This window comes from Rhinolophus sinicus, chromosome 4, assembly GCF_057876585.1.
Source record: "Rhinolophus sinicus isolate RSI-liver-muscle chromosome 4, RSI-T2T, whole genome shotgun sequence".
NCBI lineage: Eukaryota > Metazoa > Chordata > Mammalia > Chiroptera > Rhinolophidae > Rhinolophus > Rhinolophus sinicus.
The window spans coordinates 12,295,585-12,535,430 of NC_142504.1; the positions used below are offsets into that span (position 1 = coordinate 12,295,585).

At 42.1% G+C, this 239,846-nt stretch overlaps 4 protein-coding genes across 13 annotated transcripts; 2 read left to right on the plus strand and 2 right to left on the minus strand.

Annotated features, from left to right (window-relative positions):
- Nucleotides 1-8,750: 8,750 nt before the first annotated feature.
- Nucleotides 8,751-80,244, minus strand: PLEKHA8 (pleckstrin homology domain containing A8). Of its 2 annotated transcripts, none has more exons than XM_019726184.3 (14): nt 79,793-80,244; nt 59,477-59,593; nt 58,267-58,422; nt 56,769-56,893; nt 54,433-54,591; nt 53,360-53,400; nt 51,745-51,902; nt 49,732-49,879; nt 49,239-49,324; nt 46,601-46,659; nt 46,086-46,216; nt 45,374-45,444; nt 38,071-38,132; nt 8,751-8,897 (listed from the first exon to the last, which is right to left on the minus strand). In XM_019726184.3, exons 1-14 carry the CDS (start codon nt 79,830-79,832, stop codon nt 8,853-8,855), a joined length of 1,398 nt encoding a protein of 465 aa, XP_019581743.3. In that variant the 5' UTR covers nt 79,833-80,244; the 3' UTR covers nt 8,751-8,852. The 2 variants fall into 2 exon arrangements, with proteins under 2 accessions (XP_019581743.3, XP_019581742.3); XM_019726183.3 differs by lacking the exon at nt 8,751-8,897 and adding an exon at nt 26,903-32,828.
- A 123-nt stretch (nt 80,245-80,367) lies between these two features.
- On the plus strand, nt 80,368-92,729 carry FKBP14 (FKBP prolyl isomerase 14). Of its 2 annotated transcripts, none has more exons than XM_019726180.3 (5): nt 80,368-80,545; nt 82,109-82,332; nt 84,676-84,827; nt 87,203-87,330; nt 89,332-92,729. In XM_019726180.3, the coding sequence occupies exons 2-5, from the start codon at nt 82,136-82,138 to the stop codon at nt 89,488-89,490; spliced, it is 636 nt and encodes a 211-aa protein (XP_019581739.2). In that variant the 5' UTR covers nt 80,368-80,545; nt 82,109-82,135; the 3' UTR covers nt 89,491-92,729. The 2 variants fall into 2 exon arrangements, with proteins under 2 accessions (XP_019581739.2, XP_019581740.2); XM_019726181.3 differs by having other exon boundaries at nt 82,132-82,332.
- Nucleotides 92,730-97,738: 5,009 nt separating this feature from the next.
- Nucleotides 97,739-154,604, plus strand: SCRN1 (secernin 1). 5 transcript variants are annotated; one of them, XM_074340933.2, is made up of 8 exons: nt 97,743-98,028; nt 118,583-118,742; nt 129,690-129,871; nt 135,998-136,200; nt 138,815-139,009; nt 141,199-141,364; nt 148,691-148,871; nt 150,960-154,604. In XM_074340933.2, the coding sequence occupies exons 2-8, from the start codon at nt 118,584-118,586 to the stop codon at nt 151,116-151,118; spliced, it is 1,245 nt and encodes a 414-aa protein (XP_074197034.2). In that variant the 5' UTR covers nt 97,743-98,028; nt 118,583; the 3' UTR covers nt 151,119-154,604. The 5 variants fall into 5 exon arrangements, with proteins under 5 accessions (XP_074197035.2, XP_074197034.2, XP_019581736.3 ...); XM_019726177.3 differs by having other exon boundaries at nt 97,745-98,164; XM_074340932.2 differs by lacking the exon at nt 97,743-98,028 and adding an exon at nt 118,455-118,475.
- A 3,802-nt stretch (nt 154,605-158,406) lies between these two features.
- On the minus strand, nt 158,407-239,204 carry WIPF3 (WAS/WASL interacting protein family member 3). 4 transcript variants are annotated; one of them, XM_074340929.2, is made up of 9 exons: nt 238,634-239,204; nt 215,570-215,719; nt 183,771-183,903; nt 181,414-181,545; nt 175,440-176,195; nt 171,746-171,895; nt 170,630-170,731; nt 162,580-162,656; nt 158,407-160,621 (listed from the first exon to the last, which is right to left on the minus strand). In XM_074340929.2, exons 2-9 carry the CDS (start codon nt 215,660-215,662, stop codon nt 160,598-160,600), a joined length of 1,467 nt encoding a protein of 488 aa, XP_074197030.2. In that variant the 5' UTR covers nt 215,663-215,719; nt 238,634-239,204; the 3' UTR covers nt 158,407-160,597. The 4 variants fall into 4 exon arrangements, 3 of the variants coding, with proteins under 3 accessions (XP_074197030.2, XP_074197031.2, XP_088653799.1); XR_016021030.1 differs by lacking the exon at nt 158,407-160,621 and adding an exon at nt 165,287-165,844 and having other exon boundaries at nt 238,634-238,873; XM_074340930.2 differs by lacking the exon at nt 162,580-162,656 and having other exon boundaries at nt 238,634-238,873.
- Between the last annotated feature and the right edge of the window lie 642 nt (nt 239,205-239,846).

Here is a 239,846-nt window from a genome sequence, read left to right on the forward strand (position 1 = left end):
CTTAACGTTTGTTTGGAGTTAGAAGGCCGGGGAAAGAATGCAGTTTAAATGCAGGGGACGCCCACAGAATTGCAGATAATTTGTACCTTGTCTGAAGCTAGCAATGGAGGAACTGAGAAAGGCTAAGGCAAACGGAGCTTTTCTTTTCCAGAATCAAAGCTCTGTCCTGTAAAGGATGTAAAGAAATGTTTCCCCTAAATACATTTATTAGACACTGATATGAATGCCCACTTGGAAAGGAAGATGAAACTTTTCGTTTTTTTTTTCTCTTTAACATAAATCTGAGTATTTCTTAGAAATAAACCCATATGACTAGCTTGTGTATTATTCAGCTTCACGTCATATTGCATAACCTAAAATGATCAACGCTAGTTTGGAAGAGGAGAAAGTACATTTTAAAATAAGAATGCATGGCCCCACGATTGCACCTGTTGAAGGCTCACTGGCTGCCAGGGCTCGACAGGCATTGCTGGATTGCGGAAAATGCGTTGACAGAACTCGCCCGCTGGAATTGGGTGACTACTAGCAGTGACACGTTAAATAGTTTTCATTCTCCAAACATTCAATCAGCTTTTATCTTTAAAGTTTGTCTTCTGAACCAGGCACCGTGCTAGCCCTAGGAATATAAATATGAATAATACGTGTTTCCATCCTCAACTGGCAGGCTAACCAAGGGAAGCTCATGACACCATGACTCCCTTTGAACACACCCTTTACTCAATAGTATAGATGTGATTCCGGAAAGTTGTTTCTCTTGCACATGTCTGGAATAGGAATTCTTTTTCCTTGACTTATCTTAATAAATCAAAGCTGCCTCCCTACAGTGAAAATAGAAACAGCACTTAATCTTTTGGTAAGAGGTCAGGATGGTGATCAGCCCAAAGGAGTCCTAGGCATTGCATCTTATAGGATCTTTTTCCTGATGGGAACCATCCTTACCTGGAAGTTGATTTCCTGACTTCATAATTTCTCAGTTCTTTTAAAACAACTCAGCTCAGCAAACGTTTATCGAGCATCAATTGGATACCAGACAAAGATGCACAAGGCCCAGTTTTTTTTGCCATCAAGGAATTTACAGACTGTAAACTAGGCAGGATTCTAAGACCCCCAAGATCCCTGCCTCCCTGGTGTACACATACCTTCTCCTAATTATTCAAACACTAATCTAGATACTGCTCTGAGGGATATTTCAGAGGTAATCAAGGTCTTAAATTAATTGACTGTAAGATTACAGATTGTCCTGAGTGGGCCTGACCTAATCAGGTGAGCCCTTAAAAGGAATTGGGCTCTTCCTGGAGAGAGGTTCAAAGCATGAGATAGATTTATCATCAGGGAGATTCTCCACTAATGGCTTTGGAGATGGAAGGGACCACCTGGCAAGGACCAGAGAACAGAGTCTAGGAGCTGAGAGCCACAGTCACCAAGGAAATGAGGCTTCAGTCCTTACAACTGCAAGGAACTGAATTCTGCCAACGACCTGAATGAGCTTGAAAGTGGATTTTCCACGGAGCCTCCAGACAAGAACTCAGCCTGATTGATACCAGATTTCAGCCTTAGGAGACTCTGAGCAGAGAACTCAGTTATGCCATGGCAGTACCAGAACTTCTGACTGAAGAACTGTGAGCTAATAAATGGGAATTGGTTTAAGTTGCTGAGTTTGTTTTAATTTGTTATGCAGCAGTAGAAAACGAATACACAGGACGATGGAAGAGATAGCACATGAATAAAAAATTCAATATGCTGTTTTGTAAATGTTACAGATCCTTCCTTCCTTCCTTCCTTCCTTCCTTCCTTCCTTCCTTCCTTCTTTCCTTCCTTCCTTTCTCTCAAGATAGAGCAAGCTTCGTTGCAATTTTACCTGGCTTTGTGATGTAAACCATTATATGCATTAGTCTGCCAGTCCCCAAAATGAAGAGATTCCTTAAATTTGAGACTAAAATATAGAAAATACAAAGCTTTTCTTCATTTGGGGAAGGAGGGAGTTTTAAAAATATGAGTGTTTTAAAATCTATCTATTAAGTTTGCTCCAAGTGATGAATGACCCTAATTACAAAGTTATGTTTATTCAACAAAAACTTTCTGTCAGAAGATGAAACATTCTCATGATGAAAAATAGAAAAATTACGCAATTGCTCAATGAGCTCAATGGATCCTGTTGGTTTCCTTAGAAAGGCATTGAGTTAAAGAGGAGACACTTGGGCGTTCTGGATTGTTTCTCACCTTTGCAATGTTAAGTTTTATGTACATCTGCAACTTACTTAATTGCTCCAAGCCTCAGTTTTCTCTTCTGAAAATGGAGACAATAGTGAGATAAAGTATGTAAAATCCTTATCCTAGGACCTGGCACATAGTAAGAACTCAGGAAATGCCATTTTTACTCTTCATCTGCTTCTGGGGGATGATTTGTAGGAAGATTAGCTGATAAATTTTAAAAGTAAAATTCAGGAGTGCCATGAGGGTGGTAGCATGGTGAATACTAGTCACAGATGAAGAGAAATCTCATTTTCCCCAAGCATTTAGAGCAGCATTTCTCAATAGCAGCACTCTTGATATTTGGAGCTGGATAATTCTTTCCTGTGGGGAGTTGTCTTGTGCATTGTAGGATGTTTAGCAGCATCCTTGCGTCTCCCCCTACTCCCCCACCATTGTGACAACCATCTCCCCCTACTCCCCCCACCACTGTGACAAAATGTCTCCAGACCTTGGCAGATATTCCCTGGAGGGCAAAACTGACCCTGTTTGAGAATCACAGATTTAGAGAGAAAAGTCTTGTACCAGTTTTGCTCCAGTCGTTTTTTATTAACTAATGGAAAGAGTCCTGGAATGCGCACCTACAGAAGTTGCTTGAATCTTAGTTTGTTTAATGCAACTGGAAGTCAGCTGCTTAGACAGGAAGATGGTAAATCACTCTGCCTCCCTCCCACCTGGACAGAGTCCTGTGAAGCACCTTGTGTGGTGATATATTCAGGACAGTGATCATTCCAGAACTCCAGCCAGGTCTTCTGTGTAGCCTGAGGATGAAAGACCATCAGGGCCTCCTGAACCCCCTTTCAGGGGATTTTGCCTTTGGCCGTTGTTTTGAAGCAGAAGGAACATTAAAAAGTATCTCCACTGGTGGGTGGAGAGTTGTGCAATCTTTATTTCATTTAGAGAAATATTTCTCTTCCTTTATGTAAATCTAGACTTTGCTCTTTCTGAACTACTGTTTGTCTTTGGGAGATGTGTGTTGATAAGAGAAGGGCTATTCGAACCACATGCTGGCTGGGACGTGGGTCTCAGGAGCCCAGTTTGGAATTGCAAAGCCCACCCTAGATTCTCTTGCTCAAGCCGACTCTTCTACCCACCCCTGTTCCCAAGTCCTCTGTGGCTTTGATTCTACTGGAAGGTTGACTTTAACGGATGATTTTACCTTTTATTTACTCCCACATTGTAAGTCCATTCAATTAGCCCTACCCTTTGGTAAATCTGCTGCCTCCAAACAGCCTTGTGGTTATGTGGTATGAGGAATTAGGCAGAAAGGGAAGTGTGGCAGCCCATCTCACATTCACCCTTTGAGCCCCAGGTAGTCCCACTGTATCAAGAGGGACTGCAGACCTCAAGTTCCAGGAAGTGACAGTAAGTAGAGAAGTCTGTGATTTGTCATGGAGGTGGTGGGAGAGGTGAAAGAAGCCCAGGATCTGGAGAAGCAACACCTAAGAGGGCAACATACTATCCCCAATCCCTCTCTCCTTCCCAACACACTCAAGAAAAATGACACCTGGAGGGAGGGAGGATTAAAAAGGGCAGGCATGTGAGTTAAGCTTATGCCAAAATTTATTGCACTGCAACTCGAGTTTGAAAAAAAAAATTAAAAGGAAAGATCAGCAAAATTTAAAAATCTACATGAATAAGTCATTGTGACCCAAATAACCCATAGAAATCAGGAAAAGGATTTACTTCAGCATTTCTGCCTTCTGACCAGAAAAATTCATCCTGAATTTTGTCTCTGCATTTGTCCATCTGAGTTTTTACAAAATCATTTCATTTTTGTTACCGCTCTAAAAGATTTGAATCTAGAATCTGAGGAAGCTCTGGGTGACAGGATTTGGCTACATTTCCCTTCAAAAGATGTCTATCTGATCAAAAAAGAAAACATTTTTCTATTATATATGTCAAAGAAATAAATACTTTGATTTGTTTAATTTCTTTTTTATTCATTTAAACACTTCAATATCCTGTTGTTCAGTTGTTCCCTCCTTGCCCTTACTTTCAACTAAGACAGCTTCTCATGCTCCCTACTCCTAGCATTTCCATTGCCTTCCTTCACCACAGCACAAAACTTGACTTTTCAGCAATATCTCCTCAGTGGTGCTGAGCGAGAAACACAGACGTTAAGATGGCAAACCAGTTGTTTTCACATCTTTCTCTTTCCCCTTTCTGATAATGATTGTAGTTCTGCCTGTCTTTTATTTGTCTGCTGAGGCTCATTTGGACCCAGTTATATTCACTCATTCTCTAGAGAGAATGCCCAGGGGCATTGCTCCAGAGCTCCTTCCAGAGTGTGGACTTCCTCTGGGAAAATGTGTGTATTCAGGTAGTTTGCCAAAGAAGAAGCTGCCGCCATTATATTTGCAGACTGATCGCTTAGGATACGTCCATTTAATAAGATACGACGATGTGGATGACAGCACACGGGCTTTGCTCCAGTCTTGCCCCTACAAGCATGCGTGTCCTCAGCTACAACGCTGGGACAGCAGCTGAGAGGAAGAGTGAAGCTAAGACAACTTCATCAGTCCAACAGAAAACAGGAAGGGAATACAAAGAAGCCAAGAAAATTTATTATAAAGAAAGCACACAAAATAAGATGGAGTAAGTAATTCTAACTTAAGTGTAATCATAATCAGTGTGAATGGACTTAACCCACGGATGAGAACATACATAGATTGCCAGATAGGAAAAATCAAACAAAACTCATCGGTATGCTGTTTATAAGAGACACCTAAGTTACACCAGAGTGAATGTGAAAGCAAAGGAGTGGGAAAATATGTTAACAGGAAAATATAGTAACAGGTAAAATGATATATTTTTTTAAAAAGGTAAAATCCATGATGCTTATATAAATAGAAAATGAAACATTAAAGATTTTATTTAACTCTTTAGTTAAAGAGGGAAACAGTAAGACGCTATAAAGGAGAATTCAGAGCACAACATATACTTTCATAGTTGATCGGGAATGAATGCACAAATAGATGCAAAATTGGTCAATCTCCACGGGGTAATAATCAAATGCAAGTCACTGGAATATTCGTATATTCTGTGTGTATTATGTTTGGTAGAGTAGGACACAGACTTTATTTCTATGAACAAGAATTATTTGCATTACTAACAGTTTTCTGTAAAGCAGCTCAAAGAAAATGAAAGAGTCAGAAAACTTGGAAGGGTGCGCTCCCAAATGGTGCACAGTTTTCCACTCAAGACACCAAGTAACGTTTTGGTCTATTTTAAAGTCGTTCACAACTTTTCCCTAGTCTCCCCTCTCCTTTTGTGATCATAACAATCTCTAAAAAAGATTATTCTTAAGTTTGATTTGCAAAATCCAGGTCCATTATAGTAATTTGACCAATTAGAAAATGAGTTTCTGTCTAGAACTTTTTGTAAGGAATGCCAGAATGATCTCTTAAAAGATGTTGCTCTCCTGTGGCTAGGAAACTCTTGCCATCAATTTTCATCTGCAGGACCTATAAATTTGGGTGAATTTCTTTGCTCTTAAAGGCCCCCCAACTTTTTTAAGGTTCCCTGTCTGTTAGGAGACAAACTTCCTGTAAGGCTGGGATCCTGTAAGCCACACATGAGCTAGTTTTCCTCGGGGGACTTTGTAAGCATCAGCTTCATAAGTGAAGTCAACCTTCGGTCCTTAAAAGTGGCTGGTCACATCTGACAAAATAAGCATCATTCTCCACCATGACACTCCGTGTAAGGCCCTGATTGTACAATTGATTCATTCAACTGTATCCTGCTAAGGAGGAGAACAGGTTCTTATTAAACCTTTGCACATAACTACATTGCCACGAAAAGTAAGAGTTTCTGAATTCTGTGGGGTTAGTGAGAATCGAATATAATTTTTAAATGTTTCATTTCAGTGCACAAAAGCAGGGCCTACCAAATTTTATCAGTTAAAGATAGCTTAGGAAGAAAGAAAAGTTTATTTACACAACCAGAATAGAGAACACAGAAACAAAATCAACAACATTCACCCCCCCAAAAAAAAATCAGTGAACTTTCTCTCATCAGTTCATTCAGTCTGACGTAACTAATTCCTGTCCTATGGGTCTGGGGTTAGCAGTCCTCTTGACTCCAAACAGTCCTGGAGGTCTTGACTCAGTCCACCAGCCTGTCTGAAAGTCATCTAAGGGATGCCGACTCAGAAGCCTGTACCCTAGAGGTTATGTTTTAAAGCGCTGATATTTTGCTGTAACTGGTACAGTGCTTTTCTGTACCTGGAGAAAGCTCTGAGACCATCCTTTTTGGTTGAAGACAAAATCTGGCCTGTTGTTTACAGCTGAGCCTTCATGCAAACATCAGATTAAAACAAAAACTATCTGCAGATGGCAGAGACTTAAAAAGGTTGTGGTTAATTTATAACTAGGAATCCTCTAATGTGAAAGGTCTGATGAGGGGTACCTAGTAACACAACCAGCAAGGAAATTGGGTTGTTTCTATGGCATGGCAAGAAAAAGATAACAAAGCCATTCCAAAAAAGAAAAAAATAATAGAAAAACTGTTCCTAAGGATAATGATTAAGCTTATATTCAAAGAAATCTGATTCATAGAAATGGAGAAACACAATTTTATAGAGGAAAAAAATCTTGAGATATAATTATCATGAAACATAATATACCAAGAATACACTAAGAATATCAAGTAAGAAGATTCAAGAGCAGAGCCTAGCCATCTGTATCTTTATAAAACTCCATAGATAAGTCTGATGTGTATCCTCATTTGAAAACCAGTGGCCTAGAAGATACCAGGTACAAATTAAAGAAATAGAACGGTGACCAGGCCAAGGTAACACGTTAAATAACAACAGAAATTAGGACTGGGAAGAGTGTAGTGTTGTTGTCTGACAGCATCAGGCAAAGTGTTGCCAGGACTCTGATAAATATAGGAAAACACAACACACTAAGCATTTGATCAGTATTTTAACTGAGGGTAAAACAGATCATGGACAGAGTATTGACAAATCTCCAGGGACTTCCTAGAAAACTTACCATTTCTGACATATTTATATTACCAATATTTTATCTATGCACACTTAACTAGGGGAAGCCGAGTTTCTCTTCTGATTTGACAACTATTCTCATGCAACTCCCACAATAGTAACACATTAAACAAACCTAGCACTTCTCTATTTCTAAGGTGAAAGAACGGTCTTTGCGACTTCCAGGGCCCCTCTAGGAAATCACAAGATTGTTTCAGGTATAAAAGATAACCTTGATTTTCTGTATACTTAAAAATGGTTAAAATGGTGAATGTTATGTTTTGTATATTTTACCATAACAAAAAGTTTAAAAAATAAAATAAATTATGATCAATGCCCCCTTCCTCCCCCCCAATCCTGATTTTATTTTACTTTTTCTAAATTGAAGATCTAATTTTTGGGAAGATGAAAATAAAAACTTGTCAGAAGATATTTAGATACTCGATTAAGATAGGATCATGGTTGCCTTAGAAACAATTGGTTACCTAATTAGAGTCATAACAAAGCATTTAAAAAAACCATAGATGGTAACAGGATTCACAAGAAACTTTGCTCTTTCACAAGTGAAGAACCTTTCTTCTTTTTCTTCCGTAAATAATCACGGATATAGTAAAGTCAACATAAAGCACCCGAAATTATTCTGGTAAGGCCCAGAATCTTTGCTATCCAGGCAGATTGATTACACAGTGAGTAACAACAGCCTTTTTTCACACTGTAGACCAAAGCATTACGTACTTAGTAAACCAAGGCAACAAGCACACCCACCTTGGGCAAACTTTGCTAAGATTTTATGACGTGATAGAGCTACTTTTCAGTCTCAAGTATTATAAACTAGGCAAATGAAATTCTCTTTTCAAGTTTTGTCCTCCATTATGCTTTTTCGTATTCTGAAACAAACCGACATTTTATTTTAGAACAGATCTCGGGGTGGGGGTAAGGGGTTGCAAGGTCAAAATTAGTATTATAACAACACTGAGATGTTATTTATGTTAACATGCAATGCATTCATCATTGCTCTTGTCAAATGAATAGATATATATTCAAAAAATTTTTCATTTTCTATTTTTAATACAGTAAATATTGATAAATATTGATAAACAAAAGTTCTTTGGGGCCCTCAATAAACTGCAGAAGTGTAAAAGGGGCCCAGAAACTAACAAACAAACAAACAAAAGTCTAAGAACCACTGCCTTAGGACAAAATTACCTTTTCCTTGGAAAACAAAATCAATATACAGTTGTATCTCTTTGTCACTATTGCTCCTAGTGTAGCTGCAATAACTCATATTCATTAAGCTTTTAACCACAATAATTAACTTCTGTTTATAATGGCCCAAAGATATATCCTCTCTGTAGCATATAAAAATAAGAAGCCAAAGTGTACAACTAAATTATGGTTAGTAATCAACATTGTTTACTCTGCCTTACTTGGTTACATATACTAGAAAGCTGATCCAAACTAGCTTAAGCAAAGAAGAAAAAGCATTGGACCAGATAACTGAGAAGTCCAAGAGCTGAATAACCTCGGCATGGTTGATGGTAGGTGCTCAAATGAAATCACTGGATGTTTGTCTCTCTCCATCCCTTGGCGTTTTCCTCTGGGCTGGCCCTGTTCGTTAGCAGTCGGTCTTCTCCGGATGCAGGTACAACCCCCAGCAACTCTAAAAAGTATCAGAGCTTTGTAACTCCACCCACACCGTCCTTAAGTAGCTCTACTTGGAGCAAATGTGGATATCCCACATTTTGTTTATCCATTCATCAGTTGATGGAGATTTGAACTATTTCCACCTTTCAGCTATTGTGAACAGTGCTGCTGTAAATATTTAAGTAAGAGCTCTTGTCTGAATACCTGTTTTCAATTCCTTTCACTTTATACCCAGGTGTAAAATTGCTGGGTCACATGGTAATTCTATGTTTAACTTGTTTTCCACAGTGGCTGCGCCATTTCACATTCTCATCAGCAATGTGTGAGGGTTCCAGTTTCTCCACATCCTTGCCAACACTTATTTTCCTTTATTATTGGTATTACTATTAATTAATTACTTTATTTATTTATGTATTTTCACTATAGCCATCCTAGTGTGTATGAAGAGGTATCTCATTGTGGTTTTGCATTTCCCTTATAATTAAGTTCTTAGTTTTCCAATTGTACAGAAAAGATTGTTTGCTCTCAGAGGCATGGATTATATCTCATAGGCTTAATCTTTTCAGGGCTGAGAATATAGTGGGTAATTAATCGTTACCTGTTGACAAATTTTTCATTCAGCAAACATGTACAAGAGAGTCTGAGCTTTCTTTGTGTATCAGCTCAGCATCTATCAGAAGAGTTATATTTAACCTCAGGAGGTCAGAAGATTAGAGCCAGCTGTGACAACAGGGCCCTAAACCTACATGTTCACACCTCAACAGGAGGCAGCAATGGAAGGGAGCTTCAGAAGCTCTCTAATCCACAGCACCAAATGGTGACTGAAGGGCAGTTACAGTTAGAACAGGTATCGCTGATGTTTTCATCTTTAAGAAAATGTGTCTTGGCAGAAACCTCTTGAGGCAGACTTCCTAGAGGTTTGGTGGACTCATGTGAGCCCAACACGCCATGACGATAAGACTTCTGCCATAATCGAAGGGTCATGTGCTCTTATGAATGAGACTTTTAATTTGGAGCATTCATTACGTGTAAGATACCGTCCCAGGCAATTTATTAATAGCTGAGAAGGCCAAGCACAGCTTTCAGACATTATCTCAATCTTAATAATAGTTCTTTCTCCTATTGCAGCACTAGTTCTGTCTGGGTTCAGATCTGAGCTCTGCCACTTACCAGTGATGAGATTAACCTCTGTGAGCATCAATTTCCTTATCTACAAAGATGGACATTAAAATGCCCATCTCTTAGGGTTCTTTTCAGGATGAGCGAAGATAACCTGCGTACCTTGCTGCAATGTCTGGTACAGGAGAGAAGTCAATACATCTTAGTTTCCTTTGCCTTCACTTCTAAGTAGGGATATTACAGATATTTTTCCTCCTACTTTGTAGATGGGAAAAGTGAGGACCAAGTCTCAATGAATGAGAACTCCTCATCTTTTGGGGTGTCCTCCCAGCTCACAGCTGTTTCCAACTCACTGGGAACTGCGCCCTGAACCAGGTGATGACCCACAGCAGTCACGTTTTCCCCACAGACCACTGCTCCTTTGGGTGACTGTTGATTGAATCGAGGGAGACAGACATGGGACTAATGTGGGCCAATCAGATCCTTGGGCAAGAATTGGACTTGAGACTAAGAGACAGAAAGTTAAAATCTTTCTGTGGCCAAAACTGTGCCACAGAACTTAGGATTTAGATGCCATTACCTTCTGGCATTGGGATGGGGGAAGTAGAGAAAGCTAGTCCTCAGAGAGAGATGAGGCATATAGATAAGCAGAAAGAAACAGTTCCTCCAATGCCTTTCCAGTACTCAGTTCTAGTCCCTTCTGAGCCCAGCTCACACTTTTTCCTTTGGATTCTATGATACCCAGATGCACAGTTATGATAAATTCCCTCATGTTGCTTCTCAAAGTTTGGGAGGCAAGCTTTTCACAGGCCACGGACTCAAATGGGAAAGCCACTGAACTTTATTTCCTGTAACACAGTTCAATTCTGAGCCCTCACTCTACCTGATGACAGAAAAGCAATAGGTAGACACAGTCATTTCAATGTTTTCCAGGCATTTTAGGTTTCACTCAATTCAGGATATTCTCACATGTGTCCTTTTCTCCATATTGTCATCTCTGGACTTCTTGGGCCTCCGGGCATTGGAGGAGGCATTTAGTCCATGTCAATCCTCCGGGAGAGAGATGTAACTGAGACATGAGGCACTCCATCTGCTCCTGGGTCATCGTGTCCTTGAAGGCCACTCTCCACCCACCTCATTTTTCTCCACAGCTCTCTGGCCACTGTCAGAGATTTTTGGGCCCCTTTTAAGAACTCACCAGCAGCTACATCTTTTTATGTTTATTTTGAAATTAAAAAGTTTTTTACTAAAGTCAGGGCAATCTTTAATCTGCAGGAAGTAGGGTCATTTAGTTATTCTACTAATTTCTTTCTAACCGCTTGTTTACAACATAAATTTTGTGCCTTGATCTTTTTAGGGGGCAGCCTTTGGAACCTTAAAATTCCTTTTTCTCTCATAAATCCAGGCTGTTGTAAATCAAAGGTGTTGGACTATAAACGATTGTTTTTACTATAAATTCTAGTAAGCTGGAACTAATTTGAATTTCAAGCACCTAATGTGGAACTCAAATTGATTTGGTCGAGATGTTGCATAGTGGTGACTCAAGGGGGAGGGCCAACGGGGTAACTTATAGAAAATGCACATTTCACAATGCTGGATGAGTTTGAGTTGCTTTCTCGATTACTCTGAGCTAAAAACCCTGGTCTCCCAAGAACACGTTCCACCCTTTGATGCTGACTGTCTTTTACAGTTTCCAGGATTATCTCCTTCGTACTGTTCAATCTGCCTTCACAATCATTATATCCATTGGGATATCGATGCTGCAGGGCAGATAGAAAGGCTGTGCCAAAGTTAGACCTACATTTTCAAGACCAAATGAAACACAACGCCCATTTTCCTGAAGTCAAACTGTTTTTAGAAGGAGCGAAGGGGAATGGCATTCCATCAGGCATGCTTGTCATTCCCCAACCTTGGTTTCAGATCGTCCTTATGCCCTGGCCCATGGAGAGGCTCGCTGTTAAATTCTGTTCTCTCACAGCCCTGACATAGCAACTGCGTTTGGGGGCCACTTTTAGACAGTCTAAGCTTCACTTACAGAGCAGTGGCAACAAGATAGCGTCTGAGATTCAGTTGCAGCAAATCAGAGACCAGACAATATGTTCAGAATATACCTAGTTATTCAGAATAGTCCATGAAAACCAGTTCTATGGGAGAGATACAACATTATCTTGCTCTAAATGTAAGGCATTTATCAGTGGCACAAAGTTAGAATGGTAGGGCTCTTAGAGTAGGTATTCCCTTTTTTATTTTTAGGTGGCAGGGTAAAGAAAAGTAAATTTAATGAACTTTAATGATATAATAAAACCACAATATACTATCAGGTGAAAAAAATTAGTAAACGGATGTACACATATGAATCCAGTTAGGAAATACAGTTGACCCTAGAACAAGGCAGGTCTGTGGGGGAGTGGGGGTGGCTGTTAGGGGCACCGACTCCTGTGCAGTCAAAAATCTACATACAACTTTTGACTTCCCAAACATGTAACTACTAATAGCTCACTGTGGACCAGAAGCCTTACCGATAACATAAACAGTAGATTAACACATATTTTGTATGTGATATGTAGTATATATTGTATACTACATATCACAAGCTAGAGCAGGGAAAATGTTAAGAAAATCATGAGGAAGAGAAAATACATTTACACTATTTACTGAAAAAAACTCCATGTATAAGTGGACCTGCAACGTTCGAACCTGTGTTGATCAAGGGTCAATTGTCACACACACACACACACACACACACACGTATGTGTAGGTATATTTAGACACATATAAAAATAAAATAAGGAAACCCATCAACACTGCTCACTTCTGGGTAGTGGGATCATGAATTGTTTACATTTTCCTCCTAACCCTTGTACACATGTCCCCCATTTTTTATTATTCTATCAAGAGAAAATAATGAACATCCTACTTTTTTAAAGGGCGGAACGAGACTTTCAATTCTCATAAGATGAGGAGAAAAGATAATCTGAAATTTTTCCTGCCACGTTTCTTAGAAATGCTTGATAAAATACAGCAAAAATTATTTTAAATGCATGAATGAACTAGCAAGAGAGAAAGGAAGTGCCCAAGTAAGTGGTCAGGATGTGGGATCCTGCTGCCGCTGGGGTGAGGCCCAGGATTCTTAAATAAAGCAGTTTTTAAAGGGCTGCATCCTCACGGAAAGAGTAGATTAGGGAAAACATTGATCCACTGGCACGGAGATACAAAAAAGAATTTGTATGCTTCTGCCTGGGTGGGAAAAATGTCTATCTGAGAAACAAAATCTCCAGGTCTTTTACTACCCCAAATTTGGGGGTTCATATTTGCAAATGATCCAGGAACCATGAAGATAAATGACCTCCAAGACGATCAATGACCGAAAGGATGGTCCAGGAACGGTGATCTCTCTGTGCTCTGCGGCAAATGCAAAACAGCCCTGGAGAGGCTCCCTGGCCCCCAGGCCATAGGGGATGCTCCCAGAAAACAGGCTTCTCTACAGATGAGCTCACAAACAAAAATGATGACACATAGGAGGACAGAATCCTCCATGAGAACCAGCAGACGCAATAGCACCAAAAGATTCCCTAAAACTTCACATAACAGGATGACAATCTGAAAGAGACCGTAAAATACTCATGTTTAAAATTGTTAAAGGCCTAAAAGATGTAATTAAGACACTAAGAAAAGAACAGGTCCTATGACAGACACTGTTGCATGACAGTTATGAGCACAGAATCTGGAGCTCAACTGGGTAAATTCCAATACTGTCACCAGTGAGTGGGATGGTGCCACCTATTAGCTTGATTTCTTGATTATTGTGAGCTGAAAACTCTGGTGTCCCATCAATGCTTTCCATCCTTTGACCCTGCTGCCTCTTACAATTTCCAGGATTGTCTCCTCTGTAATAGCCAACCTTATCACAATCCTCATGTCCACTGGGGTGAATCACAATATTTCTATGTCTCAGGTCCCTCCCTCCCTGTAAAGGGAATATTAATGGTCCCTATGCTAATGGGGTATTGTGAGAATTAAATGGTTAATATATGGAAAGTACTTAGAAGACTGCCTATCAAACGATATATTCTAAATCCATTAATTTAAAAACAGACTCTTAGATATCAGATGCAAAGACCCAACCATATGCTGCTCATAATAGGTACACTTAAAATCTAAGGACTCAGAAAGACTCAAAATAATGGAATGGCAAAAAATTATACCAGTAAATACAAATTTTTAAAATTGATACCATGTTTCCCCGAAAATAAGAGCTAGCCAGACCATTAGCTCTAATGGATCTTTTGGAGCAAACATTAATGTAATACCTGGTATTATATTATTATTATATTATATTATGTTATATTATATTAAAGACCCAGTCTTATATTACAGTAAAATAAGACAGGATCTTATATTAATTTTTGCTCCAAAACATGCATTAGAGCTGATGGTCTGGCTAGGTCTTATTTTGGGGGAATACGGTAGCACAATACTCAGTAGCCACAACAGAGGCCAGAAGACAGTGTAATTATGTTGGTATCAAACAAAAAAGACTTTAAAATTTTTAATTTTGTGGGGATAAAAGTCACCACAACACAGAAACACAAACAATTCACTAGGAATATTCAATAGTTCTGATGTTCTATGCACCAGGCAACATAGTGTAATGGGCAGAATGAAATGGAAAATTGGACAAATTGACATTCAAAATGTGGCAGACAAAAGTAAAATATGGAAAATTTGAAAAACACAATTTATATGACTCAGCATATACAGAAAAAGTCAAGGTTTTCCGACTACAATTTGAAATTAGTGAGCAAAAAGAAACCCTTTCAAAAAATATAAAAACATACTTCTAAATAGTTTGTGTCAAAAAAGAAGCCTTAAGTGAAATGAGTACATACTTAGCACTAGAAGTGACAACACATAATAAAACATATGGGATACAGCTAAAGGGGAACTTGAATCATTTATGGCCTTAATTGCATATGTTAGAAAAGAGAAAAGCCTGTAAAGTAATAAGAGAAATGTCCATTTTCCAGTTATAAAATAAACATGGCACACCTAGGAAAGTAGAAGCAAGGAAATAATAAAAACAGAAATGAATGAAATAAGAAACAATAGAGAAAAAAATCACAAAACCAAAAGTTGCTAAATTAAAAAAAGTTAAATAAGATGACAGAAAATAGTTAAAACAATCTTGAAAAAGAACAAAGTAGGAGGAGTTAAATTTCCCAATTTCAAAATTTACTACAGAGCTGCAGAAATCAAGATAGTGTGGCATTAATAAACTGTTATATTAGAAATCAACTGATTTTTGACAAATGTGCCAAGAAAATTCAATGGGGAAGAATAGCCTTTTCTATACATGGGGTTGAGACAACTATAATAGATATCCACATGCAAAAGGATGAAACTGGACCCCTACTTTATAATCACATATAAAAATTAACTCAAAGGGGTCATAGAACTGAAACTATGAAACTCTTAGAAGAAAACCTAGGCGTAAAGCTTCACGATCTTGGGTTAGAAAATGACTTCTTAGATACAATATCAAACACACAAGCAATAAAATGAAATTAAAAAATGATAAACTGGACCATTAAAATTAAAGACTTCTGTGCTCCAAATTATACCATCAATAAAAGTGAAGACAACCCATAGACTGAGAGAAAATATTTGAAAGTCATATATCTGAAAAGAGACTGGTATCCAGAATATATAAAGAAGTGTTACAACTCAATAGTGAAAAAATAAGCAACTAAATTTAAACATTAACTAAATTTAAAAATTGAGCAAAGGATTTGAACAGACATTTTTCCAGTGAAGGTATACAAATGGACAATAAGCACATGAAAAGATGCTCAACATCATTAGTCCTCAGGGAAATGCAAATGAAAACCATGAGATTCCACTTCACACCCACTAAGATGGCTATAGTTTGAAGAAGCGTTGGTGAGGATGTGAAGAAATTGGAACCTTCATATATTGCTGGTGGATTGTAAAATGGTGCAACCACTTTAGAAAACAATTTGGCAGTTTCTGGAAATAATAAACATGGAGTTACCATATAACCAAGCAGTTCTGTTCCCAGGTATACATCCAAGAGAAACAAAAACATATATGTACACACAAAGATGGGTACACAAATATACATAGCAGCATTATTCATATTAGCCAAAAAATGTGAACAATCCAAATGCCCATCAATGGTGAATGGATAAACAAAATGTAGTGTATCCACACAATGGAACACTTTTCAGCAATGAAACAGAATGAAGTACTGATATATACTATGATATGGGTGAACCTCAAAAACATGCTAGGTGAAAGAAGTCAGTCATAAAAGACCACATATTGTATTATTCCACTTACATGAAAGGTCCAGAATAGAAAAATCCAGAGACAGAAAGCAGGTTAGTGGTTGGCATGGCCTGGAGAAGGGAGGAATGGGAGGTGACTGCTTAATGGGCACAGGGTTTCTTTTTGGGGTGATGAAAATATTCTAAAATTTGATTATGGTGAGGATTGTTCAACTTTGTAACATAATAAAAACCACTGAACTGTACACTTTAAATGGGTAAGTTTTACGAGACTAATTGTACTCAATACAATTGAGTTTTGACAAATCAAATAAAACAGCATTAAATACAATGCTGTATTCTGGATTGCATCCTGGAACAGAAAAGGACACTAGTGGAAAAACAGGTAAAACCTGAATAATGTCTGTAGTGTAGTAATAATGTTTGTACTAAGTAATTGTACCAATATTAATTGATAAACAAATGTACATGGTTATGTGAGAAGTTAACATTAGTGAAGATGGGTGAAGGTTTTACAGGAACTCCGTATTATCTTTGCAACTTTTCTGTAAGTTGGGAATTATTCCAAATTAAAAGTAAGAAACAACCACAACAAACCTTTAGTGCATTCAATAGCGAGAGACAGAGAGAGAGAGACAGACACAGAGAGAGATGGCACAAATAAATAATTAGGAATGACAATGGGATTTAAACTACAAAACAGTGGCAATAACTGCTAATAACCATAATACTAAGAATAATTATGTACCAGCACTGTCGGGTCTCTGAGCTCAGGATGAATTCCACAATGTGACACAGTTTGAGATAAGGAATAGGTTCTTTGGGGGAAACCTACAACACAAGGGTCAGCAAGAAGAGACATGATTTGTGGTTCACTGTCCTCCCATTGCTGCATGGAGAGTCATGTCAGGACCTGGCTGACGAGCTGTCAGAGTGATCTGGATTTAAGGGCTTCATGTTTGTAGCAGTCGCTGAGAAAGCCAGTTGCCTAGCACCTGGACACTGGGCGTGGGGTGGAGGGGGACTGTGAAAGCAGCAGGCCCTCATACCAAAGGAAGGGAGCGATGGTCCTGTGGGAAGCTGAGTTTGAGTGTGGCCCTGCTTCTAGGAGAAGGTGGGGTCAAGTCCTAGCTGGCTTCTTGTCCAGTCTACCCAGAGTAAGCTCAGCTCTCAGGGTCATTTTGGCACAATTCCACTTGGTGCTCATAACCAGAAAATTGCAAACATACACAAAATGTACAATTTCTTAGAAAAAATAACTTCATGAAACTACTCAAGAAAAAATATAATTTTGGGTTAGATTTATTACTTGAAACAGGAGTTTTAAAATCCACCCACCTCCCTTAAAAAAAAAAAAAGGATAAAATAAAATAACCCATTGAAGCCAGAGATTTTACAGTCAGACCCAAACTTCAAAGAACAGATAATCGTTACCTTAAACAAAGTGTTCCAGTGAATACAAAATGAGGGAACACTGCCCACCTCATTCTATGAAGCAAAATAATTCTGATGGCAAAATCAGATAAGGGCAGTATGAGAAAGTAATAATTAAAGGCTAATCTCATTTCTAAATATAGATGCAAAAATCCTAAATTAAACATTGGTCAACTGAATCCAGAAATGCCTATTAAAAATACATCATTACCCAGTTGGACTCATCCTAGGAATGCAAAGATGGTTAAAATTAGAAAGTCTATTAATGAGATTTACCATATTAACTGGTTAAAGGAGAAAACCATATAATCGTTTCAATAAATGTAGAAAAAGTTTTGATAATATTCAACATTGTTTCATAATTAATACCAATAGCAAATTAGAAGTAGAAAGCAACTTTCATGGCTTGTTAAATGGCAGCTACCTAAATTATAGCAACTTTCAAAATTATATAGCAAAAATTATATGTAATTGTGAAATGTGGAAAGCATTCCCTTTCAGATTAGAAACACAATGAAGATTTGTTCTGTCACCATTTTTATTCAACATTGTACTGGAGCTTTTCACTAGTGAGATAAGACAAGAAAAGGAAATAAAAGTTACAAGGATTGAAAAGGAAAAAAATATGAAATAAAAAAGAATCTTCAAACTACTAAAAATAAGGGTTTATCACGGTTTTTGAATGCAAAACAGATATATAATATCAATAACATTGCTATTCACCAGCAACAAAAATCATAAAATGTTGTTTTTTAAAAAGGATATATTTTTCAATGGCAACAATAAAATATAAGGTACCTAGGAATAAATATAACAAAAGATGTATGAGACTTTTACTAATAAAATTATAAAACTTTATTGAAGAATGCAGTAGAATACCTAAATATATGGAAATATAAACCATATTTATTGATGGGAAGATGCAATTTTGTAGCAACTGCAGTTTCCCCCCAAAATCAGTCTAACAAATTCAGTATAATTATAATAAAAGTTTCATTGAACAAAATATTTTTCAAAACTTGACAAGATTATCCTTAAATTCATGCAGAAGATTAAAGGGTGAAGAATAGCCAAAACTCAAAATTTTTTGAGAGGAAACACAAACTCTGTGTGTGTGTGTGTAGTGGAGGGAACTGACTCCAAAAGACATCAACAGTTCCTTTAAAAAATAGTGTGGTATTGGCCCAGAGAGTGACAATTAGGCAAATGGAACAGAACAGAGACTAGAATTAAACTAATTTATATATGAGAGTGGAAGCATTTAAATGATAGGAAAAGGATAGCCCCAACAGTGCTGAGACCAGTGGGGATTCATAAGGAAAAGACCAAATCAATCCAAACCACATTCCACACACAAATAATTTCCAGATGGTTTCAAGACCTAAAGGTGAAAAATTACTAAGTTATTGGAAAAAATATGACACGATGTCTTAGTGATATTTGAATACGCAATTATTTTCTAAACCAAACCTAACAAGAATTAATCATAAAGGAAAAATGGATCCATTTGATTATATTAAAATTAAAAACTTATTTTATAACAAAAGGCACAAGATGTAAAGTGAAAAGACAAGCCATCATCTAAGAGATGATATTTGATATTCATGTAACCAATATACAATAACTAGATTTAAAAATAAAAGATAAACAACCCAAGAGAAAAATGATGAAAAGTATGAACAAGTGATGGCCAGAGGAAGAAACCTGAATGTCACATAAGAAACTATGTTCCCCAACCCCTCCTTTTTCTTAGTGATTTGTGGTTCCTCATTTGTGAGCGATCTAGTCACATCCTTTGTATCTTTTTCTATTTTCTAAGTGACGTGTGGGAATTCTTCGTGTTTTGAACGTGCTCTTTTGATCTGGCTCTTCTGCCCTTGCAATGTTGGCCATGCTGGTCTCACCCTGTTGTTCCTGAGAACATGTTTTTTACTTAACTTTTAAAATTTAACTATGATTTGCATACATTTAGCATTAGTGCTTTCAGTGTCTTAAGAAATCTTGTCTACCCCAAATTCACAAATATTGCCCCATGTTTCCTTGTAGAACCTTTCCCCCCACTTTTACATTGTTACATGCTCTATCTTGAATTATTTTTGTGGGGTGTGAGGTATCTGTGGAGGTTCATCTCCCCCCACCCTCCACAGGCAGTTGTTCCAGTACCTTTTGTCTTCCGTTCACCATCGAATTACTTTGGTACTTTGACCAAAAGTGAATTGACTATATAAGTGTGGGTTTATTTCTGGACGCTCTCTTGTTCCGTGGATCTTTACACTGAACCATCTTGATTACTGCAGTTTTATAGAAAGCCTTGTGAGTGGCTATTGTAAGTCCTTCAACTTTGTGAACCGTCAAGATTGTTCTGGTTCTTCTAGGTCCTTTACATCTCTATGTAAATTTTAGAATTGGTTCATTAGTTTCTATCGAAATCCTACTGGAATCTAAAAAACGTTTTATTGATAGAATTCACATAGCACACAATTCACTCATTTAAGTGTACAGGTAAAGCATAAAATTCAAATATACAATTCAAAGTGTACAATTCATGCAATAATTTTTGGTATAGTACTTTATCAATTTTTCAAAATTGTGGTAAAATATTTGTCACATAAATTTGCCATTTTAATCATTTTTAAGTAAACAATTCAGTGGCGTTAAGTACATTTTCAAGGTAGTACAACCAATATGTAGTTATGGAGATATTCCATTGTCCCCAATAGAATTTCTGTAGCTAGTATGCAATCACTCCGTATTCCCTCTGCTTCCAGCCCCTGGTAACCTCTACTTTCTGTCTCTGAATTTGCTTAATCTAGATATCTCCTGTAAGTGTAATCATACAATATTTGTCCCTTTGTGTCTGGCTCATTTCATTTAGTATAATGTTTTCAAGTCTCATCCATGTTACAGCACTTATCTAAACAGCATTCTTTCTTCATGGCAGAATAATCCGTTGTTTATATAGACCACATTTTGCTTATCCATTCATCTGTTGATAGATACTTGGGTTATTTCCACCATTTAGCTATTGTGAATAATGCTGCAGTGACTATTGGCATACAAGCGTCTGTTCGAGTCCCTGCTTTCGATTTCTTTGGGTCTATGCCTGGGAGTGGAATTGTTGGGTCACATGGTAATTCTATGTTTAGCTTTTTGAGAAACTGCCAAACTGTTCCCATAACAGCTGCATCATTTGACATGACCACCAGCAATGTACAAGAGTTCCAGTTTCACCACATTCTCACCAACACTAGTTATTTGTGTTTTATTTTATTTTTCATTATAGCCATGCTAGTAGGTGTCACGTGGTATCTTACTGTTGCCTTAATTTGCATTACTCTGATAACTAAGGATGTTGGATATCTTTTCATGTGCTTGCTGGCCATTTATGTATCTTCTTTGGAGAAATGTCTATTTCTCTTTTGCCCATTTTTAAAATCAGGTTGTCTTTTTATTATTGAGTTATAAGTCTTTGTATATTCTGGATACAAGTACCTTATTAGATAGATGGTTTGCAAATATTTTCTCCCATTCTGTAGTTTATATTTTCACTTTCTTGACAATATCTTTGATATACAAAAGTTGTTAGTTTTGACAAGTCCAATTTATCTATTTTTTTGTTTTGTTGCTCATGCTTTTGGTGTCATATCTACATGCTGGTATTTTTACTGGGATTGCACTGAATCTTTAGATCAATTTCAGAAGAACTGACATTGTGATATTGTGATTGATAATATCATATATTTATTTGGTCTTCCATTTCTAGCACAGAGATCCTAAAGGCCTTGGAATTTTCTAAGTTATAAGAGTGATAAAGGCATCTTGATATTCATAACGAACCCCTTTCAATCACACCTGAGCTTATGTTAATGAAGTGACTTTTGGAAAGCACCTAAGGATGGGGGGTGGTTGCCAGGGGACACAACCATGTGGTTAGAGGGTTGACCCTTTCAGTCCCACTGAGGGAAGAGGGAGTGGAGGTTGACTTCAATCACCAATGGCCAATAAATTAATCAATCATGCCTAGCCATGAGTACCTATCCAAAAGGGTGGGGTTCTCAGAACTTCTGTTAGGTGAACACTCAAAAAGTGCTGGGAGAATGGCATGATCCCAGAGGGCAGGGAAGTTTCACGCCCCTTCCCACCCACTTTGCCTTGTGCATCTCTTCCATTTGGCTGTTCCTGACTTATATCTTCTTATAATAAACTGATAAATGTAAGTCAATGTTTCTCTGAGTTCTGTGAACCACTCTACCAAATTAACAATCCCAAGAAGGGAGTTGTGGGAATATCTAATCTACATTCAGTGAGAGGCACAGGTGATAGCCTGGATGTTTGATTGGCACCTGAAATGGACTGGGGGCAGTCTTGTAGGATTGAGCCCTTAACCTGTGGGATCTGATGCTTTCTCTAGGTTGACAGTGTCAGAATTGACTGAGTTTAATTTAGGATACCCAGCTGGTGTTGGAGAATTGCCTGGTGGTATGAAAAACAAAACACACATCAGAGACATCCTATCAATATCAGATCTCCTAACCCATGAACATAGTATACCTTTTAAAATTTATTTTAGGTCTTCTCTATTTGTCCTCAGACATGACCAAATCTAACTAATTATTTCCAAAAGACCCTGTCTGCTAATATCATCCCAGTGGGGGTTAGGCTTTCCACATATGAGTTTTTGGAGGACACAAACATGCTGTTCATGACACGGATACTCTTTCCCTGTGTCTAAATATACAGGCCTAGGGAAATCCCAGGATGGGCCTATTTTGGATCATGTGCCCACTGCTGTGGCCGGAGGGCTGGGCTCTGTGACTGGCAGCGCATCCAGAACTCAAGAGCAGTGAAGAGGCAGTCATTCGAAGAAATGAGTGTGCTCCAAAACAAGGGGAGAGGAGATCAGGGCAGAAAAATATATTAGACATCTTTTGAAGTGATGGGAGGGGTCCTATGGAAAGTGTCAGGTCCACCCTCATGCTCAGCTAGCCATTCTGGAATCCTCCAACTGCGATACAGGTGAAGTATCACAGCTGGCTCCAGGGCTCAGGCAAGAAAGAAGACGTGTCCCAGTCTACTGCAGACATGATTAGGTGAAGGCCTCCTCCTTGAAGGGGGCAAGACATCCAGTGCAGAGGGAGGAACCTGCCCTAGGGGCAGCTGTGACTCCTCTGAGACCGGGACAAGTGGCCCAAGTAAGAAAGGTTTACTCAGCCAGGAAACGTCCAGGCACAATGGCGCTATACTTCCCTTGAAAACAATAACTATGAATATCACCACCACCACCACCACCATTTTGGGAGCTCCTACTGTGTGCTTGATGCTGTGCCACACACATTCTGCCCAATTCCTGATTTCACCTTTGTAACAACCTTTTGCAATAGCTATTCTGACCCCCAGGGCAGAATAAGGAGTCTTTCAGCTCTGCACTCTGGTGATCATCTTTTTATACTAAATAAAATAGTCAAGGATTTGGGATTTTATAAAACTCTTAGTGTGACACACACACACACACACACACACACACACACACAGAGGGACCCGAGTTCCTCTCATGCAAGTCACAATAGAATACAGGGCTTCCGCAGGCTTCCTCAAACATAATGCTGACTGGTCCTTAAAACAAATGCTTACAGAATGAAGTTTACTGCTGCATTCTCTCATCTGCCATTGCTGGCAGCATAAGCTAATACTGAGCTACAGCTCTACTGCCCAGCAATTTCACTTGGGCAGGGAAAGGGCTGACCTTTCATTTCCAAACTCACAGAAGCACAAAGAAAGAAACCTTTCAGCTTCTCAGATGGACTGCAGCCAATTCATGTGAATTCCCTTGTTGCTGAGTCTTTCTGGCTTGCTCTTGTAAGACGACTGTCAGCCAGTCCAAAGGGCTTCTTTTTCCACTTTTTCATTTGTTTCAGATGTACTGGGCTAGTCACTAGGTATTATACTGGTGTTCAGTTTTTCCGGTTAGCCATAAAAGAATGCAACACTTACGAGTTGTATAAAAATGGGATATGAGTCACGTCTTTGTGGGGGAAAAGGCATAGAAGCTTATGAGTGTAAAATAGCCAGTAGAAAAAAAAAAGTGTGGTGAGATTAACTTAAAAACTTTAGGTACCTTGCTAGAAATTATAAAGCAAATGTCATTAAAAGTCAGAGCACATGCCAGGGGTCGACCTACATTATACAATGCTTTTTAACCTTGTTTTTGAACACCCTCCACCCCATTTTAAAATAAAAACATCGCACAATTATCACACAAGAGTCAAACAATAAAGTTTTCGTACACAGAAAAGAGTAAAATAAAATCAACACCTACTTAAAAATAACCATCACCACACTTGTCTCGTTAGGGAGACCACCTCAGGGAAGATGTAGATGCCTGATCACTGCACTGTACACCTGAAGCTGAAGCTGAACAATAATGAATGTCAACTACAAGTTTATATAAATAAATATACATATATGTATATATATATATATTTACAAGAAGCGGAGTACAGCGTTAGGAATAGAGACAGTGGAAATGTAATGTCTGTGTGCGATGTCAGAGGGGTAGTGGATGGGGGCTGGGGGGTTATTAATGTGTGAGGGATAGAAATGATAAATGTCTAACTATCACATTGTTTTGTGCACCTGAAACTAATACTAATAATAAAATAACCATCACCAACTGCAGGTGAGGATCACTTCTGACTTTTTTTTTTTACAGACAAAGGTAAAAGGATATAGAGAATATTTTTAGAAATATAAACTCATACTTATTTTTATTTATCATATTTATTTCTAATCACATTAAATTAAAAATAGCATTCAGCGAATGTGCTTGTATTTAAGACAAGAAACTAAAGTAAACTGAAGCAATTACTAACTTTTAAATATTTCTTTATCCCAACAGTATTTCTTTAATAATCCATTGAAGTTTATTTTTCAAAAAGAAAAGTTACCAAAAATAAGAGATCAGCACTTATACCTCCCTTCCCCCATTCCCAATGTATTAATCATACTATTAAAGTTTACAATATTTGCAATATGTATCTATAACATGACTATAATTCCCAGTGTGGTCTTGGTTCTTCATATAAATTCAGTGCTCGCCAACCGTCCTTCTACTGTGAGCTCCCCTATTACTGAGTTATTTGATTCATCTCTCCTATCAAATGGTTTTCTGAAGAAGGGCTCATGGGTGTTGTATTCCCCGACTCAAGAGTACCTGACATTGTAGTTGACAACTTGGCTGCCAATGATATACATATTGTCACTTTTTTCCTACTCAGACCTTTAGATGCATTCCTCCATTGTTTCCTGTCGCTGCATCTTGTGGTAAAGAAGTTTGAGACCCGTTGGTCACATGCTTCCTCTGCCTGAATGAATAATTCTTTTCTCATGCTTGAAGTTCATTAACATCATCAGGACATGTTGTGTTGTCAAGTGCTGTCAAATTTCTAGAACACAGGACACTTTTTCAGTCTGAAGGTTAATTCCTTCATTTCAAGAAAACTTTTCTTTATCATATCTTTCAATACTTCTTTAGTTCTTTTTTTAAATCACCAATTACACATGTTAGAATAGTTTCATCTTCCTACAATTATTTTCTCAAGAATTTAATCTTTGTTTTCTAAATTCTTCCTTTACTGCAGCCATCTCAAGCCTTTTCTTCTGTTATCAATTCTGTTTTTGACTATTTCTTGCTATTTCTAATTCATTTAGTTGTTCTAAAATAGTGTTATTTTTGTTCAAGTTGTTTCCTTAACTTCCTTTTTATTTCATTCTGTTGTTTGATTCCCACATATACGAGCTTTCCTTTTATTGAATTCATGTCCTTTTGAAGTTCTTTGAGAGAAAAATACACCTGTAGGAATTTTGTTTCTTAGATGAGTTTTTTCCCCCCATAGGTTCACCTGTTCCGCACTCCACTTCCTTTGCTGGCTGTAGCATATTTCCGTAGCTGCCAGGTCATTTTATTTAAATTTGTTCATTAAGGTGGGCAGCCCTGTTTAGACCATTTATTTGCTTTAATATAGTATTGGTCTCTTCTCCCTGGCATACTTCCCATTTTATTGGACAACTATCCCTCTTCGCCTGTGAGCTTGTGTTCTATAATACTTCCTGGCGGGGATGTTAAACATATTTAATAACCAGCATGACACAGACATTGAATAAGCAGAACAGAGGTAGGCCATAGTTCTGGGGCAGGGGCTTGAAAGTTTCTTGTTGGGCCCAGTTACTCTTTTAGTTGCTGCACTGTGGGGGTGGTTATGAGAAGGGCTGGGGTGGCCAGACGTTAGATGCTTTAGACAACGATTACTCACCTTCTGGTATGGAAGTATTTTGCTCTTTCAATAACTAGTACAGCTATACCAGTGGATACCAGCCAACCCGAGGCCTGCTCATCCGTGTGCATGGGGAAGGGAGGAGGAGCAGAGTATACAGGCTTTTGTCAGAGGGACGGGATCGGTTCTGTGTTCTGATACTTGCATTAAGTCCTACACCAAGGTGAGTTCCAAATGGAGAGGGGACATATCTATTAGGTTGGTGCAAAAGTAATTGCACTTTTTGCAATTGCTTTTAACCTTTTAAGCTGCAATTACTTTTGCACCTACCTAATACTGTATCACGGGAGAGGATCTTGGGATGTGAGTGTTTCTCGTAATTCAGGGATGAGCAGGTTGTCCCTGTCCTTTGTGTCACCCATCTCTCCCAGCAACACCCCTTCTTCCAACGTGCGCACGCAAACGCGCGCGCGCGCGCACACACACACACACACACACACACCCAGCCGGACTCAGAGGAAGACAGGTATCAGGCGACCCATCCTGCCCATCGCTCCAATCAACTTCTTTCCAACACCTGAGATGTTAGAGAAGTCAGGATTTTGCAAATCCACACCTGCTCAGGGTGGGGCAGGAGTAGGAGCTCTCTCATTCTTGCCAGAAAATTTGGTCTTTTTCTTGGGCGACCATCTTTTGAAGTTTAAAGCACCATTGACAAGGTTGGGCTCCTTCCCTTGCTTCATTGCTGGTGAACGTAAGTGGTTTTTACTTCTTAAATTTTAATTTATTTTGGTAGTTCATTTGTTAGACGTTAGAGGATGGAACTTCTGTGATCTGGCCTTATTTATCCTAAGAAACCACACAAAAGTCTTTAAGAGAAGCACATGATAAAATATTTAAAAATAAGTTTATTATAACTAGCGAATATAAAATCTGACAGATGTTTTCAAACATTTTTGCAAAAAAAGTAAAACCCTCCCCTTTCCACCTCCCCACAAGATACAGAGTAAGAACTTGGACAGAGTTTTACATGAAACCTAAACATGAAATCCTCATTCATCGGTTGGTCCTAAAAGGCTCCAACACGTTATAGTCTAAGCAAAGTTCCATTAAAATTAAGAAATCAACAAACCACTTGACACTTGCTTTCTACTGTCATTATGATGCTCAGTCAAAATGTGGAAGGACAAGAGCAGGTAACATAAGACTGCATGTGACAGATATTCAAAGTGCATGGATTTATGAAACCACAAAACATTTGAGAGAAGAATACTGAGAGTAGAATTAAACAGTGACTTAAAAAATTAATTCAAGGAAATCTATGTACATCGTAGCCTTTGGCATCTGGTCTAATGTGTTTCTTCTTTATAGAGACATCATTTTGTCCAATCTATTAACCAGATCAAATAGACCTTAACACATGTCTCATCTAACACAGATTGTCCACAGCCAATTTCACATGAGGTAGTTGGGCTGTTTACTGACATTCTAGTGAAACTGTCATGGCATAGGGGACTCATACATCAAACATGCCATGAGACTGGCTCATTAGCCTTCCGGGAAGCAACAGAAATTACTTCTAGATCATCCTTCTTGTCATCACTGACTCCATATGTACTTATAAAGAGACACACATACATCAGAGTCTGTGGATGAGATCAGCTTTGCAAGGGGTACCAACCATCCCAGGGTGGTTTCTGTTTATAAAGTACAGGGAGGAAATAGTGACTGTGCTTTAAAATATATATATAAACAGAAAGGATAGTGCTTAAAGCAAGCGGGATCTCCACCTTGGGTTCTCACATAGCTTAGCTGAAAACATCTGCTCACTCTGAAAGAGCAGTGATTAAAAAGGGTAACCAAAGAATTTTGAAAACTTTTGCATTACAGAGTAGTGGTATGTGTTTTCCTTTGAATAAAAGGCTATATATATAAACAGTGGAGGGGAAAGATCAATGCATGCGTCCACTGTACCGTCCATAATCACTTCATCAGGCCCCGGAGTGCCTTATGCAGCAGTGCAAGGAGGAATCATGCAAACGGCCTCTGTACACAGGAGTATGGATTGCAACAGGATGGGAACGGGTGACGCTTACAGAGACGGACTAGTGAACAGTATGTTCATAGAGTCGTTGAAAGAACCCCGAACAACCTTGTAATAGATAAGCAGCCTTAAAATACCATTAGACAGTTAGTGAATATTTTATGTCATAATTATGAAACCCCTGAGTAAGCAACTGCAGACTACAAAGGGACATCCAGAGACAGAACATATTTCTAAATACTCTATCTACACTTCACAGGAACACAGGTTTACTCTACATGCTGAAGTCTTCGGACAGACTGCATCAGATCAACAAAGAGCACCGTGGACCAGGCCCGCTAAGACCAAACACACTAATTAGCTCAGCTCATAGAACAATGGCTTAAAACATATTTTACGTATAAATTCTAAATCTAAAAATGTAAAAAAAGGTTGAGAGTTCGTCTTAAAAAAAAAGAAACACAAAGGTGGGCAAGCTGAAGAATTGTAAAACCTATCAGAAGCAACTGATTTTAATCAGTGATTCAGAAATGCACCATTGGGTAACCAACTTCTCGTAGGACATGGTCGTTTAGTGGGAAAAACACAACAACAAAGCATAAAAATAGCTTTCCTTCAGAAAGTTTCCAAAATGTTTCACATCATCTTATATGGATCATGACCCTCTGATGCTCTCTACTGCCTTAAATGATATTTCTTCACATATGACTTTCACAATCAGATTACGTTTCCTTAATAAGATACCTCTTACTTCAGCTCTTTCACTTATTTCAAACCGAATCAAGAAAAGTGTACTTTATTTATTGGTCCCTACCACATAGTTTTTAAAATTAAAAATACTTTTCTGAAAATATAAAGGTGAAGGCATTAACCTTTTGGATACATACATATACGCAGTTAATAATCAAAAACGAGAAGACTGCACACGTTGCCAGCGACGCTCACCTAATAACAGATCCCCTTTCCTAAATGCCACGCATCATGGTGGCCACCTGCTTTACAGCTACAAATGGGAAGAGGGGCTCTTTAAGCTCTTGCAGTTGGGGAGGGGAACCAAATCCCCACCGCCTGGACACCTCACCCAGGGTTAGGTCTGAGGCAGATGCTCCACATACGTGCTGGAAGGTGCTGCTGAGGAATAGGGCAGAACAGCTAGCAGGGGGGATTGGGTTCGGTGCTCTGATGGGGGCACCGCAAGGCTGAACTATGGAGTTGAGCTATCCCTCATCATGGAATACGACATTTGGGGACGCTTTATGTTCAGAATGGCAGGCACATAATGATGACAAGCTGCCTCAAGTCACTACCTACACAACCTCATGAACACCGCCTTTCAAAGTCAATCCCTGGGGGCCGCTATGCTCAGCCTTCTGAGAGCCCCACTTCTAGAGCTCCTTGCAGAGCGGATGAGAAAATCATCTCCACCTCACAGTCACAAGTTGGTTTTGCCCCCCAAAAAGCTATCTGTCCAACTTAACATTTTTCACCAGGATTAGCTATTTCAGTAAAATTTGTTTTCAAAGGAAAAAAATGCCATATTTGAAAGGATTTTGTTCAGTTAGACAAATGCACCATTGATCCCTCTTGAGTGTAAAGCCTAGTTTCTACGGTGGGAGATGTGCAGACATGATGAAACCATGTGTATGGGAGCCAAATGTTACTTATTAGCCTCTACTAATACCTAGAAGACACATTACCTTTTCCTTCAGAATCTCTCTAATGGTCCCTCTTGAAAAGAGACCCCAAAAATGTTTGAGCAAGGAGAGCAAGATGGCTGTTCTGTCAACAATCATACTAGCATTTTCTGATTTCCTCTCACTGTCGGGGTGAAAGAAAGCTTAGAGGTCTTGAAATCTTGGAGGATTATGGAGAGAAAGCCTTAATTATCTTTTCTCTTTGCCCCATTCTTGGATAGCAAATGCAAATGAGCACAAATTAGGACTTTAAAATGGAGAAGCTAATACTGTAGATTCAGGAGGAAGCGCTGCCTGTGCCAAGCTTCAGGTCCAGTTGAATTTATCACCTAGTATTACGTGCAATTTCTAGTTAGTTTTATTGAAGGACTCTCAGGGCTTTACACATCTTAGGCAAATTTAATACGCGCCAGTGAGGAAAATACCGATCCCAAAACATTACGTCTTTCCTATAGGGTGGGAAAAAGGATGAGCAGAAAATATAACCCATTCAAGTTATTCAAGCTCTTCTCATCTGGGTTCCCAATGGTCCCAGATAATATTAAACCCTTCTCCCTCAGAAGCCGAGTCACATACACCAAGGCAGTGGCGATATAAGTGGGAAATGGCCATCCGAGCAGCTTTCTTTTTGTGTATATTCAGAGCTTCGGGGGCAAACCTGAGGTATTTTCAGGGGGGCCACCTGCTCCCAGAGACCACGCGGGTTCACTTGAGGTGATGGGAGCAGTTGGTCCGAACGGTCATGTTTCACACTCACAATCTCCTGGTGGCAGCCCATCCCAATGACGCAATGCCTAAAGTGTCTTCATTCAAGGGACAAGCAAAGATTGGCTGTTTTTTTTCTTTTTCCCTTTTAGGAGACTACGTCGAGGGCAGGAAGTCTGAATTAGCCCCTAATCCCGCCATTATAGTCACACTAACTAGAGAGGAAGACACACTGATTACTCGTGGTGGCGGTGGTGGCAGTAGGGACAACAGACATACCTCAGCAGCTGCCAACAGGAAATGCTAAAGTTCAAAAGAATCAGCATCATTTTAGCTCCCTTTTCCTCCTCAGCCTTAAGACACTTGACATTGCTTTACTAAGTTTAAGCCTTTTCCAGAAGCCCTTATGTGAGCAGAATACCTGTATCATTAATGTGAGCTAAATAAATGCCCATTTGTTTAAAAACAGACCAAAGACAAAATCAATACCCTCCTTGCACTAATCTCTCTGCCTAAGGAGAGGGTTCTGTTTGCCCTGGGGACTGCTCAGGTGGCGTTCACCTGCGCCCTTCAAAGGAACTCGCCTTCTACCCAGGGGAACTACCTCATGCTGGAAAGTCCCTTCCCGCTCCTACAAGGAAGCAGCGTCTGACGCGGAAGGCACCTGTGGCTTCTGTCTCACACACTCGGCAGCGTGGCCCTCACAGAGAGTAGGGCCACAGTCCTAGTGTCACTTTTCAGGAGTGAAAGACTCCTCTATACAAGATTGTTTTGTGAAAGAATTAAATCCCACCACTAACTTTGACATGGTCCCCAAAGCTTTTGGGCTTGATCAGCAGATGCATTTAGCTTGCTCTGCACCATTGCTGATTAAAGCAAGACTGATCAGAGAGCACCCTGGGAACCACGGTCCCTGCATGTGACAGCAAGGCCTGCTGCTGGGCGCCAATGCTGGTTCAGTGAAGAAAGCTGCTGCATAAACTCGGTCCCCTTCTCACTCTCGTTTTCACTATTTTATTGCAACCACAGTCTCCTCCTCTTTGGAAAAAAGGACACATCCTTTAGTTCATGCGATTGGGAACCCCATAAATGAGAATTTAATCTCATGGTTCTTCTACCTGTGCGCACCAAGAATAAGTTGAAAAGTGGACTCCAAGTTCCCCGCCCCCTCCCCGACTCTGGTTGCACAGGGCTGGGGTAAGGCCTGGGGGTTTGCTGTTTGAAGAAGCACTCTACGTATGCAGGTCATACTAGATCATACTACAAATCCCCTGGCCCCTCTGCTTAGAGTCTGTATGACTATGAGCAAATCCCTCAACCTCTCATTATTGTATCTGAAACTGGGTAATAATCCCTGAATGTCACAGCCTCACTGTGACGTCCAATTGAGATAATGCCTGGGAAAGCGTGCTGCCAGCGATGGGCACCAGATGGGCCACCTCGGAGGGCCTGTCCCCACCGCTCCCACACTGCCCTCCAGGTTGGAGTTAGGGCGCACAGCTCATCTCTTCGGAGCCACAGAGCCCCTGCCCGTGACACGATGGCACTCATCGTGTATGTCTTCTACCTCCCATAGTACCATGGTCACGCTGATGCCCGAGCACCTGGATGACACAGGCTCTTCTCGCCCACAGAGCCATGGAGAAGAACATTCTCTGAAGGGCGTCTAGGCATAGAGACGTCTACATTTCAACAGCGTTGACAACGGGGCGTAGCTCCCTCCAATGTTTTAGTCTGATTCTAAATTGACTGAAACACTGGCTATAAGTTCTAGTCCTTGGAACAGAATTTGCTCATTTTCAGCTTGGGTTTGGGTGGCCCATTGAAGCTCAAAGCTAAAAACCAAACAAAACCAAACAAAACATAATACCAAGAAATCCATTTGTCAAATCTGCTCTTAAAACTTGCTGTTCAAGTCTATATAACAGTTATGATTTGGTTTCCAGGAGGCCCTTTGAACTGAAATTTATAGCACCTTGATTTTTAAACACACAAAAACACATAAGCATTTAAAAAAAATTATATATAAAAGCACTAGGCTTTGCCTCCCCTCCTCCATCCCGCCGAGGAAGGGGTGGAGAGGGTTAAAGCTGCTGCTGGAAATGAAGTCGGGCAACAAAACACTTCAGCAAACGTTATTCCCTGAAGTTAGGAGGCGGCGCTGTCCTGCGGATGTCATACCACCTCGTCAGACTCCAGTCCGTGGACCTCGTATAAAGTGTCCAGGATTGCCAGCTGCTTTTCCATGGCAGGGAGGTAAAGGCTGAGGTCCCTCTGCATCCCAGCTCCGAAAGCTGCTTTCAGGTGGTCGCCTTCCTTTATGGTTAACGCGGCCACAAAATCTTCATAGGATGGTGCCGCCCTCAAAGCTAACTGCAAAAGAATTGCCCGTGAGAATCTGCGTCACGTGTCTCTCTGTCTCTCATGCTTTACTCTTATGCACGAGTGCGTGCGTTCTCTCTCTCTCTCTCTTTCTCTCTCTCTCTCTCTCTCTCTCTCTCTCACACACACACACACACACACACACACACACAGACACACAACTGAGAGCAAGAGTTAAAAAAAAAAAAAGGAATATACCCTTCCAATTTGTGGACTCTAAAATTTATTTTCAAGCACCAAATCAAATACTTTTAAGGCTAGAAGTAGCAAGTATGTACTTGGGCCATCTTGACGGGGAGTAATGCTATCAAGTCAGGCAATGCTGAGAGAACGAGCTTGAGAAAAGCTTCCTACTCGTTCAGTGTGGTCCAGGCTGCTCCCCTGGTCTACCTGTATGCACACTGCTACCACGGTCTTGGATCCCACATGGCCAGCTTTCCAGGGCCTCTCACTCTCCTATGTGTGTCTCGTGTTCATGTATACGTTTCTTTGCCTATCTCCCATTTCCCCCCACGTGGATAACATTTTCTTTGCACTCTTGATGGAACACTTTCTGAAAAGGAAGGGACCTAACATTTGTTGTTAGCTTGTGCACTGATGCTTCAATGTACTGTATCCCTGTTCATCTTTATGAGAACCCTGTCCAGTTTACATCCCTATTTTACAGATGAACTTCCCATAGCTAATGAGGGCCTGGGCCACGACCTAACCTCAGGACGGTCTCTCTGCTTTTCCAGCCATACTACCACAACACGTCACTCCCTGATCGATTTTCTAGGCTCCTTATAGCCTCCCTCCCTTTGCAGGCCAACTGTTCCCTAAGCTCGCTAAAATCGGCTGTCTGGCATCCACTGGGTTGGCTCTGCCGAGATCTCTGGAGACGTTTTAGAATCTTGAACTATCATTCTACAGTTGCTTTCTTGAGTGTCCTTGTACTTTGCATGTGAAAGTCTTTGAGAATCAACCCTCCTCTCACTGACTGGAGAGTGACTGGCATTTACCACACAAAGGTTAGAGCACAAGCTTGGGTGAAGAAGACCTGGACCTGAACCCTAAATCTTTCACGTATTAGCTTGGGGAATTTAAGCAGGTGCTTAACCTCCCAGAAACTTAGTGTCCTCATGTGTAGAAGAGAACTGACACCACTTCCCTTATTTGAAGGATTAATGGGCTCTATATGAAGCATTGAGCCCACTGCCTGGCACATAATAAATACTCGAATAACGGCAGGAATACAAGGGAGACTGCAGAGAATAAGGGAAGGCAATTATCCAAAATTATAACGTGAGAAGGTCTCCCAAAATTGAAGGATATGAGTCCCCAGATTTAAAGCTCCACCCAAGTGCTCAGCACACGGAATGATAAAGACCAAAAGGAGAACATCATAAAATTTTGGAATGTGGGGCTAAGGAAAAGATCCTAAAAGCATCCAGAAGAAGATGAGGACCAGTTTACATAAAATGGAACCGGAATTAGAATGACATTAAATTTACAGTAGTAACAGCAGAAGCTGGAGGACAATAGAGATATGCCTTTGAAATTCGGAGAGAAAATTAATGTTACCCTAGAACCCTATACCAGCCAAAGCATCACTCTAGAAAAAAGGGCAGAATAAAGACACTTGCAGGCATGGAGGCACTCAAGAATTTAGCTCCCTAGTATCCTTTCTTAGGCAGCTACTGGAGGACGGACACCACCAAAACGACAGATTAGACCAAGAGACAGGAAGCCGTAGGACATGGGAAAGGAGATTAGCGTGAGGTGTTTTTTAACAGAAAAACGTGTGAAGAAAAGTCCTAGGGTAATAGCAGTGCAACAGGCCTGAACAACTAATCAAGGACGGAATAAGAGTTTAGAAAGTTCTGAAGGGGAAGTCGCCAAGAAAAAAACCTATAGATCATCTGATACATTTGTGAGTTGAGAGTGATGGCAATTTGAGAGACTTGATGGCACAGAAAAAAAAAAACAAAAAAAAACAAAACAAAACATGTAAGAAGGAACAACAACAAAAAACCCATAGCCTTTTGGCTGGTCATCATAATGTTAACTTGTGTATCGTCATACTGGGGAGGTGGAGGCAGGGGAGGGGAGGTAGTGATACATTCTAGTCTATCACAGAAAGTCGGCATTAATGACGAAAACCGGCAAGGCCACCAAGAATAATAAACATTCTCAGAATTACGGAGGTGTAAGAAGAAACAGCCACAGCAGTTGAGGGCGGCAGCTTCTTTGGAGTGAGTCTGGGAAGTAGGGAGGAAAAAGGGAGGCACTGCGATTTTGTTGTTATAACTTTTTTGGACTTTAGGATAAAAAAACAAAACCAAACCCTACGTACACATGTTTAAGTAAAATAAAAAACATAAAAAGTTTTCCCAGAGTGAGGCCCAGGGAATTTCTCAAGGCTCCTAGAGGACTGCGATACAGCCAAATCTATTTGGGAACCAAAGATAGAAGTCAACCCGAGAGGAAACCCAAAGGGTCAAGTGATGGATGGCTGGAGGCAGAACCCGGACCAGGTATCAGTTCCGTAGATTATAACTGTTTGAAGATACAAGGTCACTATTTGGCTGGTGAATGAGTCAAATTCCTTGACTCTAAAAGCGGTTGCCCTGAGCAACGGGGATCAGTAAAATGAATTTGCCCCCACTAATTAATTAGCCCATTAGGAAACAACAACCTTTCTAAAGCAGGAACAATGTGGAGAATAACAGCAGAGAGGCTGAAAGGGGTCAGGCTAGCTCTCCTATTGATACGGCTGTTGCCAAATACTCAACATAATCTGTTTTCTTAAAAACCAGCAACTTTAAAAATTATTGGGAACAATATGAAGAGCCTTGAAAATATTCTTACCCTATAACTTTGGATGTATGACCTCACTTCTTTGTGTCTTGGGTTTTTGGGTCTATAAGTGGGGCAAATAAGAGAACCTACCTCAGTTATGAAATAAATAACTATATATACGTATAGTGCCTGGTAAGTGCTCACAATGACAGGTGTGGTTGGAGTTACTGGTACCATATTAGACAGAGCAATTCTAGGAACCTATTTTGAGGAAATAAGAGTTTTAGTCAAAAGTGCTTGTGAACGGATGCTGTTTTATCTGTAATAACAAACTTAGAAGCAGTTTAAATTTCCAACACAGAGGATTGGACAAATAAATTGTGATACCTCCATCCTAGGGAAATATTATGCAGTCACTAAAAATAATGATTTTCAAAGACTCTTGTGGCATTTAAAAATGGTCGTGATAGAATCTATTAAGTAGGGGGAAAGAATACAAAATTATACTATAAGCTAAATGTCAAAAAAATTATATGCATATACAGAGCATACAAAATAAAGCTAATTATACACATATAATATAAACATGTAGATATATTGACATTTGCAAGTAGATATACATTTAGGTAAATATATAAAATTAAATAAAACAATATTTAAAAGAATATGTAAAAATACGTAAAAATAAAAGCTAAGAAGGTAAAACACAAAAATGTTAAAAATGGTTATTATGGAGTCATGAGAATATGGGCAATTTTAATTTTTTCCCTTTCTATTCCACCACAATTTCTACAATATATTATGATTTGTCTAAATTACTATATATTGGGGTGAGGGGGATGCCATAAGTTAACGAGTCCTTTTAAAGACTCATGCTTATGATAAATTTTCTTCTATAGTTGCATTCTTGTTGGCTATGTCTCTTGGATCATTAATATTTCAGGATGCAACTCTAGCTTCTATACTGAAAAACACTGTGTTTACGTATCTTGGACACAGGGCAGCTCAGTGTTTTCATGCTTTGTCATCTCACCAAGGGAACGCGGGTGCCCGCCATCTGCCAGCAATCACAGTATTTACTCAGGGAGACTGACGATGTAGCAGCACCCACTGCCTCATCGCTCAGCAGCGGCTTCTCAATTGTTCTGTCTCCACTGTGGAAAGCTGTGAGGTGGGCAGTGAGCACGGGCCTCTGGAGACAGCAGATCTGGGTTTAGGCCTGGGCTCGGCCACGGCCTCACGTTGGGACTGGAATGAATAGTTCTGCATTTGTAAAAGAGTGGGCGTGAATCCTGAGATTACCGGCACAATGCCTCGTGTGCCATAGTGTCACGTGATAGCTGTTGTTACGATTATTAAACAGGCACTGAAGGTAAGTGTGGGCAGTTTGCAGCTGCAACGGCCACGTTCCTGTTCCAGTGAACAGTAAGCGATGGAGCTACTCGTCTCCATGCTTTCAAAAAAGACTTCATTTTCACTAAAATTGGATTTCTTTCACGGTACATTCTCCCCACTTTCTTTATGTGCCTCCTAATAAATCATGACCTAAACAGTCCTCACCTGAGGCAAATAATGTCTCCTGTACTTTAAATTACAAGGAAACATCATCTACAAGGCTATTTTTATCCCCCGACCTTCCAAACAACACTCACATTCGATGGCGTTTCTCAGGGTACCACTCACTACAGGAGGCTCAGCCTTCTCATGGCTGCACCGGACTATGGCTGACCTCTCCCTGGATGGAAGCATCACAGAGGACACATTAGTGCTGATATACAGGGCCACCTACTCCTGCTGCTTCACAGAGCGGGCCAGGTCAACATGCTGGCAAAGAAGGAGAGGTGGGAAGAGGCGCCGACACACAGGACCGCAAACACCTCCACAGTGAAACTCCCTGGGTAAGAAGAACATTCCAGCCCTGGCTGCTGGCACACCCAATTCGCTTAAGAGTCAAAGATGACATTCAAGTAGGGAAAAGAAACCCTGAAATCTGAGTGAACAACATTGAATACAACGGGCAGCAGAGGGAGCTACGAGCTTGAGGGCATCATGGTTTCCCCTCAAGGGTAGTTGGCAGCTTCCTGCCTAAGAAATACCAGCAATAGTCTTTACTACCTTATCAGAAGGGCAACCGCTCCTGAGGCAAATCTCCACGAGAGCATCGGGACTGGAGAGGGTAGAGCACACTCTTTATCAGTCTTTTCTGTTCTAGACACTTCTATTTTTTAATTGTTAAAAAACATTTTCAATTATCGCTGGCATTCGGTGTTCTATTAGCTTCAGGGTGTTTTTGTTGCCAACATTTCCACACAACAAAGACCCATAGACTTAAATTCACTAAGCAACATTTTGTTCTTATTCTCGAAAAAAAAGCAAACAGAAACACCACACACACCAGACAACAGCACTCGCTGTGACCATCAGAACATGACGAGGCTGAAGAATCACTTACCGCAAAAACCCCTCGAACGACCCAGCCGTGGTGTTGCCGTAATGTTTTACCATATGCATTATCTTGGGGGGGAAAAAAAAAAAAGAGAGCGAGAAGCTCCATAAGGAACAAGTTCATCAGAATTTGATGCGTTGTTAGTACCATGTCTTTTCTAATGTATGCAGTAGCACGGCCCTATTGCTATGAGGAGCTGATGAAAAAAGTCTAATTACAAGGTTATGTATCCCAAAAGTCTGGAGTAGGATAAAAGCCTACACAGATTTTTTTTTTTTTAAAGAAAAATAGATATTCCCACTCTTACCCTGTGTCAATATATCTGAACTCCAGCTTACTAATAATATCAATATTATGCTGGGAAAAGTTCAATACATATAAGGAAATAAAAAGAGAGGAAAGGATACTGGAAAATAAAGACTAAATACAATTAGAAACACGCTATAAAACACATAAAATGCAGTTGTTGGAAGCGTTGTGTGACCGAGCCAGTCTCTCTTAGCTGCCCTCTTACCACCTGTTTTCCCCTTTGTAAAATGACCTCTCAGGTTCTTTTCAATTCTAACATTCAATTCTGGGATGTAAAATGTTTGTCCTAGATGTCCCTATGACGCTGGATATACAGCATTAAACCTAGAAACCTTTAAAACTATCATGGAAAGACGGTCTTAAAGTTACTAAGCTAGTTATAAAGCAATTGGTCAGGCAGGCCTATTAATCAAAGTCATTCATGTTCTAGACTTTAAAGATAAAAACCTATTATTTCTGTCCCAATGTGTTTTAAAATGAGATTTGCGATTTAAAAACTGGTCTATAATAATTTTAATTACAAAAAATTAATCTGAAGAACAAAGTGGCTGCATTTCACACAAGGGATGTGTTCCTGAAGGCTTTAAATAATTCAATATACACAAAATTCAAAATTGATTTTTTTCCATAGGAATAATTGCGTCCTCAGGAGGTACAGGGCTACATCACCACAGCGCATTTTTATTTTAATGCTCCATTTTATTTTCTAAGCGTCACCTCCAGTAGTTTACAGAGTGTTTATTCCTAAATTAACACACAGAGTATCATGGGGGTTGTTTGACCTTCTTCGTTATGTTTTGTTCTCATCTAAATTCTGTTCCAAACTTATGTATTTTCATGTGCTAGTTTCAGCACTATTACAAGTACTACCACCATTTAATCAAGGTGACATTATAATAGGACATAAAAATATTTTAAACCATAACAAGAGTGGGAAGCAGTGCACTGGGGCTGAAGGTCCCTGGGACTGGGGCCACATTTTGAGGACCTTTATATGCCACGCAAAGGATTCTGAACTTACCACCTGAGGCCCAGTGGCAGTTTTAAAAAATGTAACACTTACTGACTTTTTCCCCCCACAAGTAATGCATGCTCATTGTTAAAAATAAGGAAAACACAAACAGGAACTAAAGAAACCTACAAGCATGCCTCTCAGAGATAACCACAGTGGATATTCTGGGGGTATAATCTTAGTCTTTTTTCCTATGCAGATAGTTTATTTTCTTCTAACGATCATGACCAATCTGATCTGGAATTGTGGTAGGGAAGTAACATGCGGAGGTTTTCTTTCCAGTGTAGAGTGTATGCAGCCATCCTGGTCCCTGAGCCGTCCGCTCCAAAGCCCACCTGGCTGGACAAACTGCCTGTTAACGAAGGCTCTGGATCCAGTGCTACGCCGACCTCAGAGACTTTATACCTTCCCTCCACTTTGCCATTTAATTCAACCATTCCAAAAAGGCCTGAAACTTTTCACCCTGCCCCCTTCTGCTGGACAGCAAGGAAACAGGGGTGCTGTGAGCCCAAATGACATGGGCAGGCTGGTCTAAGGAAGAGGGAGTATTTGTACAGCAGCACGGTCTCTGGCCTCCCCCCTTGCCCTTCTCGAGGAAGCAGCTATTCCTTATTGTGGTGGCACCTTGCCAGAGAACAGTCCCACCGGGGGAAAATGTGGGCCAGGTGGTCTAATGGGAAAAGAGGGTGTCAGAGAATTGGGGCTGGGTCCTCAGTCAGGCCCAGGAAGACCACTGCTGCAATTTAAAACCAACAAATGAAATAAAATTCAGTGAAAAAAAAAAAAAAGACTTGCCAGAAGTCCTTAGCTGACTTCTAGCGCTGCAAATATCCCTGGCACGTGAGGCTGCATTAAAATAAGATGAAGTCTAAGCCTGACCTATTTTGGTTACCTAGAGATTAGATAATGAAATACATTAATCTTCACTGTAATACCCATTCATTATCATAATGCATGCTCTATAATCTGGAAGTATTTTTGGCTTCTGAAAGACATAAATGATACCCTTCTCCCAGTTCTTTGAGACCTGTCAGTTCCTCAGAGACTGAGTCAAAATTCTGAGCAGGAAGCTTTGACAATCACCTTGCCCAAGTCTCTTCCTTTACAAAGAAACAAAAGACCCAGAGAAACAATGACTTGCCCAAGGTCACAGAGCTAAAAGCAACGAGAACTTGGGGCAGTCTTGTCCCATTAAACCATTCTGCCAAAAAAAAACAGTGTTTATTATTTGTGAAACAAAATAATGAAAATGAAAAATGTGGCTTTTCCAGCCATTTCCTGAAAGAATTCGAACCTCATTCTGTTTATGGAAACAATATAGATGTGATTTCCTTACTGGTAACTCACAAACTTGCTATGAGGTATTTAGAGATTATACCTGAACCTATTATAGTATCTGAGCGGGAACCGCCTTTCCATTACTGTTGGCAGACAACTATTCTGTCCAGGAACTGAATGTATGAGAAAGTGTTTCTCTATTATAAATCCATAATTGGTAAGAATTTGCAGAGTTACTTTGGGTTGTAGAGAGGACACAGGAGAAATGCAAACCTAAGGTTTAAGAGAGAGCTTAGGAAGGAGATAAGCAAAGCCAGTAAAGATAAATCAGTCCTTCACTGAGCTCAGGAAATGACAATCATCTTAGCTCTGCATATGAGCTAAACGAGGCAGTCATTAGGCAAGAATCAGGAACCAGGAGAGGTTTGAACGTGAATAAGCAGCAGTGAACAAATATGAAAAATAATACAGAGACAGGAAGAATGTGTATAATGTGACACCATCTATGTAAGTTTAAAACATGCACTATAATACTAGCTACTGTTTATGGTCACATATACATACAGTAAAAGTATAAAAACATGTATTATATAATGATAAACAGCAAATTCAGGATGAAGATTTCTGGAAAAATGAGAGGAGTAATAATCCCAAGGGGTGATATATGGGTACAGTATTGAACTATTTCATATATTTGGTCAAGTGGTGATATTTGTTAAATGTCTGAAATATTTATAATAAGAAAAACTGAGCTACTAGGAATGTACCCTCTGAATTCTTGGTAGTGACTAAGCTTCAGGCAAATGAATCGTCTAGAGAAAAGCCATCTTAAACACTAGTGGACAGAAGTGAAACAAGAACCCAGAGATACCCTCGCTAACTTCAGGCATTACCGAGAAGAAAATCTGTAGGACTGTTAACCAATTCTGCCACCAGAGCACATGCTGGGCGCAGTTCTGGAGTGGACATGGCTTCATTCCTATTCCATAGCATTGTCAGAACAATTAGTCAAGTTATGATTTGACACTAAATATCTGATTATGAGTCCGGACTTTCTCTCTCTCACATAGCTCTCTCCTTGTGCATGAAAGCCTTTCATATTAAATGTATAACTGAGCATCCTTTTAACATTTGTCCTGCTGTGAGCTAGAGATCTTCGTGGTGTTAATATTTACCTGGCATTGGTGGAGTCATTCCGATGTGAGGGACGTGGTGACATGCTACCTGCCGCGGAGGGAACGGCGCAGAGCACGTAACATTTATTATAGTACAATGGGGCATGAAATGCCAGAGCAACTGTTCTTCCTTCCACTTACAAGAACACTCTCCTAAAGCTCTTTCTGACATGGCATCTGCAATTGGAAGGGCCCGCCTATTGGGAGGACCATTAAACATACCCACCTTGTAGACCCAACTGTTTTCTTAGAATGATTTCTGGAGAATGTCATAGAACGCTAAGGGTTCAGAGCAGCTCTTGGCACGAGACCACCCAAAATATTCCGCTCTAACCATCATTATGGGGAATCCAAGTGATGGCGCAACTGCAGAAGCAGGCAGTATAAAGTTCACGGCCTCCTTCCAGATGCGGGGACCTCATTCCAGGTCACAGAGCAGCAGCAGCCCAATGGCCACCCACGCATTTTCCAGAGTGTGAACTGATTCCAAAGCTTCCATTACGTCACTTAGGCCTTTTCCATGTCAAGGCCACTCAGATTATGCAAGTTTTAAGAACACGGACCTTTAAACCTTTCTTAAGCAGTGTTTTCAAATTTGGGAGTGCCAGCCAAGGTGTATCCTTAATTTATCTGTAACTGTCTTGCTGTTGTTCCTAGGTTAGGACAATTTTTCACTTATTGGAGAACTAGCTAATTATCATGAAAGGAAGGCAAAATTCACTGCTGCTGAGGGTAACTGAGCTTCAAGTTCTAGCTCTAGATGAGTGGGTCTCAAACTTCAGCACGGCTCAGAATCATTTGAATGACATGTTTACACAAGGATTGCTGGGCTCTGCTGGACTTTCTGTGTCAGCAGGTGTCAGGTGGGGCCTGGTAGTCTGCGTTTCTAACAAGTTTCCAGGTAATAAAGATGCTGCCGCCCGTGGACCACTTTGAGAACCACGGATCTAGATTTGAGACCCCAGGGAAGGGACTTATCTTCTCTGAACCTCAGTTTACTGGCTGTAAAAGGGGAGTATTTGGAAGAGTAAAGAGAATGCTTATCAAGAACCTAGCGTCATAATTACACTGTGCGCTCTGTAAGTGCCTTCATTTCAGACAATATATTGGTTCCACTTATAAAGGCTGTGGTTTCAAAATGAGAAAAGAAACCATTAACCCAACAGAAACATGCATCGAGGAGCCTATGGGATCTAAACAGTTAACGTGCAAACGTTTCTCATAAACTACATTTGTTTGCACAGAGCTGCCTGTGTCTGTGCCTGGAGGGGAGGGTGGGATGGTTAGGGGACCGTTCTCTCTCCATATTGAACAGCAGCAAGAAACTAGGGGTCCCTACGTACCAACCTCTAAAATAATCCTGGACATCAGGACACAAGTCTCAAATTCACAGCCCCTTTTCCCTTTACACTGAAAATAGTGCTGAAGGGGACGAAAGGAAGGAAACGCTGAGAGATTATTTCAGTTTTGAAGCAGCCTTTGTCCTTCAAGTCTCCTCTCTCTCCAGAGTCAACATTTCCGGGCCCAGTCTCAAAATCCAGCAAAAGGCAGGGGAGAAAAAGGGGCTGAATGAGGGGTGGAGGCTGGGCAGAAAGGGCATACATATCCTCAGCTTCCTCCCCTCCTCCAGGGCCAAAGCTTTTCTTGTCACTTGCTGGTGCCCTGTGAGCAGCTGGGTCCTATTCTACCCCAGCTCCAGCAGGGGGGTAAATGAGATCAGCATTCCCCTCTCCCCCTCACACAGGCAGCCATGACAATGCAATAGCATCATGTGACATGTGGAGTCCACCAGGCACAGAGTGCTGAATCCTTTCTTCTGCATTTCCTGCAGGTGGGGGAATCTCACCACCTACGCCCCCCACCCTATGTAAAATTTCCATACTAAGAAGATAGTCTGGAGAGGAATTTCTGGCTTGGCCCTCAGGCTCTGGAAGCTTTCCATGTCTGATTTGGGACCAATAAACCCCATTTTCTGGCAGATGATCAATTTCGTATGTCACAATGATAAAAATAGAAACGACAATAGACGCTAACCTGTATTAAGTGCTTATTATACACCATTTTTCTAACCTTTCACAGGCTTGAAACTGTTTACTCTTTACAACAACCTTGTAAGGGATATTATATCATCATTCCCATTTTATAGATGAGGAAACTGAGAAACAGAAAGGGTTAAGTATATTGACTACGGGCACCATATTATTAAGTAGTGGAATCTAGAAAGCCCATGATCTTGTCCAGTCCACAAGTCATAAAGACACTGGTTAGGGGGTATGAAGCATTACGGTGAATATACTTTTAGTAGTGAAGATCTTTTGTGGAAGAAACAGGGACCTTGGAGTCAGGGCCCCCCAAATGACCCTGATTAAAACCATTTGTGGTCTTGGCATGTATTTTAATCTTTCAAAATTTTGGTTACCTAACCAGCAAAAACGGATTTGGGGATTAAGTTGTCTAAATTCTTCATAAAGTGTTAAGAAGTATCAGCTGTTACGTTTCATGGCACCCCAGCAAGTTTCCAGACAGAAAGCCCTGGGAAAATTGTGTGGGGGCAGAATCCCTCGGGACTCGTGGCCCACAGGGAGGACAAACAGAAGGAGGTGAACTCATCCGAGACTGACAAAATGCTGCAGTGAACACGGGCTCCCATCCCCACCAGCAGCATCTAATTCACTCAGGTCACTATTTATAATCATGGCTACTTAGAGCTTGGCCATGTGCTTCTCCACATCGTAACAATATAGAGCTCAAGGTGATATGGAGTTTCATGGCCCATCCTCCCACCCTACCCCACCCCCTGCCTCCAGGCCCATGCGCAGGAATTTCCTAGAGGCCAAGAGTGACAGTTCAGCCACGGTTAGGGGCACTCTCAGGATCCTTCCAAGTTTTTAATGCTTTCAACACTGGTGTGATTGACACTGATCCATCCATCTATTCACCCACCAACCCAGTGTTTATTAAGCACCTACACTGTTCCAGTCACTGCATTAAGATGCTGGAGACACAGGATGATCTCCTTTGACCCAGGCCTCAATCCCAGTCTTAGCTCTACCACTAAGACAGTGGGACACAGGGTGTCTGAGGGGTCCAAGACGATGACCCACCCTTCACCTCACTCCAGAGAAAATTCCCAGGGTTCCCCAGCCCCTCCCTTTTACGGTCTCCCAAACTAGTTTCTCTTTGGATGTTGATTTTAGAGGACTGCACTGTATTTGAAGATTAATTTAGGAAGAACTAACTTCTTGGAAATGTTAGGTTTTCCTATTAAGATTAAGAGATGGCTCTCCATTTATTAAGCTCTTCTTTAAGACACACTGATTTTTATTAAGTTAGGTCTAGATTACCAGGTCACTATCTCATGGATTATTTTTTAACAAAGCATATAAGAAACACACAATTAATAACAATAAATAGAAAAGAGACAAAAATCAAACCCTGAAAAGCAGCAATTTTCCCTCCACCCTTGTGTCTTCTTCTAGGGGTCTCCATTCCCCATCCTATTCAACTGACCAATCAAAACATAAAGAACACTTACTCAGGGCTGTCTGGATATCCTTTTCTCCATTTTTCACTTCTGTCAAAAATCCTTTCAAAAATTTGAGACCTCTAAAACAAAAAAAGATGAAGAAATGTTATTTTCCAAGTTCACATACATATGTTGAACGGGTGTAGAGAAATTGCAGACATCAGCGTCTTTTTCAATAATACCTTGGGCATAGCAGTGAACAGGTCAAGCCCTATGACAATCCTGTCAGAGTTTCTTCTCTGTCATTTCCCTTTAGTTTGCTCTGGCCCTTCTCATGTGATAAAGTGGTCCCAGGACAGGCCGCTTCAGCATCCCCTGGGAACTTGTTAGAAAGGCAAATTCTGGGGCCCCACTCCAGACCCTACTGCATTAGAAACTCTGGGTTTGGGGTGGAGCATCTGTGTTTTTAACAAGCCCTCCACGTGATTCTGATGCCCCTACAGTTCATGATCCACTGACTTAAAGAGAAACCAGTCAACTTTGGCGTGTTTTCAGATTAAAAAAAAAAAGTACGCTATTAACAATGTTTATCGCCATCAAGAGGAAAGCAGAAAAAAAGAAAAACAGGAATAGTGGCATTTCTCTTCATTAGACCTTCTAGAAAAGGCTATGCAGTGGGGTTAGATTCTTCACTCAGAAGCAGTCTTCTTTACATAATTTTTTGCTGGTAACATTTCGATTGCGCTGGAATTTAGCAGCTGCCCCAGCTCAGCCGCCTCACCTTTTCAGCCACAGCAAGGCTTCCGTGGCTGAGTTCCTAACCTGGGCGACACCTGCCTCCACCTCGTGCAGCACGATCTTCTGGAGGGTGGTGAACTCTTCCTTGTTGGTTATATACTTCTGATTCACCTTCTGCAGGAAAAGCAGGCCAACCGTGCAAGTTAAAAATGGGAAAGCGGTCAAGCAAATCAGTACAGTACTGAGACGTCTACATTTGCCAAGCAGGCCTCTAAGAAACCAAAATAAATGAGGCCTCTTACTTTCTTCCTTACTTGTTCAAGGTAATGTGTGTGTCTGAGAATTCTTATGAGGCTTAAGCCAGAACGAAAGCGTCTTAGGGTTTTAAAGTACTGTTATTGAACTATTTTGTTTTTTGCCTCAGAACCTTTCTCACAGCTGGCCTATACGTTTTTATCCTGAATATAAAACGCAACAACCATTTGTTTCTGAATGAGATTTCATGCAACTCTTTCCTCCCATTATACCGTCGCCCCAGAGACAAGCTGGTACATTCACCTTAATATTTCCAACAAGATCCATTTTAACAGGAGCAAACACTGTCGGGCCAAGTTTGTCTATAAGAAAAGATGAAAAACATCTCTGAAAAAGCAATATTTTCAAGTGGAAAATATTTTTTATAGTAACAGTAAATTTCGCAGGTGCCTCTTCCCCCCACCCCCCAAAAAAACTTTTATTTTTTATTTTTAAGTCCTTTTCTAAACATAAGCTTCAAAAGCTTCTAGGATAGTCTCATCACATTTTCCTGTTAGGTTGGTGCAAAAGCAATTGCAGTTTTTGCAATTATTTTTAACCTTGTAAACCACAATTGTTTGTGCACCAACCCAATATTACACTCCTCAGAGGTGAGTAACTGTAGTAAGGTCCTAAGTGGCAGGTGAGAATGATCTTCTAAGCTTAGAAAGCGTATTGTAATCCTTAGGGCTGCACTGTCCGATACGGTAGCGGCTAGATTGGCGGCCGCTTCGTGCTTGCAGTGTAGCCATTCCAAACTGAAATATGCTGTAAGTGTAAAATACATACCAGATTTCAAAGACTCAATACTACCAAAAAAAAATGCAAAATATCTCATTAATGATTCTTTTATATTGATTACATGTTGAGATGATATTTTGGATATACTAAGTTAGATAAAATACATTATAAACATTAGTTGTATGTGATGTTTTACTATTTTAATGTGCCTGCTAGAAAATTTAAAAATTATATATGTGGTTTGAATATTTTTGTTGGACAAGAACAACTAAAAAAATAATACAAAGGGGTATAGCTGAAAATCCAAAAGAGAAAATATAATGGAATCCTAAAAAATACTTGACTGATCCGGAAGAAAGGCAGGAACAAAGGCAGTATTTGCAAAAGGAAAATGAACAGATCATTGGAACAGAAGGAGAGAGTCCAGAAATAGACGCACACTTTTAGGTCAATTGATTTTCAACAAAGCAGCCAAAGTAATGTAAAAGGGGAAAAAATGTCTTTCAACAACTGGGTCTTGAACAACCAGATATAATAAAAATCATAATTAAAAAAAAGACTCTCAACCCTCACTTCATACCACATACAAAAACTAATTCCAAGATGAGTCATAGACGTAAACATAAAACCAAAACTAAAGAGTATAGAAGACAACACAGGAGAATATCTTCATAACCTTGGGGGTAAGCATAAATTTCTTAGGATACTGAAAGCACTAACTATGAAAAGAAAGAAAACAATTAAATGGGCTTTCATGAAAATTAAAAACTCTGCTCTTCAAAAGACGTCATTAAAGAAAGAAATGGGCAGCCACAGTCTGGGGGAAAATACAATGCATATGCCTACAATGGAACGTTACTCTCAATATATAAAGAACTCTTACAACTCAATAGTAAAATGGCAACTAACCAACTTTTAAAAATGGATGAAAGATTTGAACAGACTTCAAAATGGAAGAGATAGCGAAGGCCAATAATTATATGAAAAAGTGCATAACATCATCAGTCATCAGGGAAATGCAAATTAAAGCCAGAGGATACCACGAAACACAAGAATGGCCAAAACCCAAAACACTGACGCCGTCGAGTGTCAGTGAAGATGTGAAGCAACTGATACAGTGCTGTTGGAAGTCTACAGTTGTGCAACCTCTCTTTACAAAGTTAACCATATGAAGCCTATGAATTAGCAATTCCACTCCTAGGTGTTTGCTCAAGAGAAAGGAAAACATATGTCCACAGACACAAAAATGTCCACAGCAATTTCATATACAATAGCCTCAAATAAGAAACTACCCAAATGTCCATTAATATGGAGAATGATGAAACAAATTGTGTCATAGTCATTTAACAGAATACTATTCCACAATAACAAGGAATGAACTGCTGACACATGTAACAACAAGGATGGAAACATGACGAGTATATTGAGAGAAAAAGTCAGATGCAAGAGTGCAATATAAATGAGATTTCTGAGCACGTAAAACTAATCTATGGTGACAGAAAGCTGTAAAATGGTTGCCTCAGGCTGGGTGACAGGTTGGGGGCTGACTGGCACAGGGAACATTCTGGGGTGGTGAAAACATTCTCTGTCTTGATAGGAATGTGGATTACAGAGGTAGGTGCATTTGTTAAAACTCACTGAATCATAACAAGTTCTGTGCAAGTCATACCTCGATTTTAAAAAAAGATGCACAGTTATTAAATGGGTCATATAGCAGATTTCAACACATTAACGATTCTTGGTACTACTGACTCCATAAAAAGTACATGTAATTTGAACTTAAATAAACATACATATAATTTTTTTTTACTCTTTGAAAAAACATTTTAACTGGTAAATATTTTTCCTAGTAACAGTAGATTTGATGGTCTGTTTCTTAACTTTCACTTTTGCCTTTAATTATGATTTCTAGAAAACAGAATTCCCTTTTTTTGTCATGTTACTCTGAGGTCAACACTTAATCATAATTAGAAATGAAATGGAAAACTGCAATAATGCTTAAGGTCATACAGTTTTAATTCTACGTGGCTGGTGATATGAAGAAGTAGTTAAGAAGGGTGATCTCACTGTACGCCTAGTTCAGGGTATTTCTACTACAAAATAACTGCAGTGAGACGGATTCTAGAGACTACTGAATTTAAAGTGAATGGAGCACTCTTACCCAGTACTGGAACCACAGCGTAACACGATGCCAAGAATGCTTCTGTGGGAATGCCACTATCTTCCAGAAGTTCAATGTCACTAAAGCTAAACAGTGTGGCGATAAAGAGGAGGAAAGAGTGAAGATACAACATTAACGCTCTCTGCAGTTCAGAGGTGGTCATGGAAACAGCTGCCCCTCTACAGGGCAAATTACTTGGTCTGATTTCAGAGATGCCCCAGTGATTATTTTTCTAATACAAGACAGTCTAATAAAATCATTTCCAAAGATCATCTTCCAAAGCAAGCTGAAATTTGTTCACAGAGCCCACTCTCACAATCCAATTCCGTCTCATCTACTGCTTCAGACAAGGCAAATAGGAAAGCAGAGACTTGGGTGGACCATATTCTCTGTTCTGTTAGAATACACCATCACCCGAAAAGAACACCAGGATTGATTTTCCAGAAGGGAGACTGGTGTCCAACGGCCAGTGATTTTAGAGAATATAGAATACCTGGTGTTCATGGTACTAAAGAAAGTTGGGATGACGTCTTGGCCTTCTTCCCAGCGGGATTCTGAGGAATTGGCTCCAGGCTGTGCCAAGTCACTGCCATGATTTCCCAGATTGTCCTCTCCCTTTTCCTTCATTATTTCACCTTGGACTTCAAAGTAGAAGATACTTATTACCAATCTCTTATTACTAACCTATTATCTATTTATTATAAAAATTAATACATACTCATTGTTGAACTTCTAGAACACAGACAAGTACACAGAAATAAAAGCCTGTGAAAAACTGTACACATACACCTATATATAATACATTCAAACAAATTTGGTTTAAATATATGTAGATTTGTATCCTGCTTGTTTTCACTGAACAGTGTATCAAAAAAATTTTCATTTTCATTCAATGCTCTTCAAAACATGATTCTAATGACCATGTAATATTGCATCATGCTCATATGGATGGCATTGAGGTGGTTTCTAAAATTTTAGTATTGCAAATAGTCGATCCTCGTTATTAGTGTCTTCTGTATTTGTGAGTGTGTCTACTTGCTAAAGTTTATTTGTAATCCTAAAATCAACGCTGGCAGCCCTTTGGCGGTCATATCTGGACATGTGCAGAGTGGTGAAAAATTTGAGCCACCTGACATACACGTTCCCAGCTAAGGTTGAACAAGGTGATACTCGGCCTTCTTATTTCAGCTCTCGAAATGTACACAAGTGTATTTCTTTCGTGCCAAGGTTTTTGCCTTTTTGTCATTGAAAGGGCCCCCAAGTGCAATGCTGGCTAGTGTTCCTGAGCACAAGAAGGCTGTGATGTGTCTTACGGAGAAAATACACGTCTTCGACAAGCTCGGCTCAGGCATGACTCATAGAGCTATTGGCCATGGGTTCAATGTTAATAAATCAACAGTATATATTAAATAAGGTGTCTTTACGCAGAGACACATAAAACAAGGTTACATATTGATTAGTTGACAAAAAAGTTGTGAACAGAGGCTTGCACGAACCTAACCCTCCCTGTATTTCTCCTAGGATTAATGGTTCAGTATTTGCTAATTCAGTGTCTGCAGTGACTATAGAATACGACCACGTGAAGAATGAGAATCGACTGTCATGTCATAAAGAACATCCTCGTCCACAGAGATTTGTCCTTAAATCCGACTATTCCCTATGGACAAATTCCTAAAAGTAAAATTATTGGGTCAAATAACAGTCCTGTTTTGATAAAAATTCTCCTGTCTTTATTATTCGTTCAAGGGACAAGACTTCCATGATGTGTGGATTGCTTGCCTTATATTAACAGTTATGAGAAAAACACCTTGTTTTTCCAACTTGTCTGGGAAAACAGGTTCTCTTATTTCCAAGGCGATGAAGAGGAAAGTTTTAAAAAATTTTATCTTTAAAATATTTATTAAATGCTTATAACACAATTAAAAGCGCCAATGCAATGGTCTTGGACTGATGGGAAGTTGGTTTTAGTGGTCAGAGCCACTGGAATTAGCCAATTTGAAAGGCCAGCATTTCAACCAGAGGCTATTACCTGAAACGGGGGGCTCTGGCTTGACAAACACAGAGAAGGCCGGATAAATACCTGATGGTGGTGGGTGAGTTCTAACACCCACAGGCCCCACAAGAAGCCAGGAGGGTGGAAAACTGAACTGCCATAACTTTATACACTCTTAAGCCTGACGTCATAGTCTAAGTTCAAAGGACTCGGAGATTCAGAGTGGAAGGCCAGTGAGACACTCATACTCTGAAGAGTCAGCGCAGACAGGTGCTGCTCACTGAACACAGAGCGGGAAAATGCTTCCCTATTCTGTCTTTTCAACACCGGGTCAGATGGGATGGCAGAATGTGGCCAAGTAACCTGTTGTGCAGCTCACACACCTGCTTTGGGAGCTACCTGGTAAGCTGTCTTCAGGTCAGTCCCTAAGAGGTGTCACATCACAGATCATGAATCAAACTCCCAAGATCGTATTGTTCAATGGTTTGCTTCAGACGGTACTTTTGTTTTTACCTGTTAGATTGTCATCTGTATTTTCTTCACTTGATATGCTGCAATCCGTCACTGCAGATTTCAAATACAAGGAGCTCTTGTTTTTCATTATGATGTCTTCATCATCATTTACTTCCATATTTAAAGATCCATTTTCACAATTGTTTAACTCCATTTGCCTAGAAACGTTTTAAAAGGAACAAAAGCCAGAAGGTCCAATTATTTGGTCATAAATAGATTGCCCAGGTAGGTCTTACTCTGAGGAATAGGGGCAGGGCTTACAACCACCAGCTCCTTTGAACAGCCATTACAAAACAGAATTACTAAATCCAGTGAAATCCCTTCCCCTCCTGCCCGCAAAGCAGGTATCTGCCTGTGATGGGACCAGGCCTGTCTCTAGGCTGAAGTTAGGAAATCAAAGAGCCATTAGTGCCTCTTCATATACCCTCAGCTGACGCGAACTTTCTGTTCCCCACAAGCAACAGGAAACAGACACTGAGAACTGTCCGGTTTTCAATCAGCTATCTACAGGCCCCACATTTAACCCTTTTCTTACTTTCCTCAGCTTCTCCCTGGGAGTTTTTCTCTCTCTGCTCTCAAAGTCACTGACCACATTCATGGGTTTGCCTCTCAGTTAACTGCCTAGAAGCCACATGTGGCAGGGAGAATACAAGCTGCAAAGTGTGTCTGACAGAAAAACCCGGGAGGACAGGCTACATCCTGGGGAACCACTACTCTTCAGGGTAACGAAAAGGCTATTTACCACGTAAGTGGAACAGCTGATTCTGTTCAAGGGCCATTCATAACAACTTATTATAAGTGAGCAGAACTAGCCAAATTAGCACAAATATATTTTCTTCTGATAAAAATAAAGGGAAGGAGTCCCAGCTACCTGGTGACGCCAAGAAAAGTATTTATTTTCTAAAGAAAAACCATATTTCAAGTTTGCAATGAAAAATGTAGGAGTATATTGAGGAAATACCTCAAAAGAAAAAAATAATCTATAAAGGTGTTCTTAGTAGAAATATTTAGGACAGGATAAAATTGTTAACAACCAAATTGGGACCAATCCTTATACTGAGGAAGCAAACAATAGAATATAAAGAGATGAAACATTAAATAATCATTGTAAAGGACAGATATATGGACTTGGTCAAAATACGGGACTGTGTATATCAAATAATAACTGAATAAAGACACCAAATAATAGAAACACAACTATGTGTCCTTTTTTTAAAAATCAAAGGCACCTTTAGAGGAAGAAAGAATTTAGATTTTGATAGTAAGGTCTTTTTCCAACCTGTAAAGCTACCTAAGATTTTTATTTTTTATACGAAACAAAATAGCACTGTCTTTGCTGGATAATAGCTTACTTAGCTCAATGCTCAGCTCCGCCACAAGCTACTAGATGTTTTGGGTGAGATCCGCGGCCTGGGGAAGATGCAAACACCCTCCCTAGCGGTCACTGAGGAATGGGAGGTCTGCACTGAATCAGGCTCACCCAAAAGAGGAGTATCAGATACTGCTGCCTTCTGGTATCATCCCAAATCATGAGGAAAACCACTGGCTGGTCAAGACACTCTTTCTGAAAAGACTTTTTTTTTTAAAGAAAAAGGAAAAAACAAAGTTACTGTACCTTTCCAATGAATTATGAATCGGTACAATAGGATGTTTCATCTTTAAAAGAAGCAAAGAAATAAAAATTTACGTTAAACTTCCAACAGAGCATATTTAGAGTTTTATCACATATGAAAGTGGTAAATATGACCGTAACGTATACACTGCCCCAGTGTTCAATTTTACAATTGTTGATCCTCCTAAAAGAAGGGAGTCCCTGATCCCAATTAGCCCTTCGTATTTATTCAAATAAGTGTTCCCAAATTTCTAAGGAAAAGAAAGATGGTCTTTGGAAGGAGCTGATTGTCATAGCCACACCCTTGCTTCTTGGCTTTCTTATCATTTCAGTTATGCTCATTAAACAATAATAAACACCAAACTGCGATGCAGCACTGCATCAAACACTGGGAGTGTAAAGGTAAACAGCAGGGGGTTCCTGCCCTTAAGGTAATTTCAACATAGAGTAAAGTTAAAATAAGGGCATACGGAGAGGAGGCCCTCTTGGTCCTACTTAGGGATTCAGGGAAGAAGAGATTAAATCTTGAAGGCCGAATAAGCGCTAATCAGGGAAAGACAGGTGAGAAGGCGTTTTTGGCACTGGGAGAGGGCACAAAGATGTGGGGGGAACTACAAGCGATCAACACGCTCCAGCCAGGTTATGACAGGGAAAGAGGCTGGGGATGTGGAAAACGGCTAAGAAGTTCTGACTTAGGGGCAATGAGGGAGCGCCTGAAAGGTTTGGGTAAAGTGGTCTAATTCCCACTGCACGACTAGATATACCATCCAGCTGCCTGGAAGGGTCATCAGGCTGAATGTTCGTGGTAGAAGGTTACCACAAATCTCGGCGAGACTCACTGGACAAGGAGGCTGGACAAAAGAAGCTAGCTATATCAGAGACATGTTTAGGTGGTAAAATTGCCAGAAATGACCTATTGGATATGGGGGACTGAGGGCAGATGTAAAAGTGGACATAAAGGAACGTCCACCAAAAAAATCTTTATCAGTCACCTATGGAGAACATAGCTCAGTATATGAGTTTAAATTTGCAACTTTTCTTTAACCCTACGGCAGCCAAGCTGAGCGGACCCTCACCTTGTTGGACTTGAGCAAGGCCAGCTGGGGGGATCCCGGGGGAGTGCGACACAGCAGCTCGGAGGTGAAGGCGGCATTTGCGATCTGCATGCATTCTTCCAAAGTCTTCAGAAAAGTATTGCAGGTCGATTTCAGCAGAGTTCCCACATCAATTCCCTCCTACGAAACAACCAGAGTGGAAGACTCCTTTATCTTGCCAAAAAAGAAAAAGCCCAATTGTGGAATGTCCTTAGAGGTTTCTATCCACAGCAACACAATAATAATGTACCCACCTATTTTGATGAGTAAATATGTACATCAGTTATAAAAGAAAAAGACTGAGTGAGTCCAATGGATCTATTAACCATTCACAAGTTTTAGCCTCAATCTGACCCTTCACACTCACCCACTACTCCAGCTGAAGGCGACAACTGCTTTCAACCCAACAGTGTTTTATGCCAGCACTGTGCCCAGGACTATAAGGGTTTCCAGTCTATAAGGATGGCAGACATGAAATGGAATCACAGAGACTGAGGACCAGTGGGAATGGAAAAATGTCTTCCATTGCCTGAGTAAAAATGAGGTTCTAGAGCAGAAGCATTAGAAACCACATACCACACATTGTTTGCTTTCAGAATGGGTTTTTCGGCTTTCAGTACAGATAAGTCTAAGAGGTTTCAGCAACTGGAATTCTTTTTTCCATCTGATCATTGCTTTTTTTCCTCCAAGTTATTTTACTTGTCTGGGGTGTTTTTCCTCCGGGTATTGATATTAATATGTTATTCAGGAAATTGAAGCCACATCCTGACTAGAGAGTGCAATAACCAAATCTTGGTAGTGTTAAAGTAACCAGATTGGGCCCAAGATGGAGTCCCTCATGCTAAGCCTCACGTCAGCAAACCAAAAACTTAACTAAGTTTTTGTAATGGGCTTTCCCAAAAAAGAAAGGCCTTGGTGCACCAATCAGCACTCGCCTGCTCAGCACAAGTTACCTGACCAGGCTCCAAGACTTCCCTTTGTCCCGTATAAGGACAGTAGCCCTGCTTTACCCAATCATCAAATGCCCAATACAACTTCCTCGTTCCTGCTCACTTTGGTCTATAAAATTCTCTAGCCTTGTGCAGCTTTTCAGAGCTCCTTTCTATCTGCGAGACAGGATGCTGCCTGACTCGCAAATCGCTGAATATAGCCAACAAAATCTTTAAAATTCATTTAGCTGAATTTTGTTCTTTAACAGGGGCCTCCATATTTTCCTCAGTGTTGTCTTTTTAACAAGCTAGCAGGTGATGTTACTGGTTGTGGACCGCTAAGATTCTGACGCCAATTATGATGTATGGTTTTTTTCCCTACACCATCAAACAATGCTGACACCAGCTGGGTGTCCTACCATTCAAATAAGTTCTGACACTATCTTCCTGGAGAATACCGTTCGCTCTCCCAGATCAAGGGCTGTCCTACAAGGGTGCTCCCCACTCCCCACTTCAGACACCAAGGACAAGTCCAAGTTGTCACCTGTTTTTCTGACTGACCGGCTATTGATTGGAGATTCCAATGACCCACCCTCCCCTTGCATTTGATTAATTTGCTAGAGCAGCCCACAGAACTCAGAGAAACATTTTATTTACTAGACCACCAGTTTATTACACAGGCATAATAATAACGGCCACATATACGATGGTGGTACACCACATAGCAGAGGTGTGCGCGAGGCTATGCCCTCTAGGTTTGTGTAAGTGCACTCTGCGATGTTCACGCAATGACAAAATCACCTCACGACACATTTCTCAGAACATACCCCCATCGTTAAATGGTGCATGACTATAAAAAGATAAAATGTCCTTTATATAGCAGTGCATATACTATTAAAAGGATCAGGAACAGCCAGATGGAAGAGATGCGTAGGGCAAGGCATGCAGGAATGGGACTGCAGCTTCCACGCTGAGTGTAACCACAGAACCAGCTCTAAACGGTCCTATCCTGTTTCTAACAAGATGCTAAATTGCCTTTCAGAGACCACAGCCTTAAGTCCCACAGCCAAAGCATGTGCAGAGGAGAGAACTTGGACCTCCAGCTGCACCTGGAAACAAATTTTTGCCCCCACCCTCACCCCGCATGGAACCAAAGGACCAGGACAGAACCGGAACTGGATCACTGGAACCCTTTCAGAAGTGAAACGTCTCTCGGGCAGGAAGATCCGTTGCTGACACCCTTACCATAAATGGCCAAGTTCCAAAACTCCCACCAAAACCTGCACCCCCAGAACGTCTGCATACCAGCTTGTTCCCAATAACCTCTAACCCTCAATCTTCACCTTTAAAAACCCTCGTTTAAAAGCCATCAGGGAATGTGGGTTTTACCTCAGAACTGGACACACCAGTTGTAGTCACTTCTTTTGTTTTATCCACTTGCTGGACAAGGAGGTCACAGTAGAGTCTTAGTTCCGACATTTTGGTTTTCAAGTTTTCAGTGTTTTCAGCAAATTCTAAATAAGAAAACGATGATCATGTACGTCATTATCAAAATGAATGATTTACTAGTTAGTATACTACACAGATTGTAGAATACGTAACCTACGTTTAAAGTCAGGTATTTATAGTATGGATAACAGGTAGGATATAGATGAAGACATAGGAGCAAGAAAAACAGAAAAAGATCTCCAGTCTTTTGAAGCGATCTACATTATTTCTTCAGCTGGCATGTTGCGTGATTGGGGCAGCGGCAGAAGGAGGCAGCGTACTTCTGATCCACTCGTGTGAGAACTGGGAGCAGAGTCAAATGGGGTCATAGCTATCGACCTGCTAACACAGCGCTCAAAGTTGGGAAACTGTGGTGTAACATGCAATTACCACTAATAAGATGGCTCGTTGACTCAGAGGACCGGTCCAGCACCTGTCAAGGCCAGTAACAGCACCCTCCGTGCACCGGCTGCTCCCTAATTAGCACAGCACTCCAGCCACCGTGGGGCTGAGGGCGCAGCTACAATCAGGTCCACTGGTGTTTCTTCTCCATAAAAAAGCTGCACATACCACCGGATCTGAATCAAAGCTGACAGGGTCTAGACTTGACTCCCGATTTAGCATTAAAAAACACCAACGAGGAGCCCATTTCCAGTTTACTTGGAGAGTTACGCATCTACCACACCTGACATGAGAAAGATGCTCTTAAACACTTTCTTCTAGAGGCCCTCCTCTCCCACCAATTTCTTCAGGTGTACATATGGGACTCAGCAGCTGGGAAATTGGCAACCTGGGCTCAGGCAGTAAGCCCTGGCATGCTTGACCCAGTCCAGATAGAGAGTTGTACCATGGTTCTCAGGAGACCTAATGATGTCAAGTTAATGAGCATTAAGCAGTAGCAACCTGACAATTAAGTATCCATCCACCCCAAGGAAAGGGCGGGGAAAGCGCGGTGTCTCTGCAGAAAGCACCCTGATCCAAGGCTTCTCTGGCTCAGCTCTCTTTCCCGAAGGTGAACTTTGTGCCAGACTGGGTATGGACAGTTTCACATCATCACTAATTCTTGTGCTAATCCTTCTAATGTAGGTTATTACCTTTTTTAAAAATATGAGGAAACGGAAGATCGGAGAGGTTTTGTGACGCACGCCAAGGTCACAAAGCCAGTAACCTGCAAAGCTATGATTTGAACCCAGTTGTATCTGGCTCCAAAGCCTGTACTCTCTACCACGATATGTTATGAAAAAACGTTAGAGACCACGGTTTAAATTCTGTATTTTCTATCATTTGCATGATACAAAAAGCTGGGTAGGTGGTCAGAAGCAAGATAACAAATAGGGGACCCAGAGAGGCCGGTGGGTGAGTCCCAAGGTTCTCAAACCAGAGGACAATCAGTACTTGCCTTTTTCCTTCTGGGTCCTACTGTCCGTCAGGCAAGCCTTGGCTGACCCCAGGGCTACCAGCCACCGCTGTCTCTCGGCCACACTTCTGGCCTTCAGGTAGAAATACTGCTCCCCAGGGATGATCAGGTCCATACGTGTGTTATCTACAGAGTGAACTGGGATCAAAGCGGAGGGAAGTCAGAAAGCCAGCAGAGCCCTGTCTGGGAAGCCTCCATCCCCCCAAATTCCTGAGCTCAACTGGTACCAGTCACTGAAGGCTTCAACGGAGGCGGGATGCCAGCCCTTACTACGTCTCCTAGCTTAGTTATCTCTCCCTAGACGCTTCCGCTGATGAAGAGGGAAGATGCTGCAAATGGCTCCACAGTATCACAAAGATTTGGGCCTTAAAAAAAAAATAAAAAAATCACCCAATTCTTCTTAGGATCTTTTATCAGAATAAAGAGAAACATCTCTTTTTTGGCTTATGTGTGTAAAGTATGCTGCTCTGAGGTCAAAGAGGCTTGCATGCCTGCAAGTAAGAGTGCACCCTGTATCTCCTTGGGTTTCCTACACAATCAAGAACACAGTATTTTTCCTTTTCTACTTCCCTTCACAAGTCAGATCAACAGTGTGAGAATTCCCTTAGAGTCCTCAGGAGAAGAAGCAAGCAAACCACACTCTCCGTCATCCACTCACCAGTCCCCAACCCTAAAATTCCTTTCTAATCTGTTTCTCTTTCTAATCTGCTTCTGAACTACGTCTTCTCAGTGTCTCACGATTCCCAAAACCAAGAAACCAAGAAGTAAAGGCTATTTGAAGGTCTGTTAGGTGTTTGCTTGTTTTGTTTTGAATATGTGGTGGTGGTGAGAAGGAGAGTGTGTGTCCTGATTTAAACACAGAAGTGTTTGATGCTGTAGTAAGAAGATTTAATAAGCTTTGCAAATAGCCACTGGCCCCAGGTGGGCAGGCGACTATGGAATGAATACTCGATGTGTGTTTACACCCATTGCTCTCATTATTTTGACTACCTCTTAACCAACCTCCTTGTAAAAACTGGCTGCAGTTTTAGGTCTTATTTGCAAGGCTTTCTTCTGGGACATAACACTATGTATTTTTGTCTGTACTATAGGAGCTTCAGAGAAAGGCTTGCAGAAACCAGTGGGTTATTTAAAATATTATTTTGTTGGGGGAGGCAGAGAAAGAAAGCCTGCAGCTCTCTTGGTTTCTCACCTTGAATTTCACAGACCGCCATTTGGATGCTCCCTTTGCAACCTTTCCAGGCATCTTCAGGAGAATCATAATAGGATAATATCCCCCCACAGAGAAGGAACCATCGGGGCTGCCAACCTGAAAACAGAAGCAAGAGCAGGGTCTCAATCACTGCCTGCGTCTGAGGTGTCTCCCAGGACATAACAATAGGACCTAGCAATGAATGATGCTGGGTCAGCTCCAAGGAGCTTACATGTCAGGGAATTTCAAGTAGGTTAGCAAAGACATGTATGTTTGATCCCGTTTTTGTAAAACAAAAAAAACACCCACCGACGCATATATTTGTAGTCACATAGAAAAAATCTGGAAGGGTCAGCAACAAATATTGTGATGATTCCCTAGGTAATGGGATTACCGATGATGTTTATTACCTTTCCCCCCTCAATATTGTACTAGTAATCTGTGATTTCCAATTTTTTTAAGATAAAAGATTAATGAGGAAAAAGATTATACAATACCCTTTCAGCGCCAGAGTGCTAATAAGCCTGCCTAAGGTCATACGACCCCTCGGAGAAGGTAACTTTGACTTACTATTTAGTATCAAAACACTGAAATTGTGTAATCTTAAAGTATTCAAGGGCTTAACTACTTTGACTTGAGAGAATTTCGGGGGGCAAACGGTATTCAGTTGAAATGTACATCTTATCTAATCCTCATTCTAGTCAGACCAAACTTATTTGCTGTATTCCTGCTCTAGGCTTTTGCTGAAGCTGGATCTTCTGTCTAAATGTCATCCCTGACTATCTCTGCATGAGCCTTGTCAGTTTCCCCAGTCAGGCCTATTACTTTTCTTTCTCTGAAATGCCACTGCCCTTTGGATTACGTTTCTCGCATAGGACTCTTCTGTGGCTGGGCAGCCAGAAGGAAGGGAGTAGGGGCTTTGAGTAGAGCTCCAGGCCTGCTCAGGAACAGACGTCTGATGATGGGTCCTTGGGGATTGAGTGACACAAACCAGGTGCATAAGACACCAGTCGGTGTCAAAATGCTGTTGATTTATTATGTTCTAACAGGAGCTCAGTGTGCTTCCTGGAGCACCCCCAGCCCAAGATCATGGTACAGAGAAACCACATATGCAATCAGGGAGCTGAATGGTCAGCACTAAATCTAAACTCAGGCACAGGAGGTAGGTGGCAGGAGAGAGGTTTCCCTCATTGTTTACTTCCTGTGGTCTGCTTTTCTAGGAACCAGAATACTCAGGCCTGCCAGGTACCATGTCTCTCACTTCCTTAAACAAAACTGGGTAAGTACTGATTCTCAACATCCATCCTCTAGTAATTCACGGCAGTCACTGAAATATACTGCCATACAAGCCTTTCTCCCCCAGCATAAGTAACCTTTTCTAAAACTAGAGCGTAGATTCCTCTTGTTATATTTTACGTTGAGAACTCCTTCCCAGGGAGACACCTAGACCTTTTACTGGATGTAAGGAGCCTCATGGCCTTATCTCAACACAAGTGCATTATTGGCTGGCCAACCTCTCGGGACGAACTTGTAAATTTTTATTTCAGCAAGTGATGCTTCCTGACCTAGGCTTCAAATTTTACGGAAACTCAAACTTGAAGGCCACTGTTCTTGACGCAAACATTACAACCCAGGAAACCATGTCTTGCTGAGCAGACTCACACTATGTCTTGCTGAGCAGACTCACACTCCTGGAATTAGACTTTATTGGTGATATTTTAGCCCTGCGAAAGAGAGTCTAAGTATTTACCCCTCAGGTCACCTCCCTGCACTGAAACAGATGAATCAATACCTGAGAACCTGAGTAATGGAAGAGACCTTTGAAATCAACTAGTCCAACCAGCTCATTTTACAGATAAGGAAACCAATCCCAGGTAGATTAAGGTCACACAGGAAGTACATAGAAGATTTGGGAAGAAAACCATGTCTTTCTACCCTGCCCCTCCCAGCATAATAACCCTCAAGCCCCATTTCTAGAACTATAGAACGGTAGCTACCCTGGTATAGAACAGTAGAAGAAATGAAGGATACCCTCAATTACTACATTTTATCAATTTTAGAGCCCCATCTGTATTAGTCAGGGTTCTCCAGAAAAACAGAACCAACAGCATGTCTCTCTTTCTCTCTCTCCATATATATATATATATATATATATATATATATATATATATTATAATATACTTTGTTTACATACAAAGTATATTATATATACAAAGTATATTATATATGTATATTATATATACAAAGGAATTGGCTCATACAGTGATAGAGGCTGAGAAATCCCAAAATCTGCAGTCAGCAAGTGAGAGACCCAGGAGAGCCGATTGTAACTCCAGTCTGAAAGTCGGCAGGCTTGAGACCCAATAAGAACCAATGGTTCAGTCCAAGTCAGAAAGCAAGAAAAGATGAATGTCTCAGCTCAAGCATTCAGGCTGGAAGAGTTCCCTCTTAGTCTTTTGGTTCCATTTAGGTCTTTGATTGATTGGATGAGACCCACTCATTAGGGAAAGCAATCTACTTTACTGGATCTATCAATTCAAATGCTACTCTCATCCAGAAACACCCTCACAGATACACCAAGAATAATGTTTGGCCAAATGTCTGGGCACCCCCTGGCCCAGGTAAGTTGACACACAAAATTAATCATCACACATCATCAGTTTTAAGATACATCATTATTTTATGTGTCACAAGAAAGAAAAAAAACCACCTGTTTATTCAGGCATGACATGGCATTGATTCTAAGGCGTTTCCTGATTTCAGAGTTACTGAAATGTGGAAAAAAAAAAGTCTAAATCTTTAAAAAATGTGGTACTACATTAGGTTTATTTTACAGGAATCTGAAAAATGTTAAATATGCCTCCTCTCCTTTCCCCTCCACCCCCCCACACACAAAGTACAGCTGCAGTAAGTTCTAAAAGAAGCTGGTAAACAATAATAGTCACTGAAAGGGTAACTTCCCTGTAATAGGTTCAGTATCTATTCAGAAGTTATAATTATGCTAGGGGAAGTTCAATATGTCGTTATTGTTTTCTGGAGATTTAACCACAATACCTATGACCAAGAAAAACTTTTCTTTAAAGCATAAAGCTCCTGGAATTTCAGGAGGCACATAAAGAGATCAGAGAAGTCTCATTCCCATTACGTATTCGCATCTCATTTAAAGGCAGAGCCATGGAGAGTCCGGAGTAGTGCTGGGACACACTGCTCTTTCATGATGAAGCTCAGAGTCAGCTCAGGAATGATGAATTCTATGAGAAAAGATGCATGGATGATGAAGAGCCCATTAACCCACATACTGTTTTAAATGAATCTGCCGTTACTTTGGTTGGTATACGATGGCTAATTTCATGTATCAACTTGACTGGGCTAGCTAGAAAACATCATTTCTAGGTGTGTCTCTGAGAGAGGTTAGCATCTGAATCAGTAAACTGAGGCAGGTAAGCATCAGCCAATCCACTGTGGGCCTCAGTAGAACAAAAAAGCAGAGTAGGCCAAATTTGCTCTCTCTGAGAGCTGAGACATCCGTCCATCTTCTCCTGCCCTGGTGCACCGGCACACCTGGTTCTCGGGCTTTTGGACTCAACCCTGGACTTACACCCTCCCCACATTCCCATTCTCAGGCCTTCGAACTCAGACTGAATTGCATCACCAGCTCTCCGATTTCTCCAGCGTACAGACAACAGATTGTGGAATTTCCCAGTCTCCATAGCTGCATGAGCCAATTCCCGCCATAAATCTCCTCCCATTTGTCTTATGACTTCTGTTTCTCTGAAGAATCCTGGCTACTATACGTGGAAATGACAAAGTATTCAAGGTAACAAACGAGTAGATGAAAACTGTCGGTACCACTCCCTGCTTCCTTAGCGTGAGACTAAACCCCACTCCCTTTTTTTGCCATCCTCCCCTGGAGAGGGAATGTGCTGTCAGCCAAACTCCCTGCTTGGAAGGATTAGGAAACAAACCTCAATAAGCAAGGAAAAGTTTTAACTCATATAAACTCCTGCTGCCAGGGAGGGGGGAGGGGAATAAAAGTATTTAAATATCAATTTCACATACTTTGTATTATCCTGGATTACTTCCCTATAGAAAGTATAGTGCACATTTATTTTTGGCACCCTAGCATCTACTCCCCCACATTTCTATTACTGAAACCCCCTTCTCCACACTCTATCCATGTAGTTGGTGTGGGGCTGACCAGCTCCAGGTTCGGCATGTAATTCAGGCTTAAATGGAGCTTCACATCCCCTGTCCTCAACGATATATTACGTGATGGCAAAGAGACCCAACCAGAGATAATTCTGGGACTTTCGCTGGGTCTGGGGAAAGGCAGCAAAGAAATGGATACTCTTTTTTTGCTTTGGTCTTGAAGATGTTGATGTGGGGCTGTGGGCAGTAATTTTGCCATCAAATGAGACTCACACACGATTCACACATAAAAGGAAATTGGGTGGGAGGATTTGAGGGAGGCGGGGAAAAGAAGCAAATCTGATGGCAGTTTCTGAACACATCAATCAAAGCATGTCATACCCATAGATAAGATACGCTCTGGACTTCCAGTGAGCCAATAACTATCCCTTTTTTACACAGAGTTGGGTTTGTCTGTAAATAAAAGATTTCTAAAGTACCACGTGATCCTCTCATGAAATGTAGAAAAAGCAGTTGACAAAGTCTAACACCCTTTCATAATAAAAGCTCTCCACAAACTAGGAATAGAAGGGAACTTCTTCAATCTGATAAAGGCACAGCTAACATCAGACTTAATGACAAAAGACTGGATGCTTTTTCCTGGTATCAAGAACAAGAAAGGGATGCTTGCTCTCGCCACCGTCAACGTTGTGTTGGAGGTTGCAGCCAGGGCAATTAGTGTATAAAACATGAGGCATCCAAATTGGAAAGCAAAGGCAGTTCTACCTCTAGCTACAGAACATGATCTTATATATTGAAAAAAACAAAAAAACCAAACCAAAGCCCTAAATAAGCCACTAAGAAAATTAAAATAAATGAGTTCAGCAAGGTTGCAAGATAAAAGACCAGTACACAAATATCAATTGTATTTCTACAGAGCTGTAATGAACAATCTGAAAATGAAATGAAGAAAACTCCATTTACAGTAACATCAAAGAGAATAAAATACTTAGGAATAAATTTAACAAAAGAAGTGCCACACTTACACTCTGAAAACTACAAACATTATTCAAAGAAATTAAAGATTCAAAGATCATTATTCCAAAACTGTTACCAGCTTGTCCTTTTCTCACACAGTGCAAATGTCTTGCTATATAATTAACAGCAGTTGTTTGCAAAATTCACTGTTTTCAGTCAAGTAATGTTGAACAATATATATTTTTAATGAGCATAATTTTCTTTAAAAATGCACTTATGTTTGGATCTAAAATGACACAGCTCATGTTAATTTTGCACTGTATTTTCTTCCTTTCTTATTTCACATCAGCCACCATTTTAAAATCAAAGTTTCTGAATAGATTTTCTTATTTCTTTAAAGATCCAAACCAAAAAAGTGATTACTTATGAGTCATACCCATATCTGACTGAAAAATACTGTCATTTCATTTTTTACTCATCAGCTTTGTGGCAAGTAGCTCATCCAAACACATCACGAATAAAAAACAAAAAGACTGTACTCTTATTAAAAAGGCACTCGAATTAAAAAAAAATATTTAGTTTTAAATTTACACAAAGTAAAATTTCTTCTTTGGTTAACAGTTCTGAGTTTTGATAAATGCAGAGTCCTCTAACAATGACCATAATAACCAAGATGCAGAAAAATTCCACTTTCTTCTACTTAAATTTCCCTTGTGCTATTCCTTTGTAATCAGGCCCTATCCCCCACCCCCTCCACACACATGCTTTACCCCTGGCCAACCACTGTTGTGTTTTTATATTAAATTGAAAATATTTTCTAATTTTCTTGGAGACTTCCTCTTTGACCCATGGGTTACTTAGAAGTGTACTGTTTAATTTCCTAATATTTGGGAATTTTCCACAACTTTTTGGCCTTGTTTTCTAGTTTACTTCTGTTAAAGACACAGAACATTCTTTTAAATCTGGCAGGTTTTCTACGACAGCCCACAATATGGTCCATCTTCCATGAATGTTCCACGTGCATTTGAAAAGATGCAGCATTCTGCTGTTGTTTGGGGGATTATTCTATAAATGTCAATTGGGTCAATTGGTTGACAGTGTTCAGATCTATATATTTGAATAATTTACTGTCTATTTGTCCTACAGATTACTGAGAGTTACTGAATGTTGAAGTTTCCATGTACAATTGTGGATCTATTTCTCCTTTCAGTTCTATCAGTTTCTGCTTCATATATTTTGACATTCTGTTTTTAGATGTGTACACGTTTAAGTTCCTGTCTTTTTGATGAATTGACCCTTTTATAATTATGCAATGTCTTCTTTATCCCTTGCAATTTTTCCCAGTCTACTTTGTCTAATACCAATATAGCCAACCCAGCTTTCTTTTTATTAGTATTTCCATTGTATACTTTTTACTATCCTTTTGTTATTTTTCCAATGTTTAAAAAGGACTTTAAGTGTGGTCGGATAGCTCAGTTTGTTAGAGCACAGGCTCATAACAACAGGGTTGCCGGTTCAATTCCCGCATGGGATGGTAGGCTGCACCCCCTGCAACTAAGATTGAAAACGGCGACTGGATTTGGAGCTGAGCTGTGCCCTCCACAACTAGATTAAAAGAGCAACGACTCAACTTTGAGCTGATGGGCCCTGGAAAAACACACTGTTCCACAATAAAAAATTAAAAAAGAAAAATACTTTAATTTTTAAGAGCACTTTTAGGTTTAAAACAAAATTGAGAGGGAGAGACAAAGCTTCTCCCAGGCCTCCTGCCCCCACACTTGCATGGCCTTCCCCACTATCAGCATCACTCACTAGAATTGTACATTGTTTTCCTTTCACATTGATACATCATAATCACCCAAAATTCATAGTTTACTCTAGTGTTCATTCTTGCTGGTGTACATTCTATGGGTATATGTATAATGACATGTATACTTCATTATTCAAATCCCACCACAAACCCCCAACCTCCCAGCAACCACTTATTTTTTTGTTTCCATAGTTTTGCCTTTTCCAGAACGTGTCATATAGCTGGAATCACTCAGTGTGTAACCTTTTCAGATTGGCTTTTTCACTGAGTAATATACATGTAAGACTCTTCCATGGCTTCTCGTGGCTTGATAGCTTATTTATTTTAAGGGTTGAATAATATTCCATTGTCTGGACAGACCACAATTTATTTACCCATTTACCTACTGAAAGACATCTCGGTTTCTTCCAAGTTTTCGCAATTATGAATAAAGCTGCTATCAAGATCCTTGTGCAGGTTTTGTGTGGACATGAGTTTTCAATTTCTTTGGGTAAATACCGAGGAGTATGACTGTTGAATGGCTGGAGTATGTTTGGTTTTGTGAGAAACCTACAACCTGTCTTCTAAAGTGGCTGTGCATTTTACATTCCCATCAGCAATGTGTGAACATTCTTGCTCTACGTCCTCATTAGCATTTGGTGTTATCAGTGTTTAGGATTTTGGCCATTCTAGTAGGTGTGTCATGGTATTTCTTTGTCGCTTTAGTTTGCATTTCCTTGATGACCTATGAGGTAGAGCTACTTTTCATATGCTTCACTACCATCTGTATATCTTTGGTGAAGTATCTGTTGAGGTCTTTGGGCCATTTTAAAAAATAAGGTTCTTATTTTTGTATTGTTGAGTTTTAAGAGTTTTTTGTATATTTTTATCCTTTGGTCAGATGTATCTTTTACAAATATTTTCTCTCAGTCTGTGATTTGTCTTCTAATTCTCTTGATATTGTCTCTCACAGAACAAAAGTTTTTATTTCAACAAAGTCTAGCTAATTCTTTCATGGGCTGTATCTAAAAAGCATCAAAATAACCAAGGGCATCTAGGTTTTCTCCCAAGTTATCTTCTAAGAGTTTTATAGTTTTACATTTCACATTTAAGTCTATTATCCATTTTAAGCTAATTTTGGTGAAGGGTATAAGGTCTGTGTCTACATTCACTTTTTTGCACATGGATGTCCAGTTGTTCCAGCACCATTTGTTGAAAAGACTGTCTTTGCTCCATTGTATTGTCTTTGCTCATTCCTCAAAGATTAGTTGATTGTATTTATATGGGACTACTTCTAGGCTCTCTATTCTATTCCATTGATCGATTTGTCTATTTTTTCACCAATACCACACAATGATGATTACTATACCTTTATAGTAAGTCTTGAAGTCAGGAAGCATCAGTCTTTCAACTTTGTTCTCCTTCAGTATTGTGTTGGCTATTCTGGGTCTTTTGCCTCTCCATGTAAACTTAAGAATCAGTTTATTAACGTCCATAAAATAACTTGCTGGAATTTCTGACTGGGATTGCACTGAATTTATAGATCAAGTTGGGAAGAACTGACATATTGACAATATCGAGCCTTCTTATCCATGAACATGGAATATCTCTCCATTTACTTAGTTCTCTGATTTCATTCCCCAGTTTTATAGTTTTCCTCATATAGATCTCACACATATTTTCTTAGATTTATTCCTAAGTATTTCATTTTGGGGGGTCCTGATGTAAATGGTGTTGTGTTTTAAATTTCAAATTCCACTTGTTCATTGTTGGTGCATAGGAAAGCAATTGACTTTTCTACATATTAACCTTGTATCTGCAACCTTGCCATAATGGCTTATTGTTCCAATACTTTTGTCAATTCTTTCAGATTTTCTACATAGGCAGTCATGTCATCTATGGACAAAGACAGTTTTATGTCTTCCTTCCCAATCTGTATACTTTTTTTTGGCCTTTGCTCTCCTTATTGCATTAGCAAGAACTTCCAGTATGATGCTAAAAAAAAGCGGTGAAAAGGGACAGCCTTGCTTTGCATCTGATCTTAGTGGGAAAGCTTCCAATTTCCCATCATTAAGTATGATGTTAACTGTACTTACATGGTCTTTATAAAGTTGAGAAAGTTCTCTTAGTTTACTGAGTTTTTATCATGAATGGGTGATGTGTCAAATGCCTTTTGGGTATCTACTGATATGATCATGTGATTTTTCTTTTTTAGTCTGCTGATGTATGAATTACATTAATTGATTTTCAAATATTGAAGCAGCCTTGCATATCTGGGATAAATTCCACTTGGTCATGGTGTACAATTCTTTTTATACATCTTTGGATTCGATTTGCTGATATGTTGTTGAGGATTTTCACATCTATGTTCATATATCTTTTTATTTTTAATCTATCTATATTTCTATATTTAAAGTAGGCTTCTCATAGACAGCATATAGTTTGGTCTTGTTATCTGACAATCGGTGTCTTTTAATTCATTTGTTTAGACCATTTTCATTTAACATATTATAGATATGTTTGGAATTAGGACCAGTGTTTTATTATTTTTCTGATTGTTTCCTGTTTTTTTTCTCTTTTTCAGATTACTTTGTCCCTCCCTTTCCTGCCTTCTTTTGGTTTATATAATTCCATTTTAATTTATCTATTGGGTTTTTTGCTGTATCTCTTGATATTTGTTCACTGGTTGCTCTAGAGTTTATGAAATACATATCTGGCTTTTCAGCCTATTTAGAATTAATATTTTACCATTTCAAGTCCTTTCAGCCTTCCTTTTTTATGTTATAGTTATCATTTGTACTACATCTATATAAAGTGAACACCCCCCGATAATGTTTTAATTTTTGCTTCCAGCAGTAATACACATTTTAAAGAACTTAAGAGAGAAAAACAGTCTATTATATTTACTCAGATATTTATCATTTCTGTTGCTTTTCCTTTAATCCTGATGCTCAAAGTTTCCCCTGGTATCATTTCTCTTCAGCTTAATGAAGTACCTTTAGCTATTTTTTCCCCAAGTCTTCTAGCATCCATGGTTTCTGATAAGAAATCCCAGATACTGCAAATGTGATTTCCCTGTATGTAATGTATCTTTCTATTCTTGCTGTTTTTGAGATTTTTTTAGTTCTCAGAAGTTTCATTATGTGTGTGGGTATGTCTTTCTTTGAGTTTTCACTGCTTGGAATTTGCTGAGCTTCTTGAATCTGTAAATTTGTAGTTTTCACCTAATTTGGGAAGTTTTCAGTTCTTATTTTTTCAAGCCCCTTTTCTTCACCAAAGTCATTCTACTTTCCCCTTCTCCTTTCTCCAAACCCAGAATGTTAGACCGTTTGTTACTGCCCCACTGGTCCCTGTGGTTTTATTCATTTTTCCTCCAATGTTTTTTTCTCTCCGTTCTTCAGACTGGATAATTTCTATTAATTTATCTTCAAGTCCGCTGATCCTTTCCTGTGTCATGTGTACTCTACTGAGCCCATCTACTGAGCTTATTTTTTAAATTTCAAATATCATACCTTTTAGTTCTAAAATGCTCATTTAGGTTTTTTTAATAGTTTATATTTTTCCTCCAAGAATCTCTACCTTTTCATTTGTTTCAAGAATGTTCATCTTTATCATGTTCTTTGTTCAAGTTTTGTCTTCCCTCTCCTGTCTGCCCATTATTAGTTACTTTTCAGCGTGCTCAGATAGTTGCTTTTAGTATTTTTTCAGAGATTTTAGTTATAATGAGTGGGAGAGAGGCTACAGTGGGCTAACTCCATTTTGGCCCAATAAGAACATTCTTAAATAGAACAACAAGTAAGATGCCCACTGAGTGTAATATCAGTGAGGGTACATCACTCTGCCTATAAACCCATTATAGTTTCTTCAGAACTTTTGCCAGTTAGGTGTTAGGGGACAACAGTCTTACTGCTTTCCAATCTTATAGTTTAACAGAAGAAAAAGAAAAGAAAACATTAATAAATAAAACATTAATAATAAAAAAGAAAACACTGTGAATTTTTAAAATCCATAATGAAATACTGCTGTGTAAAAATGCAGAAAAATATAAGAAGAGGTTATTTAAAGCCATTTGTAGAAAATTAAGCCAAACGGAAAGAAAAAAGTGAAGGAAAAGTGCTTTTCCATTAACCATAAGAAAAAAAAATAGTGACCATAATTAAGCAGGTATAGAATGGGAGAAACAAAAGTGGTGAATAAGTCCCTAACTTCATTCAGCTTTAGTTCCTTTTCTACAGAATTACAGCATGAGCTTAATAGTCTCTAGAAGTCTCTTTCAGCTTTCAAAATCTGTAAATCTCCATCTTCGTACAAAATAACAGGAAACTCAATTCTTTCACAGAACCTACCTCAAGAACGTAACCCATCTCAAGAAAATAAAGTGAGATTAAGTTTTGATAGGCTGGACAATCTCTCTGAAGTGATGAGTCAAGCCTTAACTTATTCAGCATAAGTTGTGGGTGCTGTTTTCATAACCCAGATACAGTAGGTTATCGTTATAATACATAATATTATGGATGTTATATAGATATGTTAGGAAAAGAAAACAAATGTACCAATTTTAATAGAGGCAAAGTCGTTATTGAGCTCTGACTGCCCAGCCCTGGGTGCTAAATCATACACCACTTCATGAGAGCCCTTCCCGTAACTCAGCTCCCCTGCAGGAGCTCCAGACAGGACAGTGGCTAACAAAGCCTTGGGTTCCTCTGCCAGGTCAGTCAGTAAGGATTTTACTGCAGCTGGGGAACAGAGAAGAAGAAGAGACAACCCCTAATAATAACAGATAATAACCAAGCATTAGCTAAATGATAGGCTTCTTAATTTACCATCAATTAATTCAGAAAGCATTTTTTGAGCACTTATAATTTACCAGGCTTGGTGATTTATAGAAAAGAAGATCCCAGCCCTCAAAAAGTGACAGTCCACTGGGGCGTCAGGCATGCAGATGGTGAGGAGACTATAATTACAATATATTACATCAAATTCTCTTTAGAACCTACTGTGAGAGAGAGCCCACTGTAAGTCCGCTCTCCTGTGTGCTTTGGGCTTCTGAATCGGATATCTGTTACATTTATCTGTTCTGGGCAATGCCTCTCATTATGTCCCATCATCGCCTTACTCAAGAGAATAGAGTCAGGAAACTTTGGTTCAAGTTCAGATTCATAATATCCAGATATGTCATCCTAAGCACATCACGATTCCCCTAGGCATTATTTTCTAATTTATAAACGGAGAGAGATGGACTAAACTGAGTATCTAAGGTTTGGCATGTCATCTTCATTCTGACTGTAATGTCTCTCCCAACAAATCCAGCATCTTAACTCCAGACTCAAGAAAATAAAGTGAGGTTACATTCCTTGATAGGATTGACAATCTTTCCGAAGTGACGACTCGAGATTTCATTTAATCAGCATATATCAGCTCCAAAGCTGAAGGTCAGTTCTGCCTGCCCCTCCAGGTCAGTCCCTAAATGCTTCCCAATCACCCTCCTTTCCAGCATTCCACTGTGCCCAGACCAGGGCATAAAGTCATGGAAACGACATGGAGTCAGGCAGACCTGGGCTCAAGATTTATTTGCTGTACGAGTCTACGTTAACGATCTTGTAACCTTGGTTTATTCATCTGTGAAATGGGGATAATGCCTCCCTTCTCCCCCTCCCCTGTCATCTTGCTGTGTATTTCAGCTTTCCCTCCTCCTTTATCCTGTTTCAGCCAGCTGAGTCTTCCTTACATATTGTGGTGACCTGCTCTTTTCTCCTATTCAAAAACCCCAGGTGACCACTACCAAATCAATTCTAATCTCTCAGGTTTGGCTTGGCATAATAATCTAACCACATCCCAGCAACACTCCAGTATTTCCTCCTGCTCCCAGACAAGAAGTCTCCTGTTTATCCCTGCTGGTTCCTTCACTGAGTCACTTCTGTTCCCTCACCTTCCTCCTTTTGTCAGGCCAATTCCACCCACCCTTTGGTTCCGCCTCCTCCATGAAGTTTTCTGTGACCACTCCTGAAAAAGGATTCTCCTCATTTTTCTTGACAAAGGTACGCCTGTCTCTTTTGACCCGTTGTACACCTTCCTCACATAATGACTTTCTTCTCTCCTGATTTCTGGCTACTTAGACTGGCCTCAGAAGTTGAAGGGTGGGTCTCCATCCAAACGGTATGTATTGGCCAGCAGAGGCAGAAAAGCAATGGGACATCTGTGATGTCAACCGCGATGACCAAAGACTAACATTCCAGCCTGCCAGGTGTGCCCCGAATTTGCCTTTAACATTCCAGTCAAAAGCCCCAAGGGATAGGTAACACCTAACTGCACCTAGGGACCAGCCATATGCAATGTGGTCTGTCTCAGCCTAGTCAGTCAGCCACAGACTCAGAGCAATCACATAAAAGCTTCAAGGTCAAAACCACAAGTTTAGCTGGAAGAGCATTTTCATAGCTGAGTAGAATTTCCACTACACTATGATCTCCTTGAGAACAAGGATCACGTCTTACTCAAAACAGTATCCCTAACACCCACACAGGGTCTGGGAAGAAGCTGATGCTCAGCGCTTCTCGAATGAATGAATGAATGAATGATTGATTGACTGATTGGGGGCCATTAGACAGTGTTAAAAGTAGATTGCTAATGCCATTCCTCTGGTATTTAAAATTCAAGACAGAGGCATCCTTGTTTTGGACTATACAGAAATAATTCTATATAAAGGACATAGGGTAGATTCTTAAACAAACGATATTTTGCTTCCTTTGATGTGATAGGAATACTGAGAAAGGTCAACCCTATCTCTGGCTACGTCAATAGGGATTATCCATTTCTCTGTCTCCCTTAGTCCTCTCACACCCTCTACCAGCCAATGCAAAACAGATCCAGAGAGAGAAATGCCCAAGCATCATGGTATTGTTTGGACTTACTCTCCCTGTTGTCCCATTCGTCTGTCCAATGATAGCTCCATTGCCCGTTTTTCTGTCTGTCTCAAATCTACTCCTAATGAATTTTAACTAGCTTTTGCTCAATTCTAAACAGATGAAAGTCGTGGTAAAAGGAAGTGGTAAGGATTAAACATTGAGAGTAAAGTCCAAGAAGCATGGTTCGCAGGCTTCTTTAGTCCACAGACCATTCCAATGACATAAGACTCTACGGGTCACTGCTAATATTTCTAAACCACATCACACATCAAAATCAATGGGAAGATTGGTGCTGCTTTTGATGGAGTGCCAATGAGGCTATGGTCTAAGATCTCTTATGTTCCCCAGCAAATATTAATTTTTGCTGGAAACAGAAGTACAGACCAGTGATACACAGAATTATACTATGATCTGTTATTATCGTTCACCCAAAAACATGACTGTCAGAGGACTGCAGAGTCAATTCCAAAATTGATAGTTTATTGGAATCTTTTCCTTTATACTTTATATGCGACCAACTTCCAAAAGGAGGATTTAAGGAATTCAAAACACATACACTCTCAGAAGCCACGAGGAGCCATAATTCACACACAGATAGTACAAACTGAGCTTTTCTGGCATCACTAACCAACACGGCTACCCAATTAACCTCCCCGTAAGTGAACTATGTACCAGGCAGCTTCATATATGTTACCCATTTCATCTTTATGACAAACTTAGTGTGGCTACTATCCTTGATGTCATCTTAACACTGAAGCTCAGGGAGATGAAGTAACTTGCTCACGGTGTCAGCACTAGTAAGTAACAGAGCAGAGGTTTGAAGTCAGGGCTTTCTGACTCCAGCCTTTTACACTTCCAGGTAGGCATTCAAATATACTGGCTCATGATCTTCTGACTGAAACCACGAGTACAGAGTTGACTACTTGCTATCTATGTGCAAAGAAGGAAGTTGTACACTTGTCTTGCATCATACACAAACATTTATTCAAAATGTATCAAAGACCTACATTTTAAGAGCTAAAACTATAAAAACTTTTAGAAAAAAACAGGAGTAAATCCTCATGACCTGAGGTTAGGCAATGGCTTAAATGACACTAAAAGCATGAGCAATAAAATAAAAAAATGATAAACTTGACATCAAAATTAAAAACTTCTGTGCTGCAAAAGAGGCCATCAAGAAAGTGAAAGACAATCTACACAACAGGAAAAAATATTTATAAATCATATGCATGATAAGGAACTCATATCCAGAATAAAGAATTCTTACAATTCCACAATGAAAAAATAAACTCAATTAACAAATGGGCAAAGGATGTGAACAGGTATTTCTCCAAAGAAGACATGCAAATGGCTAATAAGCACATGAGAAGACGATCAACATCATCACTCATCAGAGAAACAGAAATCAAAACCACAGTGAGATACCACTTTAACTCACCAGGGTGGGTATAATTAAAGACAGACAATAACAAGTGTTGGTGAGGATGTGGAGAAATAGGAATCTTCTTTCATTACAGGTAAGAATGTCAAATGGGGCAGCTGTTTGGAAAACAGTCGGGCCGTTCTCCAAACTGTTAAAGAAAGAGTTGACATTATGACCCAGCAATTCCACTCCTAGGTTTATATTCAAGAGAAAGGAAAACACATCCACACAAAAACCTGACACAGATGTTCACAGCACCATTATTCATGATCAAAAAATGGAGCAACTCCAATTCCATCGACTGATGAATGGATAAACAAAATGTGCTATATGCATACCATGGATGACTTGTTAATAAAAAGGAATGACGTACTGATACACGCTAGAACAACGATGAACCCAAAAAACACTATCCTAGGTAAAAGAAGCCAGCCACAAAAAGACCACATAATGTATGATTCCATTTAAATGAAATGTCTAGAACAGGCAAATTTATACAGACAGAAGACTAGTAGTTGCCAAGGCCAAGAGCAGGTGGGGTGGCAGTGATGGCTAACAGGTACTGGGTTCTTTCTGGGATGAAACAAATGTTGTAAAATTGATTATGATGATGATTGCACTCTGTAAATATACTAAAAGCCACTGACTCATATACTTTAAATGGTGAAATTTACGATAGGTGAATCATTATTTCAATGAAGATGTCAAACGAACAAACAGAGGTTGACCAGTGGCTGTGAGACCATGAGAATCTTGCTCTGGATCCCTCACATTCTATTAATGGATCTCTTCTTGGCACTCTTTCCACAGCACAAGCACACACAGGCAAGAGTCGCCTTCCTCCACCTGGGGGCTCGGGAGTAAGCACCTCCTCAGACCATCTGGTCAGCATGATGCAAGCTTTTGTCATTTTTGGAATGCAGTGCTGCAATATGCTTATGCCCCAACCTGCTGGAGGGGCCCAAAAAGCCTGCAGCTGGCTGGAGCTCATGGCAGCGGCCCTCCTGTCTGCTGAGTGGGCAGGAAAGGGACCTAAAACTGCAAAGCAGAACCCTCACAATACGGCTTAGAAATGTTCCTTGCGACAAAACATGTGCACAACACTGGGCAAAGGCTTCCTCACTCCTGGAGCCTTCCCCACCTCCCAACCCCAAATAGAGTCTGCTGTTCTACATCCACACACTTTAAATACAGGTGCATTTGGAATCAGCTAGAATTAGGTAACGATCAAGCAGGAAGGACCTTTCCAAGTGTTATGTGATGGAGCACTGACTCCAGAGCCACTTCCTAACTGCGTGATCTGGGGCCAGTTCCCTCAACTTTCAGTGTCTCAGTGTCTCCATCTGGAATATGGGAATGATAAAGGCAACTGCTTCCTACAATTGCTGTGAAGATTAAATGAGTTGATCCATGTACAATGTTTAGAATAGTGTCTGGAACATTATAAGTATTAAGGTTTTTTACTCTTCTGATAAATATTAACTGGTAAATCTCATTTTTTTTTTTTTTTTTTTTTTTTTTTTTTTTTAACTGGAGGACGACACTAAAGCTCAGGATGGTAAAATGACTGCAGCTGGTAGTGACAGCGCTAGCATCAGACTTCAGGTCTCTTTCACTTCTCAACTAGTGTTCTACTATAGAGCATCAATGTATAACCATGCATATCTAATATTCTTTGACTCACTTTTAGGGCTTGAAAGATACCAATACCAGACACACAGTGCTTAGCACCATGTCTCACATTATAAAGGTGTTGGTGAAATATTTAATCCCTTCCCTTTTCATTGCAGGTTTAATCTAATATCTGAAGAGAGGGTCTGACAGTAAACCCCACAATGTCCAGTGTTCTGCCGCTCACAAGGCAGGCTGGCTCAGGACTGCTGAAGAAAACACACAGAAGCTCCCCGCCCTGCGCCCACCATTTTCCGCTGAAGGAGCACCCGAGTCTCCCTCGCACAGTAGGGGACACATACTTCCTTTCTCTTTCTGTATTTTAGCGGTACACTCATGCAAGCAATTTAGATGCTATTCTCAGGGCTTAATGTTTTCAACTTTTAGTAACTGATACATATTAGTTTAATTCAAGAGGCAAGAGAAGTTCACAAAATAACTATATTATTTGACAAAATACAATAAATGCAACCAAGGTATGCTTTTAAACAATTGTATCCTCTCTCTCTCTCTCTCTCTCTCTCTCTCTCTCTCTCTCTCTCTCTCTCTCTCTCACACACACACACACACACACACACACACACACACACACACACAATCACTCCAGTATTTAAACCCGCCTATGAGGCCCGGGCATCCCAGGCCTCCACCTACCTCCGCAGCCTTGTCGGAGCCTCACTCTTCAGTTCTCCCCATGCGCATGCGCATGCGGGTCTTCTTTCCTTTCCTCAAACTCACCGATCTCTACTCTGCTTTAGGGCCTTCACACTAGCATTCCCTTTCCCCCCAAATTCTTCTTTACAGCTCCAGCTGCACCTCTGCCTTGGTCTTGCCACCCAGCTAGCTTCAATTTATCCTTAAGGCCCTGCTGAAATCTTTTCCTCAAAGAAACCTTCCCCGATGACCCAGACTAGCCTCCCCTCTTCCCCTCGCTGCAGATCACACACACGTGGGAACATGCTGCTGACCACATACCCAATGAATGTCTTTCCCCCAGCAGACTGCAAGCTCGAGGAAGGCAGGGGCTGTGTGTGCTTTGTGCAGTATCGCTGGCTGTGTGCCTAGTGTGCCTAGCAGTGCCCTGTGCAGAGCAGGTGGTGCATACAATTAAGAACATTCTTCAAGGATTAGCTGACAAACTGATTGCCTAACTTCTCCACTCAAATTTGACACAAGGCATTCCATATCAAGCTGTGCGCATGACAGAAATACACAAACTACACAAATGGGCTATGTACTCCCTTTGGAGAAAAACTCAGAATACACAAAAACTTGGACTGGGAGTCTATGTATTTTAAAATTACTATGTGCAAAATCATAAGGAAAAGAAAATGTTACTTTGGAAAACAAGTTTTACGAGAAGAAAAAGTAGTGATGTCTGCGTCAAAGCTTGTCATTAACACGCACACTGTGCTCTTTTGGGGAGATCAACTCGCTAAGGAGGGTGGAAGAAACAAGAACGCATTTGTCGGTCCTCGGCTATTACTGTTCCTTTCCAAGGTAACTTTATCTCCTAATGAAAGGGAATGTGCTGAACCAAAATTTTAAGTATATCCAGGAAAAGTACCCAGTGGTGTGATGGGCTTCTATGAACAGTGTACCCGCATGGAGACAGCCCCTGGGCCAAGGGAACCAGCAGCCTGGTGTAAGGACAACTGCCTGTGGCAATGGCTCTTCTTTAGGGCTTCCACCCTGGCATCGCTCACAGAATTAACTTCTCTGACTTGGAGAAGAAAAAAGTAGACTCTTTTCCAACAGAACAAATGCTACAGGCATCACATGATAAAGATTCCAAAAGATCCTTCTAGAGAAATTTTGCTTTATTGAAGATTAACACAAAAACAGTCAGGAAAATAATAAATAAATAAAAAATAAAAGCAAGCATTCCATGACCAGAAAATAGGTACTGTACTAAAAGACTAAACAAAAGAGATGGAAAACAAGAAGAGCCTTGATGATGAAAGAAAAAAAGTTAAAAAGCACATGTGGTGGAAAGGGGTGAAAGACCAGCAACTAAAGTTTATATAAGGGCCTAAGATCCATACATCTCAGAGCTTGGAGATACCTCAAAAGGAAAAATTAACTGATTAAATAAGCATCCTCCCTGTAGGTTAGTAGAATGTCAATCAGCCTCCATTCCTGAAGTCCAGCCATGAGTTATCTGTATCTAATGTAATCACTGGACATCAATGAAGGTCCCTGAAGCAAAGGCCAGATCTTCTTACACCTTTCCTCATTCAGTCTCTATTAATGATTACAGGAGAAATAAATAAAAAAATAAACATTATTCACAGGGAAGAGATTCTGGGTACATCCAACAGGTGCACTCTGGACTGTGCTGTGTAAGCTCATCAGTCACTACACCACCTGAACCACCGGAATCGTCCCACACACATCAGTCCCTAAAACACTCCAGAGCACCAGCACACCACAACCTTTAAAAAACTGTACCTTCCGGAAGGATGGAAAAATACTGTATCTCCTTCACTCTAGAAGATACTGGGAATATTTCTGGTTTCCAATACATTGCTATTAGAATGAAAAGTGCTTAGCTCATTTCCCATTATAAAAGGTTCCCAAAAAGTGCCTAGCACAATTTCCAGCATACAGAAGGATTTTATTAAATACCGGATGCACAAATGCAAACAAACAAAAAAATTCTTGTTCTGAATCATAATTCATAGCTTAAGAAGAGTTAAGACCTTTTCAAGATATGAAGGAAGTACTTCCACAAATTGGAAAGGAGACTGGGTACTATTTTTAAGCCATTTTTCTCAGCAGGGCAAGAAAACGGTTGCTAATATTTGCATTGATTTTATGGTAATTTCTGAGTCTGTAAAACAAAAAGAAATGCTCAGCGAGAAAACCAGAAACCTTGCGCAAACCTTGGAGCTCTGAAACGGTTGAGAAAGAACTTGGTGTGCACGCACTTGACTCTGAAGGTGACAAAAGAAAAAGTGTTTGCACTATGTTTGGAAAAGGACCTTTCACCTCTGGAACTCCACGTAACTGCGGGCATTTATTTGAAATCTTCCAACCCATCTGCTGACCAAGCGAGACCAGCTCCTTCGCCAGAATTCGAGAGACTGACTCCCAGAGGACCCCACTGCAGGAGTCAGCGCCTCCTCCCGCTGACACGGAGGGCAGCGTGCCTTTCAAGTCATCCCAAATCTCAGGATTTCGTAGCTTTCCTGGAAGTGAACGGGCTGCTCCTGCCCTCACCCAGTCCAACATGGGAATGTGCTCGTACAGCCTGGGGGTACACAGTCCTTTGAAAGAACTGCTTTGGGGAAAAATATTCCCGGTCCGCACAGGTCCCTCTGGTACCAGGAGGGGCCATGACCACGACCCCCAGGAGGCGAGCCCCAACGCCGCCCGCGGGCCGCTCAGACAAAGGACCCGGCCCCTGGCGCGCCCCCACTCACCGCTCAGATAGTTGGTCCACTTGTACAGCACCCCCTCCATCGTGCCCGCGACCCCTTCGCCCCTGCCGCCCCGGGGCCGCGTTCCCTCGCTCGCCAGCACCCTCACTGTCCCAGGCCCCAGGAGGCGAGGAGCACCGGCTGCAAGGCCATCTCCCTGCGCTGCCGAGACGCCCACTCTCGGCGTCCCGGCCCGGTGCGGGGACACCCGGCAGGTCTCACATCGTCGGCCCGGGGATCGGGGTCACTGCAGCGGCCTCGGCACGTGAGGACGAGACGCGGTTGGCGCCCCTCTGCAAGGAAGCCAAGGCACGGGTGGGCCGGAGGGGAGGCTGAATCCTTTAAAGTGCCGCAAGTGAGGCAGCGGGTGGCTGGCTGCGCCAACGCGCGCTACCTGAGTCCTCCACCGGCCGGGCCCGGGGCCCGCTCGCGCATGCCCAGTGCACCACTCGCGCGCATGTTCCTAAAATCCACGCCGGGGTTTGGCGGCGACGGCGGGGCGGGGCTGATGAAGCCCGAGAGGCCCTCTAGGAGATGGAGTCCTGGAAGGCGAGCTTGGGAGTAAGCGACGGGTGAGACGGGAGGAGGGAAGCCTCTGGGACAAGTGTGGGACACACGCCTAACTGTTGATGGTGCCGTTGATGGGTCGGATCCCACCTCCCGATGTTTGGGGGTCAACTTGGCCCCTTAGGGAGCCCTCTAGGTTCTAGTCGGCAGTCGATTTCCAGGCTGTCTAATTGATCCCAAACACTCGAGGTAAGCAACGGAGATGACGGGAATTTCACGATAGAATATTGTGTGGCGAGTGGAAATGAGTGTTGTCTAAACGCTAAGACCTCGCTGCTGGAAATGTGGTCCGTGGACACACTGGCATCACCTAGGTGCTTGTCAGAATCGCAGGATCTAGCCCAGACCTCCTAAATCGAAATCTGCATTTAACAAGATCCTCAGGGGATTTCTGTGCAAGTGAAAGTGTGAGAAAGTACTGCGCTGAGGACGTTTGAGTAGGGAGAATGATAACTATAGATCCGGTAGAAAGAGCAGGTCACGAAGCTAAGTGCACAATGTGATCCCAATTATTTCAGGTGACCGAAGCATGCACCAAAATGTTAAGATGATCATTTGTGGATGGTGGCGTTATAGGCGATCTTTTTTTTCTTTTTCTTTAGTGTAAGATTGCCGTATTTAGCAAATGAAAATGCAAGAACAATTAGTTGTTTTATCTGAAATTCAGATTTAATTCGGCTCCTGTATTCTAACTGGAAGTCCTACTTTAGTGCTTTCTAGTTTCTTCCAAATCGACTATAATGAACATATATTGATTTTGAAATTAGGCAAAAAATGTAAAACTAAAAAAAATTAAAGTAAGATGAGCCTGTGTAATTCATAACGGTGATTACTATTTCTTCTTTAAAGAGGAAGTGTGCACATCCTTATGCTCGATAGAAGCTATTATTGACCCTCTACAGTAAGAACAGTTAAGTGAATAAATTATTAGTAACCATAACATTATGCGGTGTTATAGAATGCATTAGAAGACCTTGTTTGAAGGCGGAGCTTAACTGTTTTAGGGCTGTATAAGCTTAAGCAGGACACTTACCCTCTCCCAGCCTAAATATACATATCTTTTATATGGGAAAAAGGAACCTGCCTTACTGGCAGGGTAGTAAGGTTCACGCACAGGAACGCGCTTTATGAAACCTACAGCACTGAGTCTTTAATGTTTATACCCTAAGTTTATACCCTAACGTTTATACCCTAATCTTACATTGTGGAATACTGGGGTCTTCTCACCTACGGCGAGAGTAAATGAGTATTTCCTGAAACCTCTACGGTTTTCACCTGGCCCCAGGACTCCCCATTGAGCTCAGCCAGGGTCCTTTACAGATGTAAATCTGTCTGGGGAGTTTCCGGTTAGTTCAGCGTCTCACTCCTGTCCCAAAGTTCGAGGATGTGGGATTCTTTGATCCGCGGGTCTCTAGGACCACTCGGAGTGGGTCACCGCCAGGCGATTGCTGCTCGGGCGGGCTGTAATTACATAATTGCAGCATCAATGGCGTGAGAGGCCCCTGAAGGACAGCACCACAAGCCAATGGAGACCGAGCTACCCAGGCGACCTCGTAGTAAGAGCCAATCCGGCCCGGGTTTAGGTTTAACTCTTTAGAGGCGAGGTCTTAGTGCGTGGGAAAGTTGTCGGTAGGTAGTAACTGTGCCACGTCTGCTAGGAAGGGAGAGTCATGAACTTGCCTGAGGCCGTTGTCCTTTAGCTTCAACTACATTCTTAACTCTATGAGGCCCGGGGCCCTTTCTCTGTTTTAGTAGGAACTTCTTTCCTGCTCCAGCAACATGAGGCTTCTTTTGTGGAACTCGATCCTGGCGCTGTTGGTCACTTCTTCGAGCGGGGCTCTCATCCCTGAACCAGAAGTGAAAATCGAAGTGCTCCAGAAGCCATTCATCTGCCATCGCAAGACCAAGGGAGGGGATTTGATGTTAGTCCACTATGAAGGCTACTTAGAAAAGGACGGCTCTTTATTTCATTCAACGTAAGTAATGATACCCCTGTGTAGGTAAAACAATGAAGAACCCTCCCACCTGTGCCAACCCTCTGGCAGGAAAGGCAGCATGGACCGGGCTTTACCTCTTCAGCTTTTAAAAAACTGAAATATCTTATTACCTTCTTTGGGGAAAGGAAATTGTTTAAAGCCAATTTTGAAGGTCTTATTGGAAACAAGGTATCAGGGAAAAGCTAATTTTTTATTATAAAAATTAGAACTAGAATCTCTGAAATAGTGCAGAAATATCTAGGTGTATAATTAAACAATAAATAGAAAAAGCTTAAAGGAATTCTCATTTCTCAAACTCCATTCCTGAGGGAAAATGACCCAATTCCATTTTTAATTTGGTGTAGGTGAAATTTACTTAAAACTTTTTCACAGCAATTTCATGAGCAGAATACACAATCATTCGTTTTCTTGTAGGATATGTTAATGCTAATCCATTGACCTACTTAACTTTTATTCTGAGAGATGGTACTTTGGTCAAAGCATAGGACCATGATATGTTTCATCATTTGTTTCTTTCTGGAAATTCAAAGACTTCACTGAGGTGTGTGACTATGTGGTTATGGAAGATTAATCACATACCGAGAGTAAAGGATTTTCAGGGGGTTAAACTATCATTATTCCCATTCTGTAAACAAAGAAATTGCAACATGCAAAAGTTTTACAAGTGTAGTGATTTCTAACTAGGCGTGGGTTCTATTCATTTCATTCCAAAAGGATTTATTGAGCACTTTCTGTGCGTGATATAGGGGAAGCAAAAATGTTGGCTTCCCTGCATCCTTGTCTATCCATTTATCTGTCCTGTCTGTCAAACCCGGGCATTCAGACCCGGTTGTCCTAAGGTTTTGGAGAAGGGAATGGCATTCTTCTCTGAATTCAGCCCTTACGAAAAGTTCCAAAATGATTGCATGCCATAGAATTCTTAGCAGCCCTGTCTTCTTATCAACGAGGCCAGTGCCACAGTGAGTATTAAACAATATTATGGTTTGCATTTTAAATTTTCAGTGACATTCTTATTTAGCAGTTTGCTACTAAAGTCTAGCACTTGATGAGGGGACTATTGTCATATGGCCTCCATGTAAATGGTCAAGAACTGCCTACCCTGAGAATTATGAAGAAATACCATCAAATGATCAATTTCTAAAGCATGTTCGCCATTTCTAGAGCCATAGCCTAGGTGGTAAATAAATAAAGGCTTAAATCCTTTAGCTGCAATGAGAAATGTACCAAAACTGTAGTCGGCGCTGGGTGGGAGATTGTTTCTTCCTTCTTTATTTTATTCTAGCCTTCCCAAACTTTCTATAGTTGGCATTTTGTTACTTTGATCATGGGGGGAAATTAAGGAAAAGAGGAAATAATGGCCTTTACTTAGATTTAGTGACTGAGGTATCCATGAAACCTGTTAGACTCACTTCCCCTTCTCATGTACAAGGTAGCCTTGAATAGAACACTTCACCAAATGGGGCTAACTGGGGCTCAGACACCACTCAGCCCTCAAGACCCTCAGTAGCTTGGCAGGTTGATTTTTCTTAGTCTGGTCTCCTTTAAGCTCAGGAGCTAAAATATCTTGACCATTCCCTTCTTCTCAGCCCTTGACTGGCCCTCCTCCAGGCTTCTCTGCATAGCCCCAACAGTAGAGTTTTGTGGACAGAACTGGGCTGGGGTCTGAGTGGGGATACAGGGCTGAAGAGCAGCCTTTTCCAGCTATCAGTAGGCCTGTATCAGGAAATTTTGTAGGCAGGTTCTAAGATGCTCCTGAAGGAATCAGTGTCCATGTGGGTTAGAACCCATGTGGGTTGGTCATAAATTCTCCTTAGCCTCTCATTCTCCTGCCCAAACTCACCCATTTCCCATTATTTCTCTTCCTCTTCTCCACCCTAATGACCTTCTTGGGATGGCATCACTTTGTGGTTAAGACCTTGATCTTTGAAGTAAGGTCAAATACTGGCACACATAACCCATTCTCCTCATCTGTACAATGGAGAATTATAGCACTTCCCTCCTATGGTCATTGTTATAGTTGAAAGAGGCCAAACATTTAGGGTATTACCTGATATACAGCAAATGCTCAGATGGGTGTTAGTTGTTTTTATTATTCCCTCTGTGCTTCTCTAGCTGTGACAACTGTGTGAAATTTGCATCAAGATATTTGGGCAATGAGTTGAATTATTATCAAGTTGGCTTGATTTTGTGTGTGTGTGTGTGTGTGTAGCTGTCTTCATTCATTTCCTAATTTAGCCATTTATGGGTGGAAAAAATGCACTACAGCAATAAAAAAGAAAGAAAACTATTAAAGAATTCTAACGTGTTTTCTTTCCACCGCAGTCACAAACATAACAATGGCCAGCCCATTTGGTTTACCCTGGGCATCCTGGAAGCTCTCAAAGGTTGGGACCAGGGCTTGAAGGGAATGTGTGTAGGAGAGAAGAGAAAGCTCATTATTCCTCCAGCCCTGGGTTATGGAAAAGAAGGAAAAGGTAAGAACCATACTACATGTTTGCTACAGCACTAGAGTTCTCTGAATTAGGAGACAGAAGTTAATGTAACTACTGTGTATTTTTCCCCCCAAGAAGTAAATAGAGGACTTGTATTTCTTTGGGAAATAAAATTATGTCTTCATTATCATTTGAAATGGCCAATTCAAGCCATAATATCTAAATGGTCAACTGAGTTAACAATGAAAATAGGTTCTGGAACCTTCAACTCTATAATAATTAACGTTGTTCACCAATACGTGGGGATTTTTTTTGTGTGTGGCACAATAGACATAACATAATATTTATCACTTTAGCCATTTTTAAAGGTACAGTTCAGTGGCATTTAGTACATTCACATTTTTGTGCAAACATCACCACTATCCACCTTCAGAACTTTTTCACCCTCCCTAACTGAAACTCACAAATTTATTTTAACAACACAAGCAGATAGATTATTCTACATAAGTGTTTTGATGAGCTGAATATTTGAAATAGAGATTAAGGCATTACACCGGTTGTTTGAGAGGCACCCTATGCATCTTTCTAAAGGACTATTTAGAAGGGGCCAGAAGATGTTTCGAGTAAAGGCTATGCATGTATCCTATAATTCCTTTATAATCTAACCCTAGGGAATAAGCGGGTATCAAGAGAAAGATTTGGGAATAGAAATGTCCATTACTGCGTTGTTTCTAAAAAGATTGGAAGCAACTTAGGTGCATAAAGAAGGATCTAAATAAAATATGGCCCAGTTATTTTAAAATAGCATTTCAAAGATTTCAAAAAATTATATCTAAAATATGTATGACATAATGTTATATATAAGTAAAAAATAAAGCTACAGTATGTATGCTTATAGTAGTATTAGAAAAATACATATAGCATGCAAAGTGAATCACCAAGAAATAAATAAGAATGTTAACAATGGATTGTGGGGCTAGGAATTATTTTTATTTCTGATTCTGTCTCTTCCAAATTCTCTACAGTGGGCACATGTTACCTACATAATGAAGAAAAAAGAAATTCAGTAGTCATCAGAACCAAACAAAGAACCACTCTGATGTGGTAGAAATATAGACTTACCAGCATTCTTAGGTCTAAGTTTAACCATTTACAAAGTGGGAATCCTAACCCCACTTTCCTGGGAAGAAAGTAGGTGTCATATGTGAAGCATTGTATATTCTAAAGTGGAACTTGCTGTATAAATCTTATGCATAGAATGGGATCTACTGACCAAATTCAATCATTATGTTAATAACAATCCTCTTTAGAGAACAAAATCGAGTATCTAGAAAATGTTTCTCTGATGTCCAAACGTATTTTTTCACCTTCCTGTGTCTTTATTGTCTCACCTTTAATATTTATGCATGTCACATTACATCATTACTCTTTCTCCATCCTACATTTAACTTGATTTTACTTTATAGCCAGTAGAGACCTGAATTTGAGTCATTTTCTTCAAACTGAGCACCATGAAGCTAATTCTGCTAACATGTATTTAACACTAATTTGTAGTCCTTTGACACCTCGTTTGCATGCCTCCTTTGGAAAGATCCCAGTTTTATCGATGGCCTAGTGCATGCCGCTTCTCTGTCTAGATCTGAAATGGTAAGCTTCCTCACACAGTGTGAGTTTTGTTCTCTTTAGCACTTACAAATGCTCTTTCATGGAAATATATGGGATGGAGGGGTGGGGACTAAGAAATATTTGTAATGTTTACCAAGACCTGTATGTTGTAGTTATAAGGAAACAAGTTGAAAAAAATTGTCCATACTCCCCAGCGGGGGGGGGGGGGGGGGGGGAAATTAAGGTCCCTGGGACTTTAACAATGCTCTCTTCAGTTTTAAATTTTCAGTTTCCCTTCTCAGAAATGTGCTTTAATTTTTTCCACACATGTATAATGTCTTATATCTGAGGAGGTGTTTTCCTAACATTCTGAAATTGTTGAACCTTCCTGCATTGTTTTTAAAGCCTGTAAGAGACTTATATCTTAGTAACATATATTGAGAGCTTACTATTTATCAAGCATAAGCTAAGTATTTTACATGGATTTATCTTCCTTCATCTTCCCAATGGACTCAGTGTGGATAATATTGTCATCTGCATTTTACAGATGAGGAAACTGAGGCTTAGAGAGGGGCAGAAGTAAGCTGCAATCCCAGATAGTATGACACCAGAGCTCCCAGTGGTAGTAATGGCAGTGCCATATATATTTCTAGGTCAGGACTTTAAGTAATTTCCATCATATGTGATCATCTTAGGAAGACTCTTCATTTAATTCAATTAAAAGACTATTTTGTCCAGTACCATAAGTTTTCCATCATCAAAACTTTGATATCTCTTACATAAAACTTAACCCCCCTCTTTCTTCGTGTTAGGTAAGATTCCCCCTGAGAGTACACTGATATTCAACATCGATCTCTTGGAGATTCGAAATGGACCAAGATCCCATGAATCATTCCAAGAAATGGATCTTAATGATGACTGGAAACTCTCTAAAGATGAGGTGATCTTTCCTTCCTCCCATTCTCTCTTTCTCTCCTTCAGTTCATTTTTTAAGAAATATATTTTCAAAGAAAATTTATTTGGGTAAAATGTTATTTATACATCTTCTTAAAATACCTATGCTTTGAAAGTGGATTTTTTCATAGGAAGTCATTGTTTTAGAGAGAAATATAGTGAGCCTTAACAAATGCCATTTATACTTTTCCTTTTTTTCTTTCTCCCCAATGCTTAAGGTTCACTGTATCTTGCCCTCACCCCGAGTTTTTGAAAGATCCATCTTGCCAAGACAGTTCCCATTTTGGAGTTACTGTATATAAAACATAGATGTCCTGAGAAATATCTCATGTGGACAGTTTCTGTTTAAACCTGTAGACTGGCTGTTAAATGCAATTCATAGTGATTTCCTAGCATTTAGCCGCAAGAAACTCACATGCTCAGTTTTGTTCAGCTTAGAACCTAAAGCCAGACTCCAGTCTGGATTTTCTACAGCAGGAGACCTTTCCCAACCCCCTCAAAGTCCTGGTGTTTGAGTAAGGAAAAGGGGAGAAGTCTCCACCCTATAATTTATTCAGGCTTTTGCAGCTATTGCTACACATGTTCCTGTCTTAGTCTGGCTGCTGTGGGGAAAGAAGTGAAGGGAGATATGTATCCCTATATTTTTTGTCTACCCGTATTCTCCATTCTGCCTTGGCTGGTCAGAAATGAAGTCCCTTTTTATGCTTTGATCAATTTTATTCTAATGGCTAGGCAGTGATTAACCTTGAATAAGCTAAGTCGTTATGAACCATGGGTTATGATCCACAGCTACTGAATTTATAACACGTCATAGTGTTACCAGTTATAGGACTTTTTCTATCTGAGGTAAGTTTTAATTCTGTTTAATTAAAAAAAACACACAAAAAAACTACAATCCAACACATTCACATGGTTCCAGAAAATCAATCCATTTTAAGAAGATGTTTATTAAGACGTCTCTCTCCCACCCACATCCTCTCCTACCATGTGATCCACCTTGGTTCTGTATCCGGTTTTACTAGTTTCTAATGTATCCTTCCAGTATTTCTTTATGCAAATACGAGCAAACATGGATGCATGTTCGTAATTCCCCCTTTCTTACACAAAAAGTGGCATATTATATATACATAAAACGTGGCATCTTGCTTTATCCACATGCTATACCCTGGAGACATACCTGACATTAATTCATAGAGTTTCATTGTTATCAGTATTATCATGTTATCATTTTACAACTGCAGTGAATCACCTTCATCTTAAAAATAAATATATGCTAGATGTTTGCATATCGGTGGTAGGGGGAGAGAAGAGGATTTGAAGTTGCTGATCTAACAGAAGGAATAATACAGATACGATTAAAAATTAAAATACAGGTTGAATTGCATTATGATGAATCTAGTGAGCAGTATTTTGCTTATATCTTTAAATACCTGAATGAAAGTGGAAATGTTAGACTGAGCAGTCACAAGGCTTGGATTTTGCTTTAATTTCTGAGATTGGAAGGTCATGTGGCATGATCATAGCCAGGTCCGTAGCCTGTACTATTCCCAGACACTTACTTAAATTAAAAAATACCATCATTTAATCTGATTTTAAGAAAAATGTCTGGAATTCTGACCCTTGTTAGAAAATATGATCTGGATAATTGAATGGATTGTAAGACAGCAATCTTTCAAATACTTGGGTTTATTTAAACTCTGATTAGCAACAGGTAGTATGCTTTCGTTGGGTGTTTTTCAGATGACGTAAGATTTATCTTTGCCTCTGAGCAATATTGTGTGTCTCTTCTGTAAGCAGTGTCTCAACAGGTTTTAAGGGAAAGAAATTCCTTGTAATTCTTTTACTGCCATTAGAAATACATCAGTAAGTAGTTGTGTAGTAGTTGTTATGTATCATTAAATGAGTACCAGTCCAATCTGTGATACTGATTGACTCGATGTGGGTAGCTTATGAATTACAATTATTAATGAGACCCATTATTTTATAGGTAAAAGTATATTTAAAGAAGGAGTTTGAAAAGCATGGTGCAGTGGTGAATGAAAGTCATCATGATGTTTTGGTGGAGGATATTTTTGATAAAGAAGATGAAGACAAAGATGGATTTATATCTGCCAGAGAATTCACATATAAACATGATGAGTTATAGAGATACGTCTGCTCATTTTATACAGCGTTTATCCTTAGAGGACAACCATCTTCAAAGAAAGTCTTATTTTTAAACATTGTTCTGTTCTTGCTTTGTTTTTTTATTTTTATGTATTATTCTGACTATTATTTGAAGAAACCTTAGGGTTTCTAACTATTGGAAACCCTACTTCTTTCTGGTGAGTTATTGGAAAGAAGAAAATTGTCATTGAATAGAAGACTTCTAGATCATTTTCCAGTTTCACATATGAAGTCTTAAGTTTTACTTGCTTACTTATAATTTTAATATATTGTACCTGGGAGTATGCCCAACATAAGAACACGTATAGCTCAAATCAGCAACCTTTGTTTCTACTTTCCTCTATTTTCTCTAACTTAGATACAGACATTTGGAAAGGTTAGTGTGTCTGTAACTACCTTTGTGTCTCTGCTTGAGGAAACAGGAAAATGGTGTTGAACTCTGCTTGTTAACAGTTCCTGCTTTACTTGAGGAGATGTGATGTGCTGAAATGAACAAAGGTATTAACTTATAGATAGGTATACATTGAAACATTCTGCCTGGGACTTAAGCTATATAAGGTTTGTTTCCTGATGGCTACTGACCTATCACGATAAATAGGACAAATTACTTATGTGTTTGTTTCTTAATGAAATGTGTCAAAATAATGTAGTCCTGATAGGGAGTTGTATGTAGTCAGTGTTTACTTTTTAATGCTAGCAGATTACCCTTCCTGGCCCTTTAATGAATCAAGTCCATAACTAGTGGATTTATACTATAATAACATTGTGTCATAAAAGAAATTAGTAAACCAATCAAAAATTGCCCGTATCTGGCTCATCAGAAAATGAGGAAAACCCACATCAGCTGTTATTGAATAAGGTCTATCCTGGGTCATAAAATTGATGATTTTGTAACATTTTTTTGAATTGGCTTTATCTTTAATGCTTTTAAAAAGTGTCCAGTTGCCCATTTGCTAAGAACAGTTCTTTACACAGTGATCTCAAATTCATCACTGACTTCGGTTCTCATTGGTCTGAAACCTATGGAAAAAAAGCTGGTGGATCTTAATTAATGTACCTATTTTATAGATGAGGAAATTGTCATTCAAAGAGCTTGATTATGTGACCAAGGTCAACAGTTAACTTATGGAACCAGATTTCAGTCCCCAAGTTCAGTACCTTTCTACTGCTCTACTATTGAAAAGTAAAATTTTTCTTTGAATTCATTGGGTCTAATCTTGTCCTCGATTTGCTTTCCTAGCAATCAGCTCTGTTTTTCGACTTTGCGTCCTTATCCTTTGAAGATACTTGACTGGCTCTTCTTGGTACCTTAGAATTCTCTCCATGATCCAGGAATGACTCTGGTTTCATTGAATAATCTTGGAGTTAACACTGCATTGCCTCAAAAACCATGTGTGGTGTGAAGTTCCTGGTATGTGCCTTAGTCCTTTCATTCCTGTTTACTTCTAGATTATTTAAAACAAATTATGACCAATTATTACATCATGTATAGACTACTTTCACTGATTATATAGTGATATCTTCCTCACTAAAACAAAGAACATATTTAACACCTTTCTCTGACAAAATCAGCTCTATCTAGAAAACTCTTAAGTTGTCACCACCGTTTTCTCAATCTGGAGGAATGAAGTCACAATACAGAAAGCTGTATGCTGTATGATGAGGGGAAAGAAAGTAGCTTGATGCTACTTTGTATAAACATTACTGATGATGCTATCTATGGTACAATAAGAAAAGTAAAAAGAATTTTGATTATTCAGGCAGCATATTTCTTTGTCTTGTGTGAATTTGTGTCAATTCCCATCTAAACATTTAGACACAGTATGGAATGAAAACATGTAAATAGGTTACGGTTTTTAAGTAATCTGCTTTTTTGTTTGTTTCAGTTGTCCCTTTGCACCTTTCCATTTGTGGGAAAAATCAGACACAAAACTGTGACTTGACTGGTACATAATTTGACTCATTAGTACGGTTAGATGTGTCATATTTAAATTGATAAGATTTTGTTGTGATATTTTCAAAATAAAGTTTATGTGGGGAATAACTGGTTTCATGAAAAATTTTTCAGCAGCTTTATTGATTTTTTTAAACTGTTATTCTAGGTTTTATATCGAAACTAAGGGAGGAAGATGGATAGGTAGAGAGTGACACTTAATATGTCTGATTATCTACTCTGTTTAGGTATATTTGTAAGGAAAGCTGTGATTTTGTTTAAATTGTTTTGAAATAAGCATTAAGCCTTGAGCATTGAGGGCAATAGTTAATAGTGAACTTTTGATATTGGAAAAAGTATATGTGTTTTTTGTTTGTTTGTTTTTTGGTGGTAGTTGTCCCTAGTGGTTTGGTTTGTGATTTTATTGTGTGTCACAGGTGGACATGATGAGTAATGCCTACTGTGTAAATTAGTGCTAGAAAATGTAATTAAATGAAATGCTGGGGTGCCCTAAAAATAACAAGAAACAATGATTTCTGATTCAAATGAGTGACTAGTCATTTGAATCTTTCCTTGTGGAAATGAATTTGTACTCCTCATCTTATTCATGATATTAGATATTGCTTACATCTATAATGCTGTTTAGATATCAGCATATATGTATGTATGTGTATATATGTGTGTGTATATATGACTATATTATACTATATACTGTGTATAAGCTGTATACTGTGTGTACATATATACACATGTATATATATATAGTCTTGTATTTACTTATATAGTAAGTATATATATACATATATATACTTTTTTGTACTATATACATATGTTTTATATATTTAAGTTTTTTATATATATGAGTTTTGTACTATATTTACATATATAAGTTTTGTACTTACTGAAGATAGTCACGGAAATGCTCTCTGCAGCACATGATTTCCCCTCTGAAAACTTGTCTTTACCATGTAGTTAAACCTTCCTCTTGTTGATTTGGAGTCGTCTTGTACTGTGCCCACATTTTTGTATTTCACTTATAATTTAGGTAAAATTTCCTAGTAGTTCTTTATGTACAACCAACAGTAATCTTTTTTATCCCATCAGCTTGAGGTTTGTCAAAGAGATTAGTGGCTCATTTTTTATATAGTACATAGATTATTGTTAAGGAACGGGATAAAAGCCATCTGAAAGATTCCAGAAGATCTGCAACACCAGCCACTGGATTCTTTTGTTTTCAAGTTCTTTGTGTTCCTGTACTGCTAATAAAGCCTCTGGCATAAAATGGATGACTTGAGTGAGTATGAGTCAGGGTTTTCAAAGCCCATCGAAGTGCCTGTGAACCAGACTAAATCAGTTTTATTTTATGATCTAAAAACAAATGACATGAGATGTTTGCTGAGGTTTACTCTAAAAATCCAGGGTAAAGGGAATGCGCTGTCCCCTTGGTCTCTTGTAACGGCTGACTTATATCCCACGTGGGAATTGACACGTCATGTAAGAAGATAATTTCCTCCTAGAAAACAGTTGCAGTAAAAACAGTTCCCCACACAATGCAAACTGAGGTAGTGAGGGACAGTTTTCATTAATATAAGGAAGGAAGGAAGTATAGGGAGACCCTTTGGGGCTTAGTTCCAGTTTCTTATAGAGTGCATTTTATGTTAATATAACTCTGAATCTAATTTTTACCTTTGGTTAGAAACTAGGGACAAATATTTTTAAATGGTCTAGCTTTGGGTAACTCATTTATGACCATCTTTTAAACTTGTTTACATTTCCCAATATGCTAGAATGATGTGTTTATCTATGCCTAACTCTTATGTTACCCTGACAGTAACATATAATATATACATATATTACTTCCATACTTAATTTCCTAGCTTACCTCTGACTTCTTGAGAGGAGAGGCTATGACACACCTTTTTTCATCTTTGTAGTAATAGTGTAATTTCTAGTACAGGTGTTCGATACATGTTTCTTGTTAAATTAGTATGTTGAAGAAGTTCTATAAGTGAAGTCTGCATTTGTAGTTTTTAAAATAATGGGTCTAGTTGAGTCTGTATCAGGGCACTAGTTTCCAAGCTTTCTGCTTGGAGGCAATTCCTAAAACATACATGACAAAGTGAAGGAAATGAAACAGAGCCCTGTTGTTTTGTGGGGTTAAGGAAACAGAGATCAGAGTTAGGGAGGTCAAAGCAGCTAGAATATGTGGGGCAGAGCTCTGGAGAAGAGGAAACTAAATGGTAAAGAACTTCAGAAATTTGCATAAGGGTCTCCGGAGTCCTTGGTTGAATCTGTGCATGCATGTGGTAGAACTCCACAAGGCTGGGCAAACAACTGAGGAGAGAACTATTGAGCTGCGGAGCTGTACGCCAAACATTCCCAGAATTCACACAGCACTGGGAATTGTTCAAACTCCTACCAGCCAGAGTCGCCTTATTGATTATGTGGAACATTCGTTATAGTGCCTAGGTGAGTCACACCTTAGTAGTAGGGCTAAGTAGCCACAGAATTAAAGGTACACTGGAGTTATCCTAAACTGTTTATAAACAAGTTTCAAATGGGTCAAGATGATTCTTAAGTGACTGCCATAACAAAGCCCAACACCCTTTAAAAGAATACCAAAAAATCCATCACTCAACAACATAAAATGTACAAATTCTGGCATCCAATGACAAAGTCTGACATCCAATGACAAATTACAAGAGACAAAGAAGCAGAACATAAATCAATAAAATAGACTAAAAAATAACAGACATGATGGAAATAGCATACAAGAACTTTAAACAGCTATTAGAAGATAAATATGATCAAGGACTTAAAGGAAAACACACAATATGAGAGAAATGGATGATATAAAAAGGATCAAATAGAACTTCAAGAGCTGAAAAATAAAACATCTGATGTAAAAATTCCACTGATGGCATTAACTGCAGATTAGAGACTTCAGGAGCAAGATAAGTAAACTTGAAGAATTACCAAGAGAAATTATTCAAAATGAAGCATAGAGAGAACAGAGACTGGAAGTGAGGTGGTGGTGAGGGAGAACAGAACCTCAGTGACTTGTGGGACAATATCAAGTGGTCTAATGAATGTGTAATTGGAGTATGTGAATTTGGGAGGGGCTGGGTAAAATATTTGAAGAAATAATGGCCACATTTTTTTCTACTTTGATGAAAACTATATACATACTCATACATCCAAGAAGCTCCATGAGTCCCAAGTGGGATAAACAGAGAAAAAAAACAGATCAAGATACATCATAATCAATTACTCAAAACCTGTGATAAAGAGAAAACTCTAAAAGTATCCATAAGGAAAAAAGATATGTACAGAGGAAGAAACAATTAAACCTAGACTTTCCCCCCCAGAAACTCTCAAACCTTATGACAACGTCTTATGACAATAGAATGGTGCTTTTAAAGTGCTGAAAGAGAAGAAGCTCTCAACTAAAAATTATGAGGCCAATAACAAAAAGTTTCAGAAAGAAAACTACAGTGATGACTTTTTCAGACGAAACTTGAGAGAGTTCACTGCCATCACACCTGCACCTACGACAAATGACAGCAATAGTAGAGCCATATTGGCTCCATGCAGGATGTTTTGCATTCTAGAACTCTCCTCCAGCTTGGCTGTCAATTTGTTGGGCCTGCATTGCAGTCCAACTTTGTCCTCAGCCCAATCCTGTTTCCATTCCCTTCCTTTCACATGTGTTGATCCCTATGAACCACTTATACTCTGAACACCATCTCCCTGTCTGCTTCCAGAGAAGCTGGCCTGTGACAGAGACCCAACCCAAGCTGGCCCTCCATTGGCGTGGTCACTTTCCATTGGTGTTAGGTCATCTTTCCTTCTTCCAGTCTAGGCCAACTGGTTACTCGTGTTCAGAATAAACTAGAATTTTATGGAAGTACACAGTAGTAATCCGAATTGGGGGCACATATGAAGAAATACAGTTCTGGCATTTTTCAGACTTGTCAAGATCGAATAGTTTATGGTTTTCCTCATCAAATTTATTTTCATGTTACTGTTTGTAAATAGAGCCAGAGATGTTTCCATAGTGCTTTTCCCCTGATAGAGGTGACTAAAGGGAGATTTTATGAGTATCTGTGCATGACAATGCATAAAAGCTGAAATTACCACCCCTCTATTTTCCACCCACCCTCCTTTTTTTAATCTGGAAGAAGGGAAATTTGTCTACCTCTGTGGAAACAAAGGAAACCTGGTGTACTTTTATTTATTAGCCCTTAAATCTCTGAACACGGCTAGATGGAGTATAAATGACTGTGTGTTAATTGCAGGTTATTTAAGATAATTTTTTGTGCTTGAAATGTAGCTCACAGGAACCTTGTAATTTATTTACACCTAAACCTCGTGTGATTGATAGAGGCCAATGATTAAAATCCTTATTAATGTTTCTTGATCTCCATATTTGTTGGGCTGTTCTGACCTTATCTGTATTTGTGAGCCTTCAATAGCAGGGCCTGACTTGTGTTCAAAGCAGAGACAAAATGTATTGCTGCTGCTTAATACATGTTAGTAATACTGTATAACAAGCTTCTTCATGTAGACCTTGGGGAAAGCAGATGCCTCTCTATCCTCATGCGCTCCTGGGCTTCTGGCCCAGAAGACCTGTGGCTGTGTAGAGATCCGTCAACAGGTTTCAAAGATTTCAGGCCAAGCAGGTAGCCTGGCAGGTTCCCATGTCTCTGTTTCATGCTGCCACCAGGAGAGCAGCATGGTGTCATCCTTGACATACCTGATGGCTACAGGAAGGCATAGCACTGGATTTGCTTTTCTAGTAGTGATGACTTACTGAGTGCCCTTAAACCAAGCATTTAAACCAGTGGCTAGTGGCTCTCAGACTTTAATGTGCAAGAGAATCAACCAGACAGCTTGACCAAATGGGCCAAGCCCAGGAGCAAGCCCTCTAGGAATTTCTCATATTGATTATTTAAACTCATTGGGCTACAGTTTCCTTGGTTGGACTAAATGCACAATAAGGCCCCTTTGTGCTCCAAGAGTCTGTATGCCACTACTCTCTTCTACAGTATCTGCACTGATTCCCTCTGCCCTCTCCTACTATCCATTTGCTTATGTGGCAAACCGCAGCATAAGCAGAACATTCAAAAAACATGCAAAAATGTCTCCTTTCCTTTCCAGCATCCAGTTCTCCTCCCTGGTGACCTCTACTATTACTGTTTCTAATGTATCCTTCCAAAGATATTTACGCAGTTGCAAGTATGAATACAGACATAGATTTTTCTTCCCACAAATGATAACACACAATGCTTTGCACATGGCTTCCCTACCCCCAGTACTTAGTATAGGTTGGAAATCTCTCACATTGGTACATAGAGATCTTCATTTCTTTTTACAGCTGGATAGCATCCCATTGTATTGTGCTGTCATTTATTTGAACAGTCCCCGATTGATGGACATTTGCTTCCAATCTGTGCTAGCACAAATGATATAGCAATTGACAATCTTGTACTCATATCATTTCACACCTGTGTCATATCTGTAGGATAAACTCCAGAAGTAGAATCCTCCAGTCAAAGACTATATATATATTTGTTATGTTGGGCGATATCGTCAAATTTCCTCCAGGGTGGTTAGAAAACTTTTTAATTTTTGCTAATCTGACAGGTGGAAAATGCTACCTTGTATATTTGATTTGCAGTTAAGTGAGTTTCAATATCTCTTCATATGCCTGAGTGGTATCACATTTGTTTTCCCCTAAACTTTCTCTTCACAGGATAATCCTTTTCTTTTGCTAATTCATAAAAGGTAGATCTGTGTTTCATTTACAGAAGGATGGTCATGTCCTGACTACTAACGACCTGGATGCCAGCATTCTCTCACACACACACACACACACACACACACACACACACACACACACACGTCACCTCTCTGTCACTAACCCAGGTACGGAATCTTGGCTTTGCTACTTGCTGTGTGACTTTGGGCAAGTTACTTAACCTCTTTGGGCCTTCTTAGCCACATGCCCGGCATAGGGCCTGGCATATCAATAACGCACAGGATGGCACCTTTAAAACCAGGGTTTTGGCTTGGACTTGTGAGTCAACAAGTACAGGACACGTTTCTCCGTGGGGAGATCTTGCTTAGGCACCAAGGCGCGCACGTAGCAACCAAACGGCAGAGCCTGGGACAGCCGCCCAGAGGCAGCAGGTCCCAACTCTTTAAAGCCTGGGCTTTCCCTTTAAAGACAGCTGCACCCCGGTGGTGATTAAGAAATAAAAATCGAGCAGAGCCCCTTTCTGCCGCTAGACCCGCCCTCTCAGCCGTTCCTCCCGCTGCCAGACGCCCTCCCCTACCAGGCGGAGCGCGGCGCTGCGGCCCCGGTTGGGAGGAGGCGGGGGTGAGCCCCGCGGTCACGTGAGGCGGGCCAGCTGTGAGCCGGGGGGCTGCGGGCGCACCGCCCGGAGTCTGAGGAGGGGGAAGCGCCCGGCCGCCGCCTCCGACACTGCAGCTGCAGCCCCCGATGTCGCCGCAATAATCCCGGCGGCCTCCGCATCAGCACCGCAGAGCCCAGCCCGGAGCCCGCCGCCCGCCGCCCCGGAGGTGAACCTCGGCAGGCACCGCTGGGAGCGCAGGGCTTCTTGCAGCCTCTTCTCCCCGCAGGTTTCACTCCACTTCGCCATCGCGGTCCCCGGTTCCTGGTCGCCTCCCGCTGTCCCTGTGAACCCACGGGTAGTAGGTACTACCCGGGGCCCAATCCCGGCGGGTGCGGGCTGGGGCCGGCTGGGGTCTCTGCGGGAGTGGGGGGGGCCTTGCCCCGGGGCGGGGGTGACTCGGGCTTGTGGGCTTCGGGGACGCAGGGGAGGGACGCCCCACCCCAGGGCGCGGACACTGCAGCCTGGTCTGAATCTGTCCCGGCTCTCCACACCTCAACCTCATCTTTCCCCCCATTTCCCTTTAACTCTCATAATCCCCCAGGCTGCTTTCCCTGTTTCCCATTCCTGATATCTAAGTTGCTGCCCCGCTGGGGTGTCTGCCTGTGCACCCCTCACCTCGCTACCTTTTGGGCCGCTCCCGGGTTTCGGGGCTCACTGGGGCGCAGCGCGGTGGCGGAGCGGGCCTGGCACCTTCGGGCAGGTAACGCACCTGCCGCGCTGGTGGGCTAGCGTGAACATGGTTGCACGGCGGGGCCGCTGTCCGTGGCCCGGCTCTGTCCCCGCGTCCACCCGGTCCGCGATCCGGAATCATGTCGGGGGGACTGCCCTCCCCTTAAGGGCTAATGCGCGGGCTGTTGCTCTGGTCCACGCGGGCCGCAGGACTTGACACAACTTCCCCTCAAGCCACACCCTGGGCGAATCTTCGGGATGCAGGATGTCAGGCAGATTGATGCGATGGCGCTGGGGGCACCTATTGGTGAAAGGTACCCGTGCATCTCGGAGACGATTCTCCAGTTCAGTTTGCCTTTGAGTCCTCGGTTCTCTCGTCTGTCCCGGCGCCGATTATTTGGCGACCTCCCTCGTGAGGTCTGAGACGAGTGTGGGCTGCAAAGCAGGAGGGACGCTTGAACTTAAGAGAATGGATGAGAACTCCAATTTAGGGGTTAAAAATGTCCGCGAAACAAACCCGAGTACGCCTAAGGAAACTGGTAATTTGCTGTGACTGAAGACTGAGTCAGGGTTCTGTTAAATAATACGGGGCTTTCTGGATGTGCTGTTTAATTCTGGCTTGCAAGTGTCTTGGATCAGGTTGTGGCAAGCTTCCATGTGGTGTGTGTGTGTGTGTGTGTGTGTGCACTGTGTTCCACGCCTGACCAGATCATGCATCAGTTGCAGAGAAAACCTATGTTAATTCAAAATGGCAGCATGAAAAATCAGGCCGGGCGGAAGCAGCACAGATCAGAGCTAACGTCCCCCTGACTTAGGCCTTAGTGAGGGAATCTGTGGGAGGGAAAGCTCTCCTGGGTGTTGGTATAGCCAGCTCGAAGGGGAGGCAGTAATTCTTGCAGCAGGTTAGATTTTAGGGTGCTGTAGGATCCTGGGGAGGTTGAGTGGGAAGTTTAGGGAGCTGTAATTATTTTCTCTAACTTATCAAAAGCTGGTGCAAAGACCTAATTAAAACTCTCTGTGATTCTGAACTGATTGTATCCAGACTCCACTAAAGTGGATTTATGAGGCTGCTGATGTCTGTTTGATGCATAACTTCAGTGTTGTTTTGTACCTACAAGTGGCTCTTAAAAGAGATGGGTGTCTAGTGTAAACATCATCCAAGAACACTACACATGACAAACACCAGGTTCTTAGAATAAATTTCATTGCAAGAACTGACCTAAGACCATGAGCAAGCATCCAGGCACCAGACAATGGTAAATTCTTGAAAGGTGACTCATTTTAGGATTTTTTTTTTTTTTTAACAGCCTTTCTTTCCCATTTCACTGCTGTACTGCCGGCCATCTTCTCATTTAGGAAGGGGGAGATGCATGAGGAGATAAGTGTTTGGGGGTAATGGAACAGAGGAAGATTAGCACAAAGGTCAGGAATGATGACGCTGGAAGCCGCCCCAGAGAGCACTCTGTTGTCAACCCCCTTTTTACAGCCTGGGAGGCCCAAACCAGCAAGGTGCATGGACCACACCCAAGGTCATATAGCTGCTTGGCCACTGACAGTGAGGACTGAAATGCAGGTGTTGTGTCTCCCCCATTCAGGATTCCACATGCTACCTTTCAAAGCCCGGGGGGAAGGGCAAACCTATCATTTTTAGGGTGGCAAACAGAGCAACACAAAACCAAACTGTAGCATGAATTTAAAAATCTGTAGGTATTTAAAGTAAGTGACTTCACCTTAGCTTCCTAATTCAAGACCATTTAACTCCTTAAGCTGTGTGTCCCTCATGGTCCCATTCTCTAGTGACTAAACTGCTTCTGTTTTTAAGTACCAAAAACATTGCTTTAATCATAATCTTTGAGGTGAGACATGCATTTTCTGGTTAAAAATTAGTTGCTGATGCTTGGGGAGAACCCATATGCCAATTTTCGTTTTAAAAGAAACCAAAGTTGGACATATAATAGCTTTTGAATGTATCTAATTTTAAGTAAAAGAAAATAATAAGTCCATTTTAAAATAACTTCGAAGCAGCACAGAAGACAGAGGCCTTTTCTATAATTTGAATTTGAGTTCTCCAAGTCATATACATATATATACCAGTATCCCCAGAGCTACTAAAACAACACTAGAAATTGTGCCTGGGTTAGTATTTGTGCAGAGGTGGTGAGGACATGGAAAATACGTCTTTTGGACATTCTGTACCTTCAGCGCCGTGATCTGCAGAAGGAGAAGATTGCGGGGGCCGGGGGTGGGGGGTGTTGCAGACAGCAGGGAGAATAATTTGCCAGGGTGTAAAAGATAGGAGCTAAGTATGCCAGATATGTTGCAGTGAAGACAGATGCTGATGCCACATGTGCCATTAAAAAAAAAATTGCATTAGGACATGAATGGGAAGATTCATTCACTTAAATTCCCCTGATATGCGACAGATATTTAAAAATCACAAGTTTTTAAAATATATAAACACATGCAATTTGTATTGGAGATCAATAAAAAGTAAACATGAGCCACAGTTATCTTTTTTAAACACTCATGATCCCTTTATCCAGAAATAATCAATCAACATGAAAGTTTGGGACCCTTTACTGGAGTGGCAGCCTAGGTCGGAACTGTCCTGTGCAGTAGCCACTAGCCACTAACCACATGTGGCTATTGAGCACTTGGAATGTGGCTGGTCTGAACTGAGATGTGTTTTGAGTGTAAAATACACATCGGGGATCAAAAATTTATATGAAAAAGTGTAAAATAGGTCAATAATTTTTACATTGATTATATATTGAAGTAATATTCTGGATATATTGGGTTTAAATAAAATATATTATTAAAAATAGTTTCACCAGTTTCTCATTACTTTTGTAGATGTAGCTGCTGGAAACATAGAATTACATATGTGGTTCGCATCTGTCCTCCATTATGTTTCTATCGGACTGTATGGGTCTAAGTCATTAACAGAAAGCGGAGGCTGGTTGAGGTGTGTGATGCTGTTCGTGGAACAGAAAAAGCAGAGTGTGTGGTGATCCAGGAACGTGAGTCAATGGCAATGGGGTTACAGTGGTGGGACAGTAACGAGGTGATGAAAGGGCAGTGCAGATACTGCACAACACGTTGAAAGGTGACCTCCACATTCTGATAGGTCTGGTTTTACAGACACATCAAACACATCCAAATAAGATGGATGCGTCTCATGCAAAGAGCGGTTCCCCGACGGCAAGTCAGGGGACCTCGGTCCTTGCTCTGGTTCTGCCTCTAATTAGGGAGGGGTGACCTTGAGCAAGTCACTCATGAAGGCACTCATCAGTCTCCTTTTTAAGGTGGGATGAGCAAGAGCTGTCCACCACCTTTGCTACATGGTTTCCGTGGGAGGAGATGTGGCATATTAAAGATCACAAGGGATTGTTAGAATTTACATTTCTTTATTATAACACTACACACCGAGATGGCTTTCACTTCTACACCTGTGCATATGAGGGCAACAACAACAAAAGACCAGCCTTCCTCCGGTTCTACCCATATACATGCTCTAAACATTTAAATTTTTGAGTAATTATTTTTGGATTAGGAGTGAGGTGGGGATCTGGACAGATTTTGTTCCCATGTGGGGATCAAACCGGCAATCTTGGTGTTACTGGCACCACATTCTAGCCAACTGAGCCAACCAGCCACCTCATTCTGTCTATTCTTGCATCAGTATCAAACTGTTTTAATTATTGAAACTTTGTAATACCCCTTACAATATCATGCAGGGCTTCAAACTTCCTCATTAGTTTTTATTTCTGAAACGTCTTGGCTAATCCCATGTATCCTTTCCAGATGAACTTTAAGATCATTTCTGTCGGGTTATATCCAAAATTGATTGCTGCCTTGTGACTTCATGGGTTAATTTAGGGAAGACTGACACCTCTGTATAGCATTGGATCTTCCCAGCAAAGAACAGGAATATCTCCCTGCCTTTCATATGTTCTCTGTCATGTCCCCATAAAGCCTTACAGTTTTCTTTATTGAGGATTTAGACATCTCTCTCTAGTAAAGTTGTTGGAAATTGGGCAGAAACCCAGTAAAAAAAAAAAAAAAAAATCTAAATGGGCTTAGAAAAAAGCTCAAGACGAGCCTGCCCTTGGTTGGGAAGATGGAGTCAGGGAAGCCTGGTGGTTAAGAGCCTTCTGGAGTCTGGATTCCTGCTCCGCTGCTTTCTTGTGATATGACCCTGGGCAAGACTTAACTACTCTTAACCATTTTATCATCTTTAACAAGGGGATAATAATACCTGCGTGATGTGGTCATGATGAGAGTTAACTTACTTTACATATTATTTGTATATACTACATATTTATGTATTGCTTAGGATGTTATTAAGCACACAGTGAATGCTTAATATCTAACATAAAATGTTAGGTTTGATGATTTTCATTATTTTAGTTATTTCTGTTAAATGAGTCTACCACGCCAGTATAATTCCAATCACAGGCCTAGAGGGACTCTAGAAACATTTTGCCAAAAATTTTTTAAAAGTTCAACTTGGGAAACAAAGGTATAGAACAACCAAGAAATGTAGGAAAGAGTTACTGGGAGAGGTAGGATCTGGGCTCACTTATCTCTGAGGTCCGTCGGTTGGCACCTTGTACCTACCCTGTACCAGGTGGTAGGCATAGCCTTTTCCCCCCTTGTATGTGTCCACCCTCACTCTCATACCCACCCTAATCTGGACCTTACATGGAACATTCTTCTTAGTAACTCTTAGGGATGGCTATGGAGCTCTTGTCAGTGGAAAGAATGGGCTAAAATTACACGTGCCCATTCCCTTTGTGACAGGTGCGCTACCTGAGATCCCAGAAAGCAAGAAGTGATGCCGGTGTCAGTCGCATCCACCTGTCCCTCCTCCTCAGTGTGGGATGGATGGCTGTGAACTAAACTGGATGGAATGTCAGGTCACCTAGTCTGGGTGACGGGAAGGGGAGGGAGCTGGGGGCCTCCAAGATGGAGTCTCACCTGAAGGAGAGAGAAGTTTGAGATGGCTAATGTTCCCTTCTTCTTCTGTTCTTAATGGTTAAACACTTAATTGAAATCTCCCAATGCTTCATGTACTCCGCTAAGGTGAGCTAGATATCCTTGAAAGCTCCCATAAGCATTTTTGATCGTTTGAGGTTGGGTTACTGGGCTCCTCTCTGGGTTGTGTACGTGAGCACCTCTTATTCTACGTGATAAAAACCTTGAAAACGTCTTTTTAGCTCTGTTTCCTCTTGGTTTGAACAAAGTGCTTGTAGGTGGTTAGGGGCTCAAAATACATGTTGGTAATTCATCTGACTTCTTAAAAATCTTAATTAAAATGATGTAGTGACCAAAGGCTCTTCTGAATATTTTTTTGCTTCTCTCAAAGTAAAACCTTAGTGTATTTTTAAAATGCACTTTGCAGTGCCCTCGTGACCTGAAAGAATTAAATGAAATGTCTTAAAATGTCCTTCTTAAACACCAATCCGATGTTTAAAATAATTAAAAGTCCAATATTGTGAACTTGCTATAAAGAAATTTAAAATGACATAACTAGACAAAATAAAATTTAAAGTTTCTATCTCTATATCCCACCCTTACTCCCACTCTCATCTCTCATATAATAACCCTTTTAGGTCCCTCCCTTTCTACCTATCTATCAATCTCTCTATCTATAGTATATACTTATATTTACACAAGTGTATATACACACACAAATATATTCATATACATATATTCATATATATGTATAAAAGTTCCTTTTGATAACAAAATGGGATATATTTCCTAATGGTGAAACACAGCAAATGGCTCTAACATCAATGGACATTTACAGAGTAGTTTTTAAGTTCATTTTGCTAGTAGCTATAAAGTAACCGTCTGATTACTAGCAAGATTTAAATCTTATTACTTGATTTCTTCTATAGAAATGAATGTTGAGCGAATTTTTTACAGGGACACAGTGTAAATCACCATTTTAAGAATTGGAAGATTTTTTAAAATCCAAGTTTACAGAGCTAACAGGTACATATCAAATCCCTTTAATGGGAAAAGGGCAAAACAGTGCATTATTTAGACAGGAGAGGAAAACAGATGGTGGGAATAGGAAGGTCATAATTCAGAGCAACCTTGCCAAATTAGTGGACACAATACCGTAGCAGCAATGTTAAAAATGAGAAAAGAAGGAAATGAAAGGACGCTTGGTGCAGTCTGCTCAGTAGCTCCCAGATCTTTCCCGCAGAGAATGCTTTGGGCAGCTAAGCACATACCTGCCTATTTCACACATTCTTCTTCCTTTATCCCCATTATCTTTATAGCCTTGGAATCCTGATCTTTAAGAACAAGTTAAAGGAACAACCCTTTTTTTAATGCTTCTCTTTTTCAGACACTCTGCATATGTCATCTAATTTAATCCCCATAACTATACATAGTAGACAGCATGACCACATTTTATAGATGAAGAACTTAGTAAATGGAGGACCTGCACCCAGAATCTGGGTCTATCCGACCCCTAAAAAGCCATAATGTAAGCTCTTAGATTATCCTGACTGCACAGCTCTGATGTACGAGTCTATCATTGTGACACCAAGTCATTTTCTTTCTTGCTTGCTACTGCTATGAAAGATGGAAAACTGTCTTCCAACCTGCCATGTGTTGGAAAATGGCTTCCTTACAATGTACTTGATCTGACTATATTTTTCTAATTTGGTTAGCTTGAGTGGAAAAAAGAACACTGCTTGAGCTGTTTCTTTATGCTTTCCTGCATTAAAAAAATGGTTGTATCCTTGAGAAATGGATGCCATTCAACTCATCTCTCTTCTTCCCCTCATTTTATTTTCTTATAGTTATATCTCTCTGTCTCTATTTGAATAGTTATATATATAGCTGTATATGTGGTTGCATATTTGTATATAGCTGTGTATATAGTTGGATTGTTATATGTAGTTGTACATATATTTGAATAGCTTGATAAAGCTGTATGTATAGTTGCATAGTTGTTTACACAGTTGAATAATTCTCCTCACTTTAAAATCCCTAAGAGTTCTTGCAAGAGATATATACATGTAGCCTGAGTTTTCTTTTAAATGGTATATTATTTTATTTTATTTTTATTTTTTTCTCTTCAACGTGATATTTTTATTTTTAAATTTTTTTCCCTCCCATTTTTTAAAATTTTTTATTAGTTTCAGGTACACAAGACAAAGTAATACTTAGATGTTTATCATTTATATCCCTCACACTGTGTGAACCCCCTTCCCCTATCCACTACCCCTCTGACATCTCACACAGCCATTACATTTCCACTGTCTCTATTCCTAATGCTGTACTCCACATCTTGTAAGTATATACATACCTATATATACATATATATATATGTAATTATAGTTGGCATTCATTATTGTTCAGCTTCAGGTGCAGGTGTACAGTGCAGGGGATATTATTTTAAATGCACCAGAGCGGCGGACAGATCGCTGGATATGGTGGAGTTTTGCAGGTGGTCCTTGAATCCATGTGTGTCCCAACATTGAATATACACAGATTGACTATAAGCCATATATATATATATATATATATATATATATATATATATATATCTGTACTACTGTTTTTCAAATGTGTAAGGATTCTATCACCATTTAGTACATACAAATCTATTGAATGTTACTAAATTCATAACATGTATTCATTATATTTTTTCCAGTCAACTATAATGACTGTCACGTGGGGGTATCCATGGAAATTTTTTGGCATTTAAGAACTGGGAAACTCATATAAGAATATTTGCATTATAGAGAAATTCTGGAGCTATTTGAAGGATACCTTTGTAAAGTGGCCAGTCACTCCCTAATTTATCCCATAAATAAATGTAGATTTTGAAACACAACATTCCTATTGACCATAGAAAACTCTACATGTCCTTAGTTATTAGTCTATCACATGAATCATTAAATTAGTCATATTGCTTTGTTCATATTTCTCATTGACCATGTGCTGCAATGAGGCAGAGTCAGATGTGGCCAAAAGATAAAATGAGTTCATTTGCCATGGCTGAACTATGGGGTACTCCTCAACCCCCGAACCAACCCCCAAGTCTCTACCTTATTGCAAGGCCACATTTAGTAGATACAGTGAATTGGAATAATAGATTATTTTGATTGCAACTCTTCTTTTTCTTTTTTTAAAATATTTTTATTACAAATTCTATATTTTCATGTGGGAAATCTGAAAATGCCTGTATATATAGAAGTCAAGAAATTGTCTGTGATTCTACAACCCAGAGATACTATTGCTCTTAAAAATTTTGTTGCAATTCCTCAGGATCTTTTTGCATCCTCTCTCTAGATAATATACATAATTTGCATGATACCATATATAATTTGTATGACCTGTTTTCACCTCACCAGCTTATTCCCATGTATTTATATGTTTTCCAACTTTCTGTGTATTGACAGCCTGTTACATATCATAATTTTTTTTTTATTCTTACGATCTCAGTAGCTGTATTTTTGGGGAGAGGGATGCATCAGCAATGGTCCATTAAATCATCAGGGGTTATGGTAAAGCTGAGTAAGGTTAATTACCTGGAATTTTGGTTTTGCAACTTTTAAACAGGCACTTTTTCATTTCCTCTTGGTAATCAGCCGAATTGCAGTATTATTGGAACAACATAGCAAATCAGTTTGTGATCATTTCTATCATTAAGAAAAAAGTATCCGTAGGTTATTTCTTAGCAGTCTTACTGATTTAGAAATATTCAGCTACCTGACATGATATTTAACTCTCCTTTTCTTCTGGTTCAAAGTCTTTCTTTCCATTCATGGAAGACAGAAGATTCATGATAGTCATCAAAGGATTTACCTTATGTCTATGTTAAAGAACACTTTTTTTTTTTAAAGGAACATTTTTAAAGAGTTGGATGAGATTGTTTCTTTCATTTAAATAACAATTAACAATCCAACTCTTCCTGGTTATCATGTAGTCTGATTTCCCAGTTGTAAAGCCAGAGACTGAAGAGAACACAGCCTCCTACACCCCTATTTGTCATATGAGAGTAAAGAAAATCCTGCTCTCTCAAGTCAACCAGGGCTGGGTTTCACCCACCTTCATCTTGAAGGCAGAGTGTATTGATGCCAATGCAGTTGCTGAATCTAGCAACATTCAATGAAAAGGAAATCGTTTCCTTAAACATAAACTTAAAATGCAAGATGGCCGAATGCTGATGGCCCTTGAGGCTGGTGGATGCCGTAAGGGGGTTTATTGTGTGTACTCTTCTCTTGTCTGTGTGTTCAGAGTTGCCACCGTTAAAAAAAGAGCCAGGTAGGAAAACAAATGAATAATACTTTTGAGAAGCAAAGAGGTTAAACAACTTACACTAGTCAATATTACACAGCAGTTGGAACTGGCTGTATTTGTTAAAAATATCCATCCTGTGATTTCAGCTCTGACTGAATCAGAATCTCCAAGGATGGAGGGTGGTCTAGGAATCTGCCATTTTAACAAGCTTCCCAGACCATTTTGATGTGTGGTCAAATGGGAATACGGTGGATTGAACAACATGGGTGTGCCTTGTGAAAAATCGTATTTTCCTGCTCTTATTCTCTCATTGAAGATGAAATATAGATACTCCCCTTTCCCTTCATTTGCTTAACACTTATCGAGGTCTTATTCTGTGCCAGTCTGTGTGCAAGGTGCCAGAGAAATAAGGATTTACACAGGAGGCCTTGCCCTCATGGGGCTCACAGTCTGATGAGCAGAGAAAGGTTTCTTTTTCTTTGTTTGTTTGTGTTTGCATTAGAATTAGGATTTTACTTCACCGTAACAATCTCGCTTGAAATTAAACCTAAAAAATGACAAGTATCCTAGACCGTTTTCTTAGGAAGCAAGCCACTATCTAGAGAATCAGATGAGGAAATAGGAAACGACGGAATCTTATGAAACCCTGATTATGCTACACGCTGGTCAAAGAGACAAAATGTTAGAGAATTGCCCTATTTTTCAGAAAGTTCTAAATCAGCCATGGTGCTGAGTTAGCCAACAGTAAGAAGAATTTGCACGGTGGTGTTTAGAAAGAGTCTTGCATTCCCCTGCTAAGGACAGGTCAGGCTCTAGGATGTGTTTTAAAACTTGAGGAAAGGAGATTAGGCAAGGTAGAGAGAACCACAGCTGCTTCTTCCCAAAGGCATTAACATACCAGCCAAAGTAAAATCTCTCCCTATCCCGCCTGCCCTGGCATCCTTCTTGAAAGAGGTATCTGAGACCCAAAGAAGTTACTCACATGTAGAAACTCCAAGAAAACATTCCGTGTATTAAATAAGTCCAGTGCTATTTCTATCCTTTCAAGAATTTTAAAGATCTCATCCTGTGCTTTATTTTTTAAAAGTTACTTACTATAGGAAGTTTCAAGCATACACAAAAATAGAAAGAACAGTACAGCAAACTACTATGTACTCAGCACCCAGCTCCAGCCATTTGCATTTCATCACCAATCCTGTCTCATCTGGGCTCCCGGGATTCTCCTGGATTTCTTTCATTCTATCATCTCCCATGGGAATACTTCAGTATGCATCTCTAAAAGGGCTTTTACTTTTTTCAAACATAACCACAACATAGTTATAGCTAAGAAATTAATACTAATTCCTTAATACCAAGTAGCCGATCAATGTTCACATTTCTCCAATTTCTTATGAAATTTTTGTACACGTTTAAAAAAATAAATCAGGATCTAAATAAGTTCCATTCATTGTGATTGGCTGATATATATACCTCTTAAGTAACTTTGTCTCTTAATCTTTTTTTTTTTTCCATGCCGTTTTTGATGCAGTTGTTGAAGAAATCAGATTTGTCCTGGAGAGTGTCTCATAGTCTGGATTTTGCTAAGTGCATCCTCACGGTGACAGTGTATTCTCCATAAACTGATCATTAGAGCTAGAGTTTCCATCATTCCAGTTTGATTCTTTTTTTTTTATTTTTTTTATTTTTTTATTTCTAGGACTTTATTGGGGAACAGTGTGTTTTTTCCCAGGACCCATCAGCTCCAAGTCAAGTTGTTGTGCTTTCAATCTTAGTCATGGAGGGCGCACCTCAGCTCAAAGTCCAGTTGCCCATTGTTCAATCTTACTTGCAGGGGCACAGCCCACCATCCCTTGCGGGAGTCCAACCGGCAACCTTGTGGTTGAGAGGATCCCTTCCAACCAACTGAGCCATCTGGCCGCCTGGGGAGCTCAGTGGCAACTGAGCTGCAGCTCATTATCTTCATTCTAGTTGCGGAGGGTGGAGCCCACTGGCCCATGTGGGAATCGAACTGGCAACTCTGTCGCCCAGAGCTCATGCTGTAACCAACTGAGCCACCTGTCTGCCCCTGGTTTGATTCTTTAAGCACATTTTAGTTACACTTTGGAACGTGAGTGTGTCTGATGAGCTAGGTGCAAACCTCTGGTGGGAGGGTGAAGGAGCATAGTAGGGATTGGTGCAAAACTGGCAACCCCATCACCAGTGAGTAGTAGGAGGGAGGAAAGTGAACATTTATTGAGTGCCCACTGTATACAGCCACAGGACTCGGTGCTTTTCACATGATTTCTTGTAAAGACGAGTGCTATGTTGTGAATGGGGCTTGGTCCCATTTTCAGATGCAGAAACTCTGGCTCAGAGAGAGTTCATAACCTGCCTATTTCTCACAGTTAATGGGTGGATCAGGACATGAACAAGGATCTGTTTGTCTCTAAAGTGTGTCATTCTCTCGCCCCTGTACACACGGGGCCAAGGAGGCATTGTGAAGAGCTACAATCGACCTGACGCTGAAAAAAGAAAAAAATCAGTAGGCCCAGGGTGATGATAAATGGCCCTGTCTCTGGCCGTGGTGTCAGGGAGCGGAGAGGACTGTGGCGAGGAGACTCTACCCCACTCCAGTCTTGTTGTCACGCAAGAATGTAGACCCAGTGTTGCCAGATCTTTGGCGTTTTCAAGAGAAGCCAAGTATTTGTATTTCTATGGAAAAATCTCTAGATTATAAAATGTGATTTGCTATATTCAGATTTAAAAAAACGCTATCTGTGCCAACATGCCAGGCCAAACCAAACAAATGTGAAGCTTGCCACCCCTGTCCCATCCCATGCTGCTCGGAATTATGTCAGCTGACGATTGGCACTGAAGACCGCAGGAGTTAACTGCCAGAGGTAGGTGTTGCCCTTGAAATTACAGAAAGGGAATATTAAGCAGCTCTTAAAAGACATCAAGTGACAATGAAGTATATCTTCAAAAGGTGAAAGCACATTTAGACATTGAAAGAAAAAAGCCAAGTTTCTGAAGTCTGAACAGATCAGACCTTGACAAAGGGGCAGCTGTCATCAGGTACCGTCTCTTCTCCTTGTGATGATTGAGCCTTTCCTGTGTCCCAGATGGTATTCTGAGCACTTCATAAGTATTTGTAAGTTTCAGCTCCTTTAAACGTCACCACAACCCTGTCATTATTTCTATTTATAGAAAGGTGACAGGGGGCTGAGATTCAAACCCAGGTTGACTCCAAAGCTTGCTTTACTTACTCAGTGTCGGTCTTTCTTCTGTTAGATAGTTCCTAACTCAAGGCATTGAATATTAGAAGCTGGAATTCACATAGATATGGATAGCCCAAGCTTTATGCTCTACTATCTTGAGCCTTCAATGAAACACTTTGGAGAAGTTTTCTTTCAGGCAGAGCTTGGTGAGTCTGAGCTAATTTATGTGGCTTCCATCAGCGGGTGTTTACATCCCAATTTTCAGTTAGGTAATTTCTTCCCCACACACTTATTTATTCATTACTATTTCAATAGTAGATAAATGAGAGAAAAATCAATGTATAAGTATCCTTTGTTCTGTTTTCAGTTCGGCAGGAATATCAATAGTTTAAGAAATATTTATCAATAAGTAAAATACTGTAATAAAATAATGTCTTCTTTGCTCTTCTGGAAGTTGTAGTCCACAGACATCGGATTCAAACTTCCACAGTCTGCGCAGTAAAGCTGGGAGCTTGGAGAGTCAGGAAGCCTAGCTGGACATTTGCACAAGTGAAGGCACTTTGTCACAGTTATTTGCAAGACAGTTAAGAAGCCTATAGCTTCTAAAGACAGTCATTTCTCTGTCTCAGGCAATTGAAGGCTTTCTCATTACTGGATGAGGTGACTGATGAGGGGCACTCCGTAGCTTCTTGGAGATAAAAGCGCTGGGCGGTTTGGCAGGCAGGCGAAGAAAACCCCTACTTTGGCTCAGAGCATTCACGCCCTTCAATAACTGCTCACTGAACTTGAGGACAAAGACCTTTTCTCCCAGGCAGCTTCCTTCCTCCTGGTCTAGACATTCTGTAAGCAGTCTCCTAGTTACAGGGGTACAGCGCTCCAGCCCCCCAAGCCTGCACCCAGCCTCCTTTGATTAGTCAGAGGATGAACGTTGGTAGGCGCAGCTCCTGTGCTGTGAAGTCCAGGGAATGTGGAGTTCTAACATCTTGTTCCCGAGAGGCAGTCACGAATTCTGAGAGGACTTTGATAAGGAGGGTAAAGACGGTTAGACATCGAGCGTCAGGATGCTTTACCATGGCTGATGGCACAATATCCAAAGCTGCGCAGTCTAGCGCTGGAGTCTCTAGCCACATGTGTCTATTTAATTAACAACAATTTCTTTAAAATTGTGGAAAAATACATATAACATAAAATTTACTATCTTAACCATTTTTAAGTGTACACTTTTGTTGCGTTAAGTATATTCATATTGTTGTGCAACCGATCTCCAGAATGTTTCATCTTGTGAAACTGAAATTCTCTACCAGTTCAGCATCACCCTATTCCCCAATCTTTCCCCAGCCCAGCCCCTGACAACCAGCATTCTACTTTCTGTCTCTATGAGTTCTTTTACTCTAGGAACCTCATGTAAGTGAAACTAGACAGTATTTGCGTTTTGGTGACTGGCTCATTCCACTTAGCATGAAGTACAGAGAAATATTCTGAACAAGTACATCTTAGGGAATGCCTGTGAGTTCAACCATCCATGGGAGTTAAATTGGAGTGTTTCATTCATTGGAACTGTTAGTTTATTGCTAACCTGGCAAGAATCCTAATGGGTATTTAGTACAAAGAAGCCTTATTCAGTAGACCTACCCTTTAAGCCTGTTGCTTTTAAAGATTTTTGCTTGAGACCCACAGTCAGAGAGAAATGTATTTCAACCCAGTACATACACACACTTATATGTGAATACCCGAACTTAAAGTTTCTCGTACCTACACTATGTGAGATTCGTATACTGTATTCTTTTCTAAAAAAAATGCTTCTCTTAAAACATTGCTGATTTTACCTGCTAAATTGAAATCTTATCCACTCAGTTGATTTGATAACCCACGAAAAGGCCACACCATGCAGTTTGGAAACCAGTTGAGTCCACCTAGGTGTCTTTTCAGGCCTGTCATGTAACACTGCACCCCCCACCCCCACTCTCCTCCCCTCCCCCCATCTCTGGGTCCCCATGGCTCAGCAAATGGCTTCAGAATTACTCCTCAAAACAAACAAGTGAAAAGAATAACCGTCGTGGCTTTTTTTTCTGGGTAGGCTCTGTTCACTGATTTTAATGCTGGTTTACATAGAGTGTAGTTATCATGGGAAATTCTCAGATGGTTAGACTCTGTTTCTCAAAGCCAAAGATAAATGGTGAGAACATTTTATGCAATACGTCTCTGCATTAGCATGTGTGATTGGGAGTTAATTGAATTTTAGGTTATTTTTCTTTATGGAGGAAAATATGACATCTCATAATGCTGTACAAAGGGGAAAGGAGAAAAATCGTAAAGTGTTTGTGTGATATGCATGAATAATTTAACAGTTCATAAAAATCCTGTAAATAAAAGTTTCAAAATGCAGTATATAGGTGAGTTAACTTGTTGAGTTATATATATATATATATATATATATATATATATATATATATATGTATATGTATATGTATAACTTTTTTCTAGTTTGAGTATCTGGTATGTTAACCGGTATTTTGATAAATAATAAGAACAAAGTGAAGTTTCTTTCAGTCACTTTCAGAAGGATTTTATCTGAGGCTCAGCAGAGAACTGACTGCCTGCTGGGCCAGTTTTTCTTTTCCTATAAATGCTGTAGGAGTCCTGTCCACTCTTTGTGTGAATAATAGTAATGAAAATTTGTGTACTCCTTGAATAACTGAATTGGGCAGACTATAAAACAAACAAAAAAAAAGTAAAAGAAAGTTTCATAGAATAACTATAATAACACTGAATAAAAAATTTCATCTTAAATATTACTCAAACAAGAATTTGCCAGTTTTGAAATTTTAGATGTGTCAGGACATAGAAGAAGAGCAAATCTTTTTTCCTTTAAAATAAAATTCCCAAATTGGTAATGTCCCCTGGGTTTATTTTTTTAAAATCAGTTTTGTGATTATATAAGCATAAATATTTATAGGAAAATTGGAAATTAAAGGAAAAGATGAAAAAAGAAAAACCCAGAAAGAATTCAGTGGTCAGGCTAACCACGGTTACTATTTGGGGCATATTTCCTTCTAGTCTTTTTCTATGCACATTTTTACATAAGTAAGATCATTTGCTTTGGACCCTCTCCCCAAACCATTTCTCCCATGCAATTACAAACTCTTCACGAACATATTTTTAATGATTTTACAGTATTCCACCAAATAGATGTAGCATACATTTTAAGCCATTTCTCTGATGTGGGACAATTAAATTTTAATCAGTGTTTCACCTGTGATGAAGACTTCTGTGCACAAATCTTGCCCGTATTCCTGACCATTTCCTTAGGTTAGCAACATAGAAAGGGCGTTCCTCCACCATCCCTTTATCTCCAGCTAAGGAACTGTCTCCTGCCTCTCACAGCCAACTTCTTTGAAAAGTCATCGATATGCCCTGGCTCCACTTCCGACCTAAAACCTGGCTTTAGTGTTTATTGTGGGATGGACACTAAAATCCTTGCCGTGGCCTTCAAGGCCCAGCGTGGACCAGCCTGTCTACCTGCCTCTCCAGCCTCTTCCCCCACTCTCTCTGGCCTCAGCCACACTGGCTTTTTCATTTTTTGGCTCCTTTCCCTTTCTCCAGCCACGGGGCCTTCAAACCCGCATCTCATGTCTCTGAAAGAGTCTTCCTCCCCTGCCATCTGTCCTGGGTGTAGGCAGTGAGATACCTGCTTGGAGGAGATGGTTGGAGGTTTGAAGAGAAGGGAAGGTACCAACAGTTTATTTAGGAGATAAAGAGAGGAACTGACCTGGGAAGTCCAGGGATTTCCAGGTAGCAGTGAGGGCCACTTTCATGGCGTGTTCCGAGTTAGGAATATGAGATTTGCATCAGGGGAAGTGGACTGGGCATCCAGGACTTTGCTCACCTTTCGCTTGCTTACACTCAGTCAGCCTGGCGAGTACAGTAGCTGCTTCCTAACGTTTGCTTTCTTCAGTCTTATAGAAGTGTCCTGCCCTCTCTTTGCTAATTCAATTTCTATGGATGACAGCACATTTTGTCATTTGAATCAGTGGAGGACTTCACAAATAAGTATTTCTGGGCTCATTGGAAAGTACAATGTGAAAATCTTCATGTCTGGGTTTACTGGGAAGTTGTAACGCTGCTCTGTCCAGTAGGATTCCTACTACCCACGTGTGGCTACTTACATTTAAACTAATGAAAGTTTGAAATAAAATTAAAAATTCAATTCCTCAGTCACACGAACTGCACTTCAACAGCCACCTGAGTCCATTGGCTACCGTAGCGGACAGTGGAGATAGAACGTTTCCATCATTCTAGAAAGTTCTTTTGGAGCTTCAGTGTGTAGAATGGTGATCCAGGAAAAATAAGTGGATAATTAACCTTGACTAGTTTGCTACTGGTTGTGATAGAGTTTGTGTTAAAAAAAAAAAAAAAAAAAAGGCATTAAAATTCTGCTCCCTCTGGCCTTCCCAATCATTCACAAAATTTACTGGAAAAGCCAGCCTCCCTGGCCTCACATGACCCTGGGCTTCTGTTGCTCACATCTTCACCAAGTGACCCAGATGACTTCCTGACCAAGCAGATGTCCTGCTTGAAGAACAGGTGTGTGTCAAAAACCTGTGGGTTTTATTTCTTTTCAAGAGATACACCTCATTAACATAACACCTGTGGATTTCTATTATGTGTTTTTAAAGTAAGATTCTGCTCGGAGATGAGACACCAGTACTGTCGAAATGGCTCAATAGGGGAAGAAAGGAAGGCATATGACATATAAGAGACATACAGACACAGGTGAAGTCGTCCTTTCTCCATCTTATCTTCTTCTGGGTCTGTTATACTTTATTTGGCTGAGCTAGCCTTTCTCCCCACCCCCAAATTCTAGGAACCCTCTATAAAGGCATTTTGTCTTATAATTATTCTAGGTTTCTCTTACACACACAGAGCCTTTGTTTATCTCTCTGTACCCCTGAAGGTTGAAGATAATGCAGTTTTTGTGAAAGTGAAAAAGGTTAAGGGGAGAAAGAACTGGAGTCTCTTTATTTTCTTGCCTTTTCTTTCTCACAAAGGGGAGAAGGGATGTTTTTCTGAGCTCGGAGGGAATTATTTTCTGAGTTATGGCTGCCATGAGCAATGCAATGAAAAACTCTGACAGCCCAGGCTGTTCAAGTACAAACTACCTGGAAGTAGCCTGGATGTAGACAGCAATATGGTCCCTCACAAAGAGGTTTCTAAACACACAATGTTGCCAACGCTGCAGTTTGCTAACTGCTCCAGTTATGAGTGAGGTGAGTTGGTTCTGATGGGCTTGCTCAGCAGAAAATTTGAGCTGCTGCTCTATTTGAACAGTCAAAACCCAAATAAGATATCTTATACTCATGTAACCTCCTCAGTTTGCAAAATATGTTCTCAAGCATCATTTCGTTTGCTACTCATGATAAACCTGTGGGCTGGGGCAAAACATTGGCAGAAGAGAATACCGAGGCTCAGAGAGGTAAAGTGACTTGCTCAAGGTCACACAGCTAGTAGGTGGTGGGGCTGAGTTTTGAATCCCAGTCATTTGGCTGAGCACATTGCTTTACTTCTCACCTATATTTTGGATTTGTAAAAATAAAATGTATTTAAATTGTGTAACTGGTGGCACAAATATGATGTTTGTTGAGTGGGGGTTGAAGAAAGAGAAACTTTAATTGGGTGGCATGGGTCCTGCTCTCAGGAAGCTTTATTTGAAAGAGTGGAAGAAGTACATTTATAAGCAACAAATGTACATTATCCTAGAACAAACTGAATGTATTAGTGCTATGGATGCTAAGAAAATAACATAGTTCTTTATACAACGTTTTCTGAAACAAAGGGATTTTGAATCAGATCTTGACAGATATGCACAAAGACCAAAAGAGGGGCATTCTAGCCAGGTGAGGGGTGGGGTGGTGAGAAAGAGTTGTAGAGAGTCAGCTTCAGTTTGGTGGGGGGTTAAGTGAGAATTGAACACTTGTTCAGTATTTATTGAACATCTACCCTGCAGAAGACAGTGTGCAGAGCTGGGTTGTACCAAAGAGACACAGTCCCTGCTTTCATATTGCTTAGACGTTGGGGCAAGAGACTAAGTATTGATCGTTGGTAATAAAATAATTTCACAGATATTTCAGATTTGATCGTTCGTACAGTACAGTGACATAAATTAGAGTGGCATTTGAGCTGGTCTGTGAAGCAGCAGAAGTTAACAAGACAGCAGGTTTTGGTGCATGGAGCAGGGAAAGGAGTGTTCAAGACAGAGAGCTCAGACTGTGCAAAGGCCCTGGGAGTATTGGACGGAACTGGGAAAAGGCCTGTGTGCTGGAGCTGAGAGAGTGGAGGGACGCGTGGCAGGAGATGAGGCTGGGGAGGGGGCACCCGCTTCATCAGACGTTAGACTTTGTTATAAGAGCTGTGGGAAACCGGTAAAGGATTTTAAGCAGCAATGACATGACAAATACATCCTTTTAAAAAGATCACTTTGGCTGCCATGTGGCAAATGTTTTGGAGGGGGAATAATAGCAGTGATGGAGTAACCCCTTAGGAGGCTACGGCAGTGACGCAAGCCTGGAGATGGTGGTGCTTGGTGCAGGGTGGTGGTGGTGGAGGTGGAGACAGTGGATAGTTTCCATAGAGATTTGGGAGATCGAACCTACAGGACTTGGTAATATGTTAGGTAATGGAGAAGCAGATGGTAAGGATGGTTCCTGAGTTCTGGATGCTCCAGTGAGATGGATGCTGGAGCTGGCCACTGGGATAAGGAACCTTGGAAAGGGATCCAGTTTGGGGAAGCAGATGATGAAATCAGTTTTGGACGTCCAGTAGGCAGCCGGGTCTATGGCCTGGGAGCTCCAGGAGAGGGCTAAGCTGGGATTAAAGGTGTAGGTCATTGGCACGTAAGTAATAAGGGAAGCTCTGGGTGTGGATGAGTTTTCCCAAAGAGAAAAGAGCACTAAATGAGGAATAAAAGACCAAGCAGGAAGGATGCTCAGTGGCCAAGTAGAAGAGAACAAGCCAACCCAGGAGCAGCTGAAGAGGTGTGAGGGAAACCAAAAGATGCCTGGGTATGATGTCATTGAGGTAGAATAAAAAATATATTTAAAAAAAGGGAGTATCTTTCAATTTAAATCTAGACCTATTTCCATCACCACCCACAAATCTATTACGTGGCAGCCATGCATCTCCGAGGCATTTCTCTAGGGCACCGTTACAGGTATATTTATTTATTTTTCTGTGACTGTGACAGATTGCAGTGTGTGTGAGTTTTCTGCCTGGAAAAACCACCTCCTTTCCTATCTCCGACGTCATTGCTCTTTTGGCTGCCACTGCAGTTTGTTGCAAATCTGAGCTCGTTTAATCCCACGGAATACCAAACAATATCTGGTCTGGGGGGTGGGGTGGAGCTCTGTAATTCTACTCCAGGCGCCCCACCTTCATGTGCCAGCTGGGATCTCTTAATGAGCTCGCTGTACACAGTTCGGTACTAAAACTATTTTCACTGGTGAAATATGTTTGAAGAATGCACTGTTGGAATGTTCCCCGTTAGGCCTGCTTCCATCTCATCTCTGGCAATCTCTCCCTTTTCAGGATGGCTGTGGCGCCTCCGAGTTGCTGTTTGGTGGCTTTTCCGCCCCGTGCCAAGGATGGTCTGGTCGTGTTTGGAAAAAATTCAGCTCGGCCCAGGGATGAGGTGCAGGAGGTTGTGTATTTCCCGGCTGCCGATCACGAACCTCAGAGCAAAGTGCAGGTAAGTGATGCATTCGAGTCTCCTGATTAGCAGCCATTCTCTTTCTCTGGCTTTGCCCAGCACGCCTCAACGTCTTTCACGGACGCCTGCTCACTAGTCAGAACTTGCTTGTGGGCTCTGATGATTCCCTTTTTCCTCAGGTTTTGCTCAAAGCCTTAAAAACAGGGTCATATGGAGAATTCTACGTTTGTTGCTACGGCCCTTATTTTATAAGTAAGTAAAATATTTACAGGATTCCAAGTCAAGTCTACAAAACAAGGTACAGGCATCCCTTTGGAGATATTGCAGGTTCGGTTCCAGGCCACCGCAATCAAGCAGGTGTCATAATACAGCGAGCCATAATCTTGTTGGTGGTGGAGGGTCCTGCCTTCAATTTGTAAAAAAAACGCAACATCGGTTGGGTACTAGACTGATCGGGGGGCATCAGTTTGTAAATTATATAAATGTCTAATCACTGTGTTGTACACCTGAAAGGTCTATAATATTATATGTTAACTCTAATTGAAAAAAACAAACAGCAAAACCCCACAACCTTTGTGAAGTGCAATAACACAAAGGATGCCTGTATATTCCTAGAAGTCTAGTTTCTATTTTTGCCTCGTTTACTCCATTGCCTTTTTCTCCTATAGATAACCATGTTTGGGAAGATTTTTGGTTTATCCTTCCGTTAAAAAAATTACATACGTATGTAATAAACTACACACACACACTCACACACACACACACACGCACGCCTGTGAGTATTCATTCCAGCTCTTCTCCTTTCTTACATGAATGGTACCATGCCTTATACCCTTTTCTCCACTTTGCGTTTTTCAACTAAAATCCTATCTTGGAGATCACTCCATACGGCAAACAGAGGTCTTCATTCCTCAGTGAGAGGTCCACAATGCTCCATTCTGTGGATGTACGAGTATGGGGGTTTCATCCGTCCCGTGTTACTGGATGTTTGGGTTGTTTTCCAGGCTTTTCTATTACAAATAGTGCTGACGTGAACAAGAGCCTGGTCTTGTGTCTGTCGCAATGTCTGGGCTTGGTTTACATATTTTTATGTTACAAAGTTGTTCATCAATTTCTATTTTGGGTGCTTAATAAAACAGCTTGTGTCAGCATTTCTTTGGGATAGTAGGGGCCTAGACATGGTGTTGCTGGTCACAGGGTAAATAAGTAGGCAATTTTGTTAGATGTTATCAAATTTCCTTCGTAGGTGGTGTGCCATTTTGCATGCCCTCCAGCAATGTATTAACAAGACCTCTTTCTCCATATTCCCAGAATGTGTTGTCAAACTTTCATGATGGCTATTTTCTGTTAATTTTGTATTCTGCTATTTTTATCCTCAATATTCTAAAATTATAAAAATTTTTTATGGGTTGCGTGAGCTCTTATCATTGATTCTTTTGGGTTTTCCAGGTAAATTGTTATAATACCTACAAATAGAGATAGTTTGATCGCTCTTACACCTCTAATTATTTTATTGTCTGATTGGCTTGTAGCTTGGATTCAGTGTTAATAGCAGTGGATGGAAATTGTAGCTCTCTTTGCCTTTGGGCCTGACCTAAGTGGGGCAGCCTCTGGTGCTACCACATTAAGTAAGACGCTGGCTTGGGACTGAGATATAGGTATAACTTTATCGTGTTCAAAAGTATACATCGATTTCTATTTTGAATAATTAAATAAGAAACCCTAACAAATAGGTATTAAGTTTTGTTAACTGTCTTGTCAGTCACTTAGTAGTCCTTTCAGTCATTCAGCCATCTCGGTGAGCAGATCCACTGTCACAGCTTGTGTTCAAGTCACCCCTGTTTTACTTACTCATGGCCCCCAAGTGCAGGAATAGTGATGCTGGCAATTCACATATGCCAAGGAGAAGCCGGAAAGTGCTTCCTTTAAGTGAAAAGGTGGAAGGTCTTGACTCAGGAAGGCATTTTATCATGTCACAGCATCACAAAATGAAGGGTGAGTGCAGTACAATAAGATATTTTGAAAGGGACCATGTTCACATAAATTTTAGTATGGTATATTGTTTTAATTGTTTTTATTTTATTATTAGTTATTGTTGTTAATGTCTTACTGTGCCTAATTTATAAATTAAACTTTATTATAGGTATGTATGCACATATAGGAAAAAACAGTATAGTTAGGGGTTGCTACTATCTGTGGTTTCAGGCATCCACAGGGTGTCTTGGAACATATATCCTCCACAGATAAGGGGGGAACTACTGTGTAAATCTATTCGAAATAAATATTTTAGAAAAAATGTGTTTTCTTTTGAGCAAAATAACTTAATCTTTTAATCTCATGGTTACAGTCATTTTAGAAAATAGACTAGATTCTTTCTTTTCACTAGTTAACCCATGCTATATTATTACTTAAAAACAGTATGGGTTGAATTATGTCCCCTTGCATAAATTAGTAGTTTGATACATACCAGAATGAGTCTCTCAGGCAGCCCTGACCTCTTTTCTGAATTGCATGTCTGTGTTTTGAGCTGCCTCTGTACATTTCCACATCCACATTCTGCAGGTAAAATGGCCTCCCAGGTCAGAACCCAGTTCGTTTTTGCCGTCTCATTTGTTCCCTGTCCTCTAACAGGACCCTTACGTGCCACATAGTTTAATCTAGAAACCAGAGGGAAACATTGACTCTTGTTTTCCCACTCATCCCCAGATGCACGGGGACAGCTGTCACTGAGTCCTGTTGCCTTCTGTCCTGTGTCTCCATCTCCTCCCACTGCCCCCATCTCCCTTCCATAATCTGCTTATTGGTGCCCCAGTCTCTTTCTTCTGTATTCTTATCCCTGCAGAGTCACCAGAATTTTATTTTCCCCAGAACACAGCTCTGCTACTACCTTGTTTAAAAAGGTTGGGTTGTGTTCATAGGATGAGAGCCCAGGCTGATTTGTATCTATGCCATTTAGAACTCTTCCCAACTGGCACCCTGCTCACTGCTCCTTTCTTTTCTTTTCTTCTTTCAAATTAATAGACTTTATGTTTCAGAGCAGTTTTAGATTTACAGGAAAAGGAACAGAAAGTACAGAGAGTTCCTATATATAATCCCTCACCACCCCCACCCCCGCCTCCCAGGTTCCCTTATCATGAACTTCACGCATTTCTTATGATTGATGAGCTAGTACTGACACCTTCTTAGCCACTAAAGTCCATCGTTTACATTAGGGCTCACTCTTGGTGTTGTACATCCTGTGGGTTTGGACAAATGTATGACACGTCTCCACCACTACAGCATCTGAGTAATTTCACTGCCCTAAAAATCCCTTGTGCTTTGCCTATTTATCTCTCCCTTCCCCCAAACCCTGGCCATAGTTTTGCCTTTTCCAGGATGTCATGTAGTTAGACTCATAGAATACGTAGCTTTTTCAAATTGGCCTCTTTCATTTAGTTATTTGCATTTAAGATTCCTCCTTAAGTCTTTTCCAGGCTTGCTACTGCATTTCTTTTTAGTGCTGGGTAATATTCCATTGTCTGGAGGTACCATAGTTTATTTTTCCATTCACCTATTGAAGGACATGTTGGTTGCATCCAAGTTTTGGCAGTTATGAATAAAGTTGCTATAAATATTTGCGTGCAGGTTTTTGTATGGACATCAATTTTCAACTCATTTGGCTAAAGATACTTTTTAATGTAATAATGATAGGTAATATATTGATAGGCAGTATATTGAATAGGTAACATACGGATGTGGTTCAAAGATCAAATGATATTAAAAAGGTTTGCAGTGAGAAGTCTTATTCCCCCTATTCCTATCTCGGATCCCATATTATACAATCCTTCGTAGTAATTTCTTGTACAGCCTTTTAGTGTGTTATACCACTGCACGTGAATATGAATACTTAGCCTTCTTTTCTTTTTTCATGAAAGTAGCACATTATATACACTCTTCTGAAAACTGATTTTTAAAAACTTATAGATTTTTCAAACTTATAGAAAAGATCTACAATTTGCTTTTTAGTTTGATAACACTTTCTAAGGGGTCTTCTCTATCTGTACATAGACAGTATCATTTTTATAGCTGATAGTAGTTCATTGTGGAGACATTCCATAATTTATTTAATCTGTCCTCTATTGGAGGACACTGGTCTAGAAAGTATAGCTGTGAAAGACATTGCACATAAGTCATTCTGCGCATGTATAGGTGTAGCCGTGATACCCTTCCAGATGCGGGATGACTGACCCGGTCATAGGGTGACATTTTTGTAGTACTTGACCTCCATAAGCTTTGTACAATTCCATGTTTATTTTTCTGTCCTCGTTTTATAGATTTCCTCTTCCAGCTTACACTGTCAGCCCAGCTGTATTGAGCTGCTCATTTCTTGAACAAACAACACACTTGTAATTCTCTGTGCTTTTGCTTTCTCTATGCTTTGCTGAGAATGTTCTTCCTCTCCCCTCCTGTCATCTCCTTGGTAGACTTCTATCATCCTTTAAGGCCCCAGCACAGGTATGCCCCCTCCCTGCATGTTCTGCCTTTATAAATCAATTGACCTTTACAATCACCTGAAACTAGGGGGATGAATTCTGGCCTGGGAGGCAGGGTCCTGGGTTCCAGTCTTGCCATCCGCATTTACTGTATCTTGAATCTTTGAGACTCAGTTTCCTCATTTACCAGATGGAGATTATAACATCCACTGTGTCTGCCTTACAGGATTTTTTGTGATGCACACGTGAGCTGACATGTGAAAGGACTATGTCATCTCTAAGGAGAACATTGTGCAGAGAGATATTTGTTCTTTGTTTTAAAACAAGGAATTGACTAGTGCTGAGAGCTTCTGTGATTCCAGGTCTCAGTTCCCAAACTCCTATCTTTAGCACATGCTTCTGAATTTGCTTTTCAAACTTACACTTAGGGCTTTAATTCCCTTACAGTTACACCTGTAACTTGTTCCAAGTACAGAATGTTGGGTTCTTGTCCATGTTTGGGCCTATGAGCTACAATAACTTTCATAAAAGCACTCACTAGCATATAGAAAATGTGTTTTAACTATGCAGAGTGAGAATTTCCCATAAAAAAACCCAATCTATTCCTCAGGCATTTCAGGACATTTCAAACATACAGATTCCACGGTTTCCCTAGAAATGCCCTACTTGAGTGTTGAGGTCTCAGAAACTCATATTCTGAGAATTCTGAGAAAGTCATCTGATTGCTCATCCACTCACCCACCCACTCTTCAGCTGCTCCATCCTTCTAGGCGGACTTCCCTTCCAATTTGTTCACTTACCCACCCTTCACCTTTCCCTCAGTCTGTCCACCTATCTGCCTGTCCATTTATCTAGTATATGTCAACTTCACTTTGCCTGAGACTGCGAGACTCAGAAACGGGGTCCTCCAGCACAGAGTTCCTCAGTTTCTAAAATTACACTGCACGTTTCTGTTTAGCTGCACAGTTGGCAGATTGGACCATTTTATTTTACGTTCTTTAGTCTTTCTCCTGTGGATTCTTTTTTTTTTTCTTTTTTTTTAACAACTCCTCTTTTGGTTGCAGAGTAGGATGGATAAATATGTGTCTATCTGTGAAAGCCCCGTGGTCCTCTCTGATGATGCTGTACCTCTGTGCATGGCAGGATTGATCTCAACTTTTCCTCAAGCCCTGCTCCTTTCTATGGGGCGGGTTGCTGAGGAAGCACATGAATAATTTCCTGGGAGACGATGATGCTGATGTGTGCACATGCCCATGGATGGGTGTAGCTCTATTCTATGGTTGAACCTTCTATTTAGGAAAAAATATGGATACAGCAGTAGAATACCGTGTTCCAGTAAGACAGCAGATTTGAACTAAAGTTTACGTTATTTATACTTGGTGCTCGAGAGAATAATTGTATCGCTATTTGTGGAAACAGAATTCTTGACAGCCAAGTCAGGTTTGACACATAATTTTTTTTTTTTTTTTTTAGAGTCTCTTATTATTATATAATAAATCTTATCTTCATTATTTCCCTCCTTTGAAGTTTTCATTGTTTCTTTTTTGAAAGTTCATTTTAATTTATGTCCATTTTCCACTACACAGAGTTCTGTATGGGATAGTATCCTCAGTGAGGTTATACGAGACGTTCACAATTTGGGGCAGGCTTTTGGTAGATCATCTCTCTGTTCTTCCTTAGTGAAAATATTTGCAAGAAGAATAGAGAATTACCAACGAATGATAGCTGGTAGCATTGTTAGTGTAATTGTCCAGATGGCGGCTTTAGTGTGGTGTGTGGGGTCTGTGCGTGTGGGGGCATCTGAGTTTTAATTCTGAGTCTATCTCTTATAGTAGGAAACACAAGTCATTCTTGGATCAGAGTGCTGAGCAAAGCGCCACGGCTGCTGGCCAGGTTGCACACCACTCTTCCTGTCTGTTTTTGTTTGTTTGTTTCTTCTCTTCATTCTCAGGAGCAGGAGACCCAGGCTTGTCAGCAGCATCTCCCTCACCCCATGGGAGAGTGGCTTCCCAGGGTCTTCCTTCTATCATGTCCCCTTTTGTAAGCCTATTTCTGACCCCAGGCCTTTGCATTGCCCATCCTCAGAGAATCCTACAGCCTCAGGGAAATAAAAAGCAGTTCTTCTAAAACGTGGTTGACGTCTTCTTTAGTCTTTAGGCTCATGAATCTTAAGGGCACACTTTCAAAACCAGTCAAGTGGCAGACAAGACACTGGGATAAAAAAATTTAAAAAGCCCAACCAACCAACCAACCAACCAACCAACCAACCAACCAACCAAATAAACAAAAACTCTGTGATAATTAGCAATGTTGCTTTAGGGTTGCAAATTTTTTAAACTGGAAGTATTTCTCTACCACATCCCACTTTCCCTGCCTTTTTTCCTCCCACCCTGAGAAATCTGGCTGACTCATCGACTGATCTCACAGTGGTTTTCGCTGGTGGCGCCAGGTTGTGTTCACCATCCGAGTACAGTAGGAAAGACACAATGGTTGCATTTCATGAATTGAAACGTCTATTGTGTGAGTGGGGGCGATCCAGAAATAGCGTGTGTTGGAATGTGCAAGGGGTAGGCGACAGCATGAAGCTGATTTTGCTTTTTCATTTTTGCCACAATCACACAAAATACTAAAGGGCTTGCTCTGCAGAAGCATTATCTTTTGTCTTAGTCTCTAAGGCCTTGTCAAGGCTCATCTTTTCACCTTCCAACCTGGCATGTGTCCCCAGGAGCCACCTGAGAGAGAGGCAAGCTCAATTCAGACAATACCTTTAAAACTTCAACGTTTAGCATTAGGCAGGGCTGACATTTAGAAGTATGCCTCACTACCCTGCCCACTCTGGGCATTCTCTTATTGTTATGTGGCCTCGGCACCCAGAAGTCACACTAGCTGACATTTGTTTTATTAAAGGCTGATTAGGAGTGGATGTGGGACAGCAAGACAATTTGCTCATCACTTTCACAGCTTCATAACGGAAGTTGAGGCCAGAACTATCCCTGCAAAGATTGATCTTTTAATTGGAGAATGTTTTCTTTTTTTTTTTTTTCATTTTCTTGTCTAATAGAAATTTGGCTAGGAATTTTGATGCGGGGAACTAAATGGTGTTGGCCATGCTGAAAGAAGATTTCAGTTGGTTTTTGGATTTTTTGTTTTCCTGGTGAGACCTTCTTTGCTTCCTCAAATCTGCCTTATTCTCTGCCTCGTTAGTAATGGGGCAAATGTGAAGGTCATTGAATTTTATTTTTAAAAATGACTGCCTGCAGTGTTCATGTTCTAGACGGCTGGCTTTACAAAGTTTAGCTAATTACATTGTGTTCCCTGTTTACCAGGTTGGCTCCCGAGGTGGGATTTTAAATAACCAATGTTTGTGAGGCAAGCGTGTCCATCATCCCCGTTCCCTCCCAGACCTGGGTGTGATTGGTCAGATTTCAGACACAGTAGCGTGTGTGTGAGTTGCAGCCCAAGAAGGGCCCACACTAGGCTTCTGAGGTTTGTGACAAAGATGCCCTAAGGGGCATGTGTTATAGGCTCACTAAGACTTGGGTGCACACACACCCATCTCCCCATCTCTCCCTCCTCCTCAGCCCCCCATTGTGTAGCATATGAGGGGGGTCTGGTGCATTGGCTTTCAGCCTAGCGCTTGGGAGGACTGATTTGTCCCATCTGGCTCCTTGGGGATCTTCTTCCTTCCTCCTCATTCTGAGTTTGGCCTGAAAAGTGTCAAGTTGGCTGCATAGATTTTTGAACTCCCACAAAGACCATATGGTCTTTCTAATTCAATTTTCAACTGTTTTGTTGGTCAGTACTTACTGAGCTGTTGCAGTCCTGTGACTCAAGACCATCGTTGTAGTTCCCTAAGTGGCCTGGGGGCGGGGGGCTCCCTGCACCATGAGCACACCTTTGCATCACCCATCTGTCTCTTCTCAGGTTCTTACCTCTGTCTGGAATACCTTGACGTCTGGCCCATTTTTCAAGATCAACTCAAATGCTCCCCATTTGATAAAGCCTCTGACCACTTGGATGTGTTCACTCTTTCCTTTGAATCTCTGTTATGCAACCTCTGACCTTTGTTATTCATTCATTCATTCATTCATTCATTCACTCCTTCCTTCCTTCATTAATCCATTCGAAAAAAGGTGTATCGATAGCTAGTATGTGCCACCCTGGTATATATCTATGAACTGAACAACAGAGACATCTCCCTGCCCTCAGGGAGCTTACATTCTAACTGGGGGAGATAGTGTACGTAAACAGCACATGCAATATGTAAGTCAGATGGTGTTTTGGAAAGGGCTAAATAGAGTGGAATGTGAAAAGGAAAAAGCAGAGCAGGACTGGGCTGGTCAGAAGTACAAGGTGTGGGGGCATGTGCAGTGCATGCGAGGTAAACAGGCTTCAGGGACACCTACTGAAGCTGGCCTGGTGCTATAATAATTTGCACGTGTGCCTTCTCCTTCTTTCCCAACCGAAGGGACAGGGATTGGACATCCTCATTGATTCACCTGCAGGCAGCACTTAGCGCAAAATGCCTTGTGTGTGGTTGGTACTCTGTCACTAATGGGTGAAATTGGACATGGACATGTAACACTGAATTTAAGGACAGATAAGTAAACCCATTTCTTATTTTTACATTTTCCCTGCCCTTAAAAAACAAAACAAAACGAAACAAAACAAAAAGACATTATGATAAACCTATGCTTAAGAATCTGAGATTCCTTCCCTCTTTAGTCATTCTTCTCAAGACAGAATCTGTCACTGGGGCTCAGTGTGCACAGGGGTTGTGGATAGCGTTGGCCAATGCCTGAGGTACTTTGGGCATGACAGAGTGCAATTTTAAGATATAAACTTCAGTTACGTTTAGAACAGCCCAGAGGAGCGTGGTTTGTTTCCTGCTTTGGCCAGCTTTTGCTTGAAAAGGATCAATTTTTAAAGTAAATAAGTTTTGTGAACTGCATAGGGGAAAACATTTCAAGAGAATATTTCCTTACAGTTTGCCATGAAAAACTCCAGGGTCTCTTGACAACCTCCGGATTTCATCAGCTTTCAGTTTACAAATATTTATCGAGTGAAATAACATTATCTCAGCGCAGAGCAATATGTACCAGGGACTGTGAAGATACAGATGTCACGTGACCCAAGAGTGTGGTTGCTACATGCATTTCAGCTCTTACCTGAGGTTTAGAGATTATGGAAAATCAATGCAGAAGAACTTCCTGGGCTGCATTCAGCTGATATAATTGGGTCTTGAATCGAACGAAGATCTAAGGCCGCAGTCGATGCAATGCTTTCAGCTTCCCAATTTAAAATGTAAATGGCTTCCGCAGCTGATAGAATTCTCCCTTGAGAGCTAAAGAGCTCTGTGTAATTTAGAGCTCTGGGTTGCATACTGCATCAACCACACAAAGAGTGTGTCGTAGGCTGATAGAATGTCAGAGTCAGGAGGCTGGTTATAGATAACCTGGTTAGTTATCCAGTGGAGTCCTCCCATAGGCCCCAAATGGGGAGGGAAAAGAACGAAACAGCAGGTAAGGCTCTGAGGTACCCAACCCCGGTCCCACGCCGATTCTTCTAGTTGCCTCTCGGACACTTTGACCTGTTTTATTGTCTTCATGCTTCCACGTGAGAGTTTGTATGAAGGAAGGGTTCTGAGGCTAGAAATACTTTGGAAGAAATAATTTTATCTAGATTAGCTCATTCATTTTCCAGGTGAAGACACAGCCGCCGGGAGAAAGTAAGACATGCAGCTCTAAGCGACGTGCCCTGCAGTTCTGACAGCAGTTAGAACTTTGCTGCTCTGGGACTGTCTCCTTATGTGTCCGTCTCCTGGGCTTAGTGTAAGGATCAAATGACAGACAGGGAAGCACACTGTATGAGCGTGTACATTTAATGCGTTAGTTACGTGGAAGGTATTACTATCATCTTCTCTCCTCTACCACTAGAGCCATCATGTAGGTCATCAAACTGTGTTCCAGGGAACCCCAGGGATCATTGCAGAAGGGTCATGGACCGCCCTTCTTCAGACAAAGCATCTCCCTTTTATCTGTTTTCTATAGTAGGCCTCTAGGTAAAGTTTCTTTTATAAACAGGGCTCTGTAACGTTAAAAATGTTTGAAAACCACTGATCTAGAAGGAAGTTTGCAAATGAGAATAAATAGCTGCGTTTGTTGGAAATGCTGGTGGCCGTCTGTGCCTATTGAAGTGACTAGACACACCATTCAGGGCAGAGGTTGGCCGAATGCCTGGTGCAAGAAGATGACCATCATCGGTGGAAGCATTATGGGCAGTTGGCTTGAACCAAGGAGACTAAACACCGAGTGAGTGGTAAGACTGAAACTCACTGTGGAGACGTTCGAGCTGTAGTGAGACTTGAGGTGTCTTTTAAGTCTGCTGTTCCCAAGGCCTTTCCCTTTTTTGGTCTTTTTAAAACTGATGTGGTGGTTAGTTGTAAATACCAAGGTGAAAACTAAGTGGTACCTGCCGCTTAATGTCCTTTTCTTTCCCGTCTTCGTTTTTTCAGTGTACTTATATTTCAATCGACCAAGTTCCCAGGAGTCATGCTATTGTGATAAGCAGACCTGCCTGGCTTTGGGGGGCAGAAATGGGAGCCAATGAACATGGAGTGTGCATAGCCAACGAAGCCATCAATGCCAGAGAACCGGCGGCAGAGACGGAAGCCCTGCTGGGGATGGACCTGGTCAGGTACTGCACGGGGATTCTCTGAACCAACTGCCCAGGGTAGGCGGGGCACGGGGACAGGACTTCCCTCCCTCCAAACCTCATCTTCGGTAACTCAGTCCTTCCTAAGAAGACATGTGCCTTTTGACATAAATTTCAGGTGATAGAGAAAAGAATAGATTACAGTGGAATATTATTCAGCAATAAAAACTAACCCAGTACTGATATATCCCACAATATGATGAGTCTCGAAAACATGCTAAGTGAAAGAAGCCAAACACAAAAGGTCACTTGTTATATGATTCCATTGCTAGCAAATATAAGCATAGGCAAATCCATAGAAGCAGAAAGTAGATTAGTCGTTGCCTGGGGAGCAGGAGTGATTCCTAATGGAAATAGGGCCTCTTTTTGGGATGTTGAAAATATTCTAAAGTTGGATTGTGCTGATAGTTGCACAATTTTTGAATACATTAAAAACCACTAACCTGTATTTTTAAATAGGTGAAGTTTACGGTATTTGAAATATATCTAAGATATATAAAAGGGGATACATATAAAATACACAAAATATAAAGGAAAAAAGAACAGAGATCACTCCCCTCCTTTCCCCTCTATGTCTCAGTCATCTTTTCTTCCTTTCCCTGCTCTTCCAGTCACCATGTAACAGAAGGAAGTGGACATGCAAGCTCGACAGGACAGGGATCTTTTTTTATTTATTTATTTTTTAGTAGTTTCAGGTGCACAAAACAAAGTAATATTAGACATTTATCATTTATATCCCTCATACTGTGTCAACCCCACTTGTAGTTGACATTCATTATTGTTCAGCTTCAGCTTCAGGTGTACAGTGCCGTGATCAGGCATCTACATCATCCCTGAGGTGGTCTCCCTAACGAGACAAGTGTCCATCGGATACCCTACAGAATCTTTACAACATTATTGATTACATTCCCCAAATTATCTTTCGTAACCCCGTGACCATCTTGGGGTTACCAACTGTGTTTTCTAATCCCCTCACCTTCTCCCTTATCCCCTCCCCCCTCCCATCTAGCAACCCTCAGTTTTTCCTCTATGTCTCTGAAACTGTTTCTGATTAGTTCCTTCATTTATTGTGTTCTTTAGAGTCCACATATAAGTGAGATCATATGGTGTTTGTCTTTCTCTGTCTGACTTATTTCACTTAACATAATGTTCTCTAGGTCCATCCATGTTGTTGCAAATGGTAGGATTTCTTTCTTCTTTATGGCTGCGTAATACTCCATTGTATAAATGTATCACAGTTTCTTAATCCAGTCATCTACTGATGGGCATTTCGGTTGTTTCCATGTCTTGGCTATTGTGTATAGTGCTGCAATAAACATAGGGGTGCATACATTTTTTTGAATTAGAGTTTTGGATTTCTCCGGATAGATACCTAGCAGTGGAATTGCTGGATCATAAGGTAGTTCCATTTTCAGATTTTTGAGATACCTCCATACTGTTTTCCATAGTGGATGCACCAATCTGCAATCCCACCAGCAGTGCACAAGCGTTCCCTTTTCTCCACATCCGCGCCAGCACTTGTTGATTGTTGATTTATTGATGATAGCCATTTTGACTGGGGTGAGGTGGTATCTCATTGTGGTTTTTATTTGCATTTCTCTGATGGTTAGTGAGGTTGAGCATTTTTTCATATGGCTGTTTGCCATCTGTATAGGACGGGGATCTTTGTCTGCTGGTTTACTACTGTGTCACAAGCACCAGGAATGGTGTGCCTGGCACATAGTGGGCAATCAACGACTGAGTTTGGAATGAATGACTGAAGTAGACGGGGAGCTGGAATGAAAGAACAGTCTGCAATGGCTTTCCTTTTTCTGAGATAGTGAAATGCAATAGAATCATGCACATAGTTGAAAAAAGATTGGGCTGGGAGCCGGGGTCCTTGGTTTTCACTGTGGATATACCAAGTTCCGTCACCTCTCTGGGCCACCGTGTCCTTATTTGTTCCACGTGAGGCTTTAGATTGGATGACCTTCAAAGAGCCTCCCAGACCTAACATGCCATAGCAAGGAATAGCGGTTTCGACATTTTGGAGGTTTTGTAGGGAGAAAGTGCATATTTACACAGAGACCCCTGTGGTGCAAGCTTCTGCCAACCGATGGATAAGTCTGTTAGTGACACCCTTTTGGTAGCATATTGCCTTTTATGCCTGTCTTACCTTTCCTTACTATTCTGGTTCTTATAAACTCAGGAGGAGCAGGTCCCCGAGGAGGAAAAAACCTCCTATTTACAATCAGTTTTCTCTTGATGAAGAGAATAACAAGTTTTGAGCTTATTATGTGTTGACAGCTGTCCCAGTATTTTTACCTCCATACTTAATAGAAATCCTGAAAATGAAACGTTGATGAAAGTATGCCCCCTTTTTGCCTCATTTATAACCTTGCATTTTGAGCTATTATATTTGTGGTAGGGGGTTCAGAGCACAGGCAAAGATCACCATTTTAACAGTTGATTTCTAACGGACGATGGAAGGGAATTTTTTTGTTCTTCTTCAAAGCCTCTGATACATCTTTTCAAGATTATCAACCCATAAACGCCAAGGGTTTCCTGAATATCTGCTTTGTACTTGACTCTGTCAAGCTCACAAGAGCTTCAAAGAGATTTTAGTCTGTTGGCAGGGAGACAACAAAAAATGGAACTATGGAAGACTTTAAGACCAATTTAAGACGGTTGTAGGAGAGATGTGTCTCAAAGCAATCCGATATTTGTAGCCACATGAATGACACAGAATTCTAGGTGATTGCCCTCTGCAAACACTGCTGGATCCTCAGATATTATCAGGGACTGCATGTATTTGGGAATGTGTGCTTCGAGAAGGAGGTGCTTGTGAGGCTAGGAGATGTAGACAGAGTGTACTTAAAAGGTTTCACACAAGGTTCTTCCAAATCAATGCAGCACTTAATGTCAACTCATTTCCTTCCTGCTTGTAGCCCTCTGGCTGAAGGCTGGGAATGTTTCAATGTCCAAAAGTCATGAGCCCAGGGGGGCCTTGCAGATGCCTTGATCGTGGGGAAAGTGGAAGATTACAGTTGCCCCTTGAACAACGATGTGGGTCCACTTATATGTGAATTGTTTTTTTTTCAATAAATACTGTCAAGGTATTTTTTCTTCCTTATGATTTTCTTAATGATATTTTCTCTAGCTTACTTTATTGTAAGAATACAGTATATAATACATATAACATACAAATTCTGTGTTAATTGACTTCATGTTATTGGTAAGGCTTCCTTTTGGTCAACAGTTGATTAATAGTAGTTAACTTTTGGGGGAGTCAAAAGTGATACGTAGATTTTTGACTGCACAGAGGTAGGTGCCCCTAACCACTGCCCCTCCCCCCATGTTTAAGGGTCAACTCTATTTGCATCCGAATCCCTATAAGGACACCAGGCCCATCCCCAGAAGGGGAGGAGTAGTGACTATTTTCATGACTTTACCCAGGGCAGTGATGTATCCATGGTAAATCTAGTTATAACTTAGTTTACCTTAATTGGGATGTAAAAGAACAGGGGTGTCCCTAGCCTATGGAGGCATAGCTATCAAAAGCATAAGCACGCAGAGTTCTGAAACACAGGGGAAGTGCAAATGTGACTCATCCTCCTGAGTGACATACACTGACATTTCAGGAATGGGCACAAGCAAGCTGGACATACCTGTAAGGAAGTCATAGGTCCCAAATAGGGATTTGCCCAAGGATTAAAAAAACAACAACCAACCGAGGGTGTGAATTCAGGAACATCTAACTCCAAGACCTAGAACAACCTGGACCAACCGTATGCTTTAGAAGGACTTGAATTGCCCTGAAGGTTGATGATGTCAGAGCGAGCCTCTGACATTGGCCCAGTTAATTTCATCCCTGTATCTGCCCTGCTTACATAGTGAGGTGAGGCAGCCAGTGTGACATCGGGCGTGGGGGCCAGCAAAGCGCCGTTCTCATTTTGAATTCTGTGAACGTGCCCTATCTGAAACTGTTATGAGAAGCTTTCAAATCGGCCCTTGATGTGTGTGACTTGTGGCCCTCGATCCCGTAGCCCTGGTACCGCTGCACCTCTGAGTCTCAGGTGGACAGTGTGTAACCCCGCTCTCATTCATGGCCCTGGGACTGTGGAGAAAGTTGTCCTGTCCTCTTCCGTGGCAGGGAGACCATGTGGGAATGGTCAGGTGGGACAAAGGTGTATCTTTTCTCCATGGTCCTGGCATGAAGGGTAAAATGAGAATCATGTCTGTGGATAAATGTTGAGGTCCCGCTGCAGACACTGTGCATGAGGGCACCAAAGTCCGTGTGGGAGCCTGAGGGTCAGTATTGGGAGTCTCCGTGGGGAACGCAAACAGGCAGCACAGCAGAGGAGTCAGTTAGATACTGCAACAGAGAAGTCACAGCTTCTGAAGGCGGGGCTATTGCCCGGGCCGGGTATTCACATGCTCCTAGCATGTTTGCATGGGCAAGTTGGAGCCCTGCAAAGGCCTGGGGACAGGTCCTGCCTGGAATGTGTGCAGGAGGGAGTGTGATCAAGGGCCACCAGGGACCTATGGGAAGGAGGAAGCGGCCCTCGTGGGTGCACAGCTTCCAGGTATAAGGGGCGCTCAGAGCATGTTTGTTTGTTCCAGGTCCTCAAGATAAGGACCTGTTGGCTTCTCCGACTTCTTTGGAGGAGATGGCACTGAGCAACAGAAAGTCAGCTTAATTCAATCTTGTAATGGGTTTATTCTTTGTCACTTTTCCTAAGGTTTCAGATTCACAAATCATTGCCTTGGCACCAAGTCTTCCTAAATAAGCTTAGATTGAGAAATGCCAAGTGAATCGATACATAATTATGTGATTATGAAAATAAGCCTGTTACAAGAATAAATCTGTAGCGTGTAGTTGCATTATTTTCTCCCTCGCAGCACAGTGAAATAAATGTCCCTTCAGGAAGAATCAAACTGAGTGAATTATAATAACGATACTTCTCAAGTCAAACATTCATCAAAAACTGGCCTATGCTGCCATTATAACTGTCTCCATTGCCTCCGCTCTAAAACTCTGTGTTCCTGCCACCAGAAATGTAATTTGAACAAAGAGATGAATAGATGGACATTTACTGAGTACATAGCACATGCCACCCTCTTTCAAATCAGTCAGAGAGGGAAGTAGTACTGTTTTCTGTAGTACTTTACAGGTGAGAAAAATCAAGGTTCCGAAAGGTTATGTTACTTAAGATCATAGTGCCAGTGGGTAGCAGAACCAGACGCTAGGTCCCTTTATCTCTGAGTCTTTTTTTTTCTGCCACAGTGTGCTACTTCTCAAAACTTATTGATCACTTACATCCTTGGTCCTGGGCATTTGAGCTATGTATTTTCGTGTTCATTATCTCATAAAACCCATCCTCATAGTAACCCAATGATGTAGGTACTTATTTTATAGGTGACATACAACTGAAGTTGCAAAAGATTATGGAACTTGCCCACAGTCACACAGAGGGCAAGATCTGTGCCCTCTTTACGGAGTCTATTCATTGGAAGGGCTGGGAAGGGATGGCTATTTCACTTCAGAAGAAATATGTACTTTATGATAACTGAAGCTGTAAGCCACACCAATGAAGGGAGGCTGAAAGGCAGGAGGAGAAATACGTACAAAAGGATTGACTGTGTCCTAACCAGCCACCTGATTTATCTGTGTCAATATGATGCACCAAGGACAATGGCTGGCTACGAAACACTTCTGTTACTAACCCAAATACCTATTGTAGACTAATAGAGAGCAAGGCTGCCCTTGGCAGAGATATCCTTTTGCCCAGAGGCAGGAGGGAGTATAAGTCACCAAAAGAGATCTTGCTCCATGGGAGACAGAGCTGGAAAAGAGAAGGAAAGGTCAGTGGATGAGCTTCCTTTCAAGAGGGAGAAGCCACTGGGATCCTGACTCTTCTGCCTGTATGGGTGGGGGATTCCCAAAGACAGAAAATGCCCCCATGATTTTGAACCAAATGTGGGAGTTGTATTCTGAGTGGACGTGCTAATCCGTTTGGGTATTGGTCTGCGTGTTTAACATATTTGGACATGTTCATATGCCTCATATCTCACCCTCGTGGTAATAATCACGTGGTACAAAATGTACTTCTGGTTTCCTTACTCCAGGCTTGGTTTGGAAAGAGGGTCAACAGCTAAAGAAGCCTTAGACATCATTGTTGCCTTGTTGGAAGAACACGGACAAGGTGGGAATTATTATGAAGACGCAGACTCCTGCCATAGCTTCCAAAGTGCATATCTGATTGTGGATCGTGACGAGGCCTGGGTGTTGGAGACCGTGGGGAGGTACTGGGCTGCTGAGAAAACCACAGGTGAGTGGGTGTGGGGTGCAGAGTTCCATAGGCAGAAAGGCCTGAGATGGGTGTCCCGTGGGCTTACAGAAATCACACTGCTGTCGCAGACCCTTTCTATGCAGGATCTTCAGCTTTTGGCATGCCCCTCATTTCTGGGCTTCTGCTTTTGGAGAGGAAGCTGGAGCCTTGTGAACCTTAAGTGAATGGATGTCAACACGCAGGAAACATACTCCTAACCTTTCCTATTTCTGTTTGCTTTCTGGGCAGGACCCAGTTCAGACCACTAGTAGTTTCATGATCCAAATTGTGACTCTATTAATTGGCCAATGGAAGGGTAATTTTCCATTTCCTAATAGGTCAGTGCATTCCTACAACAGGGAGCTCTCCCTGATCCCCCTCAGCCCTGCAGCTTTTTGTGCTTGGACCACTCCTCTAGAAGAGGACCATTGAATACCTCTGGGCCATCACGCTCATGTCTCTGAGACAATGTTCCTAGAACAGCAGAGGACTAGGGAATATACTCAGAAAGATATAGTGCCCAGTAAATGGCTGCTCTGTGCGCCCTGCAGCATCTTGTTTTGACAGTTCTGGGGAAGAAAATGCTATGAGTGGGAGAGGCTGTCCTGTATCACCACGTCAGCACCCTCATATTCTGAACAAGACAGACTCCTAGAACAGGTGAAAGGGCTTCCAAGAGGACTAAAGAGTTCTAAGAAAGAATTGGCCAGTGAAACCCCTTTTCTGTCCCTTGGGACTGGGTGACAAATACAGAGCATGTTGCTGCCACTTTCCCCTACTGTGTCCACAGCAGACATGGCTAATAGATTACAGAACTCTTCTCTCATTGAGTCTGCACTCGGCCTATGTCTTTTTCTCAACTGAATTTACCAGGAAGTCTGTCTTAGTTCCTCAGAAATGATGTTAGAGATGAAACCTGTTTGCTATCTCTGCCTGATAGGTGACAGGAACCAGATGTGACCCGAAGCAGAAGATCTATTTCAGTAGCTGAGAATCAAGGCTGTTGCTTTCTGTGGTCTGCGTCAGTCCAGTGATGGGGGTTGCTGTGGACAATGATGTTGTATCTTATACAAGGCTGCCCTACGGAGGCAGTGAGATCTGGCCATGGTTTCTTGACTAAGTTGTGCACAGGCTGTACCTGCATGGAGGAGGGCGTGGTTTCTTCTCATTCTCACAGTGGTGCAGAATGGCTAGTGGTGCCCTCGAAGCAATCTCACAGAGTTTCTCCAGCCACGTATGCCCCACACATACCCACGTGTGCCTGCCTGCCCTGCTTCCACAGTAGTTACAGAACTAACACAGCCAGTGTGGCCTGCCAGGTCTCCAAGCCTCCTGCAATGAAGGAACTTAGAACCCCTCTGTAAGAAAGCTCATCTAAGATGAAATCTTCCTATCGATGAAGTCTTACTAATGGTCCCGACGAGATGGCTAATGCGCCATGCAGAAAAACAATCATATTGCTTTTAAGTAGAATGTAAAACTTTTTGATCTATAACTGCATTTTTAAAGCTTACTCTCCCTTCAAAGTATAGTTTAAAAAAATCCATCTCATCAAAATGAATGCTGTCTTTCACTAAATACTAAAAAAAAAAATTCCAGCCATTCCTTAGATTCATTGATTTCATGTCCTCTGATCTAAGCAATAGTGTAATTTCAGGAGGATTTAATGAACTCTGGCCTTCAAATGCTAAAATTTTTGAAATCAGATGTCCATTATAAATCACCCTCTAGGAAAAAAACAAATAAACAAAAACATCTATGGAGTTATTCACAAGACTTAAAAAATATCTAAGTGTGAATAATGTCAAAATCACTTATTTAGACCAAAGCTATTTTTTTTTCCAATTTTTAAAAATAGTTTTATACGTATGGTCTCCTCTAAAAAGATGAGTGGAAAAGGAGAACTGCCCACCAGCCAGGAATGCTTGTTTTGGAAGTGGAAGTCAGTGGAGCTGAAGATACTGAATGAACTGAGTCCAGCCCTGACCCTGCCTCCAGGAGCTTGTTTTCAGGCAGTAATGGCTTTACTGCAACTTGTTGTTCGGGCTCTTTCTCTACTTCCTTCTCCAAGAATTTAGAAGATCAACATGCTCCCTGGAAGCAGCAACTATGAATGACTGTTTTGGACTCTGATAACTTAATAGGGTTCCAGATATCTTAAAGCTAGGTTGTCCGCTATGTATTTGTAGCTAAGGCTTTGGAGAAGGCATAGCAACCCTGACAATAGGTAGGAGAACTGCTGCCCTATCAAGGTGGAGTGTACTCAGAAATAGGCACTTCTGATTCTAGACTTATTTAGCTACACTTAATTATATTTTTGTGAGAAAAAAATTCCCATAGATTTTTCTTACATGCACACATGACCCACACCTATTCCCAGGTACATTATTTAAAAACTATTCATTAGTATTGCTATGTTTTTCTAAATGTTGGGATCTGAAAAAAAAAAAAAGTTGAATGAAGAAGAAATTCCCAAGGATTTCTCTCTTCAATAATGGAATTTGATCCACCCCTATAGTTAAAGTCAAGTTGCAGGGGAGAGATTCCCTGCAAATTTCCATTTCTTGATTAAGACTTTGTATTTCCAACTAACTGGGCTTTGCGCTCTCCGCAGAGGGAGTCAAGTGCATTTGCAATCAGCTTTCGCTCACCACCAAGATTGATGCAGAGCATCGTCAACTCAGGAGTTATGCTCAGAGTCAGGGTTGGTGGACGGGAGAGGATGAGTTCAATTTTTCTGAAGTTTTTTCTCCAGCTGATGAGCATCTAGACTGCTGTGCAGGCAAAGACAGCTTAGAAAAGCAAGAAGGTGAGTGAGTACATCCCTTCCGATTCACCCTCATCATATGCTTTGTCTTGCAGCTGTTTTAGAGAACTTGTCTGAACTTAGGAGGGTGAGCAAAGAGGAGGAGTAGATAATAGATCTCGTATTCAGAGACCAAATTGTGCCAAAGTTCCTGATGTACAGGCAAAACAAGAGCTTGCATTTATTTTTACAGGATGCTTCCTCATTCGTGGAAGTTTGCTGCTCCCATTTCTCCTGTAAACACTAATGTCATTTGTGCTTCTCTTTGTGATATTTATCGCAGCCTTCCTTATATCTCATATATTTGACTTAGCTTCTGCCTATATTTTCTTCTCTCATTAGCTTGATGGGCCTTAAGTGCAGGGCATTGTCTTTCACTCATCCTAGGATCCCCTTGTGATGCCTATTATAGTCCTTTGTTCTATGAACATTTATTAAGTTAACTTGAAGTTGAATTGAATTATCTACATGAGCCCTCTGTTTTTTACCCAGTTATTGACTTACTCAGAAACTCATATTTAGGTATCTATGGTGACTGGCTAGCACATTACTTTTGGGCCGGAGTAAAAAAACTGCCAAATAAACCACAATGGCCACATTTTGTATTTGCTAGTGATACATGTGTTTTGTAAGTCAAACCTTTGATCATTCAGAACAGGGGTGAGCAAAATGTGACCTGTCATCAGCTAGCTGTTTTGTAACTAAAATTTTAATGGAACACAGCCACACCCATGTACGTGTTGTTTATGGCTCCTTTCGTGCTATAGTGGCAGAGGTGAGCTGTGGCTACAGGTATGTTATGACAGATTGTATGCATATTTACTATTTGGTTCTTTAAAAAAAGTTTGCCCCCCACCCCAATCTAGAAGATGTTAAGACTTTTGCTGTAAAGCTTAATTCATATATTCTGGGTAACAAGGCAAGAAAGTATCCATTTTTAAAATGAGAACTCTAAAAAACTCAAAGTTTTAATTAAAAAAAAAAAACTGGCTTGATGAAAGTATACAATACCATGTATAAAGTGGTCCTGCCAAACATTAAACCTAAATCTGATGAAACCTCCAGATCTAGCTACTAGTTTACAGGAAATACAAAGAATGGGGGGACTTATTAACTACACCATGCGGATGCCATCTGCAAAGTCCAGACAAGAGAAATGGCCCAACCAAGAAAATGCAAGGAGAAAAATGAGAGGCAGAAATTAAGAGAGATTTAAGGGATATTATCAATCCTGATTCAAATCAATAAACTCATGTATGAGACCACGAGGAAATGTGAACACTGGGTAGTTGAAGAAATCAAGGACTTATTTTTAATATTTTTAGGAGTGTCATGTTGTAAATAGAGATTTATAAAGAGGATGTGAATTATGCTAGTGAACTTTAAGGTATCTTCTCCCTATGTGATGCTTTGATTCCATCTTTGTGAACACAGATTGAAAGAATGGTGTTTTAATGAGTTATAGCCAGAGGGAGAAAATGTAGAGCTGAGATCCTGTGAGGTCAAGGATTTGTTTATCTGTTTATCTGAAGTCACAGCCAGTAGACAAATGATGCTGATTATTCTAAATGCCTCTCTCTGTGTATATTTTTTTCACTGCAGTCATTCTTCAAATATAGTATTGACTCTAACCAGCAAAAGTATATGAGAGAACTGTGCATAGATTGCATTTACCTTCTTATGAATGTCATTTTATTGCGTTTCTACACTTGTTGAGGAATTGCTAAGTACTGTATCCAAAGACCCTGAAATAATGTGGCTGAAAGAAAACAGAAGTATATAGCTCTCCCATGTTATAGTCTGGATATAGTGACAGTCCAGGACTCATATGTACCTCAACGTATTACTTTAACTTCGTTTTGGGGTCCGCTTGCTGGCATCTCCCACCCAGCAGGAAGGGAGAAAAGTGAAGGGCAAGCATTCCTCTTGATGGATGTGACAAGAAGTTGTACACATCTCCCATTGGTCAGGATTTATCACATGGCCACACCTAGCCACAAGGGAAGCTGGGAAATGTAGTCTATAGTTAGGCAATGATGTGCCCATCTATAATTTCAGGAGTTATATTACTAAAAAGGGAAAAGAGTAAATGAATTTTGGTTAGCAGCCTACCCAGTTAAATTTCTCTCTCTCTCTCTCTCTCTCTCTCTCTCTCTCTCTCTCTCTCTCTCTCTCTCTCTCTCTCTCTCCAGAAAGCATCACTGTGCAGACTATGATTGACATCTTACGGGACAAAGACAGTGGAGTCTGTATAGACTCCGAGTCTTTCCTCACGACAGCCAGTATAGTATCCGTCCTGCCTCAGAATCGAAGCTCGCCATGCATTCACTACTTCACTGGGACCCCAGATCCTTCCAGGTTTGTCTGAGACACACAGTCATGTAAGCAGAAAGTGTGTGCTACCCTTGAAAGCTCATCCAACGAGCGCACGCTAAGTTCCTATACCTCTTGTTCTATAGCCGAGTCACATTATTTAGTTGGCCTCAACTTGGCTAGTGCAGCACAAAGAGCTTTGACTAAGAGAAGTTCTTGGCTTTAGTCGCATAGCATTCATCAGAATCATGGACTCAAAGTGTTTGAAATTCAGCAAATACTTACTGAGTATATATCACAGGCCAGGCATTGTGCTGTGTATGTAAGGTAAGTAAACAAGACACAGTGAGACACGAGATTGGACAGAGGAATGCCCGATTTATCAAAATATCTAATTCCTATAACTTAGAGGACAAAAATGACCCAGAAGCACAGCAGACTGAAGCAACTTCAAATGCACTGGCCAGTTTTTTCAGACACTGTGTTTTAGGGCATTACTTTGTGCCCAGTATATCGGCAAAGAGATAGTATCATTGCACAGTGGTTAGGAACATAGCCTCTAGAAAAAACTGTCAGGATTTTGAATCCCACCTCTGTCACTTAGGAGCCGGCTAAGTTGCTTCATGTCTCGAAGCTCCTGTTTCTATACCATGTAACGGGGATAATACTAGTTCCTACCTTTGTGTGTTTCTTGTGCCTCACGTTGTCGAACTGCTGTGAATGTCAATAGATCCTTCTAGCAGGACCTGCGTATTAAATTCAGTATAAGCTATTCATAGTTTTTCATCCACTCATTTATTCATTCGACAAGTGCTCATTAAGCATCTACTGTGTACCAAATATTGTGCTTGTTGGCGACTAGGGACCAAGTGTATTTAATGTAAGAAGTAACACAAAGGAGACGGTGAAGAGAAAAATGAAGAGAAAAATATCACAGAGGAAGGAACTCTTGAGCACTGGGCGTTACGGGAAAAGTAGGAGGTTGTTGGGCACAAAAAGCAGGAATGACATTCTGGGTAGAGGGAAGAGCCTGTGCAACAACACAGAGGCATAAGAGTTTGTCTCCCCGTGCTGGTGACTCAACAGCCTCTTGTGAGCCCTTGCTGCTGGCCCACAGGGGTGCTATGGGCATTTGAAACATCCGAATGCTCTGCCAAGGTATTGGGACATTGTTCTCTAGGGAACAGGAGCTTTCAAAGGAGTGGGTTGAATTGAAGACTGGCCGTACCGACCCCCCTTTTCCCTGATGTCTCAGACACCTGCTGTAACAGTGCGTAGAAGACAGGCCTTGGTGATGTCAGGACACAATGTTATATTAATATGAATATAAAGGAATTCTGTTTCCTAGGCTGAAATGCGCTGCCTAATACAATTAGAGGAAAGGGTTGGGAAATAGCCTTCTAATATTTAAAACGGAAAATTTCAAGTAATTTAAAAAGCAAATTATTCATGGTGAATTTAATTGACAAGAGCCTTAACAAAGACTAAGAGCTTTCCGGAAGTCATTCATTTTTATCTTTTGTAGTTAAATGAGCTGCATTTCCTACTGTGACTATAGAACTGTCATAGATCCCCTCCCCCCTTTTCAACATTTCAATACTTCTCTGTAATTGGGCATGTTCAACATTTAGTGTTTTGTTAGCAGGAAGCCAAATTACCTACTCTTGGGTTTTTAGGTAGTACTAGGTTGGTGCAAAAGTAATTGCGGTTTTTGCAATTTTTTTTTTTTTAACTTTTTAAACCAATTACTTTTGCACCAGCCTAATAAAATTAGGGAACTTTTAGCTGTCTGCTGCTAATGCTGAAAACATTGGCGTGATGCCTTCAGGAAATAGTTTTAGAGAGTGGACTTGCAAAAGATTATGATCAAAGAGCAGGACTGTATGGTTTATCCCTCCCAGTTAACGTGAGGCGCCAAAGGACGGATGTAACTGCTGCTCTGGCTGCTGTGGCACTTCGCTGCCCTGTGCACACACTGTATTACCATTTTCTTGGAAACAAGTTGTTCTGACAATCTCTTGTCCTCTCCCCGCTTTCCTCCCTTCCTTTCTCCTCTCCCAGCATGTACCAGCTACTATGTAAGTTTGCGGGTTGGAAGGAGGTACAAAAGTTGGAGTTTGAGAGATACAGGGACATGCAAAAGGCCTTTAATTAATTTTCTTGAGAAGGCAAATTCCATCCGATTACTATTTTGTTGAGTCAGCTGGTGCCTCTGTCATCCATACAGGGACACTGGTTGGCTTTAGTGCACTGGATCTGACCTTGGGAAACCATTTTCCAGTTGCAAGCCAGTACTCATTCAAGTGTCGTTGATGCGAAGGATAGGAGAGAAAAAGAGCAGAGCGGTACCTTAGCGTTTTGAAACAGTGTAAAACCAGAGACCTGCAGTGCACTAGAGCCAGTGAGAGCTGAGTGGGTGTATCTCTTCCTGACCCTGTGTTCATGACGTCACACTGGTAGTTTGAAACAGGCCACCGTGGGCGTATTTACACCACAGAAATTGGTAGACACCGTGAACCAGGGTTTATTATTTTTCCCCCCAGAGGTATAATTGTCAGCCCAGCATACCACTGAGAGGCCCCCACATCTGGGAAAACACACACATACTCAACATATAAGATGGATAAACCAAGAGGGAGAGAGAATGAAAAATGTTTCCATTTTAAATATTAAAAAGCCATTTCCCAACCCATTTCCCTAATTGTAGTAGGCCGTGTACTTCAGCTTAGAGAACAGAAAACAGGAAGGAAGTTCCAGAAAAACAGGGTGTTTGACATACTTTAACTGGTGGCAAGGAGCTGGGGAGGTGCAAGGGACGTGGTGTGTGTGTGTGTGTGTGTGTGTGTGTGTGTGTGTGTGTTGTTTCCTCCCCTCCTCCCAGTGTGCTAAGCTTGAGAGGCTCAGTTGGATCAGCTGAGACTGTCTTGTCTGGTTAATAGATGTTAGTGACAAGTGGTACTTTTCTGTTACTGGGGTGACATTGTGGGCCTGAGACACTAGCTGATGTAAGTGCAGCCCTTGGCAGCACCTGCGTGGACATGCACGGAGCTGAGGGCCCGATGTGAAATAGCACCCCACTCCAATTTCATTCCGGATTCTTCCACCACCATCTTTCTTCTCTTTCGTACCCTACATTTTTGACTTTCCAGAACCTCCCAGAGCATCTGGATTCAGTAAGGGTCATCTCATGGCCCATACTGCTTGTCTTTCCTTCTACATGGAAACTCCCTTCATGGATAGTTCTGCTCTCAGCCAGATGTGGTTTGACTATATGATGAAAGTGACTCATAGTAAAGCTGGAATGACCTATAGTTGAACCACAGGGACACTGCAATCGAGAGAAACTGGTTATCTAGGTTCTTTCCGGGTCAATTCATGGTTTAGCAGATTCATGCCAGTGGGAGCCTTTATGCTGCTCCTGTCTGTGCCAGCCAGATGCCCATCAGGGGCTCTGCTGGGGAGTCCAGGGCGTGGGATAGGCCTGGCTTAGTTGCTTGGGGAGTTTCTTCACCTTCAGTGAGAACAGCCATGTTTGAAGTCAGAAGTGTTGGCTGGCACTGATATTAAAATTCTAAATCTGTTAGCACAAAAAGTATTTTTCGGCAGTAACACAATGTGTATATCTATAAACCAACAGAAGGATATAACAGTGAGAGGCAGTGGGGGGAAAAAAACTGACCGTGGCTTTAGAAGATTTAGCTTTTGATCTTCCCCTTATTAGGGATGTGTCTTTGGACAGAGCTCTTAACTTCTGTGAGCTTCAGTCATCTCATCTGTGAAATGGGACAGAAGTTTTTGCCCTGCCTTATTCATTGCAGTAGCCCTAGAACCTAGAGCAGTCTCTGGTACTCAGTACTCAATGTATATTGAATGAAGGAATGAATAGGGGTACTATGAAAATTGAATGTAAACACTTAGAAAATTATGATGTACTCTAAAGCGTTAGAGATTTTCATGATAATTTTGTTTTCCTTCCAAACGAGAAAACAAATGAGAGGAAAACTGATTTTCTTTGTCTTTTTTTCTTTCCTTTTTTTTTTTTTTAACACTGGCTTGGTACATCCATCACAGAATTTTAGGGGAAAAAAAACCCAGATAAGGCAGGGATGCCTCCATTCGCTCCAAGTGTCACCCCCAGCTAAAATCCTGCAGACTCTGAGACAGACCTCAGAAGCGCTGCTGTGCTTCGCATCGTCAGACCGTGTGCCTTGGGCCTTAGATTTGTCTCAGTGAGAGCTGACAGTTGCAGTAACGTGGCTTCCTTTATGTTGCTTATGGCCTCCTATATTTAATACAGGAGGTCCCTTTAGAGTAGTTGAGCCAGCTTTAAACCTCCTCCTCAACCAGCCTCTGGGCTGCCCTTTGCCACTGGAAGCATTTTCCTTTTTGGGGCCTGTCATCTCGTATTTGTGTCACACCGCACCATGGAGGGGCTGAGTGACCAGGGAGAATTCCTGGTTAGATGATTTCTTTGAAGGTCAGTCTGAGAGGCAACCCTGGGACAGAGCAGAATGAGCTTTCTGGAGCCCTCTGAGTTGTGTCTGTTATTAGAGCCACCCATGGGACAATCTGAGGGTGTGCTACTTGTGTGATGAAGTGGGCCGTATCCTGCCTGGGGGGCTTAGGAGGGGTGGTCACAACCAGATGACGGTTTCAGCTTTGCCTTCAGCTGGATATGTGACTTTGGTTAAGTCACTTCCTCTCTCTGGGCCACTCATTGGCATACATTCAATCAAGTGGCATTTACGAAGCTACCATCTGAGATTTGAATGTGGGAAATGTCAGAGATCCTCATCTACCTGGATTTTTAGTGTGATTTTCTATAAGAATTGGCAAGAAATCAAAAGGTTTCAGAATCACTGAGTTACCCACATTCCCCTTTTCTAGATACGCTATCAAGACGGATTTATAGGTAATTCCCTCATTCTGGTTTAAATAAATATTACTGTTGCAATTTATTATCAGCAGTAATTTTTATTTATTCAATCTAAGAGAATCTCCCTTTAACCACCTGAAAAATCTACACTTCATGTTTTTAGTAGTTGAGGATGCTGACTTCCTTATAGACTCTAGAAAAAAATATCCTTGGGGACCTTCAGCTGCTTTAGAATCTTACGGGAACCACATCCTCTTTATTATTTATTCTTAAAACAAACTGACAGATGGGAGGGGTAATGTTACAGCACCGCTTGTCTTAGAAAAGCCACCAGACACCCTTACTGATGCTAAGCGAACCTCCACATTCCAGGGAGTGTGGAGTGGGTTTGAAGTCACATCCGTAGAATGTTCTGATCTTTTACTATGCGATTATTCTCTAAATGGGATGCAAAGACCACGGCTGTGCTTAGCATGACGTTCCTGAGGTCACAGTGACACGTTCACTGGCTGCATGACATGGAAACCACGCAATAGGTTTAGGAGCTGGAAGGGACCGTAGAGATCATGTTAGTCCAGACGAGAGACAGAGGGAGAACAGCAGGCCCACAGTTGGTCAGAGGCGGAGAGAGGATGGTCACCCCCATTCTGAGTCCCAGCCCAGTTTCCTGCCCCCACTGTCTGAGGCAGGCAAACCCGGGATTGAAGCAGAGCCAGGCTGTTCCCCTTCCAGCCCCCCAGTGCCACAGTTCTCCCCCACAGGGCCAGCTTCGCAGGACAGTTTCAAGACACATAGTAGTGAGCGCCAGAGGTCTTAGAAATGAAGTGACAGGTGTCCCAATGGAAACAGTATCTGGGTGTCTCCGTGCTAGACTCTCTCCCCTCCATTGCCCCCTCTGTTACCCTCTTTCAGTGAACCCTCGCACAGCAGCCCTTTTGCAGAATCCACCGAATGACCAATTGGAAAATTCAACATGTATCAAAATCGCTTTAGACACTTTTAAATTTTGCATTAATTCCTTTCACTTGCAACAGTCATCCATGCAACATTCAGTGGAAGGGAAAAGGAAAGCTCTGTTTCAGGAGACTGTAGGAAGTGGCAGCTCGTGTTCCCTCTGTCCCAGGGCAGCTCCTGGAGACGTCTGGCCAGGGCAGGTCCTTGGGAGGGCTCAGCTGGGCGGACTTAGGCCCAGCCCGCACGCCTGGTGCTCCCCAGCAGAAGGGGCTGAGGACAGGCCCAGTCTTCTCTCTGAGTTTGCATCCCCTGCAGAGAACAGCCGAGTACCTGGCACTTATCTTCAGCAGCACCACCCACTTTACCAGCGTGGGCTGCAAAGTTCTCGCTGCTTTTAATGTGCAATTACATTAGCCTGAGCCAATCTCGCTTACTGTGCTCAGGGTCTTTCTCTGCTCCCTTGAGCCCCTTTGACCTTGGGAGCCACAGGGAAGTCACCTATGAGGTTACTTCTCATCACTGTTGCCTCTGGGGCTGCTCCTCAGATGTGGTACCTCAAGAATTCCCCGGGGACCTTGTAAACGGGCAGATTCTGATTCAGCAGGATGGGCGTGGGGCCCGAGGGTGGTGCAGCTGCCTCAGTCCAAGCACACAGTGTGGGTAGCAAGGTCGTTGGTTCTTTGCAGATTGTGGCACACGTGCACATATTTACTACGTGGGGCACGGGCAAGGCTACTCTGGCTGCCTCAAAGCCCAAACCCCTGGGGGCCGAGGGAATCAACATGCCAGCTCACTTCTAACCCACCTTAGGCGTGGAGTGGGTCAAGGTGCAGCAGTCAAGGGGAGAGAAAATAACCAAAGTCTGGCAATGCATATGGGGAGGTAGTTCTCATTCTTTCCTACAGTTATTGTAGATGCTGCCCTGTGGTGTGGCTGCAAACAGGCCACCCTCAGGGCACAGAAATGCTGTGCTCTGCTGCCCCGAACACTGTTTTGATCCTGCAGCGTTATTTTCTGGATGCAGAGAGGGGAGAATAAAGCTCTTAATGTGTCTCCTCCCCGAATCTGTCAAAGATTCCAAAAATTTTCAAAGAAGGTAAAACCTAAAATTAGTAAAGAGATAAGGTCTCAGATACTTCCTTTCCAGGAGGTAAGGAAGTATCTTTCCAGCAAATCATGGTAGAGAAAGGCAACCCTCTTTCAACTTAAATAGAGGGCTCACTGCACCCTTTTCTCAAAAACACTGAGTGTCTGTTTGTCTGACTTTATATAACTGAAAGGGGCCTCTCGAGTGGTCTTCCCAGGACAAAGCAGGTCTGTTGGGATGTCTCCTCACTGTAAATAGAAGAATTTACAGCTTGTAAATGGCAGTTTTACCAAAATATTTACTAAAATATGTAGTTGTGTCTCTCTTGGCACCCACCCACCCACCACCCACCAGCCACTGTGAGTTGGCTCAGGAAACGTTTGCTGAATGAAAGGGACATTTATGGGTGTCCTCAAGCCCCAGTCTGGCTGAAACACCTCTCCTTTCTCTCTAGGTCCATATTTAAGCCTTTCATCTTTGTCAGTGATATAAAACTTGTCCCCAAAGCACAGTCTCCCTGTTTTGGGGACGATGACCCTGCCAAAAAGGAGCCCCGGTTCCAGGAGAAACCAGACCGCCGGCATGAGCTGTATAAGGCCCATGAGTGGGCACGTGCTGTCATCGCAAATGACCAGGTGAGCCTGGGGGTGGGCCCCTGGAGGGTGGCGAGGTCAGCGAGACAGGAGGCAGGAAAGCAGTTAAACTCAGCCTTTCCCTCCCCCCGGCACGTCTCTTCCATGCTCCCGAGGCCCTTCCTAAAATGCTGGAGTTAATTTTTCCACCCAGTCTCCTGAAACCAAATGAAACAAAGCCTCCACTTTTGATGTTATTCTAGAACTCAGTGGGCTAAGAATAACCCTCTTTCATTTACTGTTTACCTAGGAATCATAGAAATGTGCACTTGTGGTAGGGATAACTGCTTTGCTGCTCTCTAAACTTCCTTGCATACATTTGGGGGTAAAAAGTTGTACTTGATGGCGACACTTTATAGATGCCATCATATGTTGTTTTAAAAAAGCGATTCTTCAAAAACTTTCTGGAGCTGGATAGATAGCACAATGGGAATTAATGCCGTTGAACTGTACATTCAAATGGTTCAAGAGGTAAATTTTATGTATATTTTACGACAATGAAAAAAAAAGATTCTCAAGTTTCCAGTTAAAAAAACACGGTATTCTTCAAAGTGCAACTCTTCTCCCCTACCTAAAGCTTTGGTAAAGTTACAAGACGTCAGTTCAAATAAGACTAACACCCAATATATGCCTGCAGCAGCCATCAGTGATGGACTCGCATACAAAATCCAAGCCTCTATTTTGCTGAAGGGAGAAGGGAGGACCGTGGTTTTCAGGTGTTCATCCACTTCCCAAGCAAAATTTATTTAACAACTTGTCACAGGTCCAGTTTCTCCTGAAGAAAGGAACACCTTTTTGGTAAATTGGTGCATGTGTTTTGTGTGGACTGGGTGTGCCTACTTTCTTATATATTTGGCACAGAGGACTATATAAAAAGGATATAAAGAAGGGCAACACCAACAATAAATCCAAGTGGGTTTAGAGAGTATCTCCGAGAAGGGCAGTCTCACTTCGTGGAACTCGCTCTTCATGCCTCAGAGATGACCGCTTTGACAAGTAAAACTCGCACAGATGTTTTATGTCTGTCCTCTCTGCCAGCATTTCCCTAGAACTGTGAACACTGCTGCACCGTGACACCGAGTTTTGTCCAGGCCTGTCCACATGCACTCCTGCCAGGGCATGTTTTCTAGGTGGATGACAGTAAGCCCTGAGTAAAAACGTCACTTGGTGGTGCATGGTTTTTGTGGATATTGGGCAACTGGAAGGCAGAGGTAGAAAGGACTGTGCGATCTGAGCTATTCTACACAAAATTTCGAAGAGATGAAACGGATGAGGGTGGGCTTTGAAATTTAGAAATGACCCTTGGGTTGAGTCAAGGCAGTGTTGGGAAGAAGTGGATGAGTGGTGACAGCAGCTTCTCCATTCTGGGATTAATTAGGCACATAAAAGTGTTTCATTGTCATCCACCGTTAATGAGTGATTTCCACTTGGAAAAAGAGATCTCACCACCTCAGAAAAAAGGAAGTCGGGGATAGACATGGCATGTGTTTATTCATGGATCCATTTCTTCATGCTGCAAACATCTATGGGGTGTGCCCACTGTGTCCCAGGCATTGGAGGATAGAGATAAGCCTAGTTCTCACTCCTCAGGAGGTCGTGGTCAAATGGGGATCACAGGCAGGTAGACAAATCATTACAAGACAGGAAGAGAGCACCATGGCAGAAGGAAAGGAATTGGGCCAGGAGAGCTCAGCGGGAAGGCTTTCAAAGAGGCCTGAAAATGGGTGCCGTTGACCGAGCATGGAGGGAGAGCAGGGCCATCTGTTTCGTGGCTAGAAAGAGTATCCTCGCGGGTGGAAGGAATGCAGTTAATTCAGTCTGACTGATGGGAAAGGAGCATGGCAAGAGGTGAAGCGAATGACAGCCTTGTGTGTTACAAGGGGCCTTCCTTGAATGTCACTCAGGCTTTTGTCCTGAAGGCAGTGGGAAGCGGTGCAAGTATTCTAAGCAGGGCAGTGACATCACCATGTTGGCATTCTTGCAGGATCCCTGCGGCAGTCACATGGGAAACAGTTTGAATAGGGTGGGTGGTCCCCCGGGAGACTTTCAGTGTCCATTGCTGCAGCTCCCATGGTGTTTGTCCTTCCTCAGGAGCAAGGTCGCCAGCTGAGGAAGACCATGCTGGAGCTAGAGAAGCAGGGCCTGGCAGCCATGGAAGAAATCCTGACCAGCTCTGAGCCCCTGGATCCCACAGAAGTGGGGGATCTTTTCTATGACTGTGTTGACACGGAGATTAAGTTCCTTAAGTGAAGTACGCATTCCCTTTCCCCTTCTTATTTAAAATTTCCCACCTTACTAAATTACCAGCAAAACAAACCACCCTCCTGTTGGAGTGAAATGAGAAAGTTCTGATGTGCTCTCCTTGTCTGAAGCCAAATCCAACTGTTACCTTGTGTTCTGCCTCGAATCTCAAAACGTCCCCTTCTTCTGCAGTGTAGGTCCCCTTCCTTTGCAGTGTGACATGTATCTCCTTTGCCTGTTGTTTGAATGTATGACTAATTGTGGATTTTAAGCTGCTATTATTGTGTTTCAGTGACAATGGACACGTTAGCCTTTTCCCAGGGGGACTGGAGTTCACCAAGCCTTGCAAGGCGAGTTCCATGGTGCCGAGTTTGTGGGGAAAGCAACATCTTTTGAAGTCTTAGTCTCTCTCTGGGGACCGGTTTCTTTCAGGTTAACAGAAGGCATTTATTTCTGTCTGGCCTGGGGCTCTCGTGTGCGTCCGGAGGGAGGAGCCCCCTGGCCTCTCTCTACTACAGGCTGTGCCTATAGTGCCGCGTGACTCCAGATGTGTCTTCTCAGGGCCAGAAGCAATGGGAAGGAAAACGGGCTCCTCTCCCGTCCCAGCGCCTTCCCCATTCCCGTGACCCTAAAGAGCCCGTCTTCCATGCACTGTGTTTGTGTGCTGTGGACCCACGGACTGCTTTCACGGGCGGGAGAGCTGGTCACCTGTGTTAGCTGGAACCTGCCCGCCTTAGAGACGCACAGGCTGTCCTGCTGGGGACCTCTTCGAGTGACGGTGTGGCTCTGCTCAAAACACACGTGGCCCCCCAACCCCCCCATTTCCTGCACAGCGGCACTCCCACCATACCGATGCGGGCTTGTATAGAAACGATTCCCAGCCTGGTCACCGCCATCTAGTTTAGGATTAATGAAATGGCCCTGTGGCATAGTTCCACCCCACAAAGCTGTGAATCTCTCAGCAAGTGAGGGAAAGGAAAGGAGAAACTTCCGACTATGTAGATTCTAGGTAAAGTAGCTGGAATCTAAGCAGCCACAACATTATCTCAGCAGAGATTTGAATTCAACTGATTTGTTCCCAACGTCGTGTCCCCAGGAAGGATTTGACTTACCACCCAAGCATAGAAAAGCGTGTGAGGAAGACCAGATGGCCTCAGCATTGGAAAGACAGAGGGCAAGAAGGCGCCAGATGGATGTAGAAGCATTTCACTCCAGGGTGACAATCCAGCCCCCACTCCGCCTGCCCGGCCTGTTACATCCCACAAAGCTGCGTAGGAGGCACCCGGCTTTCCCTGGGCCTTCCCTATATCCCTCCTGCCCCGTATGTCCCAGTAGCTGCCTTCAGACTAGTAGATGAGTTAACAGCAACCATTCGTGGTGGCTTGTACTTGCTGAGAGTTTTGTCCAGGTTTGGCCTGGGCTTTCCCTGTCGATGTGCTTAGGGTCTCCTCTTAGGTGGAGTGGCCATTCTGACAGCACCTGTCTACAGCTGCTAAGGGGCGAAAGGGGAAGTTTGAGAATGATGTCGGTACCTCACCTGCTGAGTGGTTATTTAAAACAAGACGATACAGAAAACCACTCTAAAATTTCACCACGTGGTCTCACCTCCACTTATTATGGAAAGCTTTCATCGGATCTGACATGTCTGTGATACCCAAGGTGATTTGGGGTTTGACCAAAAGGAATCTAGTGAGAATAAATCACACAGAAGCCTGCTTTCAATTATAATGGGTCAAACAAAGGTCACGGATAACCCAGCCAGCCTTATGCATTACCCAGCCCTTGTGCAGTGGGAAACACAGTGGCAACTTCTGTTAGAGCACACTGACCTTAGTCCAGCACGTCAGAGAAGGGCCAACCCCAACTGAGAGTTGTCTTGGCTAACGCTGTACATCACACCTGTGATCTCCCTGTGTGACCACTAGAGGGTGTGGCAGCCCCCATGGCACAGCCTGGCAGAAGTGAAGGGGCTGGGATGCTTCCATGAGGCTCAGAGCGGGGGTGTCTCTGGACAGTCATTCATGAGTAAAAGCAGTGGACAGACTTTTTCTGCATTGGGATGCGTGGAAGAAAGACAAGAAGAGAGCAAACACTGTTGACGTGGTTGTACTCACTTCTAGTGACTTTTATATACGTATATTAACAGCTTGAAATATGTTGGATTTTGAGCAGGCTGTTGTTGGGGGCAATGTTTGTTTTTAAGTGCTCCTAACAGACTCTGCTTTGGAAACATGCTCACCATCACATACATAAGTTCTTGACCAGTGACTGCTTTCCTAAAGGTAATAAGGAGAATATGAATATTCAAGATGAACTGTGAAAATAACGTTTAAAGGTCACTGTGTAAATAGCTTCCTAAAATACCATTTGTGTATCCATTAAGACTTGGGGGGCGAGTGCTGTGCATGTTTTGTGCAGAAAGGAGATACGGCCATGAAGGACAGAATCTCTCCCCAACCCCCGTACCCCATAACCATACATAAGCTAGTTAGTCTCGTCTAGTAGAAGGGAGTTACCATAGAGGAAGGCACCCTCATACTCTAAGGGGAGAGGGGGAGGTGCAGACACTCCAGTAAAAGTACTTAACAAAGCAGAAGTAGTACTCTCACTCTTGGAGGTGGTTTGGAACTTTAGATAGAATAAGGGCATACGTGAAGTTATGGTGATTCTTTGGTGCCCAATAACATAAGACACAGTGTTATTATTAGTAGTAGAGTCCTTCTTACAAGCTGTCTAACAGAGCAGGTGTATACCTATTAGATATTAGCAGTGAGGTTCCTTCACTATTGGGTGAATCATTAGATATAAAATACTATCAAGCAGGCAAATTACTTTGCTCCCGAACTGATGTCATCCCACATTGATACAGGTGTGACACAGCTCTGGCTGGCCCAGCAGGAAGCCTAGCCAGGACCAGTATGTCTGTTATGAAACCACTAACTACATTCTTGCCTGAAGAGCAGTGAAGGCATTTATGGGGACGGTCTTCAGCTGAACTCTCAGCTTTGGGAAGGAAACACGGGGAAGAAAGAGGGAGGGGAACCTACCTATCTGGCCATTCTTGTGTGGAGGGGAAGAAGGACTGGCAGGTCACGGGCACATGCTGTCCCAGCGTTCCCTTGTGCTTCCCTGTAGCTGTGGCATTTCATTCCACGGGGCCCGAAGTCCCAGCTCCCGTCCTGTGGTTTGTGTCAAATGTGCTTTATCTAATTGACTTCAAACATTCTGAAATGTCACATGCAGATTTCTTGTGGGAACGAATACGTACGAGGACGTGTTTGCTGTCATGTTGTGAGAAGGAAATTAAATGTGTGAGCTAGAAACTGCTATTGGAATACGAAAAGGCGAAATCTTTGTTTCCTGCAGTGGGAACTGACTGTAGTCATAATAGCCTTTTGTACAAAGATCGACAAACCAGGTAACTTCCCATCCAGCGCTTACCCTTGGAATTGTCTCTAAATACATCGAGCATACAATAAAAAGTGCTGAAACGAATGTCCAGTGGCCTCTTCTACCTTGGGTTTCATGAGTAAATGTTGGGCATTAGTCAAAACATAGATAATGTATGAAAGGGGTTATATTTTCTTGACTTGAATCGTAAGAACACCCAATCAGTTCAGCAGTTTCCTCCATTTTGTACCATTTTGTGGATAAGTTCACTTTTTAAATATAAACACAAAACCACAAGATACCACCCCACACCCATCACAATGCTACTATCAAAAAGAAAAAAAAAGACAAGTGTTGGTGAGGATATGGAAAAATCAGAAACACTGTGCACTGTTGATGGGAATGGAAAATGGAAAACAGTATGGTGGTTCCTCAAAAAAATAGAAGTTCCACATAATCCAGAAATTCTACTTCTGAGTATATACCCAAAAGAATCGAAAGCACAGTCTCAAAGAGATACATGTACACCCATGTTCATAGCAGCATTATTTATGAAAGCTGAAAGATAGAAGCAACCCAAGTGTCCATTGATGGATGAATGGATAAACAGAATATGGTATATACAGATAAAGGACTATTATTCACCCTTAAAAAGGAAAGAAATTATGACATATGCGGCAACATGCAAGAATCTTGAGGACATTATGCTAAGTGAAATAAGCCAGTCTTGAAAAGGCAAATCTTGTATGATTCCTCTTATATGAGGTACCTAGAATAGTCAGACTCATAGAGACAGAAAGTAGAATAGTGGTTGCCGGGGGCCGGGAGGAGGGAGAAATGGGGAATTGTTTTTTAAGGGGTATAGAGTTTAAGTTTTGCAAGATCATAAAAGAGTTCTGGAGATTCGTTGTAGAACGTGAATGTACTCAACACTACTGAACTGTACACTTGAAGATGGTTAAGGTGGTAAATTTTATGCTCTGTTTATTTTACCACATGTCATGCTGGGTGTCCTGCGGGGTCTCTAGTCCCGCTCCCCACATAAGAACACAGGACATGGTGAGGCCAAATCGGAAAACGCACGGAGCCATAGGTAGGGGAGTCACACCACTATATTCTCGCTGGCGGTTGGGTTGGAGACACAGGAAGCAGGAGCCACACAAGCCGCAACCCGCGGTCCGGTCCCGGTCCACTTTTCTGCCAAACAACCTCACTTGCCAACTGCAATCCGCACTTGCTAGCTTAGCCATGGCAGTTGTATTAGTGCCTAATGGCTAACTGGTAACAGCTGATGGCCAGCTCGTTCACAGCTGATGGCCATTTACTACCTGAGCCAGCACCTTTCCACATGAGGCCAAGAGCCTGGAAACTGCACTCCTGGCTCTATCCCCACACCACAATTAAACAAACCCACACTAAAAACGGAAGTCTGGCTGCTGGCATCTATGCCAAGCATCTTTATTTTAAAGCCATTAGCAGGTCCACAAGAGGAAAGAAAACAGTTGTCTCCACACTTGTGACTTAGACAAGCCCGACTGCTTCCATGGTCCTGTCTCCACCATGACAGGCAAAATACAACTGAATATCTTGTTCATGATAATAGGACTTAGTCACTGGCAACGACAGACGTATGTCAAGGTCAGACTCATTGTCTGCCCCATTTTTATGACAAGGAACTGCTAACTTTTTAAACGTTATTTCCAGCTCTTTTTTTTTTTTTTTTCATACACATTTTCCTGCAACGCTCCAACGTGACAAAGCCTGTATTAGTTTGCTAGGGCTGCTATAACACGTAGCACAAACTGGGTGACTTAAACAACAGAAATAGATTTTCTCACAGTTCTGGAGGCCGGAAGTCCAAGGTCCAGATGTCGGCAGGGTTGGTTCCTTCTGAGGCCTGCGAGGGAGAGGAAGAGACTGTTCCAGCCCTCTCACCTGGCTTCCGGTGCTTTGCTGGCAGTCTTCGGCATTTGATGGTTTGTAGACATGCCAGCTCGACCTCTACCTTCATCTTCATATGGTGTTTTCCCTGTTTTGTCTGTCTGTGTCCAACTTTCCTTTTTATAAGATGTGGAGGCAGAGTCCCAGAGAGCAGTTTCCAGGCTCTCGGCCTCATGTGGAAAGGTGCTGGCTTGGGGTAGTAGATGGCCGTCAGCTGTGACTAGTTGGCCATCAGCTGTTACTGGTTAGCTATTAGCCACTGATATAACTGCTATGGTTAAGTTAGCAAGTGTGGATTGCAGTTAGCAAGTGGGGTCGGTTCCCGAGAAGCAAATGGCAGATTGCGGATTGTGTGGCTCCTGCTTCCTGTGTCTCCACCCAGCCGCCAGCGAGACTATAGTGATATGACTCCCCCATCTATGGCTCCGTGGGTGTTCCTTTTCAGCCTCACCATGTCCTGCATTCTTATGCGGGGAGCGGGAGCTGAGACACCACATGACACCCCACGTGACATAAGGACACCAGTCATATTGGATTAGGGGTTCACCCTACTTCATATGACCTCATCTTAACTAATTACATCTGCAATGACCCTATTTCCAATTAAGGTTTCATTTTGTGGTACTGGGGTTAGCACTTCAGCATATGAATTTTTGGAAAACAATGACCCACAACAGAACAGATTCACGAAGGAAGCCAAAGCCTCCCAGGGCATGGAAGTTGCTTCTGGAGTCCAGAGCTTTCCCATTAAGTTGCTCCCCTCATCCCTGAAGGCACCACCTCTCCCACCCTTAATTCCATAAGCGCCTAAGATTATGGCTACTTTACCACCCTCCACAATCAATGACTTTTAAGTTCACCATCTTATCTCGGGCTATTGTTTTTCTATTCTACTCAGACGGGCTCCTTTAAAGAGCTTATCTGTACCTCCACTAATAAGAGAGCTGATAAAACAAGTCAGGTCCTTAACTAATTTGGATGCAAAACGCGTAGCCGCTAACTTTGAAATGAGTTTCTAGATGAGATTTATTTTGGGAACATCTATGAATTTTAATTACTGCTCACTTTTTATCCAACAGCAGAGCTAGTGGAGTGTGGTCTGAGCAGCTCAGCAAACGTCTATAAATGGACTGCCTGTGATGCAGCCAGCAAGAGATCTGTTTGCGACTGAGCATGTAATAAGCACACTGGTTGTGCCCCAGTGTGTGGGGAGTGCCAACACCCGGGTCAGGGTCAAGGGCTTGCCCAGGCATTACGTCACTGAATCTTCACCACTCTATGCTCACGCACATATTTATGTCTCCATTTTACAGATGAGGAAACTGAGGCACCGACTGATTAAGTAACTTCCCCAGACTTGTAAGAGGCAGAACAGAGATTCAGGTCCATGTTTTCCCCTGAGCCAGTTTACCTAGCAGGTACACCTTAGTTCTCTTGTACCAGGTTCCAAAGAATACACACCTGACAATACTAAAACGGAAATTGAGATGACACTGCTCCATGTGGGAGATTTTTTTGAGGGGTTTGCTAACTTGGGGAAGGGTGCTAAGTGTACTTTAAGTTGAAAGTTGTTCCATTTTAACACACATTAGAGGAATTTATAAGCAATGCTCTCTACCCATGTTATATTAATAAAACGGAATAGAGTGTTATCTACTTTTTAAAAACTACATTTGAGAAAGTTTTTCCCTTGGTTGGTTTTTCCAAATACCCATTAGCTTAGTTAGCTCACAAGCCCCAGAAAAATACTATGACAAAACTATGACTTTGTTATTTTGTCAGAAACGTCAGCTCAAAAGAGAAATGCACCAATTCTAACACAGTATGTTACAACAAGTGTTGGGTCCTGTGTAAAGGTCCTTTTTGCTCTGTCATTCTTAGAAGCCCTCCTAATCCTTAAAACTGCTTGGCTGAGACGAGTACTGGTAACCAGAGATGGGTTTTCACAAGGAAACGACCAGAAGCATTTCCGCTTATTGAAGTTTATTAGGTACAAAGAAATGAATCTGCAGAGGGAACATCCATAAATATAAAATACACGTAGAACACCGGGGGAGCACAGATGAGTGTCAGCGAGAGTATGTGAGGACGGTTGGGGTGCTGTGACACAGATGCTCGTATATGTGAGTGTATAATCAAGGGGCAAACCTTTGTCCTGCCAGAGGGACTCGGTGTACCAGTGCATGTTCAAAGTGCCTGAATTCAGTGACAGGTCTCCAGGAGAGATGTGATGCCAGATTCCTGAGATTTCTCGCTAATTGCGATTTTTGGTTTCTGCTCATTCCTTCTCTCCGTCCTTGAATGGTTGTATTTTTAATTTCTATCCCAGGGGTGCAGAACACGCTCATAGACACAGCTCATCGGGGCAGGCAGTGCATGCTGAAGGTGGGACTGCCTTCGTGTAAAGCCTCCTTAACCATGATCATTAAAACCTTTGTAGTCATTTCATAAAACTGGGAGGGAGGTGGAGTGGATCCTATTATAATTAAGAAGTTCTGACCTTTCGGAAACCTTCCGGAACCAATGAAACAAATCAGCGATGCCCAGGGCCGATGACCTGGAAAAACTTCTTTTCCATTGATTTAGCCGTTACAGTTTGGCATGATGTATTCCCCAGAGAAGGGAACTTGACCTTGCTCACTTAATTCTATCTGGACGGAGGAAGCATGACAATAATGTAGGATAGCATCTTAGGCTTTACTCCAGACCACAGCTAGGTGTATGTGGTCACATGTTTGCCCAAACCCTCCTATCTGTCTACTTTTTTGGGGTGGCTTGGTCTGGGCACCATATCCTTGAGGTGGGAGCGCATGAGTGGATGGTTCCAAAGGAAACTTATTTTTCACTGCTCTTCCCGTCTCTCCCTCCCTGATTTCCTTTAATCTGCAGCTATTTTGAGCACAGACCAGGGATCATTTTGTTTCTTTCTATTTTGTCCCCTTCCTCTGTCACAGCCTTCCTCTCCAAGGACAGGGAGCATTTGGGGTCATGTGGCAAGTAGCTCAAGACAAAGGGTGTGAGAGCAGCAGTCAGAGCCCATCCTGACGTGGTCCATATTCAGGGGTGGCTGAATTTGCACAATGCTCCCCCCACAGAAGTGACCACCACAGGGAACAGGAGGTTAGGTTCTCTCTTTAGCTCAGAATTTAGCGAGGTTTTGCCTGATAGCTGGTTCCAGGTTTCCCAAGGGTCGGGGTGGAGGAAGATTATTTCATAATACGTTTCGGTCTATACTTTTTCAAGTCATATTTTCCATGGAAATTCTGCACTTGGGGTGAGGTTGAGGGAGACCTCTGAGATAGGATTAGTAATTTACTCTAATAACAAGTTATGTAGGTTTCTAACTTGCAGGGGAAATACCGAAATCTCCTAAAGCTCACCCACCTCGCCCTGATAGCCAGGATGGACCTGGGAACATGGAGGGAACAGGAGGAAAGTCTCGGGGACTTGGGCATAAGGGGCACTGTAAACAGAGCACTGGCTACTCGTAGGATCATTCAGGTACAAAAGGGGCCCTGTAGTCAGCATGGGAGGGGCCAAGTCCACTCCTGCCTTTATTTTGTGTTATATTTACATTAGGCAGCGAAAAAAAAAAAAATTCCCTGTACTGCAAAAACGGAAGCGAGACATGGCGTCTCGTTCACTGGAGGTTGTGTGGCATTGTCTGGGTGTGGGGACACACACTACTCTCTGAGTTGCGTCATTTATAAGGCATTATTTGGTTTGATTTTGCAGTTTGTACGCTGAGCATATAAAATCATGCTGATAAGAAGCCATTGTGGATACTATGACTTTGGGACTACTTGCAAACCACGGAATCTTCTAAAAAACGGTTCCGAATCTAGGAAGGGCCAGCCTGCATGCATATTTACAGTCATGGAATGGACACAATGGGTGGGGACAGGGCTCTATCTGCACTGACCGACGAAAGCCAAGAGGCATTTTACAAAATGGAGAAATGGTGTGTGTGGCTTTTTAAAAAATAAAAGTTGACTACAATACTGATTTAAAGCCTGTGCAAACCACCTATTTACAATAAATAAATGCTCCATTCCGAGCCTGTATGTCAAATGAATTACAACTTGAGTATGGTGAGGTTCAGACCGTTCTCCTGGGGATGCCCAGGGGTTCACAGGGCGTTGGCGTCATCTGTCTTCTCATCGGAGTGTCTTTAAAGATATCTGTGGAAACAAGACAACATTACCAGGTGGGTTTAGAAGATTCATTGCACACAAATCACTGACCCAGGGCTGGGCACCGAAGCTTTTCCTCATTCATGCAAGGCTGCCAGGGCCTGACGGTCCCATCATAAGCAAGGAGGTGATTCTGACCCAGGGGGTTGTGGGTAGAAACGGGGATGAAATGGGATGTGTAGGTCATGGCATGGGCGGACCTCAGGCCATGTTAAAAACATTTAGAGGACTGAGAACCAGCAGATTCACTTGACAGAGAGCTCAGGAAAAGCAAAGGACTTGCTGGAGATCCCGAGACAAGGCAATGGGGAAAGAGAGAGGGCCTCAGGCCTTCAGATTTCCAGCCCAGAGCTCCCACCCATGCCTGGATCACCTGGATCCATAAAGGAGCCCCCTCGGGGGCGCTGTTTGCTCTGTCTGGAACCCAGTGATTTCTCTCAGTGACTGTTTTTGTCGCACTGAAGTAAAAATGAATTAAGATGGCGTCCAGCTAGACATAAAGAACCAAGAGAGACTTTATAGTTCCGTCCCTGATTGGATTTTTCCAGGCACAGGTGACTTAGGTGTGTGCCTGCCACAATGCCAGTGATCAGACACTGCCCAGTGTGCGATCGTCTTTGCCATGTTTGCAGGTGAGGGTGACTCTAACGTGCCAGGAAAAGCAGTGAGGTATAGTGGAAGGAACACTCCTGGAGGAATCCGAGGTCTGGGCCTGTGACCTTGGACGTGTTCCTTAATCCCTCGGAGTTTGGTTTTTCTCATCTGAAAAATGGCTTTAACGGTTCTCTCTCCAGCTTACGTCACAGGGTTAATGAAAGGCTCAAGTAGATAACATATGCAAGTTATCTGAAAAATGGAGAGCCATATAACGTAGGGATGATTATTTTGATTATGACTGTATTTTTCTGATCACAGGAGTAATGTCTTCATTGTAGAAAATTCCAAAACTGCAGAAACACACCAGGTAGAAAATAAAACCCAGCCATGGTCTCTCAGAGCGGATTTAGTCGTTCTTTTCCCCTATGCATATGTGCATGTACTTCTCCCTTCACTGCAATCATACGCCCGTTTTTGAGCCTGTGATTATGTGAGTGTGGTGATTGCAATTCTAGGATGAGCCGTGGCAGGAAAAGGGGCTGGCGTTTATCCTCCTTCAAGGAAGGGTCCCAGCTTCCAGGAACTTAGTCCTTTCCTTCTCACGTCACTTTCCCTAAGGGTCCGTACAGCTGCAAAAAGGCCAGTTTAGCAGCAGGCCACCCTCTTTGTCACACAGACTTCTGAAGCAGGAAGAGGCCAGGGTGGGCCTGAATGCATGTTTTCAAAGAATAACAAAGGGCCTTTAAAGATGAGACCGTATCGCGTGTCATGAGAGACGTCATCTCGGCTCAGGGTAGGAAACACTGTCCGAGTTGCCTCGTGGGAGAAGAAGGGCATTTCTTCAAAGAGTGTCTTATCTATTGCACAAGCACCTATCTGGTTCCCCTCCCAGCTTTCTTCTAGCCACCAGGACTTGAATTGTGACTACATTTGGCCAAAATAAATGATAATGTTGATGGGGAAACCCTCCACCAATGGTGCTGTAAGAAACCATGTATTTCATAGATGAGACAGAGCCCTGAACTATGTCTTATACGAGTTACTGAGTTTTTCTCTTGGGCTTCTCACGTCATCGTGATGTGGGAAGTGTGAATGGGGAGTGAATGAGGTGACTGTTGCAGAATGGCTCCCAAGGGGCTCTGGTCACCAAACTTGCTTGTGTAGGTAGTAGTGATGCCAGAGATTTTGAAATGGTAAGTGTCTCATTGTAGATGGAAACAAAGCTACACCCAGTGGCTTGCCCTGAGGAAAAATGTAAAGCTGTTGGGGAGAAAGCACACCCTTAACTTCTCTGTGCTCCCTAAGGAGAATTCCTGGCTTTATATTCAGACACCTGAGGGACGTGTCACCTGAGCATTTCTGCCTTTGATGTCATCGGAGCTCTGTGCAGCCGCCTCGGCATGGAGCCAGGGACCAGGTGTACAGCCTGAAAGAAACAGGAACAATCTCACCATCTGTTGGCCCAGGGACCGGCTGTGTGCTTCACAGAGAAACTCAGGCTAAACCGGCACTTGCAGCAATGGCAAAAGAACCAAGGGTAACGTGAGCCAGTCACCCTGGAACCTTCCGGCTGCTGGCCCTGGACTGTGTGTTTCCACCACTGCTTCTGTGTCGCAGACTATGGATACAGAGGCATCACGTTCAATGTGTTGGGAGGAGGACAGGTCACGAAGGCCTGTCATCTCAAAGCACGTGACAACTGCTTAGCTCAACACAAACCACCCTCTCCAGGACCCCAGCGTGCCAAGCACTCCGCTCGGGGCGGGTTAAAAACAAAGGAGCAAAAGGTAAGTATGTGTTGACGTAAATCAGGCTCTGTTCCATGAAGAGCCAACTCATTCTCTGAAAAATATTATGTTTAACTATTGTACAAATTATATACGAGTATCTCCTTAGACGGTTTTCCCTCAAGAGATACCACTAGAATCTCTAAGAATTCACAAAGCAGAATCATTCTGCTGAAACAGTCCTTCGCGTGGGCTGTTTACCCACACTAGAGTATCTCAGATTCACTAAAACGGTGGTTTTCAAACTTTGGGTAGCACAGTTGTAGTAAGAAATGCTTTTACGTCTCTAACCAATGTCATGCATCTCCTGCACTCAGACCAGCCTGAGTGACCTCCGGTAAACGCTGCTGCCTCCTGGTAAACGATGGCTGCCCCCTCCTGGTTAGCTGCTCCCTACAGAGTGGCCCTGAACCTCTGTGCTGGGGCTGAAGCAGCAGAGGCCCAAAGGCTAAGCTGGCTTCGAACTTTATTTTTTATCATTTGTCAACCAAGCCAGCCATGCACCTTTTCCCAAGCACAGAGATATTTTCATGTCAAAACAAAAAAATCCATTTTGTAGCCAACCAACAAAAGGATGAATACTGCAGGAATAGAGGAGAATGTCCAGAAAGGATTTACAAACTTGGCTGGCCATTAAAGCTGGCTAAAGTCTCTTTGAGAACCTCCAGAACCCCCAGAAGCCTTGGAGTGCAATCCCCATAGACTGGGCAGCTGGGTTAGCAGAAAGGTGGACTCCTAGGAGAGGCAGATCTAATGATCAGCTCTGGGCCAACATGGTCTCTCCAAGGTACAGTCCACATGGCCTAAGATGGAGAGGTACCAGTGTGTGGTGTCAAGAACACCGGACATGGAGCAAAGAACCTCAACTGGAGCCCCAGCTTTGCCATCAGCTGTGACCAGGGGCAGGTCACTCTACTTCTGCCTCAGTTTCTTCAGCTGGACAGGAAGGAGTTGGGCTGGATGACCTCAAAAGGCCTTTCCTGCTCTAACACTGGAGGCCTAGAATAATCGCTAATTGAAGGAAATGACAGGTTTCATTGAAATGATAATTCTAGTACCTGCCAGATCTAGACCTTAGAAATTGAATATCTGGCCTTTCCTCTCCTTTCCACAGTCAATGTCACCATTGAGGTCGGTACGAGAGACCCATCATTCCTTCCTCAACTACATCCTGCTTGGAGAAAACTGAAAAGGGTCACCCTACATACTATGGGGCCTCATTTCCCCCTCCACAGGTGCTCCAACCAGCGGGTGGGCCGATCATATTCTCTGTCCCAATAATTTGGAATTTTACAACTCGTTTTAATGATTATTAAGAGTAATATATATTCATTGTAGAAAACTTGGACAAAACAGTGAAGCATAAGGAAAATAAAGACCACCGAGCATTCCACTATTGAGTGTAACCACTTTTAACACTGTAGTCTGTATTTCTAGCCTCTTCTGTTTATTTAGTCAACTTCTTCTCCCTCTTCCTCTCCATATAGATAATTTCTTTTTAGAATTAAATTTAGGTTCTATTTTACATACTTTTAGTGTACTGGGGGTTTTTTGTAGGTAGAGTTAACATTTTCCCATGTCACTAAATATTCAACGACACTATTTTAATAGATGCATAGCATTTCCTCCCATGTCTCTGCCTTAATTTATTTAACCTCTTTCTTGGAAAATTGTGCTGTTTCCAAATTTGTTGTTCTGTAAATGGTTTGGTGATGTTTATATGTGTGGACATTTTTATTCATTAATTCAACAAGTATTTATTGAGTGTCTGTGTGCCTGGACCCATTCTGGGAGCTGGAGATAGACCAGTGAATAAAAATGGATGCTGTCCCTGCCCACTGGGGCCTTATACTGTACTGGGGGAAACAGACAGGAGCAGTTCATATATAAGATGTCAGGAAGTGATAAATGATTTGAAGAAAATGATAAAGCAGCATGAAGAGAACAAAAGTGATGAGGTAGGAAGGGTTGCTATTTTATATGGAGAGGTCAGAAAAGACCTCTCTGATAAGGTACCGTTTGATCAAAGACCCAATGGAGGCAGAGAGGGAGTCTTGTGGATACATAGGGTAAGTGTCCCAGAGAAGGAACAGCAGGTGCAAAGAGCCAGAGCAGCAGTGTGCTTGGAACATTCTACAAACTGCAGGTGGTCCGTGCTGTTGGAACAAAGCGAGGTAGGGGAGAACGGTGGTGGTGGTAGGCAGTTCATGTAGGTCTCATGAGCCATGATAGGCATTTCTAACAGACTTGGAGAGAGATGGGAATTCACCGGAGGACTCTGAGCGGAGGGTAGCATGACAGGACTTGGACTTTAGAAGAATCACTCGGGCCGCGGTGTGGAGCAGGTTCCTGAAGCATCCAGGTGACAGTGGCTTAGGTCAGGGTGTGAGTGCGGAGGAGTTGAGAGAAATCATTTCAAAGGAGGATGTGAGAGCGGAAGAGAAAGAAAGAAGTCAAAGATGACTCGAAAGTTTTTGCTGTTAACAAAATTGGGGCAGCAGCGAGCATGCAGTGGGAGGGGAGAGTGAAGAGAGGGCGGTCAGAAAACGTAAGCAAAGAAGTGCCTGAGAAGGAGAGAGTGATGGACTGTGGCTACTGCTTCTGACCAGTGGATCTGGCAATGTGGAGGTCCACTGGTGGCCGTGCTAAGGGCTCTTTCCACGGCACGGCCAGGAGAATGCCTGAGAGGACAGGAGGAGAGGAAGTGGAGATAGTGTTGGCTGTAAGAGAAGCAGAGACATGGCCCAGGGGCCAGAGTGGGTCAAAGAGGATGTTACAGCATCTCTGTGGGTTCAGAGTCACAGGAACTTGGTGGGTTCAGAGTCACCTGGAAAGACAGGAACAGTGGTAAGAGTGGGATGCTGGAAGACAGCTTATGAAGGTGTGTGGTCAACAATATATCAAGTGTGAGTAAGGTAAGTACAGGGCAGAGGCCATTACTGCACAACTGCCCTCCACAAAGGGCAGTGTCTACTGATTCTCTCAGCCTTGGGACAACTAATCCTTTGATTTGATGACAGGCACCACCCAGTACTGTGACAGTTCCTGCAGCACCAGGTGGAGTATTTTCTTTGCTAATGGAAATAACTGTGGGTAGTTTTGCTAGAAGTGTAAAGTAACTCTATTTTAAAATAGGAGTCAGACCACAATGAGATTCCATTTCATACCCATCAAGATGGCTACTATAAAAACAAACAAAAAACCCAGAAAATAAGCAAGTGTTGGCGAGGATGTGGAGAAACTGGAACCCTAGTGCACTGTTGATGGGACTGTAAAATGATAGGAGTGGAAAATGGAAAACAGTATGGTGGTTCCTCAAAAAACTAAAAATAGAATTTCCATATAATCCAGAAATTCTGCTTCTGAGTATATAAAAAGAATTGAAAGCATGGTCTCAAGGAGATAATTGTACACCCATGTCCGTAGCAGCATTATTCACAACCGTCAAAAGGTAGAAGCAACCCAAGTGTCCACTGGTGGGTAAATGGATAAACAGAATGTGGTATATACATACAATGGAATGCTATTCAGCCTTAAAGTGGAAGGAAATTATATTCTGACACTTGTTATGACATGGCTGAATCATGAGGACATTATGGTAAGTGAAATTAGCCAGTCTCAAAAAGTCAAATATTGTATGATGCCACTTACAGGAGATTCCAAGAGTGGTAAAGCTCATAGAACGAGAAAGTAGAATGGTGGTTGCCAGGGGCTGGGGTGAGGGGAGAATGGAGTTGTTTAATGGGCACAGAGTTTCAGTTTTGCAAAATGAAAGGCGTTCTGGAGAGTGTTTGCACGATGTACTTAACACTACTGAACTACACACTTTAAAGATGGTTAGGATGGCAAAGTTCATGTTATGTATTTTTAAACCACAATTGAAAGTTAAATAAAACAAAAGAGCTAACTAAGCCTGAGGGTATCTGTGTGCTGTGTGTGTGTCAGAAGGAGAGAAAGCAAGCAAGCCGGAGGAGGCAGAGGCCGAGAACTGCCGCAAAAGAGTGTGAAAACACACTCATCTGACGGAACCAGCATTGTCTCCCAGACTATGCAGCACTCTAATCTTGGGGAACCGAGTCAATGGTGAGCAGGAAGAAAACTGTAAGGAGAAATGTAATCGGACAGGCATGGCCCGTATCACTCACACTAATATAATTAACAAGGTTCTACCGCATGGCTCACGGGGATGGCTGGAACATGGTAATTTAATTGTGCTAGGAGGCTATGGAAGTATTTTATATCTGCCAGTGCCACACCAATTTAAAAGGATATCTTATTTTTGAAATTGCAAATGCCCTTTCTGGTCTGTCGGATGTCCGTTCATTTGATAGGATTTTTTTTTTTTTTTTTTTTTTTTTTAAATGGCGTCTACCTGAGTAGATTCTTTTTTGGTGAGCGGAACTGATTTGAACATTTCTTTGAGATGAGAGGAACACAGCACAGATTGCCAACTGCGCCCTCCTGGTGAGCTGTGTGGACATAGCTTTTCTTCTATTCTCAGGGATGAGACTGGGCACGATGGGCTCAAAACGCAGTAAGTTTAGATTAGAATTTCCTGAGTCTAAAGGTTGGCCTGTCTGGACCTCCTTTTCCCTACATGTAAACTTTCTTGGGACTTATGATACGCAAAGCACATAGGACAGTGCGAGGCACATCTGAGGTGGTTCATGGCAGTATGACTTACAGTACTTGCAGTGGTATTATAGTACTACAGTACTTGCAGCAGTAGCACTTACAGTACTACAGTACTTGCAGCAGTAGCACTTACAGTACTACAGTACTTATAGCAGTATCACTTACAGTACTACAGTACTTGCAGCGGTATCACTTATAGTACTACAGTACTTGCAGCGGTATCACTTACAGTACTACAGTACTTATAGCAGTATCACTTACAGTACTACAGTACTTGCAGCAGTAGCACTTACAGTACTACAGTACTTGCAGCGGTATCACTTACAGTACTACAGTACTTATAGCAGTATCACTTACAGTACTACAGTACTTGCAGCAGTAGCACTTACAGTACTACAGTACTTGCAGCAGTATCACTTACAGTACTACAGTACTTATAGCAGTATCACTTACAGTACTACAGTACTTGCAGCGGTAGCACTTACAGTACTACAGTACTTGCAGCGGTAGCACTTACAGTACTACAGTACTTGCAGCGGTAGCACTTACAGTACTACAGTACTTGCAGCGGTAGCACTTACAGTACTACAGTACTTGCAGCGGTAGCACTTACAGTACTACAGTACTTGCAGCGGTAGCACTTACAGTACTACAGTACTTGCAGCGGTAGCACTTACAGTACTACAGTACTTGCAGCGGTATCACTTACAATATTACAGTACTTACAGCGGTATCACTTACAGTACTGTAGTACTTACAGCATTATCACTTATAGCACTAGGGGTGTTGTTTAGCATTTTACTGACAGTTCTTCTCTGCTAATAGGTTCAAGTTCCCCAGCCTGAGAAGGGATGAAAAGTCCTTCCTGTTAGGCGGGAACACATCTCCTTGTCTTCTTTTCATATGTAGGTACCTCCTGTAGGGTAACACTCCTGGCCTCCCTTTACCCTCTTTGCTGGTGAATTGAGAGGGAACTAGCCACGCACACTCTGGCCCCTCCTGGGTCCTCTCTTTGAAGCTGTGTGTTTGTGGAGGAGTATTTATTCTCTGCTCTCAGGGCCACACAGGACGCTCTGTGAGGTAGGTGCTGTGGCTGCAGGAGAAGGGCCATTGGTCTCCTCACTCGTAAGTCACCCCACTTGGGTGAGGCAGTGAGCCTCACTGCGGGTGCAGTACTGGGGAGTCTGCGTTACTGCACACCTAAGCCGTGTCCTCCAATAAAAACACTGACACTTGGATCTTCCTTTGTCTCGCTCTGGTGAACATTTCACATGACGGGAAAGGGGTGTTATGTACTGACACTGCCCCACCAAACCTAACACCTCGAGCAGCTTGTGTGGCTTATTCCCTGCAGGCAGGTTGTGCCCTTATAGACCACGTGGGACTTGCTGGTAGTTCCCCAAGGCCCCAAGCACCATCGTGCTTAGAATGTCACCTCTCTCTATGCCTTCAGGTCCCATCCTCCATGCCACCTTCATGCCCATTGTGGTGACCTAAGCACTGTAAACGATCAGTGACTGTGACCTAGCTGATTTCTCACTTCTGTCTCTGGAGTGCGCATGGTAGGTGTTTGATGGTAGGGACCTTGTTTCTTACACTTGTCGTCTCTGGTGTCAGCATGGAGCCTGGTGCATAGTGGGAAGTACACGCCCATCTGCTGAACTTGACCTGAGGAGAAACAGGCGCCTGACACAGCACCTCTCTCCTCCCAAGCATCATGGTCTATTTAAACCATAGGTGGGCGTGCTTTCCCTCTGTCCTTCTTTATCCTTCTCTTGTTTTTCCCTTTCTCTTAATTCAGAGAAGTAGTCTTCACATATTATTTTAAAAGCACACATGGTCACTTCTCTCTAAATGTGCAATCCCACAGGCCAGCAAAGAAAGATGTGCCCCAGGTTGACTCCAAGAGGACCTGTGACCCGAGCAGGGAACAGCCTTGTACTCGCGGGTCTGCTCGGCAGGAAGCTGAACACTGGCAAAGGGACATCACCGAGGTCCCTCTGTAAGGACAGGCTTAAACAGCCCGGTTCCTGGTCTGGGGCTGAGCCCGGACATGGATGATTTTCCCTGCTGGTTCACAGAAGTCTGGGATTGGGGTTGGGGAACACATCGACCCTCACTCCATATTGTTGACTCTGTCCCCTTCTGCCCATTTGGATGGGCTGAGCCCCAAACAAGAACAGGCTCATGTTAACTCACAGGGAGTGTCACAATGTGGTCAACACCCCACTTTACTTTCCTTTGCTTCCTGAGTTCCTACTTTCCTCGCTGGCCTTTTGGCCCCGAGGGCCAGGCCGACAAGCCTCTGCCTCTTCCACCCTTAGAGCTGAACAGCTCAGTGGACTGAAGGCCTCTCTTGGAGCCTGGCCACGTGACGAAGTCAGCAGGAGGCGGTCTCACTGGGTTGAGACATTCAGCCCTGGATGGACCTTGGAATCACCTGGCAGCTTTCAAAAGTACTGACGCCCTGGCCCCAGCTGTACGTTCTGATTTGGTTGGCCTGGGTGCAGCCTAGCCTTTGGGATGTTGAAGGTCTCTAGGTCTTTCTAATGTGTAGCCAAGGTTGAGAGCCATTGGCCTAAGGTCATTCACGGTTTCACGGTGTCAGAGTTCTGAACTGGGGTTTTCGGGTTCTTCCTCAGCTATGAATGCACAGTTCCTGCATGCCAGTTTGCTTGGCGTGGTTAGCTCCTTAGTCAAAAGCCTCAGAGAGGGGAGAGACAAGGGGTAAGTTCAGGCACCCAAATCTGATGCTAAACAATTAACTTTGGTATTCTGTAAATGCCGCTAAATGAAACCTTGGTGATTGGGATAAATAAATATTCTGAAAATTCCAGAAGTAAGAATAGCATTATTGTATTCTTGCAGTGAAATCATAATGCTATCCTTTAGACAGCCTGTACCCAATCAACGTGCACCAAGCATCAAATTCTGGAGGGTCAGGGAAAATCAGGAGTCTTATCAAGGTGGCACTTACTTCTAGGGATCTTGCTGGGGTAAATCTTCTGGCATGGTTTATATTCATCCGGAGGAGGAAAGTCTTCCACAGAATGGAATGTGAATTTAGACTCAAAGTCCTCTGCACACACAGGAAATGGCAAAGTTACTTTGGTTACTGTGATGACCCAAGTTTTGATAATTTCCAGGAGTACACAGGTTTGCATGCCTGGTGCAAGGGTTTTAATGGCAAGGCTATTCCCCCCAAGACATCCATCCATGTCTCAGTTGTTATTGTTTAGCTGAGACAAGGGGAATTAAGAAAAGTGAAATCAACAGACTCTCCCCATCACCCACCCCAACTTACTTCAACCAATGGGGAACAGAAGTGCCCAGGGTCCAGAGTCAGAGGTGGAGAACCTGGCAGCACCAAGGGACCAGCGAAGTCCCTGGGGCCTAAAACCACTCCTGAGCTCCTGGGGACATCTTTGGTGGGGAGGGGTGGGCAGAACAGGAGTCCTCAGCCTGGCTGGTGGGAAGGAGCACGGTTTGTGTCCAGTTGGGGAGCTGGGCTCCCCAAAGCAAATGGGTTCTGTCCTGAGCTCTTGATGGCAAGAGGAGAGGGGGCTTCTGGCTCTTTCATGGGTTGAGTCCATGCTTTGTGATCTAGGCTGTATGTCTCACAGTAGCTCAACCCCCAAAGATTTTTGGTCACATCTGACTCCAGGTGACTCTCCTTCCTGATACATATTTTTTGCCCTAATTATCCCCCTGCCTACTGGGTCTTTCGTCCATCCACTCACCTTGTCCAAATCACTCTGTTCTTTTAGCCTTACACATGGATTTCTCCATGGAGGCACACACACACACATACACACACACACACACACACACACAGTTTAAACATTAGTTTTCTTCCCTTTTTCTAAGCTCAATCAAAAGGTTGGAGAGTGGGTTCTGGAACCCCCCAGAAAGCCTCAAGAGAAACCCTATATTTAACACAACCTGTAGGTTGTTCTGTATAACAGTGAACCCCCTGTTCCTGCAAAACATGCACCCTAAAATGACAGCACCACGGGCTGGCAAACTGTCTTCAGGGGCCGGGGAAACCACTGCCTCACTGGCAGCCAGCCTGGCAGCAGGTGGCCTCACTCACCGATAATATGCAGACTTCCGTTCCGCAGCTGACTCCCGGGCTGCTGTGTCGGGGTCCAGGCTGGGGCCTGCTGGCTCCTGCTTGAAAGCTCCGTGGTGGGTGATCTTGCAGGAGGTGCCGGGGGTGGATTTAACTTTCCCCCACTGGTCCCTTACAGAGAACATGACAGTGTATTCAGATACAGGAATGGGGATGGCCATATCCTATTACACCCAAGACTCAATACTCACCTTTCACCCTTCTGTGGGTGTAATAGGATATGGTGAGTAAAAGAGCAACCTGCTTGGGACTGAATCCCAGTTCTCCCACTGGGATAATAACTCCATCTCTTTGTGCCTCAGCGCCCTCATCTGTCAAATGGGAATCATAATAGTACATACACCGCCCAGGGTTGTTGAGAGGGTCAAATGCGTTGATTTAAGTCAAGTGGCATGGATTAAGGGCTCAATAAATGTCAGCTGCTGCAATAATATTAATGACGATGACAACCCTTGTCATCAGATGGTACAGCCCACAGAAGGGGAACCATTGCAGAGCCCTGTGAGAGGGAAAAACTGTCAGTGAGGGAGCTAGATGAACAAGCTGTCAGGGGTTGCTGTTGCCCTCTTTCTACTCACACTGGTTCCCGCACATTACAGACTCTCGTTTTTCCTTCCAGTCAATCTCAACCCACCCCACACACCAGGGCCCAGTTTGAATCCCACCTACTTCATCAAACCTTCTCTGATGACCCCTGTGGGAGGCGCTCTCTCCTTTGCCAGGACTTTTTTGTATGACTCGTTTGGCAATTAACGACCACTGGCTTGGCACCTCAATGTAGGTAGGTATTCTACTCATTCCGTTTCATGAAATGATGACAACTGCACCACTAGTAACTGCATCACAATTACAACCTCTTTCTCTCCCCACCCCCTATGCCCCCAGTTGGTCTGAAGCAGAAACGACCTTCATTTTATTCATGGAAAACTAAGTTTCATATCCAAAAACACAAGGAAGGAGGCCAGACAAGCATCTACTCCCGGCCTTGAGTTCCCGCCCTGGAGCAGGCCAAGGCACCTCACCAGGTACAGGTGTTCTCCCCACCTGCCAGCATCAGGGCTCCTCCCCTCCCTTCAGCTCCAGACCCAGTGCAGAAGGGCAGCCTCGTGTCCCTACCAGCCATCTGCTCAGCCCCTGGTCCCCTGCTCCCCAATTCCCCACATCCCAGCTGTGTACCCAACTCCACACTCCTGACCTGTACCCCAAGTCTGTCACCTCTTGGTCACATCCTCAATCCAAACCAGGCCCATGTGACCAGGGCCCAGAAATCTAGCCTGGAGTTCAAGGATCTAGGGTTGGTCCCCAAGAACTGGCACCATTCTCTAAGGACAAGAACCACTGAGGGAGTCCTAAAAGTCCAGTCCTGCTGGGGACCCCCTCTGCGAAAGACATCGTGAAGCCTCCACCTTCCAATACGAGTATGAGCCACACTGCACCTCCCTCTGTGCCCAGGTCCAAGCTGAGCCTCCCTCCCTAGCTCATGGCATGGACCTTGCACTGTCTGATGGAGGCACAGCTGGAATCTGAGCAAAGCCAGGTGCAGGGGTCATGCAGGAAGGTGGGAGGGTGTGTGCATTCAGGTCCATGCCTGGGAGGGTGTGTGCATACAGGTCCATGCCTGTGGGAGGGTGTGTGCATACAGGTCCATGCCCGGGAGGGTGTGTGCATACAGGTCCATGCCTGTGGGTGGACAAACAGTGCTCCATGCTCTGCTTTCGCTAAGTTGTTTAAGAAAATAATCTCATCCTTCCTCCTCTTTCTGGTTTTCCCTTCCTCGGTACCAGGCTCTACGAGGATTTGCGGGCTCCCACAAGCAGACTAACAGGGCCGAGGGGCCGCTGACTCTTCTTTTAGATGAAAAGCTGCCCCTCCATCTAGTCAGAGAGAAGGAAAGGCAACTGTGTTTCTGAGGCCCAGCTACATGCAGAGAACTTCAGGCACATCTGCTCACGTACTATGCACACGAAGCCTATGTGAAAGGTGCTATTATTTTTATTTCTATTTGTTGAATAACAAAAGGGGAAGGGTCAAGAACATGAAAAAAAAAAAAACGACTGGCAAGAGGTTACACAGGAGGAGGTGGGGAAATCAGGATTTGAACTCAGATCTCAGAACTCAGATTGTGGTTTTTTTTTTAACCACACAATGAACATTTAACAATCACAAGTGTCAAAAGGGGCTTACGAGTACTAACACTGGCCCTAATGGTGACTAGTCAGCTAAGAAGAGAATGATTAAAACCTTGTCTCTTGTAACTAAGAGCCTTAACAATATTCTTGCCCTTTGTACCAGGAATTCCCTTTTAGGAACCTACCTTAAAAAAATATATATCCAAAATGTAGACTACAATTGCTATAAAAGTTCTGCAACATTATTGCTAATAATGAAAAATGGAATCAACTTCAATATCTAAACATTAGAAATATGGTATACACTGATTATCATATTAATATGCTTATAAATAAATTTTAAAGATTTGACAAAATTGTGTTTAGTGTAATATTAAAGACAGACTAGAAAGTAGCATATACAAAATAGTATCAACTATGTAACTATATAGATATATTCAGGGGAAAAAAAGAAAGAAAACACTTCCAAATATGACAGTATTTATTTGTGGGTGATGTTATTATGAGTGATTTCAATTTCTTTCTATTTGCTCCACAGTGAGCTTATATTAACACAAAGACATACCTTTAAGAAACTCTCAGCATCAAATGATTTTCTGAGAGACCAAGGAATATGTGTTTCAGTGTGGATGCGTGTGGGGATGTGCGTGTATGGATATGGGTGTTTATGAGTGTGTTTGCATTCATGGATGAGCATGTGTGTGTGCAGGTATGTGTCCTTCGGTGTGTGCGGATGTGTGGATGTGCTTTCCATTCAGAAGGACTCCCAAAGTGAATGGAGCTGCTCCACTACACAGAAATCGTACTCATGGTGCATATATACTCAATCCAAAAGCATCACTGCTGGCTAGGTGAAGGAATTATTTTTACCATCTGGTTGAAAACACACACCCTCAGTTTTCTTGGGTCAGCTGGAGTATCTGCTCAAAATAAGGCCGCATGATAATCCAATCTACTGAAGATTCTGGCTGAGAGCCAGACTGCACTGACCCAGCCAAAACCTGAACAGGAAAGCTGATTCTGAAACAAACGGTACCCACAGCCCCCTCCACCCCAGGGAGCAGATTTGGAGTCTGAACAATGATGGTAAGAATAAATCACCCTCCCCTAGATCTCATGTTTGCCAAGCCCTGTTCCAACAACCGCGTGAGGGGGAATCTATTGCTATGCCCATTTAACAGATGAGGAGAAGGAAGCACAGAGAGGCTAAGTGATTGCCCAGGGTCACACAGCTAGTAATGGCTTGTGGTCTGCAAGATCTTGGACAAGTCTTTCAGCCTCCCTCACTCTTGGTTTCCTGTCTCTAACACAAATACCTCCAACATGCAACAGTTTTTTGTTGTGCTCACTGCACAACAAAATAGTATGTTCTAAACCAAAATCGTAAGAGTTAAGACATCCCAAGGTATTTTCCAAGTGGCTCATAGAAGCAGGTCTCTGGCTTGGCCCTAGCACTTCCATAATTGCTGGCAACAGTCAAGTGACCCTGTGATCCCGCCACCCTGGACCAGAACCGCGGCGCTTACCTGGGCCTCGACCGGGCCTCTTCTTCTGCACGAAGATCTGAGACCCCGGAGGGGCGGGCGGTGCCGGCAAGGCCTGCACGCTGGGCTTCGGTGGCTGGACCTGGAAGCTGGGGGACTTAGGGGGCAACGGGGGTGGCGCTTCACTGCTGTTGTTAGCGCCTAGCAAAGGGGACGCAGGCACTGAGGACCTCGGGGTACATGAGGCGTAAATGGGGAGTGGTGGTGGTGGTGGTGGGGGCGGCGGGGCAAAAGGCTCCCGAGCATCTTGGGTGGGGCTGGCAACATCCGCACTGAGCCCGGGGTACCCACAAGGTGGAAGGAGAGGGAGCGGGGGTGGGATGGGCGGTAGGTGCAAGGGGGCCAGCTGAGGCTTCGCTGCCTTGTCACTGAGAATGGAGGTCGGGGGAAGTGGGGGTGGGGTTGGGGGAGGTGGTGGAGGGGGAGGTGTGGAGGGCATAGGGGGTGGAATTACCGGGGCATTCCCTTTCGTCTGTGAGCCAAGTGGGGACACCAGCGGAGCTTTGATGGGGGAGGAAGGGGGCAGAGGTGGGGGTAAGGGCGGGGGAGGTGGGGGCGGGGTGGGAGGAGGTGGGGCGGGCACGCTGGGGCGAGGAGGGACTGTCCTGGCAGCGCCATGCGCCTCGGAGGCATTGCCCAGCCTGGGAGACGCTGGGGGGTTCATCGGCCCACTGATAGTTTTGATGGGAAGCCGGGGAGAAGGTGCTCGGGAGCCAGGGGCCTGCCCTGTCTTGCCACCTGGAAGTGAGTGAGACAAGTTCTGAGTTAGCTCAACGACAACAGGACAGAGAAACCTCAAGTGTGTGGACGGCAATGACCAACGTTCTCAAGCGTGATGTGGGTGAGTTAATTGCATGGCGGGTGCTCTGTCCCTGAAACTGGATGGAGGCCTCAGGTGCAGCAGCAAGAGGGCCGGCTGGACCAGCCCCAAGGTCCTTGCCAGCATTACCCAGCTGACCTCCTTTGAGACAAGCCCCGCTCAGGCCCACCAGCCCTCCTAGTGCATTCCACCTCCACCCTCATCTGCCAAGAGCCTCCAGGTCTCCCAGCCGGGGGCACAGGACTGCTCCCACCTCTTCTGTTCTCTCTCACCTCAGGGCCACTCTCACACTCATTCACTCACCCACTAGGTTCGTGGGCCTTTATGTCCTACCCTGCTCCCCGGAAAATAAGACCTAGCCGGACAATCCACTCTAATGCATCGTTTGGAGCAAAAATCAATATAAGACCCAGTATCATATATCATATCATATCATATCATATCATATCATATCATATCATATCATATCATATATCATATCAAGACCCGGTTTTATATTACAGTAAAATAAGACAGGGTCTTATATTAATTTTTGCTCCAAAAGACGCATTAGAGCTGATGGTCCGGCTAGGTCTGATTTTCGGGGAAACACTGTAGTTTGGGTCCACAGGTGTCAACCAGAATCTCCTAGCTAGGGAGGTGTTCCTCACTTGTCCCTGTGAACAAGGACTTTGTTTCTGCATTGAGAGCAGAAGCTTCCTGATTCCCTGAATATATAAGGTAACTCCACAGTCAGCTGAACACACCCAGCCGTGGGGATCCAGGTCCAATGACTTTGAACCTCCCAGTGCCTTGGTCTCTGGAAGTTCAAAGCTCCCTTTCCCAAAGACGTGTGCCCGTTTCTAAGGGACTCACTGTCTTCTGGTCTCTTGGCTCCCTCAGCCTGTAAATCCTCCATGACATTGACCCCAACTGGAAATCCAATGCCTCTTGAATTCAACAACAATGACCAACTGCTCACGGTAGGCATGTGTGCTTGGTGGACTTCATGAAAGACTGGTGTGGAGGGTGCCCCCTGGGAGTGGCCTTGTCACTCTTGGCGTACCCTTTTGCCATTCTGCTAGTTCTTACCCTTTTCCCCCTCTGTCTCTCTAAGGAGAAAAATGTTTCTCTCCCTGTTTCCTGCATAGAAGTTCTATAACCACTGCTTACACATTTCCTTGCAGTATCACTCTCCACTTAGGAGGCATTCAAAATATTTCTAATAAATATTTCCTAATAAATACAGTGCTCTCCCTAAAAGAAATTCTGGGGAATACACTTTTCCCTATTTCAGCACCCCTATATTTTATAATCCCCATGGAAACATGTGGAAAACATGGCTGCTTCTCACACTTCCTGGGTGCTGCAGAACAGAAAACACATCTTTCACATCAGATTTTGACCCCAGCATCTGCTGGTGGTTCTGAGTTTTTCAGTCAATGAGTCTCCAGTGTGTTCTCCCAACCACGTGCTAAATCATACCCCAAGGTATTTGATGCCAAAAGCCACGACAGTCAAAGCAAGGTGTGGTGGAGGTGACTCTGGGGCAGAAGCAGGCAGGACTGCAGTATCTGACTTTCCCAATGGAAGTCCCTCCTCTGGCTATGATGTGACAGTCACTGCTCATTATAGGTCTCAGCTATGGAATGGCTCTTCTGAAGGCAGGGCAGTCGTGTCGTGAGGCCTCTGCTGAGGATGTTATTTGAGGTGGTTCTGGAAGAAAGAATGCCTTTGCACTGATGGACCCCCTTGGCTGACTTGTTCCCCCTGGGGGTCTAACGTAGGCATTGCCAGAATAGCTTGGCTGACCATGACCAGGAGCGGAAGGCCCCCACTTGACCTTTCCAGGAACAGGACCTACATGTCTAACGTTGGACATTTTATGTGAGGTCTAGGGCAGATGCCAGGCTCAGGGAGTCCTGCCTCCCACTTCTCAAACCTGTTTCCATAGTAAACAGAGATGAAGATGGAGAACCCAGGCAGCTCCCTAAACAAGGCAAGGCCTCCCTCTATGCCCCGTTGTTGGATGAACTTCAAAGGGATAACAAATATGAGGCACAGAATCAGCCCCTGAATAACCAACCTCAACTTTTTCCGTGATTGAGGATTGAGGACACCATGTATCCAAGATTCAAAAACCTTTACAGTGAGTCAGTGAAAAGTACAGGAGCCTCTGTTTACTAAGCAGCCAAATGAGAAAGAGGCAAACCCATTTTTATCATGACAACCAACAGCAGAAACAAGGGTGGCACAAACGCTCTTCCGGCTTATGCTCATGCCCACGCTGGGGTCAAGCAGAGAGCTGGCGGCATGGACTTAAGGTGAGACCCACAGGAGAGGGAGGAGCGGACGGCAGGAGTGCAGGCGAGGAAACCAGGCAGGCCTGGCAGCTCGGGGCCAGCAGAGAGAGCTCCGACCATGAGTGACAGCGAGGGAAGGGAAGAGGCTTTCCTTCACAACATAAATGCTAGCCTTAGAAATCCAAACAGAAATACACAAGGAGACCGAGAAGCGGGTGGGGAAAGGCATCAATGAGTCTTCGCTGATAAGAAAGGAATCAGCTTTTAGGGCCAGGGGGTTATCAAAAGATGAAATAAGTCTTCTTTTAATCTATATGTGTTTCCAGAAGACCTTGGATTGCATGGGAGTCTCAATATACATTCTGGACAAGCTGGTGATGTTTAGTCACTGCATCTTATTTTAATGATCACTCCCTCACAGCCACAATTTGATGTTTGAAGACCCTGGGCCCTTTTGCCTTTGTGGAAAAGAAAAATATTTAAAATTACATTTTATGACTGCCTTGGTATAAAGACAAATAAAATCTTTGACCCTAAAACTTCATGTTTTTTTCCCCCCCCAAATTTAAAAGGAAATTCAAACATTTTCACAAGCCCCTAAAAGTACTGTGAGCACGAGGCACTGTGTTTTCTGGGCTGAATGGCTCTAAGCCACCATATTACCCACTCACGTATTCCATTCAACAAATATTTGCTGAGCACCTGCTGTGAGCCAGGCATTTTTAAGGCAGTGAACAAAACACAATTCCTACCTTCATGGACTTTACATTTAGAGGGAGAAGACAGAAAATAAACCAGTACATATGTAATATGTCTGATGGTGATAAGGAATACAAGACGAATAAATCAAGGGAGAGGGGCTATGGGGTGAGAGGGTGGGTATTTCTATGGGTGATGAGTAAAGCCTCACTGATAAATTGATCAGGTGCCACTTGAGCAGACACATACAGGGAAGGAGATAGTGAGCTATGTGGACACCTGAGGAATAGTGTTTCAGGCCAAGGGAGCCATCAGTGCAAAGGCCCTGTGGCAGCAACGTGCCTGGTTTGTGCCAGAACAACAAGGAAGGCAGTGAAGCTGGAGTGCTGGGCATGAGCCAGCAAGAGCAGTAGGCACGAAGGTCAGAGAGATAGCAAAGGCCAAAGTACTTTTCTCTGAATGACAAGGGGGTCGATGGGAGAGTTCTGACACAGGAGCTCCATGGCGTCTTACTCTGATACGGCACCCAGGCCATGCATCTACCTGCTGGTTCTGTCCTTGAGTTTCCACCCTGTAACAGGCGTCATTAGTCACTTCATTATGGTTTGCAATCTCCTCTCAAGAGATCAATTCTTGTCTTCACAAATATAGTGGCTCAAACATCTGACACTTACGTCCTGTCGGAGAAAAGTGGGAATACTGCTGATTCCCTTTGGCTGGTCCCGGTTATCACCTGCCTGGGGGTTATGTCTCCTATCTTTATTTCTGTGAAGAGAAACTAGAAGAAGTTTCATATTCCAAAGGATGTTTGTTTGAGAGGTAACTCAGGAAGTTTTGAAAAGAAGAGGGTCTTGAAGAACGCCAGCTCTCTTTATGCAAGATGACCTCAGCACTTTCTTGTCCGACAAACTCGCAGCAAAAACGAGGAAATGAAATGCCTCTGAGAAGGTCCCAGTTGGACCTCAATGCATCCTAGAGCCCTTATCTTTGCTGGACTTTATCAGTAGGTGATGCCAGCAAAGGTATCTCATAATGTCTAACAGCCACAGAGACCATTGAGAAAGTTACCAAGGTCACATGGCAGAAGATTCTATGCCAGGAATGTTTTGGGCTTGATATTCCCTAGAGTAATGAGATTTGTAGAGTTACTCGGCTTGCTGGCTAAAGAGCACAGTAATGGGAAAAACGTTTCTTTTGTTTTTTGCACACAATAAATACATATTTGCTCAATTTTAATGCGATGCTTTCAAAACATCTGAAACCTACTGAAACACAAATGACTATGGTAGACAGGTTGCAAATTTGCCTTGATTATCCATTCATTCCTGATTCTATAATCTTTGAAATGTGATTTTGCAGCTCCTCTCACCAAGAGGTGAAGTCTCTTTCCCCGCCCTTGTCTCGGTTGGCCTTGTGACTTGCTTTGGAAAAGAGGATACAGTAGGAAGTAGCAGAGCGCCAATTCCAAGACTAAGCCCCAAGAGACTTTATACTCTATTGTCCTTGCTGGTGGAACCCTGTCAACACTATGAAAACAAACCCTGAACAGTCTGATATTGAGAAACCATACGGATCCATCCAGCCGGTTATCCCGGCAGAGCCACCAAAGATACAAGAAGTATAAGATTAGCCAAGCCACCTACCCAACCTGTAAATACTAGAGGAAGCCCAGTGAAGACCACCCTAAATTGCCAATGCATAAAATTGTAAGCTAAATAAATGGCTGTTAAAAGTTTGGCGGTATTTTGTTACATAGCGATACCTAAGTGACACAATGACTGAGAATCGCTATGACTCAGGCAGTGCCAGTGAGGTCACAGCGATGTCACTAAGATCTTCTAATGTGATCTACACCTTCTGTCTGTACTTTGCAATCTGGGCCACAGTCACCATCACCAAATACTACACACTATGGCAAATCATTCTTCAATTATTACCATGGGATGACTTAAACAGGATTATGATTTAAAAGATCCCTCGAGAACAATTCTGTGCTTTGGAAACTTCCAGTGCTTAGACTACCAAATACGTGATCTCCTGCTACATGGCGGTTCACTAAAAACACGTCACTTACTGGCAGGCGAGCCTTTCCCAGTTGGTTCTACAAGGTAAGGAGATAAAGCTCACAAGGCAGCCAGTCTGAACTCTTCCTTACCTGCTGCATCCCTCTGGCCTGCTGGTCGCAACACAGGAAAGCCACCAGCAAACAGATCTCCCAGGGCTGGGGGTGTGCTTCCACCCCGAGAGTTTGCAGCTCCTCCCCCGTCTTTGTTGGCTCCTTTGGAACCTTTAGAGAGAGAGAAGAGGCAAGTGGGTGAGGATTTGTGAGCAGAACTGAGCAGCCAGTTTGCATCCCGGGTCAGGTCTACCGCTGCCCATGGAAGCCTTGCTTTCTCCCACCTGTCATGCTACCCTTCTAGTTAGCATCTTTCCCAAACACCTGATGCCTTGATATCCTGCAGACTCATGTGCCTGGGACTGTCTGCTGCCCTCTCTGGGCCTACCCAAGAACCGACCATCTGGGGCTAAGCACCCTGAAAAGTGACCAAAACACAGGGACCTGTACACTGCCATAGAGTAGATGCCAATGAAGGGCTGACAGCATCTTTCAAATTAGAAAACCCAAACATTGTACCGTGTTTCCCCCAAAATAAGACCAACCGGAGAATAAGCCCTAGCATGATTTTTCAGGATGCCATTCCCTGAACATAAGCCCTAATGTGTCTCTTGGAACAAACATTAATATAAGACCCGATCTTATTTTCAGGGAAACACGGTAGGTGTAGAGCTGGTCCTATTTTCAACTTGACTGTTGTTGTGGGACGACTAGCCAGAGAAAACCACAGATTTAATTCAGTCAGTAATTTTAACTTGCCCACAGAGCCAGGCCCAGAACTGCAATCAGGAAGTGAAGATCTGCAATGATTTGTGCTTCAATATTTTTCTTTCCCGTCTCCCCCAGCCCCGCATGTTTCCCGGCACCTATTCTTCTATGGAAGAGAGAGCTCATGAGCCCTGGAGGAGAAGTGTCGCTAATTCCAGCCTTCCAGATGTGTGGGATCACCAACTACATAAAATGGAAGACGTTCAGCTAAGACAAGAATTCCTGGCAAGAAATCTTCACAGTCAGAAGCTAATGTGCACAGAGAAATTAAGGCAGAGTGCCCACTGGTGGATGAACGGGGCCAGATTATTCTGAATATTAATAGTATACATTCCTCATTGGAATGAGTAGGAAGTGAGTGTTTCGGTAAAATGGACTTATTGGTTAATTTAACCAATTAGGTACTGGGTCTAACCAGAAACTAATGTTTATTGTAATTGTTGAAAATATTTCTTAAAATAATTTGCCTAGCTTTGTGTACTATCATATATAATTACAGATACTAAATACAATTATATGTTTAGGACCATTTTTGAGAATTACCATTATGCTCACCATTGAAAAATATATGAAGATATAATAATACCTTACAGTGATTAGTTCTGCACATATTATTTCAATCAAAGAAAGAGCAGGTATTGTTATGATCTCCCCTATTGTGCAGAAGAGCAAACTGAGTCTCAGGGACATTCCCTGATTTGCCTGGTAGCAGAATTAGAAGTCAACATGGGTCATCTGACCCAAGCACAGGGCTCTCTTTACCCTGTGATATTCTAGAAGACACAGAAAGCTCCAGTCGTATGATTCTGTGAGAAAATGCTGAAGAAATCCTTTTCCTTGTGGAAAAACAACAACTTTGCATTTTGTAAGAGCGAGACATTAGTTTTCCTTTCCTTGAGTATGAAGACTATGCTGACACAGGACTAGGATATTTAAATGTTACGTCACAATAGACGAACACGAGGTGGTGTAGCCATAAAATGATATATTATTTAATGATAAAAAGGAGCAAAGTCTTGGTACCTGTTACAAGGATGAACCTTAAAAACATGATTCAGAGTGAAAGGAGCCAGTCACAGAAGGCCACATATTGCATGGTTCCGTTTATATGAAGTGTCCAAAATAGGCAAATCCATAGAGACAGAAAGTAGATTGAATGGTTGCCAGGGACTGGGGGGTGGGGGGATGGGGAGTGACTGCTAATGGGTATGGTTTCCTTTTGGGGTGATGGGAACGTTCAGGAGCTAGACAGAAGTGATGGTTGCATGCACATTGTGAATGTTTAAATGCCACTGAACTGGACAGTTGAAATGGTTAAAATGGTGAATTTTATATTATGTGTATTTTATCACAACAACAAAATAAGTCATCTCACCATGAGTTGTTTTTGTTTCTTTAGGGCTTGAAGAGGGATGGAAGATGTGCTATAAACCACCTGCGGACCTCGAAGGGAAGCTCTGATTCTCTCACCCACGTGGCCTGTACACTGAGCAGGACTGAGATGGCTCGATGTGTGTCCTGGGTAACAAATGTGGCCCCTGCCCTGAGCAAGCCAGGGGTGTCTGGCTGAGCCTCACATGTCCCACCCTTGGTGCAGGTGCTCCGTCCTGGCCCAGGTGTGCACTTACTCTCGATTTGTGGGGCACTGCGGTCATTGATCTGCGTGACTTTTCGTAGGCGAGTTCCTTGCTGGATATCAGCCAACAGTGCACTCCGACCTTTGGGATCTGCCTTTCTCAAGCCTGAAGTGTCTGTACCTACCTGTAAAGGAAGAAGAGGGGTGTGATTAGAATCGCATATAGCATTTGTGGATAAACCCAATGCCCTGTCTGCTGTAAGGTTTCTCCCCGTAGTTCTCTGCCTTCCTGTTTGCCCTGCCTTACACCTTCCCAAGGTCAGTCTCACCTTGATCTCTATGCAGTTACCTACGAGTCTCTGTGGACACTTACCTCCTGCCCTGCTCACACCTCTCTCCCTGGGGACCTCGAACAGACTCTCTTGTGCTCAAGTCCCCGTAAGTCTTAAGGAGCCCTAAATCACAGCCCCTCTGCCTCCTCCTGGGTAAGCCCCACCTGCAGTCCTGGGCTTCTGTCTGAGTGTTCCTGACCCTGCTCCTAGGTTCTGATTGCTCACGCTGCCTGGTGTCCCCAGGCCCCCACCTGGATCAAACCCTTTGCCGACCCCAGCTTGATGACAGGAGTTGGTCCTGTTGCCCTGTCTTGCCCTGGACTCTTCTCCTGAGTGGTACAAAGCCAGTCTCCGTTCCCCCTGCTCACATCCTCCCTGCTGTTGGGTGGCCCATAATGTCTCATAAGTGAAGCTGATTCAGCCTCGAGGAGCTGGTTTTGAGGGAGGGATGGTGGCTTTCATGTGAGTATGAAGCAAAGGGCAGCTCAGAGGGGTCATAAAATTAGGGAGAAATGGGGGGGGGACAACAGGGGGTTACAATGAAAGTTTAGTGACTGCCTACTCTCTGTACCTGAGTGCGTTACATTAACTCTCATAAAACCTTGTGAGCGCCAGGTGAGCTTGGCCTCATTTTATCGATGAGAAAACTGAGTCTATGAAATGATCTGTTCAAGGTCACAGCGCTCAGTTCCAACCTAGATCTGCTGAATTCCAAAGGCTACGCGCTTTTTCACTTTGCAGTCAAAACCATGTGCCATGGTTAGGAGAAGAGTCCTATAGCCTGCTAAAATGCTTCATAAGTAGATTTGCGAAAATAACCGTCGTCCTGACTCTGCAAGTAGCACTGAATCCAATTGATTCACTCCCACTGTCGCTTGAGCTGATGCGGCAGTGATCTCCATGGGCTGTGAGAACCAGGGGACACCAGAGAGAACATATATAGGTTGGTGACAAATAAGGGGAGGGATGGGTTGCACTGGAAGACAGCCAGGGGCATCCTCTGCAGTCAGAAGGTTTGTACCACGTGGCCTTAGCGCTGGTTAACCATTTCTCAAAGCAAGAAATACCTCTTGGCGTCTGCCATTGGGGAAATTCCAGGTGTCTTCGGTTTTCAGCTTAAATATCACCACTTCTGAGGCCTTTTCTGACCCCCAGTCTAAATAAAGCCACCCAGTGTTCTTTCTTAGGGTACCATAATCCTTTGTCCTCTGTAACTTTTATCACAGGGCATATATTTTTATTTCTCCTGCCATTGTGGAAATTTTTCCATTTGTGGTTATGAGTTTAAAGTTGACTATCCCACCTTTCTCTCTATCAGGAAGAAAGATCTGTTCATTTTGTTCGCCAATATATCTCCAGACAGAACAGGACCTGGCTCCAGATAGGCTCATAACTGTTTACTGGGTGCATGAAGGAAAGAATGAATGAATGAACCAGACCCATATGTATAATACACTGGCCTTGCCCTCGAGAGCATACACATGTAACAGGGAGCTAGAACATACATGCCAGGAGTTAAGCCACTATAGCATGCAGCCTATGACCAAGCATGCACATGAGTCTCTCAGACAGGAAGACCCCCAAGAGTTCAGAAACGGCCATATTTGTCAGGCTGAGCTGGTTGCAAGGGAACTATGAGGTCTTAGATGGTCCTTGAAGTATAGCTAGGTTTACAAAGCCTTGCCACAGCCATTTTCTGTTCAGAAAAAGGGCACAAATGTTTGCTGACTAGATAGTCTGAGGCTCTCCAGCATCACAGATTAGAAACAGAGGCAAAGTCCACATTTTCACTGGCTGACTCCACTGCATTGGTGATGAATCTTTCTCAGGCTTTGAAGGGCACAAGCTACAAAGTCAGGTTTTTACTGCCTGGAGACGTGCCTTTCGAACCCCTGAGAGGAGCTCATGGATGATGGTAACAACAGAGCTCTGAGCAAGGGATGCCACCCTGATACTATATATTACCGTGTTTCCCCGAAAATAAGACCTAGCCGGACAATCAGCTCGAATGCGTCTTTTGGAGCAAAAATTATATAAGACCCGGTCTTATTTTACTGTAATAAAAGACCCAGTCTTATGATAATATAATGTAATATAATATAATATAATATAATATATACTGGGTCTTATATTAATTTTTGCTCCAAAAGTTGCATTAGAGCTGACTGTCCAGTTAGGTTTTATTTTCTGGGAAATATGGTATTTAGGAATGCATGTATGAACACACACATACAGCAGGGTATTTCCCACACAGCATGCTTAAGAATCCATATATATATATACATATATATATATATATATATATATATATATATATACACACACATATATACGTATATATGTGTGTATATATATATATATATAAAACATTGATATCAATAAGTTATTTTAAATGGCAAAGTTTTGAGATTTGTAAATTCTCTTCTCATTTTACTTACAAATAATTGGTGACAGGAATAAGGGACCAACAGAAATATTATGACCCTAGCCAAGAGGGTAAGAAAAATTTGGTGAAAATCTGGTATTACAATCTCAGACTGTGTATTATGGTCAGAGAATAAGGGAGAAAACATTTTGTCATTTTCTTCCTAGTTACAAGATAAACAAGACAGTGAATTCTAATGACCGTCATGACCCAAGTTAGGTGATGGCCTTGGGGAAGGCAGGATTAGACAAGGTTTGTTCTGTTTACAGCGGCAACTGGAGCTGAGCAGACCTTAGTCATCATGACCCACTGGGGGTGTAGGTGTAGGGGGGTCATCTCATCGAATTTAGAGTCAGTTTTTTATTCCCTAGCAAAATGCATCCCCTTACTCCCTGACCTTGCCCTCCCCAGGCTTTTTAGGTGAGGGCTATGAAGGACCTAATGTATGTCCTCAGAATAATGATTTTCATTTGAGTACCTACTTAGCACAGGCTTCAATATGTTTCTTGACGATTCTGCATCACAGATTTGTCGATAAACACCTTCCAAATCAGCAGGAGGACACGGCAAAGTCACGTCATGCTTACATGACGCAGTTCAGCTTGCCCGACTGCATTTAACATGCCTCCTGTGACTTCTCGGCTTTCCTTCCTGCTTCACGATGGGCCCTAATGATTTTCCACTAGAGGGCTCCCCCTCCCCTGACATTAATATGGTACCCTTCAACCCTCTCCTAGGACGTAGAAAACAACAAATAACTTCACGGCCAACGTGATCCTATATGTATATTTAGGCTCAATGGGTTTTGTACAAAAGGACATCCAAGCACTTGTTCATTTGCACATTGAAAACTATATTACACAGTGACAGTTGTTTCATCTGCAATATTTACTAACAATTCAATTATAATTTGCTGTCTTAAAAATCTACAACCCGAAGAAGTCTTGTGACTGTGGTTACAGGATACTGAAACAAGAAATAGATTTTCAAAGAGTCACTGGGTCATTTATTCTATGTAAACCCTGATTCCTGGCAACTTCACTAAAAAGTTTAATCAAGGGAGAGAGAGCCATTCCTGGACACCTTTCCCAGGGCAAATACATCCGTCAAACCTACTGTGCCCTTCACCCCATACAAAATAAGAAACCGAAACGTCACTTCAAAGTCTGCTCTGCTTCTTCCTTGCTAACTTCCTTTATGGAGTGCGACAATTTGTTGGGTTCCACGCAAGGCTTTGGTTGACTCAGTTTCCCTAGAGCCAGCTTCAAATGGAAGAAACCCTGGTCCTAAAAGAAGATGCAAAGTAGCAGCATAATAATATCAATTAGTGCACCCCTGGGGGTTGCGAAGGCTGTAAAACTGACCCATCAGATTAGAACTATTAATACAAAAACTGAATAGCAGTACTGACAGAGCTAAGCGTGGTGAGGTGTCTGTCTTCCTATTTTGATAAATTACAAAAAATGTTTGCACATCTATTTGTCATTCCAACAAATGAGCTGACCAGGTTTCAGGGTAGTTTGGGGCAGGAAGGATGGCAGTTCAGCCCAGATGAAAACTTTGGAATGCATGTCCTCCTGGTATTTGTCACCCTGCCACCAAATGCCATCACTGCCTGTCTGATGGATACTGTTTTCTGTGCGAAACACTAATAATCGAGTCTATGGATCCAAATCTAGCAGGTTGTCTGTCTCAAGGGTAATCTAAACCCTATCATTTTCATACAATTTCAGCCTTGCAGCCTCCTAAAGATACCTTCTCCAACATTGCTTTTAAACCTAAAATTAGTACTCAGGTTTCCAGGCACACAGCCTGCTCATTACCCCAGCCCTCAGCCTCCTCCCGCTTTCTCCTAACTTGGGGGCAGAGAGGTATCAGCAGCCAGGCGACTTGCATTTCATTACCAAGTCTGAATCCCCAGGACAGCCAGCATGGCACTGCCTCCCTCTTGCTACTACCACCTTTACGTAGGAGAATGCAGAGGGCCTGGGATCCAACAGAGAGACGCGGAATATTTTCAGAGGAAACAAAGTCTCCAGGGTCAGACCTGACAATGATCCTTTCAGCCCAAATGTGCATGAGTCGGAAGCCTCATTTCTTAAACAACAGACAGACCTGTGAGTGTTACCTAGAGTACAGAGCTGCCAGCATTGTCTCTTCTCTCATCAAGAGCTAAAGCAGAATGAAGGGCCCTTTTGTTGGGGCTCTAGGCTATTGGTGGGTCTGCTCCTATGCTCTACATTCACAAAGAAGTCTATCCATCAGACTCATCTCATCCATTGGCATGACTTTGGTTACTATATGCTGGCAGTTACCGCCTTGTCCAAGGACCTGAAGGCCATCTCAGACCTTTCCCTCTTCCTCAATCTTAACATCCACTCAATCAAAAACTCCTGTTGATTTTTCCAGAATGGTTTCTCTGGAATGTGGCTCCTTTTCTCCATCCCTGTGGTATTGACTTAATTAGTGTTGGCCACACCCACCTCTGGATTCCATCGCTTTCATGCCTCCTGTCTTGCCTCCCTCCACACAGCAGCCAGAATGATCTGCATAAGGGAAATGTCATTTATCACGTCCTTCCCCTCCATAAAACTCTGCTGACTTCCCATGGACCTCAGAATCAAGTTCAAATCCCTTCCTGTTGAGCAAGGCCCTTAGTGACCGGCCTAGACTTTCCACTCCTTGAGCATTCCGTGCTGGAGCTCACCTCTGGACTTTGGCTGGAACTCATCTCTGTTCTTTTTACACTTGTCTCTTGGCTATTTTCCAGGAAGCGTCCTGATCCTGGAAGGCCAGGTGGAGAGTCCTTTTTTGTTCCTAGAGCAACACGCTTACCCTTAGCAAAGCACCAACCACCCAGATCATGTCACTCTGCTCAAAACCTGCAGTGGTTTTCCATCTCACTTGGGATAAAAAATTCAAAGTCCTCATTAATATTGTCTGCTGGGCTTGACTGCAATTCTATATGTTACCCTTAGTTTACCTGTAAATGGTCCCATTGTTCTACCCACACCAGTGTTACAAAGCAGCTCCCACTGTTTGGCAAGTGTGACTTCGGGTACTCATTGCTAGCAACAGTGACAATTTTGGGACCAACATGAATTCCAAGTCCCTTCGGTGGGGAATAACCAGAAAAACAGGAGACTAAAGGTTGAGAATGGAAGGAATAGAAATAAAGAAATATGGAAAAAGAGGGATCTGAGACGTATGTAAACAGAGCCCATGGGACAGGTTTCAGAGGCAGGGATTAGAGAGATTCAATTATCCCAGAGCTATACATTTAAAAAGGCAGTCAACCTACGAATATGGACGGTGGATCGGACACTGGACAAAAACACACCTTTAAATGCCTGTGAGCTTATTTATCTGCACTATAGCAAAATGAATTTGTAAGTCTTTCACGGAAAATGCTAGAGAGAGGGGGCCTGAAAGGATGGCAAACGGACATCAGAAGAGCAACCCCCTGGTTTCGAATGTAACCCAATAATAGTCAAGATTTGAGCGCTGACTCAGTGCCAGGCATTGGGTGAGAAGCGGGGGGCTACAGTATGGATAAGACTGCCAGCACCCTGAGTGTGTGTGTGGGGGTGGGGGTGTATATACGTGTGTGTATACATATATATTTGTGGGTGTACATATGGTACATACATACATACATGTGGATATACATATATTCCTCATTATTTACTTTCTGGACCTGAGCCTCCCATCTGGTCGCCACAACCAGGACCCTAATCTAACTTTGAGGCTGCCCTCAGATGAATGTATTGAAAGCACCCACTGTCTGATTCCCCTTCTCAAAAGGCTTCAGTGGCCCTGCATTCTCCCAAATCATGGAATCCAGCCATACTGCCCCAAGGAACCCTCCAACCTTATTTTATATTTCTTCAGGAGTTAAAACTGCTCTGGATTTCTCCTGTGTTTCTTTTCTACTCCTAAGCCTGTGCTCATGCTTCTGTCTCTTCTGGGAATGCTCCCCCCGCCCCAGCCCTGCCATACCTGCTGAACTGTTTACTTCTCCTTTAAGCTTTACATCAAAACCAGTTTACTTGACAAAATCTTTTTTTTTTGTTTAAACTTGTTTAACTAATCTTTTCCTTGTATGATCCACACCCAGCTGCAAAGCACCTTGTAATTCTCTACAGCATTGTTCCCATCTTGCCAAATATTACAGCTTTATATATTGGTCTTTCTCCTTATTTTTGAGTGGAAACTCAAAAACTAAGCAATCCCCCTTTTAGTACCAGCGTATCTTGTTTTTTTTTTTTTTTTTTAAAGCAATGTGAGCAATCTATTAGTATTTTGTTGAAATGCACTCCATATAAAACTTAGCCCCTGGGTCTTTGACATCTGTCTCCTCCGACAAAACATGCAGGTGTGGGAAGGGAAGCTGCTGCCTTTAACCTTATGCCACAGCCCCAATTCTTCAAACTGTTTTCACGCTTCTCATCCTTTGGTCACTCTGTCCCTAGAAATGGGAATTCAATTCAGCACCATTTTCTCTATTTTGATGATGCCAGTATTCCCAGGCTTTTAAGACTAAGGTGAAATTATGCGAAAATCTGATTTTAAAACTTACATTGCATCTGGAAAGAACAACCTTGTTAACTCAAAAAAAGAAAAGAAAAGAAAAAGGCCAGCATTGGGAGTCGAGGGCCTGACACTAGCTAGGAATGGCTAATAAATAACACATAGCTTGAACAGTGTCTCAAAAACTGGTTGCGGTTCCATAGCTCCTATTTCTTTTAGACAAAAAGTGCTGCCGGAAAGGCACATCCTTGCCCACCCCTAATGCCCCAGCAGATTAATTCGCAAACGAGTCCATTTCAGCAGGACTTTAGCATGATTATTTCTGTCAAAGTCTTTCTCCTTTTCATTTCAAGCTTGAAACTTATGACTCCTTTCTCTCTTCCATTTGGAATAACCAACTTTCCCTGAGACCTGGTTTCTTCTCTTCACTGTGCACAGAGAGGGGATTTTGGAGTCTGGATAAGGAGGTTGCAACATACAAAGGGTGATCATGACACACCAGCAACGACAAAGGAAATGGGAAAGCACTTGTGTGTGCCAGGCACTGTTCCAGGTACTCTCCATGTATTGACTCAATTAAAGGGCCCTGGAACAAACCCCATGGCGTAGGTACTAGTTATGAGTATTATGTCCAGTTCACAGGGAAGGCACAGAGGGGAAGCAGGCTATCTACCACTACTAAGTGGAGCGCTGAGAGGTGAGCCCTGCAAGTCTGGCTGTCTTAACCACGATGCCATAGAACCTCATAGTAATAACACCCCCCAGGAACACAGTGAAGGTGAAACACACTGGAAATACACGGCAAGCCTGCAGCTGGGTGAAGGGAGTAGTCCAGTTGCCCTCTGGCTTGGAACCATAGTAGATGTTGCTTCACAAGGAGTGTGACAGCCAGAGCAGGAAGGAGGGGGCAGGAAAGGTTATCAGAAGGAAAAGGAAGGGTGGGGGGAGAGAGAGGAGCGGCTCTTCTACGAAGGTTGGGGCCCAAGGAGCTAAGTGCGAAGCCTTTGCCAGGGCCAGAAATGAGGGCCAAGGCTGAATGATGGACTCGAGAACAGTGTGATTAGTGCATTAAACGTGAGCCAGCAGCCGTTTTGGCAGGGGGCGGGCTGAGAGCACTTAAAATGGAAACTGCACAGAGTAACCCTACCCAGTGAAGGAGGCTGATACCCTCAACTGTAAATAGCCAGTATCTGAAACGCCCTTGTCAGGTAACACAGACCCTCCTGTGGGCCAACCCTGCCAATCTACCTCTTTCTTTCCAAGTGTGGGCTCCCTACTCTCGTCACATCTTCCTGCTGGCCGCAGGGCATAGGCGGAGTTTGCAGCACATGGCCTCCCTGTGTTGACTCTGAAATAGGTAAGAGTATGAACATTGTTCAAATATGAAAGGAGACAAAGGTAACAAAAATAACCAAGAGGGGAGAAACTCCAAAATTTCTAGAAAGTTGAAGATGTTTCCAAAGTATTGCACCTATTATAGGTAATAGTGTAAATGGATCTAGATTTTCTCTTCTCCCAGTCACTTTTCTAGGTCTTTGCTAGGTCCTTTGTATGCGGAGTCCAACAGAAGCTTCTGGGTCTGGAGTTGGATTGGATCCTAGTGAAACAATGACTCACAGCTTAGTCCAAGGACAACACCGAGTGGGTCTCACTGCTGGATCTGATGATATTCGCATCCATTCCAGAACCTGCTTCCAAATCTCTCTGGGCCCCTAGGTCACCAGACTTGGGCTGCTCAGCATATGTGCTTTATAACTCTGTGATTACCTTGGACCTAGGTCAAGTATAAGTACATATAGGAAATTATTTCCATGCCCTATTTTTCAGGAAAAGTATACACTCTTCGTCTAGTCCTTCTGACATTGCCAAACTGAGCCTATTGCTTTTCACCTGATTCAGCAACAGACACTCATTGAGCATCTCCAATGGGTGGGGACAGAGTAGGGGGAAGCCAGACACTTTCACATGTTACTTTCTGGGTAAGACTCAGACATGTACCAGCAGAGCAGCCACAGCTGGAACCCACACAGCCTATCTTTGGGTCTTGCTGGCATTGATGCAACATGGCTAGGTCACCACAGCATGAGCTGAGTTTGCAGCCCCAGGCCTATGTATCCAACTGGCTGCTGACCACCTCCACCCACTGTCACCTTAAACTCGACAATCAACTCATTATCTCCCCCATGTCACCCCCAAAGACAGACAGACAGACAGACAGAAACACATACACACCTGTTATTCCTCTTGTGATATGGATCTAAGCAACATCCTTCTAGCCAACCAGGCTCAAAACCAGAACTCCCTATATTACATTCTTGGCATTCTAAAATGTGTCAAATTTACCTACTAACAACTTTACTTCCAAAATGTATCTCTAATTCCTACCGCCCATTCCAGTTCCACCATCACTTTTTGTGTTCACTTCTCACCCATCCCTCTTAAACCACTTCTCCATTCCTAACTTAGGTCAACCTTCAGGTGCATAGGTGGAGATGTGAAGTCTGAGAGGCATACATTTAAATGGGTCTCCTAAGGACCCTCTTGCTTTCAGAATCTCCCCTCTCCAGTTAAACTTTCATGTTGTTGCTCCAATTTTCTTCTTAAATCAAGATGAGGCATCCACCGAATTAGGACAAAACTCGCTTGGCATGGTGTTTAAGGTCTTCCAGCATCTGACCACAGTCTATGGTTTCACCTCCCACCTCACACATTTTATCTACCACCCACACTTGCCTAGTTTCCCATTCCCTCTATTGGTCAGGCACTTGGTATCTCAAGGTCAGTACTCATCTCATGCATTCCCTCTATGCGACATGCCCTTCTCTTCCAACTCTGCCAATTAAAATCACAATCATCTTCCAAGGTCTAGCTACAAAGCCTCTCTCAGAGAAGCTTATATTAATCCAAGAGTCAGAATCAGTTCTTCGTGTTTCAACTCTTATTGTAAAATAGCCATGCATTTTAGAAGTTTAAGGCCAATAAGCAGACATCAGTGGGGGTCTCCTGAGCCCTTGAGATCTAGCGGAGATTGGCTCAAAGCCCTATGTGATGCCTTTGGGAAGCTCAAAGCCTTCCAAAGATTTCTGCAATTTCAGGGGAGTTTATGTCTCATGGGCATGTTTGCTTCCAAGATTTTATTCCCATATATCCTGTCTCTGCTCTAATCCTTATGGTCTCAGGAACACAGCTTAAAGCCTTCTGTGATCCTTCCTCTTCTTCCTCCACCCGCTATAATAAAAACCCCAAAACATTCACGGAAAGCACTCATGAGCACAGCAGGCTTTACTGAAATGTGGGTGGAGAACAGGAGGGCTTGCCACTGCAAGCACCGCCACCCCCACCTTCTCATTGAGTCCTGGTCACCCGCGGCCCTCGGATGTACATTGATCATCACAGCACAGGAGGATGTCATCTGGCCCAGCATCCCCTTCGTCACCTACCCCAAACCAGTGTTCTGGCTCCTTTCTCTCATCTCTCTTCTCTCTTCTTTACTATCTTTTCCCTCTGCCCCACCTCGTATGAATGAAGCAAATTCTTCCTCTTGCTTCCTGTGGTGCAGTTAGCCATACTTATTATTGCCTCATCCTGTCTTCATATTCCATGACTCCCCACTCCTCCATAATTTATCAAGATATGTTCCCAAAGACGGGTCCCTCCTTCAGAAGAATTCTGGTGCCAGCTGCTGAGATCACGTGTCCTTTCTTGACATGCATCTGTCTTTCCCCAAGAATGTTCCTTAAAGCAGAAGTGATGTCTCAACCAACCCTTCCAGTGCTCAGCTCAATGGCCTGTATATAATAAACACTCCAAAAAAAATCACTAAAACAAAATTAGCTCTTGAATGTGAAAAGGCAGGGTGAATTAAAAATAAAACCCAGTACTTTCGTCATGAGAATCACAGAGGGGGCCCACCAGAGCACCTGAAGTGTGACTCATACAACAGACTCTTATTCACAACATTCCTGTATATTTTTAATAACATAGGGCCACCTCAAAGCCGCCCTTAAAAATACAGCAGCATCTGTTTAACTGAATGCCAGCAATTCTAGAGGAGAGCAGAAATAAACTGAAGGTCACGACAGCTGCAATGAGTCAAAATGAAATGCAGGCTTCCCTTGTTCTTAATAACGATCTTCATGGCTTTGTGACAATTATGACAGGGAAGAAATTTTGCTTAAATGGAACAGACCTATCATCTGAGGAAGTGAAGGGTAACAGAATAAAAGGGGGAGTGGCTATTTTTAGCTCATTCTCTCAACTGTATTTTTGTCACATACCTCCTAAATTTAGGCCTACGTGTAATCAGAGTGGTGTAGGCTGGTGCAACCATTGCTTCTGCAAACTAGGTTAGGTCCCATCCACTGTCCTTCCTTTGCGCTAATGGATCTCTGCCTTCTTGACATCTCAGTGGAGTCAACCCTACACAGTAAGAAAGGGGCTACAGCCCTGCTTGGGGAAAGGCCTTTTAACCACCACCAGGCTACTGGTGACAGTAACGGCAGCCGTTCCTCTCCTAGACGAAGACTGTTCAGATGACGAAGCATCCACAAGTCACGAGACACTTTGAGAAACAGAATATCAATACAGCCAACAAGCATCAACCACCTTTTAGGTGTCAGCTACCACTCTGATCACTAGTACATTAATTCCATTTTTAAGAACCAAGAGCATTTGTATGGGCAGAAAAATATGACTACATCATATAAATGTAAGACACTGTAAAAAATTAACACATAAACCTTTTTTTTAGATCACATTTTAAAAATTCCACTAATCTTCGGTACTTATTGTATTCATTGTGAGTAACAATGCCATCCAAGGAATAGTTTTAAAGATGATGAATCTTTAACAGAACAGAGAATCTAAGTCTTACTGAAAAATCTTATGTCGATAATGGAGGATTCTGCGAGAGTGTGGAGGCAGGACGTACAAGGGGACTCCATAGTTTCTGCTCAGTTTTGCTGTGAACCTAAAACTGCTTTAAAAATTAGTTTATGTAGAAAACAAATCATATACACACAGAGATACATTCCAGTGTTTGTATGGAAATCTTTAAAAATCATCATATTAAAGCACTCTTGTCCCAGAAGTCATGGGGTGGGGGCTCGAGTAATGGTGGAAGCCCCCGATAACACCAAAGGCCAACAGTGGCACCCAGGAGTTGGAGATCTGGAAAACGTGTTTCATCATTGAATTTGTGGTTGCCTGTACATAGCAGTTGAATTTGTTTTGTTAACAAATGCATTAGACACTTGGTAAACCTGTAGAAGCAAGGTACTATGGAAAGTGTCTGGGAAAAGTGTGCGGAAGTGGAATTCTAAACAAGGGCTGTGTCAGCTTTTTGTGGAATGAAGTGGAGCATAATGAAAAAAAAAATAAAAAATATATTTATATATTTCTCAAATAATCGGGGAAAAGGGTGCCACAATTCTTTTTGAAAGAAAAACAACTTGGTTTAGCTTCTGAAATGCTGGGTTTTGAGGGAACGAAGTTTCATTGCCCTGTGTCACACAGCCTGGCCAAGGGTGAGGTGAGGGAGACTCCAAGGCTGCAAAATGAGGAGATGTGTAAGTGCCCAGAGTGAGTACTTTGGACGCCTCCCACTCTGAGTTCCACTCTGGTGAGGAGAGCAGCCATTTTCACCTGATCCCTTAATGACTAAGGTCTGTTATCACTCAGTTCTGGCTCAACCCACACTCTTTATTCTTGGCTACAATGGATAATATTACTTTGTATTCTTATCTTTTTATGTCTCTGATCGGAAGGTAGATATCAATGGGCTTCACTGATTTGGGAATCTCACAGCCCATAGCATAATGATTTACAAAAAGCACAAAACAAGCAACACAAAACAAAAAACCCAGACCTCAGAGTAATGTATGCCTATTGACAGGTAGATTTTAAGACTTACTAACGAAATAGGATGACAAACGAAACAAAACAAATGCATTTTCTATTAAAAGCCAGTGATCTCACAGTAATAAGAAATGTAGATAATAACAAAAAGCAAATTTGAATATCCGAGCTGATAATGACCTCACTTGACTGGTTTTTAGAGAGAGAACTATCAAGTGTTTTACTTCTCAAAATTTTAAAGTAAGAAGGAAACTTAAATTTATGTATTAAGTATGGCTGATAGTTAAGGAGTGAAAAACTATAATTTTTTAAGGATAGATGAAGGAGATATATAATAGGGGAAGGGATGTGGAAGAATGAAAATAGGAGGAAGGTAAACTATGTATAACCACTGCTGTACATACGAATGAAGGTGGGGAGTGTGCGTACTGGGTTGAGAGGGGGGGAAGACAGATAAGTAAAGCCTGTGAGGGAGACAGCTATATCTATCCATTTTTAGATGTATATCTATATATACAGAGATGTACATAAACGTGTATATATATATATATATATATATATATATACACATATATATATATATATATATATATATATATATATATATATATGAGAAACACACAAAAGAAGGCATATTGAGAGACAGAGGTAGGTTTGTCCGATAAAATACAGGATGCCCTCTCAAATTTGAATTTCAGATAAACAGCAACATTTTTTAGTATATGTATGTTCATATTTGCTCCCTACTTATACTAAAACACTTATTTGTTTTCATTGTTTAATTAATTTAGCTGTTTAATTGAAATTCAAATTGAACTGGACATCTTGTATTTTCATTTGCTAACACCGGCAACAGAGCTAAAGCAATAAAGGGAAAGTAGAGTGAGAAAAAGTGAAGGAGACAAGAAAAAGGGAAGGAGTAAGACGATTTGTGAAAAAATGAATGTTTACTTCTTGGTTTCTCTGGCACTGTTAAAGATTGCAAACCATTTTGTACTTTTGTATATACCCGTCTACACTAGGACCTCTTGACGCTTACCCTAGGTTTACCCATCTACTCCAGCCATAACTGAATCCTGTCATTCAAGCAAGAATCAGTAACAATGAGGCCCCAAGAAGAGACTCAACAGCTGCTGCGTGGCATGAGAACAGAGCAATTTGTTCTGTGATGGCTGCAAGACTGTCCTATAATGGATGCTAAAACGATCTAAGGTTGCAAAGGAATAGACACAACTCTCCTTATAAGTGTCTAGAAATAGAAGCTATCTGTCCATTGATTCTGAAATGCATTACTCCTGCAGCGTACTCAGCAGTTTGCTATTAGAAGAGCAGGCCTCAGAGGCCTTTAAACAAGGTCTTAGAGGCAGAAGTCCCTTCTAATCAGAGAGTCTGTGTTTTTCTAAACAGTAGACAAAATAAGGCAAAACAGAACAAGTGAAAAGAAAATAAAACCAAAAAAGGCACAAAAACTGGGGGGGAAGTTTGTGCATATGCAGCAGTGGAGTAAGGACACAAGATGCAGTCTATCTGAGGATGGTTGACTCTAGAATGCAATTTGCCCGAGTGACCATGCTTCAAGGTGTGTTGGAACAGCTGAGGACAGAAGCTGGGACATCACTGAGCTGATGGAGCTCGTGAGTGGCTTCTGCACCAGCCTATGAAAAAGAGCATTTGCTAGGGCAGCCGTAACAAAGTACCACAACCTGAGTGGCTCAAACAAAAGCAATTGATCTTCTTATAGTCCCGGAGGCTAGTAGTTCAAGATCAAGGTGTCAGCAGGGTTGGTGTTTTTACTGAAGTTTCTCTCTTTGACTTATAGATGGCCATCTTCTCCCTGTCTTCCCTCTGTGTGAGTGTCTGTGTCCTAATCTCTTCTTATACACCAGTCATATTGGATCAGGGCCCACCCTAATGATCTCATTTAACCTTACTTTCTTCTGTAAAGACCCTGTCAGTCACATTCTGACGTCCTGGGGGTTAGGACTTCCACGTATGAATTGGGAGGGGGACACAATTTAGCCCATAACATGTTGGATCTGGGACTTGGTGTTGAGGTTGTGTAGCCATAAACCACCTCCCATTACTGGGTATCTCCGTCCTTTCCCTAAAACAACTCGGTGATTGTGAAAAAGCAACCTGGCTTAGGTCTGTTCTGCCTCAGGGTCCTCTGCATGCCTCAGTGTGTCTGAGTTCCTCAGATATAACACAGCACACCCAATCTGACCCTGACCCATTTTAACAGTATGTCAAGATCAAACAGTAGTTAAATTTAGTCCACCTGTTGCCGTGTAGTGTTATCCGTAGTGTAACAATAATACCAATAATTACTGGTAGAAGTTAATAATACCACGCTCCATACTGGAGCTTCCAATTTCATCCCACTAAGGACTAAAGAACTGAGCCAGCTGAAAATTCTTTTGAGGGCCTCAGAAGAGTGTGCTATAAATACAGAGAAAATTCTGGGATGAGTGCATCTCTGGTGCAACCTTTCAAATTCCTTTTATGCTGATGTCACCACCAGCAGGTGGCTTGGCTGTGTAATGTGAGCTTTGGTGACACCAGTGAACCCCAGGGAGGGTATACTCTCATTCATTGAACACAAATTTCCTGAGCAGCTCCCAAGGCCATTCCAGGAAGGGCGAGGCCCTGCAATCTCCCTCCTTAGGGGGTTCATCAACTTGCAGTGAACACAGGCGATAAACAAATCATCTGAAGTGTAAGGTGTTCAAACTTGGCGAGATGCTCCCCAGGCACGAATGCAGCAAAGACATGTGAGCTTTTGCTTCGCAAAGAGTTCACATGAATTCTAAAGCCAGGAAAATGTTAGTGAAAGGGAAAAAGCATCCGTGATGCAGTGACATCACCAACTAACAGTTCTATAATTGTAGTCCCTGCTCAGCAATTTACATGTATGAATTCGTTTAGTTTTCACATCAATGCAATGAAGCAGATAGGATTTTATTAGCACCACGCTCTAACCAACTGAGCTAACCGGCCACCCAACAGATAGTATTTTAATAGAGAATGAAATGAAGGCACAGAAAGTTGAAGTGATTTGCCCGAGGCCGCATAATTGCCAGGACACAACGGAAGTCTGGCTCAGGAGTCTTAACCATCATGCAATGTGGCCTCTAAAAGAAGGGTCATGCAAAGATCCTTGTGGAAATCAAAATGTGAGAAGCACTGTGGGAGAAGACCATTCTGCCAGTCCTGCTCTCAGGCCTCCTCGCCATGGCTGCCCTGGGGTTTTAAGGAGGTATCAGCCATCCCTGCCGTAACTGCAGCACCAGAGGTGATGTGGTGCAAGGGACAGAATGCAGGCCCCATTGTCCAAAGACTACCAGCTGTGTGACTCTGAGTGGGTACTTAACCTCTCTGGGCCTCTGTTTCTTCCTCTATAATTGGCAGTGGCAGGGTCCACATAGTCTCTTGGGGGTGACCTGCAGGATGGAGCCCCGGTTTCCCACGTACCCTTCACGCGCTTTCCTTCCTCCTCTGTCTCGCTTCCTGATTCCCTCATCAGGGCTTCTGGGAATCCCCTCCCCAATAAACAGCTTGCACCCTAACCCTGTCTCAGAGTGCTTTTAGGGGAGCCTCAGACGAGATAATGATCTTATCTATCTCACAGAGGGTGAGGAAATATCAAATGAGACTCTATGGGAAGGTGTTTGTTAAATTGTCAAGCTGTTTACAGTAATATGTTAGAGGACCACTATTTTGAATAATAACACATAATCACTATTATGATTGCCATGGAAACATTTCCATGCCTACAAGTGACTTTGGACGTGCCTTCCTTTTTCCCGAGCTTGTCCCCCTAACCTGAAACTTAGCCATTACAACAGGTCTGTGGTAGAATCCCCAAGTTCAGGTTAGCGGGCAACTATATTTAGCAGCTAAGAGAAAAAGCGGTTTAGTGAAATGCACTGATTCCTCCAGTAAAGAGGGTAAAGGGCCTGTCACTAGGAAGGGACAACATACAAGTTACAGCAGACCAGGAGGCGCTGAGGGTTGGTGCTCTGGATGTCAAAGCAGAGAATTAGGGAACTGCGTGCTTGGGTCATTCTTCCTGCTCTTGGTTCTCCTAGGGGCTGGGCCTTAAAGTACCGCATTCCAGAAGAATGTGTTCTAGTATAGCTTCCATATGTCTGTTCATTTCACCTAAGAGCTAACCCAAGGGTGGGTGCTTTTTGTGAGTTTAGAGCTTTCATTGGTTCCTCATATGCTCCCTAGGAGGCTGGTGTGATGTGGTCAAGTCCCCTTTTCTCCCCTTACCAGGCCTCCCACACTTTGTACGAGAGAATGCAGCCTTTGAAGAACACATTTAAAGCTCTGGAATAGCTTGTTCCCTTAGGCATTGCCTAGCAATAAAGAAAATGAAGTGAAACAAAAGCAAAACGAAATAAAATCAATAGTCACCCCATCTCTCTCCCTATAAGACTGTCTCCATTATGCAGTCTAAGAACGGAAGGGCAGAGAAGTCCAAGGTTACACACAGGACATGGGAGAGGCAGGTAGCAGAAAGCTCAGCTCGGAGCCCACCAAGCATGCATGGGGTGTGGCTGGTCTCACCAATAGACTTCACCTCCACGTGCCAACGTGCAGCAGGAACGAACGCCATTGAACTTCATAAAGTTCACTGAGCCTTTCAGTCAATCACTGGACTACTGCGCTTATCCAAGCCAAACAGACCAAGTCTGGCCCTGTTACTAATGGAAGATGTATGTGCCTTGAACACAAAACTGTATTATTAATGATAACATAAGTCAGTGGTCTTCTGTGGCCCTGCTGGGGAGAAATAGCCATGGTGTTTCCCAGATGAGGGTCAGGAATTGACGATCCAGTGAAATAGTTGGTGAAAAAAACACAGACGAGGTTGGGCTAAAGTGATGGCCCTAAGAAGGGAAAGAGGAATTGATGGGTGAGTTTGCAAGCTGCTGAGAAAATACTGGAAGTTACTGGAATGGAAATGGGAAAACGAGTGTGCCAAAGAGATAATCTTGGACACTGGGAAATGACCCTCACATTTTGCTCTAGAGAGCCCAGGGGAAAGGGAAATCTCTGATTTCTGTCTCCCCATCCCCACTCTAAGTATCCTCCTGAGGGCAGCCTTTCCTGGCACAGAAACAGAAGGCTCCTTGATCAAATCCCACTGAGGTGAGTGGACCTGACAATAAGCTAGGGCCTGGCCATTGCCGAATGGGATGCTGGAGGGTTTAGTGTAGTCCTGGAGAGGACAAGTGTGAAAACCAGGGAGGCTGTGCTCTCACCGAGGGTGCGGGAGAGTGGGTAGGGGGCCGCCACTAACAGAACTGCACACTTGTCTGTCAGGCACTGGGCTGGTGTTTTTAAAGCATCATTTTAATTCATTCCTTTACCACCTCATAGTGTATTATTATTTCCATTTCTCAGGTGAGGAAACGAAGTCTAAAAGGATTTGCCCAGGTTCCAGTAGCCACTTAGCTTGGAGCCAGGTGCATCTGACACCAAGGCTGCGGCCTTCCCTTCCCAGCTCAGGTGTCCTCCCACCACAAGGGGGCACTACATCTGTGCCCAGTGGGCGCGGTGTGCTCTGCACCCCAGGAATCACCATTATTATGGGTGGTGAGTATCCGCTTTCCCCATCTCAACCCTAGCTTTCCTCAGAGGTTCTCAAGCTGGTAAAGAAGGGTGGCAAGCTCCCCTGGGTGGGTCCAAATGTTCTTTGAAGACATGAGAAACAACACACCACATTTGCAATGAGTCTCCCTTAGCAACTGGCTTCTTTAAAAAAAAAAAAGAAGAATGCTTTCTGTTGGATACAACAATGCACTTTGGTGCACATTTCCTAGCAATAGTTGTAAATTAATGGCAAAAAAGTAAATCATTTACCAGCCCTCAGCAGCGTTGTAGGTGGGCCCTTGAGGTAAAGGAATGGGTTTTGCTGGGCCATGTTGCCCAGTGTGCTGAGCCTTCTGCAATGGCTTCTCTCCCTCCCCATTGTTCTGACCCCCAGGGTGGATGTCTTCTTTTCCCTTCCAGTCAAACCAATAATAGTTTCCAGAAAATGTAACCGTCTGCAACGCCAGAAGGGTAAAAATCTGTATTCCACAGTTGTAAAGTTTGATGAAGTCTTTGAGTGCCTGTGGTCTGATCTCTTGAAAATTATTGTTCACCTGCTCATAAACCCACAAGGTTTTTTTTTGTGTGTTTGTTTGTTTTTAAGCCATAGTAGAATGTACAATGTCAGATGGGTAGTGGACTTGTTGGGGTTATCACTTTGTGAGGTGTGTAAAGGTCTAATCCTTATGTTGTTTTGTATACCTGAAACTAATAATAATAACGATAAATAAATAAAAAGGTAATGGCAGACCAAAAAAAAAGCCATAGCATACTTTCCAAGCTATCTCCACACCCAAAGGTTTTGCCTCCGACTTGGTTTTAAAGTTCCTTTTCCCTCACCCTCCTCCAGAATCCTTTGGCATTTAGTCAGAGAGGAAGGAATGGTGAAGGTGAAAATTCTTCCGTATCTGGGTGACCTTGGTGTTTAGATGAGTTGCCACGGGAAAGTTTTGCCTTAGTAATTCCCACCAATGTGCTCTGTGCTTTGTCTGAGAAGAAAACAGCAGATAGTGCCAGATGTCCTCGTGCCAGGGCAGAGAACAATAAATGCAACAGTTCTACAAACCACGGTTTGTTATCTGCTGTGTGTTCGCACTGGGTCTCAAGGTTTAGTTACATAAAAAGTAGCAGGGAGATTGTGATAGCCAGCCTCACATCTTCGCTGACATTCTCTTTCAAAGTCACTTGTATCAGTCCTCAGTCTTAGGAGAAAAACCCAAACCATTCCATAAATCAACTCAATGACTCTAGATGACACTTCTGCTGTAGGGAAATGGCACTAAAAATTTTACCATTAATCCCTAGAAAAACAGGAGCCAGATTACATGGCGGGAGGATACAGGGAGGGGAGAAGGGAAGCAACAGAGAATTTCAAGCAGCCATTCTGTGCGTAGATGGGTCTTATTTTTTAAAACTAGAAAGCACATATTTGGTCTCAAACATGCATCTAAATTAGTGAAAGCATGCTGCATAACTCCCTCCTTGGTTTTGAAAAATCACCTCTATTTTGCATATTTTGAGGTTGTTGATGTCCATTAAAATTTTTTTTTATTATGGAAAATTAACATATACAAAAGTTGAGTAATATAATGAGCACCACTGTGTACCGTCACCCAGATTCAATAACTAACAACTCACAGCCAATCTTGTTCTATCTCCACCCTGACCTGCTTTTCCCCTCCAAATCCCTGCTTATTAAAAACATATCTGAATGGATAAGAAAATGAGACATATGCTGCTAAGAGGAGACTCACTTCAGATCAAAAGGCACATACAGATGGAAAGCAAAGGGATGGGAAAAAGATATTTCATGAAAATGGAAACAAGCAACAAAAAAGCGGAGATAGCAATACTTATACCAGACAAAATACACTTTAAAACAAAGACTATAACAAGAGACGAAGAAGGACCCCGTAATCCCACTTCTGGGCATTTATCAGAAGAAACACAAAACACAACTTCTAGGGGACATGTGCATCCATATATTCTTTGCAGCATTGTTTACAATGGCCAAGATGTGCAGGCAGCCTGGGTGTCTGTTGATGGATGAATGGATAAAGAGGAGGTGGTACATATATACAGTGGAATATTGCTCAGCCATGGAAGGGAATGCGTTCTTGCCATCTGTGGCAGCATGGATGGACCTGGAGGGTTCTGTGCTGAGTGGAGTGTAAGATGGAGGAAGACAGATGCAATGTGATTTTGCTTGTATGTGGAATCTAAGAACAAAGTAAACAAAACAGAAGCAAATATATATATTTGACACTAGATGATGTCAAAGAAAAGAGCTCCTAAAATTGTAACAATAGTATTATTAAACAAAATTGATTCTAATTTCTTTATATCAACCAATATCCTGTCAGTGCTCAAATTCCCCTGGTCAGTAGAGTTTTAAATGAAAGTCTGAGCCAGGCAGGGAAAGACCAAGGCATAGCATTGGAATCTCCGCTTCCTGGAGCTGCCATAGGCCCAGAGAACACTTTTCTTGGCTTTAGATAGGGGCTCAGAACCAGGTGATCTAGAATTCTTGCACGAGCATCACCATTAAACTTTCCAGGAAAACATCCCCTTCCCCTAAGCAGCCTCTTGGTCTGCTACTGCCAAAGCTGCCTGTAAAATGACAAATCAGAGCAGCTGAGAAAACAAAGCCTCCTGTAAGTGTTTAACATATTTGAGCCAGGCTGCCGTTTCACTGGGATCGCCATGCCCTCCTGGCTCAGCCTCGGTCCCATGGCTGAGGCCTCAATGCTCTCATCTGTGGCTGACTCCAGGTACTTCCTGCTACACCCACGCCACTCAATTGAGTAGGAGGCATGGAAGAGGAGCAAACGTAAACCGTTCAGCTCCTCAGAACCACGCTGCAGCAGCAGGTTCTGGCCCAGTGGATGTGGAACCTCTGAAAAACTGAAAGTGGCAACCTTTGCCCACTTGTTTTTGGACTATTTTCAGACTACCGGCCTGACTCCCCACCTTGAATAACAGGCTCCCAACCTTGATCTTGACTTCTGGTGTCTGACCTTCCACCCTGCACTGATGAGTGAGGCCTTAGCCCTCAATGCATTGGTCCCAGATCTGGCTGCTTCCCTGTTGTTTCCTGGTCTCTGAAAGAACAGTAGCCACCACGGACTCAGCTGACCCTGGGTAAATGCAGTTTCTATCGTTGTCTTAGAAGATCTGCACAACAATCCCATGATTCGTGTGTCCAGCACATATTTGCCTAAAGCCTACTGCATGCAGGCACTACTCAGGCCTGGGGGATGCACTGTGACTAAAACAGACAAACAGCCCTCCCTTCACGGAGCTTCCACTCTAGGGGCAGTGTGCCCTAGGATGTGGCAATCATCATTCCCATTTACAGATGAGGAAACTGAGGCTCAGAGTTACTAAGTCATCTGCTTGATATCATATACGGTAGCTCGTAAATGGCACAGCAGGGATTCAGTTTCCAATCGGTATGACTCTAAAGCCCACATGTTTTTTTTAACACACCTCATTACAGCCTTATGTGATCCCTAGTGAACCTGACAGCTGGGCTCCAGGAGTACGGAACGGGTGATGTAGGACACAGACATGCTTTCACACCTTTATGTTTTAAATATTGTATGTGGTCTAGGTGGAATCTAGCTTTCTTCCCAGCTTGGAAACACATCCAAACTCCTCTATTGTGAACAGACCATATTAAAATGAAAATCTATTGCTGCCGTGTACAAAACGGGGACACTGTGTTGCTTTCCCTGAGGTTTAAAATGTCTTTATGCAAAAGTCTATTCTTTCTGAAAACAGTAACAAATTGGAATAGGGAGGGTTGTGCCAAAGGACATTTTATGGCTTTGAAAATAATACCTGGGTGTTCACTTTTGCTATCCCTAAAGGTGTTACTTCTGACAGTAACTGCATTTGCTTTATCAGACACTCTTACTGAAGTGTGAATGTGTCGATGGAGCCCCGAGAGGACACAGCATGGAATTTGTTCTGGCTTTTAAGGCTTAGGCAGGTGGAAGATACGAGTAGAAAGCAGCTCGCCGTGGCATTGCCTTGTGAGTGACGATATCTTTGCTGAACTCACTAGTTTAGGAAGTAATGCTAGGTACTGAGTGCCTACCATGTGCCTGGTACTGACCTAGGGGCAGCCTCTCTCTCTCGGAATCACTCACTAGCTGCTCACTGGCCCCAGTGTCCTTTCATTCCTGGACTCGGCTGTTCAGGAGAGATCTCAAAGCATCAACCAGACATGCCCACCACCTGATGCTCAGAGAAGCAAGCTTAGGAAGATGAAACGTAACCGATTCAGAGGACACAAGGGCTCTTTAAAGGTGAGCCTTCAGGGGTCCCTTATGCAGGAAATGCATAATGAAGAAGCAACACAAGGTACGAAGTTCTGGTCTGGGAATGACCAGTCGTATTCTCAGCACTTCCGTGACTGAGCCATGACCCGTGACAAGCCCAGGTTTCTCTGGATTTAGGTTCAAATCCTTACAAAGGCAGAGACTGGGGAATTCTGTACAGCCAAAGCTCAGTACATTTGCATGAGCTAGGTTAAGAACACAGTCTGTGGTCACTGAACTCAGAGGCATATACTGTACCCACTGTGTGTCCAGCAGAGACTCAGTTTCTCTGAGCCTATCAACAGCCCCACTGTAAATAAAGAGAAGGCAAAACTGACTTCCTTTGCATGGTATCTGCTTCTTTGATGCAGAGTCTCTGCTGTTACACCATTGGGCAAACCAGAGGGTAACTTGCAAACTGTTGTTGTTTTTTTCTATTAAAAAGGATAAAAAAAAACCAATAAGCAATTTGTGGGAAATGATGGAACCATAAAGGAAAAAAGAGAAGAGAAATATTAGCAGGAGACTTGGAGATACAAGGAGAAATCTGGAAGCTCGGTCCTTGGTGTGGAAAGGGGAAACCCTTGACTTTCTGGCTGTTAGATTCAAGGGGTAGCGGACAATCCCTAAGAAGGTAAAAAAAAAAAAGGCAGTGGGTTTAGTGGTTCAGAACAGGGGCTCTAGCACTATTCTGCCAGCATTCAATCCATGGCTCTGCCAGTGACTAGCTGTGTGAGCCAGGGTAAACCACTTCCCCTCTGTGTCTCAGTTAACTAGCCATAAAACGAGACTAACAACAGTACTTGCTTCTTACTGTGAGGATTAACTCAGTTATGCACTAAGCACCTAGAACAATACAAAGCATACAGTAAGCACTACATAAGTGTTCGATGCTATAGGTGTCAGGACCCTTTATTCTACCTGTACACACATTGGGAAGCAGTAGAGCACAGAGCAGTTAGGCTCTCAGGGAGCCTGGGGAGGAATCAAGCCTCTACCACTTACTGCCTGTGTGACACTGGGCGCCTTGGTAACCTCTCTGTGCCTCAGTTTCCTCATGTGTAAAATGGCACTATCCATGCCCGCCTCATGGGACTGTTGCAAATATGAATTTAGGTAATCCACGTTACGTGCTTAGCAGCGCCCGGTGCAGAACACTGCTCAGTAGCTGTCTGCTATTATTAACGTACATTATTATATGATCCAGCCCGGCCAGTTGGTAAATAATCCTTCATTCCTGTTTCTTTCTGAGAACCTTTCCTTCTAATGATAAAAGTAATAAATGCTCTGCATAGATTTTTGAGAGAACACAGAATTGTACAAAAAAGAAAACAGAAATCACCCATCCGCCCCCAGATAACTAGTGATATAACAGGTATCTTATTTCCTTAGTCTTTATCTGAGAGCCCATGAGCGAACATGCACACACATGGTTTTTCTTTCTTTCCTTTCTGTAGTTGGGACCACATTATTGTTATGTATGTAGCCTGCTTTCCTCATGTCACCTCCCCTGTCTTTTCATTCAACATCCTAGAAAAAGGACTTTTAGCTGCAACCCCCCCCCACCCACTGCAGAGATGTGCTCATGCTTCCAGGGTCCCAGCACCCCCACCCCCCCATTTACTTACAGCTGTCTCTATGGGGTGTGGGCTGGATATCTCTTTGCCAGCAGCAACCTGACATTGGTAGGTTTTTTTACTTTTATGGCAAGAAAGGAAACAGCACTTTGGGGAAGGAGTATATGGCTGCCGAGATCCCAGCTCCAAACCATGGGGGCCTCCTAAGAACAACAGTGTATGTGGGAAGAGGCCACCCTGGGGTAGGGGAATGGTTCACTGGCAGCTTTCTAGGGATCGTTAGTTCCACTAGTTCTAAAAGGTTTCAAAGGCAAAGAGGCAGCAGATTCGGTGTCAAATAAAGCTTCTGTTGGCAATCATTGCTAGAGAGGGCTGAGGTCTTCCTGGATCTCCCTTTGGCTTCGTACCCCATGGCAGCTTCCGGCCACATCCTTCCGCTCAGATGCTGGGTGAGAGTGGCTTATGTTCCTAGGCTCCTATGAAATTTGATAAAGGCCTCTAACAAGCGCTGGCAGGTTTTTCTTGCCAAGTCCCAGGCATTGAGTGCACAATCTGCCTCACTGCAAGCCTTTTCCCTTTTGTTCCTGTCACCCCTCCCACCTCACAGCTGTGAAAAAAGAAACACATTTAAATAATGTCCTGAATGGCTCTTTGGAAGTATGAGTGGCAGGTCCTGCCACACCTCTCACACCTCTCTCTCTCTTGCTACAGACCAAGTAAATCCATTGCAAAGGCTGCCTCGTTTCTTCACTGAAGCACTGTTACTGCCTGCAGGTGCAAATCAGCAAAGGAGGGAGAATCAAGTTTTTTAAATTACTCGAAGACAAAGGTGTAGTTTTGCAAACTGCTAAGCAGAGACAAATGTAATACTATCCTCATAGCTTGGATAATGCAAAAGCCTTCTCCTCGTCCCAGTGGTCACTGTCAACCCTGGGTAAATGTCCCCAATCCCTTAGTGACACTAATCAAAGCACCAGTGTCAAGGGAATCTGAGTGAGTGACAGTATTTAAGATTTTTTAAGCCTCTCATTATTCCAAATGCACCAGTAAACATGCAAATTACCTTTCCCAGAAGTTGGGTAATATGCAATTGTACTAAGCCCCCTTCCACCTAGCACCCCCTCATGCCTGCATTTTATTTTTTAACTACAGCAAACACAAAACTGAAAAAGGCTCTCATGGGATTTCAGATGCCATTCCATTTTCCACATTTTCTTTCACAGATTGACGGGGTTTTCGACACGACGTGAACTCCTGAGTCCCAGAGATGGTGGGAAAACCTCCCGGTATAAGCCTCAGCTGATATTTCCCCACGCTTTGGAAAGTCTGCCTCGCCCATGAATCATGCAATCCTTAGACTAAGAGGAGAAACATTATCTCACTCAAGTTGCCTGAATGCAAACAAAGACTCTGGCCAACAGTAAGGAGGGAACAGAACAGCAAGGCGCCACAATATGCTTCTCATTGTAATTTCCCTTCTGCATTTTTTAAAGTTACCCCCAGAAGAGGCAGGAAGAAATACATGACACTATGGTTCTTCCTACTTAAGAGTTTTGCTTTTCATGGTAAATAAACGATTATCCACCAGTTTCCCCCCCCCCTTTTTTTTTTTAAATAATGGTTTCCTCCTTAGGATGTTTAAGCTTGAACAGGGACATTAAAAAATAATGCTACAAAATTTTACAACTCTACATTTTAAATAAACACACATGCTCTGGCCATGAGCCTACTACTGTAGGGCTTTGGCTGGGCAACACAACTCCAAAGAATTTATCAGCTGGGCAGAGACACATATATTGCCTTCCTTTTGTGTAGATAATGCTATGCGACTGTGATGAGAAAACAGAAATCAAAGGCTCTCCAGGCATTTCTTCTCTCATGTTGGACAGGACCAAGGGATCAAAGCAAATTTGAAAACACAAGTTCAGTAAAATTCTGCTGCATTTCAATAATCAAATCCATTATATTTTCTTTAGATTTTTAAAAAGTTACATCCTGTAACCAAAGCAGCAATAATAATTTAATTATAAGTGGACCAATGTACCACGCAGGCAACTTTTATATTGTTACTGGATTTTAAAGGGATGAGATAAGGGAGTAGAGCTCAAAAGACAGCGGAATAAGTGGCAAGAAAAACAGGGAAACAAGATGGCGAGGGCTCTCTGGCTTTTAGTTAAAGCTTTCTCCCAAACATCAGACGGCTGCATCAGCCCTTCTTCCCGTTCCACTCCCACGTTCTTAGAAAAAAAAAAAAAAAAAAAAAGCACATTAGAGAAGAGAAGGAGACCAGGAGGAGAGACGGGAGAAGTGGGAGGAAGAAACCAAAAAGCTTTTAGACCTGGTCTAATGGATCTTCCAGAACTAAGGAGATGCTTGGTAGGATGCTTTGCATTACAGACGCCCAGACATATCACACAAACTGTCCCCTCCTTGCAAAGATTACATATGATGAAATCTACCATGCTGGTCCATGAGCATGGATGTTTGAAGTCCTGCACATTGGTTATGAAGAGATTTAACCCTATTTATGAAGATATTCATGCATGCGGGCATGTATCTACCCATTCATTTATTCAATGAGCGGAGTGTCTGGTGTGAGCCAAGCACTAAGGACAGAAAAGACTAAAACCATAAAACGTGGACCCTGATCAAATAAAAACAAAATAAAAAACTGATAACTGCTATGAAGGAGGGTTTTAAAAGCATGTTACAAATGTCAGTTTGGGGTGCAAAGAAATGATGCTCCAAGGAAGTGACATCTGAGCTGAGATGAGCAGAAAGAGTGTCCAGGAAGAAGGGCCAGTTATGCTGAAATCCTACAGTAGGAGACACAGGGAGGGGGCAGGGTACGAGGTCTCAGAAGTAGGCAGGGGCCAGATCATGCCGGTGGAGTGGGGTGCAGCTAAGAGAGGGATGGGAAGTCCTTCAAAAGTGGTGCAGGGGAGGGACATAATCTGATGCAAGCCCATTGGCTGCTGTTGACCAAAGGAAGGCTGGATGAAGCCGGCTGCCTTGCAGGACAAACTTGTAGATGTTGACAAACTTTTTCCTTCAAGGGCCAGGCAATAAATATTTTAGGCATTGTGGGCCAAGAGGCAAAATCATGGGACTACTATATAAAATATTTAGATTTTTAAAATCTAAATGTGTGTGTGTGTGTGTATATATATATATATATATATATATATATATATATAATAAGGAAATACTATATAACACAAAAGAAAACACATTTCCACAAAATTGTTACTGTTGAAATTCAAAATATAATAAGAATTGAGTATAATTTAAAAAACACAGGTCAACTAGTGAGAAGAATGGAAATTTTTTTTGGGGGGTGCAATAACGAATTGTTTAATTGGTATTCTGCCATTGTACCATGAAAGCAGCCAAAGACAATATGCAAATAAATGAGCATGATTGAGGTCCAATAAAACTTAAGGACCAGAATTTGAATTTCACATAATTTTCATATGTCACGAAATATTATTTTTCTTCACCATTTGAAAATGTCAAAAATCATTCTTAGCCCAAAGGCGACACAAAAACTGGACCATGGGCTCTGCTCTAGTTTGTCAATGTCTATTGTAGAAGGTCCTACATTCTGGATGTGTCCAGTTGTTTGCTTAGGAGTACATTCATTTTTGGCAGATTACTACAAGGGGATGGTATGCATTTCTTGTTGGGTTACAGCAAAAGATTTGTGATATAAGGGCATTCCATTCTAGTGAACACTAAGTTTGATCCATTTTAAAGGTACATTTTCCCCTTTGTAATTAGAAGTAATGTTAGGATCTGGTGAGTATCCTGTTCCCAAAAAACCTTTCACTAAGTAGTTTTAGCTTTTATGGATGATCCTTACCTGAGTCAATCATTACACTGGAAGTTACAAAATGATTTTGATATGATTTTTAATAGCTACTTAGTATACCATTTTGTGGATTACATAATAATTTATTTATTGAATCGCCTGGTATTAAAAATTGACGTTTTCTTTTTTTTGTTGTTGGTATTACAAGTAATGTTTTAATTAATATCCTATAGCTAAATATTTCTGTACATCTATAATTAGCTACTTAAAAAAATTTACTGGAAGTGAAATAGGGTCATAGAGTACACCCATTTTTAAAAAGGGTTTTGATCTAAATTAATAATTGTGTTTTAGGAAATTATACCAATTTTTGCTCCTATTAAGAGTGCTTGGTTCCTAACACTCCAGCCAACATTTAAAAAGTATCATCACCAAGTTGATAGATGAAAATGGTTTCTCATGATTTTAATTTGTGTTTATTCAATTGTAGTGAGATTGAAACATTTGTCTTTCTTTCTCCTGGGCATATCCTATGCCCATTTTTCTATTCATCCTTTCCATATTAGCCTGTAAGAGCTCTTTATACACTAAGGATGTTAATTCTTCACTTTTAATATGCATTATAAATATTTTCCCAGATTGTAGAAAAATATGTTTTTAAAAATATTAAAATTTACATGGTTATTTTTATCCTAGATTAATTTGATCCTCCATGAGACAGATGGCTAAAGAAAGAAAGAAAAAGAAAGAAAGAAAGAAAGAAAGAAAAAAAGAAAGAAAGAAAGAAAGAAGGAGGGAATGCAAAAAAAAGTAGAGGTATTCGGAGTCTGGTCAAGATGGCGCAATAGGTAAACGCTATGCTTACCATTTCTCACAACCACATCAAAATAACAACTAATCTATAAAACAACCATTATTGAGAATCACCTAAAATTAAGCTGAACTGAAGCCTTTCAACTAAGGACATGCAGAAGAAGTCTAACCACTATGCTGTACACTGGAAGCTAATATAAAATAATATTGAATATCAACACTAATTGAAAAATTTTAAATGTAGGGAAAAGATCAATAATATTATGATAGTGTGGTAGGTACAGTGGCAGATGGTTGCTGGGCTTATCACGGCGATCACTTCTTTAGCATAGGGAATAAGATCAGTATGTCGTAATGACACTGTATAATGCTAGGTGGGTACTGTTGAATAACTATGATGTACCCCTGAAACTAACATACCATTGTATGTAAGCTGTATTTTAATTAAAAATCTTGTAAAAAACAAAAATAATTAACTAAATGTAGAATTATTTTTGTTTATTATGAATTTAAGCATCGTTCAAGAAAAATAATTCTCTAATGAAATTAAAAGTGTTATCAGCATTTAAAATTTTCTTCTGATCTTCGCTATTTATTACATATATTATATAGTTGATTTCATTGTTTTTAACCCATCATTTCATATCTACTTTCCAAATCAGCACAGTTATAAATGTAATTTTTAATTAACACTATGGCATAATGCAATTTTTAATTAACAGCATGATATAACACATTTCATTTAGTTCTCATAAGCCATTTAAGATCTAACTTTTCACTGGAATAAATTGCATTTCTGTGCACATCCTTGGATAAATCGTTTTTGGTTCCTCTAGGGTTAAATTCTTAAGTCAGTCTCAAAAATAAAACTACCTGATTATCAGAGGAAAAAGTATGATACATTCAGGTTTATTGTTTTCTACCAGAGAACACTCTAGAAAGACTCATTCAACATTGAGTCCCAGGTATTTGTGTGTTGCCAGAAATATTTTTAAAAAGGGCTTATTTCCCCCAGTCCCCAAGAATACGGTTTATAATAAGTTTATCCTGGCTACGTTGATGGGTATATTGTGGTTTTTGAGGTTATTAAAGTTTACTTCTTTGGTGCTAGCAAGTCTATGTAAGCTCCACATGACAGTTCATGTATGTTTCCTTTACTTATAAACTGTTCGTCTCCTTCATCCCCTGTGGGGTCAAATTCAGCAGTGGAACTTCAATACCGACTCCTCCTCTTTCTGTATGCCAGTTAGAGAGCTTTCAGATGTAAGACACCTTATGTGCTTACCTTCCACTATCTTCAAGGGCAAGGGCCAAGTTTCAGGCAGATGTATGTCCCTGGTACTTCAAATATGGTTGGCACGCACAGCGAACGTCATAACTGGTGACATGACAGACATACTATTGCTCTTACCATGGCCTGTGGCTATGCAGCGAGCTCTCTGGCCCTCCCTTCTTAAGCAGTTCTCCCCATGGTCACGTCATCCATGCATCTGAGGAGAGGAGTGCGCCCCAGGGGAAGATGGCGGGAGAGGCTCAATTCCTGGGCTCAGCTGACTGGGCTCGTATCATCCCCAGGCAGCCCTGCCTCTGGTGCCATATCGCCATGGTATCCGTATCTTTTATCTTCCATTGAAAACAGGGGCTGCTGCAGTTTCACGCTAAGCCTCGCTCTCTAAGTGGCTCGTGGAGTAGAGAATGACGATGTAAGAAGTGCCCCAGCTTTTCCTCATAGCAAAGGTTCATTAAGCACTCACATCCTTCTATAACAAAGGGGGTGATTTTGTCCCACGGGGGATGGTTAGCAATATCTGGGGACATTTTTGATTGTCACAATTGGGGAGTGTGCTACTGGCACCTAGTAGGCATTAGCTAGGGATGTTGTTAAACATGTTACAACGCACAGAAAAGCCCTCCACGACAAAAACAAACAAACAAAAAAAGATCTGGCTTCAGATGTCAGTGGTACCAAGGTTGAGAAATCCTGCTCTCAAACAAAATATCCAGGCTCTGTGCCTCTCCTTCTAAATGGAAACCAAACCATTAAACCAAGAGAGGGTATCCAGCAACACAAATTGAAATAGACTGAATTCAGTCTTGCACAGATAGGTACTTTTCATTTAGAGCTTTGTATTTCGTTATGGCATTGCATATGACACTTCTCTGACTTGGGTCCAGAAGCAGGCAACTGAAGCCCAGGCTATCATTATCACTGTCCAATTACACACGGGAACTTGGCTTTGCAGCATGCCTCATTGGCTGTGCACTTCAGCGTGGGCTCTTATCGGAGGCTTCCAGTGAAATGGGAGACTCGGGAAGCCTGTATTGAGCAGCAGGAATTAGAGGAGAAATTGTGTAGACGTTTGTAGACAGACGACCCTGAGGTAGAGGAACGGGAAGAGAAATACCTGGCCAGGCTCGTCTGGAATCAGACGTTGGAGCTGCCAGAGCCAGCTGCCTGATGCCACCTGTCAAAGGGAGGTAGTTGGGTGGAGGCTGGTTTTGAACATTGAACATCTTCTGGTCAAGTGTATTCAAAGCAGCTTATGCTGGACAGTGAATCAGACAGAAAAACAGGTCTTACCGGAGGTGCTGATGGCGGGGGAGGGGGAGGAGCCCCCAGAGGCGGGGGAGGTGGAGGCAAAGGAGGGGGTGGCGGTGGCGGTGGCACTGGCATATGTCACAGCTTCGCTGTCTCTTGCTTGTGAATGATCCCAAGAGAATGGTTTCTGCCCTGAAAGGAGAAAAGGGATAGGTTTAAACTTGGATATCTTTATTCATGCACGGCAATACATGTCATACAAACATACGGGTATTATAGTTTCCTCCCTCCCTTCCTCCCTCCCTCCTTCCCTCCCTCCCTTCCTTTCTTCCTTCCAATAAATACTGAGTGTCCATTGTGAAGCAGGCATTGTGTCAAGTGCTGGAGACTGAAACAGTAGCCAGATTCTGGAGAGAACTAGGTGATAAAACCAATAAAATACAACAATTTATGTCTCAATATTAATAGGGTATATAAATACATAGATAACAGCACCTCATTTCATAATGATTTTTCCAAGTAACTGATTAGCAATGCTAACCTTGTTAGCATTAAACTTGAAGGTTTATCATTTCCGATGCAATTTGAAAATATTCTGTACATACTCCCATTTTTCTTTGCAGAGCAAATGGAATGAAGATTAACCTTTTCTGAATGTCGCAGGCTCCACGTTACTCATGATGCCTGCCTAGCAAGGCTTACAAAGGCATTAGTCAGTTTCCTGCTTCCTGCTCTACTGTCAGTTCTTAACTTTTCTTGCTCCTCTGTTTGTTCTACACAATCAACTGGGTGAGGGTATGACACTCCTCTGCAAAGACTTCATATCTGGTGTTTACTACACAGAGGGCTTCTTGGCATGGTTTTCAAATATGGTTATGTTTCTAACAGTTAATATTGTAGGTTGTCTGATCTCCAAATAAATGTGGTAAACTCTGTGTAGTGGGTGTGTGACCATGTGCATGTGTGTGGACGTGTATGTGTGTCTTAGAATCCATATCAAGACACATTCCAAAGGCTTAAGACCTGTATTCAGAACCACCCCACCGTTTACAAGAAGGAGGAAAATCTATGTGAGAATCTAAAAACAATTTAAGCAGAAACAGGAATAACCATCACACTTAGGCAGGCGTGAATTTGTATTTCTTTCATCTCTTTAGTCACCTGGCAGGTCAGAACAAGGCCTATGCCTATTTCTTCAACTTTTAAGTCCTATGACATTTGTATCATTCCATGTTAATATTCTTATCTCGTGGAACTGGAAAGGGATTAGAAGAGTAACTTTAAAAAACTTCGGTGTTGCTGACTTAAGGGTTTTGCCATTTATCTAAGGAAAAATGACCAGAGGAAGTTCCTTTGCAGCAAAGCCATTCACATAACCCTTCAGCACACAGCTAGATTATATCTCCCAGACTCCTTTGCAAGTAGTTGTGACCATGGGACTAGCTCTGGCCAATAGAATGAAGGCACAAGTGATGCGCTGTACCTGTAGCATGAGCCCAGAAAGCCCTTCTACCTACAACTTCTCTCTCTTCCTCCATCCATTGCCTGGCAGTCAATTTCCTATGTGTGGGGAGAACCAAAAGATGTCAGGAACCAGGATTCCTGACTCATTTTTTAAAAGCCATCTGCCCAACACCTGATTAGGCTTTACATACATGAAAAATCCACTTCCACTGTGTTAAGTCATGGAGAGTTTGGAGTTAAGACGTTGTAGCCACTCATGCTTAACTTACCTAATATAGGAACTAAATTGAATACGGCTGACTCTCATTATTGGTGATACTTAATGTTTTACAAAGTTGCCATGTACAGAGTTAACAAATACTAAACCATTCACTCCTCCTAGAAGAAATACAGGTTCCGATGAACATCTGGTCACAAGATTTTTGTCACCTCATTAATACAGAATCTTGCTTTATGTGTGTTTCTGCTTAAAGACACCTTATTTAATATACGTTGTTGACACATTAACATTGAACTTGTGCCAACTGCAGTATCACTCACGCCTGAATGAAGCTTATCTAATACACACATTTTCTCCAGGAGGCCTAACACAGCCTTTGTGCACTCAAGAACACTAGACAGAACTTCAGCGTGACCCGTGGAGGGCCATTTAAAACAGTGAAATCACCATCAGAAAGCGCAAACATTTGAAAAACATGGCCCTAAACAGAATGTGTAAAGGACTCTTGTTTACAGTATGAGAGCTGAAACAAGGAGGCAGAGTGTGCCCTGTTGGATCTCAGCTGGAAACACGTGCGTCGGGCCACTCAAGTTTCTCCCCACTTTGTATGTATCTTTGAATGACCATGAAAGTGCCTGTGAGTATTGACCTTGGGACCAAGAGTAAAGTTTAGTAAGCAGGTGATGAGCAAACTATGGAGTCCGGCAATAATGAGGACCGCCTGTCTGACTTTTTGAACCCCTTGTGTGTGCTCAGCATGCATTCGGTACTTATAATCTGCTGTTTCCTTGAATCCTCTCAAAGGCTCTGTGGTAGCCTCTGTCACTTCCATATGACAGGTAACCAAATTTTGTCTCAGTGAGGTTACGGAGTTTCTACTAAATTTCAGAAAGAGTACCAGAGCCGAGTTAAAGCCCTGGCCTTTCTGATCCCAGACCTCATTTCTTTGTTTTACGAACTTGGTATAATTCAGGCCGTATTACCTCTCTGCTTCCATTGTGCAAAGATTTAAAATATTTCTGAGACCCTCAAATGAAAGGGACCTCATACAGGTAAGTATAATTCTACTTGCTTCCCCTAACCTAGGCATCCTTTTTACCACCTAGCTTTTTTAATTTATAGGGGTGACATTGGTTAGTAAAATTCTATAGGTTTCAAGTGACAATTCTATAATCCATCATCTATCTGTTGCATTGTGTGTTCACTACCCAAAGTCAATTCTCCTTCCATCACCAAATATTTGACCCTCTTTACTCTCTTCTACCACTCCCACTCCCTTACCCTCTGGTAAAACTAAATTGTTGTCTGTGTCTATGAGTTTTTATTTGTCTTGTTCATTTGTTGCTTTCAGTTTTATATCCCTATATGAGTAAAATCATACGGCTCTCTAATTTTTATGTCTGACTTATTTCACTTAGCATGATAATCTTAAGATCTATCTACGTTGTCACAAATGGCAGTATTTCATCTTTTCTTATTGCTGAGCAATATTTCATTGTGTATATGTACCACATTTTTATCCAATCATCTATCGAAGGACACTTTGGTTGTTTCCATGTTTTGGCCACCATGAATAATGCTGCAGTGGACATAGGGGTACATACATCTTTACGGATAAATGTTTTCAGATTTTTTGGGTAGATACCTAGACGAGTTTTATCCATATAGATCTGAGAATGATTAGGGACCACTGGGCTTCTGTTTTGCTGCAATCACAGGAATGATTTTTCACACTCTAAGATTAAAGGATATTTTTATATGCAGTACTTGATGGCTGTGAAGCCTTTTTCCTGACAGATATATTAATTAAGCAATTATCGAGAGAAGTATTTGACAAATCTGACAGTCAAGAATGCAGAGCTCCAGGAAGTCACAGGCTGTACCCATACGCTCTTTGATGCTTTGTGCTCTCCTGACACATTTGAAAATGTTATTTTGCTCTGTAATGTATTTTTAAATGCTCAGGATAAAAAAAAAAAAAAAAGCCAGACTCTCAAAGGCCTTTCAATATTTTCTCCCAACTCATCAAATAACTCTGACAAGCAGCGTTGAGATGCAGGTTAGATATTCAAGCACCATGAGAGGGTGGCAAAGGGAACAGAATTGCCACCACTTCCACGTGAGACCCCGAATACAGGCGACAGTGCTGGCCTTAGAAGTCAGACAGACCTGGGTTCTACTTCTGCCTCTGCCTTTTTCTAGCTGTATGGCCCTGGTCAAGTCCCTTCACCTCAGTGGGCCTCGTTGTCTTTATTTGTAAAATTGCTATGTATAATTGTCGTGCAGGGGACCCTGCTAGCTGCGCCATTTGTCATGCGGGTCGGCCTGCGGGGTCTCTGCTCCCGCTCCCCACAAGAGAACGCAGGACATGGTGAGGCCAAAAAGGAACACCCACGGAGCCATAGGTAGGGGAGTCATACCACTATACTCTCGCTGGCGTCTGGGTTGGAGAAACAGGAAACAGGAGCCACACAATTCTCAACCCTTATTGCTCTGCTTGCAGGCTCAGCCACCATCTTCTTGCTAGCCCCCATTTTCTGCTAGCGTAGCCACAGCAGTTATATTAGTGGCCAATGGCTCACTGGTTACAGCTGACGGCCAACTAGCCACAGCTGCTGGCCATCCAATCACAGTTGATGGTCATTTACTACCTGAGCCAGCACCTTTCCATGTGAGGCCAAGAGCCTGGAAACTGCTTTCTGGGGCTCTGTCCCCACAATAATGCTTAATTTTTAGTTTGTTACCAGGAGTAAAACAAAGACTGCATATGAAGAACAGAATACAGGTCCTGGTACACAGCAGACACTTAATTGGAAGTCATGTTTATCATCATGACACCACCACTGACTCCATCGCCACAATAACTGTAAGAAAAGATGGAGTAGGATAAATGCCCCAGGAGAGGGGTGGAGCACTAGGGAAAGTCATGATTGATTCAAACACAAGGAGGCGGGAAATGGTAAATAAATGTTTGGTAAAGCTATTGCATTTTTCAACAGGTAAAAAGGTGGTTATAGGAGTCTGGTCCAGTTGGAGGAAGTAGCATAGAAGCAGAGATATGGAAATGGAACCACGACACAAGCAGCCTGGAAGGCGCTGCCTGTGTGGGAGAAAAGAGGAAAAGGCTGGATCACAGCAGGGCTTGAATGACACTAAACTGCTTTGCAAGTGTCTCTGTCCTTGGGTATGGGTGGACATCTGCCTTGTCATGGCCATCGACCGTCTTTTGAACACTTTTCTATATCTGGGGAATGTCTCACATTATGAGAAATGACACAAGCAGCCTCCCCCAGACAGAAGTCAGGAACTCCTTTCTCCAGCATCCCTTGCAGGGAACTGATTTGTGACCATTGACTCAGAGGTGAGTAAACGGTGGAAGGACAAGGTGTGGAGGGGCCTTGGCTAACAGGCGTGATGGCCTGGGTCTGGAGTGGGCAGTTCCCTCTCAGCTCTCGCTGACCCATATTCAGTGGGAAGGCAAGGCCAGTATTGGCCAGATTCCCCCTCTTTTTCCCCCAAAGGCTCCAAATCCCGATATTTTTGTGTGAAATACAGTTTTGAAATGTGGGTAACTAATTGTAAAAGCATTAAAAGATACAGTGGGCCAAACGAACGTGTCTGCAGGTCACATAGGACACACAGACTGCCATAGTGCAACCTCGTCATCCGGGAACTGGTGGGGGTGGAGGTGGAGTGGGGGTGGGCTACTTGGTGTAGGGATTACTTTTCTCTCCTACCCTCTGCTTCCCTTCTTTCCCCACCTGATGAGTCTGTCTGTACCCATTCAGCGATAGATGGGACTGGGCTTGCCTATCTTGTTAACATAAAAAGTTAGATATGTGTACATTCCAACTGCGCCTTGTGACTTATTTCAGAGAGAAATAATTCACAGTAAGCAATTTGACGAGTTGCTCTTCTCACACTCACTTATTTTACCAAGAGCAGTTTCTCAGATTGCAGCTGTTCACAAATAGAAAATGCGCCTGTTTAAAAATATGAGCATGAAGGATTATTGCCACTCTTTGACGAAAACGTCTTTTGCTGGTTCTAAAAATACATTTCAATAGGAATCTGAGAATAAGGCTCTCCGTGCACTCATAACTTTTTCTGTTTTGACACTATCACACGGAAGCTCTTTCCTTTGGCTGTGAAATCAGGGAAATGAACAGGGATGTCTCACCTCTGAGCTCATAAAGGCAAATGAACCCCAGGAGGCAACCCACTTCTCCCGTTTTGGCCTCCGCAGGGTCCTGCCATGCTACAGATCAGCCATTTATTTATCAAAGGTGCCTGCCCTGCAGTCAGGAAACCATAACCCACAAATAAAAAGCTTCTCAAAAAACATGTGGTAAAGTTGCCAAAGCTGTAAGTAAAATAATAAAGGATTTTAAAAAAACAAACAAACCCTTCTCTACAGGTGATGGTGAAAATAGTTGATGAACGGTCACTTTCTGTGGTCACTTTATCATTTAAAGAGTCAATTCTTCGGGCACGTCCCTATCCTGGGCCTTCCCACCTGTAAGATCTCTCACCCCACATACCATCTCCCACCTGTAAGATCTCACCTGTAAGATCTCTCGCCCCACATACCATCTCCCACCTGTAAGAGCTCATCTGTAAGATCTCTCGCCCCACATACCATCTCTCCCAGTCAAGACTGTTCTCTTACAGGCTAAATGGAAGTTGCTACTCTCACTCTCCTCAAATGGTATAAAAATCCTGGAAATATTTAGCCTTTTTGGGGAGGTGGGACGTGTTGGCCTGAGTAAGCAGAAAAGCAGGGGACAAGGAAGGAGGAAATAAAATGCACAGGATAAAAAAATAAAATAAAATCCTTGAATATTTGTGTTCTAGATAATAGTAAAATAAGTGAGTTCTGACACAGCCCTTACTATGTGTCAGGCCTCGTTCTTAGAGCTTTTCATATATTTACCCATTGAAGGCCCCAAACACCCCAGTCAGAGAGATACTATTATTACCTCCATTCTTCTGATGAGGAAACTGAAGCACAGAGAGGTTCAGAAAGTTACCCAAAGTCGTACAGTGAATTAATGGAGGAGCTAGCATTCAAACCTGGGATGTCTAGCTCCAAAGTCCATACTCTTAAGTCATTTGTTTACACATTACTTTTAGAGTTTTTGTCACATCCACATACACCTTGAACTTAACTTTTCCTTAAATAAGTTTATTTTGCAAATAAGCTTTAAATTATTACTGTAAACGGAAAACCAATATCATTTGCCATGAATAGATGGTAATAATAAACATAAACACAATAATTACTGAAAGGTTTTTCTATGTACCCTCTAAAGTCATTTCAGGTTTCCCTAGTGATACCTAAGTCTTTGTGCTTTGGGGAACAGTGACCTAGAGCAATGCTTCCCAAACTTGAATGGAGGATGCATCACCTGGGGTTTTGTTAAAATGTAGATTGTGATTCAGTAGGTCTAGGACAGGGCCTGGGAGTGTGCATTTCTAACAAGGTGAGCTCCTCACCATTTGTCTGGGGACAACATTTTGAGTGGCTCTAGAATATGGAAGCCCGTAAGAAAGGTACGTCTGCACCCCAACCTACTGAGTCAGAGTCTCTGGAATTATCTTACCAACAAGTGATTGTTTTGTGCACGCTCAAGTTTGAAAAGACCTGTTCTAGAATACTGGGATGATGATAGTCTCTGACCCCTACAGTCAGAAATTGTGCTCTTTGCTGAGAAGGCTCTTTTTCTGTAGACTCATTTAAGTTCAAAAGACTGGATCCATAAAGATGGCATACTGAACTTCGAACTGGAATTGACACACAAAAGTGAAAGAGAAACCAAGCTGAGTGTCCATTCACCTCTCACATGGGTGAGATGAAGAACTTTTGATACCTGAGAAACACCAATAGCTCCCGAAGCTGAATCTGCTCAGCCCTAACCGGATATGAAAGTTGATTATCTGCTGAAATGCTGAAAGGATTGTCAATGCGAGTTCTAAAATGAAGACATGCTTTAACCACAATCTAATAGGAAACCCAATCTAATATGAGCTCACACCTACAATGAGTTCATAAATTGGTTTCCTTTTATAAGATTCTTATTGAAATGCAAATTTGTTCCCAGATCATTCATTCAATTCATTATAATGTTTGAACTGTACTTGGTGGAGGGAAAAATGGAGATATTGATAATATTTATCACTGACTCAGTTATTTATATTATGGCTAAATGCCAGAAAGATTGAGTGTGTGATTGTCAAGGGTAAAAGGAGAAAATATTTATTTCCTCTGTGTTTTTTTAAAAAAATTTTGCTGCCTTTGAATTAGCTAAAATAAGAACTAACCTTATTAAAAATACATGATATTAATCACACATAAGTAAGGCTCATTTTATGTAACAGCTAGGCTTCTGAAAAGTGGCATCTCTAATTTTGGAATGTTGAGGCATGCTTTAAGTATACAAAAGGAGTTGATTATTCAATGGTAACCACAATCAATGTTATGAAAAATGAGTCATTTTAATAAAATAAAGTACCACGTCTTATTTATTTTATGATGTTATTAATAGATTTTATAAGGGGGGTGTTTTTTACTCTCTAAGGCTAAAGTGGTACCTTTTCACTCAGGATTGTAAATACTCCTGAAAATGCTGTCCTGAGAATCATCGAGGAAATCACGGGCAGACTGGAGGTGGCACAGGGTACAAGACTTTAAGACAAATTGTTCCTTTCAAGGCTTACATCCGAGACTTTAGATTATTTTCAGTATTTTTACCTTATTCCTACTGCTACACCTTGGGGCAGAGAAAGACGGAGCAATTCTGGCACCTGCAGTCCTTCATCCAGTTTGAAGTTCTGCTAGAACCTCAAACAACCTGCTGTGAGGAGCCACGGGCATCTGTCGCCAGGCAGATTCCTTTCGATGGCAGCAAGCACAGTTCACAGACAGCCAAGTCTGATAAACTGACTGGAGGTCTCCCCACTCAGATGACAGGGCATCACTCTCCAAGTTAACACATACTCCTTTCAAGGCTGGTTACTGTGGAGTCAAGTTCTAGATCTCATCCTCCACTCTGTGCTATCCACCGTATATGCTAGCCACGCCACACTTGTGATATTTTGTTACACACCTTTTCTTTATATCTCTATGTCTTTGTCCATGCCATTCAGGCTGCATACGATGGGCTTCGCCACCTGCAAAATTCCTATTAATCCTTTAAAACATGCTCAGGTGCCAGGTTATCTGCACAGATTTCCTTCTCCCTTTGGTGCAGCTAATTGCCTCCATCATACTTTGTTCACAACTTATTATGGCACTAGGCACTCGGGCAATTTTCTTTTCACATGCCTGTGTGTCTCCCTACACTGAACCATGGGCTCCTCAGAGGTGCAAAGATAGGGAGTCTGTCTTAGGTATCTTGGCATTGCCAAGGTCAAAGGTAATGCCAAATACCATTGCCTTGGTATTGTGACGGGGAAGGAATAGGAAATAAATACATCAGAGGTCATGACAACTACTCAAGCAAAAGGTGGAGACACACTGGCAGCAGAGCATGATGTAAGTTCTATGGGAATCTACGATGAAATAATCATCTTAATGATTATTAAAGAAAACGATTAGAAGCTCAAATAAGAAGTGGAAGAGAAGTGCAGGAGAAATTGCTGCCCAACTAGATTTTATTATCAGTGTGGGAATAAAATATATTCCGGAGGTTTGGTTCTGAAAGTGTACAGTGTACACAGAAAAGCTTCACCTGGCATGTTAGAAACGATGGGATCGAGGAGGAAGAGCAGTAGTTTGATAGTTGGGAGAACTGCTTTCCAGCTCTGGATTGAAGGCCCATCTATAAAAAGGTAAAGTGTGCTCCTTCTTTCCCAATGTGCATGAACGTGAGGACCAAATGAGTACTGCTTTGAGATAAGTACTCAAGAAATTAAAAATAGCATCTGATCTTCTCCAAGAAGCAAAATTCTTTCAAATACAATTTTCTTAATTGAAGATGTGGTGGCTTCCTAGAAATGGCAACTTGTATGAATGGGCACCAGAGAGGAGGCTTTTAAACCTTTTAAATTAGAAAACACTTTTCAAAATAAATTTGAGCTCAAGGTCTGCTTTTCAGCTGGTGGAGTGGAAATATCTCTGGTCCCTCCTTTTCTGGAAAAATATTTCAAAATAATAAGGAAAGGGAAACTCACAAATATAAACTCATTTGGGGATAAAAACTAGATTTCTATAACCCTGAATAAAGAGGACATAAAAACCCAAATTAAAGAATACTTAGAAAACAAAGATAATGAAAATATCAAATATCAAAATCTGTGGAATACAGCTAAAGCATGGTTCAGAGCAAAAGTCATAGCTGTAAGAAATTACATTTATTTCTTTTTTTTTTTAATTTATTGGGGTGACAATTGTTAGTAAAATTACATAGATTTCAGGTGTACAATTCTGTATTACATCATCTGTAAATCCCATTGTGTGTTCACCACCCAGAGTCAGTTCTCCTTCCATCACCATATTTCTAAAACAAAGAATTAAAAACTCTCAAGAAGCAAGAATAACAATATCATAAAACTAAAGAAAGCAGGTGGAAAAAAACCAGTATTTGTCAATGAATTAAAAAACATATATTTAGAAATTAGAAAAACTAATAAATGCAAGAGTTTATTCTTTGAAAAACAGAAAAAAATAATAAAAGTAATTATCTCACCTAATCAAAAAAATGAGGAAAAGAGAAAGCACAAATATACAAAATAAGGCATGAGAATGGGAAAGGAAATGATAACAGATATAGAAGACACGGAAACCTTTCGCTCAAATCTTTGCAGAGGACTCTGAAAACCTGGATTGAAATGGACAACCTTCTAGGAAAATATGAATTATTAAATGGGCCGAAACAAGGGAGAAATCTAAACAGAAGAAAAATAAGGTTCTCAAAGATCCATCACGAAGCATGAAGACCAGACAGATTCCAGCTTGAACTCTGCCTCCAAGGAGCGGTTAATCACCATGAAGCAATCAGACCCGAACCAGAGGAAGACAGAGTGAAAAAAAGAAAAAGAAAAAGAAGAACGAGAACTGCTCACCAATCTCACTTATGAATATTGAGGACAAAAAATAATATGTATAAGTAAACAGAATTCAGCAACACACTAAAAAGAATACATATCAATCAAGTAGGGGTTAAAGGCAAGGATGTTTCAACGCTAAAAAAAACCTACTGATTGAATTCATCACATTACAGGCACAAAAGAAGAAAATCATAAGATCCTTTCCATAGCTGCTCCAAAATATTTATAACATAACTCAAAACACATCATGGTAAATGGGGAAAGACTAAATAAATTCCATTTAAAGTCAGGTACCAGACAAAAGCGTCCACTATTGCCACTACTATTTATCATTATCCTAGAGGTAGTAGTCTATTCAATTAGATAAAAGACCAAATAAAATATATAATAATTGGAAAGGAGGAGTTTCAATTATTTTTCAAGATGATATGGCAATATACATGGAAACCTCAGAGAATCAATAGACAAGTTATTTCAAACAATAAGAGAATTTGAAAGTGGCTTTTCAAAACCAAGAAACAAAATCCCAAACTATTCCTGCATATAAACAATAACTGTTAGAAAATATTATGAAGAAACAATTGTGTTTACAACAGTAACTTTACCAAAGCTACCTAAACATTAATTTAACAGAATATGAAAAGACAGACATGAAACTTTAAAACATTACTGAGACACAGTGAAGATATTGAAAACTGCCGGGGTGCCAAAAAAATGTATACACATTACTTGTATACAAGGATGCATACACATTACTTGTATGTCTTGTTTTGGCACCCCTGGTAGTTTTCAATATCCTCACTGTGTCTCAGTAATGTTTTAAAGTTTTTTCATCTTTTGTTATAGGTATATATTGAGTATTACCATTTTAATAGTTTTATCCTTTCTTAAAATGTGTATACATTTTTTTGGCACCCTCTGTGTATTCTACTCCTGGGTAGGAAGACTGAATGTCATATAAATGATAATTTTCTCTATATTTATAAATATAAGGTGATCATAATGAAAATACCAACTTGTTTGTTCTTTAGAACTAGGCAAGGTGATTCTAAAGTTCATATGTAAAATCAACATCACTGAGAACAAATAAATTATAAAGCCATGTACATTAAAAAATTCAGTACTGGTATATGGAAAAATAGTAAGGTAATTGGAACTGAGAGTCCAGAAATAGACCTAATTTTTTGAAAATCTGGCTCTGATTAAAACAAGGAAAGATGCTGTATATCAGTATTAATTAAAGATGAGTTATTAATTAAAGTTATTGAGAAAATAAGGTAGCAATTTGAGAAAAGAAAAGATAACCATGTAAGGATCACAGGCTTTACATTAAAATACATTCCAAAGAAACAAAATTTAAAAATTTTTTTTAAAAACGAAATTAGAATCATACTACAACAAAATATAGAAAAAATGTTTAAGTATTCTCAGTCAGGAAGGATATAAAAGAAAAGTTTCTGCAAAAATAGGTACATATATGCAGACATCAGACCACAATAAACAAAGTCAAAAGGCATACTATACATTGGAGGAAAATGACATTAAAACAAAAAAAATCATACTACAAACTGAGGGAGAATTACAGTAAAATAAAAATTACAGTTAAATGGCTGATTTCCTTTATTTTCTATGTAAGACGTTCCCACAAACCCATAATAACGATCAATAACCCAATAAGAAAATGGACAATGGGCCAAACACTGCACAGAGAAAGAAATACAATGGCATTTAAAAACATTTGAAGATGCTCAACCTTATTTATAACGAGACAATGCAAGTCAGAACCACACTAAGATACCATTTTTCACTTAGATTGGCCAAGATCAAGTTTGATAAATGTGTTGGAGAGAGTGCAGAGAATCAGACTCTCATAATTATTGGTGGAAATATAAATTAGGATTACTTTCTGTAAAGGGCAATAAGCAAATATATCAAAAGTTTTAAATAATCTTTTTAATTCTAGGAATTTATGTTTAAATATTACTGATACACTTACCTGTGTGAAAAATAATGTGTGCAGTGACATTCATTGAAGCATTATGTTTAATAGCAAAAGGCTGGATATAATCTATATAATGATTGACTGGGAAGTGGTTACTAAAATTATGGTTTATACCTTTTAATGGCATACCAGGTAGCTGTTAAAATGAATATGGCAGCCCTATATGTAACAATATGGAAGGATTGCATTTTAAGTGAGAAAAGCAGGCAGCAAAAAATGTATACATTGAATGACCATGCCTTTTTATTTGTGTTATATTTGTATACCTATAAATATACCATATATATCTATACATATATATGTAGGTTTATATATATATATATACTTATATGTATATATATATATATATATATATACTTATATGTATATATGTATGAAATATCTCTGCAAGAATGTATAACAGCATGTGGTCGAGAATGGGGTGTGAGAAAGACTTGCTTTACACTGTACATCCTTTGTACATTATTTGAAGTATGTATCATGTGCATTATTATCATTACCTATTCGAAAAACTAATTTTAAAAATTAAAGTTCTGGTCGCCCCAATAAACTTTAATTTAAAGAAAAAAAATTAAAGTTCTGGGTTGCCTTCTTTACTTGGGATTATTGTGAAGCAGTATTTTTAAAAATGTTTTGCACTATCTGAATTAGGAGACCTCTCTAGATCCAAAAGGTAAAAAAAAACAAGTGAATGAAGAAAAACATAAATTTGTCTTAGGAGCAAGGGTGGTAGAAGAGGGTAAAGGGGGTCAAATATACGGTGATGGAAAGAGAACCGACTCTGGGTGGTGAACACACAATGCAATATATAGATGATGTAATACAGAAGTGTACACTTGAAACCAATATAATTTTACTAACCCATGTCACCCCAATAAACTTAATTAAAAAGAAAAAGAAAAACATAAATGTGTCTTGACCATTTGGTTCAGGTGAGCGGCTGCTAGATCCACAAAGAACGGTAAAGAGGGCTTTGCTGGGCTGGCCCTGTGCACAGAGCTCCAGGACAGCTGGAATCACCCCTACAGCCACCCACACATGTCAGAGGTGACTGACCAAGTGTGCTCAGAAAATAGCCAAGAGTAGAACAAACTCTGCTCCAACCAAGCCAGAACCCCTTAGTTAATTGTTCTGTTACTGCATGGTGAGCACACACTGAGGAACAGTTTTAAGACACGTTTGTCCACTAGACATGAATCATTTGTGATCTGGTGCCAGCTGTAACCAATCCTTGTCAATCATTAAATGTGACAACACAGGAGAACACTCTGAAAGAACACCTGGTGGTGGCTTTCTTTCTCCAGCCACAAAAGACTGCATCCCTGGAGCTTATGGAACAGGTATCGTGGCCCATCATTCTTCGGCAAATGTAACTTAAATGGATAAAGTCATAATGACTTCAGCATCACGTAAAATTCACTGAGCATCCATGAATGCAAAAAGACACAGTACCAGGCATAAACCCAGATCCCCTTTAGCTTCTTTCTAGAAGTCTGCAGGTGAATTTCTAAAGCTTTAGGACATACACATTTGGTTGAAAACCAGAAAGAAAAAAAAAAAAGGATGCAAAAGCTGTTAAAATGTGCAGAAAATTCATTTTAAATTAAGGAAAATGTTTGCCTGCTTCTCTTGTCTTATGCAATTATCTGTTTCTGAAGCTACTTTATTTTTCCTCTGATTTGCTGGAGAGCAGCACGATTGAACACAAATATTTCATCCAAAATTTTAAAAGCCTAAGTTGTTGTTAGAATAAACAACAACTTCAAGGGACCCTGGAAACTTAAAATCTATTGCTGTCATTAGAAGGAAGTACGAAGTACTTTTTCTTGGTTCTACTGTATGAGGAAAAAAAATGTCCCTTGCTCGATTAGGGCAGTTATAATTTATGTCAGACACATAGCAAAGGGGCTAATGTCATATTTTACTATAAGTTTATTCCCTGGGTAGATGTAATTGATGTTTTAACACTGACATACATGGTTGGGAGAGCAGTTTGTTAAGCCGTTCACTAACAAAACCACAGTTCACATGTACTAATTGGATCCTCGATACTGGGAACTCCGATTATTATTTACATAATTATCTTTCATCCCCTTGCTCCAAACTCTGCACAACCGATGTTATTATCCCCATTTCACCGATGAAGAAACAAAGGCTTAAAGATGCAAAGTAATCAGCCCAAGATCAAATAACTGGAACATACAAACCACATCCAACCTAAGCGAGTTGACCCCCAAGGCTGTGCACTTTCCACTGTTCCACCCAGCTTCTGACATGCGCGTCAGACTCTGCATAGTGAATACAACGGAGCAAATGTTTCCTGAGCTTCTTTTCTATGGTAGGTACTATGCAGCCACCGAGCGAAACGATAAACATGAATTGCAGTAATCAATGAATATTTGATGAATAAATAAATCTGTAGACACATGGCTCCTATTCACAAATTATAGCTTATTGTACTTAGGTATTGAAAGTTACTATGTGCCAGGCCCTTTTCTAGGAAAAGGTGAAAAAGGAGGAAAACAAAAGAAGAGGTATCAACAAAACCAATGTATAGAAAAGGACAAAATAAGTTCCCATCTATCAGTAATCACAATAACTGCAAACAGACGATTAATTCCTTTACTAAAAGACAGATATTCAAACTGCTTATAAACACCAGTTGTATCTTCTTTATAAGAAACACAGCTAAAACAAAATCATGTTAAAAACTTGGAAAGGAAAAGAATGAAAACAGTACTCGAGTATCTATCTATCAGTAATCACAATAACTGCAAACAGACGATTAATTCCTTTACTAAAAGACAGATATTCAAACTGCTTATAAACACCAGTTGTATCTTCTTTATAAGAAACACAGCTAAAACAAAATCATGTTAAAAACTTGGAAAGGAAAAGAATGAAAACAGTACTCGAGGTTGACGCTAAAAACTGGTGTAGACCTCTCATACATTGCTGGGGTGGATGTAAATGGTGCGGCCACTTTGGAAAAGTTTGGAAGTTCCTCGAAACTTTTTCCTGTTAAACTGAGTTCTCATAAAATTCAACAATTCCACTCCTAGGTATCCATCCAAGAGAAATGAAAACAGATGCCCACACAAAAACGTATACATAAATGTTTATACATTTTTCATCACAGCCAAAATGTAGAAAACTATCCAAATGTCCATCAACTGGTGAGTGGATAAACAAACTGCAGTATAGCCAGGCAATGAAATATTGTTCAACAATAAAAAGGAATGAAGTACTGGTGCATACTATAGTTAGCATAGATAAACCCAAAAAACATTCTGTTAAGCAAAAGAAGACAGTCACAAAAGGCCACAAATTGTATGATTCTATTTATACGAAATGTCCAGAATAGGTAAATCCATAGAAATAAAAAGTTGATTACTGGTGGTCAGGCTGAGGAGATGGAAGATGGGAAGTGATTGCTAATCGGTTTCTTCCTGGGGTGATGAAAATGTTCCAGAATTAGATGACAGGGATGGTGGTGTGACTCTGTGAATATCCTAAAATCACTGAATTGCATACTTAAAAAAAATTTTTTTTTAATTGCATACTTTTAAAGAGTGAATTTCATGGTGTATGAATTATATCTCAGTAAGGCTGTTATTTAAAAAAAAACCACACACACACACAAAACAAAACTGGTGAAGTATGATTAGTATCAGGCAGAACAGAATCCAGGGCAAAAGAAATATTACTAGAAATACAAAGGGCTTTGGAAACATGAATAAAAGGGTAATTAATTGCTTCCATGGGCTATGGACAAATAAAAAGCATAAGAAATCTCGGAGCCAGGCCTCGCCTGACTGAAGGGAGCGGGGAGGGTGCGAGCAGAGCGATGCCATGTGTGCGTGCGTGACAGCCAGTCCGTGAGCAGGAGCTCACAGAGCCAGGTTGTCAAGGAGTCTGAGCTTTATTTTGTAGGCTTTTAAAGACAGGAAAGGTGTTAGACATTCGTGTTTTCACAAGAACACCCTGGGGGCCATGTGTGGAAAATGAATTAGAGGGAGAAGCAGCAGCAAATACGCAGACCTATTTGGGAATCCACAGGGTCCAGGATGGATATTTCTTTGAATTAGAATAGGCCATGGAGTAGCGCCAAGGAGAATATTAGGGTATCTCGGAGGGGGGCAGGAAGGGCCCAGGATAACCCCAAGGCCCCTTGCCAAGACAATCTGGTGTCAAATAAGGAAGACAGGAGAAAGTGTATGTGTGTGTGTGTTGGGGGGGAGGGAGGGCGGGGGTGGCTGGGCAGGGAAAAGTGAGTTTAATTTGAAGCATGTGGAAATTTAGATCTGAAATTCAGAAAGAAGTGCTGGTGACAGCGGTTTAGGAATCTTTCCATAAGGCCGTTGGGTGTGTTTCGTTCTCTAACGCTAATTGTATGCGAACTAGAAACGTATAACATTTTAGATTACTGAGTCACCTTTTGTAATTTCTAATGACGTTGGGGTATGGCTAATAATGGAAGGAAGGCAGGTGCTGATACTGCTGGTCGCCTACTCAATAACCATTCCCTCTTCTGCCTCATAGCAGAGCCCCTAATTTGAGGGGGGTGGAGGGGTGGCAGTTGCAATTTGCCCAGCTGAAAAGACTTGATTTCTCAGACTCGCTTACAGTTAGAGTCACCCCGTGACACCATTCTGGCCAGTGAGATGAAGGCCGAAGTTCCTGGGGGAGGGCATCCCTTGCTGACGAAAACAGCAAACCTCTCTCATGGAAGGACCCTCACGCTTTAGCTATTTCAATGCCCCTTGTCTTCCTGCCTGTACCACAGATGGAAGCCCAGAGATGCAGCAGCCATCCTGCGAGCAGGAGGCAACCAGATTTAGGAGGAGGTTCTACTGGCTAAAGACAGCAAAGCAGGCAGATGAAAAGAGGCTGAGTCGCTGATAGCAGTGCTTGAGCTCCGCCTTGGCCCTGGACTACCTTTCTTGGGAGTCCAGTTCCACAAGGCAAATAAACTTGTATCTGCTTAAGCCACATTCTGATGTGTGCATTGTTTTGTTTGCTTTTGTGCTGTTTTGGCAGCCGAATGCAATCCGAACTGATACAAGTCACACACACACACATTTATAGTGTGTATATATGTACATATATACATATATGTATATGTATATAAAACCATTATTTCAATTACTAAAAAGAAAAGTTTAAATATACTAAAATATTATTTATTCTTACTACCAAGAAGCACTGAAAGCAATAAGGGGCTTAAGAGAGAGCAGAGAGCACTGGAGTTTTCTTTTCCCAAACATGGTGATAAAATTTACAGCTAAAGGGAGATTATGGGACCACCAGTAAGAAGAAAATTCACAAATGTGTACTTATCTGTTAATGAGTATATGCGCGCGATGACACTCTTTGGACTTTTTCTGGACGAGGTATACTGATCCGGTTCATTTAAATAGTTTCTGCCAGAGCAAATATTCTTAAAAATGGGATTGTTCCCTTGGCTTTCACAAGAATTATAATCTTTGGAAAAAGAACCTTTCTACTTTCCCAGGCACCCAGGAAACTCGGATGATGAGGAAATAGCACCTCCTGGAGCCACAGTCTCCTGGCCCTTCACAGAACAGCTTTCACTGGGCTGTGCTCTGGGATTATGTCTCTGGAACCACTGTCAGTAACATTCTAGGAAACACTTATTCTTGCCTTCTGCCAGAAATGTCTTCCCGGCAGGGACCATGTTGAAGACTTAGACCTCTGTGGCCACAGTGACAGCTTTGAAGACCTGCCAGGAGAAAGTTATCCCAGGTTTCAGGACCAGGAAAAGCTGGGTAACTGATCTGTTTTTATCTCATGGTCACTGTGGATCGAGTAACAGCTATTTGTGTTTTCCTCTTTGTTTTAGCTACAGGGAAGCTCGGACAAATTTTTAATTCCATCTCCAGAAACAACATTAGATCTTAGAATATACCCATCTCTAGAAACTACCTGCACCGTATGATATATTCTTGCTCTCTAAAATAACTCTGATTTGACCTTACTTTCTAATCTGTATGTTTCTCTGCACTCTAATTTCATCATCTATTCATTTTATGTTGTTTACTACCTATTTTTGTAAACTCCTCAAATGCTTTATGGAACAGCGAACATTTAAGGCAAACAATGTTTTAAATCATCAGATAATAAAAATAATAATACTCTAATTTATTGAACATTGCTATGAACGAGGCACTGTCCTAAGCACTGAACCTCTTTTTACCCTAAATATGGGGTACCACCATGATGCCCATTCTACAGATGGGCAAACAGAGTCACAGAGAGGTTACGTAATTTATCCAAAATCATACAATAAATAAGTGATGAAGGCAAGATTCAAATCCAGGTATTCTGAATTACATAAGTTCTACAACTGAAGAAATAATAATATTTAATTTCTAAAAGAAGTAGAGGCCTTCTGATATTATAGGCTGAGCTTAGCATCCTTCAGCTTTAACGGAGATGTATTATACATCTATTATACTTCTCATTCATCATTCATACAATCATGCCTGGTGATCCATATCAGCAGACGAGAATGAGATAGTAAAAGTCAAAAGGACAGATAATCCAAAAATAATTAGCTTTTCATGTTGGATCATAAAGGTATTCAGTCATTCACTCACTCACTCACTAATTTATTCAGTACCCATCATGGGCCAGGCATGATGCAGGCGTTGGGAACAGAGATGAAGTGGATCCAGTACCCGCCCTCCAGGAACTCAAGTGCAATAAGGTTGAGTCAGGCAGGTAAAGGGCACCTTGGGGTTCTGAGTGGGCTGATAGCAGACCAGAGCAGGGTGTGACATCATCACTCTGAAAGCAGTTTAGCTCTTGGTTTCTGCGTCCTAACTGATAATGGGAGAAAGAAGAATCAGCTCCCCCATAGGGGTGTTGTGATGAGTTCACACACACATAGTGCTTAGCCTAGCCCAGCATACTAAATGTTCTGTAGTGTGAGCTTTTAGCTTGGGCGCCTTGCTTTGACATACTCGTGTACTCACACGACACATGTCCTCAGAAGCTCAAGAACCGAGGCTGGATACTACCTCCCCTGCCTCCTCCCAGGAGCTGACTAACTTACAGTCCACGGGCAGGCCTCGCATTCTTTTCTGGATGCCACCAGCTCAGATTCAGTGCCTTGCTGGAACACATCGCCCACATCAGATGAATATTCCTTCAAGATGCACTTGAAAATCTTCCTCCACAGTGCCTGGCCCACATGATGCCCGCCTGGCATTTCTGCCACATTTGCTCTGCTTCACTTTACCTGTTTGGCATGTCAACATGGCAGTGCACTCTACGTTTCCCCGGCTGCATAACGGGTCAAGTTCCCGCTTGAACAGGTCTCAGGAAAGACCCAACTAGAATTGCAAAGGGGGGAGTTTCAAGTGCATTACTGGCGGAAGCCAGAGAGAAAACACACGTGCGGCACCTGCTCAGCATCAGCTGGGAGCCGTACGTCTCTTCGGTGTTGTGCTGTGGTTAAATAAGAAGGAATTAATCATTTTCTCACCAACCCTAACTCATATTTAAGAGTTCCCTTTCGCAGTTTGTTTTGTCATGCTATCAGCAAAGTCAGTCAAACATTACGGTTCCTTTCTAAATATTCCAGCAGCCAGATGGCGGGAGCAATACTGTGACAAGGGAAAACTTGCCTAGAGATAACTTGATGATGCATAATCCTGCCGGATGGCACTCGGCTGAGCAGATTCACCCAGAGAGACCTCGCCAGTTGCCCCACTTCATCCAGCTCATTCAAACCCAAACTGTCTAACTCCAAGAATAAGACAAACATTCAACTCTGCAATGTGTAGCTGGCTAGTAAAAACAAACATATGTCTACTTTTCTAAGTTCTGAATTGTAGGCAGAAGTATAAAATTGCTAGAAGACTGCGCATTAGGACAAATCTCTCAAGATTTCTCTCTAAGTATTATAATACCGTACCCTAAAGTTTCAAATATTTTTGCATCAAATTTAGTGGACATTTATAACAATGTTTGCTAGAAAACAAATTTCCTTCCTTCTGCCAAGTTACTTTCGTATTTTTTTTTAAGCATTAATGAACATATATTTATAAAGTCTAGAATGTAGGAAAGTTGACTGTTCCTCCCTGGTGAAAATTCTATATGTTCTCCTCTAGAGTTAATTACATTTTGGTTTCTCAGATCTTTTGAAGGTTATATTTTTTTATTCTTTGTGTCTGTGTTTGAGTGACTGCAAAATCACAACCTGTGCTCTATGGTTTCTGAACAATACATCTCCTAAAAAGAGACTTGCCAGGTTGGACCAGCTGGCTTTCTCCTGTTCCTAAAACTGTCTGTTCCGAGACACACACAGCCTCCATCCCTTCTGCTGCTGGCGAACTGCAGTCTATGACACTACCTCACACTCACAATTAGAGGAAAACAACAGAAGACTCCTGGAAAGGGACAAAAAGGGAACACGGAGAAGTTAGCCTTCAACACTCTGTCTCCCTAATGGCTCTAACCTGATTCAGGTCACTGAAAACTGCCTGTTTGTGGTTGCATGTGTGAATCTGACGTCTGTGCATCCAGGTTCTTAACCCTGCCTCCTCTGAGTAAGGCATTTAGTCTCTGTGACCTTTTATTTTCCCATCTGCAAAAAGGCACAACAACAGTATCTCCCTTAAAGAATTTTGAGTCACGTGCAGTGATGCATACAAAGGCATTTGGTAAAGCCCCCTGCAGTGTATATTTCATTTCCTGTAATTCCTCAAATTTCTTTTGCTCCCTGTCCTTTTTGTTTTTTCCTGATTTGGTTTCTGTGGTTTTTAAATGTATCTCTAAAATGCATTGACTGGAAAACTGCACTAATCTGTGTGCAGTTTAGTAGCACTGTGTGCTACCACAGTGAGTGGACTTTAGCATTTAAAAATTTGTGTTTTTATTGAGATAAAACTTACATAAGTCAAGTGCACAAATCTCAAGGGAATAACTACATAAATTCTGATACGTGTACACTTGTGTAACCCGTACTTAAGCAAAGGTTGGGGGCATTTCCAGTGCCCGGAAAGCCTCCCTCGTGCCCTGTCCAGGTAATTATAAAGCCCAAAGGCAGCCCCTCTTCTAATCTCTATTGCCATGATTAGCTTTGCTTAAAGTTTAAAAAAAAAAAAAAAATCAGGGAAGGATGGAAGCTCACTGCTAATTACTATTGCTGACCACAAGAATGTACTTCTTCTAATCCTTCCTCTGAAGAGAGGAAGGATTCTGGAAAGAGGAGAGAGGCACTAACTTTCTAAATCACACAGGTGATGCTGAACTAGGCCCTCATTTTGCAGCCAAAGACCTGAGGCGGCTCGAGAGGCGAAGTGACACCCAACTTACTGCTACAGAGTAAATTTCCTTCCAAATGCAGCCCATCACAAAACACCCCCAGTGTCCGGGAGTTTGCTGGTGCGCCCCAGGGGGGGCGGGAACAGCAACAGCTCTCGCGTTCTCTCCTTGCAGAACTTCTTTCCAGAGAGCAGCGCACACTCGGTCCCCATGCCACCCCCGCTCGCGCCGCAGGCACACCCACGAGGCTGGTACTCCACGTTCAGAAGGCGCTGTTCCTGCGATCTATTGCCTGCCTGCCCACGAGGCCAGGGCTGGGCAGTGCCCCCTCCCTCAAACCTGTTACCCGCACTGCCTCCGGGTGTGCTGGAGGAGTGGGGAAGGGGATAGGCTCTGTCTCCTCCCCGACTTATCCAAAGGACTTTAAAGTCCGTCTGTGTCCAGACCTAAACCCCTGGAGAACAGGCTACTGGCCTCAGGGCCTTGGAGAGGAGCACTGGGAAAGGAGTCCCGAGACCTGCGCTCTGGCCCCTGCCCAGTCACCGCGAGCTGTGCGACCTTGGGCAAGTCACTCCACATCTGCAGACTGGCTTCCTCATTGGGGTCTGCTTCTGTATCCCCAAAGCCACCTCTAGTTCTGCAATTTCTTAGCTCTGTATTACTCCGCCCCAGCTCTTCCCGCGACAGCCCCCGTCTCAGCGAGACCCCAGCCTTTTGTTCTGGGGGTGAAGCCGGGAAGGGAGGAAGGGAGAGCTTCGCGAAGGACCAGGCCAGGGCGGCCTCGGCGGCAGGGGCCATTCATTGGAGAGTCGGGTCGGGGGAAGTCACCAGGTAACCCCACGGTGACCTGGTTCCCTTCGCGATCCCGTTACCGCTGGGCCGCAGAGGCGCCGCGCAGAGGGCAGCGGAGCGCTTTGAGGACAGCCCCGGTTGGGTGTCCTTCGAACACGGGCACGCGCGTGGCAATCCTGTCCCCGCCGGAGGTCACTCCCGCTCCGGGACCGGCCCGAGCGGCCGCCACGACATCCCGTCCCCCCACCCTCAGACATGGACCCGGACACGCGCGCGGAGCCGCTACCTTCAGCTGGCGGTGCTCGGGGCCGGAGCGGACTGGAGCTCTGGCCAGACTCCCCGCCGTTGCCGCCGCCTCCAGGCTCCGGGCTCCGTCCCGCAGCGCCGCTGTTCCAGGCGGCGCCGCTGCGGCCGCTCTGCGATCGGTGCTGCGCTCGGTGCGCCCGGCTCGCTCCCCAGCCACCAGCTCTGGTGCTGCCGGGACGCGGAGGCGGGGCCGTAGCCCCCACCTGCTCCGCTGGCTCCTGCCCCGGAGCCGCCGCCGCCCAGCGCGCAGGGACGCGGCACAGGCGGGCGGGGTCGCTCGGGAACCCGGGAGGCGGGTCCCAGCCACCAGGCGCGCCTCTCCGGGACAGAGTCCCAAGTCCTAGCTGCGGAGACAGCGGGGCCTAGGAGGACCCGTGGTGCGGGCGACACACGGCGCAGCACCGCCACTCTGGGGACACCCCACTCCTTCATCAATTTATTCCAAAGTATTTCGAGTCCGTCCTGTGCTCCAGGAGGAGTCAAAAGAGAGAATACGATCGCCTCTTGCCCTCACAGAGTTCACGGTCTAGAAAGGGAAACCCACTAGTGGGCAACTACAATCCAGAACCAAAAGGGGTTAGTCACAGAGGTGGCGCCTGATCCACACTTGGGGGGAGGTCAGGGAAGGCTTCTGCAGAAGCCTGGGTGAGGAAGCAGACTGGTTGAAAACCGAAATAAGTCTGAAGAGCTGGAAGAACTCGGTATGCCCAGCAAATTCCTGTCACACTTCAAGTTCAGACCCCTTGGAAGCGGCAGGAAGGTTGTGTCTGAGGCTGGGTGGTTTGCTGAGGATTCGGTATTTCCCATACCCTGGGTATTCCTGCCGGCAGAGCAAGAGCTAAGAGGATGCTCATGGACCCTTCACTCAGCCATGCAATGTGTGAGTTTCTACAGTGAGCCAGGCACTCAAGGGCCCTTAGGGTGTCCTGGTGAGCGCGGCAGGGTCTCTAAGGCTAAAGGAGTGACTGGTCTGGAGTGGAGGCTTGTGTGAAGTACATAGGCACACAGGTGAGGGAGACATTCATTAATGCCAGCAGCGACCATCTCATCCATGCATTGCAACCTGTCTCCAGGTTCGGATTCTGTAGCAACTGTGGTTAAAGTATGTCCCTCAAACAGACCGTGGCTGGTTTCTTCATTATTCATGTTTATAGCTTGACAATGTATAGGCTTATATTTATAGCAAGGATAAA

Coding starts and splice junctions, on each gene's coding strand:
- WIPF3 (XM_074340929.2), bottom strand. CDS start 215,662: ATGCCAGTGCCACCGCCACCGCCACCCCCTCCTTTGCCTCCACCTCCC. Junction 183,904..215,569: donor CCCCGCCATCAGCACCTCCG/GTAAGACCTGTT, acceptor CTTCCTTTACAG/GTAGGTACAGACACTTCAGG. Junction 170,732..171,745: donor CGGAAGTCTGCATATTATCG/GTGAGTGAGGCC, acceptor CTGTGTGTGCAG/AGGACTTTGAGTCTAAATTC.
- SCRN1 (XM_074340933.2), top strand. CDS start 118,584: ATGGCTGTGGCGCCTCCGAGTTGCTGTTTGGTGGCTTTTCCGCCCCGT. Junction 139,010..141,198: donor CAGCTTAGAAAAGCAAGAAG/GTGAGTGAGTAC, acceptor CTCTCTCTCCAG/AAAGCATCACTGTGCAGACT. Junction 141,365..148,690: donor GGGACCCCAGATCCTTCCAG/GTTTGTCTGAGA, acceptor CTTTCTCTCTAG/GTCCATATTTAAGCCTTTCA.
- FKBP14 (XM_019726180.3), top strand. CDS start 82,136: ATGAGGCTTCTTTTGTGGAACTCGATCCTGGCGCTGTTGGTCACTTCT. Junction 84,828..87,202: donor TTATGGAAAAGAAGGAAAAG/GTAAGAACCATA, acceptor TCTTCGTGTTAG/GTAAGATTCCCCCTGAGAGT. Junction 87,331..89,331: donor GGAAACTCTCTAAAGATGAG/GTGATCTTTCCT, acceptor ATTATTTTATAG/GTAAAAGTATATTTAAAGAA.
- PLEKHA8 (XM_019726183.3), bottom strand. CDS start 79,832: ATGGAGGGGGTGCTGTACAAGTGGACCAACTATCTGAGCG. Junction 51,903..53,359: donor ATTCATAATTCATTGGAAAG/GTACAGTAACTT, acceptor AAACGTTTCTAG/GCAAATGGAGTTAAACAATT. Junction 49,880..51,744: donor TACAGATGACAATCTAACAG/GTAAAAACAAAA, acceptor TCTACTTTGAAG/TCCAAGGTGAAATAATGAAG.